A 243,793-nucleotide genomic window follows, 5' to 3' on the forward strand; every position below is an offset into this window, starting at 1 on the left:
TGGGAGCAGGAAAAAAGGCTGTTTTCTTTGTAAGCATTAAGGAGCTTGAGATACTAGAAATTGCACTGTGGAGGAGAGGCTTGCGAGCAAAGGCAGAAGAGTCAGTGTCTGCTTCAGCTTGTCTTATGAAGAATGCTATAGTAGAAATGGTATTCCTGATGTGGTACATAGTGTTATTAACATGGGTTTGGGAGATTTGTAATCTCCATTTCCAAATGGTGTTGCTCATTGCAAATAAAAGAGGATGGAGGGAAAAGTTTTTTGTATTCTTTAATGATACATAGATTACAGAAAAATATTTTAGGTAAGCTTTAGGCATATTGGGTCTCTTTTCTTAAGTACAGGGGTAATTCATCTTATCCCTTCATCTTCAGCCAGATACTTCAGATACCACAAAAGAGACAGCACAAAGCTCGGGAAGAAAGCATTTAATGAGAGTAAAATGCTTACAAGCTGTGTATGTGAGTGTATGCATGTAAGTATAAATATATACTCAAGTCAGTAATTATATATACATGAAAAAATAAGATTAATTAGTCGTTTATGCATATGCATGCATGAATATGTATTATTGGAGGGTTTTGTGCATGTGTGTGTGCAGACATATATGTAGATATTTATATAAAAAACATGTGAAATCTATTCATATAATCACTAGTTTTGATCTTACAACAGGGTCAAAAATAAGCATGACACATCTGATTATGAAACCTGCTGTCTTTTCCACAGCAGAGACATTCCATTTCTTCTAAGGTGAGATAGAAATTGCACACGAATATAAAGACAACATTTTGAATAAAGACTGGACTTTAGGCTTAGGCTGCAGGTTTAAGGAGGAATGCTATATCTGTAACAGCAAAAAAAAAAAGAACTTGTTTCATCATATGGGAAGAAGCGGTTGTTTGGAGTTAATCTAATTCTTGGGGGGAAAGGTTAGCCAGCAGGAGATGCTAATGTAGGACGCTTAAAATTACTCCTGTGAAAAATTAATTTAGAGTGCACATGTATGATTTATTACATGCATATCCCTTCCACATATGTGACATACGGTGGTTTCTGAAACAGATATTATTAAGAGACGAAATTGGCTGACTGAGAAAGGTTGTGGCTTTATAGATTTCATTCTAGCAGTTTTGAGCTTTGAAAGCAGTCTCTCTGAGGACACTACCCTCTGCAAACAACTTATTTCTGGGGAAAACAGTGAGAGTGGATACTACCAGCCTTACATATGCAAGGATACTTGTCCTCCGTTCTTTGGGCCTCACATCATCTTGGGGCAGGGGGGTCTCACTGTGTTCATGACACAACAAATGTTCTTGTCGATCTATTTCATCAAAGCCTGCTCCGAGCCACTCTGATCCCTGTTGCCCTTGGTGATCATCTTCACTGGAAGGCGGTGTTGAGGGAGCTGTAGCTTTCTGGGCTTTGTGATGAGGGTGAAAAGCCCCTTTCTGAGAGTTGAGAGAGGGGACTTCGTGTATCCCTGGGTCAACTCTGTACCATTATAAATAGGCTGCTGTAAACAAGAGGACAAATTACCCTGACTTGTTCCAGACAGACATACAGTACGTGCAGCTTAGCAGGCAGCATTCTGAGTCACTGTATGCAAAATAAGCTTCCCAGGAGACTTTGCGATAAAAAAGAAGAAAGCAATTTGTTGTTATTTCAGTAATCGTGACCAATGAGCTGCATAAACGAAGGCTACCCACAGAGCCACCCATAACCCGGGAGATTGACTGCCCGTGGCTTCTGCTTTCTCTCAGATCATTAAACACGCCGGGATTCCCAAGAGCTTCTGGGCCACCTTGACTTAGTCAACCCTTGTGTTTGGTTAGACTAGAAAAATGGCCTGTTAAAAGAACGATCTGTCCTATGCGATCATAGGAAAACTTCAACACTTCTGAGTCAGATTCTGAGTCCAGCCTGGCTGCTGCTGTGCGTTCCTGTCTGGCTCACCTGGCTGCCAAAGCACAACTCGCTGCTGAAATAGCCAAAGCCCCTCTCAGCCTCTCACTGTAACGGGGGAGGGAGTAGCAGAGGCATTATTAACTGAGGAAATGTCATTGGAAGTGGTACGTGGTGCCTTGCATCTGAGCACCGAGTAGTCAGAAGAGTCCGAACAGACAGACCAGCACCATGAAAGGTCTTCAATCATGCTGTGTGGATAAAGGCACAAGCTCTTTCCACGAATCCAGGATGCAGCCATCCAGGAGAGAGACACCCATGGAGGGGACTTGGTACATGAAATTGCAGGAATCGTTTGAGAAAGTGTTTGTGCTGATAAATGTAATGAATTTCCTTTTCTCTCCTTTCTCTTTGTCATCTTCCCCATCTATACAAAGCCACAGTTTATCTTTCTGTCCTCGGGAACAAGGAAGCTGCCAGGCACAAATTGAAGAGCCCGCACTAGCACAGAATGGAGTGCAACATTCTCCATCATCAGTACAGATCTGACCAGCCTGTATTTAAGTTTGTTTTTTTTTTTTTCTCTCTGTGCAGGCACAAATGCAATTAGGAAACCTGTGATTTCTCCTGAGCCTTGCCAGTCTGACAGCTTGGGAGAAGGAAGTGAGGAGAATGCAGGGAGTCACTGGGCTAACAATGATCGGCAGTCACACTCAAAACGTCTCTCCAATCAAGGAGGGCGTAGCGGGCACCGAGGTCTCCCTTCACTCTACAAACTGCAGCATCTCGGCACTTGCAGGCACCGTGCTTGTTGTCAATCAATCAGTGACAGCCAGCACTGCCTCCACAAGCACTTAATTCCCCCTCCTGCCTTTTCTGGAGTGGTATGAACTGAAGAGGATAGGAAATCAGAGTTAACGAAAGGTGAGGGCGGGAGACAGAGAGTTTATCATAATAAATGCAAGGTAAAGGTAAACACACAAATTACAGCCCAGATACTGTGGTGGCATATGACATTGACAGTGCCAGGAGTGGCGAGTAGGAACAGCAGAAGAAAAAAAAAAGTGTGCATTAGAGAGTATTACAAAATATGTATCTGAAAGCTGCAAACAAGTGGAAGGATAAGGGAAAGACTGGAAATAAATAGAGACAAAAAAAGGAAAAGCAGATGAAGGAATAGGCAGAAAGAGTGGCAAATGGATACAATGGAAAGGGAGGACGCAGTTTACAGTGCATCCTTTCCTGAGAATATCTGCCCAGAAGAGGTGGATAGGATCCTTGAAACCTTTGGAAGAGATTAAACTCACAATTTACCTTGAAATAAAGAGAGTTTGAGTGTAACGCACTCAGCTGGTCTTAAAAATTCTTCTCTGTATTCATAGCAGCATACAGTAGCATCGCAGGAGCTGCATGACTTAAAGCCCTACAAATCAAAGTTAGCATGGACCCCAAACACTTCATTAAACACTAATGCATATGCTATGCAATGTCAGTGTGCACTGAGAGGCTGGATATTTTTTCTCAAACGCAGGTATGTGTTGCCTACATGCTATAAATAACTTCACGTAGGTAAAGTAGCTTGAAATTGTCCATTCTTAGATTTTGGTTCAGTGCTGATTACTTTTCAGCCTTCTTTGTGGAAACTATTCTGAACACACAAGCAGCGAAGCAAAGACCTCCAAAATCTAGTTACAAGTATTTCAGGTTGGGTGTCTGCAATTAATGGACGTTTATTATTTTACTTTCTCCTTGTTTCTCTGTAAACCATATAACTCTGCTGCCTGTTCCTAAAGGGATGTTCTGAAGACCAAGGAATGAATGCAAGCCACAGATTGCATCTAGGTTTTAAAGTGGAAAACTGTTTGGCCACAAGGCAGTCCACAACAAAGGCAGGGAACTTTTACTATCTTGAATTTCACCCCAGTTTTGCTTCCAAAGTTGCACCTGGGCCATTCATGGAGACATAAAACAGAAGTACAAATGCGTTCCCTGAAGAAGAGGTGATAAAAAGTCTTCTGGGGGAGCCAGAGGCTGGATGTGACTGAACGGTCCCATAACTTCCACAGGTGACATTCTTAAAAGAGAAGTGGCAGATGAAGCCAGCTGAGCTCCCACTTTGCAAAAAGATGCATTAGAGCTGAAAACCAAAGTCTGATTGCACACTTCTCTAGAGCCCCCATCCTGTCCACAGGAATGGGAAAATCTGTAAAGCGACAGCAGGGTTTTGCTCGGTATTTTGTGTATAGAAAGTAACAGAACCATGTAACAACACTGATTTTCTCCAGCTTTGCCTCTTTCATAGTTAATGAATCCCTTGCGAAACAGATCATTGGGAGCTTTAGGTAGTGAGGTATTCCCCTCTCGTTTTACATGGATATAAATAATGGCATATGGTAGCAAGCAGCGAAGGATGGGGCTTTTAATGTCCTAAAGGCTGCAGCGGGGCCTCAGGCTGAAGCCTCGCACACCAAGTTTCAAAGGGCAGCAAATGTACTGACAATTACACCCCTCTGAAATAGAAGGTTGATTGTGTACAGCCAGGGCAGATGCTCACTTAGCTGTAACTGAGCTGCTAAAACAAAAGCTGCATTTACCTGCTGCTGCCCAGCAGCTTTGAAATCTAACAGGCCTGTTAGCAGCAATGCGAGGGGAGCCACGTGTGTGCTTTAGGTTTAATGGTATACCTCATGATGGGCCCTGAAATACTGCTCTGGGAGGTGAAAAGGAGGTGAAAATACACTCTGCTCAGTCAAAAAAAAAAAAAAAAGGCATCTCTGGACCATGAAAAGCACTTTGGATGGGAAAAGGTGCATCAGAAGAGCGTCAAAAGGAGAATTACAACAAGGGTCAATAGAGAACCATGGACAAAATCTGCCAGATTTAACAGAACATTAATTCAACATGCTAGGCTTCAAAACCAAGCTTTTCTTTAGCTGATTTTTGCAGGAATATTAGCGAAGAATGTAAATCAGAGTCCAGCTGATGAGTCGGGGCATCTGTGACATGATTTATTTTTGTAAATGTAAATAGTAAAAGGACTGTTCAGCAAAAACTAACCTGTTATGTTCCGCTTTAAAATAGCCCCTTTTTAGAACCAGTTGCTTTTCTAATATATAGCACATGGGTTTCCATTAGCATCATCAGGATGACTTCATGCATATCCTGGGGCAAGTTTTGGCCCCAAATGTTCTATAATTAAGTTCTAGTGGCTCGCACTGCAAGCTTGTGTTTTGGCTAACTTACTTAGGGCTGTTAGCATTTAAATGGCCACAACTGGGGCCTTAATGTTAATGCCCCATTAATCCCTCCGCGCTGGGAGTCAGGTTTTCCTGCTTTAACATCTGTTGCACCAGCAGTAGGTGCACCTACGCTGGCAGCATACAGAAAGTCAGTAGCACAGGGGAGGCTGTGCAGATCCCTGCTAAAAAGGGGATGTTTGAGCAGGACCATGGTTCGTGTCGGGTGCCACCACGCTCGTTGCTCCTGCCTGAAGAAGCATCTTTGTGTATCATAGCCAGTCAGACCTGGCAATAGCTCTGGGGTTTCTTGAAATGTCCTAGCCTCCTATTTAGATCCGCCAGCATCTCTTATTTTAGCAGGAGCTGAATCAGCCATAAATTAGAGATTAGGTATTCTGGTACCTCATACTTTATGTACCAGGAAAAAATCCTAATTCACCCTTCACTTGTTAAAATACCCGTATCTGGAAATTAAGACTTGCTTGCATTTGTCTAGCTTTCGTTTCTCTGGTCTTCAAAACTCCGAAGACTTGTCAGGGATGTAGATGCTTTCTGAATATAGAAGCGTGGTGTTGTTTACATTAGTGTTTGGTGAGGAATTGTAACAAGATCTTTCTCATTATGGATCTTACTATGATTATCTCTGTGGGGGATGGTTTAAAAACTTCAGCTCATGTACAAAGCAACTTCTTGCTTGTGTAGTATATTTTCTGCCATGGCATTTAATGTGTTAGCGCTCCCTGGATGGCAGCAACTTCCAAGTTGTTCTCAGGCATAATCTAAGAGATGTTTTTGGATCTTTGAGGGACTTTAGGGGGGTTGGTCTCTTTCTCAACAGACAAATTAGCTTGATCAGCTCACACATCGAATCTCTCACACTCCTTGTCTCAACGGTTATCACATTCATTTCTCTCCCTTCCTCAGAGAAAGTCAAAAATTGTTATGTTTGGGGGGAAAGCCCTATCTGTTTCCCAGACTTTGGGGAAAAAGGGAAGTGGGAGAGTGAGCTGAGTGTGAGGCTCTGTAAACCGAGGGAAGGAGATCCCAAGTCATATCTGTGAGTTGAGAGACCTTTTTTAATGTTGATATAAGGCACAATCAGGCTGTTCTTTGGATGTGATTTCAAAGATCAGTTTACATACACCCATCAAACTTTTAGGCAGGCTCATTTTATAAATCTTAGCAAATTTTAAAAATCCCTTTATGCTTAAAGAGAATTGTCATAAGTATTGTCAAAGTGATAAAAATCACACCATTTTAAGCAGTTTGAGTTGCTAGTGACTGCAGTGCTCTGCTTGGTGTTTAGAAGAGCTCTCAGCTGTCAGTCACGTCAGCACTACCCATAGGGTTAGGAGCGCTGGTTTTGGGCAGGCTGATGGTCATTAAAGCATCCCATCTCCATGGGCTTACAGCATTAACTTTAAAATTAGCTTGCACTTGAGGGAGTGAGCAGCATTGTGTTTCCTCCTCATATTTAAGTGTTACCCTAGCCAGAATGGCTGTCAGAAGCATTTTGTCTGTCAGCTGCTTGGAAAGTCCGCGGTGACATACATGGGGTTTTAAGATATGGGGCCTGTAGAAGCTGAGGTAAGCAACGAAACATTGCATGTATCTTCTAAGTGCGGAGGTCAAGTTATCAATGTGTATGAGCTGGAAAATGAACACACAGCCTCAAGCCACCTTTGTCACAGGACTCCGCAGCACCAGGCAGACACATGGAAACCTTGTCTTCCATTACGCTCAGCAGGGATTCCTTTCTGTTCTTTCAGAAGGAGCTATATTTGGCTCTGCAGACAGACAGGTACATACAGTTAGTTAGAGGGGAACTGCAGAAAGTGAATAGGCTGCCCAGGCTGGGGCTTGACGATACGTGGGCTGCAGGGACCAAACCAGTTGAACAGACATCCCGCTCTGGCTACTCAGACTTGCCAACACTTTGCAGCTCACAAGTCCCCCACTTGTGCCAGCACAGGGGGTTGTGGAGTTGGGCTATGAATGGAGACAACCAATCTTTATTAAATCGTGGGTTTTGGAAGGAATTGCAATGGTCTGAAGACAAATGAGAATACCTTATCTGATACTGATTCTGAAATCTCCATTTTGTTGGACCTTCAGTTTCCAGTGCATGATTTGCACAGTAAGCAGTATTGCATTTAGGTTTAGGATTTTGTGCAGGAAGCACCACTGAGTAAGGTAGAACAAAGGGAGTCTTCTGCGTATCGTATTTGAGCCAGTGAGGAGGGCTAGTTGAAAAATAATTCATAAACAGAGATGAACTTTGTGTAATGTCACCTGAAGTGTTGTGAGATTTTTTTCCTTCACATCATAAAAGGATCCCATAGTCAGTAGAGGTGTATTCCTAGGCCTTAGGCTAAGCTGACTGTGCCAGGAGGTGGTGCACTGTCAGGGCTACCTGGCGTCTGCAATAGAAACTCCTGTGTAAGGCCACAGGGGGGTTAAATCAGTGTCTTTGGTTCAAAGAAACTTTATGTTTTAGCCTTGGTTCTAAAATATATAAAAAGAATAACAGGTGACACTCAAATAGATAGGCCACTAACCTAATTTTCATCTTTAATAACACCACTGCTATAAAGACAGAGTTCATCCTTGCTGAAAATTGTCAGTAAAATCAAGTTTATTTGTCTGTCTCTACCTCCCCCTTGCTTTTCATCCAGAAGTTCTTTTCTTTCTCATTTAAAAAGGTAAGGAATATTTCCAGAGCAGGCTGAAATCAGTCAGGATCTGTTTTGCTTCATGTATTAACTTTTATGTCTCTGGTTTAGCTGGTGGTTTTCCCAACTGCACTCCTTGCTGCTGGGGGGTTATGGATGGGAAGTGACAGTAGCGTTTCATCTCATCATTTCTAGACGCTTGCCCTCCTTCCACTGCCACCCCCTGCATGGATCTGTGATGGATTTTGTCTGCATGCAGCTTTTTGCTGTGTTTTAATACTTAAGTAATGGGAGTATTGTTTTGTTTTTTTTTTTTCTTTTATAAGCTTATATCCACTGTTCAGTAGTATGGAAGAGTGCTAGGCTCAATCTTTTTGTCATTGACTTTTTAGGATGCTTTACAAAGAGAGCCTAGGTCAGGTTTCTGGATTTGTGGTGCGGCCACTTATATTTCCTCGATACTGGCTGACCAACTCACAGCTCAGGAGGTCACATATTCTTTTAAGCTGTTTCCCCCACGTTATTGTAAGATCTGTTGTTTGATCCATACATGCTCCCTCTTCATGCAATGGATTATCCACTCCTCTGGCTGTTCCTTATTGTACCATCTGATGCTAAAAGAGCCACCTCCTCAACCCTTGAGATTTTGCTCCTTGCTGGTCTAATCCTTTCTTCTTGTGCAACTCCATCCAATTCACAGGGTTATCCACCAAACATAATTTTAGTCTCCTTCTGGTTAATCATCATCTAACCTGCCAAAGTGTGTTTCGCAGGTTTCCATGTTTTTTAAGGATGGTTTTTAGGCCAGAAAAACACAGTGTACCTTGGAGTCATCAAACTGGAAAAACAATCAGGACTTGCTCAGCCCATCTCGCCAGGGCCAATGAAGGATTGTGTGTGCATCACATGTCTACTGTTTTGTCTAGGGCAGCACTAAACACACAGTCAACCTTCAGCTCCTTCCCTAAGGAGCCTGCTCTTCTACACTATTTGCTCTTGGGAATTTCATCTTTATGTTACTGCTCTTGATTTTATCTGTACACCTTTTTGTTATTAGTTATCCCCTTCCCTTCCCTTCCCTTCCCTTCCCTTCCCTTCCCTTCCCTTCCCTTCCCTTCCCTTCCCTTCCCTTCCCTTCCCTTCCCTTCCCTTCCCTTCCCTTCCCTTCCCTTCCCTTCCCTTCCCTTCCCTTCCCTTCCCTTCCCTTCCCTTCCTTTCCCTTCCTTTTCCCTGGCATATGCACCTTTTAATTACACGCAGCTTGTTTTCCTGCTTTTCCCTTCGTCTGCTAGCCATTGGCATGTAACTGGGCTATGCAGATGTAGCTTTTCGTCTCCTGGTAGCTCAGTCTTTCCACCACCCTGGCGGTTTATGTGGCTCTTCTCTGAACTCTCTCCAATCACTCTGATGAGGAGGTGCCCAGAAACAAATGTCACATTCCAGGTGATTTCACCTCCGAGCCCAGACAGAGAGACTGTTGCTGTATCTCGCTGTTATGTGATGTGATTACTTAGCTTTTAATGGTGCTGATTTGTCTTGACTTTTCTCTCTGTGTGTGTTAGGTCTAGACTGTGGCCATTGTCTGTGGCTCTTAAAAGAGACTTTTTAGCAGCCTCCAGGCTGCTTCCATTGATCTCAATTTATTAATTTTCCTTTCAGGCTCCTCCAGTCCCCTTGCTCCCCCTTTTTCCTAAAGTGTAAGAATATAAGCCTCTCACGTTACATGTACTTCAGTTATTGCAGTTAACAGCTACACCTGCTTTCGGAGCCAGTCCTATGGGCTGGGACTTTGAGGCCACTTGCTCCAACGTGTAGCAAATACCGGCACTCACCTTTGGCTACCTAAGTCCATCCAAGGCAGGGAAGGATGCTTCCTTGGAGATGTTAAGGGAAAGAAATCACATTGACCTGTAATGAGCCTTTGTGAGACTAGGTTTTAAAGTAACATGAGCCTGCAGCAAAATGCTCGGTCTGGTCTCCAGGTGACTTGAACCATGGTGTTTCACTTTCTGGTGTTTATATATACATATATATGTATGAATGTATGTATATAAAAACCAAGGAACACCATATTGAGATAACCTGGAATTTTTTAAGGTGTTTGTATTCCAGTCGAAGTTTTGCTCTAGCACTTACTGTCAGCAGAATTGACGTCAGATTAAAGTAAATAAATAATCTGAGCAGCTTCTAAAAATGCATGAAATGTAAAAGGCAAGACTTCGTTTCTCTTCACAGTGCTCACCACCAGGTAAATTTATTTTGTCCATCTGGCAGTTAGATATTTTGATCGCTGTTGTGCTTACCAACTTTGTTTTTCTCATTCTCATGTTTTCATGCTGTTTGTTACTTAAATATTTACTCCTAGCATGCATATATGCAGACTTATAGAAGCTTATACCTTTCCATATGCCCGGAGTGGTTTGGGTTCTTGCTTTACTCTAATGTGGAAACCCCTGGGCAGCCGAGCTGCTGTGACCTTTGTGCTAACTGCAGTGTCACGACCTCCGTGCTAATTGCAGCCTGGTATTGAAAAGGCAGAATTTATGTCCTTGTTAGTGAAGCCTGGTCAGGATAAGATAAGGGAAAGATACATACCTCTCCACTGTCTGGTAGCTTTGATAGTGCAAGATAGGAAAAATGTGCAGAGTAGAGTGGAAGGCACCAGATGCTGTAAACAAGTAGCTATAAATATAGTTGCATTGAAATGCATACTGAGATTCCTCCATGCTATAGGTGAACGTGGTTGTGCTGGTCCTCTTGAACTGGAAAGATATCACTGCTTGGATTTATTGGTAGACTGTATTCCTGATCATTAAACTAACCCAAGTATGGGCAGTTCTGCCTCTCGAGTACTTACTTTATAATTAACTCTTACTAGAAACCAGAGTTATGACAATGATAAACCCAAACAACATTATTGGATGATGGATTTGGTACCGCAGGTCCATCTCATGGCTACCTGGTAGCTTTGTCATCTACATTTCAGTAAAATGGTTTGGAAAAGTTGCATCAACTCAGAATAATTTTTTGTTCTTACAACTCTCTTGATTTTAGTCTGCTCATTTCATGTCTCTTTCTTTTTTCTTTCTAACCTAGTTTATGGATTTAATCTATCATTGGCAATCTATCACGTCTACTATTACAATACCCACAAGTTTTAGAAAGCCTATTTTAAACACAAGCAAAGCAGATAGTTGCCTAGAGTTGAGGAATGGTGGGACAAAAAGACTGAATGTTTGGTCCCCAAAGTCTTAGAGCAACAGTTGTGGCTTCTTGCCTGAACTGCTGCTGGCAAGAGGCTGTGCTGAGCTGTTTAAGTAGTGAGGAGGGAATGGGAGATGTGGTTGGCCATAACTTCTCCTCATCAGTTTTCCCACCAGGCCAACTGCACTGCGATGCCTCGCTGGGACGGGGCACACGCAGACAGTGCTGCAGGGTTGCAGTCCAGGAGGGAGTGAGGGTGAGCAAGCAAACAGCAAAGCCAGGGCTCCCTGTTACCACTTAGTTGCTGATTCACCTATTTTGGAGGGGAGGTAATGTTGGGGAATGTACTGAGAACATTGCCCACTTGGCTGGGAAACTTTAAGCTTCCTTTGGAAATAAAATCCAGGCAGGAAGTGCTTTGTTCTTTTCCTGTGATTTCCAGGAAACGGTTGAGTTGTGGAATCTCTTTTTTAAGTGTTACCTGAATCCTCACATTCCTTTTTGTCTCTCCTTCCTTATAATAGTTTCTACATAAAGAACTCAAAGCATTTTCTCAACACTCATGAATTAAACTTTATAAGTTGCTTGTGAAGTTGATCTGTTATTAACTTGACTGGCCTTACAGAGAAGCTGAAATATCTTTCTCAAGGCCAGGCATAGATTCCCCAGAAGAGGTGTAAGTAGGACCCAGATTTCCTGATTCATAGAGCTGTTCTTTAAAATAAATAAAATTCCCTTTTGAATTCTGAAGATGTTCTTTGATGGTGGTGACGGCAGCGTAGCAGTCCTTGTTTCATATTTGTAAAACTTTTTATTTTCCTTTTTGATCTCACATCCTTTAAACCTTATTATTATTATTATTATTGATGCCAGCTCTAATCTATTTCTATTTTTATTTTAGCAGCCATGAGTTTTCCATCACATTGGTGGAACTGTCATTTCCTAAACTTCTTCTTAGTATTAAAATTGATGAGATTGACTTGAAGCTGCTTTTACTTTTTTTTTTCTTTTTTTCTTGCTCTTTTAATAAAGGCAAATCAAACTGAGATGTTCCACGTTTACACCTGTTCTTTCTTTCACTTGGTATATTCTGATTGATGGCTCTGTTTCTTACTACTCCTTTTCTATTATCATGCGTATCCATTTGTAGTAAAATACCCAGCTATCTTCACTGTTGTATTTTCATACTCCAGTCAAAAAGCTCACTGCCTCTCAGTAACCAATTGCAAACCCTTTTCTTTTCTATCCTTTTCAGGAGCTTTGTGTGGCAGCTCAGTCCTGCTGCAGACTAAAACCTTTGCCTCTTTTTTTCCTTACTCATGCCATGAAGTCATATCTGTCTGTGATATCACAGTGGGCTGCTATGGGAAATCTTGTGATATCTGAAGCAGAGGATTATAACTAGGTTAACAAAACCGTGGCAGGACTGGAATGATAAAGGTGTTTATCATACCATAAAGCATCTTAGTAATTAGAAATTTAAGCACAGACGTTTCCTGTTTTTTTTTGAGGGAGAGCTGGAATTTTATCTGCTTTTCTCTCTTTTGCTTCATCAAGGAAGTTTGCATTTATAAAGCAAGAAGAATTGAAGCTGCACTTTGTTTTTCACACAGTAAGAGGGAAGGGAAAAATGTGCAGGCAGGCTAGGTCTATAACATTGATTTGTAACCAACAAAGGAAATGTCTACTTATGAGACACAAATCAATGTAACCAGACTGTGAAAGTGCAAACAGAGATGTGAGAAAATTATTTGATCGTTAGTCTTCCTTTGGAAAAGACAGAGGGACGGATTCTGCTCTCATTTATGAGGATGTAACTTTCATGAAAACTGGAGGAGACTCACCAGTATAATTATGAACAAAATTTTGTTCGGTGTCTCTCAGATGGCTGGAGGTGTAAGGCATTAGTCAAGGAGGAAGGGGCTAGGTGGCAAAGGGAGGCAGAGGAAGGATGCTGTAGCAAAGAGGATATGAACCAGGTTCTGTTTTTAATGAATTGTAGGTACAGAAAATATATTGATGTTCCTTCCCATGCAGAGGTGACCCACGTGAACTGTGCACCTGCTTAATTCAGCTGAAATCATAAAACAGTTTGCATTAACTTGAGACTTTCTTGCCACAGGCTGAGATATTTCCGTAGAAATGAACTGCTCTCCTGAGAATAATCTAGTCCTGCAGGTTCTAGCCTACAGGGTCTGTTATCTAGGAAAAACACATATTAACAACAAAAGCCACCATATTTTGAAGATAATCAGAGAATATGGTGTTCTTAGTCTGTTTGGCCTGTTGGCACTAGTAGATGCTGATTTGGAAGTAAACCCCTTTATTCTGTACTAGGGTAGTCTTTACAAGGACCCTCTGCTTCTCAGGTATGTAGGAGCTCCTCTCCCCTGGAGCTGTTGGCACCCCCAAATTTCCTGTAGATGGATGGAGTCGGTTGAGCTGATGTACCATCTCTGGGATAAACAGTTTCTGAAGCTGTGGTTTGGGGGTACAGTGGATCCAGGTCATAATACCCGATCGAAAACACTGTAGCCATATAACATGAAGTGTTGATCTAGGATAAATTCACATACCGGTTCAAATGTTTTCAGAACAAATGGATTAACTTCATATGGCAGGCGTTGTGCCAGATCAGATATCACCTGTCTGCGCCACTCTGACTTCAGGCTAGATTATATATCGTCTGTTCTCTCGCAGCAACATAAACTCTTGCTAATTTGATAGTAACGTGATCACGTGCCCATGCCCAAAGCGGGCCAGATCTATATTGTAGGGTGATCCAGTGTTAAGGGTTGTGAACTGATAGCCTGAGTCTGTTCATTAGTGGGGAAACTCATCTCAACTTCAGCACCAAAAACCCACCAAGGCAGAGGCAAACTCCCTTCCTTTAGTTAAGCACCTGGCTTCATTTTAGGTTTCAGTCACCCTTCTCCTTCAGCAGTTCCCTGTGCCTGCAGTGATAGTGGGCTTTCCCAATACATCTCCATTCGGCTCCATCAGAGAAGCAGGCCAACTCATACATACTTACCCAATTTAAAGGCTTGGAAACCCATTCAGAGGTAGATATTTTTATTCTGGTGAAACTATTCTAATTCCTGTGGTTATTGTTTTATTTATGTGACAATATGAGATTAAATCAGGCCATGGCTTCCCAACAGACAAACAAAGTGAGTCTAAACAAATGATGTTTTTAAAAGCTTTCGGGATAGGAATAATTTTGAATCTAAAACACATTAAAGGCATATTAAATAACAACAAAAAGCTTACATTCATTACAAGTTAAACTCCCCTTTACAGAAGGAGATGCCACAAGTTCTGTCTAACTTTGTAAATCAAAAAAAAAAAAAAAAAAAGTACTCATTTTAATTTTTTTCTAGTGTCTAACCTGTACTTGGGCTTCGAGATGGAAGCAAAATTCTCCGTGTCACTTGCCCCCAACTCTCACATACAGTGAATATTTACCCTTGGGTGCTCTTCGTGTCGTGATATTTTAAAGTAAATGACTTTCTGTCAGGGATTGCTCTTATATAATACATGTTGTCATCTGGAGTGAGGCACAGTTGTGCATATTTAGCTGGTTTACTTTGTAATGCGTCATTACAAGTGACCGAAAACGTGGTACAGGAAGTTGTTTGTGTGCTTTTTTTTCATTGCTTATGCAACTCCTGAGCAGAAAATGTTCTTGAGAGCAGATGGCACAGAACAGTCAATTGCAGGCTCCATTTTCCAGATGCAGAGATGTTTGGTGTCTACTTGAAGCCAGTCAGGATGCCTTTATAAACTTGAGATCAAGTTTGGTTTAACCCTTTACTGCGTGAACATTGGTGAATATTTTCAATGGGAGTTGCAGTCCCATTGGTGTAACAAGGTGTGTTGTGTTCCCAGGTGCTTAGCTGGAATCTGGGACATAGCACTGTGATCAGCAATTTAAATATTAATCCTGTTTTTCTAGAGGGAGTGTTGCAAGTTCAGCAACTCATGCATGATCTGTGGTTTCTGTTCATTTCTCTCTTTCTTTCAACTTTCTAAATAGTACGCTGTAACACAGTGGCCAATATCTGAATTTCTTACTGCTTGACAAGGGGATTACTAGATAGTGAAGGCAAATTAATTTGACTTCCTGCAGAAAAGGTAAGAACTTCTTACCCTAGGGCAGTAACACAGTCAGCTCATCATGACTGCATGATACTGATAAACTACAGTTTACAACTCAGCAGGTTTCTTGTTTGATTTGTTTTTTTCACTTGCTTGGGTCTTTGGACTTTTCGCAGTAGGCTTGTGGCTGCTCAACCATTGGTTTTTATTTGATAACAAATAAAAGTACCAGTCTGTTTTTTTTTCCCAGTTGTACTCACAGAAATCCGTCTGAGATCATATGAATATTAGAGACTAACTTACTTGGAGGGCATCCATGAAAGCCAGTGTGCACCCATTGACCAGTCCAATCAGTTCATAAGTTCAAAAACTATTTAGCTGTAGTTCAGTTCAGGCTTTACTCTCCAGTGGTTGGTGGATCCAGGACCCTAATAAGACTCTTGATCCCACAATACAACTTTGTCAATGATTGTCCACAGATTGCAAAACAGGCAAATATGGATTTCTTCAAAGTTATTGTCTGGTTATATGGTACGTCTTGGTCAGAAGTAGACATAGAACCAGAGTCTGACATCTGATATGTTCAACCTTCCTATTTTCAAATACTTCCAACAAACTTACAAGAAATATTTTATGAGATGGAAAAGATAATAACCTTAGAAATAAAAGCTGAAGGAAAACATTTTTTCATTATGTCATGCATTAAGCTTTTAACTATTTATTATCAAATTCCCTGAATGTGAAGAGATAAACCTAAACTGAACTCTCAAAGCTGAAAAATCCAGAAGTGAAATTGGCTTTCCAAACCCCCGACTCTGATCCATCTCTTAAAGCAAGAAAATGTAGGAGATTGGAATGGCTGAACTCTGGCTATTGTGTTGGTAATACCATATAATAAAAACTGAGGTGCCAAGATACGCTGGTTGATGGTAAGAGAGGTCAGAGGAACAGGTTTCTTTGGAAAACCTTGTGAAACAGTCTGGAACCATTCCATCTGCATTTTTCTCTTCCTTTTAAGAGTCTTCAGTTAGTTATTAACCACAATCAGGATACTACAATTGATGGGCCAGACAGCACATTTCTCTACAGCAAAATTTTGTCCCATTTGGCAAGAGGACAGTCCAATGTCTCACAGAACAGCAGCAATATTACCGGGGAGAATTTCTTCTTTGACCTCCTACTGAAAAGTTCGGATATGTTGTGAGGCCATTATAATCTTTAGAAACTCCTCCTTTCTGTTTACTACTTGTGGGTTACGATACAAATAAAAAGAAGTTTCATTGGAAGACCTCAATGTTGATTTGCAACATTATCTATTAGCCTTACATTAATGAGGGAGTTGTACATTTTCCTTTACAATATCAAGGGGAGAACTGAGGGAATTAAAACATAAAGGTTTGTCAGAACTAGGGAAAGTAACAGCTTTATCAAAACGTGAGCCTTCTCTAAGAGACAGATGGAGAGTTCACATCTAGCAAGAGTTAACCTTTCAGGTCAAGATCCAGCCACGGTCTTTGCCATTTAATGCTTTCTCAAAACCAAACACTGCTGTTACATTTTCTTTTCCCTACCTCTCGCCGCTTGGGCTGTGAAGCAAATTGCTCGTACTGGACCAGCTTCTCAAGGCAATAAGTGAAAAAAATGGCATTTTAAAATAATAGTTGCCAGGTCCTGCAGCTTAGAACTGTCACATTGCATGTTAAAAGCTCTCTCCTTCCCAGAAGTGAGGTGTAAAAAGTAATATGAATATGTGTGTGCATGCGCGCGCATGTGTCTGGGTCTGGGACACAGACAGATTCCCTACCTGGAAATGGCTTGCTATTATTAGACATTCAGTTACCAGGGGTTATGTAAGACAATTGAAGCTCTGTTTTTTAACAGAGACATGATTCATGCTACTTGTAGTAACAGTAACCACCTCCAAACGAGACAGAAAGCAGACACAGACAAAAGGCTGAAGAAATCAATGCTGGCTGAATACAGCCATTCTCCTGATAACTTCTGCCTCTCCAGCAGCCATGGGGTTATCAGCAGCAGAGGTTAATGGTAATTCTGAAGTATTTGGGGAGTTACCAAGCTGATGCACCCATATCTGTGGCCTTTGCAGGGAGCGGCTGAGGAGGTAGGAGCTGGGACAGGGGACAGCGCTGGGCACACTTTGCTGTGTTCCCGGCGGCGTCTCTGGTGTTCTGCACGAGGCTGAGGGAGCTGGGAGCAGAGCTAACACTCCTACTCTATTTTCTCAGTTACTCCTGCTGGGGAAGGCTGGAACCAAAACAACTTTTGGCTCCTCTGCAGTTAACACTTCTACAGTCATTTTTATAGTAATGTGGAGGGAGAGTCGAGACCTGGAGTAGCTTTGAACTTCTGCCAGCGCTCTTCATTAGAGCAAATTGTGAAATCTGATTGAACTAGAATAGCTCTGAGCTCCCCTACAGCTAAGATTCCTGCTCCATCTCCTATGGTACTTCTTGCTGGTCGTGGCAGAGATCAAAATATCTGCAAGCTCCTTCATGATTTTGTTCTTATGAGCCATTTTCGTATGACAATTTCTGTTGGGAGATAGCAGGAGTAAGGTAGCTGTCAGATTGCCTATAGTTAAAGATCCAATCTCTTCTTCACAGAACTTCGTTCCTTATGGGGAAAAAATAGGGTTACGTTCAGAACACCAAAGCAAACACCAGAGAGTTGCTTGTCTAGAGCGTGTGACCTTCCAGGAATAAAAGGTGGGGAAGTTGTTATTAGGTCCCCACAAGTCACTGCCATTCCTTACCACGTCTCCTCTTGGAAGACTGGATCTCCTGCAGAATTTCATTTCAGCAACATCTAAATCATTCTGTGTAGTAACTTCTGCTGTCAAGGAAGAAGATGCTGAAGATTTGGAAATGGTCTTTTTAGCACTCAGGAGACAGCCCTCCTACGTTAGCAGAACTTATCCAGCAACAGAGCCAACTGCCTTCAGTTTCATTCAAGAAAGTTTTGAAATGACCAGAGAAATAGCCTCAGAGAGGCTCAGAGGAGAGCTGAATTTCAATAAATCCCAAGAGTTTATGATTTGTTAATACTGGAATAAGAATAACAATAATTATAGCTGTTATTTTCCTTACCGCATGATGCTGTATATGCTGTGCAGAATAGAAATCACTTCAGCTACTATTAATGTTAGTAATCATTTTCCATCAGCCACACTGCATGAAGTTTAAGGAGAAAAGTGAAAAATAACTCAAAGCGCTTTAGAAATGATATTTAGTCATATCCTGACTCTGACCTTTTCTAGCACAGGGTATTTAAAACCCAGACCTGAATAACACAGTTGTCACTGACATCTTTACATTTCAGATATACATAAGAAAAATCCTGTTTTGATGCAGATGATACATAACTTTAAAAATAATAATAATTACTATTATCATCACAAACATACCTCACACCTCAGGACACGCTGCTGTCAGTGACTTGACATTTCAAATGACGAGCTTCGCAAATGCGCGTAGCCATCAGATCTGATTGAACAATGTTTTAGAATAATTCACGTGTTCATCTAGAACTTTTTTTTTCATTGTGTTTTGGCATTGAAGCATGAAACAGGAAATCTACAGTGGGTTTCTCTTTGCTTGTGAGGAAGCAAACGCTTTGATCAGTTCTACGTACTCCAAGGCTGCAGTCAGTTATTCCTCAATGGATAATGAAACCAAAGCCCAGAGTGGCTCTGTTTCTCTGTGGATCCTGTGTGATATTTTATATATAGTTTTTGACATAAATCAAACAAGCTTTCATTTGTACAGTTTGAGGCCAGAGGCAGCAAGCACACGGGAAGAACGGTATGCATATTTGGGAAAACACGTTCGTGGTTCTTTTTACCTAGTCTTTTCATTGTGTTGGTTACTGACTCTTTAATGATTGACTTGCAAGGGAAATCTTCAGAGACAGGAGACAGTCATCCAAAACAACAACAACGAAATTCTAAATCATTTGAGTATTTTTCCTGACTGTCAGTAACATCGTTGTTTAGCTCAGCATTTGGGCAGCGGTGCTATGAATCTTAAAATCTTAGGAAAAAGCTCCTTGTCTCAGACCTTGCCCCTCAGAATGTAGGCAGACATGATCTTTAATATAAATCTTCCTCTAGCAGAGGCATCGGTGGATTAGGTAGCAAGTTTCTTCTGCTCCTTCTAAAACAAGTCTCATAATAAAAGCTCAGTGAGAGAGGAGAATTCCCCAAAGATGATGTTTTTGTGGTGGGTTTTTTTTTTTGGAGGAGAGGAGAGCAGGGAAGGGTACTCGATTTTTCTGTTTATCAGGTTGATAGCTTGGCTCTTGGTTCTTGAGAAAACCAGATATATGAGTAGAAGTTTTATTTACTAGTCTATCTTGTTTTGTGTGTGTGTGTGTTTTGTGTTTGTGTGTGGTGTTTTGTTTTGTTTTATTTTGTTTTGTTTCTGTGACAAATGGACAAATGGATCAAATTGTTTTATTCTGGGACAAATAGATCAAATCCATCAAAATTTATATCTCGAGTATTCCTTTGGCTTACGTGGAATTATACCATAAATGAAAGTAAATAGTATCTCATTGTGTCTTCTAAATAACAAACCTTCAAGAAGTAGAGTCTGATTTCTAAGATTTTTATCAGTTACCATTTTGTATCACCTACCATAATTATGTCAATGCAGTTCAGATTTGTGATTGATGAGAAGTACAAATGTGATGGCCAGACATTGGATACATCCAATTCTGTAGCATTGCGACTATGAGCCAGGGGGATTATGGTAGACCCATTGCTGGTAGTATGAATAGTGTAACTCAACTGCGATACGTGTTGTGATGAAACGGTACCTGCAACTTGGTAAAAGTACATTATCAATTTGCAATCCTGGTTGTTGGAACACAGAGATGTGTATTTTTTGCAGACATTCAGTTCACCAACATCTAGTGGAGTAAGGGTTTCAGGGTGTATGCTAAAGTATTTGCACGGACAGCAGTCAATCAAACCACAGCAATGTGTAATGGAGGAGGAAAAAACTCAGCTCATTCTCTTCATATGCTTTCATTGTTTTTGTTCTTCCTGAAAAATAATGTCCTTTCAGATTTCGTTTGACATCTCCATGATGTTGAACAGATTCGGAGAAATCACCAATATTTTGACAGGGTTCCTTGGCAATGAAATGTTCATGAAGCTCATCTGTCATGAGCTAATCTGGCTCATCTAGCCAAAGCAGTAGCTTAGGCAGATATATTGCTGTAACAATTTAATTTCTACACATTTTCATCTCTGGTGATTGCAGTGATGGCAACTCATATTTCAGTGGCAGAAACATTGGTGATAACTGCAGCACAACTACACCTTCGTTTTTTTGTGAGAACTTTGCTTAGGAGAGCAAGTAAGGGTCATGTTGTCCAAGTTCCTTCTTCTTGGTAACAAGGCAATATTCTGATTGTGCTGGCTCTCTTCAGTGTTCATGGCTTCAAAACTTCTCACCTTGTTCCCCTCCCATCAACCTTTTGAGTTTCATACTATAGTCCTGATGCACTGTAACTTACTGCACCAGCACGTGAATGCATGGGGCTTCTTTGTCCCCAAACTGCTTCTATTAATAGTAGGTATCAGTAGAAAACGAGCATTTAAAACTCAGTAACACTAGCGGTATACAAGGATGATCCAGAAATCAGTCTGTTGAGTGGAAGTTTCATGTAGGTGCAGTTCCACTGAGCATAGATTTACCCCATATTTGAAAACAGCAACAACAAATTCATGACCTTACGTATTTCCCTCAGTCATGCCCTACTTTAATGATTTGCTTTAAGAAGTACGTGGTGTCACTGAGCATTGAGAAACGATTGTGATGGCTCCACTGCAGGACTGTGGAGAATTCTGTGTTGTTATAGAGAACAATATTTTGCCAGAATAATTTAAAAATAGTAATTGTGTTTATAACTGTACACATATATTGTTGCCATGTAAGTGTATATCTATCTACACATACAATACCATTTCTTTTCTCTACGACTTGTGAAAGACAACTCACAGTCTGACACACCGTCATGGTTCAGTCTGGCACTGTAGATTTTTGTGTTCATTTGAATGTCTGGCTGAATGTTACATCAGGCCTTTCAATGATCTGCTTCTGCTCTGATTAAGCCTACTGTCTACTGACATTTAGTCGCCTCTTTCAGGTACCAGCTATCTTCAGCATTTCAAATCAGGAGTGCAAAGTCCTAACAGATGTCTAACATCATTTTACTAAGTAGCACCTCATGGCTTTCTTAAGTCTTTTTTTTTCCTTTCAGAGCCATAGGGTTTTTGGCCATGGGGGCCAGGAGGCCCTCTCCATAAATATCTAAGCCGAAACCTGTGTAAATGTGCCTGCTCTAAGCTTGAATTTCCAACATCTCCTCTGTATCTCCAGCTTCCTCATGTGCCTGCCAGAGCTCTTCCATCTCCCCTGATTTTTCTCAGGACCAAACCCAAAGAGTAGCTGGGCTGGACTTCCTCCTCTCTTGGCCCTTTATGATGAGGGGGAAGGTGCACCCTTTGACTTTACTGTCTGCCCACAGTGAGGTTTAGCCAAGAGACTGACCTACACTCTGCTTAGGTGCTATCTAACCTACTTCTTGCAAAGGTTGGACTTATGCACCTGACTCACCAAGCATTATGAGATCTTCATCAGTGGAAAATAAACATCAACTCAATATATATGTTAAATGAGAGAGAACATTTCCAAAAGTTCGTGGTTGAGGCCTTGTACCACTTGCTAGGGCAGGAGGGAGTGTCCAGCATAGGGAGCAGAGGGGAAGGTTGGTAGAAGAGTTGTCCTTTTGGACCTTAGCTCTTAAGTGTAGTTAGTTGTTGCATTAAGAAATACCACTTGCAAAATAGCAAGAAATATCAGAAGAATCATCAGATGAAAGTGATCCCTAGAAAATGCCCATTCCAAGTGCCAAATTCAAAGTGAAGAAAAGAACTGCCTGTTAAGAGAAGTGAAATTTTAGCCTCTCAGATAAAAAGGAGTGAGAGACGGGAAAAAGAAGCAGATACAGACAAGTCATAGAGGGTGTGTGAGACAAACACTGGGAACGTGATGTAGACATTACTACAAACTGCATTGCTATTCCAGATTTCAGTAAGAACCCATGGGACTGGGGAGAGGGAGAGGTTTTTTTCTCTAGTACTTTTGCAAAGATGTCCTTATGGGAAGTTGGCCTTTACTAGGCTAGAGCAGTCCAGCCTCTTTAAACAGGCTTTCTGCAAATGTCTAATCCATTAACAAATTAATTTCTGAATTTCAGGCCCACTTAACAGATAGTGGACATACGGTTTTCCCAGTAGAGTACAGAAATGAGCAGTTTCTTCTCACAGATGAAGGCCCGACTGTTGAGAAAAATTCATGCTGTGGCCTTCTGATAATGTGCCCTGTGCTGGTAATTTTTTCTGTTTTCTATGGCATGAGTTCTGGTCTCTGATGGAAAGGTGTCGTGTATATAATAGTGCATCTTGATCTCTGATCAAGACATTGCGGTCAGATACCTACCTCTGCAGGTAGCCGACGTCCTAACCTTGTTCACTTAACATAAATGCCACAGCCTGCCCTAGTCAGAGGATGTGCTTTCTTTTGAAAAGGAAACAGTAAAGTGCATCTGGAATCACCCACTTCATGCAAGAAGCTGGCTCCCGTGTCACATTTGTTGATGGGTAACGTCGCTGCTCTCATCTTTCCCTTCTCAGTGCTGCTTTAAAAATTTCACCCAAAATGCTACTCCTGCAGAGAAAAAGTGAACAAAAAAGAATTGCATTTAACCTAGACAGCTGAGTCTGAAAATATATCCGTGATTGTGAAAGCGTCATTTAAAACTGACCCCACCTTACTCAAGAGACCTGTACAATATGTGGATTAAGATCAGACGTGCTTACTTCTGTGGCACTAGCGAGTTCTTATTTTCCATTGCCTCATGATAGACTGTGCTGTGCCAGCGCAGCAAATAATAATCAGAAATAAGCTCACAAAAAGCTCATCTTTTAATTTTTTCATTACTAGGGATCACAGAGAAGGCAGAAAGGAGCAGACTTCTGAAGATACGAGGGGGAAAAAGCATTGCAGGGATAAAATAAATAGCAATTAACTTAAAAAAAATTGAGCCCCCTTGATCAGGAGTCACTAAAAGAAAGTAACAGAAAACTGTGGTACCAGGTCTCAAGCTCATACACGAAGAGAAAGAGCTATTCTGCTGGTTGTGCCTTGCAGGTCGAACGTGTGGGTGCCCCGAACAAAGAGGGAATACTGAAAGGGTCCGGTGATGTCTCTGAGCAGAAAGAAGTGTAATTAGGGGCAGAGACAGAAACGTCCCACAGGGAACAAACTTAGAAAAAGCAAATTTCAGGACTGAGCACCAACAGGAAATTGATGTTTATAGTATTTCAGCCTTCTATAAAGGAAATATTGTGGCGGTGTGTTGCGTAAAGATCAGAGTCAGGCCAATGCTTGCTTGTGTGTGTTTTAAGTAATAGGATATGACAGACCGCATCAGATCAATGGTGCTGATTAATGAACGGCTCCGGAAAGGTGGCAAACGAGATGAAAGGGTCAAGACACAAATTTCAGGAGGGAGGAGGAGGAGGGCCAGTACATCAGAATATGGAGTTATGGTTTGGGAGCCCATTAATCATCAGCATTATTATGTAAAGTACCACATTTTCTGCTGACTTTATGCCCACTGTGTCTCCACTGAAGCCACTATAGAAATTGACCTGAAGTGTACATCCTAAATCAAAATCTGTAGTACATCACTGCTATCATAAAACGGACCTTCCTTAATAAAAGCAGTAATACAATTAATGTTTCTTACACCCTCTAAATTACCAGATAAAGCTTGAGAAGAGCAAGGTGGAATAAATGTGAGGTTATATAAAATGCCTGAGTTAGTATCGTTAGTGGGAATATTTAAGTAATAGCAGTCTGCATTTCTGGAATGCATTCATCCAGAAAGCTTATCCTCCAAGATCTTAATTAAGAACACAGTACCTCATGGAGCAGGGATGTTAATGTTTTCCTTTTCTCAATAGAGGAGCCCAGGTAGATAGGGGAAAAGTGACTTAACCCAGTGCCACACATCAAATTCACCTGCTGTCCTGCATGTCTCTATTTTTGCCCATTCTTCTCGTGGTCAAAAAACTCATTTTCCTCTATTTTTTTGTCTAGCTAGATAAAAACTTTCAGGAATTTTTGGGGTGTTTCCTTCTCTGTGGTGCTCTGCGTGTCTTCTGAAGCACCACCAGCTTTGTAGACGTTTTGTACTTAAAACCTACCTGCCAACTGTTGATGATCTCAGTGCTTTACATGCATCACGCTGGAGGAAAAGAGATGTATCTTCCAAAGCCCTAGCAAAAAAGATGGAGAAAAATGGAAATATTCTAAGCGCAGATTTCCACGGGGGTTTTAGTGCACAGATTTTGTAGAAGACTTTGAACAGCCCATCTCTAACAACTTGTTTCCCTGACCTTTGATGTGAAGCCAGATTGAGTGCTAGGCAGCGCTATGACAGAGAGCCACTTGGATTGGAATCCCAGAGATTGGAAGAGCAATAAATGACACACACAAAGAGAGAGGTGACAAAATATGCAGGATTAGTACATTCAGTTCTTAGACTTCTCTTGTGTGAAATTAGGAGTGAAGTGAGCAGGAGTTTTGCCGAAGTAAAGACTAAAGACCCGATCCTGTGATTTTCTGCTTCTGGTACAAGTTAAAAATGCATGGCGACTGAAGTACTGGGCACTCTTCAAGGCATGCAGGATGAATGCCTGAAAAAGACGAGGAACAGCCAGACAAAAGACAGATGTGTTCAAAGTGGATAAAAGAAGGGAGGTCAGCATTAACAGAATAGGTGGGGCGCACACAGAAGTGGAAAGGAGAGTTTGAAAGTAAGCCACACTGCGTGTTAGCAAGGACTTCAATCTGCAGAATCGCTGGGCATTATTGCACTTCTGAAATTCAACCCTTCGCGCTGGTCAAAGGTGTCACTGTTCTGTGCAGTTCTTTTGAGCTAACCTGATGCTGGCATATGGTTCCACTCCAAACTCCAGTGAAAGTCAGAGGTTCAGGCTGAGTTGAGGATTTTTTTTTCTATTTAAATTTTCACAATCTGCAATTCAAAGTAGGCCTCTAGAAGGCAGAGCCCACAAAAACTGGATTCAAAGAAGATGGTTTTTGAGCCCCTGTGAAGTGCAGTTGATAGATTTTGTGTAGCCTGTTGAAATGAGTATGTAGCATATATCCCAGTCTCCAGTAAGCGTCATCATTACAAAATGTGTAAATTGAACATAAAACTGAATGTATATTTTGTGAAGCACATTATTCCAATGTCATCTAAAATCCTTCATTGTGTCTGCTGGCACTCATTCCAGTGTTCCTGCTGCACTAACAGTGGGGTTTTCTTTATTGTGTTGCATTTACAGACATAAATTCCAACTTGCACAGTGACATTAACTACCTGTGAAATAACAATTACATCTCTTATCATTTTTTGTTCACCTCCTTGATTTCTTTGATAAAGCAAATATTTGCTTTTCTTGTCGGATCAGAGCAGGCAAAATTATTTATTCATGGAAACAGCACCATTGGCTTCACTGTGGGTAGGACTGAATATGCTGATGTCCCAGGAGTTCTTTGCATAAGTGAAGTAAGCAGGATTTAATTCTGTCTCTGGATGTTAACTTCAGACACATTTCCAACATCCACAACAAGCCACCCAAAGATCATACAAAGTTAGCAAAGGAGGAGCTCTGTTAGTCTAGCGAAGGATTCAAGTCCCCCAAAAATGTAAATACTCCCAAAAACTTAGGTCTGGGTGGTGAAATCACCCTCTAATAAATACTGGAGCTGAGGTTTCTCTTTGGATCCACTTCTGTGTCAGTCCATTGAGCCCAACTCCCTCTTGAGCTCGGTACGTTTCATACATAAAGCTGCTGCTGAGCTCCCTCTTTCCCGAAGGGCTGACAATAAGCTGTTTCACTGGCCTCACTGCAGTCGACCTGGTGGCCGATGGGAGATAAGTGGGGTTTCTGCTTTGATGTGAGCCGTCATTTTTGTGATGCAAAGACAGCAAAAGAGGCGAAGGAGGTTTTTTGGTTTGTTTTTTTTTTTTCCTTCCTTTTCCTGCCTTTTAGTTCTAAGGAAGTGTTTGTTGCTGCTCTGAACAGGACTAGCCTTGTTGTTCTGATGAGATGCATTTTGGTGCCAAGTTTGTGCTAGCTCTCCATCACTTCTCCGTGCTCATGCCGTCAGAGTGAGCAACTTCTCAGAATAAATCCTACTGATAGCCTTTTGCTGGCTCATCCTCTCTGTCCCAACTTCACCAGAATAGGTTGCACGGGTCCTGCACCTGGGGCGCAATAACCCCAAGCAGAACTACAGGCTGGGAGAGGAATGGTTGGAGAGCTGCCAGGCAGAGAAGGACCTGGGAGTGATGGTGGACAGTCGGCTGAATATGAGCCAGCAGTGTGCTCAGGTGCCCAAGAAGGCCAACGGCATCCTGGCTTGTATCAGAAACAGCGTGACCAGCAGGGCTAGGGAGGTGATTGTCCCCCTGTACTCGGCTCTGGTGAGGCCGCACCTCGAGTACTGTGTTCAGTTTTGGGCCCCTCGCTACAAGAAGGACATCGAGGTGCTTGAGTGGGTCCAGAGAAGGGCGACAAAGCTGGTGAGGGGCCTGAAGAACAAGTCCTACGAGGAGCGGCTGAAGGAGCTGGGCTTGTTCAGCCTGGAGAAGAGGAGGCTCAGGGGCGACCTTATCGCTCTCTACAGATACCTTAAAGGAGGCTGTAGCGAGGTGGGGGTTGGCCTGTTCTCTCACGTGCCTGGTGACAGGACGAGGGGGAATGGGCTTAAGTTGCACCAGGGGAGTTTTAGGTTGGATCTTAGGAAGAACTTCTTTACTGAAAGGGTTGTTAGACACTGGAACAGGCTGCCCAGGGAGGTGGTGGAGTCACCATCCCTGGAAGTCTTTAAAAGACGTTTAGATGTAGAGCTTAGGGATATGGTTTAGTGGGGACTGTTAGTGTTCGGTCAGAGGTTGGAGTCGATGATCTTGAGGTCTCTTCCAACCTAGAAAGTTTGATTCTGTGATTCCGGGACCGATTCTGTTGTCATTTACAGATGGGGCTGGGGAGATTGAACCAGGCTCCAGCCAGCTGTACTGACAGTGGAGAATGCCAGTTAGCATTGCAGCAAGTTTTCTTGCTCTTGGTAAATAATTATTATTTCCCCCCTGACCTTTCCTTTTGGTTCTTTCTGGTACAGACACAGCCTCTCTCTGTTCCCTGCCCCAATGAACGTCTGCACTAGGTCCAAGGCTTGGAGTAATTTACCTGAAGAGTGATACCATTTGGAAACCACTGTAAGTATATTTTATCTCTTATAAAAGACTGCTTGTTTCAGCAAAAAAAAAAAAAAAGGACATATTTAAAAAACAAAAACAAACTGCAGCACCTGTGAGCATTACTGATGAGTGTAAGCTAAGTTTTGCTTTTGAAACTTACAAGGAAATATGTGGGCAAAAAAATATGTCAATAAAAAGCTGTTAAATATTTAAGTCGTAGCCTCACAGCGTAGTTCAGCCATGGCTGGTTTGATGTGCTTGTGTCTTTTCGTTTGGCAGGTTCTCCCTGCTCCCTGCTCTAGTTCGTGCTGTTGTAGTCGATTCATCCATGTTTGTCTTCAGAGTGTTTATCTTCTTTTTTATTCTTATTACTTTTTAATGAGACACCTTTCCTCTCGCTGGTGTTTCATGCAATGCAGATTGAATTTACTGCAAGTCCTTAAGGGTTTAATCTGTTCTTTCCAGGCCTCGAGTCATCTCTAATTTGGACAGAAGTTACTTTAGGCCATTACAATTTGGTAAATTTTGGCTGGATTACATAGGTAAAGTTGCCTGAGATTCTAAGACAATTTTGACTTTGCATTGTGGTTCTATTATGCTCTGAAACGATCAATTGTGTGTTATTTGCACCGCTTTTTTTTCCCCGTAGATCTCATAGTTTTGATTTATGATCAATTCTCAGTTCTTGCCAGTATTGTGGCAGTGTTGCTGTAGCCAAGATGCTCTGAGGTTGTAAGCGAGGCAGGTTTCATAGGCAGGGAGTAACTTTTATGAGGTTTGTGGTTTAGATGGAAAAAATGGACAAATTTGGGGGCATATCAGCCCCATTTCAGGTCTGAAACAGACCCAGCGAATTTCAGTCTAAGTTGAACTTAATCTCTGAGTTTAACTTGATTATGTTAATCAGTCTCCTGTAAGGGATTTTGGAGTTTATTTTACTTTTCTGCGTTGATTAAATTTTCCAAGCTTTTATTGCACAAGAACATTGGGCCTCTCTTGTCAGCTCTCCATGCCTCCCATTCTTGTTCTGCAGTATTCTGCTGGGATTTCTCTTTCATATTACATTTTATGGCGATGTTTTCAGGAGTTTGTGTTTTCTATTGTATGATACAAACTTGCAATCAGAGATTTTAAACAAACTGCCACTCATGTAGCTGTAACAGCATGAAGATCAATGTGGCTGCAAAATCATCAGAGAAGCTGTGTGAATATTCAGGCAGTCAGCCTGTGCAGGACTTCTTACTACTGAAGCAACACTTCTGGCAGGAAAACTGGAATGGCTTAGGGTTTTTTTTTAAAGCAAGCTTGTCTCAGGAAGCTCCACCTGTGGCTCCAAAATTCAGTGTGCCCTGAATTTTGAGGTGAGGGCTCTGAGCAGATTTAAGTGCTTTTTGCTGTTGTGTTTTGTTTGGTTTTGTTTGTTGTCATGGTTTGTTTTGTGGGTTTTTTGTTTTGTTTTGTTTTTTTATTCAGTGATTATACTCATCTCTCTCTTTCACTTTGTCAGTTTCTAAATATGTATTGTCAATGTCACGTCTGGAAGAGACACAACACTGGCAGTGATAAGCTCTGCTATCAGGAGCTGTGTTAGTCGCATACAGGCAGAGGAAGAATGTGCAGCACAGCACTGGGAAAAAATACTGCTTAAAACCAGACATGAATTGTTTTCACACCCTTGTATTTTTAGGGTCCAAGAAGCCATTTTTTTTAATTATATACAGTCTGTGTGGGTTACTAAGGTTACAGACAAACTGTTCACTAGTGAGTTAAGTACAGTGCTTGGGCAGTACAGGCAACCAGAGGGCAATTACTAGAAGGTGATGCAGTATCAGCTAGGAAGAAAAATAACACCTGGAACATGGATGGGCAAACTCAACCAGCAGCAGCACTCCTAACATCAGCAACCCTGTGGCATGTTCCCTCCATGCTGCTTAGTATGCGATGAACAAAGGTCTGGTTGGTGACCCAGCCCTCCCTGTATTCAGAGGCTGAAAACTGCCTCATTATTGTTCATTATGTAGTATTATTCTTGTACAGTCACAGTATCATAGCTTCCCCTGAGAGCCAGGATACTGCTGTGGGTTCTGTGCAGCAACACAGGATCTAAGACCTGAGCTGGTTTGTTCGTTGCTAACCTGCTCTCTCCACAGGACAAAGAGCTGCTCCTTCCCTAAAGGTGTGTTCAAGCATTTGTGGTAGCTGCCCTGTGAAAAGTAGTGGAAGCTCAACAACATACATCACCTGGTTTTGACAGAGACCTGATCTGGGGGGGGTTCAGCTGTAAGAACTTGCTAACCCATCAAGGGGAAATTCATTCCAAACTCAAGCATTGGCTGCAGGGGAGATGTATGCAAATAAATGATGTGTGGAGAGCAAGTGGAGGACTGGGGGCAGGAAGGCCAAATGCATTAGTGGCAGCAAGAAAGGGTAAAGGTAGCAGGAGTTTGAAAGGCTCAGTGGTAGGAATTAGTTTCTAGATAGCTCTCAACATTAGGACATCCAAAATATTACCTGTTCTGCCTTCCAGTTAAATAGAAAGGGGTCTATCCTACTTTGTGTCCAGTGCAATCACTGCAGTAGCTGCAATATTGTGAATTGTCCACAATTTAGTGTGTTAGACACGAGACCTTAGCGTGTGATACTGTAGGGTTGAGGTAGATGGAAAGGAGGGAATGCCTCACTGCAATGAAGATAGTGACAGAGGACTTTGAGGAAACAGAAAGAAAAAGCTGGTAGGGATTGTAGGTCCTGTTTTACACTAATACACACAGTTCTGTTCAGGGATGACAATGGATGTAGTTAGGTTGATATTAGGTATTGGAGAGTGTGCAGTCAAGAAAGAGAACGTATTTTAAGTGGTGTAAATGAACATAACGAGAATTAACACAACACACACAAAGGAACGCTGAAAATGAATACCAACAAATAAACATGACTGCACATAGGACACGTCATTTAAAAAAGATGAGTAAGTAGGATGGTTAGAACTCAACTGGATAAATTTCTTTTAAATCAGTACTAAGTATGAATTCTGTAGTGACCCTCAAGACTCAGATTAGCTTGGAAAAGCCAGTGTTTTTTCTGTCCCCAACTTCTGTGAGTCTGTCCATCAGGTTCATACAAAGAAGTACCTTCTCTTTGCTATATTGGCCTTCTGCTGACCTTCACAAGAAGCAAAGATGATGAAGATAGTCCTCTGATAGTTTCAAGAGTGCGTGCAGTATTTGGAAGGGCTTGTAATGCAGTGCAAGTGAGTGTGGAGAAGGAGCTCAGAGAGATAACTGGGGATCAGACTGGACCCAGCTGCTCCAAGGGCAAATTCCCAAGTCTTCTACAAATATCTTGCAACTTTTATTGACTGTAGCAATAATAGCAAACTTCTTCTTTTCAGGATTAGTCTGTAGAGGAAAACTTACTCACATGAACTACAGTAACAAGGTAGACTGACCTCCACAATTGAAATAATCAGTCCAGGTTTGCAATCAATGAAGTCCAGGCATAGTACATAAGTAGCTATACTTTGGGAAGGCTCCACAATCAATATTTATTACTTGCTTCATTTTCACTCTCACCCCTGTGCCTTTTCTTTTCTTTTCTTTTCTTTTCTTTTCTTTTCTTTTCTTTTCTTTTCTTTTCTTTTCTTTTCTTTTCTTTTCTTTTCTTTTCTTTTCTTTTCTTTTCTTTTCTTTTCTTTTCTTTTCTTTTCTTTTCTTTTCTTTTCTTTTCTTTTCTTTTCTTTTCTTTTCTTTTCTTTTCTTTTTTCTTTTCTTTTCTTTTCTCCTCTCCTCTCCTCTCCTCTCCTCTCCTCTCCTCTCCTCTCCTCTCCTCTCCTCTCCTCTCCTCTCCTCTCCTCTCCTCTCCTCTCCTCTCCTCTCCTCTCCTCTCCTCTCCTCTCCTCTCCTCTCCTCTCCTCTCCTCTCCTCTCCTCTCCTCTCCTCTCCTCTCCTCTCCTCTCCTCTCCTCTCCTCTCCTCTCCTCTCCTCTCTTTTTTCTTTACTTTGAAATAGCTAAGACCATTCTTCCACAGTTAGTGTCCACAGTTAGTGTCCCATTTTATGTTCTAGAACATAGAGATTTATTAGAGAGCTCACTGATGGAAGTGTTCATAGAAGAACTATGCAATCAGAGAAGAAATTAGGTTGGAAGGGTCCTCTGGAGGTCTCTAGTCCAATTCCCTGCTCAGGTCAGGGCTGACTTCCAAGCTGGATCAGGTTACTCAGGGCCTTGTTCAATTAAGTTTTGAAAATCTCCAAGGATGGAGATGCTACAACCTGTCTTGTCAGTCTGATCCAGCGCTTAACAACTCTCCTTGTGAAGAATATAGCGATAAGATAGCAATATACATAGACTGTGTACGTGAATGTGTGAATATTTAAGTAGAATATATAGGTGGAGATCATAGCAATAGGAGGTTTTTATATAGGAGAAAGAGTAGAACAAAAGATCGCAATATACTTAGAGCAATAGGAGCATGTTTCTGGTTTGGCCCATTGTCCGTAACTGACAACAGCGGTCTGATGTTGCAGACTGGAAAAGAAGAACCTCGTTTGAGTTTCTTCATAGGCTGTTTCCCGTCCTCAGACTTCCTTACGTGGAAGTTTGTGTTCATTTCAGGTAGTACTGAGGTACAGGGCATGTACAAACAGTGTAAGAGAAATGGAGAGCTGCTGTGGAAAGGTATTGCCTTTACTGCCAGTCAGTACCACTGCTTCTCTTCCCATCCAGGTGAGGACAAGTCTCCACACTGCAGGATGCTGATGTGGAAAAGTGACGATGCAGGAGCATCTCAATAATACAGCATCAGCCTGCAGAGCAAGGTAGAAAATACACAGGTTTGGAAAGGAAGAGTCAGGGGATGGTGTGCACAGCCTCATTGGTGTCACTACCTGTAGTTCAAGTATTTCTAACCTATTCCTCTAATGAGTTTTGGGAGGTAGACACAGGATCAGCCTGACCATGATGAAGTAAAGCTCAGCTTTGGTCCGTGCTTGGTCTAACAAAACACTCTGGATGTGCTAGCAACCAACAGGCAATGCTTGCTCAGACTGAGCCCCTACCCTGCAAATAACAGTACTGTCCAGCCCAGGGGAAGCAGCTTTATGTGTGGACAGAGCTAGAGTCAGAGGCCATACTCTGTTCAACTTCAGCTAACTTCGGGCTGAAATATGGGAGCTCAGCTTCTAGACACAACCAGAGTCTAACTGACTATGTATATCGTTTGCTGCCTGGACAAAAGCCATGCTATTTGAAAGCTTCTTGGGTAGCAATGCTGTAAAAAAAAGCACTGATTTATACACACTGCAGTATCCTGCACGTGCTGGGTGCACATGGAAAAGTCATGGGGTCAGGACATGCGACGTGTGAGGGCATACAATGGGAGTTACCAGAGTTAGTATGCCAAGGAGCTCCACAGACTGCTATGAACAAAACATATGCAGTCTGTGCACTTTAAATTATACATGCTCACGTGCAAGCTATACATCTCATGTATCCTCATCTATGCAGCAAGACGTGGATCGGATCGTGGTGACAGGATGGGGAACAGACTGAGGGATGCCAGAGCTTGTGGTGATGAGATGCTCTGTTTACTCTTCAGGAAAAATATGTTTTTAAATACTTTGATTTTTCCTTCTGTTTAATATAGAGTTCATTGGTTCAGCCCTTACCTATACCTTTACAACTTTAAGTAAGGTCCATTTTGTCATCTCCTATTTGTTTTAATTTAAATCCGATTAGACTTTGGCCTGGCTTATTTTGAGCATATTGATTATATATGTGGAGAAAGCAGCAGGCTGTGCCCTCAGTCCATGCCTCAGTGTGTCTGCTGTGGGGATTTTTAACCCCAATAACCCAAAAGAAACACATCTGGGCTACCAGCACTCTCAGGCTGAGCAGTGTTGCCCACCATCACCTTTGGTTCCCCTGAAAACCACCCCTGCAACACCCAAAAGCACTCCTTCTGGACAAGAGGGAGCATTTGGGGGAGTTTTGGCCTCTGCAGGGGGTGTTGTGCATCACTTTTTTTCCTTTTTTTTTAGGAAACTAAAAACTCCCCGCTTTTTCTTCACCTTGTGGGTTGTTAGTGGAAAGGGGAGAGCAGGAGGAGGAAAGGGGCGGGAGGGGGAAGGTCGTCGTGACTTGTTTTATTTCTTTTTGGCCCGTGTAACTTTTGTTTTCTTCTTCTCCCTCCCACACCCGCCGAAGCTTTCAGTCGTGGCCGAGGTGACACCTCCGAGGCCACGGCAGCCGGGCCGGGCCTGGGCGGCTGCTGCCCCCCGACGGCGACCGCCAGGAAATGGCGGCGGGGCCGGGCCCTGCCCCCGGCCGGGCGTGCCGCCCTTATATAACGCCTTTATGTAAGCGGCCCGGGCCTCTACTCGGCCCGGCGGGCGTCCCGCTGCCCCACGTTGTCCCTGTAAGGCAGGGTTGTCTCAAAATTGAGCCAGAAGCCCTGCCAGGTCTCAAAAATCACGTTTTTCAGTGTGTCGCCTGCAAGCTGTCCTAGGTGGACGCACACCCTGTGAGGAGCCCTTCCCATGCTGGCAATGGCTGCTGGCTTGTCCCTTCACACGTAGGACCTGTCTCCATCTCCATCGAGAGGAGCTCTGTCACCAGCATGGACCCAAACAAAAAGTGGTGGATGCTGGGCTGCACTACCATGGCTCCAGCAGCACCCTGTGCCAAATGTTTATCTGGGTGCTGTTGTCCCCATCCTAGGCCAGGGCAGTGGTGTCCCCTGGTAGAGGCTGTGGCTCAAGGTCCCCCCGGCAGCTGCCTGCCTCGAGGGAGCATCAGAAGTGTGGCTTTCAAGTCTAAAATAGAAAAGAAGCAAAGAGGAGATCCAGGTTCTTGCCTGCCTGTACAGAGGACCTGCTGTATGAGTCAAAGTCCATCAAGTCTCTTCTCTGTGCCTTGGTTTCCCCATTTGTGTAATGAGTAATCACTACTTGTTTTAATCCCTTGTGTATACAAAATGCCACAAGGTTCTGGGTAGGCAGAGGCATTGAGGATTCGCATGCATTGTGCATGTTCTCTGTTGTTTCAGGCTCCAAATCCTAGTGCTTTACTTAGATGACCTCTGCATATCAAAATTACTTCACTGCTTTTCTCTATGAGTCTTTGCCCTGATTTGTGTTGAACTGGAAACTTGCATATTTTTTGCTTTTCAGACAAATCTATTGCATTCCTGTATAACTTTCTGTTCAGAATGCTGCAGCCTTAGTTAATATTTGTCAAATGGAGCTTCGACTGTCTAAACCACTGGGACTAGTTTCATTTTATATGTCATCAGTAGGGGCAGAATGAGGAGCTTCGTTCTTGGCCTGTTTGCTGTAATACAGTCTCAGGGCCATTGCATCAGAGTCAAAACAAGGAGCAGCTTGTTTCCAAACAAGAAGCATGGAGGAGAGTCTTCTCTGCCTCCCTCCCTGTAAGGGAAAAGAGAGGAGAGAGGGAGGGTGAGGGGGGGGGGAAAGAAAGTTATCTTTAACAGATTCTAAAAATGCCTTTTCCCAAATATGCAGTCAGTCCCTTCAAAGGTCTCTTTGTTTATTTTCAGGAAGAAACCCAAGACAGCTGAAAACCAGAAGGCGTCTGAGGAGAATGAGATTACTCAGACGGGTGCATGCAGCGCCAAGCCGGGCCTTCCCTGCCTGAACCTTGAAGCTGTTCCGTCTCTGAGCCCGGCCCTCATCCACGCACCACATTCACCAACAAACCTGCACGCACACACAGGGTCATCTGATTGTGAGTACACCAACGCACTGCTGGGTTGCACCAGGGTTCTTGAAAAGATGTTCCTTACTGCAGAACAGGCTTTCCAGCCAGTTGGATGATCTTTCCATAATGGCACAAGCATGACTTCCTCGGGGTTTACCTTTTCCCTTTTTTGGAAATTACCCCTAAAACAGTGTTTTGCATTAGGGTCACAATAATGCAGCCAGCCGGGGGAAGATGAGAGCATGTTGGCTGTTCCTACTTCTTATGAAGTAAAAAGGGAAAACCCTCTGAGCGTGTCTGCTTCAAACTAGAACTGTAGTTACTCCTCTTCAGGTAGTCATATGCTTCTCATTACCCAAGCATATCTACTGGCAGGGAGTTTCAGCCTGTACTGTTTTCCAGTGGGAGAAAACAAGTGTCTGGCTCTAACATTCTGGCTTGTAAAGGATTTCCACCAAGACAGGGAAAAGTGCTTCTGTGGAGAGGTTCATATACAGCATGTGAGGGCTCTGGAAGATATTTGTAAACTTGTGTGCTTGTAGCAGCCTAAGACCCTTATTTTCAGTGCATTCACTTTCAGATTACTCAGCATGGGTTAATTTTTAAAGGACATTAACTTTTAAAGGACATAAGGACATGCAAAATTTTCAACCCCCCCCCCCAAAAAAAAAAAAAAAAAGAAAAAAAAAAGGAGAGAGAATGAGAAATGATTAAAACTATGCTTTAAAAAGTCAGCACTTACCCTGTCAAGTCTTCAAAACGACATCATTTCATACTGGTCCCTGCCTGAAAGTCTCTTGGATAGGAACACAGAGGGTGATGTCAATCTCATCATTCACTAGTTGTATAAAATATAGCTTACCTCTTTTGTGGTGGTTTTAGGATGTTGTAAACTTACAAAGGGGAAAAAAGGAGGAAGAAAGATGATGATGCCAGGTTTCAAGAGCTCAGAAGCCAACCAGACTTTGCAAAGGCCTATAAAAAAAATCAGGGCATGACAATAAAAAAAAATCATATTAAAAAGTATGTATATTCTTTTCTTTTCTTAATTTAAAAATCCTGCCTCAGGGCCAAACTTGGAAGCAGCTGGGTTATAGGGCTCATCACTATCAAAATCACTTTAGCTGCAATTCATTCCTGCTGGCTTCTGACTGTATTCATTATGAGCTTCTTCTAGAGATCTTGGTTTTAATAGAGCTGATAAAAACATTGGGGAGACTTTCCTAAATCTCACCTGGTGATTTGGGGAGAAGAAAGAGACGTGAAACAATTGAGCAGCAGGCAGCATGCTATTTAGTGTATGTAAGAATTCTCTTCAAATTGGAGATGTCAAACTCTTTGTTAAAACCGGGGTACAGTTTTGTCTTGTAATGTTTTCTGAAAACAAAAAGCTTGTGAAAAGATGCAAAAATGAGCAGAACAACAAGAAAAAAATAATCCTTATTTTCAAACAAAGAATCTCTTTATCCCATTCACAAAGATGAAAGAGTTCATTAGTAAATGGGATTTGAAACCTCACACTGATGTTTTTTGACAGTACAAATAGAAACCCATGAAAGCAACCTTAGGACAGAGGCCAGCAGGGATTGTAGGGAACTCAGAGAATGACCTCCTGCTTTTGCTTTCTGAGGTGGCCAAGTTCAGGGGTGAGGAATATTGGCAAAGGGCACCATGGGGAGGTGGAGCCTACAGCTTTTCATGCTCTACCTGTTCTGTGGACAGTCTTTTACACCCCAAAGGTTTTAATGTCCCCAAATCACCTTCACTCCTACTAAATTCACAGTACCAATATGAATGAAAAACTTAAAACCCAGAATAGATGCTCCTTTCACATGGAAGTTGGTTTTTCAGAAAATAAGTTTAATAATATTTTCAACATTAATACTCTCCTATTTCAGTAGATGTTGAAATTTAGTTCACCAAATACAGTTAGAGTCCTGCAAAAATTCAAGAAATGATAAAGCCTCTTGTGGTGTTGATCTCTGTTAGTTGATTCCTTGTGCTTTAAAACCAATGGAAAAACCTCCATTATTTATGCTGGGTTATAACCTTCATCAGGCTGTATTTGTTTGGGGCAGTATGCATATAATTAGTGTTTGGCACGCTCTTGCAAAATAGCAATGCCAGTTTCTCACACGAAGACAAAATAAGGCATGATGAATTTATGTCTGCATATTTACTACAGCTATCTACCACATTACATATTTGTGTTTTTTGTTTTTTTTTTTTTTAAATATTGCCTCAATTCCTTCTGCTAGAACACATTAATTGACCCAAGAGATGAGTATTTGTAGCTCCCAACATTTAAAAATGTGCTTCCCCGTCATTATAAACTCTTTCTCCTTACCTCTGTCCTCCCCTGCCTTTCCCCTCACAGTAGAGCCCCTTCCTTTGCCCTTCTCTTCCCCTCCTCTCAGAACTATGTTTCCACATCTCTTTTTTGCCCTCAGCTTTTGGACCTGTGATGATGTCTTCCTTCTTTGGACCAGCATCACCTCCTGTCCTTCTCCCTACCTTCTAAACACCACAGGATTGCTTCTCCTCCCTTGCCCAGACCACCATGCAGCCTCTACCCTTGTGACTGGGCAGATTATATTTCATTCTCAAGAGGGCATTTTTCATTCTGGTGGGGTAGGGTGATAAATACTCTATTTAGAAACTAGGATTAGGCAGGAAGTTTGAGAGGAATTGTCTCATGCAAAATATTAGAAACACCCTGAAAGAGTTAGCATGGAGGGTATTTCCATTCTTGGAAAAATGTACTGATGTACAGATGGCTCCATAAGCCCTCATTCATGTATCTGGAAAAAAGACTTGGATTTTATGGGCCACCTATTCAAATCAGTTTGAAATCTTCACTGACCATTTTGCATGCACAATCACTAGTGCTTGGCAGAAAACACCACCACATATTTATTATGAGAAATATTCATAAGCCAATTTACTTTAAAAAATCAGGGTGCTTTTGGAATGATTCACATCAAAATACTTTTTCCAAGCATAGGAAATAAAAGCTCCATGATAGCCATCTGCTTCTCGCCCGTAAAAGGCAGAGGTGAAGAAAGCCTAAGCAATAGTCTGAATGCCAGTCTTACTGAAATGAGTACCTAGTGGGGGGAAAAAAAACATCTGAGTGAAGTCATATGTGACATACAACTTAATTTAGGGCTTAATGTAGTATATTCTACCTGCTGCTTCTGGTGCTGCTTATTCACAATGAAACTGAATTGCTTCTGACTGTTCTAGGACTTTGGTTTTGAACATTATGATGTATTTCCAGTGCAGGTTTATCTTTGAAACAAAATCCAGAACTTAGGACACATTGTGTCCAGGTCTCATCTTTTTCAGTCTTGGAAAATGCGAGCTCATGCCATGCAATTGGAGAAAGAGGTTAGAGAAAGAGGTGCTTCCTGAGGTAACTGTTTTCATGTAGGGCTTGGCAAATAGAAAGCACCACTTTGAATTAATTTGGAATTAAATCATAGAGTGAGTTGATAGAGCTCCAAACACCTCTAGCTACTCAGCTGTCACAAACAGATGTAGCTGCTTACTCAGAAGAAAGGTGTTTGTGCAAAAAACTACAAAGCCGAGTATGGAGGCACAGGTTCTGGAAAGGTTACAGAGAAGCCAAGTAAAGTATGTGAGATTGGTGCTGTTTGCAACTTTCCACACACTTTTTTGTTTAGGGACAGAGGACGCATAAAGTTGGTAGTAGATTTGAAGGCTGAACTCCCTCAGGTAAAGCTTCTAAAGATTTTGCTAGGAGGAAAGGAAGTCATCAGGACTTTGCTCTCTATTTAAACTGATTTGGTCTGTATAGGCCACTTATTTCAGGAGGCCTTTAGAAAGCATATATCAGTATATATTTTTGCAAGTGCCAAGAGATAAGATAATTTTGGCAGAAACTTCCACAAGTGCTAAGAGATACAATCAGACAAAAACTTCATTCAGGCTCTGATGTATGCATCTTAACAGATGTGTCCAAACTTAAAGGAATCCCATGGGAAAAGCGCAGCTGAATCTCTTTGTCTCTATTGATAGTTAAAAGAGTTATTCTTAGACGTTGGATGGTCCATCTGTGTAGGAATTTGTTCCAGACAAGGGAAAAGTAACATCTTAGCAAAGAGTTTCCATGGGACTGGGAGGCAGGTTGGACAATTATTGGAAACACTGCTGGAGCAAATGTTGTGATTTTTAAAGAACACAGAATTCTTAGAGACCTCAGAACGTGATAGGGCATGAAAGTTGCAAAGAAAAGTGAGGCATGGATAACTTTTGAAAAATCCATGAAATAATCATTGGCAAGTTGTTGTGATGGGGAGGACTTTTATAAGTAATGTTTTAACAAGGGGCCAGAGAGTTCTTATATATTAAATACAATGCATTTTATAAGCACTTTTGGTAATGAACTAGATCTGAACTATTTGTCCATACATCCTCAAGTGATGTGGCTGACTTGGTCCAATTCCAGAGTTTTTAACTTTCACAGGATGGGAAATTAGAGGCTGGCTGTTTTCGTTTTCTAAATTCTGCTTTTTGTAGATTGTTAGCCTTCCAGCAAAATGGGGAAAGGCAGAGAGGGAACCTCAAGAGGTTCCTAAACTCCACAGAGCATTGAGAGTGGGTGTGAAACTCCAGCTTTTAATTTTCTTGCGCAGCTAGAGGGATCGTCCATTTCCTTCTCGTGAATCAACAGGTTTGATTTGCCCATGGCTAATGTAGAGACTAGATGGATCCTAAGGTGGTTTGGCCTCATCTTTATGTTTTAGGTTTCCTGTGTTCCTCTTTGAGGTTCTGTGGCAGGAAGAGAATGGTTATGTGCCCTTATGGTCTTCCCTCTTTGCCTCTGGAAATGTGTGATTATGATTCCCTAAGAACTGCTCTGGAGCTTTGAAACAATTTCTACTCTGAGGGGAGAAGGAGAGCCCTGATTCTACCAGTTTCCTTGTTTTCAGTGGCAGGCAGTACATTAATTGTCATTTCATCTGTATTTTTGCTAATCTAAGTGTTATCTATTGGTTAGCTAGAGCTGAGTATTTTTAGGTTGTTTTTGGTGACCTAAGAAAGGATGTATGTTTAGATAACCTATTGTAGACAATATAATAATGATGTGAGCCTTTTCTGAAGGAAGCTAAGCTGAAAGCAAGGACATCCATAGTTCTCAAATACTGATCTCACAAGAGGTAGCTATACATTTATCTTGCAGAACATGCAGAATTGTGCTTAGTAAACACTTTGCTTTTCAAGTCATAGGTGTTTTCTGCATCCTGTAGGTTTTTACTTCTGTTTGTATTATTATCAAAGAAGCATCAGGCAGGAATGACTTGTGTTTTCATTGAAGGAGATGTATGTTGTTTGAATTGTTTGCAGCCAGAAGTAAGTACAAGTAAAGGTATGTAAAACTATAAGCTGAGCTTGCCCTGCCTCTCTTGAAAGAGCTGTCACAATCCACTGAAGAAGTGGTGCTGTATAATGTTGTCCTACTGATAGGAACTGGTCTCTGTATTCCTAATCAGTACACTAAGTGAGTTTTGTCAGGTTGGTCTCTCGGGCTTTTCTTCTCATGAGAAATGACTAATAACATATGGTACTTCAGTTATGAAGTCAGTGAGTATGTTTTTAGAAGCAACTGAGTGACTTTGGAGCCTAACTTTTACTGATGCATAAATCACATGTATAAGTCACATACAGGCTTTTTAAAATTTGTCTAATTATCTTAAATGCTGATTCTCTTATTTGATGACACTGTAATACTGGCTTGTGGTATTCAGGGCTTTTCTTAGTGGTCACCACTATACTATAAGTGATAACACGCATAATTTCAGCTATGGTTTGAAAACACCATGCAAGCTTCCAGCTTTCATGATTTCAGGGAAGAGCCTGAAGATATGTCCCCAGCATGTCTATTATTTCTAAATTTCAGGGAAGAGGAAAAGAAGTGTATTACTCTTTAAAATTCCATAGTTTCCATTCTTAAGATTGTGAGGTGATCAGGTTGATAATACCATGGTATTTCCATTTCTAACTCATGCTGCAGCCACTGAGACATACTGCAACTGTCAAGTAAAACATATGTGGTGTGTTTCTGAGTTTACCTGTTCATGTCTTCAGAGTCTGCCCCCACTGATTTTCATTGCCATTCTTCAAGTTTTGAGTCTTCTATAAATCCTTCCTTTATGTATTGCATGAGTGTTTCAACTATTTCACTCATGAAAAGAGTGAATAATGAATACTATACAATTCAGAAGTGTTTATCACTGTTTGTTACGACATTTTAATATTCTTTCATTGGGGTTTCTGGTAGGTTGGTTGGTCTGGATTTTTTTTTCTCTTTGTTTTAGTTTAGTTTTGTTGTTTTTTTTTCAGTAACAATCTCCAGGACAGTGCTTTCTTCCTCACCTCCTTGAGGTAGCTTTCCTTCTCCCATCATCCTCCATTCTGAAAATTAAAGGAAAAAAATGCAAATTCCGCTGGATAATTTCTGTAACTTCTTGGATTACCTTTATTGCTTTCATAGATCCCTAGTCTAGCTAACCTACTGAATCTGCTTCTTGCCTATTTAATCTATCAGTCCACGTAATCTAATGCTCTTCTTAGGTACCAATCATTGCCCTGTATGCTTTCTTTGTCTGATACATTTAAAGACTATTTTATTACGATATCAGTCTTTATACTTTTAGCTGTTTTTTTCCTTACATTTCCTCTTCATCCTGCCTAATCTTTGTTTTCCATCGAGCATGCCACAGTTTATGCTCTGTTCTACTAGTGTTACTTGGGCATGATTTCTGTGTTTGGAAGGATACATTTTCAGCTTTGCTGGACTCTTATACCTTGTTATTTAACCATTGTAGTGTTTCTCTTCTTCCTTATTTTTGTTGTTGTTGTTGTCCTTAGATATGGATTCTAATAAAGTATTATTAAGGCCACCTCCCTGCTGATCTTATAGATTTTAATTCCTTATCTTTTCCTTTCAGACTCTTTCTGACTAATTTCCTCTTGTTTTGGGGTTTTGTTTTTGTGTTGTGTTTTTTTTTTTTTTCTGCTAATTCTCCCTCCTGAAGTTGCACATGCCCATAGTACCTTTTTATATAATCTGCTCAAAGGATATGAAGCATAATCATGTTGATCATTTCTATTTCATGTTTTAAGCATGCCTGCAACTGCTCTTGTCTCCTCAGTCCTAAGCCAAATGTACCATTTCCCTGCTATGGTCTACAGAAGGATGCTTTTTGTAGCAGAGTCAAACACAAAAGATGTTCATATGCTTGACAGGTGACTCTTCCTTGAAGAAAGTTAAAACAGCTACATCTATATCTTCTTTTGTCTTGCTGTGTGTTATTAATACCCTGCATACCTCAGTGCTTACATCTCTCTTGGGTGGTTCTTTGCATGCTATAAGGAGACACCTTCCATGCTTTGGGAAGCACTGAGTGGGGCATTAATTACCTGGTTTGTTGCAACTATGCAACTCCAAAGTTACAGATGCAAAAATAGACTTGGTCACCTTCTGTTCCTTTTCATCACTGATCTGTTTAGTGCTGGAGCTTTTTCATCTCAGCTTACGTGGTGAAGTCTTAACATGGTACTGGGAGAGAACCTGAAACATTAAGCAAGATACTGTTTAATACCACCTACTAATGTCTATTAAGATAACTAGGGAGTGAACTCCTGCTAAGCTCCTTCATTTCTCTCATGGCATTTGTCTTGGCAGCCTGGTGTACAATGAAACACGACAATGTGGTCTTGCTGGCCTTGTGCGTTTGGGTTCCAAAGTACACCAAGTGTGATTGTTTCTAAAGAGAATGCCATTGCACCATCTTTTTATTTATGCCTTCTATGCTTTTTTCATTGTCCATGGAGTCATTTAGAAGGCTAAAATAACATGAGATCTAGATTTATGTCTCCACCACTCAGGAACTGGAATATAAAGAGAATTCAAGATCTCTAGTTAATCTGTCAGCACAAATAGCTCCTAGAGGAATTAACTGTGCCTATGGAAAGAAAAATAAAAAATAAACAAATCCTAGAACCCCTACTCATCCCAGTTTTGTTGTATTAAACACTGAAAGGATCTCTGCCCGGTTGGGATGCTCAATACATGCTCCGTATCAATCTGTGGCATGTGGTGAAATGCTTCTTCTTGAAAACCCACAAGAGAGAAGTAGTATAAATTAAGAGTAATCTCACAACAGCTATTTTGGAGTTCTTACCAGTGAAAATGTAAGTGTAGCAATATTGTGTATCTATTAAAAATCTTGAAAGGCTCTTTATAACTAGATGATAGGAGTGATAACGTGTAATTTATTGATGTTACACAGATTGAGAAAAAAAAAACACAAAGTAGCAATTTTTGTGTGAAAAGGGGTATGATAGAGGAAATAAAAACAGAGCAGGGGACTTCTCCCCACAGATTCATGCCTGTGTGTGCAACCATGTCAACTTTAACAAAAAGCACCTTGTGCTTTGATCCTATGTAGTGCTTCAAAACAGGGCATAGCCCTCCCTGTATTCAAAAGCAAAACTCCCAGATGTTATCACTAATGTCTTTTGGCTGAGCAAAGGGTAGAATGTGCCTGAAGGCACACCTGTGAAATAACTCTTAAGTACTACAGTAGTATCACCTGTTTGTATCACCTGTATGCATGCATATACATGCAATTCCTGGGCCTTTTCCCTGCAGAGAAAAAAAAAAAAAGAAAAAAAAAGTGTAGGAAGCAGCAATGTGCATTTAATGCTACAGATCCATCTCATGATATCAAGTCTTCCATGAATGCTATGTTCTTGGTTAGTACTGTCATTTGTTAGTTTAGAGCATTCTGTCCTATGTTTTTCATATCAAAACTAAGCAGGTGGGTTTGGAATATGCATGCTGCCAGGAACTGAAGAGGTCTCAATGAGGACAGAAACTTTTCCTGTGGCCATCAGCATCACTGATGTGAGCTTATACTGTTTACTGCTGATATTTAAATCTGAATCAGAAGCAGGCCTGAACACTCACCCCCTAAACTCAAAATAAAGGAGCCACAGTCTAGCACAGTATGAATATCTGCCTCGCAGTATTTCTAAGTTGAGATACTCACCAAAGTACCCAGTTGTATTAGTTAACAATTACCCTTTCACTAACAGGTAAAAAAGATAAATGGAAAAAATAACCAAATAAAATCTAGCATTTTCATGTGATAGCTTTCCTCCACCCAGAACTGAGACACAGCCACTGGAAGAGAGAAAAGAATTCTTTTCCCAGTCCCGTGGACTGGCATTTACAGCTTCTCATCCATTCCTTTTTACTCCCATCAACCACTACTTCTGTGACCAGAACAAAATCTCCTACTTCTAAAGACCTTTCTCTGGAAACACGTAGGGTATAAGCAGTGCTCTTCCACAGACTGCAGCTCTCCCATGAAAGCCAACCATTTCTGACTGCACCCTTTTCCTAACAGACTGCTACAACCACTCCCCTAGAGGATTCTAGCTTGAATAGAAATCTTCTAAACAGGTAATTATCTTAAGAGGTTTTAATCTATATTTTCCTTTTAACCAAAGCCCATAGGCTTTTAGTCTTACTGTATTTAACCACACTCAAACTGATAAGCTTTTTCTCCTTGTCTTTCTGCCTGGGGGAAAACCTAACAATACAGGGCAAATCTGAAGAGTTCATGGAATAGCAATTGTTTCTTTTGGCCGACACATTTTAATGTATTTGCACCTATTATCCCTCTAATTCATTCCTCCTCCACACTCAGCTCCCACCCCCCAATCCCAGCCCTTTCTCCTCCCTGAACAAGATTTCTGAGAGGACATGAATGTATACAATCCAACACAGTGAGATGACCAAGAGGAATCTCTGTTCACTTTTCCTGCAGGTTTGCAATGTGAAATATGCCATTAAGATTTAAACAGAAGCCCTTGAAACAGGTGGAAGTCTTCTTAATTAATAGAGTAAGCTTTTAATCGGGACCATAAAGTAGCAAAATGCATCATCATGATTGTTTCCATTTTTCTAAAAGTTTATCCTTTTTTTCCAAGAAGCATCCCCCTAACCTTTGTTTAAATAGAGAGTGTTATCACAGTAACTTCATGGGCATTTTTGGCCCATCTTAACTCTTACCTGGCTGGTAACTCTTTCGCTGCAAATCCTCAGCATGCCTTATGAGTAACAGTACCTGGCACCATAGAGGAAAACTAGCAATAGATGCACGCACCTAGGTTTTTAAAGAGCCCAGCTGCCTTAAACTTATAGCCAATTAAAACAGTTGGGCCATGCTGGGGCTTGGCATAATCGTGCATGAGCTCTCTGGGAACAAGCGAACACAGTTGAAACAGTTTTCCTTTAGAATATTAAAACGTTCCATAACGAGGAAGAGATGAGCACAGCCTGGTTTCTCTTCCTAGGAAATGGTGCCATCATGTGGCCACACGGCCTTCTCTGCTTCCTATTACAAGAGGGCAGTTGCAGTTTTCTCACTTTTGGGTTTCAGTTTGGGTTTGGGTTTCAATCCTTTTCAGAGTTTGGTGATCCCAATTTTTGCTAATGTAAACTGATTACAGCTGGCCGGGGCACAAGAATTAACACCCATATAATGACCTCGCCATCCTGGTGAAATACCCTGTAATGCAGCTACGATGACAGCTTTGGTGGTTCTTCTGTTAACATAGTGTATGCTTGGAGGTGTAGTAGACCCCTGTTGGAAAAGCAGCCTCCATCCATATAAGCTGTGTCTGCACTACAGGGATGTATTGGTATGGCCATAACAGTGAAGGGTCTGCAAAAGAAAGTTGAGAGAGGAGCAGAGAATTGGGTAAAACAGAGTGCATGCCAGTATTCACAAGGGAGGTATGTTGGACTGTACCTCAAATATGTGCCTGAGAATAAAAGTGGCTTTTGAAAGCATTCTTTTCTCTGAAGTATCTCTGGACTTCCCAAAATAGCAAGAATACAAACTAGTGTGAAAGCAGGAAAAATAAGTAACCTGTCAAAAAATTGAATATTTCTTTAACATAAAAATAGGTGAATGTCCTATAACACTTCTAAGCCCTTGGTCACCAGAATACTATGACTTGAAGCTAGTTTTTACCTGGTGTTTTGCAGTTTTAAGTAGGATGTTCACCACAGAAGAGTTGTAAAGAAATTGAAGCCCTAGAGTAGTGTGAGAAGAAAGCTTTATTTTGGTAAACCTGGAGGTCTGAAGAACAATGTGTAAAGATTAACAAAGGCTGGCAGTCCTTTGGCAGAGGTAGGTGTGGGATGCTGCCCCTCTTTTACATGTGAAGCAAACTGAGGCACAGACATTGCTGCCCTGCAGGTCCTGCAGTAAATGGGATTACTGCTGATGGACTCCTCCTGAAGACTTCCAGGCAAAGCACAGGGAGGTGATTCACTGCCAAGCACGGAGACCGAAATAGAGGCTTTTACACTTGACGTTTGGGATTTATGTCCACTGGATATAGAAGCAATTTTATGTACTGGACACCTATGGTTTTGTCTCCAGTTTTATGTAAAATAGGTATCTCATCATTAGGTAGGTGCTAAAAAGGGATAGGTCAATTAGCTAAATAAATCGTCCACAGGAAACTTGCTGCACATGGCTTAGTCTGCAGAAAAAGCCTGTCTTTTGAGCAAAGTTTAAACAAACTCCTTCTTATTAGCCATCTACTCAATATGTTTGCTCCTCGGAGAATAAGGTTGTGCTTGCGTGTGCATGCATTTCTGTCTTTCAAATAAACGTAGTTATTAGACTATGAAATTTAGAGAAGTTTGACAGCTTTCAGAACACAGTGATTTTTTCTTCCATAGAGTATATTACTGACACATTAATAGATGTTGTGCTGGTAAAAATACAGTACTTCCTGTTAAATGTAGACTGCTACATATTTTGATTCTAACAACAATCTGGTAGGGTTAGGGCAATTCGTGTAGTGTCATCTGGTGTTTGTTTTGGATAGATATTATAGAAGGAGATACTGATTTTCAAGATGTTCAAGCAGATGATTGGGTGAAAATTCCAGCAAACCTTTAAAGCAACAGAAAGCAGGGGCTGCTCCTGGTCAGATCTCCTGCTGAGGATACAAATGTTCTTCCTGTGTTCCTGAAACTCTGCACAAGCTTTTCCCCTGAAGGTCCCTTTTCAGAATGAGGCCAAATATTCAGGAGAATCAGTCTGAAAAGGATTGGCTACATCGGCCCCTCTGGCATCATTGAAATATATATACTAAGAAGTCAGCCACTGCCATTTTTTTCAGGATTTGAAATTCAAGTCACTTCCTTAAGTGGAAAAAGTGTTCTTCCAATAAATTTGGTCCCAAAGAGTTGGAACCTGATGCAGGACTAATTTTGTCTATGGAAACACTAGATACATATTTTTACTCTATTAATGTAGTTTTATTTTAGGATAACTAATTTGAGAAGAACGGAACATAAAAACTTCATCACTAGGGATAAATCAGGTCATTGGAACCGAAGAAAGCACCCATGGTTATGATTGCTGAGGCTGGGACGCTGATACATGGAAAAGAGAAAACTTTCTATGGAAATTGTGGGTTTTTCATATGTTGTGATGGACAGGCTGTATTTCCCCTGAACTGGCATGTTTATGCAGGAGTTGAGATTTCTTCATCCTAAATCAAGGATTCTTCACTGAGACATGCCTTTCTTAAGGAAAATCTGTAGCGTTTAATTTTGATAACAGAACTTTATTTGCTTGGTTTTATTTATTCCTTAAGGTATTTAAAGTGTATGTATATGAGATGTCTCAGGCAACCGTTCATTCACATCACTCAGCTAAAGTATTCTGCCTACTTTCATACTTTATCTACTGCATTTTAAAAGAAAGAAGAACAAGCTAGATAGACTATGAAAGAAGTAAGAATGAGAAGAGAACATACGTGTAAGTCCAGTGAGTGTGATTGAGAGAACTGAGTTTGGATTTTCTAGAAAAAATAGGCTTAAAAAAGAAATGTGAGGCACCTTCCAATATGTAAGAGACTACTATAAAAAGGGAAATAGTCAATAGTTCTCTGTGTCTGCTGGAGGAAAGGATGATTAATTGGTTTCAAAGTTGAATACTAGGAAAACTTTCTCGCTTTAAAGATAGTATGCAGTCTGTCTGGGGAGAGAGTGGAAATCCTCCACATTGGTTTTTGCAAACATTAGGTGAGTTGCTGAAGAAGTAAATCTTCTTCAAAGATTTAAAAAGTAGTGTAAGTAAATTGTTTCCGCCACAAGGAAGAGGAATAGACTAGATGACTGTGTGAAGAACTTAGTGCATCCTTTTGATTCGGCTAGGAGGCTGTAATCTTCCACCATTTGATTTGGAGACCAAGGATTAGAGGAAGGAGTAGATAATGATGCTGGTCTCCAGCAGCAGGTTACTTCAGTTTGTGGTGCTTCCAGAAGCTAATGACTGAATTACAGATGCACATATTCTATAGGAGATACAATGCCTCCAGCTTTTCTTCTGTCTCAGACTGTGTATTCTCAATGCAAGGCCTGAGAAGCTCGTCAGGAACAAGACAAAGTAAGCAGCAATTTCAAAATAGTTGTAGTTCTTCTCACTGATACTTAGACAAGATTCGTTGCCTAACAATTTTCTGAATGCTTTTTAAGAAAAATTGAGTCCAAAACTCAATCTATATATGTTTCTACAACCCCACCAACCCTTTCATTTGGTGGGCAATTATTCATTTTACCCTCTAAGGATGAAAGTAAGACAAAGCCTTTGGGATTCACTCTGCTATTTATTCCTGTGAAAGACTACACAGTAACAGCAGCCTGGATTCCAGCGTCAGAGTTAGTTTGCTTCAGGTAAAGGCCATGCACTGAGCTACTGCTGAGTTACAATAGCTTTGGTGGTTTCCTCATCACTGTTTCTAGAAATGGTCATTCATTACAGTGCAATGAGCTTTGCGATACTGTGATTTTAAAGGACACTAGAGAAAATCAAATTCTGTGATATCGTTCGGTTATGAGCTTTAAAGCAGCAAGCGTTGGCTTTGCAGAAAGGGACATCTAGTGGTTGTACAAAAAAAAAAAATCCCTTATTAAATATGTTTTAAAATGTACAACATAGTCATTTGTGTATTACCTGCAGTATTCCATACATCTTTGTAGCTCTGCTACACCATGTGTTTGCTGGGATCATTCTCTCTGTTTCTGGCCATAAAAAAAAAAATCACTTTTATGAGCCATACCTTTCTAGCTTTATGTGCTGTAGCTTTGGCAAATAGAAATCTGCCTTCAGGCAGTCCTTGATATATCTCAGGGCTGCACTTCCACATTTTCTATAGCATCTTCCAGGATTCCACTGCCTGCTGTTTCCTTCTGCCATTGCCTTCCCCTTTGGTACTGTACTTGGAGAGGTTGTCACTGTTATTCTCATGGTAAAATCTGCCTTCCTTTGAATACCCTTACTATAAAAGTCAGCAGGAGGGGTGGATGAGATTCAGGGAAACACTAATCTAAGCACTCAGTCATGTATTACACAACAAAAGTTTTTCCCTTTCCCATCCATGTTGTGCTCCTTCTTACTAGTTGAGGATGAATTCCATGCATGTTTCTGTGAATAGCCTGACAGTTTAATCGCTGCATTTGCATATGGGGAAACGGAGCTTTTTTCAAAGTTGCACAGTAAAATGTTTCACCTTTATGCCGTGCCAGCTTCAAATTGCATCCCAGGAGGATTGCAAATGTGCAGTTTTTTCTTTTCTTTTTTTTTTTTTTTATACTGGCCAAATGCCTATTCATTGCCCATCTGGGTAAGAATGGCCTTTGCATTTTCAAACCCATTCTTTCCTATATGGTTTGTGAATGTCCCACCAATCAGAACTTGCTTCACAGAAAGGGGACAAAACCATTTTACAGGAGTTTCTCAGAATGAGTCCATTGGGTTCTCTACGTCGTGTTTACTGGACAAAAAAAAAGGGAAGGGGGGTAGGAGGACACTTAACAAAGACCGCTGGAATTTCACAGAAAATCTCCCACTGTCTCAAGTTTAAAAGAGTGGCAGGTCTGAGACGAGCCTGAGACAGCAATCTTTTTCCTGAGCCAGGCATTCAGTGCGGCGAGTAGGTGAGTGTGTGTGCATGTGTGTGTGTGCAACTTGTGCAGAACTGACAGCCACTGGGGCTTGTCCAAGGCTCTAGTATTCTCTGTCAGAATGCCACATTTACTTTAGAGTTAAGCCTGCGTTGGTAAGTCCACCCCTTCATGGGTCCCCCTTTATGGGACTATTTGCTTACAGCAGTGTACAGTAAGGAGCAAGAGCAAAACTTGGATCTGGACACAGTTCCCTACAGAGAGGAAGAATTCATGGGACAGTGAATTTTGCTACAGACCGATCTCTAGAATTTGTTATACTGAATTACTGCTTTTTTATGCTGCTGTGGTTTGTAGCATCCCTGACACTACTGCAAGTGATTTGCTTGCCTGTACTTTGAGTAGGTTTGGTTTTCAGTGTTAAGAGTCAAGGGAGGTGGCCTGGAAAAAACATCCTCAAAATCTGCATTAGTTGTTTTACCATTTCTTATGTGTCTCTTCCACCTACTGCTCGTGTTTTGTTCTTAAGGTTGAATCTCAGTTGTTAATCAGTTGAAGAGGTGATTGATGTTCCAATTTCACTTGAAGCAGTAAAGAAATAAGAAGAGGATCTTTAAGGGAAAGCACTGTTATACTAGGAGCAACCAAAAGGTACTCCTTGCCTTACGTGAAGTGGCTCAAGTGACTTTTATTTTAGTCCCTACACCTCAAGGAATTTAGCATCCTAGATCAGTTCCTATAGGAGAGCTGTTCACACCAGTCTCTCATGAACATGCACAGACCTCTTCACCTTGATCAACTCTAGCTGTTTTCATCAGTAGCTAATGATCAAATGTATTGTGGATACACAACTCTCACTCCTTCCAGCTGGGACCTGAGGAGGGATGCTGAAACTTAGAGGTGAACCTTGTCCTTCCTCCTTTCTGTACATGATCTGTGACCAGGTTGCAAAATTTACTTTCCCAGACTTTGGATGCAAATCATTCTGAAAAGGAGCTGGGTCAGAGGATGCATTTTTCAGAGCCTGGGCAACAAAGTTATTGTTGTCTGCAAAAATGCATATGAACAAAGTCAGGATTCCTTGCACCAACTCAAGTCAAGAGACCTGTCTGTAACATGTTCAACCTTGTGCATGCGCAAGGGGTGATTTTTTGTTTAGACTGCTTTTTGTATTAGACTGCTGCATATCTCTTATTATGAAATGCCTCATTTGACAAAACCAAACGTAAACTATATGCCATTCCCTTTTCAAGGGAACATCTTAAAGACCCATTTGCATGAAAAGGGAGCAATAGGGTCAGACCAAGTAGTGATCGATACTTATTGATGGAAAGATTTCCAGTATACTGATAGGCCAGCACTCAAAGGGAGATGCAGATAAATGGGGAGCTATGCAATCACTTGCCATGGCCTACTGTAAGTCTTGAAAAGAAGTGTTTATCATTAATCTTCCACCTTTCTGTGTACTCACAAACAAAAAAATTTTGCCAAGCTCTCTTCCTTTCAAGTCAAGGATTCCTATTTTTTTAAATACATTTTGAATCCTTGTGTACTCTGACATGCTGGGAAAGAAAAAAAAAAAAAAGATATACCCTGGAAGCCTCTGGAGAATGATTCTGGCTGGAAGGAGGAGGAAATAGATCTCTTCTGTACATTATTTTTCATAATAGTAATCACAGTGCTCTTGAAGGAAAGGCTCCTAATTGCTGAGATGTTTTTCCAGTTCTGTGATCAGTCTCATCAGAGGAAAAAGCTCAGGTTTCCCAACAAAGCTCATGAACAAGACAGATGTAATTCACAGCGTCCACGATACTGTTAGTGGTTTCCTCCTTGTTACTGCTATCTGAGCATCTCCCTAGTGCTCTGACCTCACATGGAAATTAGTACCTTTCTGATACTGGCTAGTTCACGTCTATTAGCATCTGCTTTCTTCACTCAGCTTGGCCCCAACAGGATTTCCAGTTCCTGACCTTTATGCTTCCCTTTTATTATCATCAGCTTCATGGAATTGAAATGACCGCCTGTGTCCAAGGTGGTTTCTGTTTGAAGCACCAAAATAAAAGGCGCTTGAGTGCAGGAGTGGATAAATGAGAAGGAAAAAGCAGAGGAGGGAGCACTCCATATTTTCTTGCAAATTGCAGTACAGTTTGTTTTACTGCCTAAGTATGAAATGTGAAGCATCCTTTAGGCTGGACCAGAGGGACATTTTGGGGTTAAAACCATGTATATGAAACCATTTTCAGTGTTATTTATTTGCTCTCTATATTTCTGTTAAAACAGACAGTGACAATAAGCTAGTTTAATTTATTCATGCTTCTCTACCAAATTTCACTTTCAAATTCTCACACACTAACAACCAGTTGTGTAAAAGAGGTTGTAACTTTGGTAGGAATATTCAAGACAAAATGCCCGTAATATGAGGGGTGATTTTTCATTACTTTCCCAAGCGTAGTTTTCTGGGAGCCAAGGTGATGGATGTACTATGAATGCTAAGAGAGATAATTTATTAATAGTGTTTCATTTGTTTACCACTCAAAGGGCAGTTGGTTATTCACAGTTAAAAGATGAAAATGTAGTTTCTGCCATCAAAAGCAAAACAGATGAAAAATGAGTAAAGAACAGGATAGGTAGGGGAAAAAGAAAAAAAAAAAAAAAAAAAAAGAAACATTACAACCAAAGACAGCAAGATAGAGATAGGGAAAAGTGGATTGAGAGATTAAGAAGTTACTTGTGAAAGTTAATTTTGAAGGATATGTTGGCTCTGTACCCATTAGTTAGGTGCTTTTCTAAACTGTTCTCTGTTTATATCATTCAGCCAACCTAAGACAAAGTCTTCCTTAGAGTAAAGGTCTGTAATTTTCCAGTTCCTGTCAAGTAAATAACAGCAGGAGAACATTTGTTTTTATATGATGGCATTCTGGTGCCAGTCAGAACTTGGGATATGCTAAAAATGAAGGGGACAGCTCATGTTAACTTTTTGCTTTGGGTTCTTATAGAGGACTGTTTGTCACTATTGGGTAGCAAATGTTCTAAACCACAGCCCCAGACAAAACTCTGCGTGGGATTTTAGGAACATTTACAGTCCAAATCTTGAACCAGATTTGGATTTTTGCAAAGTGACTGCCAACTTTTTGTACAAATAGCTGTAGCATAAAACCCAGGATCCAAATCCCTTAAAATGACAATCTAGATAGAAACCACATTTTCACATTGACCCTTTGCATTAACAACTTGGAGTAAAGGGTCGTTAAAGTAAGAATCTGATCGTTTTTGGAGTAGGTCCACATCCAAACAGCCTAAAATCCAGCTCAGTGTTTGCAGTTGGCTGGCTCTAGGCTTTTTAAAGCCATATAATCTGATAGGAAGTCCAAGGCCCAGGAATGTGGTTGAAACTTAGGCCAGCTACACCTGTTTTTATCTGCTTTTGTCCAAAAAATTCAGAACATGAGCTTCTGCAAAAGAATTGCAGAAGTTTACTTCTATCCTTACAAAGGCAATGTCTTCTTATTGGTGCCTTTGTTTGTGATTTTTACAGTATAATCTGTTTTTTTTTTTATCCAGTGGGCAGTCACCTTTGCCAATGTCCTGGCTATGTCTCTGCAGAGGACAAGACCCAATCTGTTCTTTTCTTCTTTTTTTTTTTGTCACCTGCTTTGCTACAGGTAACATCAGTTGCAAGGGGATGACAGAGCGCATTCATAGCATCAACCTTCACAACTTCAGCAATTCTGTGCTCGAGACCCTCAACGAGCAGCGCAACCGTGGCCACTTCTGTGACGTGACGGTCCGCATCCACGGGAGCATGCTACGCGCCCACCGCTGCGTGCTGGCGGCTGGCAGCCCCTTCTTCCAGGACAAGCTGCTGCTGGGCTACAGCGACATCGAGATCCCCTCGGTGGTGTCAGTCCAGTCCGTGCAAAAGCTCATTGACTTCATGTACAGTGGGGTGCTGCGGGTCTCGCAATCAGAGGCCCTCCAAATCCTCACAGCTGCCAGCATCCTGCAGATCAAGACTGTGATTGATGAGTGCACAAGGATTGTCTCGCAAAATGTGGGAGAGGTCTACCCGGTGATTCAGGATTCTGGCCAGGAGACACCCAGGGGAACACCCGAATCAGGCACTTCGGGGCAAAGCACCGACACAGAGTCCGGCTACCTGCAGAGCCACTCGCAGCACAGTGTGGACAGGATCTACTCGGCCCTCTATGCCTGTTCCATGCAAAATGGCAGTGGGGAGCGCTCCTTTTACAGTGGGGCTGTGGTCAGCCACCACGAAACAGCCCTGGGGCTCCCCAGGGACCATCACATGGAAGACCCCAGCTGGATTACCCGGATCCACGAACGGTCGCAACAGATGGAGCGGTACCTCTCCACCACTCCAGAGACCACACACTGCCGCAAGCAACCACGCCCTGTCCGAATTCAAACCCTGATGGGCAACATCCATATTAAGCAGGAGATGGAGGATGACTATGACTACTACGGCCAACAGAGGGTGCAGATCCTTGAGCGCAACGAGTCTGAGGAATGCACTGAGGACACTGACCAAGCAGAAGGCACTGAGAGTGAGCCCAAAGGGGAGAGTTTTGACTCGGGAGTCAGTTCCTCCATTGGCACTGAGCCCGATTCCGTGGAGCAGCAGTTTATGGCTGGTCTGGGCCGGGATGGGCAGCAAGAACCTTCTCAAGCAGATCAAAACGACGTCCCTGCTGACAGCGCTCAGCCTCAGCAGCAGCAGCAGCAAGTAGATGCCAACTCTTCCTCACCAGAGAGAAGCAATGACGTTGAAATGGACAGCAAAGTGCTCACAGTCAATAACAGCACCGAAAAGGGGGCTTTGCAGCCTTCTGTCAACACAACTGTTGCCCAACCATTGCCAACCACACAGATCTACTTACGCCAGACAGAAACCCTCACCAGCAATCTGAGGATGCCACTGACTCTGACCAGCAACACTCAGGTCATTGGCACAGCTGGCAACACCTACCTGCCTGCCCTTTTCACCACACAGTCTGCTGGCAGCGGCCCTAAGCCTTTTCTCTTCAGCCTGCCCCAGCCCATAGCTGGCCAACAGACACAGTTTGTGACAGTGTCCCAGCCTGGCCTGTCAACCTTTACTGCTCAGCTGCCAGCCCCTCAGCCCTTGGCCCCATCTGCGGGCCACAGCACAGCTGGTGGGCAAGGCGAAAAAAAGCCTTACGAGTGCACTCTCTGTAACAAGACTTTCACCGCCAAACAGAACTACGTCAAGCACATGTTTGTACACACAGGTAAGAGTACGTCCCTTTGGCTTACACACGAAGCCAGGGAAGGTCCTTTACAAACAAGGACTTCAGTTCTGTCTCCCAACCTGCCAGCCCCCAAGCAGGAGGGAGAGGCTGCCCAGAGAGCTGGTCTCACCGAACACTAAGCTGACTACATTGAAGTTGAGCCCCTGTGAACACACACAGGTCCCATAGAGGGGCCTAACTGTGTATGGTGCAGAAACAAGCGCTTTTTGCTTGGAATGAAATGTGTCCTGCTTCCATACAAGGAAATGGTAAGCATTTGTTGTCCCCAAGCTCATTCCTCGTGGAGTTACAGCAGTAGGTCCAAGGCCTGGGTGTTACACACACTCTGCCACATATTTTCTAAATTTCACATATTTCTATAAAGAAGTAAATTTGGAGTTTTTTTTCAGGAAGCTTTTCTGTACTTCACCGAAGCTCATTGCTATAATACCCTGTCTGTTGGTAAGCCAGATGTTTCGCTGTCTGTGGCTACAGAAACATAGGACTTGATGAGAGAAAAATTTAAAATAATGACTGTAACACAACAGCAGCACCCTTTTTGTCTAAAAAAATGTAACTTTTTTTTAGTATATCATCTTTTGAGACAAAATAGGTAACCATGTTTGCTACTAATCCAAAACTGACTTTTCTAGCTTTATTGAGTTATAAGACTTAAAAACATGGATATATACATATATATATAAAATGAAGAAGCTGTTCTGGGTTCAAGACAAAATTTTGCTTGCTTTAGCCCTCAGCTCATTTTGACTTTGGAGAGAAATTTTAGTTTAGAGAAAGTGTAAATATTTCTCTCACCAAGCAGTCATTTTGTTAACATCAGGTCTTAAAATACATGCTGGGTTTATGATATATGGAGTAGAACCTGGAGAAATTGCCTAAGGTATGGGAGGAATGTAAATCATGCCTCCCTACTGTATCAAATAAATTTAACTTCCATGTGTGTATGTAAACTTTTAACTACTGTTTATGTATAATTATCATTTAAATTTAAAAATCCTTTAGAAATCTAAGGCACACTTGTACATTCACATATACATATAATATACAGAAAGGTTCACTCCTCAGGACTGGTACAAAATACATGATTGCAAGGATCAAGAATTCTGAATCCCAAGACTACCCCTTTGTCTATGTCTTCCATCCTTCTGCTGTGGATGAGTAGCTAAAATACCGTGTAGATGGTGTTGCGTTTTTCAGAGAAATATCCCATTAAAAACACAGTAAAATATATCTGCCTGCATCCTTGTTCTAAAAGCTAGAAAGGTTTTTTTCACAAATAATTTCACTGAGAGGTGTTTTACTTCCCCCACCCTCAACTGCATACTACATTTGGTATTTAAAGTTGGATAAAAGGAACCAAAAAGAAAGACCTAGCTGCTATGGATAGTCAACTAAGGAAATTGACAGACATTTCCAATCATGAATTCATATTTAGTTTGAGTGTGTCTAAGAAAGCCAAAACTAATGAACTTCCAGTGGCAAGGAAAGAATAGCGTAGATAAATGATTTCCAAGTTCATTTAGGAACTAACTGGTTTCTGGAATATCTGGGAAAAGAATAGCGCCTTGACCAACAGGGGGCAGGGCTTCAAAAAAGTCCTTCTGAAAATAACCTTTGTAGGTACAGTCTTGAAGAAAGCATGCCACTGTTACCTTGTCCACTGGGGACACTCAAAAAACTGAGTGCAGACAGCTGTGCCCACTGTCAGGGTGACTTTGCTCAGCCCTGTTAAAAGTAGCCAGGTGAAGTGGCTCTGGAAGGGATCCAAGGAAAAAGGGGAAAGATTTGGGAGATGCACATGTTTGAATTAGTCTTGCTGTCAGGAGGGCTCCATGGAATAGTCTAATCAGAAAACAGAAGTCAACAAGCTAAAGTTCACCCAATTTCTCTATGTTTTTATACTTCCAAGAATGATACTATGATGCAGCTTTGTATGCAATGAAAGCACTGCAGTGTAGACACAAACCTACCTCCCTTTCTCCTTTCATATAGATGCAAACAGGCTGGAGACTGATGTTTTGCCATGTTCCATGCAGGATGGCTTTAATGTAGCCTACAGTGTTCTCAGACATGCACTGTTGTGGAAACGCAGAGCTAGAATGTATGCAGTCACCATGCACCTTATAAGCCATCATTGCCTCCTCCTACATATCACACTGTGATCAATATTCAGTAATTGTCCCATATTGCTGGCTGAAACCAACCAAATAGGAAATAACCAAAAGGAAGAACATGCACATCTAATTCACCGAACACCTGGCTTCAAGATGAAGAATCATGGACTAAAAAATCTGCAGTTGGAAAAGGCAACACAGTGATCGCTAAGGAAGCATATAAATTCACATTCAAAGAAGAAAACCTTAAGAGTTTTGAGATTCTTAGGACAGAAGAAGTCCCAGGAAGGTTTAGAAGATAAAATTAGAAAAAGCCAAAACACAGCATATCTTAGAAATATGTGCAGGAGAAAATTAGGGTGTTTTTATAGCATAGTCTTAACAGGGTCTAGAGCAAAGGAGACCAACTTCTTAAAAACTCTGGGAGATATCTTGCCTAAGGCAAAAATGAGTGTTGCAAATGTAATCAGTCTCTTGTAAATTAATCTGACATGATTATAGCTGACACACCATCATTTTCCAGATAGCACATGTCAAGTATATTGGCCTGTCTAAACTCACCACTCTATGCTCAGCAAAGGCAGGAAAGTAAGGACTTAATGGGTTTTGACCAAGTGTCTTTGACCAAGTTGGGACAAACTCATCATTGGTGCAAGGAAGTGCAGCATGTGGATCCATCCACAGATGTTGCAATCATATGTGCAAACTGTGAAATAAAAAGAAAGACTTAGAGGTGATTAAAAAAAAAAAAAAATCAGTCCTTCCCATCCAATCCATATTAATGATCTCCTTTTAAAATTGAGTATAAGTAGCATATTTTAATCTCACTATGCAAAGACTAAATGACACATTACTACAGGCATGTGATCGTCTCTGAAAATTGACTCTTCAGGATATAAAAGTCCTGAGCAGATTGTAAAAAGGAGGAAGCAGGATGTGAAAGAAGAGGATGTCTGCTAGATAGGAGATGGCAGAATGACCAAAGGAAATAGTTTTCCACTTGGTGAAACACGAGGATCGTTTTAATTGTTTCACGGAGACTCTCCTCTCGCCCTAGCAGGTTTGAGGATGATGAACTACTATGTATCATGAAAATGTTGCTTGATGCTATGGAGCCTATGGCTGTGGCATTGTCTCCCAGAACTCTGAGCACGCAGAGGAATTACAAGTAGTCTGGACAAATCAGTTATATGTGCTCAGCTAAATACTTTTTTAATGCTGCCTGATTGTAGTTTGTCCAGATATGATTGGAGTTCACATCTCTGGCTTACCTGGTTAGGAATTTTATTTATCTGGTGGTCAGGTCATTTAAGTTTCATCTCTGTAACCATGGATGTTCATGTGTTAGGCTGCCCTTTCCATTGTGCTGGCTGGGCAATCCTGTATATTGAGGTGCCCTTTTCAGTTACTCTTGTCCATAATTCAGCTAAGAGAATTGACCAAAAATGAGGCAGCAAATGTAAACCTATCGTGAAGAGTTGGATTCCCCTGGCAATCTCTAGCACTTCTGAGAAATTTGAAACAATTTACCAAAAATGAGTGTGTTACAAGTCAGCGGTCTGGTAGATCATGTTTTTATTGCATACGGGTAGGGAGACAGAAGCACCGAAAGGTAAAATAACTTGAAGAAGATCTTGCTAGAAAGGAGTAAGAGGACAAGACAGGAACACAGCATTCCTCCTCCCTGCCTGGGGCAGCAGAGGCTGAGCTATTGAAGCTGGGAGTAGAAGATGCCAGCACCTTTTAACTCCTGTTTTTGTCAGTGCCTGCTCCATGAGCTTGAGCAAATCACCTCAGCTTTTCACTGTGTGTAAGCTGGGAATACCTGCAGCCTCCACAGTAAAGCACTGTGAAACCTCTGGTCAGACTAAGTTTTGGGTTCCAAAACAGTTTTTAACAGAACGACACCTTCTTAGCCAAAGCATCTCTCCAAAGACTCATCATTAGTTTATTGCAAAGAGTCATACAGAGCTGGTTTAATTCTGTTATCTTTTTTTTTTCTTTTTTGTCTGTTTTTCTTTCTCTCTTTCTCTCTCTCTCTCTCTGTCTTTGGCAACGGGCAGGTGAGAAACCCCACCAATGCAGCATCTGTTGGCGCTCCTTCTCTTTAAAGGATTACTTAATCAAACACATGGTGACGCACACTGGCGTGAGGGCGTACCAGTGCAGTATCTGCAACAAGCGCTTCACCCAGAAGAGCTCCCTTAACGTGCACATGCGCCTCCACCGTGGGGAGAAGTCCTACGAGTGCTACATCTGCAAGAAGAAGTTCTCCCACAAGACCCTGCTGGAGAGGCATGTGGCTCTGCACAGTGCCACCAACGGCACGCCTGGAGCCACCGGCACCGGCGCCAGGGCCGTCCCCGCTGGGGTGGTGGCCTGCACGGAGGGGACCACGTACGTCTGCTCTGTCTGTCCAGCTAAGTTTGACCAAATCGAGCATTTCAACGACCACATGAGGATGCATGTGTCAGACGGATAAGTAGAATCTCTCTCTCTCTTTGTTATGAACAAAAAAAAAATAGAAACAACAAAAAAAGCTATGGCACTAGAATTTAAGAAATGATTTTTGTTTCATTTTTACCTTTATTTTCCTCCTTTTTTTTTGGGTTCGTTTCGTTTTGTTGTTTTTGTACTACATGAAGAACTGTTTTTTGCCTGCTGGTACATTACATTTCCGGAGGCTGGGTGAATAATAATTTTCCCAACCTCCCTCGGATGGTGGCCTTAAGGCCAGGTAGTGCTTCATGAGCTCCACTGGTTGGATCTCTAGCTACTGGCCTCTAAATACAACCCTTCTTTACTACAAAAACAAAAACAAAAAAACACAAAAAAAAAACACAAACAAAAAAAAAAAAACATAAAAAATCAAAAAACAGACAGAAAAAATAAAAACAAAAAAAAAACAATTTCTTTTTTCTCACTTGTGAAGAGCACTACAAAAGAAAAAGAAAAGAAACAAAACAAAATATATTACAAAATCTACAAGGCCTACTGTCGTTATAAGTACACCGCTCGCAGTGTTTCAATGGACATAATTCACAATGCTGACCGCTTTTGGACTTCACAGTATCCAGTTAGAACTGTGGAATATTTTGCTTCTGGTTGAGCAGCAACCAGAGGAAACAAGGCCCTGCTGGTTTCCACCACGTGTCTGCTTTCTCACACACACATGCATCCACAAACACACGAAAGGGCTGAGGGGAGTGCAAGGCAGTGTGGCTTGGATAGTGTGGAGTCCCTGCAGGATGAGGAAAAAAGAATCAGAGGTTCCTCACCTGGATTCTGCTCCATCCCACGCTCTCTGGCTCACCCTCCCCGCTGCTTTTCCCATACCACCACCACCTTACAGCAGAAACCAAGAAGATTCAGACAACGAGCAACGGTGGCTTTTTGTAATTTATTCAGTGTCTTCGCTGAGCCCAGGGCCTCAGCACAATCAAGAGGGACTTTCACAGAAGGCAAAGAGAAACACAGAGGAAAATCAAAGATATCAGAGGTTGCAACCTATGGATCTAGGTACAAGAGAAGGGTTAGTTCCCACAATCTTTGCAAAAAAAAAAAAAAAAGCATCAGGATTTATTCTTGTGGAAGAAAGAGGAATAGAGGGCGGGTGGGGAGGGGAATAATTAAAAAAAGAGTTCTTGGGACTTTTTTAATTCAAAATTTTATAGAGGGGCAAAAGTGACGTTTACCAGATAGAATGCTGATTTTTTTAATATATTTACAACAGTATTTGTGTAAAAAAAGAAACAAAAAAAGTGAGATTGTTAAAAGTAATTTTTCTTTGTTTTCTTTTTTGTTTTGCGTACACTGCCACTAATATCTTCTCTTTTATTATATATATGAATATATATATAAATATATATTTTATTTTAAATTGAGACTGTTAAGGTTAGCTAACCTGCTTCCAGATAGAGGGGGGGAGGGGAGATGATCTTGATTTTTATTTTAAAAAAAGAGGAAGGATGTTTCTTAATTTTCTTTTCAAGTATTATTTTTTTCACTCTCTCTCTCTTTTCTAATGGAATCAAGAATTACCTGGGTCGATGAGGGGCTCTGTGAAGTCATCTGTGGGATTATCTACTAGAGTTTGTGCATCCTGCAGTATGGGTTGAACTGCTACTTTGTTTTTTGAGTTACGTGGTTCTCTTTTGGCTCTTACCAAGGTTCTGTTGTTTCTGGTTTTGGTTCCATCTCAGAATTTATTTCTGCCGAAGGGAGGTTCCTTTTGAGAAAGATAGCTTCTTGCAACGTTCCCTTGTTTTTGAGGCTGATAGAGTTTGTAGTCTTTTTCTTTTCTTTCTTCGTTTTTGAAAATGTAATGAAAGTCTTGGAAGTGTGTAATAACTAGGATTTCTCTTCTTTTTGGTCACTGGACAAGAAGTAATCTGCTGTATTGTTCTCTCATCCCTGCCTTGCTCGCTAGAGAGCTTCCATATTTGTGTGGGAATCTGATCCTGCCCCCGGTAATTTGTGCTGATGCCAAAATAACTTAAAAGGTTACCATTGCAAATAATCTTCTTCATTTGCAAAAACGCCTAACTGAAGGGCCACATCCCGCATTCTCTGCATATGCAAAGCTATGCAAGGAATGTAGGATCAGTGTGACAGATTGATTCCTGATCTGCATATACATGTTGGTGTTCTGTATTTTGTTTTATTGTGTTTGGGCTGGTGTTCTCCCTAGTTGTCTTCTGTGTATCTGTGTGAGAATTTTTCCCCCAAAGCCAACTCCCAAAGTACATGGGTCCTTAGTTCAGTTGGATCAGTGTCTGACACTGTCTTTGTCTTGCTTGAAATCCATAGCTAGGATTTGCACCAGCTGCACTCTGGACTTTATTTTTTAGGCAGAGAAGAAGCACCTAACAAAAATATGCAAAAAGAAAAAAAAAAGAAAAAAAAAAAAAAAGAGGCTAGTTTAGCTTTTACTCGTGTCTATATTTAAATTAAGCTTTCTTAAGTTTACAGAACTTTGCTTGTGAACACTGAGCATTTCACATGAGACATTCTTTGATGCTGGACAACCTTCTAAATATTGACTCGATAGGTCTGCACATAAAACGTTGTGTGTTCTTTCCACCTGCAGCTTCTGTATCGGATGTCTGTGATTCAGCACAGGTAACCTCGTTGCTACCTTCTAGGCCCGTTCCATTGCTGATTTACTATGGGCAAAAAACATCCCAACAGATACTTCACTCTCAGAATCTTTCTGTAACCTGCAAGGTATTGTTCAGCAGATCCTAAATGTCCAAGGCCCGATTCTCACTTGCACTAGAACACGTAAAGAGACTTTGAGGCAAGTGCCAGAATGAATGAGCCTTTTGTGTGGTCATGTCTTTTTTTGTCACCAGTTTCTTCAGGTAGTTCAAGGATTTTCACAAAGAATCTACATTAGTTTGGCTGGGCTACAGGAGGAGCACAAGCTAGTTAAAAAATATTGTTTTTATAACTGCACTGGTAAAATAAATGCTGACATGTGAACCAAGAAGTGAAAAGACTAAGCCTAAGACACAGAGAGGGAGAACTGGTATCTGCTGTGCGAAGAAACACTAAATCTGTACAGAAAATACAGGGATGGGGAGGAGAGTGGGGAATGTGAAGCTATACAAAAGGATTGGAAGATGCTTCTCTGGGGAAAAGGAGTTTTTTTCTGAGATCTTTAGTGTTGAAAAGTTTGGTGTTCTCCCATATGAGGAATTAATGAATTTCACCCAGCTTAAAAATTTGTAGCTGTTCATTTGCCATCTGAGGTCTGGGGAAAAGCTGTTTAATTTGTCATTGTTAAATTTGGTCAACCACGGTCAAAATGTAGCATATTCTGGAATATGGTTCTGATACCAGAAGAGATTTCAGTACACAGGAAATAAGAATCAGGGTTTACATCCACCAAAATCCAAATACTAGTGTTTAAGTGAATTAAAAATCAGTTTTGAATGAATGAAAGGTGCCAATTAAAAAGTAAACTCCTTAAAGTAAAGCTAAGGCATATAAATTGTGTTCTAAATCTCTTGGACAGTTTAGGTCAAGGTCTTCACAAATACCTGCCTGAAATACAACCTGATTTTATCAAACTTCCAGGCTCAAAAATTAGTGACTAGTTTTTGTAAAACGTGGAGCAACTTGCAGCTTGCTTGTAAACATAGCTGAAAGTGCTCATCTGATCACTTCCATATTTAAGTGCCCTTCTATGAACTTAGGAGCTCACACATAGTCCCCTTTATCTTTTAAAATATTAAATTCTCTTTAATAAGGCTTCCTCCTGTCTGTAGAAATATATATTTCCTATGTGGAAACACCTACAGTAGCTGAATGTTACAGGTATTTTCAAGCTTCATGCATTGCTACTATATTCCTTACTAGAAAGAATACCTGTAGGACACTGGTAGTCCCAATGATCTACAAACTGCTGTTGACAGTGTTTGAGTGCATCCATCTCAGTATGCTTGAAAGGTTTCCTTCAAAATACCAGGTAAAATGAGGTAGATGAGAAAGAGTTGACAGTACCACACATCCCTGTGCTGGAGCATGCAATATCCTGCATTCCTTGAGCCCGATTCTCCCTTTCCCTAAAGCTCTCTTTATATTGCTTTGGCGATGGAAAAGGACATTAAGTGGGGCACAGATTCAAGCATACAAATCAAAGCCTCTCTACAAGGCAAAAGTGCAATTAGGAAGCCTTAGGTTAAACGAGAGGTAAGTGCCTTCTCCTACTGCTGCTGAGGCTGGTGAAGTCAATTGAAAATGTAGGAATGGCAAGAGCAGACCCGCCCTGTGGTCCACCTCACCCAGTGTTCGGTCTCTGACTCTGTGGCAAGGTACAGATGATTGGGAGGAAGATTAAAGACCCGTGTTGGATAATTACAAAGTAGTAAGCCTAAGAGAGAAGATTTATTATAATCCCTATGAGATATGTATCTGCTTATAACCTGAAGACATAATAATTGATGGCCTTAACTTTTTATCCCATATAAAAATTATATATTGTGGCAGATAATTCTCATTATCCTACAGAGATCTAGCTTATTAATTGCTAGGTGGCCCCAATGCTATCCTATGGAAGTGAGTTCCTCAATTTAATTACAGCCTTGTAGAAATGATTCATTTTCTGGTTAAATTTGTTGCTGTTCATTGAAGCACCCTTGTTCTTGTATTACATGGAAGTATAAATCAGAGGACCAAAATTTGTCTTCTCTTGTCCATTCCCCTGCAGTCTGCCTCTCTTTGGGAAATGTGAATCCACAAGGAATGCAGGACCACAAGGTCAGTGTCTGCTGGTCAGGAAGGAGAGAACGGCAAGCAAGTGTGTCTGTGTGTGTGTGTGTGGTGTGTATGTGCTCGAATGAGGTTCTCCTACAAGATATTTTCCAGAGGCACAGAAAGTACAACTTGTACATAATGAGAAAGTAGCAGGAGAGTACACTAGTCTTCAGAAACTATTATATGAGCATTTTGAGCCGGTCACTCCTCTCATAAAACACGTAGTATTAGTCTCTTGTAAGGGAAATAGAGCTGTTCCGTAGGAGCTGCTCTGGGGACGCTTTCTCAACAACTGTCTTGCTCCCACTAGGCCCATGTCTGGCCCATGCTGTCAGATACTTTCAAAATCAGCCCAAATTCACAGTAAGCTAACAGGGAAAAGTATAATTTAATTCACTCTCTAAAAGAATAAGATTTCCCTTTGCTCTAAGATCAGAGGCCAAGTGATACCCATTTTTCTTCTTCTGATTTCTTTTTCATCCAAAGAAGAGTTGAGATAACCCACATACCATCAGCCTCCTCAACTCTTACTCACCCCAAACTGACTGATTTCAGCGAGACTTGAGCTACTCGATTAATTCTGCATCATTAACATGGTGGAGGAACAAATCTAGTGTTATACTAGTGTGTCTTGGCTTTCTTAGTAAAGAAAACAAATCCCATAGGGATCATCCGTCTTCCAAAACATACTCTTTGCAGGAGCATTGAATCCAGTCCAAAACCAGAAGCACCCAAACCATTTCAGACATAACCAGACCTCCAGTATGCTTATGACTGTGACCTTTTAGACAGTTTTATGTGAAGCTAATCTTACAGCTCTCACTGCTCAAGATGACTTGCTACTCAAAAAGAAGTATAATATCAATTTCGTACCTGGTGACTGTTCTGTCAAGGAAAACTAGACCTTGGTAATCCAGCCCTTTCAACTCAGTATCCAGCTCCTCTGAGCTATCGAAATAAACCTGACAGAAATGAATCAGCAGGTAGCCTAACTGAAACAGCGTCTCGTCTGCCTAAAGCTAAATAGCTACTTTTCACATTCCCAGATTTGTTGGTACACTGGCTGTGAAAATTCCTGAAGGAGGTGTAACGTGATGAGAACTCAACTCTGAGAGGTTTTGAGCCTCCTCAGATCCCAAGAGGCTTGTCAATCTGTAGGATTTAGCCCCTAAGTGATCATAACTCTGCTGCAAAAAGACTTAGGAGAGAATCTACAACTAATATGTTAAATCTGGAGTCCAGAGTTTATAAATGGAAGAAAAACCCTTCCCAGTATTTGAGTGTCCCCCGGACAAAAAAAAACAAAATCAGGTGGGAAGGCCTTGCAGAGGGTAGAGACCAAATGTCTATGACATGTCCTTATAATAAGACAGTTAAGTATCATAAGGTGGCCTGATGCTCAATTTGTGTCCATCAGTGGCTTGCTCTGGCCATGCAAAGTCAGTTATACTGCAGTTAACCTTCTTGTTTGTCCTGCCAGAAGTAGTACGTAAGGTCTCAGTTAACTTCCTTTAGAGTGATCCGGTTCATCTCAGCAGGAGCAAATGAGTCCCCGTATTTAGACAGATGGCCAAGGTGGGAAATTTGGAGAAAAAATAAGATGAAATGGTTTGAAGAATATGCATATACTCTAGTTCAGACAAAGCAAAAAGTTGTGTTATGTTTTCCTTAGTGCAGAACAGACAAATAGGATCCACAAGTGTGACACTGACAGAGAAATGATTTATCTCAAAACAGAAATGCTTCACTCTCATAGACCTATTGTAAAATGCAAAGGAGAATGTTTCATTTTTCTGAGAAAAAAAATGTAAATAAGAAAAAAGATGTGTTAAGTAATAGTATATATACACCTAATTATTCCCAATGCTGGTAACTAATCGACTAGATCAGTGTCTCTAGGAACAGAGAAAATGTTACGCATTCAATGTTTCTGTTTCTGATCCTCCTTCAGTACAGATCAGGAGTAACTTAGATGAAAACAGTGGAGTTACACAAGTTACACAAGTGCAAAATTTGTGGTGAATGAAAGAATTATTCCCCTGTATGTCTGTGAATACCTGGACATGCAGCCACTCTGAGTTAAAGTTTATCATTACTACGATACTGTTCAATAATTTTGGTTTAAAATTTATATTTTCAGTGGGGAAAAAAATACAATGTTAAATATAGACAGATTTTTTCCATGATTTATTTAGGAATGGTGCATGTTTCTTTTTGCACTTAAGCCTCAGAAGCACTACTTGATCCCCAGACATTACAAGAGTCCAGGTGTAGGAGAAGCAGAGTTGACTCATCTACTGTAAATAAGGTAAAAGAGTAAAGTGGACCTGTAATATGCTTTAAGTCACTTGTGTTGCAAGTGTTGCAATTGGTAATTCCAATGAAGATTTTCCTAGGTTTGTTATAAAATACAGGGAATCAAATAATCCTAACCAAAATTCTAAAAAAGTCACATCAGGAGAAGAATTAGTCATGTTTTTTTAAATGCCTGTTTCCCCTAGAATTATCTATAAAAACTTCTAAAATAATAACAAGAGACTGACTCAAGACACACAGAACTCTGCTAGTGTTACGTGAATCTTCTGATAGTATCTCATGGTCACAGTTTCCGCTGCCTGAATTAAGTCTACTTTACTAACAGATTTCCTTTCCCTGCAGTCAGTGAACTGAGATTTTGTGCACAAGCACAAATGCCCAAGGAAAAATCTTAATGTTTCCCCCAGGAATATTTAGCATAACAAACGCTTGCCTGTCAGTCGCTCTTGTGACCTCTACAGCAAGTAAGTTGAAATAGGGAGAGAAAAAAAAATAAAAGAAATTAAAAAAAAATAAAAAAAAAAAAAGGAGTGTAACTGAGGTAAGCAGGCCAGGAAGGTCTTCCAAACACTCTGTTAACTTGGACTTTAACCCCTCCAATTTACACATTTGTCCCTAACTATTTTTTAAAAGGCAAAAAGCAGTGAAATACATCTTTTGGAAATGAATACACTTCAGCCTCAGATACAATTGCTGCCTTAAAACACATGCATCTGAGCAGTATGGAGTGTACTTATGTTTTGTATCTGTAGCAAAGTTTCATCTAAAACATTCCCTTCGTTCAAAATGCCTTATATTGTGTTTTCCTGTTTGAGAGGGTAGGGGAGGAGTAAAGAAATGTTAGTGATACATTGGGGTCTCCTTCCATTGCTTCTCAGCTGTTTCTTACCTTCTGTTACAGCTGCAGGTTTGGTCCTCTTCCAAAGTGATCTCCTTTATATTGGGTTGGTTGGCATTAGCTCCCTGTATAATACTGAAGGATAAATCCTGTTTCTAAACCAAATTAATATTATGAGGGTAAGGCTGTGTGATTTGACTACTGACTCCAGCCTCACCCATGCCAGTGAAATGAATTCACATGAGAGAAACCCAATGAAAAGCTGTTTTCCATTGACAAATCCCTTTCTTAATTTCTATCAGTACAATCTGTAGTGACACTTTTCGGATTGTGTGCACATCACTGGAAATCAATGTAGGCACTTTGGTCGTTTTCCTATGATTTACTTGAAGAAAACTAAAGAAGCACCAATATATCCTATCATTTGTGAGAACTGTCCATTGCAGCCCGTAGGTGTATTCATGTTTCCACTCTACATTGCAGACTTAAGTCCTCCTTGTGAAGTTTCACATCCAGTCATGCAACTACACTCCAAGCATCTCTAGTAAATAATCTGTCAGGTTGGGCTCAGGTACAGCGGTAGCCCATATGCTTTCATAAGGCCCCCACTGGGACTCACCATGCTGGAAAAACTGGTACCAAGGTAGCGATGCATTTACTGCTTTAGGTGTTTTCCTGGCAGAACTGCACACCTCGTGCATTTGACTTGGTGATTTTTGCCACGTTCAGCAGACACTCATCACTTGAGGAAAGTGCAGAGCTTGGTTAGATACTTGCTGTTATACACAGCTGTCCGATTCTGCAATGTCCTGTTCCTACAAAACAGACAGGTATGTTTCTGAGGTCTATACATATAACTAGGCACCTATTTCATTTCACTCCTTTTTGCTACCTGGATATTACCACGTTCTTTTTTGACACTTATAAAGTCCCTTAAAAATACCCCCAATATATTGTGTTTGACTAGAGAGGAGCATCACATTCAGGAAGGAGAACTACAGTCACAAAAGTGCCCTGAAATACATCACAGCTTTTCTCTTCTCACTCACCCATGAAGTCTTTTTTTCGGTTCTCATTTGTCGCACAGTCTGATGGTATCTATGGGATCTTCAAACGAAAATAAATTATATGGCCTCTGTGTGTGTGTGTGTGCATGCCAACAGATGTGAGTACGCATGTGTGTGTGTGCGTGTGTAGGTAGCTAGCTAGCTAGCTCTGGCTTTACAGATTCCTAATTGGGTATGGATCAGGGAAGGGTTTAAATAAAACAAGGGTTACAACATGAACTGTGGAGCATTGGCACGAACCAGTAGCAAATTACTTTAGCAGTATGTGTGTACACACACCAAACACACCTGGTTGGCCAAATGCCCTTAACTGAACGTTTGCCCAAACAAAGCATTTGCCCTCATTGAAAACTTGACTCCCAGACCTGGTCCAGTGTGTTTTTATGAGTGCCTCTCAGAGCACTGCAGGGTCTTGCAGCCACAACATACGTAAAACAGTGCTGCTCAGCAGGCTTCACCAGCAGAAGGGACAGCCAGGGGACTGGCAGCTTTCGAGCTATACTCGAGTTCAGTCACTCATTTCCACTGAATTTCATCATGTTCATCTGACAGGGGAATCAAATGCAAACAATGTAATCCCACTTGCCTCTTTGCTCCCCTCAAAAAGGACAGTAAAAAATTACCAAGTCATTAAACAGTTAGCAACGCAGTGTATTGATACGTACAGGCTCTAAAATAATCTCTTGTATCCAGAGCCCCATCAAACAGCTCTTTCCCCACCTCATGTACTCTGCAATATGTTGGCTATGAATATCTTTACAAGTAGTAAAAACAATGTAGGCAGAATGTGCAGTCGCTAACAATTAACTTTCTCTCCCGTGGTCTTTGCCAAAATCCTTTCAGGAACATCTTTAGTGTGTCTAGAAGACTGGTAGGTTGTCAGGAGAAGAAGGCATTGGTTGGTGAGAGCATTCAGCATGTAATCCACGAGAACTGAGGGATTTCTGGAACTCATTTTGCTCTCATTTCGTTAGCGGGATGAATCAGTATGTTTAGCTACAGCTGCCTATTTTGGTATCGTGTTGGCCCTGAAGTAGCTTTTTATTCTTTTCACTCTGGAGTTCTTTTGTCCTCGTCACAGAAAGGGTAATTGATGATTTTATTTTATTTTTTTCCTTTCATTTTCTCTCATACAAAGTTGAGTAAATGTTATTCCTCTTCTTATATTGGTGGCATTTCCCTTCCCCTTTTGAGTAAGACGATAAATGCAACAATTTTGGCTGGTTGATTTTGGGGTGAGGTTTTTATTTTGGTTTGGGGTTTTTCTTTGGTTTAATGTACATTGTCTCTCTATAGTCAAAATGTCTGTGACTGTAACAGTACGTATTTCTTTTACTGGAGAAAATAGACTTTTTGGTTTTTGTTAACAGTACTAGTGACTTTGTGGAAAATGACAAGTTGCTATTTAGATCTGCTTAGTTAAGTACAGTACACTACAATACAGTATTTCTGAAAGCTAGAACATACAGTACACAATATATATAGCAATTCTATATCAATATATATACATAGTATAATCATTTAACTTTTGCATCTGCCTATGATCATAGAGGAATTATTTTTCACATGTATCATTCACAACCCAATCAACTGCTGCAGCTATTTGAAGCATTTAACAATCATTATTACAGCTCTAGTGTGCTTTTTCATATTATTGGCTTCTTTATTGTCTTTACACGTATTTTTTCAGGCTTTTTTACAATTTCTATGTAGCGAGATGTAGGAAAGTAATTTTTTTTTAAGAAAAGGTAAAACAGTATTAGGCTCTACAAAAAATTAGATATTGTTCCCTGCTATCCCTTTCATATCAGAAGAACAATAAGTCAAAACAATTAAGATTATCTATTAGCTCTCCTCAAAGATGTCCTGTTGTTTCATTTGTAAAAGTGTATGTCAGACTTTCCTCTTCCATTACTACTAGCCTTGGAGAAAGATGCCGCAAGAGATCTTTCACTCTTTCCAAGATCTGTTTCTTCAAAGTCTTAAGATTTCCTAAAATTCTTCCCTGCACTTAGAAGAATATATATTATTCTTTTTTACAGTTATTCTGAATGTGGCCAGTGGATTTTGACAGGAATTGGATACAAAATACCTCTATCCACCACTATTAATATCACAATTAGATCTTTCCTTATCCACTTGATCCTCCTTTTTTCAAATGACAACAAACTTCCGTAAGTCAGAGTTTCAGTTCAAAAGTTTTCCAAGGTGAGTGTTGCCTTTATCATCTTCCAGTCGGTTCTGAACTTTGAGTCAGACCCATTAGGATTTCATTATCAACATGGAGCTACTGAAAAAAAATGTCACTAGGGATATGTCAACATCTAGATCCAAAGAGCCCGGAGGAAGCTGATGGATGCCCAGACCTTGTGGCAACCTTGGGGTGTTCTTTCTGAAATCTCATCTTGTAACAGATTGCCCGTGCAGTGAGTCCACATCAAAACTTTGTACGAGTATGGTTGCTTTTCTGATTCAGGTACACCTCAGCTGACCTTCATTCCTTTGGTCAATAACATATCACTCCTAAATGACAACGTGCAAGATCAAGTGGATGAGGGTTGTGGAGGAGGTATTCATTGTATCTCATTTCTTCTAACTGTAAAGACTGGAAGAAATAAGAGATGGTCACATCAATTACAAACATTGAGAATGAGAAAATCCGTATCACTGAAAATCAGTAAACTTAAAAGTGATTTTGGAGTGGGAAGAGAGGGAAAGAGTTAACTATTCCACCTCTTGGGATAATAAGATGAGAACTTCAAGCATAGGAATCATCAAGTGCTGGCATTTCTTACAGACTCCTACCATCTGCCATTTGCACTTATGTGGAGGCCACTACCACATCCTTTTTTCTTTCTACTTGCAGTTTAATAGTCACGGTCTTCCAGCAGTGATTTCTAAGTCTGGCTTGTCTTTATTCTCTGTATATCCATTTCTGAGGGAAGGAAGAGACTACTACTTTGCCCTATTACATAAAGGATGATGTTTGACCCTTTAAGCCAAAAAGGTGCCATTTCCCAAATTAATTCCAGTTAGCTGCTGCAACAGAGTGCTGATTCAGTGGTCCACGATTTCTGACCATGGTCTTTGCCTTTTCCTTTGAGTGCTAAATCATACATATTTTAGTAGAGAGTGTTCTCACATCACTGAGAATGCCTGCTCATTTAAGTGGCTGCATACCCATTCCACGCTTCCCCTGCTAATCCTTTGTAAGGTTCAGTAATTCATTTAGGATAATTACTAGTTAATATGTTTCTTGATTTAACTTCCTTGTTGCCTTTTATTTTTCCTAATGCTTTTTTTAAGCACCTCAGTTCATTTTGCATCTTATACAGTTTACAGTTTATATTTTTAGGCTAAGAAGTGGTTTTACAAACAGGATGGTACCAAACAGGTAGATTATCCACACTAGAGATTGTACTTTTAGAATGCAGTGTGTACACATACAATTGCCTAAGGGAAAGTGAAACTAACAAAATAATCGGCTGGTGAACACTATTTTAACATATCTTTAACATAAAGGACAGTCAGTCATTTGTGAATCCAGAAATCTTGCTTTTTTGAACATGTATCCTTTCTTTTTCATTCTCTGAAGAAACACTAGTCTTGAGAATTGTGTTTTCTAAGAAACTGATTTCATATGTGCATATCTTCTGCTTTTCTGATGAGACAGAAAACAGAAAGTGATACTGGCTTTGCAGTTTTATACAATCTTGCATTGGAGACTTTCCTTGAATGATATAAACATCAAGGGAAGCCCCTGTCCAAGTATTAGCTTTATTCTAGTATATGGTTTTCATTATTTCTTTTGTTTTCCATCTCCTCGTTGACCGAGCAGACCTTCTGGGCTAATGCAAGCCATGGTCTCATGTTTCTGTAGCTGACAGCATTTGTATTCAGCTCCCTTTTGCACTTCTTTTCTGTTTTGTACAGCTTTTGAGGAACACAACATTTGAAGTAGGTAACACTGTCACCACGAGAGGGAGAACCTTGTACTAAGAGAACGTTGCTCTGTGCTACTGTGCAGGGACAGAAAGGGATTTTAAAGCTCTTCACTGCAAGGTTGAACAAGAGGAGAGTCCCCCCACCTCGGGGGTGCTTGCACCAAAGACTGGGGGGCTCCCAGGAAAGAGGAGTGTTTGAACTCCATACAAGAGACTTGCTCATCACCCACACCACTTAGAGGAAAAGACTGAATCTTCAGCATCTGCTGCTGCTCTTTCTTTTTCATGTATGACTATCTTTAGTTTTTAAAAAGGTATAGTTCCTATTTATTGAGGGAAGAGATGTCACTCTTTCAGTTATTGAAGTCAGAACTAAACTTGTTTGCAAGCATCTTCAACAAGTTTCATTGTCTTTTGGGGTGCCCTGTTTCCTTTGTCCTAATGACAGGATGTAGGTCAGACTGCTGTGAAATTCTTATGAATCTTTTAAATCTTTGATATATTCCCAGTTCCACATACGCTGAGCATTCAGTCCCCTGGATCTTTGCTCCAAAGTTCAGATTCAAAGAAATTCTTACAAGGAAATGAGGCAGAAAATTGGTGGTTTCCCCTAAGTTCCACCCATAATCAGCTTTTGTTGCCAAACATAAGATAAATAGGCTGCTCAGCTCAGGAAGGATGTACTGCGTAACCTTTCTTGTCAGCACCAGTGAGGTCTATGCTTAATCCTGAAAACTGATCGGACCAATACTCACTGGGCTAAATTCTCCAGGCGTGACTCGTAATCTTTTGTTGACTTCAGTGCATCTTCTCAGACAGGGAAAGCATATGTAGTCCTACAGAAAGTCATAGTCCTAAGAGCTAGTTTCATATACATCCATTAAGATGTCACAGGATTGCTCCCACTAATTTAGCATTTTTCTGCCCCAAATTTTTATCCTTCATAAAACTGACCTAAGATTTGATTTCATTCCACTGGACAGATTTTACCTGTGTTAAGGGCTCTGTGATTAAATGGTCTCTCCTTTTTGCTGGGAGGCTTCAAAATTCAGAAGGCTGCTTCCCATTGAACAAGACATCTTTTTTGGGACTCTTTTTGTCCAGAGAGAGGTAAATAGTAGCATGTTTGTCTTCAGTAATTAAGTAGTGAGCCACAACAGCTGGTGTATATGTATATGAAACATGGCAATTTACACCCTAATTTACAGCCTTGCTACATCACTTTTCTATTACCAGAACAGTGTAAAACATTTGGCGAGTAAATGACAGCTATGACCCACTGTCATTGCAGCAGTGATATTTGGAGTTAATTGATTCAAGGTTTCTGACTACTTTACCCAGAAGCTCTCTAGCCATACCTTTTCTGTAATTCTGTGGGTAAAATAAAGTTGCTTCTTTGTAACATCTGACTATATAACCCCAAATGCAGAGTATACATCAAGCTTTTCTTTAGACATTTTTTAAAAACCATGCTATTGCATCGTATGTGCAGGAGAATGGATTGGAACCCACATAGTCTGGCATGAGCCTAGCATTTCAGCAAGCAGATTGGGCACCCTCAAAATACAGCCAGCTGAACAGCAAGAAAACTCATTGCTGATGATTAGAGAGGCAAAATTGATATTCACAGACTTTACAGAAAAGCTAGAAAGCTTTATCAGTTTTGTGTCTCGTGTATGCTTTGACACGGGACACACTGCTGTAGCTATGCACCCAGACAGAGTGTGTTTAGATGCTGGCCCCTTGCCATGCCTAGCAATTCGATTACAGTCTCTATTTTTTATGGCATTTTTCTGCTTTGGAGGTGGATATTCAGGGTCCCTGCACCCTTGTTTAGATTCCTTCTCTTAGGCTCTTTCCTTATTTCTGTGCATTTGAAAGCCCGTTAATCTTTTCTGCACTAGAATGAAACAGAGTGTATCTGTGTGTCTGGAGTCGAGGGCACAGTTCTCCTACCTTTGCAAGACAAAGAAAAAGGAGGAACCTGTTTCTCATATGTTCTTTGGTTTATTTGTTGGTATTTGCTTTTGTTTACATTCTTGGTTGGCTGCAGTCTTCAACAAAGGATCGGGAATAGGAGAAAAGAGGCATGAGGAAGCACGTTCCTAAGCCTAGATGAAGCATCATGCAATGTACTCTATGTACCAAGCAATTGCAGAGAGGTTCATACAGCAGCAGTGGAATTGCCCTAATGTGTTCCTCTTTCTATACATTTCCCCTTCTTGCTCCTCCTTCCCTGTTGTGGCCTCTTACACAATTTTAGTGGTTCCCCACAGTCCTTTCTCGTTGTTATGATGGTTAGATGGAAGCTCTTGTGGCTGTCCAGACTGAACTTAATCTCCAAACCAGTGAGTATCCCAAGGTCTTTATTGTGTTTTCCCAAGTGATATCTTAATGAGTAGCAAGCCCCGGCAGACGTTTTATTTTGTTAAAACGGATCAATTGACATGGGGAGGTATGGGCTGATTGGGATTCAGTAACCGACTTGCCTTTGTTACTAGTGAGCTTTATTTTGTTTGTCTTGTGTGTTTTCATATTTAGGTACGTAAGAGCTTATATGCCTGTCATTAAAATTCCTGCTTTTCCCACCATAGTCCTAGAAGGGCTATGAAAAAAAAAATCCTTTATATATATTGCTTGTGTATTTGAAGGGTGAGGGAAGGAGCTGTCCACGCACGTGTGTCTCTACGTGAGAGGGAGAAAACTGAAGTTAGTGTCGATCTGTCCATTTGTTCTAGGGTGGCCACAGAGAGCTGCCACGTTGAAGAGTTGATTGCACTACAGAACCTTAGCTTGGGCACTGTTAAAATAAGGACTGTATATTGGGAACAGGGAAGCTTTTTAGGTTTTTTATCCACACTTACACATGCCCTTTGCAAGGTGTACCCTTGCAAAGTTTGCATCTGACAAGTTTGTGTAAAACCACTACTGACCTTTTTGCTGTATCCATTTAGTTCTCTCTTCTTTCTGCAGCCCCCAGACAATGACTTGTCTCCTTTCCATTTCCAGTTGTTCAGCTTATTATGTTTTCAATAAATGTCCTGTCTACTAACAAGATCATCTACATTGAGCAGGAGGAGGAGAGAAAATAAGGCATGTGAAAGTGTGGCTGGGAGACTGCAAATCCCCCTTTGTTTTTGGGGCATTCGTGTACTTTTACTGAGAGCTGATTTCTTGGGGATTGGGTGGGGTGGGGAGGGAGTTTGTGCTTTTTTGGTCTGGATAAGGCTTTTTATTTTTGCACTAAGTATGACTGCACTGCACTGCATTGCACTACTGAAATGTATTTACATGTGGTGGGATTGGAAGGGGCCAATTAAGCAGGAAGGGAGAAGAGAAAGGGATGGGCACAGAAAACAGGATGTATCTTAAACTTGACCAGGTTGGAAGAGAACTGAGGTTACCTTTACTTTAAGCAACTAGTCAGACACTGAGATAGCTGTATTGGATAGCTTCTGTAAAATAATAATAATAATAATAAAGTAACAAAAGCACTATCATGGAAACAGAAGAGGCATCACAGGTTTCAGGGTGCTACAGATCTTTTCCCCCGTTTTCCTAGAGAGTGCTCTTTGCGGCTGTGAGAGCGTTAAGAGAACTGCTTAGCACAAAACCAGAGTCAGGCTTCAACATGAAGACACCAGTTCCTAGTTCAAAATCTGCTCAAAACCTGCCTTGTCAGATCGGATCTCCTCAGAGATGTTTGACTGTAATCAGTATCCCTTGGGTGTAAGCATGATCTCTCAGCTCAAGAAGTGAAGCCACAAAGCAGGCTTACCAAAGGGGAAGGTCACTGAAAATAAATAAATAAATAAATAAAGCACTTCTTTCAAAGGCTGTAATGGGGATGGTGCAATAAACAGTCATTCTGAACACTCGATTGAAGATGTTCCATTCAAGCCTTTGGGGGCAGAGGGAGCAGGAGGGATGTGGACAAGGAAGGGCGATGTGGAATTCAGTACAGTAAGGAATATTCCTGCTTGGGCTAAGATGCTCTCCGGCATTTTTAGATCTTCAGTCTGATTTCTCTCCTCAAACAGATAGTCAAGCATTACCAAGGCTTTTGGCTGGAACCAAACAGAATCCTAAGCTGGAAAGTATTTTACAGTCATGATGCATGTTGGCCTATACCTTGATCATTGACTTCGTAACAAGCATAATATGAGGAAAAAAACAAAACAAAACAACAACACTAATTTGCAGCAAGGTCCATCTCTGCTGTAGCTCTTTGTGGTCTACAAACTATCAAAATTTTGCATTGAATCTCTTCAGTAAGACTATGGTTACAACTTCTGCCAGAAGGCAGATTAGAATCATGAAAAATGCTCTGTGTAGCAGCCAGGAGAAGAGTGTAACACAGGAGAGCATCTGCTTTGGTTCTGCAGTATAGGGACCACCTGTCTGATGTGCACGGAGGTTTCATGAGCAAAAGAGGGGAGACAGGCATCCAATTCCTAAGGAAAGCCTACAGTAATCGGGTATTCACAGGCCTATTCACACCCTGAATTTCTCCTTAGGCCTGAAGCTAAGACCTTTTGGCTCCATTAGTACCAAGGAATGGGCAGCGGTACAGACCTTACACAGAGCTGGTTTTGTTGGTTGGTCTGTTGGACTGCCTCGTTTGAGGAAAGTATCAACAACTAGAGGAGAAGTAATATATCAGATGCGGGTCCTGGGTGAGAAGGAGCAAGTCTGTCTGGAACCAAAAGAGACTTTGGAGATAAGGATATGCTTGTCTGGGAAACTGAGATTTCCACTCTTAGTTGGATTTCATCCATCGTGGCTTGGAGGTACTGGAAGAGAAGAACTGGAGATGTCCCCCTGAGGTAGTGTTAGGTGAACTACTGAATGACTCTTCCCGTGAGAGCAGGCAGGGCTGTCTCTTTCTCAGCCATCTGCAGGACTCCTGTAAGATGAATACCACTGGAAGACCATCTTCCAGTAACGAGGCAGCGGATGCCCGACAAAAGCACAGTTCGTTTGAGAGCCAGCATAACACAGTGGCAGGAGAGCACATTTAGTTTAAGTGGCATTTGCTTCTGTAAGAGTAGTGACGGCTACGAAGTCATGATAAGGGAGGAAATCAAGTCTGTCTACTGAAGTTAATTTGGGTTATGAGCCAATAGTCCCCATTTTTGTTTAGGTGAGTTTTGTTTTGTTTTGTCGTTTAAGGCAGCTGCATATATTGCTACTGTCCGAGTAGATTTGCGTTGTCAAAGAGGAGTAGTGGACTGCTCCAGAAAAAAAAGTGAAGCTGAGGGTTTACTGAGCCTGCTGTGTCCAGAGTGCCTTTCCTGCTGTGGTGAAATAAAGAACTTCTGTAGTTTGAGCTGTTCTGGCTGACTGATTGCTGCATATTCCTCCCTTGTGGTGTGACCCGCTGTCAGCCGTGTTTGGACAAGGAGAGGAACACTGCATGCTTGCAATGCTGTGATAAGATGCCATTTGCACTAGTTTTGTTTTTTTTAAAAAAAAAGTACTGCAACCTGGAGAAGAGGGCTTTGAGCCATGCTCCCAAATGGGGTTTGAATTCTGCCTGTTTAAACCTGATTCCAGCTGACTGAGTTTCAACACAAGCGGTCTAGTCCATGTAGAGAAGAACCAAACCATTTCAGAAAGCCACATTCCAGCCTTTGTTCCCGCTCGGTTACAGTGCTCAACCAGATCAGTTCCTGGACGTAAGTGCGATTGTAGAGTTTTAAATGGCTCTTAAATAGGTTGTTCCTTTTTACATGGTCAGTTTGAAACTAGTTTGACTGGAACTGCATTTAAATATAGCACAAACTCAATTTTTTCAGCATGGTACTAAAGCCCCGTGTAGACAGTGCTTGACTGAGAAACCAAGGATAACTTGAGGTTTATTTTAAGAAGCCAAAACATATGTTGCTGATTAGAGATGCCGCATAACTTAATGCCCTATTTTTTTTCTCCAGATGGAGAAACACTAACTTCCATAATTCTCCTCCATTTGTCATCCTGCTTCGTTGTTGCACCTTTTCTCTTGAATGAAAATCACTTTGGCCAGTGGGCTAGATCCAAACCAGAACTTCCCTTTACTGTTTGATCATCTTCTTCTGTATGTTCCTTTCCTAGACGTTGACAAGCACTACTGAGGATCAGCTTGAGTATTTGCTGGGATTGTGTGGCGTAGTTATAGTTCAATAAGATGCTAGTGATGTTTTCAACTCTACCGTAACTGTATAGCATACCCTTGAAGAGAATGTTGTTTCAGAAGTTCCAGTGGAAAAAAAAGAAAAAAAAAAAAAAGGAGATGCCAGGAACCGTGATGGAGCTTCAGTCGCAGTGCTATGGCTGTGTCTGTAGGGAACACATTTCTGGTGGCTGGTGATGCTGACATTTACAAAGGCAATTCTGTAGCAATAGAGAATGTATGCTTTCTCATCCCTGCTGAACTTAGAGAATTTATGCTAGCAGAATGATCCCAGACTACCCTGTTAGAGTTCATCACGGTTTCCCTGATGGAGAAGGCTAAGCAATCTGTCACATCACCTTAGGCAGTCTGAATTTGCTTCTAGACTACTTCCAAATGGCCTGCCAGCCAGGCGCCCTCCCTGGTTGATCCCAATTTCACACTGGCTGGTGGTTTGCCAAATCAACCAAGGTGACCAAGACATAGCCTTGGCCCCAGCTAGGAGCCTTTTACCTTTCCTTTTCCTTTTGGTTTTCCATCAAACCAGGAGTGCAATTAGTGGTGAGTAGGTGGCCGTTCAGCTGTTGCTCCAGGTGACAAGAATGGCAAAGCCGCATGGCAAATTGAGCTACTGTTGTCCCTCAGGACACCCGTAAAGGCAAGAGGCTGGGCTCTGGTTGCTGGTGTAGTTCCAGGCCTACAGCTTCTGCTGCTTGCCCCCCAAAACTTGTTTTGATCAACCATGCTGTTGCCCTCGAATATGCTTTGTGTGTGAAAAACTGATTGCAGTTGTTCTGTTGTCTGTTTTCTCTCTTCTGCATCATGGATGTGGCACCAACTTACTCTCACAATGAGCTTGGGTGTTGTTTTGCTGTTATTATTAACATGTAATTCTACTGTAGACCAAAAAATATGAAAAGGAAAAAAATCAGTTTCAAGACGTAAAAGACCAGTGAGTGAAAGGTGAAAAATTTAGGAAGCAAAGGTGTAAGAGAAGCAGTGGTTAACTGTGTTAAGTTAGAAATCTCAGAATAGCCTTACCTATTTCTTAACCAATGCTTACCAATCATCCGGTAGTGGGGTTAGATAGCTTTCTTGGCTCATTCGTACTTGTATCCTAATATATATATATATTTTATTTTTGTTTCTTTGGTATTGCTGTTGCACATCATGTTGTCTTTTATAATGCCTGATTTTATTGTATTGTACTTTATCAATCTGTTTTGTTTTTGTTTTCCTTTTGAAGGATGGGATAAATAATGTTTCCTTTTTGTTTTGAATTTTTGAAAAAAAAATGCACTGGAAGTAAACACAAACACATTTTGTCATTTAAAAAAAAATAAATAATGGAAAACACACAGCTACGCAGTGGAAAAGGCTAAGAAAAAGCTCCTCTCTTCTTCCCTATTGTGGAAGCATCTTCTATCAGATATGCTAGAAAGAAAACAATCAATCTCAAACAAAGGAAGAGAGAAGCCTCTTTGATCCCAGCTCTGCTACCTGGTGTATTTAAGCACAGTGTTTTGCAGGGCTGGGCTCCTAAATGGCCAACAGTCATAAAATCCAGAACCACATGGGGCAAAATTCATCCCTGGTGCAAGCAGATGTAATTGCAGTGAAGTCAAAAGAGGTACACAAAGGATGGATTTAGCCACATGCATGCAAGATACAGCTGCCTTCCCTGTAGTACCTAAGTCCCCACTGCTAGATTTTATTGATGTGGAAACAGCTGGTCTTTTGGCTGTGTTAATCGCATAATACCCATTGAACGGTGTTCGAGGTAGGCAAAACACTTCCCCACTGAATAAATCAGTTCTGGATGCACCTTTGCATGACGCCTTTTGCCTACCAGCTTTCAGCTGTTACCCACTCCCAGCCGCGAACTGATCCGATCTAACTCTGGTTGAAGAGCCTGCCTTTGCCAGAAAATGGACTTGACTATTAAGCGTAGTAAAACTTCTGCGTATTTAACTACTATAACCCAGAAATGGCCCTTGCACTTTTAAGGCATATGGAAACATCCTCTCTGTCTTTCAAAATGGCTACGGTTCTTTTGCGAGTAAAACGCCACAGACACACAAACACACACAAAAAATAAATAAATAAATTTAAAAAAAAAAAAAAAAATCTGGAGGCTCTTTGCCCCAAATCCTTCCCGTCTCTTTCTGTGCTCGGCAGTGTCCTGCCCCCCTAGTGCCTGCTCACCTGAGTACAGCGGGACAGATGCGCGTGTTGAGACGAATGCAAAGAGCACGCCTTTTAAAAGGCAGATGATTTTCCTGTTATGCCAGCATCTTCGAATTCCCATATCAGCTGATGGTTTTTCCTAGCCTGACGGCTTTCAATCAGTTGTTGAAACATTGGCTTTCGCTGTTTTGTTTTCTAAGGAGGGAATGTGGGGTGGGGAGAATAATGTGGTGTTGTTTGTAACTTCACAGTCCTGATAGTTGGTTTGTATCTTCCATATTTTATGCAAAAACAGACATTATAAGTCAATAAATAATTGTGCCCTAGGTTGAAAGTTAAGTGTTCAGGAAAGGAAAAAAATGGTTGGCATTTTTCTACATTTTTGTGAAGACTCTTTTGGAAAGGAAGGGTACATATTTTTGTTGTGTAGTATTTTCTATTTTTGAATGCATTTTCTTGGTACAAGACTGTTTTGTGGAATTTTTTTTCTTTTTGGTGAACACATTATTTAAAAAAAAAAAAAAAAAAAGAAAAGAAAGAAAAAACTAATTGAAAAGTTTGCCCTTAAGGATATGCTGCAGTTTTGAGGTTTAAAATAAAAAATAAAAAAACCATTCAAGGCGCGTGTTAAAAGTTGGGGGATTGTATTGTTGGGAGTTTTTTTGTAATTGTTACAAGAAGAAGTTTGTAGCCACTGCTGTTTATTTTGTTTCAGATGAGTAAGTAAAGGGATTGTTCTTGTGTTATTCTTTTTTTTAAAAAAAAAGTTATTTATGAAATGTCACAAACACTGGACTGTGAGTTTGTGTGGAAGCATTTTACCACCCTGTGTCTTCATAGAGCTGTTGGTGATCCTACTTCTCATTACTCTATCTCACGATTTCCTGAGCAAATCTGGGGGGAAAAGTGGGAGTGGGAGAAGTAAAAGAGAAACTGAATGCATTTTTGAGGCAGAAACTTGGGGGAAAAACACAAAACGGTGTTTTGGAATCCCAAACCCGCTCTGTCAGCTCTACTTCTCCCATCTACCACAGGAACACAAAGGGCTTGCACCCACTGGTGGAGAAGGAAAACCTGTGGTACGTAGACGTGGCAGCGTGCAAGGGGACAAGTGGCTGAGAGCCGCGATGCTCATAAGGACCTCTGTAAATGACATCCCAGCTTCTCAGCCAAATGCTCCCCTGGCATGCCCATCATATCAGGCCAGAGGCTTTTGGGACAGCCTCACCAACCCAACCAAAACCCTGAGGGTGGTTCTGCCTTTTCACGTGCCAAGCGAGCTCTTCTGGCACCCCACCAGTGGGCGCGAACAGCAGGGAGCACTGCTCAGTGCGATCGCCGGCTGTTGATCTGGGGAGAAGTAGAGACTGGAGGTGACCAAAGAGGTGTGTGGTGCTCTCAGTTTCGAGGAACAAGCTTAGGAACGATTGGAGAAGCAATGCTTCAGGCATTCGTGGGACCAGAGAAAAGGGAAAGGGGAAGACACCAACAGCCATAACAAAAACTGGAGATATGTAACTGGGCGACATACTAGACCAACCAGACTCTTTTCCTTCCTGGACAATAATGCAGCCAAATCTTGAGACTGTCAAGCAGACAGAAAGCTGAATGTGGCCTTCATTTCTCCTGCCTTTCCTTTTTATTCTCCCTCTTCCTGAGATTTCTTCTCAGTGAGCATCCGCTCTGCTGAGCACTTCTTTTGCCCTCCACCTAAACTGCCCTTGCTTTCGAAATGTGGGTTCAGTCAGGACTGAGTAAAATCATGTGCCTTCTTTTTCCCCTTTTGTAAGTATACCGACCTCCTCCCCTTCCCCAACTTAGACGTGCGAGAGAGGCAGGAGGAGGCTGCTTAGGAGTGCTACTTGTCTACAGGCGTCCGGCAAAACACTGAGGTGGTGGCGAGGGGAAGGGGAGTGGAGAGAGCTGTCAGCTCCTTCCCCTTCCCACACGTAGCAGGTCTTCCCAAGGAGACACCCTCCGCCACCACCTCCTCAGAGGGCCCTCTCTCCTACCATCAGTCCCAGTGGGCATGGGATGGCTTTCCTCTCCGATTCCTATCCCGGCTGAGCGAAGCACTCTGCTGGAATTCATGTCATTTGCAAGCAGTTTGTGGCCTTATCGAGATGACTTTGCAACCACTAAAAGAAAAAAAAAAAAAAGGCAACTCAATTCCTGCCCAAGGTTTGTGTCACTTCTAAAAACCCAGTCCCTACCAGTTCAGACTCCTTAAATCTCAGTCCATTCTAAGGATGGTGGCTAAACTGACCAGCCGAGCACTAAAATGCTAGACCGTCTGGTCTCGTGCTTTCTTTGCTATAATCCCTACTGTCTGCTTGCTTTTCTTACTTTCTCTGTATTCTCTGCTTTACGAGGCAGCCCTAGAGTTTGGTAAAAGGTGAGAGGAGCCAGTGGGATCCTGGCTCAGGGAAAGTAGTTGACGGCTCATTTTCAGTGTCTTAGCAGGAGAAGGATATGCCAGCTGCCACAGCAAATGCATATTACGATGGGCTGACTGTGGTATTTTTAGGGCCAATAAACCCCACCCAATTACCGGAACATGGCTTATTCCCGGGTCAAAACCATGGAGAGAAAATAGCGCTTTGGCATACTGGAGAAGCAGCCTGCAGTGCACAGGACATAAGATCTGTGCACGCCTGGGTGGTGGGAACAAAAAGTCCCCTTGGCACTTCCGTAAGGAGATAATAAATGAAAATGCTGTGGATGGGGACTGGAAATCTATTCTGTAGGTTAGGTTCTAGAGACAGGGAGGAGCAGCTGGGGAACGATGGGTTTATTTCCACTCCCCATTAATGGTGCGCACTTAATGGTGCAGAGGAAGGGCGCATTCCTAGCAACCTTTGGTGCTGATGGTGGACTTAAGACATTTGTCCAAGGCCTAATTTTGACACTATATACACTACATCGCATGCAATATTTCCGAAAATAAAAAAAATAAATAGGAGAGAGAGGGAGGAGAGCAGTGCAGGCAGTTGGGATTGTTAGGGTTGGATTATTTTGCATCTTTTGTAAAACTGTAAATTCAACAGTGCCTTATTCCTAATAGATGCTGGCACTTGGGGGACACACACACGAAAGTACCGATGAAAGCCAGAACTAGGGAGAGTCAGACGCATACAACAGAGGTCAGTAATCATCGTCATGGGAGCTGTACTGGGAATGACACAGCTACGTCAGAACTGAAAACCGCTCAAATATTCAAGCTCTAAAGCAATTTCCCTTCCACCACCTCCTGCCTTCCCTCCTTGCCAATGGTGCTGCCCAAGAATAGCTGCCTACACTGAGGCCTGTCACTGCCCCATTTGCTTTTGGCGTTGTTGAGTCCAAGGAGTTTAGCATAGTCAAGCTTTCCACCGCTACAGTGTTTTCCACGGGGTATGTGAATGCCAGTTGTTTTGCTTTAAATGCACTTTAAAAAAAAAAAAAAAAAAATCAAATCAAAGCTCCAGACTGTTTCAAATACATAGGGGAAGCTAGTGCATATGTGTTTGAACCCAGTTCACTTTATCTCCAGTTAAAATGTACTCCATGCAGTGTGTATGTATAGAACAATGTGTATGCATACGAACACACACGTCAACCTTAAATATCAGCAGACTAACCTTTCTCCTTAAGCTCATGAAACCAGATGCTACACAAACACAGCAGCAGCAGAGGAATTAACGGTTGGGCTCTTGAAACAGATCACAAAAAATAAAAGCAACTACTTGGTCCTTTCTGTATGTTCAATAATTACAGAAGGAATTGGGTTGTAACCGGAATAAAAAGGAACGGTGCTAACTGAGTGAATGGGCAAAACCAACAAAAACAAAAACAAAAACTCAGCCCAATAACGCGGTTTGACTTTTACACTAATTCTCACATTGGGTTGTTTTGTTATGGTTTTTTGTTTTGTTTGATATGGAAAAAAAAAATAAATTGCATCTAAACTGATCCACCCGCAAAAGAAAAAAAAAGCAAACAAAATGAAATGCGTCCTGCCCTGAGGAAGCTCTTGTTTATGGAGGATGTCAGAAGTCTCAAAACTCTCGGCCTTGCTCTCACGTACCACATGCTCAATCAGTCCTTTTTTTAAAATGTCTGAAACTGAGAAAAAAAAAAAAAAGAAAAAAAAAAGAAAAAAAAAAAAAAAGAAAAACTTTTTGAAGCACCTTACGTGGCTTCCCATTCCAGGAGTGGGAGCCACCTTTTTTTCTTTGAGCACCTTACTGATGTGTTAATGCTATCTGCTGTCTTTTTGTTGCCCGTTGGCTGAGCGGCTGGCTGTCAGCACCTACACGCAAGCGTGCGGGGGCGAGGGCACCTTCCCATTCCCGTGGCATCGGCTGGGACCCAGGAGGAAATTTCTTGGTTTCACAGAAAGGGAAGAGGGGAAAAAAAAAAACAAAAAAAAAACAAAAAAAAAAACACACACTCATGTGTGTGTGCAACAAAATGGGGCGCTTTCCTCCTGGGGACAAAGAAACTCCCAGCAGCCAGAGCCAAGCGAATGGGAAACGGCACCCAGGGCTGAATCCCGGGGTCTTTACACGATGGCCTTGCCCGAATAGAGACCCACGGATCCATCCCCGGAGAGCTCCAGGAGGAGCCGGGTCTGTGCCCGGATCGCCGCGTGCTGCCGCGGTCGCTTGCGTTGTTGCACGCCCGCCCGTCCGCACACCCACGCACGCGCACCGCTATACAGACATCTCTCGAGATACATGGTTTGTGACGATGTGAAGAGCAGGTCAACAGTTTTGAGGGGTTAAGTTCCTTTTTTTTCTCTCATTATACTCTGTAAATGGTATGTCAGTTATCAAAAACAAGCAAATAGAAAATCGTTTAAAAAAAAAAATACCTTGCATACGCCTTTTCTATCAAGTGCTTTAAAATATAGAATAAATACACACATCCTGCCAGTTTTTTCTTACAGTGAGAGTATCCTTACCTGCCATTTAATATTAGCCTCGTATTTTTCTCACGTATATTTACCTGTGACTTGTATTTGTTATTTAAAACAGGAAAAAAAATAAAAAAAGAAAATTAACTGTAGCGCTTCATTATACTATATTATTATTATTATTATTGTGACATTTTGGAATACTGTGAAGTTTTATCTCTTGCATATACTTTATACGGAAGTATTACGCCTTAAAAAAATACGGAAATAAATTTTACAAGGTTTCTGTTTTGTGTGGAAGAGTAATTGATGTTGCTAAGAATGATGTTTGTTTTTTGTTTTTTTTTTTAATGTTACCAGCACTTTTTTTGTAAGTTTCACTTTCTGAGGTATTGTACAAGTTCACACTGTTTGTGAAGTTTGAATATGAAGGAATAATTAAAAAAAAAAAAAAAAAAAAAGACAAAAGAATGTGGCAGGCGTCTTTGTGCGTTTATTTTTTCTCCAGAGGATCACGGTGTGATTGTTGTGAAGGCTGAACATCAGCAGTACTGCGTCTTGGGGATGGATGCTTGGAGGTTTGGGGTACTGGTGTTTGAGACTTCACTCAAAAATGAAATAAATTTTGGACTCTGTCCCAGGCAGCCTGCTCCAGGTGCCCTGCTTGAGCAGGGGTCGGACCAGAGGGTCCCTTCCCACCTCAACCATTCTGCATATGACTCTGATTTTAAGTGACTTCACACAAGGTCTGTGAAAACAAGACATTTCAATTGTCCAGCCCTTACCTCCCCTCTCCAATTACCCGAAACAGATTCTGCCTGTTGGTTCAAACTCTCCAAGGGTGAAGTGCTCCTTGGGGCTAGTGCTCACTCTGAAGGGCCTCTAGTCATTTTGCCTGGATTTCTTTACTTTGCAATGGCTAGTCATCCATCCTCTAGTTTCATTTAATAAAAAATAAATTTTAAAAAAAATCTTTGCTCATTATAAAGGCATACGGCTTCATGCTGTTCACTAAAGATTTTTGCCACAGATCTAAAGAGGGAATGGTCAAAATCCCCCAGGCAGTGTGTGCAGCAGGGAAGTGGCTGAATGGAACAGGCACAGTGTTACAATTCAGCAACTTTTAAAACCAAATGCTTAAGAGGGAGCAAATTTTGTTAAATACGATATTTTTAAAATTTCTATAGATATCAACAGTGCCGTTCTGTCCAATTTAGGACCGTTTTGTCCATTCATTTTCTGCTGCATGCACTGTCTGCAAAACAATTGTCTTCTCCATTTTCCATAGTGGGATGAAAGGCAACTGTCCTCAGTGTCCTCCAAGGCCTGAGTGGTAGAAAGGAAGGGATTCTCCCACCTGGGAAAACACATGGAGGATAAGCTCCTCAGCAAAGTCCTGTCCACCCTGCTGACAAGTGAGGTACAAGCAGCCCCACTTTATTATCTTGGGATAAGACAACGAGATGTGGGGATCAGTCCTACCTGATGTCTTATCTGAGGCGCTCTGCTGCCACTGTCTTTGATGATGGGTGATGGTCACCCATCTTTTCACGTGCCCTTTAAGAAGGAGCTAGCCCTCCAGCAGGGTTAATCACTTTCTGGTCTTTTTGCAGTGAACTCTCACAAGACCTTTTGCAGAAGCTCAGGACAGAGGTGCAAAAACAATTAGGAAAAACCTCATGAGAAACAGGGCAGAGGAACAGCATGGATTTAGTATTAGCACTTCACTGCTTCTACTCACACCACATTGATCTACAGCAACACTAGGGCCATCCCCAGGCTCGGCTGTCTGTCACTTTATCACAGGGTAGATTTGGCATCACTTGCAAAACACTGCCTGCTAAATAAAGACCTGTTTACCTGTTTACCCCTTCCTCTGATGTGTTACCTGATCCCCAGTGTCCCTGAAAAGCATCCTCCATATCATATGTGGTGGCATGTGTGGATCATGCTTTTTTGTCATTGTTTTCCACACGATAAACCAAGGTGTTGGATTCCTCCTCAGAGCCAACTGCTCCACACTACATACATGCCCAGCACCATGGAAATGGATAAGTTTCCAGGTTTTAAGCCAAGTTTGGACAATGCTTCAGAACGGCCCAGCTGCGGGTCATGCTGTCTCCTGAGGTGATTCTGGGTGGGAGCTTAGTGGAGGAGTAAGGAGGAGATGGGGAACAGAGGTTATCCGGGAGGTGTCCTGATACCAGCCCAGACAGCTGGAGCACTCCAGAGAGGCATCAAATGCTCGTCTAATGAGGGGTAGAGGAGCAACTACAGGACCCCTGTGCTCAGACAAGGAGGAAATGAAGTCTCCTGGTCTGTGCAATTTCCTCCTTTGGCCCTTGAGGAAATGAGAGGCCTCTGGGGCTTCTCTGAGGGATGGGGAGGGAGCTGTGAGATACGCTGGCACACTTAGACACACAAGATAAGCCTAAAATGAGGATACTGACATAAGATCCTCCTCAGAATTGCACCTAGAACTGAGAGTGGGAAAAGCAGGAAATTGTCTAGAAATAGGCTGCTGGGAAGCCCCAGCATGTTCTCATTAAGTACCTGGAAGGAAATGGAGACATCTCTCACACACAGGCAGAAGTTCATTCGTGCCATGACTCAACCCTGACAGGTTTCCTCAACCGCAGCCCTCCTGGGGAGTTCGCCATCAGGCCCCAAAGGGAACGGAGGATGCAGGTAAACACAGAAGCACAGAATTAGTGTGGGTTGAAGACCCTCCTTCGGATTTGCTATGGAAGGAAATCTTAAGGAAGGACTGACAAAGGGAGTGCTGGGTTGAGTTAAGGGGCTAAACATGGAGCACAAGTGACTGGGAGTATCCATTTCCAAGGGGTGTACCTCAAATCGTATGACAAGGTGGGGGCCACAACAGCAAGCCATACACCCCCAGTGTCTCCATAAGCAGCCATCAGCTTGCCTAGCCTATGAGCAGGGTGGTTAAGCTTTGTCGCCAGCTATCTGGCTGACACAGCTGCAGCTTTGTCAAGGCCAGCCTTAATCTTGCGTGTTTGTAAAGACCCTTCTCCAGAAAGGTCAGTGGATAAATAAATTGCCCCACGAGAAAAATCCTTTTCGTGCATAATTGTTCACAGCATTAGCAAAAAGATGCAAGATCCACGGCTGGGGATTTGTGGCCCTTGCTCTCGTTATAGGACAACTCCCAAATCAAGGTTTTCAGAAAAGCATATTTGAAGATTCACATTTATTTTAGAAATTGGAAAAAGGAACTTTTTTCTTTTTTAAATGGCAACCTCAATATCTTTTCAGGCTGCTTTCTGACAGAATTAGAAATGCCTCCCTGTGCCAAAACCAAGATGACTATTCCCTTTTTCCAATGAAAACATACGAAGTTCAGACCACTTTTTATCAAAGCTGTGAATTTTGATAGGCATTGATAAAAAATTAAATTATAGTCAAATATCATTAAAAATAACCTCGTTTATTTCAGAAGGGTGGTAGTCTATTCCCAACAGATACCATGGGATGCAAGATGGTTGTCAGAAATAGCTCGATGATTTCGGAGGCCAGTCAGATTTATGAAAATCCTTAAGGCCAGGTCCAAGCATACAAGTCCATGTCTCAAAGGCATCTCCATTTCAAAGGAGGTAAAACACCTACACAGCTCATCAGAGTTGAGCCTCAGCTCCTTTCAAAAGCAGGTTGTGGATGCTTTCAGATCTTTTCCTTGCCTGCCAAGAACCCTTTTTCCTGCAGTTTCCCTTGGCCTACCCATCCCCTCCAAGAACATCCCACCTCCTTCAATGCCAGAAGGCAAGGTGTGGATTTTACAGCCATACTCCCACAGTCTCCTGCCAGGGAGAGGTCTCCAGGTAAGCCACCAGATCCACCTGGTTGCACCAGTTTGGCTCACCAGCCCTATATCACATCGCCTTTGCTGGCTGCAAAAATACTTCGAGGTGTCAGCGCCTCTCTGGCCATGTCTCCTGGACAAGGGGAAAGCAGAAGGGCAGCTCAGAGCTCCCATTAAGGCAGAGGGAAAGTTTTGCTCCAGATGACCTCCAGAAGTCCCCTCCAACCTTAACCATTCTGTGGAAGTTGCTGTGAGGCCTTGAACTTCCCAATCCGTTACAAACCTTTGTCAGACACCAAATTCAGCTGCCTGGTCCCCATGCTCACTTAGCAAGAGCAAACGTCTGAAAGGCAGCCAAATGCTCTCAGTCGTTGCTGCCCTGTGTGGCCTTAGACCTTCCCTCAGCTCCTGGAAGCTCTGCCACCCTCACTGTTAAAACGGGAACGACCACACCACGTCCCAGGGGTGCAGGGTGTGACTGAGCTGCTTGGAGGCCTTGTCACAGCGGCTCCCTTCAGCCATCATCATCGTCAATGGCAGCTCTGTGGCACTTGTACAGGTGTGAAGACCAAGTCATTACATTGGTGGTGAGGGAAGGCATAAATATCGCTAACCCAAGGAGTTAAAGGTGTCTGTGAAAACACAGCTGTGCAGGACAAAGCTCTCTGTGTCGATGAACTTGCCCACACCAGTCCCACAGATGGGCTTCAAACTCGGACCTGGGTGGACGAAAGCACACAGCTAACGCCCTCCCTTGTGCCACCAGCAATCTGCAGCGAGTTGGCAGCTCTCACATGTGGTGGCAAAGCCCACACCAAGATCCCAGGCCAAAATCCTGGCTGATCCCTTCACCCGGTGTACCATAAGGATGGTGCACGGGCCTGGTGTGCAGGCCAGAGCCAAGAAAGAGCACAGCACCCACACTGGCACTGCTGCTGACTGTCATCCCCTCTCGGCTCATCAGCACAGTGAACAAACAAGGAAGAATCCAGCTATTCAGCCAAGTTCTGTTTTCAGTAACGCCACACCACCCATCATCAATTAGCCTAATGAATGGGACAGAGCCAGCTGTCTGGAAGAGACTAAAAACAAAGCAATCAAAGGGAAAAAAAATAACAAACAAGCAAACAAACAAGCAAACAATGGCATCCCAACTTCCCCAGACAACAGCACAGCCCTTTGTTTGTTTGTTTGTTTCTTGCATTATTTTGGAAGCCAGCAGCACTGAGGGAAGCACTGAATGATAAAAGCAGCTTGCCCACGCTGCCAGCATTTCAGACAAACCCCGAAGTTTCTCATTCTGTGCCTGAACCACAGGAAAGCCACCACAACCCAGTGCCCTCCTAGGATCGTAGCTGGACCAGAGAGCATGGGGACACGGTTTGCCCACCCAAGCAGCCCCTTGGCAGGAACCAGGCCATGCTGACCCCAAGCCGTGAAAGCCTCAGGTCACTGGTTTGGGAAACAGACAAGGCAGCAGAAACACACCTTTGCAGAAAACTCAGGGAGGGGAAAAGAGAGGAAAGCTGAGGAGGAAAGTCTTGGCATAACCCTACCACAATGGCTAGGGAAAGCAGCAGAGAAAGTGTCCAGCAACCTGTGATAGCTGCCATGTCCAAACCCATAGCTCTGTAGTGGTGTTAACCACTGCTGGGATTCATTCCTCCCTGCATATATGTACGTAAAAGACATGGATGTGACTATGTGACTAGCAAACCAGCAGCTCATGGGTAAGCAAGCCATCTATGGGACTTTATCTGAAATGGGCATGGTCAGTGAACAGGGCAAGTGAAAGCAGCGTCCTGCTGAGCCCGTTGGCCTGCTGTGCTGTTGCATCCAAATTGGAGCTAAACCACAGGGGTGGAATACCAGACCATAGGCGAGCATTGGCAGTCTTCTGCCTTCAGTAATAATAAGATGATGCTTACACAAACAATACGAGACCAAGCCTTCAATTCTGCAGCAAAACACCTGTGCAAATAGTGGGGGTTGTTGCAGATTTGTATACGCAGCCTAATCGCAGCACTGCCTGTGCTATCAACAGCCACGAGCTGCTGACCAAGCCTGCACGTGTCCAGGGTATGTGACCTCCATCCTGTTGTTGGTTGGCTTCCCAACAGAAGGTCCTTGTTTTAAAACATATTGTCTCCTTCAACAAGAGACTCTTTTTTTTTTTTTTTTCAACACAGCTCAGAATATAACTCAGCATAGCTAATAGGTTCATGAGCACGAATAAGCCATGCACACCTGTATGGCATAGGATCATTGGTCTTGTTGTGGCCTAAAACAGGCTCCTCCCAAGGCTGCACCCCTTAGATGACCAGTGGCCAGCTATGTGTTGCTAATAGCCCTGTGACCTCTGGTATCACCCACTGCTTTTACTTTGAAGGTCTTTGCTCTCATCCCATGCCTGTGCTTGTGGGACCTCAGCTATTCTCCCTACCTTCATTTCTCTGGCCGTGCTGTGTAACCTGGTACACCGGGTGGCCAAAAGAAAACCCCGGGTTTGCTAACAAGCGATAGCACTTGCAGTTCCTGCTCCAGTCTGTAATGGAGGAAGATCTCATGAGAAGAAAAGTTTGTCAGCCTGATACATCCTTGTTCTCTGAAATTTAAGACCTGTGTGCTTTGTGCCAAGATGTTTGCATGATGTTTATGGGGAGCTCTCTTAGCTGTAGTACAGCCACAGAAGATGAGGCCTTTGTCAACATTTACTGTCACCAAAAAACAGAGGAGCAAAATCAGACAGCTACAGGTCTGTCCTTTCTCCCACACTTTCTGAGGATACAGTAGAAGTGACTTTGATCCCTACTGGAAACTAAGGTGTAGGCCGTGACAGCAAAATCCACCAGGTTTCCATCGCAGATTTTTTCCGCTGTCCTGTTGCTGACTTCCCAACAGCACTGAAATAAGTCTGACCAAAATCACAGGATAGGGGGAGCCTCATGAAGTAAGGAGAGCCGTTTCTCCTTTCCAGCTTCAGAGAAGGGTTTGCTAAAGAGCTCATTTGAACCATGCCCCAAAAGCCAGGTGAGGGCAGGAGCAGAGGGGTCCCACCTCAGCCCCCAGCCCTGCCTGCACAGGCCACTTACCACCACCTTGCCTCACCCCCACACTGCACCAAAACTTCACCCACTCTTAATTTTTCTTCCTCTCCCAGCTTGCCTGGTCCAAACACCTTTTAAAAGCCAAAGAGGCTGCGTATGAGGGGATTTACTGTCCAGCACGAAGAGGTCAGTAGCCTGACTTCACAGCTGCTCGTTGCTTTCAGGATGCTTTGTGGATTTCACCAGCATGTCACCGATGGCTCAGAGCTGCCAGCACCGGTCTCGTAATTGCCTCTTCGCCCAGAAGTGCATTAGCGATCCGGGCTGGCTATAAATACAAGTGGTTGGCTTCAAGACCTCATGCGCAAAAGTAACTTTGAGGCATTTTAATCCCATTTCCTTCCCCCCTCCTCCTCATGGTTTTGGATGACGCCTACCTCAAGCTATATATTTTCCCACCCACCTCTTTTCATCAGACCTTTCTTTGGTCTATTTGCAATCTGCTCGCATGTCTTTTGGGTAGATATTTTAGAGACTGTGTTTCATCATGGTGTCGAGGCTTATTTGGGTTTATGTCTTTGGATAGTCTCCAAAGGACTTTATCCAAGGGACTTAATTAGTCACCATTAATAAAGTGTATAAACAGCTGCTTAGGAGAAAAAACAGATCATAAAACCAAGTATTTTAACAAGGCCACTAGGCTGCAATTACACGCAAGAAAGGAAAACGTTAGCAGACCACCCTGTGGCAGCTTTGGTTGACATTTGAAAAAATGGCAGAGAAAATCAGGTGTTGGAGCCCTTCTAAGTTCCTGGCAGCTGTGCCAGCACCTCAGAGCAGCTGTGCTCCTCAGTGCCCTCTGCTCATTTTCTCTCTTGAAGGAGGCAGGATGTGCACAGGCACCCAAGAGTGGTAAGCACAAATGTGCATGACCCATAAACCATCCTGAAAGCATTTGTTGAAAAAACGTGACTATCTGACCATGCCCTCGAGCTGACTTTTTGGGAAAGACCACCAGGAAACATCTCTCCATTTGTGTGTACATGTGAAATGAGCTCTAGCAAAAACAGCTATAAAACTACACGGCCAAACTGTAGCAGTGATGTTAGATGTGTGCATTGGCCCTGGAGCTTTCCTTCCCCCGTTGCCCACATGAAGTGTGTGCTTGTTCGAGGTCTGGTGGATACCAGCAGGTTTCCCTCCCAGCCACAAAACACAACATGGCCCAAGCCCTCTCCACCCCATCGAGATCTCCCATCTCCTCACAGTTTTCCCTAGCTCCCTCTTCTGTCCATGCCACCCAGACCCTTTTTGTGTCCTTCTGGGCCACATCTAGGCCACAAGCACCTCAGGAGGCCTCTCCCTGTCAGACATCCACCCACATGTTTGCTGCTATTCCACCTGCTTGACTGACACCTTTAACGAGGCCAGCTCATAACCTACAGCTCCCTAGACCCTCACCATGCCCTGACCCTTCACCCTGCCTTCATTTCATAAAAGAAGTACAACAGTGAGGGGATTTCAACATCCCCAGCCAGGTTTGTGTGGTCTCAGCAGGTCATGGCCAAAGCCCACAGCCACCCACACTGAAGCAGCAAGCAAGCAGGGCCCAATTCCAGCGAGATACTTGTGCTCCTCTGTGACTTGGAGTGCTTGAGTGATCCCAAAGGAGCCACTGGCACACATATTTTTCCTCAGGTGCATTAGCAGCTCTGGACTGAAACCAGCATCGCTCTGACCTCGCGGTCCATGGGAAGATGAAAATATTGACAAGGAAAAGGCAGCCAGCATGAGGTAACCTCCCCTGGCGGTGTGACACTGTCAAAGCCAAGGGAAGGATACTAGACAGGCATTTTCTGTCATCTCCTACATAAAAGCAGCAAAGTCATCACTGTAACAGAAATTTGGTAGGAATGCAGCATGAATAGAGATGTTTGTAAGCAGCAGAAGGAACATCAGCAGGAGGATTAAAAGAAAAGCTTGAACTGCTAACAAACAACACCATTCCCTATGGTCTCACTGAGGAGTGCATTGCTCACATCATGGCCAAAAGGCTGATACAACCCCAGCACAGACAGCTGTGCAGAAGACCCAGGGTCCAAATACCAGGAGGCTGGCAAGAAGGCTGCAGCATATCACACACACCACTCCTGTTCCCATTGGACCAGCAGAAAAACAGACTAAGGGCACGCTGCTCAAATATATAGTCCAAAGAAGGACTATCAGGCATCGGGCAGCAGCCCAGCCCGTGGGCTGGTGAAGTTGGAGCCATCCAGAAGCTCAGGCACAGGACCAGCCTGCAGCAGCTGCTGACTCCAAAGAGAGACTTCCCTTAGTGCTGGTCCAAAATTTAGTCTGTGATTGCTGGTCAAGAGAACCCCAGTAGGCAGGTGGGCACATCATAGCCACTATCCCTGCTCCTCCATGTTGCACACACGTGATCCAGATCACCTGAACACACACATATCTCAGTGCTCGTTAGTGCATGAGTGTGTAAAATCAGACTGATGAAGATTTGTTTAGAAGATATCTTCCCTTCCATAAAATACCACAATGATTTTTGTTACATTTTTCCCCTATATTCTTGTCATCCCTTGAATTTATTACTAAGCCCCCAAAGCTCAGAGGTTCATTCATATTTGTTTGTTTGCTACAAGTAAAATCCTACAGATCAGAAACATATTGTTTAAACTAACCAAAGGCACAAAGAAGTTTCTACTTAAAGACTTAAATGGAAAGTGTTTTTGTCATTTATGTTCTCTAATGGTTTGGACTAGAAAGATAGTGAGTTGCACAAGCATGTTCAGAGAAGACCAACGAAGATGGTGAAGGGACTAGAAAACAAGACTTACGAGGAGCAGCTGAGGGAACTGGGGTTGTTTAGTCTGGAGAAGAGGAGGCTCAGGGGAGACCTTACTGCTTTCTACAACTGCCTGAAAGGAGGTTGCAGCAAGGAGAGTGCCCGTCTCTTAAGTGACAAGTGATGGGATGTGAGAAAAGGCCTCAAGCTGTGCCAGGGGAGGTTTAGGTTGGATATGAGGAAGAATTTCTTCATGGAGAGTGTGGCCGAGCATTGGAACAGGCTGCCCAGGGAGGTGGTGGAGTCCCCATCCCTGCAGGTATTTCAGAAATGTGGAACTTAGGGACATGGTCTAGTGATGGGACTCAGTAGGCCAGGCTGATGGTAGAATTTGGTAATCCTGAGGGTCTTTTCCAACCTAGATGAATCAATGATCCTGTGATTCATTTATTCTAATTTAGTACTGCTATTTTGTGAAATATCAAGAGATTTTAAAGTGCTCTTTCTCAGAACTACTTGAATACTTTGTGGTTATGAGGGTCTTAACTGAAAAGAAAATACAAATCCACAACCCTAACTAGAAAGAAAAAACTGCTAGCACACCACATCTGTACTGGTTATTTAAAAATAATTAAATAAATAAAGGTTAATAAAAATCATTAGTGCCTGCATTTTTAACAAATATAACTTCTCTGCTTCATGGTAAAATCTGCAAAATAATGTCTCCCCTTCCCTGTCATTACAAACCTACATTATCAAATGACTGGAGACAGCAAAGCATGTATTTCCTTAATTGCAAATGTCCTTCTTTTTGCAAGTGCTTGAAATAGTTTAATTTTCCTTCTAATAGTTTGAAGCACTTTTAGAATCCCAAGGGAAGCCTACAGGCAGCAAGAACTTTAATGGAAATACTTAGAACCCCAAGGAAGGCTGAGGTGAGGAATTAATTGCCCAACTGCTGTATCAAGCTTTTCCCTTGCTGGTGAATGCAGACCCATTGAGCCAACAGGCAACAACATCAGGTGAGCAAGGCAAAGAACAGCAGTTCAGTTCTCTCAGTTCCCTCCCAGAACAAGGGGAAATCTTGCACAGAACAATGCTGCAGTGGTCTCTGGGCGCATAAAAGGTTTATAGCCATTTGTTTCACTGAAGGAACAGTTCAGAGGCAGTTTCCTTTGGAAAGAAAAAAGAAAGAAAAGAAAAAAGGAAAGGAAAGGAAAGGAAAGGAAAGGAAAGGAAAGGAAAGGAAAGGAAAGGAAAGGAAAGGAAAGGAAAGGAAAGGAAAGGAAAGGAAAGGAAAGGAAAGGAAAGGAAAGGAAAGGAAAGGAAAGGAAAGGAAAGGAAAGGAAAGGAAAGGAAAGGAAAGGAAAGGAAAGGAAAGGAAAGGAAAGGAAAGAGAAAAAGAAAAAATGTGGAAGGAAAAAGGAAAATGAAAAAGGAAGGGAAAAAAAAAAAAGAAAGAAGGAAAAAAAAAAAGTTAAGTTTTGCCTGGCTGGCAGGCAAACCTCTGGGGAAGGTGGGGAGGAGCAGCTGAGGACCATCAGCATGTGAGGTGCTTTCTGGGCACCTCGTGGCACAGAGAGGGCTGGTTCTGCCAGCACACACACACACACACACACACACACACAAAGTAACATGACAGAGCCTAAATATGGTGAAAATTTGCAACCATCCAAATGCACATTCTGGCAGTGAAGAAAGACCCCTCCTCATCCTGTAATCCAGGGATGATCTCTTAACAGATGTGCATGCAGATCCCATTCCTGAGAGAGAATCTGTGTAAGGCTATTAGATATCGTTAATCTCCCCTCACAAGAAGGTATTTGTTGAAATTAAAAGGCACTAGGCATTGATAGTTTGTTTTTTTAAACACCGTAATTATCCTGTATGACTCACTGCCACACCGCACCATTCCTATCAGGAGGCGGATTAGATTTTTTTGCCTTTTGCATCATCTGAATTCAGAGAAAAAAGTCAGGGGGACACCAAGAGGGATCAAATCCATGCTGACAGCTCCCATAACATTGTGGTCAGTCCCCGCAGCCCTGCTCCAGGGCTTGCTTTAATGCATGGGAAGTTCAGAAGGCATTTTCCAAGACAAGATACCTCTTCCCCCAAAAAACTCCTTTTTATTCCTTGTCCATCATGACGGCTTTGGGCACATCCACCCTGCAGCTGCTCAGAGCTGTGGTGTGGCAATAGCACTGCTCCACCACGCTCCTAGACCTGTGCCTACAGCTGAGTCTGGGGAGAAAACAGCCCTGAAGCCAAACCCAAGCAAACACGACATCTCCTCATTTCTATCATCTTTTCTCAGAGGCTTGGTTTAACAGAAATAAGTAAATTACCCCATAGCTGCATAAAGATTGTGTGAATGCAAGTGCCCTGCAGATGATTCTGATTAAGCTGCAATTTACTCCTTCAGGAAAAAGCACTTAATGCAAGATTTTAAGACCTGAGCAGCATGCAAACAGCAGCGGAATAGAAAGATGCAGCTAGCAATGACACCTTAAACTGCTCCTTGTCTTCTAGTGCCCTTCAGGGATACAGAGTGGAAAAAGGAGAGGCAGCAGTAAGTCTCACCATTTTCTGTCCCAGCAGAGAGGCCAGAACAGAAGTTTGCTTTGAAAGGTTCAAAAGAAACTGTAAATAAAGCAGATTTTGGTGAGGTAGGCAGAGGAACAGGACTCAGAGCAGGTGTTTGAGGGAGAGAAAATGGAGAAAAGAGAAAAAATATCAGGAAAAATTATTCCTAATATCCAAGCTAAACCTCCCCTGGTGCAAACTGAGGCCATTTCCTTGTGTCCCATCACTAGTTACTTGAGAAAAGAGATGGACACCCTCCTCACTGTAACCTTCTTGCAGGTAGTTGTAGCTGAAGTATCGACCCCAGCCTCCTTCTCTTCAGACTAAACAAAGCCAGTTCCCTCAGCTATTCTTCAGAAGTCTTGTTTTCTGATCATTTATCAGCTTTGTTGCTCTTCTCTGCACACAGTCGAGAAACTCAATATCCTTCTGGTAGTGAGGGGCCCAAAACTGAACACAGTATTCAAAGTGTGGTCTCACCTCTGAGCGCTATAATGAGGAGCACCAGAACACAGTCTAATTTCTTCTCGTCTCACCCCTTGGGCTGTAATTTTGTAGGTCTTGCCTCAGCTCGATGTTCTCAGTGCTTTTAAGTCAAAATGGCTCAGAAGTTTTTAAACCTCATTGATCTTTAGGATGGAAGAGGTAGGCGGGAAGAAAGACTGCAAGCAGTTCAGGGTGCTTACATGAGCTCCCTGCTAAGTTGAGATTTTGTTTGCTGGTTGAGGTGGAGGGGAGGGACACAAGGGGGAAGGAGACTGATCTGAGGAGCACCTGCAGGTTGGCATTTGGGTTTGGCTCATGGGACCCCTCCTCGAGCTCAAAAGGAGCAACTTCATCCATCCTGTCTCTGACAGGACTTTGCTTCCTATGGAGAGTCTTGTCCTCCTCTTGTCATAATGTTATTTATAAAACCATTTGCAGGTCTGATTTCTATGAAAATAATTCCTGGACAGATAACCTCACATTGCTCCCTGCTGTGAAGATTTGGGATGTAGCTCCTCAGTCCAGACTGTCAAAGCAGGGAACAGGGAAGGTAAAGGGAGAGCAGAAGGGAATGGACATCAGCAGGATCTGAATCTCCTGTGAATCCTATAACGTGAGCTGTGGTAGTTTCCCTCCATTTCTCCAAGGAGTCTGCACTGTTTTTGCAAACTGCTGTGCAAACATTATCCTGAAGCTGCCTGACTTCCACTTTGGTAGTTGTTGCAAGAACAAGTGTTGTTACTTAGCAGCCAAGGCTGAATAGGCAGATCTGGCTTAGATGGTGTGGGTACAAGCTTAAGTTTCATCAGAAGTTTGCATCTTGTGCCTCCTAGGAAAGCTCTGTTGGTTCTACATCCAGAGGGCAAAGGTATTTCCATGGCCACATAGGAAAATGGAGGAGAATGGAGGTAGGAAGGGACCCCAGGAGGTCTCTGCTCCAAGCAGGCTCCGCCATGCAGTCAAACCAGGCTGCGCAGGGCTTTTGATAGGGTAGAGGGTTTGAGAGGGTTTGCACTAAACACAGCATTAAAGAAGTTGTAAAGTTAAAATAAATAAATAAATAAATAAATCTCTGCAAATATCACAATCAAGGCTGCTGATGTGATTTTAACTCAGCCCGGCCTCTGCGTGTGGTACAATCTAACCTAAATTAAATGATCACATGGATTATTATCTTGCTCCACTAGATTGCTGCTGTAGAGCAAACACAAGAAAGTCATTAAGTCCCTGCCTCAAATTGCTCCCAGGCTTAGGGAAACAAGGGGCACGAACAGAGCCACCCCACGATGGAGGTACACCCCTGAGAAAGAGTTTAAACAGAGCAGCAACAAGTTCAATGGGATTTTTATTATTATTATATTTTTTAAATCAAGACAGAGTAATATTAGGAAAAGAGATAGGCAGGAACAGAGGAGGGTAAAGGCAGACACAGTGGGCGTCTCAGTGGGGAGGGCATGGATTAAGGGGTAAGGATATTCCCAGGAGAGGGGGTGCCAGGGCTCCACCGACACAGGAGGAAAGGAGCTGGGGAAGACGTCAGAGCTGAGTCTCTGCCAGGTGGAGATCTGGAGTAGAACAGCAATGTGCTGGTGGGTAAAGCACTGTGTTTCTCCTGGTGATAAACAGGAAACCTCCCTGCCTCAGAGGAGGGCAACAGGTGCGAGGAGATATCTCTGTATTGATTCTTGGTTATCCATTACATGGGATAGACAACACAAATACAGCAAATTGTGGACCGGTGTCCTGCAGCCGATGCACACACTTTGCTGGCCTCCAGCCTTCAGGAATGGCATACAAACCGTGCTTTGGGGTGTTAAAATTATGCTGCGCCGCCTCCAGCACCCTGCAGCTGTCGGACCCGCTGCCAGGAGCTGTGTTCTCCGGCCATTTCGCACCCAGCCTGCAACTCCCACAGCCCTCGCTGCACAGAACGAGCACCGCCGTGCGCTTTCCCTCCCGTTCGAAGCACAGTTGTGTGGGCGTGTGGGACGCCTTCCAAGCTCACAGCTAAAATGCCTCTGCAGGGGAGGCTGGAGGGCTTCCCCCCTTTCCTTAACTGCAAATGCATCTCCCTGGAAGTGGGCAGTATAGGGCAGAAAGCAGCTGAAGTTAGTCAGACACACACAAGCTCATGGGTAACACTCCAGGGGCTCCCCAGGGAGCCCTTCATGGGTCTTTTGCTCTATAGCTTGACAGCCAAACCCTCCACCAAGGATATCTGTGAATGTGGCACCTGTAGAGACCAGGTGGGGGCTCACTGGGGTCACCCAGCACCATCCCCTGACCTGTCCTGGGAAAGGCTAGGCACAAGCATACAGGCATCGAGCTCAGTATGGGCATTTCACCCTCCACATCCCCTGGCTAGAGCCAGCCTTCTCACATCACCCATATCTGATGTGGACAAGCACTCTCCACAGTCTCATTTATGACCCAACTTGGACAGGTTGGATCGATGGGCAGAGGCCAATGGGATGAGGTTCAACATGGCCAAGCGTCAGATCCTGCACTTTGCCCAAAACAACCCTATGCAATGCTACAGGCTTGGGGCAGGGCAGCTGGTAAGCTGTGTAGATGAAAAGGATCCAGGGGTGTTTGTTGGTCGATGCTTGCCTGAACAGGAGCCAGCAGTGTGCCCATGTGGCCAAGAAGGCCAACAGCATCCTGGCTTGTATCAGGAACGCTGTGGCCAGCAGGACCAGGGAGGTGATCGTCCCCTTGTACTCTGCTCTGGTGAGGCCATACCTCCAGTGCTGTGTTCAGCTTTGGGCCCCTCACTGCAAGAAGGACATCGAGGCCCTGGAACGTGTCCAGAGAAGAGCTACGAAGCTGGTGAGGGGCCTGGAGCACAAGTCCTGTAAGGAGCGGCTGAGGGAGCTGGGGTTGGGTCTGGAGAAGAGAAGGCTCAGGGGACACCTCATTGCTCTCTGCAACTACCTGAAAGGAAGCTGTGGGGAGCTGGGGGTCGGCCTCTTCTCGCAGGTACCTAGTGATAGGACTAGAGGGAATGGCCTCAAGTTGTTGCCTTTTCCAACCTAAAGGTTGGAAATTAGGAGGAATGTCTTCGCAGAAGGAGCAGTCAGGCATTGGAACGGGTTGCCCAGGGTGGTGGTGCTTGTCCCTGGGGGTGTTCAAGGAAAGGTTGGACGTGGTGCTTAAGGACATGGTTTAGTGGGTGACACTGGTGATAGGGGGATGGTGTGGGTATGATCCTGGAGGTCTCTTCCACCCCTAATGGTTCTACGATCCTATGATTTATGACTTCTGCAACTCCCCTTTTAAAAACCCTCTCTCCTTCGCTTTATATACATCTTTTTCTCCTTTTTTTTTTTCTTTAAAATCACCACATCTTGCCAAACCTCGCACCCCCCCCCACCGCCCCTCTCCCCCTCCCCGGCCACCGCGGGTCCCCGCCCGCCCCCGGGGCCGGGCCGGGGCGGGGAGGGGGCGGCACCGAGACCGAGCCCCGCTCGGCGGCGGCGCCGGGGCCCGGCGGGCCAGGGGTAAGTGGCGGTCTCTGCCGGCCCCCTGCCCCGCAGACCCCCGACCCTGCTCCCCCCGGAGCCCCTCGATCCCCCCCATAGCGGGGCAGGAGGATGGGGTCAGATCCCGGGGGCTGGGGAGGGCAGAAGGGGCGGCCGGGGGGGAAGGAGCCGGGGGGGACCCCGAGGAAATGATGGGGCACGGCTGGGGGGGGGCTTTGGCTTTGCTTGCAGGGCGGGCGGCTGCTTAGGGCAGGGGGTTTGGTGCGGGTTTTTTTGCTTGTTTGCACAAGGTGCGGGTTTCCCGGAGTTGTGTCGGTGTAGAGGGGCGCTGCGAAATGAGAGAGATGGGGGGTAGGGGCTGGGGGGCTTTGTGCAGCAGCGGTCCTGGGGTGGGCAGCAGCGCTGGCTGCACGGGGAGTGCTTCGGGGCCAGTGGGAGCCTTAACTTTTTGTCGGGGGCAGGTGGAAGAAAGAGAGAGGAGAGGCAAGCGCTGGCTCTTCCAAGCAAAACACATCCGTAAGAGGTTGCTTCACCCCTGTCCTAAGGGATCCGTGTTTGCGGGACGGCTTCCATCTCCTTCAACCCTTGCCCTCACCCGCCTCCGAGGCAGCAGGGGCAGTTTGGCATCAGGATGCATGTGTGCATGGGGCTGGAGCAATTCACACCTCCTGCACAGCCGCTCCGCCAGCAGCGTGCGCGTCGCATCACGGATGCTCCTCTTGAGCGGGTAAGGTGGAGCAAGGAGGAATATTTATAGCGCCTTCTTTGCAATGTTCTGTCCTTGCCTCTAGTACTTGTCAAGCCAAGGATGAGTTTAGTGATGGGCGCATTAGCCAAAAAAAAATAAATCAGATAAAAGGGATTAAATGTCAGAGGACAACCCTGGGATGGCAGCCTTCATGTACCTGGAAAAAAAATCAGTCTCCTTCTAAATCAAGATTGGGTAGGTTCTTGAGCACAATCACAAACCCATTGTTAGAAAAAGAAATGTAGAGTCCGCTGCATGCACCCTTCCATTATTTCATCCCAAATGACAAGTCGATTTGCTCTTCAGCACAGGAAGCGTATCTTCCAGCCAGGCATGGCAAACACGGAGCACAATGTGGATAAGATGGGGGCTGCGCTGACAGTCGAGCTTTGGCAAGCTAGGAGGGGTTGAAGCGGAGCGTTATTTGAACAGAAGGCCTGGGACAGGAGCACGTTGCAGGAAAAGAGTCATTCAGCCAGCGGTGCTCGCTGCAAGGCAGCCAGGGTTCAAGAGCCTGCTCGAGAAGCGCAGGTGCGGTCTCTCTGCCAGGCTGCTGAGCACTCGACTGCGTGAAGATATTAAAGAGATTTTTGATGAGGGAGGAGGGAGGGTACTCTCTTCCCAAAACCCTTGCTGCTGTCTTTACAGCTGCATTGGTTGGTGAGCTGCACCGTTCAGATGCACACAGCAGGTGAAACCTTGCATTCTTCTCTTGGCTTGGGTTCAGTGAAAAACAAAACAGGACAAGCAAGACTTGATATGAGCAGAATAAAGACCTCTAGATTTGGCTCGAAGTAGCGCCGTGAGTGAAATATGAAAGACATATGCCGTCTACAAAAGGCTGTCATTCTCCGGAGTTACTATAAGCATGGATTTTCAGTCGTCTCCTTCTCTTTGCAGCAGCATCCCCATGGCGCTCTTCACAGGAACCGGCGGCCATCTTAACGGCACCGACGCCATTCCCTGTGGGGCAGGTAACACGACACAGCCGGGCCTGCCACGCTCACACGCCTACTACGCCCTCTGCTACTGCCTCCTGATTTTGGCCATCATCTTCGGGAACGTGCTGGTCTGCCTGGCCGTGCTGAGGGAGCGCGCCCTGCAAACCACCACAAACTACCTTGTGGTAAGCCTGGCGGTGGCGGACTTGCTGGTGGCTACTTTGGTGATGCCGTGGGTGGTGTACCTGGAGGTGAGTGCGTCGGAGGAAAAACCAGCAGAGCTGGACTGCGGTACGAGTGCATGTGGCGCTCAGGTTAGGCCAGCTCTGGTACAGATAAAGCCCTTTCATATTTCAGCCCCCCAGCCAGCTCTGGAGCACTTGTAGGGTGCGTGGTAGCCCACAGCATCACACAGGTGGCCCTGGTGGGCTGGACACAAGCTGGACAAATGCACCACAGTCCCCTGCTAGCAGACACGCTCAGCTTTGCTCTTCCAGCCTCTGAGCTCAAGCAGCATCTGGGCTGCAGCCAGTAGTGTAGGCTGTGGCCCCTGACGTGCTGACACCGCTTTCATCTGAGCATCCTTGGAGCTGACTCTTGTCAGCCAGGAGGGTTGCCAATGAGCACCATGATGTCTCGGGAATGGCAGGGGGAGGAAGGGGGGTGGAAACGTCTTACAGCAACTCTTCTCGGAGTCCAGATCAATCCCTGCCTGCTGGCCAGAAAACGAGCGAAGGCAGTCAAGCCCTCATCTCCTGTGGAGTTTAAGAGCCTTAATGTCCATGTCATTAGGTCAGCTCCCAGCCACATTCCCCAAGTAGGCTGACAAAGAGATGAAGCCAAAGAGCGTGCTCCAAAATCCCTTTAAGTCAAGTGAGCATTCTCTCAATAACTTCAAAGGATTTGTCAAGCCCTCAGGGTTTTATTCTCCATTTCCCTGATCTTTGCACATTGGGCTGGTGTAAACTGAGGTTGGCATGATGGTGCATGGTATGAGCAGCACCATAAGATAGAGGGCGGCAAGGATGGACTCCAAATCCCCCCCACACTGCGGCAAAATCCTGAATTACCAAAGCCACTCCCAGGGCAAACATTTTTGCTACAGTAAATACAGGAATGCATGCTACAGCTGGCATTTTTATCTGTTCTCTTTAGCATTTTTACGCTTATTCAAGTAAATTGGTAGAGCTAGGAGAATTAAGAGTGAATGCCTATGAGCCAGAAGCTTTCAGCTGCGCCCTGTTAGCCCTGTTCCCATGCTAACAGAGACAGAACAAACCTCTGAGCCGTGACCTCTCTGAAGCCTCGTGCTCTTTCTCTAAGGGGCAAGGTGAGATCAGGCTGGAGGGTGAGTAAAGCATTCTGCTGACAGCTGCCCACCGTTGGCTGACCTCCTTCCCACAAAGCAGAGCAGCAGCAGAGAGGGATTTTGACTTGTTCCTGTGGACTGTGCAATGCACAAATAGAAAGTAGGATGGTACAGGACAACTCCAGCAAATGCCAGACCTGCTATGTGCGTGCAAGAAGATCTGATCAAGCAGCAGGAGAATGGCAGTGGCCAACACCGCCACCAGAACATGTTCGGTAGCCAGCACAGCTCTAAGCTTTGGCACAGATATTTCCCTTATGTTAATCCAAGCCACTGTCCCAAACTGTGTCCGATGCAGCCTCAGCAAGACTACAATTAAAAGAAATTAAGTGTCTGCTCTGTGTAGAAGGGCATTGATGGGTAATTATTTATGTATAGCATCGCTGTGGAATGAAAGAACAAAGCGAGCACCATGATGCTGCTTGTGTGATCATGTTCCTGATGAAGTCAGTAGCGACATTTAGACTAATTTGTGTGGAAAGAACAATAAAAAACACAGAATAAGGGACAGGAGGGGAGGGGAAGCCATCCCAGCAAACCCGAATTAGACTCTCCATTTGTCTTATAACTAAAAGTATTACTAAAAGGCAAATTTTATTTCAGACTGCTCGCACAGGAATATTCCATCACCTCAAGCATAATTCCAGTCTCTAATGAAATCACAATGTGCTTTTCGTTAGGAAAAGATTTACTGCTCGCTATCACTGTGGAAAGGGTGGCACTGGGGCACATCTGTGGAGCAGCCTCTGCCCCCCAGCAGTATTGTGGGCACTGTTTGCAATCACAACGGCAGGTCCGTTCCCTCGTTGTGTTTGCAGGCCTGTTCAAGATTCATTTTCCACTCTGAAGCTTGGAGAGTCAAAGTAACTGATCCAAGAGACTGCAGAAGTTACCCAAACAACAGGGAGAAGGACCTACACACATCTCAAATCCAATCTACCATGCCCAGCATTACACAGTACCCTCTAGATAACTAGGCTTTAAGACTCTAGAAACACTAGGATTAAAAAATAAATAAAATAAAAATAAAAAAGTCAAAAAATCCCTCCAAAGTTGTTTAGATATTTGTCACTGTTTATGGAATTGACAGCGCTACAGACGAAGCAGAAATTGCATCATGCTTCAGTACACTCTGGGCCTGGAAATTGCCAAGAGATCATTCAGTCCCTGAAACCACATACAATACCTGTACATCTGCTGAGCATTTGCCAAACCAAACATCTGAAACCTGGCCATTATTTATGGGGAAGCTAAAGGTGGATGAATCCCTCAGATTTAACTGTCACCTGTGAACTTTATGTGCTTTATGCTCGATTTTAAGAGCCATCTGTGGTCTGGACCTTCTCCATGAAATTTGCCTTTTTATCCATCAGGCAGCCTAGATCTGTCTCGTTCTCAGAAGTCTTTTGGGAAGGCTGTGACAGAGCAACAATAGGAGCATTTTATAACCTCAAAATCTTCATCTCCAGCTAATGAAGTTTCTGGCACAAAATTGCTATTCTGCACAGTGCCTAGCAATCGTCTGGGGTCAACAGGTAGGACTTATATAGCAGTGCTGCTACCCTAATTCTTTACTGACCTCTGGGGCTTTGGCATCTGATGCCAATACCATCATGCCTTATAGTCAGCATGTAAATGCAGGAGAACATGCAGCAGCGTGGCCTGTAACATCTTTCTTGGGCTTCTCATAACATCCAGTCCTAACTCTGAAAAGGAAAAAAAAGGCTTCAAAAGGTGATTGTCACTGATGTCCAGTGTCTGTGGCTCTCACAACGGAGCGGTGAGACCTACAGCTGCTCTTGGCATTCAGGGAGCTCGCCAGACTACCATCAAAGGGAGGACAAAAAGATGAGTTACTGCAGCTCAGCAGTTTCCCACTCGTCAGCTGACCTGTCTGCTTGCATGCTTTTAGTTGCTCTGGCCGTGCAAAAGCATAAGCAGCGATTTCATAGCTGCAGGGAGCTAATCGTAGCCCCAAGAACTTTCTCTTAAAACTTAAGTGAGCATGTTTAAATGCACAGCTACTTATGTACCTGCTTATACTTTAGTCACTGCTATCCATGCCTCATTACATAAATGTGATTTACAGAGATTAATTTGTTTATTTTTAAGGATTCAGGAGAATTATAGATTTGTGTAAGTTATGAATGCACGATGATGGCTTTTCGATTGGAAGCCTTCCTAAAGTGTTGGAAAGTTAAAAATAGCAATACTGTAGCTTTGTGGATAATGCAGACTGGTCATCAAGCAAGACAGGGTGAGAACCTGACCTGAATGGTCTATAGGGAGCTTTAGCATCAGCTTTGACAGAACCAGGATTTCATCCTGGACTCTGTTCTCAGTTCTGCTGCACACGCACTGAGTGGTAATGAGAGATTGTATCAGCTCATCTCTCTGTGGTTTGCTCTCATCATCGTAAGAGGAGAATAATATTTGACCATCCACCTCACCCAGGCAGTTGTGAGGAGACATTCAATTAATACCTGTGATGTGCTTTGAGATTCCTGGATAAAAGGCACCAGAGGGATAAAGAATAGATACCCTGCCAGCACATGGAAACCAGAAATGCACACTGGCAAGCTATAGCTTCTGTAACAAAGATGAGTGGAACAGAGCAAGAAAATAAAGAGCAGAAATAGAATTTAAAAATTATGAACAAGGCCTGTAATAAAAGGGCTCTCTTCGTTGTTAAATTCTGGAATAATTCTGTATTATCATGCATGTAAACATTAACTACTTCACTGACTTCCACAGGGCTGCGCCTCCTTTTAGAAGCTCTGACTGATGAAGCGAGGATGGGTTTTAAGCCCAGCATTTTGATCTGCCAAGCATCCCCGCAATGCAAGCTGCAGCTTAGCATACAGGTGGCGTGATCGGAATGCATCATCCTGAGAGGGTTCACATCAGGGCCATTTCCACCAGCACCTTCTTCAGTTTTAATGGTTTACATTCCCAGAGCTTCTCCTTGGGCTTCACATTCAAACACGCTCAGGACCTTGGGAACTCCCTCCCTTAAGTGCTTGCACATCTGCTGGGTTAGCAGCTGGCTTCCTTGCAAACACCTGGCAGCAGTTCCTGGTGACATATTCTTCAGACTCCACAGATCACACTTACACACTGCATTTTGTTATACCCCAGACTACAGGAAAAAAACCCTTACTGGATCCCACTGCAAAGGCTTCTAGCGCTTATAATTTTGGGGTATTCTGAGGTGGGTAAGCAGGTCTCAAAATCTGCAGCTAAAACACAAATGGTGTGGGATTTCTTTAAAAACCGAATCTGTTCAAGTCAATTCAGAAGGGCAGCCTTCAGTTTGTACATCTTGTAGCCCACCTAATTGTGCAGAAAATCTTTAAGATTTTTTTGTTATTTTGTTTTGTTTTTCTCTCTCTTGACTTTTTTTTTTTTTTTTTTTTTTTTAAGAAAACAAAGGAGCCCCAAAAACTCCAGATGAAAGCACAATTCCTTTCTGCATTTTGCAGGCCTATTTCTACTTCTCTCCCATGCATCCATTCAGTGTTAGGTGATCTAATGGGCAGTTGCTTGTTTTGGTACCTGACTTTGGACAGACAGCAGCTGGGTCCAGCAGAGAACATCCTGGAGACACACAGCTCACCTCAGGAAATTTTGGTGCCCACGTGTAGGAAAGCTGGCACAGAAACAATCAAAAGCGTATAAATTTCTCAGGATGATTTGTTAAACAAGCCTGAGAAGAATCCATACAGAGCTAATTCTGTGTTTATGCAAGCACATCAGTGCTGCTTCTCTCTGCAGCGAGCTGCGTCCTTCCTGGGCACTGACACTTGCTATAGAGTTGGCCCACTGCCATAGGAGCAGAGCTTGCTTGTGGCACCATATCCAGCCTGTCCTGGTATGGGTATTTTCAAATATGCTCTTGGAGAGCAGGCTCCCTCCTTGTTCATCTCCTACAAGGAGCAGGAGCTGAGACCGACCACCTTGCCTGGGGTCAGGCCATCATCCCAGCCTCGAGCAGAGCCGGCCCCTTCACAGCAGTGCCACACGGTGCTTGGAGCATACCGCTGTCAGCTGGAAAGGGCATTGTCAGGAACTCGATGGCTGGGCCTAACATGCATTCCTCCATCACAAAGACTGGCCACAGCTAGGTTTTCAGGATTGCACACTTGAGATTAAAAATTCAAAACAACCAGAACAAAAGCTAGACATGCTAGCAACCCAAAACCCTTTATCTGAGTAGCTTGTGAGTTCTCATTCAGATCTGATCATCAAAATCTGTAACCGAGGTAAGAATCCAAATGAAGTTCTGGAGAAGCCTCCGGTCTCAGGTCACTGTTTCATGCATAAATGCATAAAATTTGCAGCACTTTTCCAGCTCGCTGGCTGCAAGAGAACTCCAGCAGCTAAGCTGAGAAGCACTTTTAGCCTTCAGATTTTGTCAGATAATCCTTAATCAAAGGATGTATACAGTGATATCATGTTTAATTCCATTTATCATGCTAGACCTTAAGGAAATGGATAGCTGCTGTCTATTTCTTCATCCTGCCTCCCTCTGTAAGAGTCAGAAAAAGAGTGAAATTGAGGTGCAGATCCTGGGTTCCCCGTGACCCACCCCTGTGTTATCCTGATGCCTCACTTTCCCTCTGCGCATCACAGTGAGTATGAATTCATCTGGCTGTCGAGGTACATGAAGGAGAGCACCTCCTTATACATAATCTATTAGGACTCCGTGCAGAGCGAGGCTGACAGCTTTGATTGCTGCTGCAGGTGACCGGGGGCGTCTGGACTTTCAGCCGCATCTGTTGCGATATCTTCGTCACCATGGATGTCATGATGTGCACGGCCAGCATTTTGAACCTCTGCGCTATCAGCATTGACAGGTGAGTGCCAAGCACATACAGGGGATAGTCTGAGGGTGGGGTAGGTCCTATACCCGACCACGGAAGAGACAAGGACGTGGTGTTGGCACAGGCTTTCCTGCACGTCTATCACTGCCACTGCTGCTGTTAATGCGGCTTTGTCCACCACGTGCTGGAAGGTATCTGTGCTTAAGAACAGGATAGAGAGAGACAAGCAATGAAACATCACAAGTTGGTAGTCAACTACATCCTCATCTTTTTTGAAAGACACACTGTACTTTTGTAACTTCTGGTTCAAGGGTAAGTGCAGGAGGCAGCTCTCTGTGGTTGCTCCAGAGACTGCTCCCTCCCAGCAGTGTGCATACAGCCATAGGGGGTGGAGGGGAGGTTTCCTTGGGTTTCTAGGTCTAGCTGGTACCACGCACGGTGTAGTTTCGCAATGCTAATGGACCTGCAAAGTGTGTCTCCCCAGTGCTGCCAACTAACTCTAATTTCCTCTGTTCCTCCCCGCAATACCCTGCTCACCATTTTTACAAACTGCTGATCCCATCATCCGATCTTCCCTCCTTTCCTCTCCCATCTCTTCACCACCTCTGCCATCGCATTCCCTGTGTGGCTTTCCTTCCTCCTTTTCAAACCTGGTCCTTCTCCTCATGCCATTCTTACGTCTCCTTTTTCTGGAGCTGTTTTGGTCCGCAGGTACACCGCAGTGGTGAAACCTGTGCAGTACCAGTACAACACCGGGCAGAGCTCCTGCAGGAGGGTCTCTCTCATGATTGTGATAGTCTGGATGCTGGCATTCGCAGTGTCGTGCCCTCTCCTCTTTGGCTTCAATACTACAGGTAAATGACATCCCAAACAATCTTGCATAGGGAGGGGCTGGAAGTTGAGCTGCCCTGTGTATGGCCAGGTCATTTAACATGGGTCCTGCAGGCTTTTCCTCAAGTTAGAGGAAATTTTAGGGAACTGGAAAGCACCCTGTGAAGGGTGACAAAAATCCCGAGCAGATGTGCTCTTGTCTAAACTTGCCATTTGCTCCAGCAGACAGGTGCAGGGGAGCCTTCCTCCCTCTGAGCCACAGGCAGAGGTCCTCTGCTCCCCATCCATCCTCTGGGCAGTGCCTGAGGCGAGAAGGGGGCACGGGGAGGGAAGTGCTGCTCCCCCTCACTGCCTACTCCAGACATGGTGCAGGTGGTGCACACCTCTGCATCTAGGCAGCTCAGAAGCTGCCAGAAGAATAGGAGAAAGGAAAAAGGATAAAGAATCCTCTCAGGATGGTTGGGGGTAGAAGTGAGAGAAGATGGCAGAGCTGTTGGCTGGAACAAGCAGGTGTGTGTTGAGTCATGCTGGATGACCCGAGGCAGAGCCCATTTTAAGCACTGGTTAGGTGAGCGGGTAGGCCACAGTATAATATGCAACAACAGAGACTGGAGATATTTGCTCTCCTTAGACTGCCCTTGTCCCTCAGCCATCAGTCGACCTGCTTTGCCAACACACCAGGGCCTCCTTGTAATAAATTCAAGCAGCTCAGCCTCTCCTCTCTCTCTTTTTCTCCTCCCCAGGGGATCCCAGTGTCTGTTCCATATCCAACCCTATTTTCGTCATCTACTCCTCTTTGGTGTCCTTCTACCTCCCCTTCATGGTGACCCTGCTGCTCTATGTCCGGATTTACCTCGTGCTAAGACAAAGACAAAAGAAGCGAACCCTCACCCGGCAGGGCAGCCACAGCGCCAGCACCAAACCGTGCTGTGCACACGAAGTAAGATCCCCATGGACGCAGTAGGAGCTGTCAGAAAGAACAGAGCATGCATTATCTCTTCCCCTCAGAGGGTCAAAGCGTGGAGTGGAAGGGACGTGACATCTTTTCATCATTCACTCACTCATACACCATGATACTTGAGATGCAGACGCTCTGGTTAAGCCCTTTCTCAGCCCTCTAGAAAGAAGGTATCCCATGTGTATCTCTGCCCTCTGGAACCAAGCATCTGGAAAAGAGCACAGCCTACATCAATGTTTCTCTCAGAGCTGTGCTTTCTCAGCCGTGCAGAAGTCTGGCTCATTTCATTTGTTGATTTTAATTTCTTCATTTATTGATTTCTACTATGAGGTTTCATTCTCAGGGGTTCACAGACTTTAATAACCCAGATTATTAATAAAAAATCTCTTCATCTGGCAGGCTTAAGAGTTCAAAATGCTCATGGTGCATGCAGCATTTGTTCCACTGACCTTTCTAGATGAAATATCTCAACCATGGGAACTGGCACAATAGGTTGAAAGGGATCACCTGGTCACTCATACCCACTTCTTTTACCCATTTTCTCAGAGCAAAGCCATGTTAGAAAAGGATGGGGATTCTGAGGGGAGTGGGGTGGACACCAAATGCAAGTGACAGGTTAATAGAGGGGGTGTTTTATCTCTTGTTCTCATGCTTCTCTTTGGTGGGATGGAGGCAGAGAGTTGTCAGGGCCTGCTCCAGCCCTCTGACAAGCCCCGGCCTGTCCCAATCTCCGGATTTTGTGCCGTCTCCAGAGGATAGTCTTAGTGCCCAAGAAACGAGTGGGGCTAAGGATGACTTACAACTTTCCCCATCATCCTTTGACCCAGGCAATGGATCGGATATTTCCCAGTTCCTCTGTGGCATCCTCTTTTGCAGGAACACATCGAGAGGCAATCTTTGTCCGACAGATGCCAGGGCACTTTTTCCCCTTGTCTCCCGCTCAAACGCTCAGGCCAGGAGCTGTCTCCCAAAAGGAAACTGCTGACAGTCTTCAGCCTCCAGCGGTACCGCAGCTTCTGCCAAGACGCATCCCTCAGCAAGACACCAGGGACTGCACAGCACAACAGGCTGGAAGAGAGGAGAAAGAGTAGGAGTGGACCAGGGCTGGAGGTGCGGAGGCTCAGCAATGGCAAAACCATCAGCTCTCTGAAGCTAGCACACCAGCAGCCCCGGCTGATCCAGCTTCGGGAGAGGAAGGCTACCCAGATGCTAGCTATCGTCCTGGGTGAGTGAGAGCAGCTCTGTCTAGTGCAGCACAAGGGGTGCCTTTGCTTTCTCTTTTCCTTCAGGATTTTTAAATCATTGTTGTTATTGATTATTATTTATTATTATTAAGCTGAAGCGATTCTAAGTTCCCAAATGCAGACATGCAGCAACTCTTAACTCCGGGTACAGAAGGGGAAACAGGCAAGGAGCAGCAGAGGAACCAGCTCATAGAGCTCGACAGGGAAGTCAAGAGACTGGAGCCCGAGCCACCTGCCACAATCAGCAGACAGACTGCTTCCCCTAATTAACTCAGTACTAGTAGGGAAATTATGCAACCCTCATCATAGCATATTAAAACAGCTACGGCAGTAGTGTTAAGCTCCTGAACTGTGGCCACTGTCACCAGGCTGCATCTAAAGCCCCATTCATTAATATAATTGACCCTAAGGAGCCTGAGCTCTTGCAAAGTCCCTTTTCATCAGGAATAAACATGACATTTTATTAAGAGGGTGGGGGAAGAGGGCACAGGTGCAGGCCTTTTTCCGAGTCGTTGCTTCTCTCTGAAATCAGGGATTGTTTTCTCTCTCTCTCTCTGAACTCAGGGGCGTTCATAGTCTGCTGGCTGCCCTTCTTCTTGATTCACATCCTCAACGCCCACTGCCCGGCCTGCCGCGTGCCCCCGGGGCTGTACAGCGCCAGCACCTGGCTCGGCTACGTCAACAGTGCCCTCAACCCCATCATCTACACCACCTTCAACACCGATTTCCGCAGAGCTTTCCTCAAGATCCTCTGCTGCTGACAGCGGGGCTGGCACTGAGCCACTCTCAGCCCCCCTGCCTCCACCAGGCCGCGGGTCACAGCTGGGGCCTGGGCTGGGGACGTGGCGTGGGCCCTTCCCTCCTCCTGCTTTATCACGGGGAGAGCAAGAGCCACCCCACCTGCATGGCTGGCTTTGAAGAACACGAGGCCTTCAAAGGGAGGGAGGGAAGGACGACACAGAGGTGAAATGGCGAGTCCTCCTGCTGCCACAGCCTCGGCCTGCTGCAGGCACCCAGCGCGCGAGCAGCAGCCCTGAGGCGCGGGCAGAACACGGCCACCCTGATAAGGATCCTTATCCCTTGGATCAGGAGCCCAGGGCAAAAATGTGGCAAGGAAACTTAGGGAGGGAACACTGATGGAGAAACTGTAGCACCGCTGCTGTCTCCATCGATGGTTTTGCCTATAATGAATGCAAACGAAACATCCCCTTGTATTGCACTGTTCCCTGCAGATGGCGAGGTGGAGACCAGGGACAGTCTGGTTGTTTCTCCCATCTTTTCCCCTCGCTGTGCAGGATCCAGTGACTCACCGGAGGCTCCAGCTCTCGCTCCCAAGCTTAGGCTTCGCTGCGCTGTTAGCCACGCTTGTTCAACAGCTTTGGGTGTAACCGCGTGTTGTCCCTGCCTGTGTCTGTGCCACAGCTCCTCCATCCGGGCAGTGCTCCCTCTCCTTCCTAACACAAAGCCAAGACTTTGTCCTGGAGCACGTAGCAGAGCTCCAGCTGCTTCTTTTGTCTGCGGGGTCTGGGGGGGAGATGCTAGCGGACAGCATGTGTTTGTGCGGGGAGGTGCCCTCCGTGCTGTATTGTAACTGCAGTAACCCAATAAAACACGTGTCTAACTGGAAGCTTTGGTGCCTTTGTGGTGAACATGGCCCTGCGGCCCTGCCGTAAGCCTCTTCTCACCTGCAGCCTTCTTAACATGTTCCCTGCATGAAGTGATCATCCTCCCGGGCACCCGCAAGAGGCCATTACTGCTGCTTGCGTTGCACTAATGAAGATCAAAGGAGGGGAGGGGTTTTCCCAGCCTCACACAGTGAAGCGCTAGTGAAACTGGGAGAGAAATCAATGTCAGCTGTAAACACCTCCAGCAGATGAATTCTGAAGAGACGGTCAATTGCCAGAAAGGTGGAAACAAGGAAGCAGATCTTTTAAAGGATGGCTGGGTCCATTTCAAGCTCTGGCCTAGCATCCCTCAGTTGTCGTCTTCAGTCTGATGCTGAGTTTGAGCCTGTTCTTCAGGAAGTGATCCCCAAGATGATTCGGGGTGATAAAACCATCTCTCTCCCCCTCCCTCAAGTACTGCTTGAGCTCCATGCCCCAGTGTTCCTGGGGCAGTAGGACACACGTGGCCTTGCAGGAAAGGCCAAGGAGCAGAAGCAAGTGCAGGTGCAGTGAGTTGATGCCTCCCTGCCTTCCCCAGTAACCCAGAGGGACAGCGGAGGAGCCCCAGCTCCAGTTATTTGCAGTAGAATAATCCACACTCCCTCAATGTGTAACTGAAATACCTTCTCTTAACCTTCATTTTCTACATTTTCATCTTTCTGATTTCCCCCCCAGTCCAAGAGCATCTGGAAGAGGAGAGGTGAGCAGAGATTTTGGTGCTCAGCACAGGAGCCTTCTTTGCTGAAGAACCATTTCACAGATTTCCATTTAGATACTGGTATTCACATTAGAAAAAACCTTTGGAGAACACAATAAAAAAAATAATCCTTTCCCACTGAGGGGAAAAGGGAGCTCAGAGACCTGTCCCAGCAGACCTGCAGGCACAGCAAGGGATGCGTAGCCTGTGCTCACCCTCACTGTGCTCCTCCAGGCAGCAGGGATGGGATAGCAAAAATTCCCCTGTGCTGGACACCCTCTGTAATCAAGCTTGGCAGGCAGCATAAGCAGAAAGCATCTCCACAACAGCTGAGGAGAGTTAAGAGCATTTGTCAACCAAGGAGAGCTGGCAAAACCCACCAGGAACAGCAGCAGCCTCCCAGCAAGGCAAGAAGAGGCCATCCAAGTACTGCCTGTCTAGACGGAATTGCAGCAGAGGCACAGCACGCCTGGAAAACGGACTGAAAAACATCATTTACCTCCCACTCCAGCATTTCTCCAGCCAGACATTTCATCCCAGCTCCCAAAAGGCTCTGACCGAGCTGCGGGAGCCCGCATACCGCCAAGCCTTGTTCAGGTAGACTTGTGCAGGTCTCCTGCAGCACCACACGTCACCTCCATCAAAGCCACAGTGCCCCAGTCTCCTCCACATACTGGGGACACCCCAGGGATGCCGCCACCACCAGACGCGTGCCTGGCTGCCCTGGTCCCATGCCTCTCACCAGGGAAGCCCTGAGGGATGTGGGGGACCTTCACGATGGCAGCAGCGCTGAGGCAGCCTTTAGTTTTGGGGTGTAAAGCATGTAAATAAAATGGATGGTAAATGTATTATTCAAAGTAAGAGGTTTTTCAGAACGTGCTGTGGTGTCTGGAGGTGTCTGCCAGAGACCCAAGCCCCACATGTGCTCCACAGCTCCTGGCTATGGTCTCAAGCACCTGCAGTCTGGGGGAACGACTGACGTGAATTTTCTAATGATAACAGTGAATTAACATGGTGGCCATTTCCTGGCATCTTAACCATCTGATCTGCTGCCTTAGGAGTGAAAAGAAGGCAATTCAGGGTGCGAGGGATGCATGATGACACTCCTTCAAAGCCAGCATCGGCTGCTAAGACACTGGACAGGAGGTAGAAGAGAGATCCCAGACCAAACATCCCTTTCAATGTCAAACGATCCAGCTCGGTTACCCTCCAGATAGTCAACCTCAACTCCAGAGAGAGGAGTCACCTTTCTTAATCCACTTTCCTGGCATCACTCACGCCTCCTTTCCTCAGTTTCACACCACCTCAGGTGCCAGAACTGAAGCCCCTCAGCTGACCCCAGCCATGCCTTTCTCCAGCAGGGATGCTTTTCCCCCCAGCCCAGGCAAGGAATTCTCCAGAGCCTTTTCCATGATGCTGGCCACCCATCAGCAAGCCTCTCGCTGCCAGACACTGCTCTCAGCTATTCCTGAATGCCTCTGGAAGCGTGAGACAGGGAACAAGAAAGCCCCTAGAGCCAAAGAAGAAAACGAACATAATTAAAAATTAATTTCTGTATAATGATTTAAGCACCTCGGCGAGACAAGCACCAGCCTGCTCTGTGTTTGGTGACGTGGGGAAGACCTTTCTGGTTCCCTGCCCTAGGGACTGCTGTCAGTTCTCATGTTTTACCCCGCAGCTGGGAGCGACGCAGATCAAACAGCGCAGTACAGGCTGCTTTTCACAGGGCAGAGGCACGCTTGCTGCGGGACTGCGTGTGTCTTCACCACCCTTGTTCCTCCTCAAGAAATTCAGGAAAAAAAAAAAAGGCATGTAAAAAGGCACGTGCCGGTGTCTTCTGCAGCTCGGTGTTGGCAATGCTAGCTGCGGACATACTGCGCCGTTCCCACTCCTTTCTCTGCTGGCCCTGCCAAATCCTAATCATCTTGTTTGCCTCTGCTCCTTCCTCCCAGATGCTCCGTCTCCTGCTCCCTTCCTCAAAGACGCTGCATCTCTTCAAAGGCCTCGGCTGCCTGCCAGCCTCCTGTGTTCTCTCCCCAACCCAGTTCATTCAACTTCGCCTGGCATCTGGCTTTCCTAAGAGCTGGTTTCCTCAGCTGCTTTTCAGCCCACAGTAGTGTGACATTTGACATTACCTTGCAGCCGGTTCCATGCTGGACAGGGAAAGGTGGTGTAAAAAGCTCAGGACAGGTTTGTAGCCTCAGCTTGCTGCAGGATGCTAGCTCCGTCACTTCAATACCTCCTCCGATTACCTCAGTGAAAAGCAAACTGGCTGCTCTGCTGTGAGGGAGGGAGCAACAGGCACAAAGCTTTAAATATAAAGAAACTTTCATGCCCCTTTCAAGGGCACTCAACTCAAATGTAAAAAGCATCACATGTATAGCGCTGTAATGGGTCCACAAACTCTGTCCAAAGACCATGAAAAACTCCTTTCTGTTTTGAAAATGCTTGCTGGACCACTACGTCCCAGCATCACAAATAGGATCATTGTTCTTGGGCATTTTCTTGACCAAAAATGGGCAAATCAACCCACTCTATAAGCATGGATGAGTGCGATGCACCTCATGCTACGGGATCATGGCTGACCAGATAACCCCTTTGCATCCGAATTTGCTCCACAAAGAGCTCTGCGAGATGCTCCGGCACTCAGACAGCTGCTGAAGAGAGCAGGCTTCCTCCTAAGTCTGTGAAATGACAGGGAGCGAGCAAGGCCGGGAGCTACAGAAGGCACGTCGGACGCCTAACAGGGCATCACGCCGTGCCGCACCTTCCCCTCCCCAGTTTAATTAAACCGAACCGAGGGCAGATGTAGAAACAGCCAGGCAGTTCATCATCACCTCGCTGTGAGGCAGGGAAAGTATTGTATTGCCTTTTCCAGCCAGCGTGCCGGAGGGGAGGGCAACGCACGCTCCGGCAGCCGGCGTTCACACTCACACCATCAACGGGAACATTTTGCTGCAGGAAGGTGTTAACCGCTCTTGTGCCAGCACCAGCTTGGCCATCTAGGTCCAGCTTCTCAAAGGGATTTAACTTTATTCTCGTTTGGAAAAGCCTGTCATGTCTAATGAACGTGCTGAAGGAAGGAAGGGTGGCAGGGTGTTTGAACAGCCAGGTTTGCTAGGTTAGTGGCTGGACTTCCCAACCTAAATGATTCTGTGACCCTAATAATCTGAAGCAGTGCATGTTGTGTTACCAGAAAAGGGATGGAGTCCCTAATGAATTACGTAGATCACACCAGAGTGCTTGCAAGCCCACTGAACTGACCCACACCATCATCTATTTCATGTATGCCTTCCCTATCAGAGAGGAAGACTCTGAAATTACTGAGAGAAATGTTAAGCATTTTAGTAGGGCTATTTTTTTTAAACAGCCCTTTGCCTGTCAACTCAGGCTATGAATCAAAAAAAAAAAAAAAAAAAAAATAGCAGCTACCCGATGCTTAAAAGTACCTCTGCAACATACCTGGAACCAACTTTTCTATGCATGAAAGCACCACGATCTGAAAGCCACCTGGGCCTAAGAGGCTTAGAAATAAATTGAACGCCCTGCTGGAACACTTCCAGCCTTCAACAGCTCCTCCAGCTCCGTGGAGCCGCAGAAAAGCAGACCTAGACACTGTCAGACAAGGCTTGATACAACCTGTCGGGGCCCCTGTGTCACTGCAATTTACAGGATGGATGGATGGAGGGGGTGAATGTACGGGGGAAGAAATGCCGCACCTGAAGGAACGGAGAAAGCCTTTTTTTTGGATAGAGCAGTTTGATTTATTTTTCCTCAATCCATTTTAAAACATACCTTTGAAACTGCTAGAGGGTCTGCAATATTAAAATAGCTCTGAAAGAAGCAAGTCACTGAGCAGAATACCGATGAAGTGGTCAGAAAGGCACAGCAACACATGGCCCTGCCAATTATTCTCATCAGAAACACGGGAGCATGAAAGATTTTTCTTTATCTAGGGGAAGGCTACAGGAGAAGTTGATACGGGAAAGATGTTCTGCTGTCTAATGTTTCTGTAACACTCTCTTGTATTCAGCTCTGTGCTTTTGTATTCGCCCCTGCTCCTTTGTGTTCTGCCATTTGGGGCTGGAAGGCAGACAATGATGTTTTTGTAGAGTTTTCTGCGCTACATAAGAGGTAATTTCGCACAGAATTTTTTCCACTCCATACTTGTTTCAATTTTTGCTTCTTTGTGAAAGGTGGGTAAGAAAACTACATGGTAGGGCAAGAAAGAAAATAGTTTCTGCTTGGAAATGGAACAAAAAACTTTCTAAATTCACATCTTTATTTTTTACAACGTTTATGGGAAGTGCTGATAGACAGAATGACAACCTGTGCAAATGTAACATATCAAGTTTATTGCAGTTAGTGCAGCTCATTCCTGTTTGTTAGATAATGAGCAGATAGAGTTAACTAAATGAATTTTTGTCCAATATGAAATTGTTCCCTCTATGCAGCTCTTGTACACACACGCACACACACAAAAACTAAAGCAGAGAACCAAAGTGGAAAAGCTGGTGAGTGTGACTGGAGAACGAACACAGCAGTACAGAAAGACTGGAAGGTAAGAAGGAAGACCAGAAGGGTTGTTAAGAATGGCACGTTGTTAGCACTTAAATTATTAGCAGGTCACTAAGATGCCAGTACCTTTGCATGCAGCTTCTCAGGACAGTCAGGTCTGGGGACAAAGGAAAATGAGTAAATCCTGGTTAAGCCACATGGGTGAAACAGGATGAGGAGACTAATCACAGGTAGCTCCCAAAGGGAAACTGTTTCAAGACAGCAGTCACACAGTTTTTGCACCTTTTCTTTAGGACCTTGTTGAACAAAAATAATGCAACATAGTCGATAAGGCTAAAGTGGTGAAAGGTACGCTGACACCCTTGTGTTTGTTATCTGTCACAGGAAATGGGTGCACAGGCAATGCTGACAGGCAAAGCTGTCTCCTTGTATGCTGTGGTAAAGCCACCCTGATGCAAGATACTGAAGTGTTCTTTAAGAAGAAATCAAAAAAACAAACAAAAAAAAAAAACAAAAAACAGTAATGAGTTTATAAATAAATTAATAATTTTAAAGTGTTAAAGAAAGGGTGAAGAGCAGCAAACTCCAGATTATTCCTGAACTGCTTTAAGGCCGTCAACTTCAACTGTAGTATTTTTCCAAGCTTAATTCAGGTGCTAGAGTTCCTTCAGGGAGAGGAATGGGTAGGTGTCTTTAATAATTGCAGGTTTATTATGGCTTCTTCTGAAGCAACTGACATAGACCCCTGCTCAGTGACAGTATCCTACCCCTAGATGGATCATTGTCCTCTGTGGAGCTGCTAGTTTATGTTCTCAGGAGGCATCCACCACTGCCCTCAAACTCTCTGGTACACCATCTCTGTCACACCTTGAGGAAACAGCATAATGAATAAAAAAATTTATTGTTGCTTTGTCATATAAAACACATAAATCCACAATTACAAAGTAAGGGGGCATAAAAGAACTGAATAAAAGGAGCATGGCATAACAAATTAAAACAAGGCCTTACTTTTAATACTTTTAAAAATAAGTATTTTAAAATAAGGAGCAACAGGAATCTCGTCTAAATGCCTTTTCTTGTGATATGTTCCTTCCATATCTCCATCTCACACTGGCATTAGCGTAACCTGCTATTTGACCAATGCCAGGGCAGCTGGAAGGAACGGTACACTCATCATCATCCCTTCACTACTACTTTGTGCCACTGAATACCTGGTGCCACTGTGGCACCTCCAGTCAGTTCTTCTCAGGGACACCGATGTTGGCAGCAGCCACAAGGAGCCGCGTACCAGACTGAGGCAGGATCTCCCATCAAGGGCCTGCACGATGGGACAACCACACCACTGGTGTTTTCTGGGGGAGAGGGACAAGAGTCCCAAACAGCTGCTGAGCTTCCATATGGAGTTCTTCCACATGGAAAACCACCACCAAATTACTGAGAGCAAAGCTATCCATACTGAGGTGTCCAAGCTCTCCTGAGAATGCACCAAGCCAATCAACTGAAAGGGATGTGTGAATAACATCTTCCTCTCCTTCCTACATGCAAGGTCTTCAAACATCCCTTTAAATTCTCTCCAGCAGGGTAGGCATTTTACTGCCTAACAGGTCCAGGTCCTAGCAGTCCAGTTGACACGGTCCCACTGGGTAAGGATGTCAGCTGCAACCTCCTCTATCTTCTCCGAACTCATTGGTCCGTCCTCGCGTTTGCGGGGCCTTGAAGTGCCTGACTGAAGATGAACTTCTTCAGCTGATCCAGTTTATTGTCTCTTAAGGCATCCCGTATAGCACCGAAGAAGCTGAAGTAGTGCTGGAAGTTGTGCATCATGAGCAGGACGCCAGCCAGCAGCTCGTTGGTCACGAGGAGGTGATGGAGGTAGGCGCGAGTGTGCCTCTGACAGCAGTAACAGGTGCAGCCTTCCAGCAAAGGGCCAAAATCGTCCTGGTATCTGAGGAGGAAGCAAAGCTGGATTAACATCAAACGTAAGATCCATTCAGGTAGCAAAGATTATCCAGTTATCGTATGGTCTTTGCAGGGACATGAGCCTTGAGGGCCAGAATCTAGTTGCTTTAAGACACGGTACCAGCTAAGCCCAGCACCACTGACACAAAGGACTTCAACAGCATTCAGGAGCTCACTGTGGAGCCAAGAGGCCACACATGCGAGTCTGAGGAGAGTTTTGACTGGATCATCACTAACAGCAGAGAGAAGCCTCATCTGTGCCTTCCCTGACAGAAGAGCTGCAGCACAAGGCTCACCTTGCTAGCTATCAGTCCACAGAGGAGGAAGCTATCAGAAACAAGGGTTTATCAATTCTGCTACTCACAGAAAGTATTCCCCTCTACTCCAAGATGCACAATTCTCACTAAACAAGGAGATGGTGGAGCAATCAACAACCGAATGCTCAGCCTAGCAGCAGATGTGAAAAAGAAGAAAGGGCAGGCTAAAGTTTTTGTGCAATATCCCAGAATTTTAGGTATCTCGCTCTGCAGGCACTCCAGCTGAGTCACAAAGCAGAGGCTCTGCCACTGTTTTAAGTAAAATCTTGCATCTGAAAATGATTCAAGTTAGTTAGATGCAGAAGACCAAAAGGATCCTCAGACAGCCTTTGTCAAACTACTGTCTTTCAGCTGGAACACTGCTAAGACCACAGTTTGTTTGCTGGATAAGCGGTCAGAAAATCTCCAGCCTGAGATCAAGCAATTGCAGTGCTTTCAGCCACACACTGCTGCTAGGTATCAGTTTATCTGACACTCTCCGTTCAATGTCCACAAGTACTTTACTTTCCTCAGCAGCTTCACATTTTATGAACCCTCCCATCCCACTAATGACCATATGCAATCAAATACAGAGGACAAAATCGTGGTATTTCCTGATACAGCTGCAGGTACCCTCCTCACACACTCACGTACCTTTTATCCTTCAGAAATATCTCAAACGGCGTCATTTCTGGGTCAGCTTTGGCGATTTCATCCTGGTCTTCTTCAGCACCATTTTTCTCCAGGTCCTGGGCCCCATTTTGTTTTAAAACTGCTTTAAATAAAAAAGACAACAGCCCTTTTATCAACAGATAGAAAGGGCAGAAGTGTAGCAACCTTTCATTAGATATTTCTGTTGCTCTCTTGCCAGATGAAAACTCCTGCCACAACTTTTCACCTCCCTCCCATAGTAAGCAATTCTTTTTCTTTAATTATCATAGGTTAGTTAATACAAGTACAATTTTGGATGATTAAAACAGCAAGGGACAAGTGAAAACTGATCTATTAAACCTAATGAAGAGTTAGAGCTGAAATAACAGCACAATTTTGTGCTGCTCTACTGAGCTGAATTCTTAATAAAATGTCAAAATTATTTCCAGTCTGAACTGCATGCTCAATAGAAAGCAGTCACCTGAACAAATTGATTTTATTGAGATTCTGTTAGAATAGACAGGCAACTCATCTGCATTCAATCATTCTACTTTCCATGCTGTCAGTCTCAAAGATTCAGATTATTTTTGTTGTTTTTTTTTTTTTCCCTAAGCAACTGAAATCAAAGAAGCTAATAACACAGATGCAGATAGATCGATGCAGAAGATGTAGATTCCATACATCAGCCTTTTCAGCAGTCTGCCTTAAACATAAAAAACAAACAAACAAAAAAAACACCCCGTCATTTTGTAGGTTTGCATTTTTAGGCTTGTTCTTGAGTGGGAGATGTTTCTGGAAACATCAATATTACTGTTTGCACAATCCATGCCTACCGAGTGTTACACAGACAGAACAAAGAGGCTGTCCCTACCGTAATCTTTTGGTTTAAGAATAAGGTGAGATGAGGTAAAGAACAACAAACAGAAGGATTTAAAAAAAAAAAAAAAAAAAAAAAAAGGCAGCAAGCACAAAGAAACGGGATGTTCTGTTCTATTCATCTGGTTTTGAATTATCCAGGCATGAAAAGAAGCTAGGTTCTACCTAGGAGGAAAAATGTAAAATATTTTTTTTAATGTTGAAAACATTTGCTAAGTCCAGAACAAGACGACTGCTTGAAACATGTTTAATAGATGCTTTAGCGGTAGCAACACATGCTCCTATCTCAAAGCTTAATGAGGTAACGAGTTATGAACGTCTTGTTTCTGTTCTGACATGACTGATGAATGCAAGAGCTGAGAGGGAAGCTGCCCAAAGAAACAGAATCCCTAACTTTGGAGTGCTAGAAAAGAGAAGGGACTTAAAGATTTATTTTTAAAACAAGCACACATTTGGTTAAATGTAGAGGTCAAGTATCATAGAACTTCACATAAATAGGTCCAGCCTTCACTGCTAATGCTAACAGAAAATTTGTCAACGGTGTCAAACAGTTCTAGCGGGGGCAGATAAACATAGTTAAGCCTACATAAACCTCTGTTCAGTAGGTGTTTCTGAAATCATTAAGCACAATTTGGCTAATCAGGCATTCAGGTCATAGGCTGAGACCTTAAGTTCCCCTGATAGGTTTCACACCACAACACCCCACCTTCAAGAGCAACATTTGACAGTTAAATTCCAGGTTTTTCTGTGGTTGCTGCACTTAAATTAAGGCCACAACCCTCAAATGTAGACTCTCCCAAAACAGGAATTATGCTTGCCACAGTGCTGGCTGCTAGGGAAACAGCCTACCTGCTGCTTCAGGACCTGGCTGGTAATCATAGCCAAACACCAAGGCACAGCCTCGCTCCGTCACTTGGAAGGGAAAGAAGCTCTCAAAGATGTCCACGCCCCTTTCAATGCACTCGAGCACCTCATCTGGTTTGCCCATGCCATGGATGATCCTGTAAGAGATGTGCATGACAAGCCTAGAATATCCCGAGCAGAGGGAAGCATCCATCATGTCTGAAGTCATTTGGGTCCTTTCACAACCACATAAATACATTTAAATTCAAAATTCACCTAAAAATGCCTTTAGGCACAGGTATTTTCCTTACTCATGTATCTGCCCTAAGTAACTACCAGTTACCAGATACACTGACCCCTTTTTTAGTAACTGCTCAGGGGACAGTCTAAAAAGACTCCATCAGGAGCAGCAGCAGATGGCTGGTCAAAAACATGAGCCCTTTGGGTGACAGACAGTTCTCCAGGCACTTGAACTACCTGGAAGAGAACATGCTAATGAGAAACATTGGAAACTGAAAGAAGAAGTTCTTTGCTTTTTTCATTCTTCCTCTCTATACTTTGCCTACTCCAGCATACCTTCTCACCCTCACTGATGCCCTTTATTCTACAAATAACACCTCTGATTCTCTAAAACAAATGATTTACCCCCAAACCTGGGCTGTAACACCTGCAGGGATATGGCATGAAGAGCCAGGAAGAGCCCAGCTGGATTGCCATCAGTGGTAATGAAGATCCTGCTGGTAGCCAAATTTAGCTGGTAGCTTCCCTGAGGGGTCGGTGAAGCAGAGGGGAACAGAGCAGCGCCTGCTCTCCCGCAGGTGCGTGGCTGGGCTGACAAAGCTAACGTAGGGCAGTGATCTAAACAGATAATTAGGAAAATATGCAGGGGCCGACAAATGAAGTCGCAAGGTGCTGTTTTTAGTCATTTCTCTAAGTACTTGAATTAATTTGATGAGCACAGAATATGGATGGGAAAAAATTTACTACGTGTCTTCTGTTTTGGGCTCTGATGAAAAGAAGAAAATGACACTCAATAGTTAAAAATACTTTGAATGGCTAAGGACAGAAGTTTGTATTTGCAAGGGTTCTGCCCCTATTGAAAAGGAAAACTTTTACCAAGAGACTGCTGTACACAAAAGGACCCCAAAGATTAAATTCTTCAGATCATTTCTCCAACACTAAAAGCTGTTCCTTCCCAGGTGAAGCAGAGGAAATGTTTGCCTTCTAGAGAGTTTCGTATCAGGATGGAAAGCACAGCTGCAAAACAGCTTCTCCAGCCAGAACGGCAAGGGTGATTCAAGCAAGCAGGACTGTCTGAAATTCACTCGAGGTATTTACAAGACCCCCTAAGGCACACCAGCTTTCTTCCTGCAAAGAGGTCAGCAACGCTTGTCTTAACCAGACGAGCAAACCATCTGACAGATGAGGCAGATGCTCTGGTAGCCACGGAGGTTAGCTGAGCAGATTGGACTCTAATGCTCGCAGGGGATCTTTTTAAGCAGCTCAACCAGACAGGATGGCAACAACACAGCAAGCCTCCTAATTGTCAGGAAAATTCAAACCCCAGGCAGCACTAAGCATGAACAAGCTGCAGTAACAGGCACGCGTGTCTGCATTTTACTTCCTTTTGAACCCCGGCAGGTCAGAGCAAAGCTCAGCTAGCAGAGGGCAGCACAGCTACAGAAAGGCAGCGGGGCCTGAGTCATCTGGGAAACGATGAAAAAAGCACCCACACAAGGGCAGCAGCAACAGGGGTAGTAAAAGCAACCCAGAACGCATAGAAAAGCCAGCAAGCTCAACCCAATTGTAAGAAACTCCTCCATCTCTGAACCACTAGCAAATATTAGCAGGTGTTTTCTGGAAGCCTTTAGTTACTGTAAAGCGTAAGAGTCAGGAACGCTGCCGCTTCCATCCCGACTCTGGCATGGATCAGATGGGCAGAACCAACAGCTCAGAAGATGCTACAGCCCCCACGTTATGCCAAGCCAAGCATGGAATGCAATTCTGGTTGGCCAGGCTGTACCAGCTCCAGTAATTCACAGCCTCAGTGTGTTTTTCTGAGAAGGGGCCCCTGTAGAAAGGGTTGATAATTTTTTGTTATAGCTGAACTTCCAGAAAACCATCTCCTCAGAGGCCAAACACCCAGACATACCCTACCTACAGTTTGTCCTGATGAAAATAAAAGAGTTGACCTCAATTTTGGTTGTTCTTCACATGTGGGGAATATTCAAATCCACAGCGTAAGCACAGCTTGGTGCCAGTTATAACCAAAAATTGAAACAAGGGTTGAAGTCTGAAGACAGTGGTGGAATAGATGCAGCCTGGCCCATACACACAGTGCTGTGGGATGTCGCCCACACAACTTACCTTGGTTTATCCTCTGGCAGCTCTGCTGTGACAGAAGCTATCAGTTTCAACTTGGTCTCCTTGGCCATGGCAGATCCCTGGAAGCCATCTAGCAGAAAGCCGCCCACAGGTCGCTTGGCAGTCTCCCTGGCTGATCGGAGCCTCTCTTCCAAGACATCTCCACCTTCAATTGCCCCAAACATTACGCTTCCTTGTAGTTCCTGGCCCAAAAGAAAGCTACGAGTGTTAAGAGTCCTGCCAAAGATGAGCAAGATCTCACAGCCCAGACTCCAGATGCCTGCTACTTAAACCCCACATTCCCAGAACTTGGGAAACCAACAGCATTTCATCCCACGTAAGACAAGTCCCTCACACAACACTGTGAAATCCGAGGTAGAAATGGGATTAGGAGAGGCAACGTTCTGTTCCTGGCCTTGACACTAACCGACTGAGAATTTTAGTGCCTTTTTTCCACCTTATAACCACAGATCATTTCTGTACACCAGCTTTTTGCAGACATCCCCTCAGCACTACATGTGTCAGAATACGAAGCAGGTAAGACAGCAGAACAATGACAGGTGGTATTGTCCTGGCTGTCAGGCACCAGAGCTCACACTTGATTGCCTTTCAGAGGATGCCAGTATCAGCTCCTGCAACCGCTCTCTTTTGTAATGCAAACTTGGACGATTTGTTCCCTTCCACCAGAAGGGAAGTTAAGTTTCAAGCCTCCTGGAAAAAAAATGAAAAGAATAGCACTGGCAAATCCTGGCAAGTCCTCCTTCACATGGAAATGAAGGGACTGCAGAGCAAAAAGATGAGCTGTCTCAATCTGAATGAGAAAAATCCTACTTTGCCCGTGCAAATATAGCATGAGGGTTAAGTGAAAGAAATGAACTACAGTCGAAAATCAGAATAAAATTTAAAAAAAAAAATGAATTCTCCCAAATGAGCAGAAAATGCAGTCCTGTAGCAGGAGGCAAATTATTATGAAAAGAAAGTGGTAGAAGGAAAACATCCTGTTCTGATATACACACACACACACACATATATATCTCAATCAGGTATTTATATGTGTGACATCTTTGGGACCTTACTGGTGATTTCTCCAGCAGCTGAAGGCATGCATCCAGGAAGGAAAGCGACCTATCCACAGACTTCTTGGCCCTTTTCCTACTAACTTCCCCAGAAATGGTGTCTCCGTCAGAGATGCACTGGAACCAGTCTGGCTGGATAGCCCGCTGGATGTCCATGAACTTGGAAGGTGTTATTTCCATGCGCCCCGAGCTACCCCACACCGACACTGCCTGCCAAGAAAAAAGAGGGATGAAGGTTTGTGCAAAGATTAACAGACCTGTTAACCTGGTTAAGCACCAGATGCCAGAACGACACTACATAAACTCCCCAGAAGCATGGCTCAAGTAATCAGCTGTCCTCAGCACAATGAATGAATGATATAAATGACCAAGGTGTGATTTTGGGATACTCTTTGGTGAAACCATCACACGTACTCAGCACAGAAACTTCTCAAGTTGTTTGGAAATCTCTGAGATAGAGCAGCTGGGCTGGCCTATCATCAACCAAAATCAGTAGCAGAATTGGGAAAAAAAATGAGAAAGAATAAAAGATTTAATTGTTAAACTTATGTTTTCATCCCACGAAGAGCAGCAAAGGCTGTAATGGGAAATACAGCTCACTAGTTTTCTGCACACAATACAAAAAAGCAGCAGCTATTTCCTCTTCCAAGCACACAGACACACTGGGAAGAACACGAAAACCTGTTAGGCAATTTTACCTTAGAATCCAATGTTATTTTAGGTCTCAAATTCAGCTCCATAAGGGATTGAAATATCAAATGCAAAAGAAATAGAATTTTTAAACCAAAAACCATAAGAAATGGTAGGCACAGTCTATGTTTTGTGTGCACACCGGCCCTCGTTTTCCATCACTACTCCATACTACCCTCATGAAAGATCTTAAAGCCAGACAAAGCACCTGCACAGAGAAGTTAAGGCACATGAACACATCTGGGCTAGCAGATATTAACATTTAATCCACCAAACCTTCAAGTCCACAGAGCAATACTGGAACCACTGCAACAATCCACCATATTTCATCCTGTTCTGTGGAATTGATGACTAACCCTTGAGTGCAGCTGGGCAGTTCCTTTCGTTATATTCTTTTTAGACTTTTGACACTGCTGCTCTAAAACTTTAAAAGGGCATTAAAGTAGGTTAAGTATTGGGCTTGAGTTATTTTTCCCTGCAACTCCCTTATTTATTTTTTTTAATGAGAAAAGGTCTGTCCATTCATCTCTCTCTCTAATTACTTTTGGCTTCACTATCTGGGTAACAGAGACAGACAGAAGTCTCTTAAGTAATATATTTTTTTTGTAAACTCCCCATTAAAAAAGCAACTTCAAAAGAGGGAGACCACAATTAGTATCTGCAGAACAAGGACACAAAGTCTAATAAAGTCTGGTTGCCTTCATTCTGCTGTCCATGGAAGAAAAAAAAAAAAAAAGCTTTAATAAATAAAGTAGCCATGCTGCTAAAACCCTAGGTGGCTTAGAGACCTGATAAAGAACATTACACCACGATTATTTAAATCCAGCCTGTGCCAGGCTTTCTGGCACAGAATCTAGCAGAGCTTTCTGTCCATTGCTTTCAAAGAGCTTTCAGAAGTACTTGTCAGCACAGATCCAGCTGCAGAAAGACAACTCGCTGGCCAAGTAACTAGGTGATGAAAGTCTGCACCAGCTTCCAAGAAAAAAAAATAAATAAAAATCAAACCTGCAGCATACAGAAGGCTGCTCTAACATCGCAGCTGCACAGCAGTGAAATGAGCTTTAGGCAATTCCTCCCCTGCAGAGGGACAAGACTCAGCCTGGTTCCTAGCAAGATAGTGCAAAAAAAAACAAAACCTGTCTGGCAGAGGTTATCCTCTCATTCAAAAGAGCTGTTATCGTACCCAAGCAGGCCTTGGGACTGCCCACATCTAAGCAGGTGCTTATTTTTCTACAATGTATGAACATCACCTTGTAGCAGTCTAGGCACACCCACCAGGTAAGGGGGACAGACAGGCAGCTCTTGTTTGAGAACTTGGACTCGAATTTCAAGTCTTCACAGTTACTGTACCTTGTTAGTGTTGTAGCCAGATGGACAAGGAGCGACTGGGTCATGGAGGGAGCAGTACACCGCCGTGTCTGGCATACCTGGGAACACAGCAACAAATTAGAGCTTAATGAACCAAAACAAAGCTAAAACAGAGGCACGCTTTGTGAATTCTCAAAAGGGAATAGGGAATCTTCCCACAAATGATCCCACAAATCCTCCTCTAAAGTTCTTCTGCAGGACTAAGAAACCACTGCTTAGTGTGGTTTTTTTTTTTCTTGATTAATACTCCTGCTACTAAAATTCACCAGACACAATAGCTGACCGCTCAGCTGATACACTGGAGACATCTTACATTTGATATAATCTAAAGAGAGCAACAACCTCAAGCCTAGAATTTTACAAGGAAGGACAACATATTGTGAGAAAATAGATCAGCTACAGACATGAGAGATTTATCATCTCTGCCAAATTAAGAGTTTTCAAATGTCATACAATAAGTTAGACAGTAATTAATGCCACAGTTTTCTCTTCAAGGATAAGCAGTGAAATCGGTAAAGTTTCCTAGAAGTTTCAGGTAGAAGAGATTTTCAATTTTTCTTGATGGACTATGTTGACACAATGTAATCAAAGTTTATCAGAAGCTGCATGCAAATTTCCTTTGGAAGTTCAAGCCACAGCTTTGCCTGGGTAATGAATGAAATGAATGGACAGAATGTTAAAGTGTTATTTAAAGAAAAAAGCTTGGTCTTAGTACATAGGACAAAAACCCTTAATTTTTTGTTTGTTTGTTTGTTTAATTTTTAACAATATGCATGCAACTAAAACATACAGAACATTCATAAACATACCTCAGGTCTGATAAAAACTATTAACAACTCAGAAGTTATTTTTCTTGCGCAGCCCAATCAATTTCCATGTTAAGACCTGTCTGTACATTAGAAACATTAAACCTGTGATGTGGTAGAGTGTCTGTTTGACCATACACCCACTATAGCCTGGGACACCAAGACAAACAGAGCATCCCAAGGAAGCTTGTTGACTTGACTGATCATCCTTCAGTTCTCTGAGCTACCTGCCCAGACAGAAACACTGACTCTGAATACAGATATTCACGCAAAATCCAGCTTTACATTCACTGCACACTCCGGTTCCTTCCCCACCTCAACCCACCAAGAGCGATCTTGGTTGCACACTGCATACAGTCAGGCCTTTACCCGTCTGTAATGTCAGCCAGGGGAAAAACAGGACTGCCACGAACACAGGACCTGTGGCTTTGCTCACCCTTAGCACCAAGGTAAAGGCTTCATTTGTGCTCCAAGGATAGAGTACAGGGACTGCCAAAGACTACAAAAGCTTGGTGCAGTAGCTGAGGACTATGGCAACACCAACTGATTTATACGCAACTTACGGACAGTTGCATGCATTCCTCAAACTGCAAGTTCAACATGGAAAAATAGAAGGTGAGAACAGGGAGCAAGTAGTCTGATTACTAAACCGACAGGAATAAAGGACAGGAGAAAAACAATCTTCTCCTGCTGCTTGTTTAGCTCCTCAAAGCTCCTGCAAATCCACCATAGGTCATCCCGCTAACATCCTCTCTGAACAAGAATACCTCGTAGGCAGAAGTGTCCACCAGATGAGACTGATGGGAAGGGACTTTGCCCTTTCTTCACACTGGATGAAGATTTTAAAAGTTTCTTTTTCTTTAATTATTCCTCACACTGAATTAAGACTTCCTGATGGGTTGGATGAAACCAATTGCTTTATGATTAAAACAAACAAACACAACACCAGCCTGAGCAGATGGATGTTCAAAGGGAATTATTTAGATAGCTGTATGGGACAGGCTGTTTTCAGGGCAATTCCTGGTTCTCCTCACAGAAGATGAGGAGCAAGATTCGCCCGCAGCAGCATCAGGCCACAAGGTTGAGGTCTGGTCTCAACTTTTGGTCAAAGCTCAGCGTAGCTGGTGCTGAAGCCCCCTCAAGAAGAAGGTTAAAGGCTGGTAAAAAGAAGCAAGGCAAAACTACTACAAAAATTTGTACTGTTTAAGGATTTTTGGTCTCATACTGCTGACAAAATACTATTTTAAGCCCTCATTAGTGCCATGTTAGTAAGAAAAGGCCTGAACGTGGAAACCCTCTGCACCTACACACTGCCTAAAAGCAGACCCATGGCACCCACCCGCGCTCCCTCTCCTGAGGCACCCACCAACACCAACACCCCCGTTACACAAACACAGACACCCCCACTACATAAACACCCCAATTACACAAACACCCCCATTACACTTTACCTATAAACTTGGCAGCTCCTTTCTTGTACTCCTCCAGCACCTCATGGAGCTCCGCCCTGTACCCGGACGCGAAAATAAGTAAATTACTCCAAAAAACACCCAACCGCCGAGGAAAACCGGCGGCTCCTGAGCTCCGTCTCCCCCCCTGGGGTACTCACATGAAGGACAGGGTGAGCTGTGCCACGGGGGGGACCCCGGCGACCTCCCCGAGGGTGTCGTAGGTGAGGTGGGGCGCGGAGCCGCCCCGCGTGTACAGCAGGCAGCCGGGCAGCGCCAGGGAGCCCGCCCCGCTCCTGCCCAGCTCTGCCAGCATCCCCAGCCGCCCGCTGCCCACCCCAAACAGCTTCAGCCGCATCCTGAGCCCGAGCAGGAGGAGGAGGAGGAGAAGGAGGAGGAAGAGGAGGAGGAGGAAGAGGAAGGGCGGCCGCCTGCCCTCCTCTCCCCCCTCGCGGTGCACGCCGGGCGGCGGGCGGCCATGTCGCGGCTGTGGAGCTGGCGGCGCCTCAGCGCCCCGGCCCGCCCGCAGGTCTGTGCGCGGCGAAAGGCTGATTTGGTTTATTTTTGTGACTGTAATTCTCTGCTTTTCTTCCAGCCGGGACTCGGCGCTGAGGGCGCTGGGTGAAGGTGCAGCGAGCCCCTCGCAGCTGGCTCCGGAGCGGGGTGCCCCTGAGCCGTGGGTGCAGCACGGGGCTCGCTGCTGGGTTGCCTTTGGTACCTCAGTGCTCCCACCCCAAACCTGCTCCCTGCTGCAGGTGGGAGCCCCTGTCCACCTCCTCATCGCCCCGCTCATGTTGCTGCAGTTGCAGCTCGCTCTGGTTGCCCTACCACCGGGGGAAGATGCCCCACAGTTGTACGCCCTGGCTGGGGTGCGGGTGTTAGGTGCGAAACCACATTGACAAGTCAGGGCTGTCTGCTTCTCAGAGAAATGAATATGGGGCAGAAAATCCTTTGGACGTGCTGGCCAGCCTGGTTGTGACAAAACGCTGATACAACTTTCCTAGTTGGTGGTCACAGGGGACTAACTCAGCGAGTCTCCGTTCAGCCCCCCGCAGGCTGGGTGTTTGCATTCTCCCAGCGTGTTCTCCAATCACTGTGATTGGCAGTAATTACCAAACGAATGCTCATTACTTAATCATTTCTGAGTGAAATTTCTCCAATCAGTCAAGAGCAGTTGGAGAAATGTGTTTCAAAAGAAATCTATTTCTTACAACAGCCGTACTGTCTTGTGTGCCAGCCCCACTGATGTTTGTCCTCTCTCCCCTGAGGAGAAACGTGGATGTAGGAAGTTTAAAAATGAATATACATCAAACATTAGAAATGTTTTTCTTTCTTTAAAGAGAGTGGAGCAAGCCTCTGAGTATGCCATCGCTGAAGCTTTTTCCTTTCAAGAGCCAAGGTATCCACAAGGGCTGTGTGGTCCTGTGACGAGGTTGGAAACTGTGGAACAGCTGCAAGATCATGATGAGGCCTGTAAGGAAGGTGAGATGAAATACTGCTTGCCACAAGCTGCCTAAACAAACTCTTCTTGATCCAGCACTGTGGTTCTGGTCTGAACAGGCTGTTACAAAGCCGCAGACCAAAAGAAACAGTTCGCAGTAACACAGATTGGAGCCTTTCATGTAGGGGACAAAGGCATAAAAGAAAATTTGGTGGAGTTCAGGGGAGATCTTAATTAGCATACCTGAGAGAACGATGAACTCCCTGTCTCCTGGAAGTGTCAGGTCAAGACAAGGATGAATACTGTCTTTGAAGATCTGGTCAAACACAAGTTGCTGGGCATCAGGAAACTGGATGAAATTACCTGACAGATTTTTGACAGCAGGACAGATGTGAAAATAGGGTGACCCTGTGTAATTTTTGCATCTATGAATAATGGTGTGGTTTTCCTTTGATCCTCATGCAAAACTTTCCTTGCCAATTAGCTAACTAAATATTCCCTTTGTAATGTCTGCAGCCACAAGTGCTTACTGAAATTTGAAAGTAAAACTGTAATACATTTTAAAAAATAATTTGATTTCCCATCCATGCAAGAAATACATCTGCAGTGTAGGAGATAGGATTTTAAAAACAGAGTTAACTATTCTTTTATAACTCAACGCTGAGCTGTACAGAAAGAAATGAAGACAAATCTCCCAAGTGCATCCTCTTCAAAACAAGAGGTCAGCTTTTTAACTTGTAAGCAACAGCAGTTCAACTAATAGCACAGAGCACACATATCTGCTTACCGTGCACTGTCTGAATACATTATGCAGCATAGTGGCTCAAAAGGAGCTGTCTTTGCAGTTGCTGGAGAAGTTGCTTGCTTTTTCCTCATGATTCTTTATTATTTTTGTTTGTCCTTTTCTGCTAGTGTTTCCCTTTTCGTATTTGCCAGTCCCTCAGGATTGTTACAAGCACAAATGAAAGTTTTATCTGGAGTCCATTATTATAGTACTTAATGGCATTACCTGCACATATTCCATTTTGCAAAGAAAGGTATGGATAAGAGAAGTGCTAGAACTCATTTATTCCAGTTATGAGAAGCTCACATTTCACAGTCAAAAAAGTAACTCCATTCCCAAGTGATAAGCTGTTTTTCTCTCTTCTTTTTCGTATCAGATATACTTCCTTGCTCCTGAGCTGGCCTGAGAGATTATAGAGAACAAAAGTGATTTGAAGGACAATAAACATCAAATTTATGTTTTCTTAAAAAAAAAAAAAAAAAAAAAAAAAAGGAAGTTTAGAAACGCTTTACTGCCTTAGAAATACCAGGACTCATTGGGAATATCTTAATTTTGTGTTAGAACTAGAGCTTTGAGCAGCTGTTCATCCTGTCTGAAGGCTGTGTGCCTTCACAGGGCTGACTTGCCTTGCAGTGGCTGACGAGATCCCCACTCTTTGCCCATCCTTGCTGCATGGATGCCTCAGCTTCTTGTAGGAGTGCTCCCGATGCCTTGCAGTTTGCAGTGTTCTGCTTCAGGAACAGCTTGGCTACCCATTCAGCAAGTCTAGGTGGGTTGTTGAGGCAGCAGCCACATTAGCTGTCCCTGCTCTTGAGTAAGAGCTCTGAAAAAGGAGTTTTTGCATTTTTCTGCAGAAGAGCATGGAGAATTTGCAAATAAAGTCCACAAAAGGACTTCATATCCAGTTGTGTATTAGGCATCTATCTCACTGAGTAGTAGCAAATCCATCATGGGTGAATTCCTGTAGTTACATCTTCTGACTGCAGGTAGTCCCTGCTGAAGCTTGCCCTGTGGCAGATTTTTAATGTAGGCTTCCCAGTAGTTAGTAGAGCTGTGGTACTTGCAAAGGTTAACCTGTATGCTTGAAGCTAACATTTGGCCAAACTGCTTCTTTTTGTATTGAACATAACGACAACCCTGGCTGTACACGTGGAAAATATCTTAAGTGTCTGCAAGTGCAGTGGTGAAACATTTAAAAGCTATCTGAGTTATGAATTGCTTCCTATGAATTCCATCTCCTAGATAAATGCTTTGATAATCAAGAGCGCTCTAAATGTCCAAAGAATCTTGTGGAAAAAAATTAGGTGGAAAAGAATTCATTTGTGACCTATATGAGAGGGGAAAAGTTTGCCACCTTCTCTTCCTGTTCTTTTATAGATCAGGAAGATGAGAACAGAATTATTACCCCTAGTCCATTTTATGTTGCAGATCAGCTTTCAGTCATTTTAGAACGTCTTTCCTGCATGTGATATAACCATCCCAGAGACAGAGTCATGCTAGTTTACACTTAGACATATATTTTTAAAGCTAGTAAAGTCATCATCAGTCTCTTTCCTTGTGATAGCCCGAGAGCTGCTCAGTAGCTGGATGAAGTCCAAACTGCAACTGGAGCTGATGAGTGATGGAGAAGCGGAAGCTGGCTCTGTCCTCCCAGAAGATCCTTCTCCAGCCACTCCGAAGTACGAGCGGTTTGATGGTGAGAGCACAACAAAGCCCTTCTTGGCTCCCTTTCTGAGCACGTGCTAGGGAAGGGAGACAGGCCTCGTGGCTTGTTGGGCTGACAGGTACGAGTCTCCGAGGCCAGGAGAGTGGGCTCTGTGAAAATAAGATTACAGATGAAGATTTTTGTCCCCGGCTCTGACAGCAGCTTGCTGTAAGGCTGCACAAACATCTGTCGTCTCCCTTTGTAAAAGAAATTTTATTTCTGCTGCTTTTGGGTATGCGTGAGGCCTGTCAAATTTATACAGCAATTTGAGATGCTCAGAGGCAAGGCAGTAAAAAAATGGACAAAATGTCGTTGCTGCTCTAGTGTGTTCAATGAGAGACTGATTAAGACTCTTTGGGGATAAATGGAGTGCAGTCACTGTGTCTGCTTTCATCAGGAATGCATTCACAGGCTGGGAAAGTGATCCCTTTAATTACGTTAGGCTTTGTGATCTGAGACAGGGGTTTATTCATTTCAGACGAGCTTGAGCTGATCTGAGTTCCTCCTTTCAGACTTGTGCAGCTCTCTAGAACATGAGTTGGAAAGTTCTTCTGCCCAAGAATACCTACAGCATCTTTTGCAGAGCGAAGCTGTGAACTGCAGGATACTGGCAGACCTTCGGCTTGAAGACACGAAAGGAAGACAAAAATTTGCAGATCCACGAATAACCATGGAGCTCAGACACAAGCAGGTGTGCAGGCAGGGCAGCACAGTTAAAAGATGTAAGATTGAGGATTATAGGATTAGGGTAAATGCTCAGTGATACCTTCCCGGTGTTCTCTCCCAGCCTGCAGTAATCCCTGACTTGCAGGCAAATACCCTAGGATACTCTTCCAAGGTTTAGCTGAAAAGTTACTGTTCCCACTTGTGTGTTAGCCATTCACAGTAGCTTGCACGGGAAGCTTTTGCTGTTGAGGTGAACTTCCACTCTTTCATCTTTTCAGGTTTTCCCCCTGTCTGAAGACTGACAGGAAAAGCCACCAGGCCCTCAGCTCTGAGTTTGCGCCCACCACATAACATTGGTTTAACCGCGCTCTCCTAACTGGAGTTTTTTGCTGGTCAGAAAACAAAACCAATCCAGTCAGTGACAGCTACGGAGAGGGTTGCATGCTTCCCACCCTGTCAATCTACAACAAACCTCAAATCCTTCAGCTTTTGGCACCTGCATTGACTTTCGCTGATTTCTTCCTTCCCAGGTGAAAGAAAATCGACTGAGGCGTCAGAAGGCGTTAGAGCTGCAGAGGCAAGAAAAGGCCCTGAAGAAATCCATTCTGTCTGAGGCCAAGCTCCAAATACAGGAGGAGGACAGAAGGAAGGCCCTGAAGGCCAAGATGGAGGAGGAGGAGATCCAGAGGGAAATGGTGAAGCTGCGAAAGGAAATGGCTGAGAAAAGGCAAACCATGGCAGAAGCATGGAGAATGTAAGAGGGAGAGAGGGGCATGGAAGGCACCGTGGGGAAGAACAACTTCCTTATTAGCTCCTTTTGGTAAACGTAAGAGGAGTGGTGGTCCCAAAGAAAACATTTCCTCTTCCTGTCTCCAAACTCTCCCCATACCTTTTACTCCTTTGTTGCTGACTTTAGTGGCAGAATTTCATTAGGAAACAGGCTAAAGATGTTAGATTTCCTTCAGCCATTACCAGTAGGTACACGCAGTCACAGAAGTAGGAGCATGCTTGCACTACTGTGTGTTCTCTCCAACTCTGTGGCCACATCCCGCCTTACCAGTGTTTAATGCAGCCTGAAAACCGGTGCACTGAAGAAAATGCATGAAATTACAATGAAAACGCTGGCCAGCTTGGAATAGTCTATGTTGAACGTCTATCACTTAATAGATTTCCTCTCCTGTGGGAGAATAAAGTGCGCCGTTGGCTAAGAATTCTGCAGAGAGATGCTCTTTGCTTCTGCTGAGCTTGGATTGCCAGAGAGATGTGACTTGTAGGGATGCCATTTATTTACTTAGGCAGCCCTAAGATCCTAAATCTTCTCATGCGAGAGGATTTATTGAAATTTATTGAAATGTGGCTGTTCTCTAGGAAGGCTAACTTAAGTAATCAGCAGCTTTCTAGAGGTCATTCTCTGAGGATTGGCAAAAAAAGGGAGTGAGGTCTGAACTACAGTAATTTCCTTATTGCATTAGATCTCGATGTTTGCTTACTTTCCAGGGAGGGGAAGAGACAAGAAGAAAGCCAGAAGGCAGCAGTGCAGGAAGTATCTATTACTGTGTCGCCGCCCCTGCACCTGAAGAAAGAAGAGCAAGAAAAGGAGAAACAGAGAAAGGCTCAGGAGCTGCTGATCAAGATTCACACCAACAAACAGAGAGTAAGCATCACCTTCCTTTTATCTGAGACTCTGAACTTCCTGCCCTCAGGTACTGTTTGCAAAATGGAAGTAAAAAATCCTAGTTTTAATTTTTCTTTTCCTTTTTCTAAGCTCTCCTCGTGATATCAGGAAAGTAGAAAAGCAGGCCAAGAAGTACATTGTAAGACTAGGAGTGAGAAATCTGCAGACACCGTACCCAGGCTGGGTCTCAGGTGTACCTAGTGGAAGATTTCACTTAGAGCTGTGGAGAAGATGTCACTTCCAGTTGCAAACACAAAGGCTTCTGCAGCTGAGGAACAGGCAGACGTACAGAGGCAGCAGCTGTAGAGCAAGATTTGCTTTCCCCTGAGGAAGGAAGTGGGGAGGGAGAGAGTGGCACTGTGTATATGGGAAGATATTTGAAGGTTGCCTTGAAGACCCTGGTACAGGAGCAGGGACAGGAAAGAGAAGTGCTGAGGGCCTGGGCTGACTTCTGAGTTGTCTCCACACGTTGAAGTACGCCAGTATACACACAGCGACAGGTTCCTTGGGCATCCACTCCCACCAGCTACAGGGGAATATTCCATGAGACTGCAACAGCTCAGGACAAACATATAGCCTTTAGTAATTCCTAGTAGGAAGTAAGATCTTTTTCCCTGGATTTTGACTCCCCTAGTTGTGAAAAACAGCACAAGAGCAGTGCTCTGAAGGGAAATAAAAACACAAGTTTCCTGGAGTCCTGAACCCACCTACCTGTTATTGGGAGATTAAGCTGGAGAAGCTGGTTGGGTGAAAACAGTAACTGGTTTTACTGGTAGTTAAATTGTAGGGGAGCTTCCCATCAATCAACTGCTCTCCATGTCTCGCCACTAGGGTATCTAAAGGTGGGGATTTTCCCTTTTTCTCACCCTGAGAGTTTATGAAAGTAAGAGAGATTTCTCCTGCTCATTTCTGATGCTGCAGCCAGCTCTGGGTTAAACGTGTTGCATCAAATCCTTACAGTTAAAAGAGAGATTTTTGTACTGAATGATCCTATATGGGCGGTTTCAGCAAAGGGAATAAACTTCCCTGTGTGCAGTATGTGTACCATCCATCATGTAATGTTTGTAATTAACAGAACAGTCATCATTAACGCCTACTTCTCTACATCTAGATTTTTTTTTCCCCCATCGAAGAATCTCAGCTTGAATGGTGATTCTCCCCTGGCTCACTGCATCTCCCCAGTCTGCTGGATGTGAGCTTGGCTACTGTTTAGCAGCCCACGACCTCTTTCCAGCCCAGTCTAAGCTGTGAAGATAAGCCTAAAGGAAGTCGCGGAACAATTTAGAGCTGGCGTAATGCGAAAAGCCGCAGCTTAGCCGAGCTAAGCAATGGTGACATTGATTATTTTCTTAAAGCAGAAAGAAATAGCTAATGCGTTGACATTTTGTCCTTTTTTGTAAGTTTTCATTTGGAGATTTCAGTGACTGAGAGGAATGCAATTATTACAAGGCATTATCACAAAAGGGGGACAGCTGAGTCCTGTGAGTTGACCCACTTGGAGGATCAAAATGCACAGCGTCTGCAGTGGCAGGGCTAGAATTATGGGGTAGATTAGATAGCAAATTGCTGTTCTGTACAATGTAAATCACTCCCAGAGGCAGCGAGTCTAATTACACAATAGGGGAATAGTTTGGCTTCCTACTGGAACGAAGGTGAGCTCGGGTCACATCATAAATTCACACTGGGAAGTGTCTTGAGTTTTGTCTAAGTTGAAAAAAAATCAACAACTGGTCCACGGAGCTGTTTGTTAACTCTTCTCCACAGAAGTGCCCTTGTTTATAGAATCGTAGGCATTTCCCAAATTTTGAAACACCTTTCTTACCTCTAGAAACTGTTCCTGTATTCCTCACGCATTTTATTCCTTTTTATACTTGGTGAACTGAGCATGTTTCACTCAAAAGCATGGAACCCCATGGTGTTCTCTTTCTAGTCTGCCTTTTGCAGAAGGCTGCCTTTGCTCTGCATTATTTTATTTTACCTTCAAGACATCTATAGAAAGTGGGGATTCTAAAAAGAGCCTCAAAAGCAAAAGTCAGATAAGGGGGATGGTGGAGAGGATTGGCGTTTGTGTTGGACTGTACCTGACTCATTGGTTTTCTGAAACTCTCCCATGCAGTGCCTGCAGCGACATTTCTCTGCTTGGTTCAAACTTGTTCTGGAACACAGAATTCAAATGGGGAAAGCCAGAGCCCTTGCTGACTGGAAATGCCAGCTGAAGGCCCTGCGAGCCTGGAGAAACTATACTTGGACCCAAAAAGTACAGCAGGAGACACAGCAATTGGAAGACCATCTCCAAGACCAAACCAGGTAGTGACCCTGCACTGTGAAGTTCCTCCTGCTGCAGCAGTACTCTGCGTTTGATCAGAGGGTTGTAAAAAAGGGGCTTGCCAGTTAGCCAGCAGGAGGAAAACACAAGCTTTTTGAGAAAATTGCTACATCACCTACAGTTTGATGGAGGCCTTTTGGCACAGATGAAAAGGAGGAAAGAGAAACTAGAGCTTTAGCACTTCCCAACAAGCCTGCAACTCTCTCTCTAGGTATTTTCCCTGGGCATCTCATTTTGGCTTGCTCTGGGCCCCAGATAATAGGAGGGTATCTCCTACTTCAGTAGTATTACAGCCATTCTGACCAGTCCCTTTCATTAAACCTGTTGGATAAATCCCCCGTCTCTGCCTTCCCAATCCTCCTTGTCAAAACACTACAGCTTTGGAGGGCCTCCAGAACTGAACAACAAAAAGACCTGGGAAGTTAAGGGGCCTCATGCTATGGCCTGGATTGCTGTGCTTGATGGAGTTGTTTCAGGCAGGCTTGGACAGAAGCCTCACTCCTATTGTAACGAAAGTGCTTTCTCCTTCAGGAAAATCCAGCTGTCTGCAGAGCATAATCGGCGGCGGCTCCTGCGCTGCTGCTTTCTAGCATGGCAGCGCTGGAGCCAAGCAGAGACAGAGAAGCGAGAGCTGCAGCTCAAGAGGGAGGAGACAAAGAGGAAGATGGCACAGCTGCTGGAGGCGGTGTCACTGGGGAAGGGTGGCCTGGATGGGCCACAGGATGCAGAAGTAAACCAGCATCAAGTTTTGCAGCACAACAAGGTAAAGCCTTCCATGTAGCTTTGTCCATCGGCATCCCAGGAACCTCACAAAGTGCTTTCGTGCCATCCAAAATAAAGAGCAGAGGAAATTTTTTTTTTTTTTTTTGCCCAGGGTGACCCCCAAATATCTGCCTACTGTTCAGGAGGGAAGCTGTTAAAGAGCAGAGGTAACCGTGAAGGACAGTGGATGAGTTTTAAAAATAAAATGATCTCTTACGCTGCCAGAGAACAACCCTTCATGTACTCTTGAGTCGCAATGAGCGTCCCACCCCCAGATCACTTCTGCTGAGAGATTACTTACATCTTTGATGCCTGCTTAGACTGAAAAAGAATAACGTTTGACTGCGTGACGAGATTTTGTCATGGCAGTGCAGCTCTCTGGCTCTTCAGAAGTGGGGGGGGGAAAGCTGTCAGGGGATATCTTGGGATAATGCACATCACAAGGAGGTAGGAGAATCAGGATGCTTCCTGAAATTGTCTCTTGTCAGAGCCTGCCTTTCTTTTCTGTCTATAAAACCTGTAGAACAGCACCCAGTATGAGAGCTCATACATCCTGACATACATATTCCAGTTCAGGCTTTTCATTTGCTTAAGTGTCAGTGAAAGTTGATTTCCTGTTGTGCTTAAATCATCCTAGACAGCCTGTATTTGCCTTCAGCTGTGGGGGAAAAACTCATGCTGGAAGGATGGGACTGAATTTGGAGTTTGACCTGGGAATCAGAAAGCAGAGCTGGCATCTGATGCCTCTTCTGAGAAAAAAAAAAACACAAACGGGGGTGTCTGAGAAGGCACAGCCTGACTGCCCACTGTGAACCAGTTTCATGGTAATACTCGACCTAAGCTGGAGAAGAGGCAAGAAAGCAGCCCTTTGTAGACGGTTCTACCATCTGAAAAGAGACTGTCCAGTAGATCAGCCTTGTAGACCACTTGTATTTCATTTTCAACAACTGCTTTTCTTTTATTCTCAGTCTGAGCATTGCATAGGGACAACAGAGTCCAAAAGGGAGCATGGTAATCCTTGAGAGATGAGCTAACCCCTGAGAAATGAACTGTCCTGTGCTCCCTGACAGAATGGTTGGGATAATATGCCTGCCAGAGCTCTTGCCTGATCAGGATTTTGGTCCTCCCAGGGAAATGGCACACAGCTTCGTAACAGTTTTTTCCCAACACCCTGCCAATTATGTGCATAACTGGGTCCCTCCGCCTTGGCTAGGAACTGGATGAAGATTGTGAAGCTGAGATTGCCCTACTTTTCAGGCCCATCACTAGATTTTTCGTTCAAGAAACACTTATTAATGTGGAAAGGGCAAAAGAGAGCTTGATTTCAATTAATGCCAGATCTTCCTTTTTCTTTTTTTTCTTTCCCAGCCAACTGAAACACGCCTCATACAGGAAGAACCTGACCAGACCAGGGACCGCTCTTGCTGGGATGCTGCTCACACATCTCATTCCAACAGAAAACCCAAATTTGCCTGGCAGATCACCCTAAAACATGCAGCCCTGAATGCCCAGGACCTGGCTACGTACAAGAATCAAACAGCCACACTCCCCCAGCAGTTTCAGGCACCCAGCCCCAGGCCAACCCCTGCTTATGGTAGCTGTTTTGAGCACCGCTACGCCTTCCAGCAACGTCTGATCGAGGAGCAGAGGCAGCAGCTTCAGAAACAGCAAGAGCTGATCCTTGAACTGCAGGAAAATCAGAGGCTGAGCAGAGCAAAAGAAGAGGCAGCACAAGCCATGGCAGTAACCCAGGCACTTAACAACTCTACCTCACAAACCAGGGAGTTAAAAACGGAGAGCGGAAAACAATCCAAGTGCAATGCCACCCCTTTGAGGTATAAGCCCCCTTGGTAGAGCAGGATCAGGTAGTCATCATCTCTCATTTCTACCCAAGTTGAGCCAGAATTTGCCAGGAACCCTTTCAGTCATACTAGTGCTATCTGCTGTGCCTCTTACCTGCGGCCTAGTGTTGGTCTCGCCACAGTTCTCATCCTCTGTGTTTTGCGTTGACTTGACACCACGTGATCCACGCAGAGCCCACTTAGAAACAACAGCACCGGAGTGTTACCCGTAATAGCAGCAGGGATTTAGTTAGGAAAAAAAGAGAGAAACTGTCATACTCCATATTTCACAACATGCAGCAGCTCAGGGTACTCATCTTCTTTGTAAGGATGCATCGTTAATCCTGTTTCAGGCAGAAGAAACATATTTCAGGGGCCCACAATGAAAATGTAGCACAGTGAAGGGTAGAAACTACAAGGCGTGTTTCTCAGTCTCAGGTAGTAGGTGTGAGACATGGTTTGACCGAGCTCACTGATCGATGTCTTCACTCTTCCTTTTCACAGCCTGCCTCTTTCTCACAGGTCCCAGAACACCAGGGCAGCAACACAAGGCAGGAGGCCCTCCACCCAGCTGACCTCAGCTCATCCCGTACTGAAAGGTATTGTTCTTGGTAGCAAAGACCATGCCACACCACTTTCCTCAACAGCTCATCTGGAAACTTCTCTTTCTTCGCCTCTGACCAGTGCTATGAGAGAGTGAGTTGTTTTCATGGCCACGTCAGGCATCTGTACAACCTTGGCCACCACAAGCACCCCAAGTCAATGCTCAGAACGTTGTGGTAGCCGTTACTTCTAACACTTGTGACTGTTTCTGGTGTGACAAGAAGCTCTACAGCTCATTTTGCTGTCAGTTTTACTCCCGTCATTGCCCATCCAATCAACACTTACGCTGACTGCTCATTTTCACCTACCTTTGACAGAGGTATCGAGATTTCCAAGATAATGAAAAGCCTACCCAAGATTTTGTGAGACAACAGCAGGTAGGCTGGGGAAGGAGCTCCAGATCCTTCCCATCTGTGAGGTAGCTCCCCTTCTCTAGCCATGCTAGAACAGCAAATGCACATTAAACATGGAAAGCAGCCTCATCACAGAGTAAATTAGGATCAGGTTCTGCTATATCCCTAGGTTATATTCTTCTCTATCAACCTAGGGGGAATCACAGCCTGCAGAAAAGACTGGTAGGTGATTGTGGTGATGTTTTATGAGTCTTGGGATCACCAGAGCTTGTTGGCCCTGATTGCTGTGCATTAATAGATCACTTTCAGTAACTGACTGTGTTCAGCTCCCACGCTACCTAGTACAAGCCATCACTCACTGATTGCCTGAGCTCTGTACAGCTTGGGGACAGTAAGAGTATTTTCAGAGCACTCAAGTGCTTTTCCTTGAAGATCCCTAAGTAGTTCAGTGCAAAGTCATCTCAAGATGATTTTCCCTTGGCAGAGAATCCTGGCACAGCTGAAGGGGAAAAAGAACTTGAGGAAACCTATTGTGGTCAAAGCAATTAAATACCCCTCCATTTATGGATGGCTCCAGCCTGTGCTTTGTTTGTGACTTCAAGAGAAGCAAGCACAGCTTCTCAGGCCCGCTGCGTGTTCTGTGAGGTCAGACTAACACCTTCAGAGACAGCCAGAAAGACTGCAGCATTGCAACTCGGCTCCCCAAAGCAGCATTAAGTAGTAGTTTCTCGCTAAAAGGACCGAGTTCCTGTGTGTCACCGTGGCAGGGATGTTTTTCATCCTGAAATCGCTCTTTAAATAAACAGCTGGGGCTTCCTGGAGACCTCATTGTGATGGTGGCTAAAACAGGTGCCCTGAGCCTCAGCACTCAATCAAGGGGATGAAGAGATAAAACTTGCGGACACAGCTCCTTTTATAATCCAGGCTGTGACTGTCAACCAAGGAGGGTGGAGTCCTGAGTCTTAAAATTGAGTTTGTGGGTTCCTCATTTGTGAAACTGCCAGCCATAAGAGGCAGCAGAGGGAAGCTGGCAGAAGAGAGAAGGGGTCACCCTTCCCGTTCACCAAGCTTGTGCCGTTATCCTATAGCTCATTTGCACTAAGCCGTATGTCCTTTTGTTGTTTCCACTTCTGTAGCTATGGAGGAGAGAGCGATTCAGCGGGCAGAACGAAGGAGGAAATTAGAAGAAGCCAAACAACAAAGAGAAGAGGAGAAACTGGTAAGGACAGTGGAAAATGAAACAAAGACTCTCTCATGCTATTCCAGTCATAAGAAATGCTATTTTAACACCATGAAGTTGTGAACCGGGAAGAGGCTCTTTAGCCAAATGAGGAGTTTTGTGGCTTGTGAGAAAGCAGATGCCCAGCATACATCAAAAAATGACCCCACTGGCCCTGCCATATCACGGACAGACATTTCTTGTTGATGCTTGCTGCTACAACTCTAGAAGCAGCTTCCCTTACCACCCCCTCCACCACCTCTTTCACGCCTACCTCATGGCTATGACTGTCATTGCCAAGGATGGGAAGAGTGGAATTGAAATCCACCTGCCTGGACCTAGCAAACTGTGTGTTTTCCCTCTTCTCCTTTCCTCTCAGGTCACGTGCAGCTTGAGGACGTGCAGCCTGACCTAGTAAAAATGCTGCATCTCGGTTTCTCGCAAATCTCTTCTGAAAAGGGAAGATATTGACAATATTTGCGTAGTTCATATAGACATTCTGTGATAGGCATCAGGCAGGAGCCTTCTTAGCTTACGGCATTAATCTGTTACTGAGAATATCAATACTAATTTGCATTAGGATTAGAAAGCTCAGAACTGGGGTCCTAAAATAATCAGTATTTCTCCTCCAAGGAAAAAGGATGTGCATGCATACTAGGAAGATTAAACAAACTGTAGAGAACACTTCAACCATAGGGTGGGCAGACAAGCGTTAGGTTAGGTTTCCTCAGCTACTGCTGCCATGATTATAGAGACTGGAAGAAGCACAGTCATTATAATCATGCATAATTGTGTGGGTTTTTGGCCTTTGATGCATACACCAAGAACAAGAACTTTGTGGAACGAAAGCAGGTTGAGGTTTGCAAGGGGAATAGGTGAACGTTCAGAGCAGGATATTGTATTTACACATGTACCACGTATATCCAGTGCTGAAGTAAAACAGCTCCTTTGGTCTTCAGTATTCGGGGAAAAACATGTGAGCACCTGTAATGCTCTTTAACATGCAGATGTAAAACTTCAGAGCAGAGCCCAGTGGTTCAGTACTTATTTAAGCAATCATGTTACCAATAAATAACCTGGGGTATGGTTTTAAGTGTTTTAGTAGAAGAGCAGGTAAGTACTGTAACTTAGGGCAAAGAAAGATGGCCACATACAGGTAGCAGAAAGCACACGCCCTCATCCCCTTCTCTTCCACAGTTCATTGTTCAGTGCAGATCATGTCTAGTATGTGACAGTCTGCTTCCTTCTGAAGTTTCAGGTTCTGGTCAATACTAGAATTCTGCTTGTCTGGGAAAATTTAGAGGCCTGTGTTCTCCAAAAAGGTCACATACACTGGACTAAATTTTATCTTCCTCCATTTTCTCCATTTCAAGGCCCAGATGAAGGCTGAAGAAGAAGCACGTCAGAAGAGGGAGGCTGAGGAAAAGGAAGCTCAGCAGGAGAAAAGACGGGAGGAGAGGAGGCTACAGAAGCAGGTGCCCAAACACCCCAGCTGTCTCCCCCACCTAACAGGGATAGGGAAGAGGAGCCGTTACCTGCTAACACTGAGGCAGCAGCCAGGGCTGTGAACTGAAGGTCCTTGTTAGCAGAGTTCCACTGCACAGCACCAGCTGTATCAGCTCACCACCTCCCCCTTTTTTAGGGACAGTAGTAAAAGGGCTGCGGCCTGAACGTGCTGTGGAGTGTGTGCTGTCCCCATCTCAGCAGCAGGACTAGAGGTCCCAGCTGGTGGACATCCACTGTCGAGCTACAGTAGAGTAGAGTTGAGCTAGAGTACAGTATCCTCTTCCAGCAGACACAGTGATACCAGTCACAAACACACAACTTAGCAGTAAACAAGCCTGAGAGATCTATGCAGGGCAACCTTCCAGATGAAGAATTAGCAGCAGCCTCTCCTTGGAGCTAACAGTATCCAGCAGCCTAGGAATAGCCCCATGTCATTCTTGTTACTTGCAAATGAGCTACACTAATAACCCAAATAGCACCACACTTGAAATCCTACTGGAATTTGACCTACAAGGGCTGTTCTACTTGCACTGAGTGTTTTAGGATGTTTGACCTTCATCTCTGAGTCTCAGTCAAAAATAATATCGTACAGTTATATAATACCCACATACCTTCCCTGCTATTTAAGCTAGATTCCATGCATAAACTCAGAATCATTTCTGTACAGGTTTTCAATCTAATTTTATAGACGTAGAAAGCTACCCTACTTGAGCTCACCAAGGCACCCTTCCTAACGTGGATGAAGGCCCATCAAAAGAAAGTTGTTGCTACATCAGCCCTGCTGGTAGCCACGGATTACAGGGACGATATGATAGTAACACCAAAAACTGTGGTACTGAGGGAAGGCCATACATTCACACAGGGCCTAGGAAAACAGGTTCTAATTCGCTGGGTCATGCCTGATCTGCACTGCTAATGATGATGCAGATCCCCATTTCCCATGAGATCAGGACCTTCAACTCCAATATGAAAAGCTTAATGTTCATTTCATGCAGGCTGAATTAAAAGTGCTGCTCGTTGTATTGCAGAAAGAACTGGAGAAGCAGAGGAGGCTGGAAAGAGAACAGGAGCTCCAGAAGAAGGCCAGAGATCACTATGAAAGCGTCCTGCTGAGAAAATTGGGAATGGTGCCATGGAAGAGGCTGAGGGAGCAAGCCAAGGAAAACTTGGTGGTAAGTGCTGAGGATAAAGGAAAGGACTGCCACCATGGGAGGAAGGGAAAAAGAATGGATGCAGAAGGTAGCACAAACCTTAATGGGCTCTTAAGCTGGGTAGAAATGGCAAAGCAAAAATTCTCCTTGCACACCCTGCCCTACATTAGTGCTTTAAATCAGCTCATCCGACAATAATCATGAAAGGTCATCAAAAACCCACAAGGGTGGCCTCCTCATTTACAGCTGATTAAGCAGGAACCAAGAGGACAGAGAAAGGAATGAATTTCAATCTAATGAGAAGTCATCTTTTGTTAGCCTACACTCGTCTGCAGTATTAACCGCCACTTGACTTGATGCCAGTAACACAGTGGGAGTTAGTTTAGTACGAAACAGCCAAAAAAATAAACTGAAATTTTATGATGTGAGCCTGCCAGTTCTTTTGCATCACAGCGAAGCTAATCAGATAATTCTAAGGTGTTGTAGTTAGTTGTTAACCCCAGGCCATCACTCGGGCCTTCCTTCTGCCTCAAGTCAGTGCTGGAGCACAGTTGGCCACTGCTAGAGGTAAGGTGCCACAGGTGACAATCCAGGGATCTGTTCTGGCCTGGCCACGCCTTCAGTGCAGAGTAGCTAGTAGCTTCTGAGACCGTGACACACAAATATTGCTCCTGAAACATTTCTCTACGTGAATGAGTTGGCATGCCTTATCAGAAGGAGACTAATGGCACTCAACTGTATCCCGAAAATGTAGCCAAAGCCCAAGGCTAAGCTGGCAAGCTTCCATTTAAGTCACTGGAGCTGCAGCTACTGAAGAGCTCAACCGAATGCACGCAGGCACCCGGCTGGGATGAACCAGGGGGAGAGCAGCTGCTCTGTAAGGCTGTCCTGCTGTTCAGCCCTAGGGAGCAGGTTGGACTGAACCATTAGGCCGTGCCTCTGCTCCATTCACAACAGGTCAAACTGCATGTCTAATTCAAAGGGATGGTCTCTAGGAGTTCCCTCTTTGTGGTAACTTAACGCTGTAAGGTATTCCAGCTGTCAGACATCTGCAATTTAGGGGCTCCCAAAAGCTGAGGTAATTTTCTAGCATAGCCAGCATTCAGTAGCTGAGGCTTATGTAGTTGCTAGTCCAGATAATGAGCTGCCTTCTCTCTGCTCTGCTCAGGTGGCCGAGAGGCACCACTGCCTGGGCCTGCAGAGGAAATGCCTGATGACTTGGCTCCAGCACACCCAGAGCAGCCTTTCAGAGAAGGTGTCTCGGGCTGAGAACTTCTATTCCCACACGTTGCTCAGACAAAGCTTCAGGAACTGGCTAAAGGTTTGCCTGCACCCCAGTGGAAAAATGATACCGGGGAGCCAGCCTCTGCCATGCTTTCTCTTCACCACCACCACTCTACACATGTACAGCTCAAACTTTGCTGGCTTGCTCTGTCCTTATTCCAGCACCACCCCATTCCCTTCCTCAGAAGCCTTCTTTCAGCTCTCCACCCTCCATCGTCCTCCGCAACCCAGGACACTCTCCTACATACTGTTCCCCACTTCCACATTCTTCCTTTTCCCTTGCTCCCTGCTGATTTTCCTCCACTATTGTCTGTGTTGTCCCCCACAGGCATCTTCTGTATGTGTTTATTGGGCTGGGGGTGGGAGAAAGAAGCCATTCTCACCTCGTTGTCTTCCTTCCCCAGTACAAGGATTATATGGCCAGTCTAGAAGAGAGAGCGAATACGCTCCGTGCAGCCTGCCTCAAGAGGAAATTCTTCTGGGCATGGTTTGATCTGGTCATGGAGGAAAAAGACACCTTAAGGGAGAAACTGACGACTGCTACTGAACATAGCGACAAGTGAGTGCATTCCCTTGCCAGCAGTTCTTTTTACTTGGGTCTAATTCTACCCCATACAATACTTTAGAGACCCTGCTCTTGACAGAGCAATGATCTGCTCCCCAGGAACATGTGAAATGGGTTATATGCTGCTGGCATTTTGTTTCTGTCATGTGCATAGACAACATCAGCATAGGGTTATGGTAGAAATTTCCAAACAGCCTGGAAAAAGAAGTTCAGTCATATCCTTCACAGGACTTTTAAATCTGCTGAAAGAGAATACAGTGAAAGCTGCTAAGTGGCTGAAACTTTCTAAGCTGATTAGCAGATCTGGCTATGTAGCTTCTGCTAAAAGCTGCCTTAGGAAAACCTTTAAGTGCAATTATAACAAGCAGGAATTGTGCAGGAATTACACCGTATTGTTTTGTCTGCTGTGGGTGATTTGGTTTACAAATCCAAAGTTGATAAACTTAGAAAACCTACTTAGGGAATTTTGTGTTTTCTGCCACCATCAGCCTGGTTTGGCAGGCAGAACTAGAGCAGACAGTTCTATTGATCACAGCCGGAGCTGGATGCACTCGGTTCTTTATCCCATGACTGCATTAGCTGTGCATTTTAACAGGAAGAGCTATTATCAAGGTTCAGCAGAAAACAAACCTGTTCACCTACCTGACCACGAAAGCACGTCAGCTGCACGCAGTCATGAGTAGGCTGTGCCTGTGCTATAGCCCAAACAGGACATGCAGCACCTTGAAGGAAGAATTATATTAAATTCACCTCATGGGCTATAATGAACCTGTTCTAGCTTGCTTAGTCCGTAAGGTCAAAACAGGGCCTGGTTTAATCCAACAAACCAGCAAAGTGGAGGAGGCAGGGAGAATTCAGCCCAGGAAGACTGTTGCTCCCTGTTGCCATATGGGAACCTAGGGCAAGGCACCTTCGGTGGGGTGCTAAAAGTCAGGTAAGAAATAGGGCCCAGCTGCCCGCCTCCCCGAGTAGTTGATCTGAGCCGAGCAAGTCTGCATCTTCCATTTGTGCTTCTCCTGAAGAAACTGTTTTCAGAGACTGCTTATTCTTTAAAAATGAAGCATTTTAGGGGAATTCCCTCTCAAATAGAAGTTATGCTTTGATTACCTGGCATGTTACGTATACATCTTTGCGTCATCACATCGTTCTGTGCTTCCCTCTTTTCATTTAGGAGACTCATGCTGAATGCATTCAAAGCTTGGAGGCAGTACCCGTTACTGATGAGAAAGGAAAGGGAGAGGGAGGAAAGGAGGAACCAGCTACGAAGGAGAGTAGCTGAAATTCTCCCCGACTTCCAAATGTAACAGAAGAAACCAGCCAGACCAACCCAAGCGCATATGGAACCTACTTTGATGATTTCACTTTGACTTGAAGGGGCTCTTGCCCACAACGTCCTCCTGGTGTGAGATCTCCACTGGGGTTTCTGGGACCTTTTTTCGTGCAGAGCTGCGGCACTGACACAAACATTCCTCCATCACAGGAGGCACGGAACTAAAGTGTACCTATTAAGCAGAAACCTGGTGCTTCTCTGGTGCCAGGACTCTGTAGGGCGACAGCTTGATCGTAGAGCAAACAGACTTCACTGTCAGCTGATCCCTGCTAACCCCTGCTGTGAACTTGGCCACCCAGAGAACAGCTTCTGGCTACCTGTGCCAGGGAAGCGCAGATCAGAGAAAGCGAGGGAAGAGCCATTTATGCAAATCGTATTTACTAACAGTCCAGGTTACAGCATCACATACAGACCATCTAAAACCTAGAATCTAAAACCTGGATGCTTTTACACGGCACAGACTAATTTACTGTGCTGGCCAGTTCACAAGCAGAGTGCTTTGATTTTGGGTACAAGTGTTTATTCCAAGTTCACGACCCTCTGGCTTCACGTCCATCAATTAAACATTTCCCATGCTGGTCAACTGTAGTACTTAAAGATGGATTGTGCAAGTCTGTATAAGCCCTTCTACTTGATCCAACACCACAAATAACACCAAAAAAATATATATGTATGTATTTAAAGTGCTTTTACATAAGCTCAAACAGAAAAAGGTTTCTCATGATTCTTGAGCCTTAACCTGCAGCACAGTGCAGATATAGTAATGCAGGGAAGGTACAGTGTGTCTTCTCTCAGCAATAGCATAAGGGAGGAATCTGGAGTCACTTCCCCCTCACAAGATAGGCAAAGTTCTCTCCAAAAATGATTTGGCAGTATGGAGAGTACTTGGGCAATGCGAGGAAGATGACAGTTTACTGTTATCCATTGTACGGGATCATTTTTAAATCCTGTATATGCCTTGAAAGTTTCCAATAAACCCAAATCTGAAACAAGCACGAGTGAGTTTTCAGCACGAAGGCGTCAGAAGCTGAGGCACTGGGCTGAAGTCCTGTACGGAGAGCTCACAGGGATCTGGCCAGAGAGCCTCCCCTCCCACACAATCCAGGCCATCCAGCAGACCCCAAGCATCCTTCTGAACACCGTGTCACACCCAGCTTGCCTCCCACCACAGCACCTGAATGTTTACCCTCTCCCCAGGGCTGCTTTACAGCCCTGACCAGCAGCGGGTCAGCCGAGCGCCTCATCCAAGCGCGGGGAGCTGAAGGTGCTGCATGGCGTGTGGGCGAGCACAGACCATCTGGCTGCGGCAGGAGCAGATTGCGAGAGGAAGCGACAAGCTGAGGAAGGGCTGAGTAACTTGTCTTGCAGGGAAGAACAGGCAGCACAGAAGAGGGGCAGATTTCACAGAAGTATGCGCCAGAGAGGCTAGCAACAGGCTGAACACGGGCTGAAGCTCTGGCTACTCAGCGAGTCGGGGTGCATCAGTGTAATGAGCTGCAGATTCTTCCCCCAACACCACTGCCACAGCTGAGCACTCTGTGCCCACTCACCAGCCACAGAAATAATGCTGCCTCTGTGGAGTGCAGTTCACCCCTAAGGACTTAACACAGTCAGCATTTGCCTTTGAGAATGGGACTTTGTAATGCTTTTAACTTTTAGGGTTTTCTGCTATTCTTAGTACCTTTGACAGATTTTCCTATTAAGTCACTCTTCTGCTGGATGGTTCCAGCAGCAAGAGCTAGAAGATCCAGGAGGAGCTGTGCTCTGACACCCCTTTGCCCTTGCTACGGCTGATCCCATGCTAGCACAAAGCTGAAGCCTCAGCTTAACCCAGCTGAGGGACAGAGATGGTGTTCAGGGATTATTCCTACCAACCCCAGTCCCAATCCAAGGGGAGATGAGAAGCCCCTCGGCTTCCCTGTTTAATCCTTACCTGGTGGAAAAAACTCACCCCTCCTTGGCAGAAGCAAGGCTGTGCCCAGTGATGCTGTTGACAGACTGTTGAGGACACCCCTAAAATCTGCAGCACGATGTTAGAGCTGTGCTAATGAAAGCTCCAGCAAACGGTTCCCAGCAGGAGGGTGACAAGCAAGAGGGTGACACGCGTCAGGCTGAGCAAACAGCTTCGGCCTGCAGCTGCGCTGGAGCATCCCTCCTGCTTGGTTAGACGTGGATGTTGGTGCCTTAGTGCTGGTCATCAGCCCACACGCTCAGCTCAGACCCACTCCTTCCTGTCAGCTCCTTGCTTTTCTTAGCCAGAGAGGGAGGTGGCTGCAGAGCCCGAGCCAGGCGTCCCTTCTCCAGCAGAGCGGGGAGAGGGGGCATTGCCACTGGGGTGGAACAGCAAATTCCAGGGGTGCAAGGAGGTATCACTGCTTTCTGTGGTGGTGAGAACTGCCAACAGGCCTGTTTCTTTCATCCCAACAGGAAAAAACAGACATCAGCATTTGCAGAACAGCTAAAAAAAATTGTCCCCAAGCTTCTCCTTAGCCTGTTGCTCCCTTGTTCCCCATGCCCACGTCACAGTAGCCATGAGATGAGGGCACTTCTCACTCATTTCACCTGGCCAAGCAAGGTGGCATAAATCAACAGGCAACTTCAGGGATGATTTCCAATCATTTATTTTGATTCATAATTGCATCCATTTGAAAACATTGGATAAGATGTAAACTGACACACACACATCAGTCCTTTCAACAAAGCTCATAAATGATTCATGAAGTTTCCTCCTAAAGCTTTGGCTAGGGTGGGGGAACACCCCCCCACACTCCCCAAGGCAGACGGTTCTTCTGGAGCCTGTCATTCATTCTCCACGTTATCATTAAAAGCAGTACCATAAAGACAAAGATTTTGGGAGGCTGATTTCCCACACTTCAGAAAGAACCTCGCCTGTCCAGAGGAAGTTTCACTGTACAAACATCCTGGCAGTGGAAGAAAATCCTAGGAAAATGTGGAATGCTTCGCTGAAAGCAATATAGGAGAACACATCCATAATCACACACGCTTCCTGCCCTACCGAGGCAATATACATTCATATAGAAGGAGAAAGTCGAGCACATTATTAAGACATTAGGCAGTGAGGCTGTATCCATTTTATCTCTAGAAGATATTTTACAGCAAATGGTTTCATCAAGACACTTGAAAGCAACCTACTTAGAAGAAAAAAAAAAGCACCATCATAGCATGAAGGCTGAAATGTGATTAGAAGTCACAAGCAGCACCAGCTCAGGCTCACGAGCGACTTTTGTCATCTGAGGATGGGTTAAATGGAGAAAACAGTCAACAGGAGGGCCTGCCACTTGTCTACAAAGCAGCACAATTTCAGAGAGCACACTCGGAGTGTAAAGCCACCAGTTACACACTATCTAATGGGGTGCAGATCTTAGCACAGTCACCAAACTACAGGGTGTCAGCATTTGCACGTAGAGGGCTTAAAACTACAACAGCAGCAACATCGAGACCCCGGCCCTTCAAGAGTCTCCCTGAAGACCACGTTAATTGTGGAACAAAAATGCCTCACAATGTCACGGTTAAAGCAGGAAAAACTCCTCTCCACCTCTAGGTGGGGAAACATCGAGGCTAGATATCACCCAAATCCTTCCCTGCTTCTTATCGGCTCCAGGTCCTCACTTCCTACACAGGGAAAGTTTGGAAAGGGCCAGCAGCACGCTGTTTGCTTATTGCCATGCAGGTGTCTGCTCTTTTATGGGCAAGGCACTGGTCCCTGCCTTCAGGCCGAACACCTGGCCTGCGATTTGCCTGCCCAGGGTAGTGGGAAAAAGGGAGCCCGAGGACTGACCTGACCCTCCAGCCCTGGCAGGCTGCACTAGGTTTTAATTTTTCAGTGGTCAGTGTTGAGCCCAGCAATAAAATAAAGAAATAAAATAAATAAAAGCCCCTTAGTGCACAAGGGATCCCAACAGTCTGCCCGGACTGGAAAGTGGAAGAGGGAGCGTTACCCTTCAAAGGCTTCTTGCTGCTTCTCAGGGCTATTAAAAGGAGAGCCCCAGAGCGTGCATCCAAAGCCAGCAACTCTTCCGCTCTTCCAGCCAGCAATAGATCGTGTTACTTTGTGTGTGCCTTGGGAGACGGAAAGCACAACACAAATCCTCTCAGGAAGAAGCCAGGAGGGTAAACAAAACAAAAGCCATGTCCTTAAAGAACAGGTCACCACTGCTATGCAGATCGGAGTGACACGAGCTTCCTATTCACTGGGGAATCTCAGCACCAAGCTCTCCTTGTACAAAACCCCAGCCTTACAACTATTTTACTGGCCTGAACGGTTCTGGTTCCCTTTGGAAGGAGGACAAAAATAAAATTTAACTTTGGCACTTTACCCCACTAATTGGAGTGGGCTTGAAAGTCTACGCTACCAGTGCCACTGAGGCAAAGGACAAGGCCATAGTGGCATGTGGGCTGCAAAGTGCTACCAAATACCTGTGGGACAGTGAGCACTACAGGGCCAGGCACTGCCTGGGGAACACATCTGTCAGGGAATTGGTCAGAAGTCTCTTTGTGTGGTCAGGAAGCACAGGAGGCGTCCCCTTTACCTCATACAGGATTGCTCACTGGCTGAAAAGGAGTTTGCTGTTTCTGCACAGCCCCATCCTAAGTGCAGCTGCTCCTCAGTTATCTGGTGGGTATAAAAAGTGCAGACGCCACTCGAGGAAAGCGAACAGCACAAAGAGGGACATGGCCTTCACTTTAAACTGGGACATGTAATCAGGAGCATACACACCAAATACAGCAGGGGTCTCTGGGGACAGCCCTAATTCTGCTGTCTTTTGGCACCATGTGCCATTCGCCTGTTCTTAGGAGAAAAGGTAGTGGGGCTTCTGAATGTGTGACCCCCCAGCTGCTGGCCACCCCTGAACTAACGAGGACGAGGCTCTTCCACTGCTTCTGAATCTTAGGCCTAAGCTCCAATTCTTGTGCCACAGCCGCAGGCTTTTCCAGCCAGACCTTTCTGCAGGGCCAGCGCACAGAAAGGGTTTAAAACAGAAAGCAAAAATCCCACCCACAGAACTAGAAGTCGTCCTCACCAAAGCCTTGTGACTGCAGCTGAAGCTCAAGTCTAGGTAATAATACGGTTGCAGGCTGCTGAGGAACACAACTTTCCTGCAGAACACGTTCAGCACATTCATTCACCTGCCGCCGTGGGTCAGGTGCCCCAAAAGCAGCCAGCTCACACCCCCTCTACCTCCCTACACGTGCAGACACTGAACTGCTCCTCGGCTTCCCGGCCTGAGAAAGCAGAAGCCAGGCAGCGAGGCAGATCCCCCTGACTGGAGCACTTATTAGCAACAAAACCGACCCCACCCAAAACACTGCCTACCAAAGTCGCAGCTACCAGAAGAGTCTATGCTCCCGCAGACTCCCTCCTTTGCAAGGAGGAAGGAGTCATTTCTGTACAGCAACTGTACCATCAGGCAGCGGTCTGTTTTCCCCTCACACACATTACACATTGCTTCGAAACATCTCCTCCTTCCTCGGTATGTTTACCTGCTGTCTCATGTCAGAATCCATAATCAGAGCAGAAACACTTTGAGGGAGATGAGGCGAGCCGTCAACCCAACAGAAACTCAGCTTACAAAAAGAATGACGAGATCAAAGATGACAGCGTCTTCTCACCCAGTCAGAGAGACAGGGCAGGAGCCGAGAGGATCTTACAAAGCCTTACAGGAATGTTGCTCACAAAAGGCACTTAATACAAGCACGAGCATGTATACACAGCTGGATGGAATAGAAAGTGGAAGAAAAAACACACCAGAGAGGAGGGAGCTGCTCAGCAACTGCCTGGACAGTCTCTTTTAGCCAAGGAGCCTGGCTTCAGCAGCAGTGCGTGTTATCTATATTACAAGTTCACCCTCCTGACATCTCCAAAACGCTGCATGTAGGTATGAGCCAGGGATTCCTTAGCCTTTGCAGGAACCAGCACACACACTGAAGTCCAGCAGCAGGTTCCTCTTGATGCCAGAGCTTGCGCCTAACCAAAAGCCAAGTTCTCAAAGCTTTGTGATCTTCTTCCTGCCGAGCTGAGCCACGTGCAGCTTCCAACAGTGCAAAAAGGCAGCAAGCTCCTGCTCTCCGGGTTTGTGCATATGGCTTAGTGCTTTCCGCAACCTATTGCTGGCCGATGGCACGCAAAGAACCATTCTGCCTGGGAAAGCCTCCGATGTCTGTGACGGGGTGGGTAGCCAACACACCGACCACAAAGGAAGGGTGTGGAGGGGGGAGTTCTAGGGGAAGGGGCCGTTTCCCCGCTAAAGAAAGTCAGTCAACGTCATCTGCAGGAAAAGAAGGCTGTCAGACGATGTCTTCGGCAGAGCGCAGCGGAGGGGGAGACCCCAGACTCAGGAAGTGGCCCCAGTTGCATAGAAAGCCCCTGTTGTACTGGCCAGTGTCTATCACTAACCCGCCCAGGAGCCTGCGCCCGGTGTTGTCGCGCAGAGCCAGCCGAGCTTCCCTCTCGGTCACGTTGTAGCTGATGTTCAACAGCTGGATGAGGAGGATGTATCCCATGCCAGCTGTTACAATGGCACAGTACCACACGCAGGTGAACGACAGAGCAGAGCTGGCAGCGGGGAAAGAGACGGGAAGGAAGCCATTTAGTTCTGGAGCAGCTGTTTCAGAGCGACTTTCCCTGGTAATCGCTATCCTTTCAAATCCCCGTCTACATCTGCCGCAGCGATCTCGCCTTGCCGCTTTCATCAGATAATCCTTCAAGGCTTTCTCAAAATTAAAGCTTCATGGCTTACTTACTGACAGCTTTTAGCACTACCAGAGCTACTCCTGCACATTCCTGTCGCGTTACCTAGCTCTTCACTCTCGCTGCTGTAAAAGCTTTACGTGAGGAAGCGATGGTGCTCGCACCTGACAGATGATGGAGTACAGAGGAAGGCAGAGCCACTTGTGCTAGTGTGCTCTGTGCACCGGCAGCACAGCCGGTCTCCGAACACATGTCTGGTGCTTCTCGCCACCCTCCCAGCCAGACAAGGCATATTAATGCTGTCTGTACCGAGCAGATAACTTGGAGCGACAAAGCCACTAGACAAACACCATCTCCTTCCTCAGCGAGGCAGCACGCTGATTCCAGACTGCCAGACTATCGCCCTTCACCGGGAACAACCATCTAAAGGGTGGATCTGTGTAGGACGCAGTAAATAAAGGCTTCAAATCCCAGCTCCTCCAACAGTTTCCTAGACATAAACTCTGAGCTCTCTGAGTCTCAGGCTCCCCACCCTGGGGAAAGCAGAGATGCATCCTTGTTTTCCAGAGCTTTTGAAGGAGTGCTTTTTGATCAGGCTTGACAGCCAACAGCACTGGCCATGAGCACAGAACGAGGAAAGGCAAGGAGCAAAGCTGCCTGCTCAGGCTTGAGATCCCAGCCCAGCCCTCTCCCATGCAGAGGTCTCACCTGTAGTCAGAATAGGCCCCAGGGCAGTAGAACAACGCCACGAACAGGGTTCGTCCCCTACAGACGGTGTCCAGGGTCAGTGTAATCCCGTACACAGAGGTGAGCATGAAGAAGGAGAGCGCAAGGATGAATGCTTGGTGGTTCTGCTCCCCTACACAGCTGTTAATCCTCCAAAAAGGAAAGAAGAAGTTACTTAGCTTGGGAGGAGAAAATACAAAAAGAAAAAAGAAAAGAGCTTGCTTCTTTTTTTCCCCTCCCTCCCCCAACTGTCAGAGAACCTCATCTCCAAGGTCTCACTACAACACAGGCAGCTTCAAAGCAGCTTTACAGCTTTTTATAGAAAGCTTACAGGCACAAGTCAATAGACCAGTACGGTAGGAACGGTACACTATTTGCCTCAGAAACTTATAGGAAGCGTAGTATCCTAAGCTAAGACATTTATACCTGCTGCTCCTTGATTACAGTACTGCGCGCAGGCAGCTTTGGGTTCCCTTGCTCCCAGGTGAGCACTTATGCAAGTTAACTGCGGGCTCGCTAGTGCTCCTCAGACCCAGTGGAAAAAAAAGACAAAAAAGACTTGGAGAACCAGGAGCGATTCTGAAATATGCTGTAGAAATTAGCAGCGGTTGTCCCACTTATACAGCAAATTCACTTTTTGAAAGAGCATCGCTGAACATTTGGAATAGGCTGGGGAAATAAGATGTTAACTTAAAAGAAAAAGGAGAGGAACAAAAAAAAAATACATAGCCTCAGCTGTGCAAAACCTACCAGACACAGTGATGATCCAGTCTCCTCACACACCTGCCACAAAGCCGGCAGTGCCCCGCTCGGGCTGGCCTGACCAGCTGGCATTTCGCACACCAGTCCTTTCTCACACCTTCTGGCCCCTCGGCTGAGGCTCTGGAGTAGCCTTTGGCCTCCCCATTCACAGCACGGCCGCTGGCAGCTCCTGCCGTGGCGACTCCATGGAGCCCGTTGGAGCTCCCTCGAAGGTTCTTGTTGGGAAAATCCTGATGCGATGACTTGGCATCGCCTACTGGGATGGGAAGGTAGCCGGGGTCTTTCTTGGCTCGTAACAAGGCTGCAAGCATGAGAACTAACCCAGAGGTGAGGAGCACCACTTGGGAATGCCCCACCTGGCCTCGGGGAACCACCTCCTGGAGAAAGACATAGTACATGTAGCCCAAGGAGAAGAGTCCCAGGCTCAAGAAGAAGAGAGTCCGCTCCTTCCTCCTGTGGGTGAGGTAGTAATACCACAGCACCACCACGGGAAGAGAAGTCAAGACGACCAGTCCCAGCAGGAAGTGCAGAGCTGCGACGTGGAGGAAGACGGGCAGCAGCACGAGCGGCGGAACGAGGCTGACGTTGATCTTCACGGCCCCCGCAAACCAAGGGACGCGGCAGCGGTCCGCAACGTCGTCGACGATCCTCTCCAGAGCTCCCGGGGGCAGGGACCTGCAGGTCAGCCACCTGTCGGGAGGGAAAACACAGCGAAGGGAATAAACACACGGGGAACACCTGTGGGGATCTCTCTGTGGAGAAAAGGCGGCCACCCCCCTTTAAGTGGGAGCAAGGGGGCTGGAAACTTTCCAAAGAGGAAAAGGGAGGGCAGGAGAGCGGGGATGCGCTGAGGGGGTCCCAACGGGCGGTTCCCTGAGGGAGCCTCAACGGTCGCTGTGCTGTGGGGGGGGGGTCCTAACGGTCGCTTCTCTGAGGGGATTCTGTGAGGGGACCCTAACGGTCGTTTCTGATGGGATTCTCTGAGGGGACCCCAACGGTCACTTCTCTGAGGGGACTCTCTGAGGGGACCCCAACGGTCGCGGGCGGTTTGGGGGGGGGGGTCCTAACGGTCGCTTCTCTGAGGTGATTCTCTGAGGGGACCCCAACGGTCGCTCCCCTGAGGGGACTCTGTGAGGGCAGGGGGTTGCCCCGCAGCCGTTACCTGTCGCAGCCCTCGTCCAGCTCCCGGCAGTCGCAGCAGCACGCCGCCAGGTGGTTCCGCCGGCCCCGCCGGTCCACGTACTCGCAGCAGCACAGCGGCTCCTCCATCGCCGCCGCCGCCTCCCTGCCTCTCTCCTTCCTCCCCTCCCTCCCCGCCGTGCCCCGGCCCTGAGGGGAGGGACGGGACCGGGAAGGGAGGGGGGGGGCGGCCGCACCTCTCCTCCCGCCCCGCCCCCGCCCCCTCCCCTCAGCAGGTGCCTCGCGCCCGCCCCCGCCTCCTCCCCGCAGGCCCCGCCCCCCTCCGCCGGAGCCCGGCTGCTATTGGCCCTCCCGCCCGCCAGGCCCCGCCCACAACGCGGAGGTGTGCCGGGTTTCCCCCCCCCGGCCTCGGGGCCCGAATAACTGACGGCGGGACGAGCCAATGGCTGCGCGGGAGGGGCGGGGCTAAGAGTGACGTAGCGGCACCTGGCGTAAAGGGGCCGCGATTTTCCCACGCGGGTCATTCATTCATTGGCGGCGCGGCCCCACAGCCGCTATGGGGTCGGGATGGGATCGGGGGGACCTCGCCCTTTGCACTCCAGGCCCGTTCCCAGCGGCACAGGGCTCCTAACAAACCCAGCTCGCTGCCTGAAGAGCTGCGTGCTGCTGGGCACAGCCCCCCAAAATATAGGGGTGCCCCTACAGGAGCGCAGCCCCCAAAATAAGGGGGTATCCCCTACACAGGGGCACCCCCCTATAGGAGCGCAGAGCCACGTGCTGCTTCTAGAAAGCTTTATTCCGTGCGGCTGCGGAGCCACCATAGAAAAAGAGTCCGGAGGGGATGAGTAAAGTCCCTGCCCCATGAGTCCTCCTCGAGCACGCGTCTCCTTGGGGCCGAGGCTTGGGGTGGGCATTAGCTGTCGGGCTTGCTGCTCTGGGTCCTGTTCAGGTGATCAAAGCTTCTCTGGAGCATGGAGAGGGAGAGCTTCAGCTGGGGAAATAAATAGTGAATCAATTAAGCCACTGGTAAGGGCCATCAGGAAAATCCCATTCCCCTCCCTCCTCTTCTTAGTGGGATTCCACCCCATTTCCTGCTCCTTTTCTCTATAAAAGGATCACTGTACTCTGCGTTCTTAACAGCTACACTCCGTGCAGTTCATCATACCATACTGTTAGTAATTATTAACTTCATAATTCCTAACATTACAGTATGATTAAGTCCTAACACCCTGCTAGACAACAGCACAGAGAAGTTTCCCCACTCATTTCCAGTCATTGTTGACGTTCACAGCAAATACTTGAAGGAAAATGGCAGCAAGGCATAATCAATCTTTTTCTTTTTTCCAATTTATTTTTTAATACCCAGCCCTCCCAGTGCATTTTCATGCACAAGATGCAATTAGGTTGCTGACAACCCTCAGCAAACACAAGGTGAAAGGACACTTTTGAGGCGTGACTTCCCCACAGAAGCGTTACTTAGGGCGGGAGAGGTGGCTGAGTTCTCACTCCACCTTTTAAAAGTTTTCACACTGCGAGCGTTCAAAAAGGCAGTTTAACACTTCAGCATTCACAATTGTTTGGGTAGGAGGCAAAGAAGCTGAAGAGGGAATGGAAACCAGGGAATTTGTTTCCCCAGTGAAGTCTCCGGCAATTGGAAGCATTTCAAGTTGTGCCCAAAACAGTTAACAAATTAATAGCAGCTTTTTGTGCAGAGACACCTCTAAACAGGGAATATCAAAATTGGCTTTTTTCCACCCTCCTTTAGTGCGTGGGAGAGCACAGAGCAAACTGCTGATGGATAGAGCTACATGTGAACTCCCCCACAGCTTTCCTAATCTAATAATTTCTTCTGTCACATTTTAAGATTTAATAAAAAGAGCTTAAAAGCAGAACATTCAGAGGTTATAAGTAGAAAGTGCTGTATGAATTCACTGTCCTTCACTTGTAGAGTTGTAATTTCAGCCTAGAGGTTTAGCAGTTGTTGACTTCAGGACCAGATCACTAAAGATTAGTGAAGCTCTCACCATCTCGATGGGTAGAGGGGAGCAAAAGCCTAGATAAACCTGTCTCAATAAACCACGGTGAGGTAAGCAAGCACTTAGTTATGAGTCTTCTCAGGAAAGAGGATCTGTTTTGAATCTTTGCTTTGTCACAATTCAAAAATCCATCAACAGATCTCATCAATAAAAGGTACTTGACAGGCTTAAGAAAATTGATATGACCCTTTAATTCTAGCCCAAAGAAAAAAAATCCATCAGAAACATGAGCACTGCCTTTGTACCAAATTCAAGCCGAGGACAAAACTGAGGCCAAGGCGGAATGAAACTTTAGTTAGCACCAGAAAACATTAAACAAAGGTTATCCTGGCATAAGGGAGAAAACTTGAGCTGTTGAAAAACAAAAGTATCACCAGGAAAGACTGGCAGACTTACCTGCTCAAGCATTTCAATTGAGTCTCTTAGTACTCCCTTCACGTGTTTAACCTGTTCCTTATCGTATTGAGGGATCTCCTCTTTTGATACCATTTCTGGGGATATGCTGAAAGAGATTGAGATTGCATCAGGCACATGAAACAAGCACCTCCCTGTGCCTATCCACCAAAAAGCAATTACTCTACCACCACTGCTAAGAACATCCTTTTCCCAAAGCCACATAAAAAGGTGTCTGCAGTTCGATTCTGCTTCCTGTTGACTTGAAGGTACTGTCTCAGACCCTTGTAGTGGCAGTCACCAAGAACAAAATGTGCTCATGTTACATCAACAATTTAAATTCTCACAGCTAAGGTCACAGAATCACAGAATAACTGAGTTGGAAGGGACCCACAAGGGTCATTGAGTCCAACTCCTGGGTCCCCAAAAGACCAAGATGGTGAGATCTTTTAAATCAGTTCTGAGATCTTCATCATGGGAAGTCACCACACTGCCTCCATACTCAAGATTAGGTTATCATTTGTAACTTGCTTGCCTACAACACATCGATGACAGGGAGCAACACCTGAGCCTCTTAAAGAGATCTGAAGATGAAAGGCATCTAACACGTAAGTCTGAGGGGGAGAAGGAATTTTGCAAGAGATGCGCAGAGATGGAAGCTAAAAAGCTAAGTGAATCTTTAACATGATGTTTGAGATCATGCTGGTTCACACAGGATGAAGCGAATACTTCAGTTCTGTGATCAGCACTACAATATTCACAGCAGATGAGTCACAGCAGGGTGATAAATGCAAGCTAAGGTTAACGCTTCCCCAAAAAACAGCTTGTCAAAGGAGAAATTTATTACTGCAAAATGCAGTCAGACATGTCACTGGATATCAGCATAGACCACAGAAGAGCAACGAGCCCTAACAGCGTTTGAAAACGTACCACCAGGTTTCATTGTTTGAAATCTATTTCTTTAAATCAGATTCTGTCACAAGCCGAGGAAGAACAAAAGCAAAGAATGGGCATTCAACTTACTTCAAAGAGCTTTCTTCCTGAAGCTGGACATGATAGAGAGACTGAGCTGCGTGCTCTATCTTTGACAGTTTGAGAAACAGCGTTATGTTCAGCAAAACCAACAGCAGCAAACTGCAGAGAGAACAGAACAAAATTAAGTCAGGCTTTGTCATTACTGTTAGAATGCTACAGAAGTGAGACCTGGGCTACAAACATCTGGGGAAAGTGAATGCTTCTGGGGCAAAAGGGCACAGGGCAGTGCTGTACTGAAAAGAAAGATTTACCTAAACAACTCTTAGCAGTTAGCTTTAAGCTGTGCCATAGCAACCTACATGAAGGGACAGCAGTGCCTCCTCTGGAGCTTTTTGTTTTGTAGGAGCAGATATAGGTAAACCTACAACAGACCAGTTTGTCAAAGCAGCATTTTCATTCCCTCTGTCACTTCTTAAGTCTATCCATTTCCCCTTCAACCCAAGTTTCTATATTTACATTCAAATAAGTTAGGATTTATCATGCTACATGCAATGCTAACATGCAAGTGAGGTAGGTAGAGGCCGATACAGATAAACACCAAGATGAGATTGAGATAAACCATGTTTTAATGCAAGTACTTACAAGACACTCATTACTACAATGATGGTGGTGGTCCTATTTACAGGATCTCTTTTCCTTCCTAGAGGGCATGGAAGAAAAGGAGGTTATAAAGTCCTGAAGAACACCCCTAACAGGTATGTCAGTGCCCAGCATTTCACACAACTGCTCATCAGGTTCTGATGGAAGTAACAGATCACTCAGGTGCACAAGTTTCTCTCCAGTTTCTCTCTGAATGCACCCAGTCATTTCTGCAGTCATCTCAGCCATGTCAGACAGCCAGGCTTTTACATCGGGAGCACTCCCCCGACCCCAGTTTGCTGCAGAGAACACAGCTCTAGGATGTGTCACATTAAACCCGCATAGCCTGAGGATGCTGCAGCCCATGCATTACCACCACTCATTCAGCACACACACCACCAGTCCCGTATTAGCAGTCTGCAACATTGCTGTCTTTTGCTTGTTCTCCTGACCAAATGAGACTTCCTGTCAACAAATGCTAAATCAAATTCCCCTTTAACTCGTCCCATCTGAAACATTTTTGTACTGACTGTTTCAAAAGGGTGAAGAGCATCTGCTAGTTGTCAGGCAGTGACCTACAACTAGTGAAGACAGCAAGCGTGTGCTGCTCAGCTTGGAGAAGACATGCACTCACCTACTACTGTGGGCAGGCTGATATTTAAACTTAATTACCTGTTCCCCTGAACAGCTCCTTAAGCTCACAGTTCCTGTGCTGGACAAGGGGCATACATCAAAGCTGTACTATGCACCAATACAGATACTCGCCCAAAGGCTGGAGCATGAGTGGCTAAATTAAGCTTTCAGGAAGTAATCTCAGATGAGGAAGAGTCCACTACACATGGTGTTGATCCAAATGCTCTCTTGGTGCTATAGTGTTGTCTCCCCCCTCCAAGGAAGGGCATTTACTCCTTCAGTGTTTACAATTCAACTCATGTCATGAAATCACCATTCTCTGGTAAACACAAGTATGTCAGATATTCCTCCTCTCTAAGTGTAGCTAACAGAGTATGCCAGAGTCCAAGTCTCTCATACTCAGTGGCAATAAAACTACAAGAAATGCTTCAGTAACACAGAAGTTACAAAAGCAGACAGAAAATGGACACCAACATTACCAACAAAATCAAGCATGAGGTGATAGGGCCAAGCAGTGAGTGACAGTTAATCATCTCACAACTCAGATGTGCAGTCTGAAGAAATAAACCGAAGCATATTTTCAGGAACTTTGCAAAAATCAGATTACATCTGTTTCTGATCCCATCTCGTTTTCAATCCCACACAGGTTCTGTGCAGCATTTTAGGATTTTATTTTAATTTTTAAAAATGGAAGGGAGGATTAGGTTTGATTGCATCGTGTACTCCCTATAATAGTGACTATGCATGTCCCTAATTTATTTTATGCAAGGTTGAACACACTAAAACATTTGCTATCACACCAATCAGATAAAAACAAGAGCATTATACACACAAGTGTTACTCTGGCACTACTGTAAGATTTAAACTTCCTTGAACACTCCTTATGGAAAATAATGGGTATAAAAGTGTGGATACAAGGACTCCTACCTATTATGCTGCCCTGGGACTCCAGCCCCATGTCACCAGAGGAGTGCTGGGAGGAGCGTTTGGGAAGCGATTCTGCCAGACTCCGGTGTAAAGTGCGTCGTCTGCGTCTCAAGGCAACTAATTTTCCAGTATCTTCTATGGATTGGTTAAGTGCATATTCCTCCATTAGCAGATCTGATTCTGCAGTAAAAAAAAAAGTTCATGAACTTTAAAAAAAAAAAAAAAAGCCAAAAAGGCAAGCACTGAAGACTTAAATTGCAAACAAGCTGTGAAGGGTGGCGGTGAAAAGAGTAAGTACATCTTCTAGTAAATGAACTTAAGTCAGGTAATTGACATAACTCTGCCTTAACCTATACTGGTCACCTTCTTTGCTATATGGCACGTTGTGCACTTGTCGGATCTGATGCACACTCAGGCTATGTAGGATTGTTTATTGTGTTAGACTGCAGTTAGGAGGAACACTTCCAGACACTGTTAAATCGAGATTAGGAATTGTGTTAGACTGAGCCAGCACACGGCTGGCCAGGCTGTTAGCAGCCATAGCCAGGGAGCCTGCCAGGTGCCACTGCTCCTCTTCTCATACCCACAATCAAGGAAATACTTGTGTTAGAGACAGGGATACGCAGTTGAGAGGAAAAGCTTTTCTCCTGCTTCCTTCAGAGAGCAATTGCTGACAAAGCATGCAAGAGCTTTTGGAAGGCATTATGCTGCCAGGCGTCTTTTACACCCCCAGAACTGACAGATGTATTGATAACAAGAGATCCCTTTGGTTGAAACCTTCTTTTCAAACCATTCTTTAAGGAATCAAGCTTGACACAGATGAAAACATGCATAGGGGAGGTAGCCTCCTTACTCCACCAAAGAGAAGAAAATGCCTCACCAAGCTGTTTAAAGTTCTCCTGTATTCCTCCCCAGGTGTTCTTCTCGATTACAGACTTCACCAGGCCCCAAGGCTGCTTTTTGTACTTCACTTCTGCAGAAACCCTAAGAAACAGAACACAACAGTGAAGAAAAAGCGTTCTGCTAGGCAGCACAGTGATAGCAGAAATCTCTTATCAGAGGCAAGCCCCTAGCTTATGTCCATAACCTGAAATACCAACTGGAAGTGCCTTGATTTTCTACCTGAGCAGCACTTACACTGAAGCGAGGCAAGAGACAGACACGGGCAAAGACAACACATCAAGCTAAAAGCCTCAGGAGATCCAAACGTCCAAGTCATTGGAAATGTTCTCAAGTCATTTTGAAGTCTGTTTTCTTCTCAGACTCAGAGCAGCGGGGTATTTCTCTCCCACGAACTGTTCTGACTTTAACAAACATTTAAAATAACCTTACAAATAGTTCTGCTTTTTACTCTGTATACATACACGTGGTATACTACATGGGCACAACAGCAGCAGCAGGTGAAATTCATTACCATGCATCCAGTACTCAGATCCTACCCCGAGGAGACAGAAATTAAACTCACTCTCTGTAAGCATGACAGAGGAAGTGACATTCCTGCCTGGCGTCTCCCAGGTTAACCTAGGCAATAATGCTTCCAGAACGGGAAGGTACTGGAACAGAACCCTGCAGGGGGCTTGTTCAGACAACTGAGTGAATCTTAAAGCTCTTCAAAAAGATAGCTCGTGATCTTTACTTAAATCCATAACGCTGACCTTACTGGAATACTTGCCCAGCTTTTTCAAGTAATCATTCCAAGAAACATGCCCACCAAGTCCCTACTCTAACAAAACAAAAACCTTTCAATTACTTTCTGAGCTGTTTTAAACAGTGTAATATAAAGCCAGCTGTAGCACCAACATGCACTTTGTTCTATACATTCATCCTCTTTACACTGTATTGAAACCCTGGGTTTTGCACTTATCTTAGGGTTGTCATGCACCTCGAAAAAACAAATAGAGCCCTCAAATAGGAAGAATGACTCACTCTAAGTCATCCAGAACAGTTGTTCAAGGACCCTTCTCCCTCCCAGAGGAAGAGGGAGTCTTCAGCACTTTTACAGCCTAAGATAAACCAGAAGGAAATCCAGGCTTGCTTACCTTACCTGTGTTCTGATAAAGTTTGAGATAAAAGGAATTACTAAGGACAACACTAAAAAATGCTACCAAGCATTACATAGTCACACAAATGCAGCCAACAAGGAACTTGATCACTTCAAACGTCTTCAAATGGGAGAGGAAAGGGCCTTACAACACCCCACCTACCTAAAAAGTCTAATAATGAAGTCTAGCAATGATTTGCTCAAGTACCCCCACTGCAACGACAAGTATGCTTCATATTCCTATGAAACTACTCTCCTCTGCAGGCCTTTAAGCAATGATACCTCAGAAACTTTGTCTGAAAACATCTGTCATAGTTCTAATTTATCTCACTCGCACAACTGCACTCAAAAACCCGATGCTGATCAGAACCCAGTCCACAGCCTTGGAGATGAGCTCTGCATCTTGTAACATCAACAACCAAGACTTCATTTCTCACCGAATTAATCATACCCAAGTACAGCATACATATGACAGGAGATAGAACAAGCTTATTTTTCAGAAGAGATCCCCAGCTTCAAGAGAAACCAAGCACCCTTTATGTTGCAGGCAGATCTTTTGATAAGCAGATTTCAGCAGCCTGCACCACAGATGCCTCCGAGTCCTCAGCTCCTGCTGCACATCGCTCAGGCTCACCGTAATCGACATTTGTGGCTGGACGTGCGGCTGATGCAGTATCGGTTCACAGTGTAGAAGTAATCATGGTAGGGGACGTCGTGGGTCAGTACTTCAGCATCCACCTGATAAGACTGACCTTTCTGGCTCTGCTTATGCAGGATCTATGAGAAAAGAAAGCAAAAAGGAGTAAGTATATTCACGGTGTTTGATTATTATTTTTTTTTTTCCAACCCCTTCAGCCTCAATTCTTTAGGTTAGGCCAACCAACTCCAAGCGAACTGGAGTAGGGAGAAAGCCTGAACAACCATGAGAGAAGGCAGTTAAGGATGTCAAGAGATGACACCTCCAGCTAAAGCCAGCTCAGGCTGTGCAGAAGCAGTACACTATCCCTTCTCCACTCAAATATCAAGTACCAAATGCAAGACCGGCCACCGACTCATGACCACACTTCTTTGAGAATGAGCTATGAGACCTTTCCCAAACCAGAACCACAGAAGAGTTAAGGTTGGAAGGGACCTCTGGAGGTTATCTGGTCCAACCACCATGCTCAAGCAGGGCCACCTAGCACAGGCTGCCCTAGAAGATGTCCAGACAGTTTTTGAAGATCTCTTTCAAGGAAGGCTCCACAACCAGGCGAACTGTTCCAGTGCTCTGTCACCCTCACAATACAAAGTGTCTCCTAATGTTCAGAAGAAACCTCTTATGCCTGCTGCCTGTTGTCCCACCACCACTGAAAAGAGCCTGGCTCCATCCTCTTTCCACCCTCCCTTCAGGTATTTTATATGTATCAATAGGATCCCCACCCCAAGCCTTCTCCTCTCCAGGCTGAAGAGTCCCAGCCCTCTCGGCCTTTCCTCATAGGAGAGATGCTCCTGCCCTTCATCTTTGTGGCCCTTCACTGGACTCTCTCCAAAAACACCATCCCTCTTTTACTGGGGAGCCCAGAACTAGACACTGAAAGAAGATTACTCCATCTTTTCTGACTATCCCCCAGGGTATACACAAGATTAACGCTACTCCCCACAGTCTGTGGGAGATCCTCACAGCCACGTGTAAGACCAAAGAAGTCAGAGAAGCTTTCTGCATTTGGTCATTAATGGTGAAAGAGGCAGAAAGACACCCTTCAAGACACTGTATTTAAACTGCAGATCCACATTCAGCTCTCTGAACTCTGAGCCACGGTCAGATCTCTGACAAGACTGTAGAGCTCACCCCTTCCTTGCTTTAAAGGGCACCAAACAGACACACATGAAGACAGTACCTGCTTTTCAGTGGCGGTTGTGAACTTCCCACAGAGAGGATTGTTAATCGTTACAGTGTATGTCAAAGTCCTCAGCTGATTGCCACTGGAATCTCTATTCCAAGGGGTCGACACAGCATCTAGATGAGAAATTATGCAAAATCTCACATGCAGATCACCTGAAAGGCACCATCTCTGCCCTTTCACATCTTAAATCACAGTTTAAAAACAGCACTGGGGAGAGAGACAAAACTGTTTCCAAGTGGTTGTGTGCTTTTTGCATAAAAAGTGAAAATTTTATTTCATTCAATGAGCGAAGGTGAGGCGGTAAGAAGCTGAACCTAAGTCCACTGAAAGAGACTTGGGGATGCAGAGAAGAGTAAGCAAATAAACGAAAATATACCATTTCCTATCTGCTTAAAGTTGAAAGGATTCATCTAGCATTATCAAATTGCTTTTGCCACTTTGCCTTCCAAGCTAACACTGAATAAATATTACCCTTTTCAGCTTAGTTTTCTTACCTTATGATCTCAATGAATAAAGTTTACTCATCCAGAAAATTAAAGCCTGAGAACATCATTTAGGAGGATGCAGCAATTTCATCTGTGTGCCAACTGCACAGACTTCACTATTTCTGGGACACAATGGGACTGGAAATACCTCACAGAATGCAACAATTTAGGCATTAAAGTGCAGTTTTGTTGTGCATTGAAATGAGGTTCTTACTCAGAAACATGACTGATCTACAGAGACAGGCTAGCTTTTAATATTGGCTTTTACAGCAGAACTTGAGAGCTTCAAAATTCTTTTAAAGCAAGGAGAAACCTAAAATTCAAACTCAGCCCTATTTATCATTTCTCAGAGGTGGAACTTTTCAGGATAAGTTGCAACACAGACAGAAGGGAGAAGAGTGCATTACCTACTATACTCCTGGAATTGAGAAACCTCTGCATGAAGTGAGAATTGGTGAAGAGGATTTCAAACATCTTGTCTGCAGTGATGTGGAAAACTCTGTTTATGAAAAGTCTCCCAAAGAGATCATTCTCAGAGACAGTCTCCTTCACAGCTACGGAAAGACAGAGAGATTGGGTTAAAAAATAAAGGATTATTATAAAGTCCTTTTTTGTTTGTTTGTTTGTTAATAGCACTAAGCTTTATTATATCATATCCTTCCCAAGCTTGCGTCAGCAATTATTTCTTACTCTCAGAAACCCAGAAGTGACAGCAGCACATTTTTCTGTAGTAAGGTGGTCTTTGGGAACAAAGTCTAGAGCTGGTTTTCTAGCCCACCTCTCACTATTTCCCTGTACGAGTCGATAAGTCAACATCACAAGATCCTATTGCTTGAATTTTGCCTTCAGAGCTCTACTGATCCTACAGGACACACTGGAGAAGACAGAGCCAGCACAATCCTCATTTAATGTGTGCCTATTAGAGAAAGGACATGTGCGTAGCAAGCAGGACAGTGAGAGCATAAATAGTTTTCGTTTTTGCTTGTGGCTAATATCCAAATTCTGCTTCTAACATCTGTACTGCTGGTACTGTCCACACCAAGAGACCAGGGACAGACCTTTCCTCAAAGTGTTCCTTCCTCCATACCTATTGCAAGGGGAACACAAGGAGTACCCTGCTCCATTTTGCAGGGCTGCAAAGCACACCAGGATGTTTTATCACCCTCCCTATGTCAAACCACCACCAAGCACCCCAAAGGTGTTCTGTGGTCCCAGCACTGAGCTTTGTTTCTGCTGCCTGTTGGTTGCTGGCATGAGTCAGCTTTGTGGCTGTTACAGCCACTCTCTCAATAGATAAGGGACAGAATCATAATCCTGGAGGGACAGCAGTTTCCTGTGCCAACCCCAACTCTGTCTGCTCATGCTTTAGAAACAAGACCGTTCTAGTTTATTACCAAAAAAAAGAAAAAGTGTACAAAAATCCTAAACACCCAACCCCACACACCAAAACCAGGCAAAATGTCTGAAAATAAAGCTTTTGGAAGCAAAACAGAAGTCAGGACGCCTAACCTTTCAACTGATATGAGTGAGTTCTCAGAGCTATCAAAGGTCATTGCCAGCAACCAAAACAAAGGTAGCTTGAATATCATGCTACAGGTCACAAACCGCCTGCAGGCGAAGGTTACAGCCCTTAGAACATGATTTCATAGCAGTCAGTATCAATAAATGCAAGCGTAGCAAATAACCATAACAGGTCTGCAGTGAAACCCAGTTCTGATGCTGCTCCAGCACTGCTTCCAGCCTGTTTAAAGTCCCCACTACACACACGTCTCCAAAAAAGTTCTTGGACCCTAAGCATGACCCCAAAGTGAAGCGTGAGTGATATCTTTATGCTTGCAGGGGAGATGACCTTCCTGTGCTGCTTTCTGCTGATACAATTCCAAGGTGGGACAGGAAGCCAGCAGGCATTCTGAGACCTATTTAACCAACCAACATGCACTCCTTATTTGCTAGAATACAGATTCAGCTGTGTTGAAACATTCTGCAGGAAGCTAGAAATTCAGGTTGGGTTTTCAGTTTACATTCACTGTATTTCCTCTCTGAGGTGAGCCTAGTTCCATCAAAACTCAGTGAACTGTAAGTGACCTCAGCTAGCAAGGCCTCGATGCTGCAGACCTCATCTCAAAATGCACTCCCCACTTCCCCTCTTTTGCTAAGAGAAGGAGAGGAAGCTTCAGGTGTTCTGATGCTGCCATCCCCTTTGACTACTGGGCATCAGCCAGCTTGTATGGAGCCAGGCAGCAGATAACTCAAAGCTCATGCATTATTACTTTAAGGTCTGGACCTTGCTACTGGAATATTTTACTCTTCAAGCATGAAGCCTCTCCTCAAGGCTCAAATCCAACAGCCAGAGTATCCATGGATCTATAATGTTTTAATTTATAGGCAGTTTCCTGTTAGCTGATTTGCCTACACTTTTTCTATCTAGTTATAGCTCTGTAAGGAGCAGTCAGCGAGCTGCCAAGTGCATGAAAGCATCTATTGAGAAGTGTTTTTAGTTACAGTCTCTCAGCTCCTGAAAAATTGGTGTTATCGCAGAAGAGTATTTTCAGAAAACCCAAGCTGAAACTAGGCTGATATAATCAGGCTAATCAGCTACTTTAGATACTACTGTTTAAACAGCTATTTTATCTGAAACGTTTCCAGGCTTTCTGAAAGAGGCCTGGAAAAAACGTGTGTATGAAAGCCTCTGAATTCCACACCTGCAGGAGCCGGTCACTGCATATACCAAGAGCTTGACAAACTTTAAGTCCCTTCCATCTGGGCTTCTCAGTGTTTAGCTGCAGGAATCCCACATGAAGCAGTGAGCACCAACAGCAGCATAGCAAGAATAAATGTACAGATTAAATAAATATTCAGATTATACACTTGCAGTTTGGACAGAATAGAAAGCTTTAAACACTTGACTTTGTTACAAATATACGTATTTGTCTTTTTTGGTTTAATTAAGATGTAGGAAGCTTACCTGTATGAGTTATCACAATTCTAGAGCAACATGGAGTATTTTCTACCTAGAACTAGCTTAGAAATACTGTTTATGAAAAAGTGTTTTTATTCCCAGGCATATATCAGTCTAACTCCTTAACTCTTAGTGCTGTTCTTAGCAGTATGTAATTATCAGCCACTAACTCGCTCAGCCTGAAAACATTTATAGATGAATTGGAGTAACTGATAAGAGAACATGAAATCACTCTGATTTTAGGTTAAGACCCCTAGGGACCCCAAAACCCCAAGCAAATGTTACCCTGAGTGTCCTGGTTCTGCAAGAAGGCAGCAAGTCCGCTCCCTCCCCCACTGCTGCCTTGCACTTTGTAAGGTCATTTTCATCACTGTATGGCAAGCTGTGAAATGCTGTTTGCATATAATACCATTATGCGCCAGTGATTGCAGAGGTTTGAAAACATCTGCAGTGCAAGACAAGAAAGAAAAAAACCTCAAGGAGTTGTAGAGGAGTCAGGAAAAAAAATAAATCTGTTTTTTCAATTCCCATTAACAATCAACAGCTTGCGAAGCTCAACACATACCGTAAGCAAATAAAAAAAGTTAAACCACTAAGAACAGACTATCAAAAAGATTTGAGGTGACTGATTCTTCCACTCCACAGAGCTGGAAGAGGAGCAGGAGAAAAAAAAAAACATACACACAACTCTTGGTGCTGTTTGGGATTTCCATGCCACTGGGGATGGAGGGGGAAATATTGCACGCTGAGAATAATGCACAGGTCAGAGACTTAGAACAGATGCACCTGAAATCAAGTTGTTAAAACTAATTCCTAGAGTGAACATCTTCCAGCCACCATCTATTTAAAGACCGCATCAGCAGTCGTGATTACCAAATAACTCTCCTATACTTTAAAAGGCTAAGTACCAAATTAGCTTTGGGGAAGTACTGAAAAATACTGTGACAGTGCAAGCTTTTTTCCTGATCACAAGGAAAGCTTACGCCTTATGCCTTTAGATAATTCACAACAAATATTCCTTCAAATCCCAAAGCAACAGATTATTGGCAGCCAGATATTTAACAGAGTACGTGCTTTAAATATTGTGATTATAATGTCAGCAAGGTAACAGGGCTATTCTTCTGTACATGCACTGTATATCCACAATTTCAGCTCTTGAAAAAAAAGCAGGCTGAACTCCTTTCAACCCTTCCACATCCTATATCCCTACCAGCAAGAAAAGCCACACCACCACTGCACCCACCTCCCAGCATCAGAGCACAAGCAGTTATGCTCTCCTGCAGACCACGCATTTAGGGTGGTTATTAACGCGCACAGAAACACCACAGTAAGTCAAGCAAGGAGGTCAGGAATTATGAGGCCCCCCATACACAGTAAGGCTTTCTAACAGTATTTTTCAATATTCTACTTCTCCCTTCTTTCTTCGAGGCATTTGATGCTGCTGAGCATTATAGTTGCATATAGAAACCCTACACCCAACGCAGGCAGTCCTTTGAGGAAACTCAGAATCTGATGCTTCTATATTGGGAACGCATTCTGTGCTTGAGCTAAAATTTCTTTTCTGAAATTTATCGTTGAGACTGCAGATATTAACTTCTGTCTCAGCCAAGAGTTTGTCACGGCCCAAGATTTATACTCCAGTTTATGAAACCAAACTAAAACACCAAGGTACAGGTCACTGAGCCAGTGGTGTGTGGTGAGAGACCCCTTCCAGTGTGAATGCAATGTGAAAATCATGAAGGACAAGGAGCTGCCAAGGTTCTGGCACTCCAGCTTTTGGTGTCAGGTGGACATGAAGTTGGAGAACAAGTCTTGAGCTTGCCCCCTCACCTTATTTGCCAGGACACCTCCATGGGCAGCCTGAGCAGGAGCCAGAAGATACAAGAGAGATTAATTGCATGGGTAACCCTTTGCTGTGTGGGAAAGCTAATTTCATCTGAATGAAGGAGCTCACCTTCTAGGAGTGTGGGGCAATCGCAATAGAAAACAGGCAGAGAAGCAGAAGAAAAAAATTCTAAGCATGAGGAGAGTGATCTGCGAGAAAAGATTAATGTTGTGGGACTAGAAAATCCTGCTCCGAATAAAGGAGACTCATCTTGGGGGAGGGAGGAGAAATAAGAGCAGCATGAATTCAGTCCTCTTTTAAAGGGACATCTCCAGTTTAATAGGCTTTGTTTGCTGAGTATCACCAGCACAGGGATGACGGCTGGGATTTGCTTTATCATTTAGGCAAGCAGGACTATTTTCAACCCATTTCACTGGATACCTTCACCATTTAAAAATCCAAGGGTATCCAAAATAGCTAAAACATCAGAAAACTGAAACTTTCTGCAGCTTTAAGAGATATACCTGCGACTGAGTTAACGTGTAAAGCTCGTTCAATGCATAGGGGCATAACCAGAAACTCATTCAAATACGCAGACTCACAAAAATGATACAGCTTGACATCCACCAAGCTGAATCCCAACACCAGCAAGCAGATACAGTACTGGGGAGCAAAGAGAAAGGTAACTGAAACATAAAGTACATCCTCAGGCAAAGCTCACACCTTGCAGATGGCCAGATCAATCCACGGCTTTGAAAGCTTTCCTCACTCCAGCAATCCCAACTTGATAGCACCTGCACACACCTTCCATTGCCAATTCTAACCAAAAAGATGCTACACAAAGTTTCTCAGACAGATTAAGAACCGTCCTCAAATCGATCTGTTCTATTCCTGGCAACAGGCAATGAAAGCAAGGTCTCTCTTTGCATATGAAAGCAAAATAGTGGTGTGTTCAGAAGTAGCTGCCCTGGTGAGGTTTTGTCCTTCATTTGCATGCTACTTCAGACTTTGAAACTGACTCGGGTTGTGTGGGCTTTGTTTTAAAGGCATTCACAGAGTCCAAAATGAGGATATTCAACAGAACACCCACCACAGCTTCTGTGAAATGTTTGTAAAACGATGGGTTTTGCACAGAAGAGCTCCCCATAATAAGGGAAGAGCTCATATTAGAGGGGGAACTTGTCAAGGGCTGCTGTGGGACCAGAGAACAAGCACCCAGTGAAATTTGCACATTACTGTCATCCAGTCTGGGCGCAAGGCATGTTCTGGCCTCACCCTCTCCCCAAGACATAGCAAATACACTCCTACCAAAGCCACAATGAAACACGCAGCCATACTTCTCTCTTCTAGGACAAAAAGAGGAAAGGAAGCATGCAACTGCCAAGTTACAAGGGCTACATTGCTGTGGTAGCCAAGCTCCTGATAGCCTGGTACTAGATAATGAGGTATAAATCAAGAGGATGATGTGTTAGGATCCATCAAAATGCTAGCTTTGCTGGTATGCAGTGTGGTCTACTCCAGGATGTATTTAAGGTTGTTTATCCTCAGACGAGATTCAGAACATGCAGAATAATGCTCCTGAAAACTGGGAAGTTGTCTTGTCTGGACTTTCAACAAGTTCCTCAGTTTACTCCATCAGTAACACTCAAGCCCATAAGCATCAAGAAAGAAATGTAAGGGGGTGGAAAGAAATAGAAGAAGAGCCTGAAATGTTTTCCCTCAGTTCCCAACAAGTGAAAATAAACTGAAAAGCATTTAAAATACCTATGAGAACGTGGAAAGTGAACACCACACTGTCAAGATTTTTTTTTTTAGTCTAAGATATTAGCAACTCTTTGCCCACCAAAAGGTAAGAAGTAAAATATCAATTTGTTTTCATTTTAAACACCCCAATGTTTCTTTCCAGAAACTAGGATACAAAGGTGTTTTTCTTACAACTGTGTGAAACAAAAACGAATTTCACAAAACCAGAAAGTTCTCTAACTTGCTCCACCAAGTGAGAAGGATCACGAGAGTAGGGTTGTCTTACTGCTTCTAACTGTGGAAAGATTTACCTTCTTCACTGTCTGAGGCACTGCTCTTCTCTGGAAGATTTTCATTCTCATTCAGATCCAATGACTTTTCGAAAGATCTGCTCCTGACTAGCTTAACAGATTTTCTTTCTGATGATGGAAGAGGGCTCTTCTTTATTTGCGTCTCAGTCGGGGACTCTTCCACCTGAAACAACCAATAGGAAAAAAAATAAATCTATCAGTAAACACAGGCCCTTTAAAAAAAACAGTTACTTGCAAAGAAAAAGATTTAGAAAGGAAGCCACAAGTTCTGCCAGCTCAGTTACCCCACGGTCAAGCATTAATTTCCTCCCTTGCTCCCCTATAGCAGCCAGCCTCCTTTCTACTTTATCTCAGACTTCACTTTGCCCTAGCAGCAAGGGACAAACTTATCTGCTCCATCTTACGAAGAGCTGCCTAAAAGGGGCAGTTTGTTCCCTGCCCAGTCCCTTTGCATCCACCTGCACAGCTTGGTCCCCTTCCCTGCATCCATGCTAGCATTTATAAACTCATTAACCTAATGTTTAGGTTACAATAATTATTTACTTTTTATTGGTCTTTTTTTTTTTTTGGGGGGCAGTTTAGGAAGAGGTCCAACAACCCTGAGGGGAAGCACAATGAAATGGACAGGATCTCCCTTCTTCACCAGGATTAGATCATCATAACTAGATATTTGAGAGTGTGTTCTTATTTTGTAGGGCTCCAGTAGCCTTTGATAAAGAATAGTTAAAAAATAGTGTCTACAGCCATTCTACGTATAGTGTTACTTTTCTGAAACAAAGCAATGGGATATCATTTGCCATCTGTAATACAGAAGCAGAGCATCCCCCACAGCATCAGTCACTGAATCAATGCAGCTCTGAACCATTAACTACATCAACTGGGGGCTAAACCTACCAGAATGCATCACTGAACACTTCAAGAAGTAACTGCTGGCAAAACCACATGTACAAGGTTTGTACATCTCAGAGTGCCACCCAAAAAGCCTGGCTATGAGCCACAATCTTCATTCTAAGCCTCCCTTCAAAGCTCCCGTTGCCTCCAGTGGAACAGCTGGGATCCAGAATAGCACAGCCCCCACAGGCAGCAGCACGTGGACTGTGATAAACAAGATCAGGTCTCCTCGAGCAAGTAGCTCCAATTCATCTGCAACACCACCATCCTTAAAGATTATTCAGCACTGCCTAAATAAAACAAGAGCATCCGCTGCTTGAATAGTCATCGTGTACTTCCTGTACTCCTTGGCTTTTTTCAAAAAAAATAAAGACCATTTTCCATTTTGTGCAACCGAGGGCCATTAGCAGAAGGTGGGTGGCTGCAGAATAGAGACAGGCATGAATTCAACTGCAGTAGAAGCAAGTAAAAATATTCCCTCAAGGTCAAAAAAAAAAAAAAGGAAAGACTACTGCATCAGCAATGCAGATCGATTAACAAATGCATGCCTATTGAAAGGAGCTACCACGCCTGAAGTTAGGCACACAACAGGAACGAGGACAGTAACTAACACTTCAATGTCAAAACATTCCAGCAGCACAGAGAGAAAGGAGGAGGGAGCTAGGAGTGGTGAAACCTTTATAGATCTGTGTCAGTTTCTAGGTAAATAAGTCCTTCATGATGTCAAGGAAAAAAAATCATGCTGATGCTTTTGGAATATCCTGCAATCAACTCGATTTTCTTGTTTTTATTTTTTATTTTTATAGTAAAGATTACTGATTTTAAGATCTGCGAACCAGAATTAAAGGGAGCATTTCTTCCTTACGCACATTTGCCTCCTGAGCCAGTCCAAGACCACTAAGCTCTGTGCCAATGCATTTTAGTTTTTAACAGAGGGCTCTGAGACAGAGAAACCTTACAGAGCCTTCTAAGGAAGCCTAGAAAGAAGAAGGTGGTTTCCATACAGAGGTGACCTGCACTTGGAGAAGCAGACAAGCCACAAGCGGTGTTACACACCCACCTTCTTTAATCAACTATGAACAGCTGCCTATTGACAACCCTTTTTCCAAGGCAGTCCAAGAAATGCAAGCCAACCCCTCCCTCAGTTCTGATCTCTTTTGGAAAGAGCTTTTGGACTTCCCTTGCCTGTCAGAGCACAAAGGGAGGAGTTAAGCCTCTTCCCCTCCAGCCTTTGGAAGGCAATTGTGTGGTGTGTCATCAGTGCAATCATTTTTGATAAAAGCTTTTTAAGCACTACCATCCCGTCTCCTCCTATTGCTCCTGTGCTTCTGCAACATACGCTGCAATCCAGAGCTGTGGAGAGCCAACATGCTTAAGACACACCAAATGACACATACAGCTCAACACAACCATGACGTGTTTTAGCTACAGTAAAACCATAAACTGAACAGATTTATCGAGACTGACGTTTTACATCACAATTAGAGAACTTTTTAAAGGCAGGCAAGTCAAGGGAGAATCCTAGCACTTTTCCCTGCTTGCTGATCCCATCCCTGGGCATTCCTGCTTACCAACATGTCCAACTAGATTTGGCACCTACAAGAGATCTCCGGGAGTGACACCCAGTAGGTAAACAAAAGCACTTTTCCAAACCGAGCGGTTATTTTAAGAGGGCTTGTACTTGTGCAAACAAGACTCAAGCAAGTCCAAATCAAGGCTACTTGATTTGATTTGGTAGATTTTACTTATCCCAAAGAGCCCAAAGTCCAACAGCATCCACAATTTTTCCAATGTCCCCTACAGCTCTCCATAAATCTTGTTTTATACTCCTAGGATTTCCATGAGGGATACCCATCACCCTAATAACTAAGCTTTTAACATCTGACAAATACCAGTATTGTTTGCTGGGTATAGGTCTCTAGCCATTAACATGGATTTCCACAAAACTATTTAAAGCCTATTTAACCTCAGTTTTAGCAAGCCAAATTAACTACTACATGAAAGTAAGGATTGTTAAAGCATCTTTTTCCCCTTCCTCAATTTTTTCAAAGCAGAAGCAGCAATTAAATAAATTCCCAGCCTGAGCAAAGTGAAACACTTTGGTGCTCTGTTTGCTTTTCCCAGATCATTCCCTTGGGGTACCTATTAACCAAGAGATAATGTCTGTAACCTTTTAGGACTACAACTGCACATAGGAGCCCCAGGAACTGTGCTAAATGCTGCGCACACCTCAGACACCGCTACTAATGCGCCTGCCCTCCCAGGCAGCCAGTCACATTCACAAATACATTTAACACCATGAATGAAACAGCCGTGCCTGTACGGTTTTATTAACCTTCCAAGGGTGCTTTCTCCCCTCCCTTTCTGAAACATTTCAGAAAATTTAATTTAGGGGATATGGGGGAGGAAGGAAGGTTTTAGTCATTCATAGCAACTGACCAACTGATCTCCAAAATGTACAGGATGTACATGAGGATAATAATATCCTCATGTACAAGATATCTTTATGAGGAGATCTATATCTGCATTTTTAAGAATGCAAACAAAAGCATTTCTTTCAAAAAGCACTTATATAAGAATGCATGGGGTCTATAGGAAGGTGGATAAACAGTTTTATTTTTTACAGCTAGGAAGATCAAGGCCAAAACCTCAGCATTCTGGTCAGATTATGCAGTGAATTAGCAACAGGATGCTGCTGAAACTCACACCAACATCTTATACAAGTATTTGTTTCCTGAATATATTCCTGAGATCTGACAATATTCATGTCCAATTTCTGATGTGAAAACCTTTTAAATTGTCATGAACTTCTAGTGAATTTTAGAAATGACAGCCCTATGCATTCCTACCTTTACACGTATGCAAGCATAAATGATTATTGGTTACAAATAGCACAAAGGTCAACACTTACTCCTGACAGTGCATGTCTGCTGAGGGACTCTCCTTCTGTCTGAAGCGCGGGTTCCCGAACTAAACCAATTGTTTTATGTAGTTTGTCATCCCTTTCTCCAGGTTCATCACAAACGCTGGATCTGTCCAAAGGAAAAAGGAAGGTATCTTTGGAGTTGTAAAAGCTGAGAAAATCTGAGAAAGCTTTTCATGTGTGATTTTTGCTCTCAAACCATGGCTGTTCAGCTAACATTAAAAATTACTAACTCATTCCTCCAGCTTATTAATCTCTCAGGCCATGTTCCTCACCCTAACCACCCAAAAATCCAGCTTCTGCCTGTTAGGTTAGCAAAAGTGAGCACTGGTCAATTAGAGAAAGTAAGTACTGTGGGAAAATGGGAAACAGAAGTAACTTATAACAAATTTGGAAAGAAGACATCTGAAGAAAGTTTGAGGTAAGATTTTTCCTGCATCCCTTATTCCTGAGTTGCAAAGTACCGCATTTTTTACAGGTAGAAAACCATGAAGTATTTAATGGGACATCTTTTGAAGCTTGCAGTGAATTTACTTTTCCCAACAAACACACAAAGATAATCAAGGATTGAAAAGGAAATGCATGTTACATTCTTCAGTTTTAGAGAGTCATGCTTATTTAGATAAAGATATCAAACTAAAGCCCTGTTATTAGAATTACACTGACTGTTCATAAGTTAATTCACATTTGTTCTGAGAAATCATTAAAACAGTTCAAAAAACAATCTAGTTTTCTTCTAGCTTCCTAATTCAAACTGAACATCATACAAAAACAAGCTAGGAGCTCAGACATCAGAAGACCAAAGCAAAACAAGCATTTTAGTCTCCATGGAGGAAAGAAAAAGGGTTAAAACACCTGATACAGCTCCATTCCATTCAGCCCTTCCGTATTGTTTAAGGGCATATAGGTCCTGACTAGTATTATCAGGAAAAAAAGTTGATATTTAAGCTATCCTGCCCTCCCCCCAAGCAGATCCAAGGACAGCAAGGTCTACCTATATCTGCCTCCCCTAAGGGGCCTCAGCTGTGCTCCTACTATTTTAAACAATGAGCACAATTAAGTTTTTATGCAGTTCAGTTCATGCACTTCAGGTCTTTACTATAAGTTTATCCTTTCCAGTAAGGCTACAGGAGCAATTTGGAAAAACAATTTCAAAGAAAGAGGACAGTGCTTTTCCACGAGTATTTCAGTAAGCTTTAGAACCTCCTCTTACCGAGACTGCCCATTGTCCTCAGACGATGAGTGGAAACTCTCCATCTCCTCGGTGTTCAGGCCCAGCTCAGAGCCATAGCTCTGGTGCACCAGCTGCCAGAATTCCTGCTTGGTCAGCCTCTGAAAGAAAGCGAGCTAGTCAAGAACTACGGTACGGGGCAGTAAGGCACGGTAGGCAAAACAGTAAGAAGTTTGAATTACGCCACAGCCTTTAACCTCACTTCTGACAAGGTCTGGAAGCATTTAGGTATCACGTTTCAAGATTGGGTTTCAGCATTTTGGGGAACTGTACTCGCGTCTACTCCATCTCCCCAACCCACCACTGTTCAACCAGTAACACTAGACATTAAAAAACCTGGTATTTCAAGGAAAAACATACTTGTAGCTACTACTTGCTTCTTCGTTTGTCACCACTGTTTTCACAGGTACCTTTGAGGCAGCTCCCTCTTGAATTTCACGGGATATAGCACAAGACCAGCAGACAACCGGAGGCTCCCTCTTTGGTCCCAGACAAACTGCTTAATAAATACATGCCTGTTTCCAAGGGATGCTCAGAGCACTTTACCAGCAGCAAGAGGCTAACAGCTCAGTCACTGCAAGCAGTGTCTAGGAGAGCTGGCAGCCCACCTTGCCAAGGCGGGACACTGCTACAACCCCCCTTGAACACTTCCAGAGCACCAGCAGCTATTTTACTCCACCTGACTCACAGCTAGCTCTTCTCTTTCCCCATAAGCCGCTGCCCGCAGCTACCAGGATCTGTTCAGGCTCTCTCTGATCATCAGGAAAATTAGGGAGGTGACAGCGCTGCGACAGACTCCCCTCGGCAAAGCAAGCAACAGGTTTCAAAGTCCACTTTTCCTGGCAGGAAAGGGCTAAAACGAAAGTAGAAGGGAAGGAAAGGAGGGGATGAGGTTTGGAGATTTAGGAGAAAGAGACGAGAGGCATCACACCGGGAAGGGTGCCAGAGCTGCGATCCGTACTGATCGAGGGAGCAGCGGCGTGGCAGCCGGGCAGTAACACAAGTCCTGCTTACTGTTTGCTGCTTACTGCTTGCAGGAGCCGGTCTCGTCAGGCGGCCGTGCATTATTGAAAGCCCTTTGCCGAGGGGATCCTCCCCGCCTCCCGGCTCCCTCCACCCGCCGCCCTTTCTGCAGCACCGCGGCTCTCCTGCCAGCCCCAAGCCGGCCGCCCAGGCTCACCTGCACACACACACACCACCCTGCCGGCTCCTCCCTGGCCTCAGCCCCGGTCCCGGCCCCGGTTCCTCGTCCCGGCTCCTCCCCGCCGCTCCCGGGACACCGGGCCCGGCCCCGCGGCCCTCAGGGGCAGCCGCGGGGAGCTCATGGCGGGCCCGCCGCGCCCCGTCAGGCGCCGGCCCCCTCACGCCCTGCGCCCCTCGGCCTCGGGCAGGGCGACAAAAGTGCATGTTTGGGGAACAAATAAAGCTGTTTCCTGTGGCTTTCTGCCTTCAGACTTGCTAGCTGCTGGGTCTAGAAACACCAGGCTTCTCGCACTCTGCTCGGTTATTATATTGAGCAGGGCTGGGTGTAGTAGGGTCACAGCCCGACACCACAACACCTGGCTCTGTTCTGTCAGATTTTGTGTGTTGAGAGGCTCTGAAGCTTGAACCTAAACCTGGTGGGCTTTGCCCACTCGAGGTGACGGTCTAAGCCAAATTATCCCTCATTTCTTGAGGAAAAGTAAAGCTACATGAAGCAGCTTTTCTCCTTTCATCCTGGAGCATAAAATACCAACACTTTGCTCCACACTAGTCAGAGCAGCATGGAACAAGCAATACTACAAAAATACCCTTGGCAGAAGCAAAGCTGCTGATTTTTACCCACATGGACAGACCAAGACAAGATGCTCCTTGCAGGTTTACTCCAGAGACACCCCAAATATGAACACACTCTGGAGACTGGTGCAAATCTCTACCCAGCAATGCGTAAGAACAATAAGAAAATAAATCCAACTCCAAGGAAAAGGCCTCGAGGGAATTGAAGCCGATTAAGTTAAGATCTTGTTCCATTAGAAATAAGAAACACTGTGTTTGTTTAGGATTTGAATGACCTGCCTAATTAGATTTTAATTTTTTCCTTCTCCCTCAAACTAAGGGATATTTGACACCCATGAACTTCAAGGAAACAAAGCAATCGTATACATGCCATTGCTCTTACCATCATTAATAGCCACTAGTAATGTTGCTTTACCAATCTGGAATGCCTGTTGCAAAGCAGGAATTCTGGCTGATTTTATAAACTGATACATTATTGAAAGCCTCAGTGGATGTGGAAGCAGCTATCTGTTTTATCAAGGTCGGTGTCATGTCTCTTCCAGACCTACATTAATGATTCCTTATTTTCCATGATGCTTCCCCTTCAAGCAGGAGTGTTTAAAAAACAATGGCAAGGTAAAAACCTGAGGGACTTGCTCTGAGTATATTTTGCAATAGGAATGGACAAACAATGGATTCCCCCCCCAAAGGGAAAATATTCACAAGGACATTCCAAAAAGAAATCCTAAAAAGGGACCATCTTAGGAGGAAGGTACCCACTGATTCCCAGCTGAAGAGCTTCGCGTGCAGAGTATTGTACACTGAGCAAGATTCGAAGGAGAAGTGATATGCTAGGTAATCACAACTCAACTAAGGTGAGCCAGAATCCTTACAAGACCAGTGACACAAAGTTGGAGACAGCATCTTGGTGGCCTATAGCATTTACTGCTGTTTGCCATGCATTGTGTAGGATAAGCAAGTAATTTCTAACAGAAAGACAGACCTTACAGAAGGCTACTTGTTCAACTGCCTATGACACGTGATACTTTACAATGCAGAATGGCCACAAGATGGAGATCTGGGAAAGAGCACGCTGACCCCACTGAGAAGTTCTGCAGGGAACAAAAGCTTAGTGCATCTCAAGTAAAGCATGTAGGTCACTCTTCAGAGTGAGACCTCGTAACACAAACTCAAAGCCCAGGAAGAGGCCAGGATCAGTGACTGAAAGCGACCTCTGCACAAACATGATTTGAAGCACATGCTTCTCCAATCCCCTGGATCCAAGTCCTGCAACTCTGGGATCATCTACCATCAGGTGGCGCAAACCAACACTGTGATGGCTGCGTTCAGAGTTTACTTCTGACAAGACATGAATAACTATTTCATAACAGCTGCATGTCAATGCCTAGTCTAGTAGACATACTCTAGAGAATAGCTAAATTATCCACAGTCTTTGAAATATTTAACTGCTAGCAGTAGAAACATCAAAACCAGCTCCTTTTGGAATTGGTTCCAGAGATTCAGTATGTTGTCACAAACCTCACAAATTCTGATGGGATCCCTTTGGCCACTGGATCCCACAAACACCACACTTCACACACTCACAGCGTTGTATACTATGACAGAGATGACAGCTTCAGAGGTTATGAGATACCTTTCAAATGTATGCTATCCCTTGCCATGAGGGTGTGGGGGTTTGCATGTGGAAGCAGCAAAACTACTTGGATGCATCACCAGCTTTCTTCTAGCAAGAGCTCAGTGAACAGCTGTCACTGTAGTGTAACCACTGGATCCAATTCTAGAAACATCAGTTTCCCCCCTCATCCCCTCTATAACTTGATCCAGTTTGGTTAAGCAGTAGAGATTTGCTGTAAACAGATTAATTTTGCCTTAATTGGCACTCTCCTTGATTTTCAGCTTTTGTCTTTTACAAAAAGCATCTCTGGGCTGCCTTAAAATTCATCGAACCAAAAACGTCTGTGGCAACCACATATAAGTATCACAACAGCTTTAAGCCTTTGGGGACCACCACACTACAGAGTTATATATGGATATTTCAGTGTTCAGTTGCAAATGTGTTGGAATTTTTAAACAACAAGAGCCATAAACAGGAAGGAATTGGTTTACGAAAATTGCATTAGTTACATTGATGTTCTGCAAAAGAAAGCGTCAGCATATTTTTAGAAAGAAGATTAGCTTAAGTGCCCACAAATTGCAATATACATCAAGCTAACTAGCAGAGTTGCCAAAATACACTTTTATATCATTCAGCCCGCCTTTGTTGCAGTTATTCAAGGTCAGGGGAATTGTAATGAGTTGGTTGGCAAAGGTTCTGCTAACTTATCTGAGAAGGTGACTTTTGGCTTTTTCCTTAAAAAGGAAAAAAGCTTTCCCTGAAAGAAGTCTCTTGCCCTTTTGGTCACAAATTAGCTACAGAAAACATGAAACAAATGCTTGCCAACATCTGCTCAAGTTGGTAGTTAAGAGAATCATGCAACCTGTCTTCAAATAAAAAAATGCTCCATCAACAGTGAAGTTAATGGATACAAAGTTTATTTGTTATATAAAGTAGGAGGAGGTGAAGGAGAACACCAGGTTAGAATTCTGTGTCAGGAAGGAAAAACTGACTTCTTAAGCAAAGTCTCTCATCCTCTAAAGACACATCTATGTACATTAGAAAAAGATTATGTTGTTACTTAACCTCAGGTACTGGCACTTACAAGCTTACCTTATCCAACAACACATTCTGCCATAAGCGGAAGATACTGAGGTAGCTTCTGTCTCTTGCACTGAACGACGTGAAGAAGAACTGCAGAAGAAAACAAAGGTACAAAAATAATAATACCTGCAAGCAAGTTTTAAGAAAGCCAAAATGTTTCCTTATACCTGAAGTATCCTAAGATTTCCGCCAATGGCATGTTCCTCTCATATTCCTCACACTCCACACTTTTTAATCACTTCTAATAAGCAAGTTAGTTCCCCAACGTCCAAAGTGTATAAAGACCCTTCCTCCCCCTCAGCTACATACAGAGTTAAATCTTTCTCCCACTTCCAAATGAGGGGTGGAACAAATTAGAGATGCACATGCCTATTTCTTACAGGCCACATACTAACTCCACATACTCCTTTCATTATTTTTTTTTCATGAGATGTGAAATTACAATAATCAAAATAGGGGATCAAATTAGATCCATCATTTGTAGTTTTAAAATCTGTCTCACTTGAAAGTCTGTTTACCAGTGGAAGAAATATCTTCCTTAATGAAGGAAGTTAGTAATTTTAGAAGATTAGTATTTTTAGAAGAAATTGAAGGAGCAGCCAAATATGAAGCAACAGGAAATGTCAACCCCTTCACAGACTACAGCTCCAGATTTACCATGGATAACTACAACTGCTGCCTGTACCCAGCAAAGAATTATTCTTATTTTCAAGGCATTGACATAAGAGGTATCATGAAGTACATTGCACATAAGAGCATTCTGAATCATGCTTTTCAGCTTTTTGTAAATGCGCCCTCAAGAAAACTGCACTTCCCAACATATAAAATTGGGTGGTTTATGGGTAGATTTCTCCATGACTCAAAACCTGTGGTAACAGTTGTTTTGCTTTCAGCACTTTTCTTCTGGGACACTTAAATCCAAGAAGAACACAAATCTCCAATTCAAAGACACATTCTGAATTTGTCCTAAACTTCTGGTTTTTGAGCAGATTTCCTTTGATGATCAGTAAGACAAAAACCCCCTTTAGGTTACTGCATCAACACTAGTTTGATTACAGACTCCACTACTAAAAGTTGAATTACCAAGCCAATGTGCACAGGGACCAAACTACCAAGTCCGTTGTCTAGTCCTAGTCACATTTAAAGATTTGACAGTGAAAGTTACTTATTCAAATGAAAAACTAAAGTGCTCTGTTCTGGAAATTATCACTTAAAAGAAGAGTATTTAAATACAGTTTTTCACCTTCTCTCCCTTTGTTGCTATCTGTATAGCATTTGGAATGAGCCGAGCAGTCTTCTCCTTTGTCATGAAAGTGATATCCTTCAAGGCAATAGAAATCTAAGCAGAAAAGAGATTTAATAAGATAATTTTATTTTATGTTTCACTGTTATTTTAATTTACAGAGTCAGAGAATTTGCAAGAGGAACTCTAACCCCAAACACTTGAATGAAATACAGATGAGATTACGAAGGCAACTGCTGTCTTCATTTGACAACCGTAACAGTAAGCATTCCAAAGTATGAGCAAGTTAAGATGATTTAAGATTAATTCCCTCTTATTTCATACTAGGACTTGGGAAGCAAGTAGTTTTCTTTTCTTCCACGTCTGCAGCAGCACTCCAGGATCAAGGGCATAACCCCAACCACATACAAACCATACAGACCCCAAAACCAATCTCACTCTGTACATCATACAGACAAGGAATAGATCAGATAGTAGACTATCTTGTCTATGTTATCTCACAAAAAGTTTGTAGTATAGTCCATTTGCACACAGGTTTATCTGCAATCCAGACACTGGAAATCTTCCTACTTGTGTGCATTCGCCTTATATATTAGTACTTGAAATGCTTCCATTTAAAAGTGTGGCAAGAAGCATTTCTACTTTGACCAGCCTTTCCTTGAAGGTAAGATTGTGCTGCTGTTCAGTCTCGATAAAGGAAGAACACACAGCTGGATCTTGCTTTCTCCTGTGTGTGCAGAAGGCCTTCTACTTACTCTCTCTCCCCGTATTAGCACCCTGCTAAGGAGGCCTCAAAATTTGGCTCTACCAATATAGCTGATGAGCTCAGATTGCCTTAAGATATTGCTCAAAATATCACACTGCTAGGCAAGCAGGAGCAGGTTACTAAGATGTATGCTGTTTTGGCTGTAAAATAGTCTTTGACTAGATCATATATTCAAGGCTGTGATTTCTAGAGTTTTTTTTTTTTTTAAATAAAGAGTCTGCAATAAGAAAGATTTGATTATCAAATCCATCTGACAAAACTAAGCTTGGATTTTAGTTAAGCATTTCTACACCTCCTCTGTCTTAAGTACATGGCCTATTTGTTGCCTGTCCTATGTACTTCAGAGCATACAGAGTAGAATTCAAGAGGTTAGCCTAAGATACAAGCATTCTCACAGCTATAAAATGGTTTTGACATCTCCCTCACCTATTAACTAGGCTGTCTTACCTTTCTCATTCAACGATTCAGGTTTTTTCTACAGCGAGTGCAACAACTGCTTTAATGAACACTTAACTCATTCTAATTTGACAGACAGAGCATGAGACTGACAGGATAAGAGTCCCTCAAAAAAGTCCTGTATCCAGATAGCCCAGGATAAAGAGGTGGGATTCAACTGCACCAAGAGATCTTACTGTGGTCTCCCATCGGAAAATGTTGCTGTGGAAGCAGAGCCAGTTTTCAGAGAGGTACAAACGTCCTTGCAGGAGGATATCCTTCTGGAGTGCACAGGCGTAATCTACGTGTAAAGAGAAAGAACAAGTTTACTCATTTGCCACAGCTCAATAGTCCCAAATGTGTTAACTTAAAATGAGATAAGGTTGTTGCAATACAAACAAAAAGCCATTTCTTTCCCTCTTCTCAAGTCTGTCAAGTTCTCAAGTCTATCAAGGCAGGCTTGTATTGGGTTGCATCCAGACCATGGTTCTGTGAACACCCTAATACCAGAGTCAATGGAAATATCTGTGCAAGGACAATACTCCATGTACTGATCCCCCCATACATTATCCTATATTTTCAGAGAAGAGGTATCAGGCAAGATTAAGAATACATGGATGAAATATTCACAAGTCAAACTTCAGAGTGCCTAAATAAAACAGAATACACAGCCATTTTATAGTACAACAGATTATACTGTCAACTCCTACATAACAGTAGTTCATATGTTGTAGTAAGTTAATTTTTCACTAGACAGATCCTATCACTAGCTAAAACTATCTGCAGAGTGAGACACTAGAAGACAGCTTGAAGCAATCCAGTTCTTCAGGCAAGAGATATTTTCAGCAGTTGACTCTCATTTTTATTACAATACTGTCTCCGGTTAAAACATTCCTATTAAATAATATTTTTTTAAATCTAGAAATTACCCATCATCAGATATCTGCTAATCAAAATCAAGAGCAGAGGACTTGGTTGCACTTTTTAAGAATTCTTGAGGAAAACCTTCATAACTTAAGAGCCTGAAGAGTCAAACAAAATGAATTTTCAGAAGTACTCAGCACTAAGCTGAGCCTATGGAAATAAATATCAAAGCTCCCTTTAGTCATACAGCAAGAAACTAAGACAGACTTGTCCCTTTTGGAAGTTCTGACCTAAAGGTTACCTAACATATAGAAAACACAGAGAATACATCTATTCACACAGGATGTTAACAACTTCAACTGCAGAGGTATCAGAGTTCTACCTTTTATTTTGAGAAGCGTTTTATCTGATATTTTCTCTGCTAGAATTTTGATTTTCTATACACCACAATGAAGAAAATAGCTCTTGTCCAAGTTGCAAGAGGTTCAGAAGTCCCTCACCATCCTAACTTCACAGGAAGTCTGCATCTACAGGAGCCTTTACTACAATTTTAAGAATTCTCTCAGATTTCTCCTTCAAATAATCAAGTGAAAATAAAATTTCTTGCAACAAGCACGAGGCATGTATAAAAACCCTTGGAGACATAACTCCAAACAATTAAAATCATTCATTTTTCCAGTGTATGTAAGTGCACAGTTAAAATTTAACAAGTCGAATACCAAAATGCTAGAGGAGTGGGGAGGTGAATGCAGTAGGAGTTTGAGGTTAAGGACTTTAGAAAAAACAGTACTAAAAAGTTTTCATCCAATTTCTATGTTTGGAGGATAGAGACTGATTCTGACCTTTTAGGTACTGCCTAGTATTACGTGACCATTTAATTCCTTTTTCCTGATCCACATACTAGCCAGATATCCATACTAGGTTTGACATCCATAAAAAAGAAAATACTCTTCCTCTTTTCTTGCAGAACTAGCATAAAAAGACTCCCCGGAGAACATTGGGCAAGTGACAAGCAACACCTACAAAAGAGGATGTCAAAACAAGAAGGAAAAATGCTAATCTCTTCCTTTAAGTTATCAGATCCAGTAACTTAAGATGCTGCCTGTAAACAATATTTTCAGACAAATTTAAGTTAGTGGCACTCCTTTAAATTCCCATTTTGGGAGTCTAAGTCATTTCTTTCATTGTAATAGACAAAAAAAATCATATAATCTTCGTTTATAGTGTTTATTATGGTGGAATAATTGTGTGTGTGTTTTTAAGCAGTTACAAACAGGAGCAGTTATTCTTTTGATGAACTGCAGCAAGTAATTGCTTTTTTGAGCACTGTAAAGCCTGTGAAAAGTTCTGCATCAAGAGGAGGAACAGTTCTTTATTTGGAAGATGCAAGGAGCCTTTGCAAAGGAGCACTATTTTTTATGAGGATAAAAAAAATATATATAAGGTAATGACTTTGTTTCTGATGGAACAGATGCTGCTACATTGTTGAGACTAGCCCTTTACCAAATCATTCTTCAAGTCCTAGGTGGTCTGGTCATTGAAACTGTGTTTCAGATTTTGCTCCACTGCTTTTAAATCTGTCCCGTGCAAGGAGAAACATCAAACCAAAGCTTTGAAGTAATATCCTTTTCTATTGACTTACTCCTGTACTTAGCTCAACTATTTGAAAAATGTGGAAGGCATTTCGGAGGATAACTGCCTCCTTCTAAGGCTGCAAAAGGATGGAGGGATGTGACTGTTTCTGCACAAGTTCCAGTTCCTCTTTCATTAACCTGGAAGGAACTTGGCACACTACAAACATACACAGACAGCCTCTCAATATTCAGTGCCGTGAAGGTTGCATAAGATGAGAAAGAACTTAGAAAATACTCACAATGCCACTTTTGTATAAAAACAATGCCCGATTCTTAGACAGCGCATTTGTTATTCAATACTCAGGCAGCACTGCTAGACTTACCTGCAAGGCAAGTAATAAAAGAGGGAATAGGATGTAGCACTGCAGACATAGGAGGTTGGGTTTTATACTTGCATTATTTGGATTTTGCTCTGGAGCAACACTGGTGGTCAGAGTTCAAATGGAACATTCAGGTGGCAAGAAGCTATGCACCACAGTCAGAAGTTCTGCCACTTGCCTCACTTCCCCCACATCCCCATGCACTTCTCACCACCTCTGCTCTTCAAGTTGATTTGTCCTTCTGCTCCTGCAGCCACCTCATCAGAACCACAGAACAGTTATGGCTGGAAGGGATCTCTTGAGGTCCAACTGCCCCTGCTCACGCAGGACCACCTAGAGCAGGCTGCTCAGGACCATGTCCAGACAGCTTCTGAAGATCTCCAAGGAGGGAGAGTCCACAACCAAGCCATTACAACTATGGAATACTTACCTTCTCCTCCAACATCTACAGCAACTGACTCAATCATAACTGGTTCCCTCTTCAAAGAAAAAATGGAGAACTCTTTAAACACTCATAGGACAGGAAACTAACAGTTGTAGCAAGAGGTACCATATTCAGCAGGTGTTTTGTCACCCACTAAAAAGTAGCAGCAAAAAAAAGACATGAAGAAGCTCTCATCCAATATACAGATGAACCAAAGGATTCTGTATTGGTTCAACTTCTCAACCCTAAAAAGGAGCCTGTCTTTTGATAAAGCAGGCAGTGCAAGAGAGGAGCTTAAACCTGACTTTCCCTGCAGATACATCCCGCTGGCTCAGAGACAAGAGAACAGGAAGTTCTCAGCTACAGTTAGAATATGCTACTTAAAAATAAAAAAAAAAAGAAGAAAGAAAAAAAGCCTCAGCACTGCTACAGTCTGGAATTGTCAGTCATCAGAGAAGCAGTTTTGGTGTGATTATGTCTTACCTACTATGAGTCTCTCCGAATCTGGCAGATGAGAAAACTGCCTCTTGAATTCCTCGCTCCTATATTTGTACGTGGAACTTGAGAGCTGCAACAGAGAGTGGTAAAAGGTTAAGCAAACAGATTTATTTTCAACCATCAACTGTCTTCATTCTAGACCTGTAACTTTATCTTGAAGAACAAATGGACATCAAACGAGGAATAAAGAATAGGTGGCATCTAAATGGGATTGTCACCATAACATTATGCTCTTAAGCAAGAGTGTTCTCCCAGCATTTAAGATAAAAGGGTCCAAACTGTTCCCTTCATCAGGCCAGATGCTACTTATGAAGCATTACAACTACATGACAGCAATCTGCTTCACTCAGAAGCACACCACAGCCCTTCACAGAGCTAAACCTCTTCCAGCACAGACTCAAAGAGGCAGCAAAGCCACAGCCCAGGAGGTGACAGAGATCCGGTCCTCACACAGGCCACTAGCTGGACAAGAAACCATCACTGAGAACACTGATTTCTAATTGGAGTGCCACTGGGGGAAAATGTTACTACGGAAGGGATTTTTGCCAGTTACTATAATTAGGCCTGCAGGAATAAAGGCCAAAGTTTCCTCCTGCAAACACAAATAGCAGCACCACCATCACCTCTTGATCTCCTGATCTATTTGAAGGTTCACCCCATGTTTAAGGGGATCACAACCTGGGACTCATTTAAGATTAAAATCGGGTAGTAAACTCAGAGGAGAGAAGACCAATCTTGGTGGTAATTTTGCAGTAGTAACAAGGTCTCATTTGTTTTTCACAACAGCTTTTGGCCACTTAGTTTAGGGGCCTTCCTGTAGTCTAAAAGCTGGGAAAAAAAATAAGAAAACCTTGAAGAAAATACTGTACAAGACAATGACTGACAGAGCCAAATTACAGCTAAAACAGGAATAAGCCACTTTCAGGTGGTACCAAAGCCAGATATACCATAATAAGCTTCTTTCACAGCCTGGATTTTTTGGGGTTTTGTTGGTGGTAGTGTTTTTTTTTTTCTTGAACACCCTTCTAAAAAACTTAACAGCGTATAGCTGCTATATGTCCTTGAGGACTTGAATCCTTCCAAAACTGGACACACATCTTAAACCCATTTCTAGCATGAGACCAGTGGCTATTTACTTTCAAGGCTGGGGGAAGAAGGAAAGAGGCAAAAGAACCACTTTTAACCGTAAGACCTTGCAGCACGTTTACTGAAAAAAAATAGCACATTTTAGCACATTCTTGCAGCACATCAGCTGGTCAGTACCATTTCAGCACGTCTGTGGTTGTTTCCCAAAAGAACTTTAATAAACCACCTCATCACCATTTTCACATTTTGCCATTTCCTACATTCCTGTGTCTTGTGGGGACATTTTTGAACCACATATGTCTTATGATGATCTCTCTGCTACCTACACTTGAGAATACCACAAGAATATAGGAAGTGCAACTTCAAGGCCAGGTGTTTAATAAGTGAATATAACACAGCAAGGGCAAAGTCTGACTCTGCTCAGCTTTAAAAAGATGACAAGTTCCTAAACATTACCTTCTGTCACCTCCAATAGCAGAAAGCCTCGGTGTCTGTCCACTAATACTAAGCTCTGGAGTGTAAAAGGCATTGAGGGAAGGAGAGAAGAGTAAGATTTAGGTGCAACCAGCAGGGCAATGTTAGACATGTCCTCTGAGCTGTATGCTTCCACAGCTGTACTTCAGCTACTTCTAGTCATGCTTTTAAGAGAAAGTACTTCTTGAAACACGCTGTATACAAGAGACACCTATATTTAGCTGAACAGAATCTGAGCATTTCTGGGATTATAACACAAAATGAATCAAAAAGAGAGAACAGGAGCATTACAGAATCACAGACACTTTTACACTAATGCCCACATCAGCCAGTTCAACAGCTCCAAGAATAAAAACTCAAGATATCTTGAGTTTTACATAGGAAAAAAAAATAATTCTCTGGAGCATAAAACCTGCTATAGCTTGTCTGAGAATCCCTTGCTGGCATTTAAGTGTTCTTTGTCACATGATTGGCAAATAGGCAATAAGAAATGCTCTTATTAATTGTAGATTTCTATGGGGCTCTTAGGACGTTTATGAAGAGCCTGCTTTGAATCCTTATCTAATCAGAAGAAGAAAAATGAGCACACTGAAGCTTTTTAACCTTATCTTTTCCTTATTTTGTATGAAAATGAGCTTACTTAGATCCATAATTATTATGCACTCAGTATGGGGCTTGGTGATTAAGACATCAGTCAATGGACTCTGGAAACAACAGAGACAATTTTAATACTACTGGCAACATCAATTTCCTTCAAACAAAGGAGAGGAGACATTTCCATTTCTATGAATCCAGCATCTCTCCTATCACCATTATAGCGTCCAATACGTGGCAGGATTTGGGCAGGTTGCCACCTCCAGGTTACAGAACTTACCATCAGCTACTAAAAGAAGAAATCACGAGACAGGCTGCACTAGGGAGCTTAGGAGATGAAAACAGCAGTTTTTAAACACACGCGTATTTCCAAGTCTACTTATAAGTCATCAGGCAAACACGTTGCCTCGGGATCATCTTAGGCATTTATGGGCATGCTATATTTAAGCACTAGGCAAACCATTAAGTCCAGTGACAACGTATTAACGTTCTTTATCTGAGGCCACAAAACACAGACATCTACAAAGCAAGAGAAGCAGAAAAACCTCTTCAGCGTTGTCCAGGAATTTTTAAAGACAGCCAAGTAGGAATCAGAAACAACTTGAAGACACTGAATCAGGACACTGTTGTACCTTGTTTAGAAATCGACTGAGTTCATCTATATAAAGTCAATTTTCCAGAAATAATGTCAATTTAAATAGGACTAACCTGAGTTATTTCTATGATGAAAGCCTGTTAAAGTTCCCTTCACATCTATATCTTCAAAGCATGGACACTGCAAAGAATTTGAGCCACTTAGCAAACTGTGGAGGAAAATTAAGCTACACCTTCTCCCAAGGGTACAGCAAAAACGCTAATTGTTTAGAAATTATTCAATTGCATATATAAACAAGCATGCAAATAGTCAATCAGCCTCCGTAGATCTGTGTGCACATTTTTAGAGTTTGCTAATGGCAGTTCCTAATTTTGCATTTGCTTTGTTAGTGCATCGTCCTCGTTTTGAGACAAACCCACATGCCACACGACAATTTGCATTCTGTATTTTTTGACATGCAGAAATAAATACAAAAAGCTGAGAGCAGAGGTAAGATGACCTCTCTGAGTAATAAAACTTGGAGTTCACCTGATTTTAAGAGATCCACACAAGTCTCCCACTGAGCTTCACAGTCTTGGTATCAGTCATGACCACGTGCTTGGGGTCCCAGATTCCAACAAGCCTATGAACAAGCTGCCTGGCTTTTTCCTCACATATATTTGAAAGCTTTACTTAAATATCACAACATGGACTACTGCTCTTGCTCCTCAGTTCACAAGTAAGAAGATCCACACCATCCACCCCTCTAAATAAAGACCTCCTGATGTGCTGTTCCTCAGACACAGAGGAACTTGACCTGTAGTTTCCAATTAAGTTTCTAGGCACGGTTGAAAACAAATTACTTTTTAATCCTAGCCTAGCACATTAAAATAAACATTAATTACCCTTGGGAAAATTGTTGCATTTCTAATGAAGAATGGATTGTTTTCCCTTATTCAAATACATCTAAAAACCTGCTTAGCATCAAAAGAAAAGTCTCCAGAAGAACAACACAGTCAGAGGGGAGTCTGATTTTATACAAAAGGACAGACTTAGAACAAAAGTATTCTTGAGACTTATTTGTACAGGCAGAAATATAAAAAACAAGGCACCACCACACTTTCAGGGAGTCTAAACCCTCGTTAGGCTACGAGAGAGCCTTAACAGCCCTGAACAAGTTATTTGGCAGTATTGGGCAAGCAAATTGAAGACTTCTCTTACTCCAAAGTAGATACAGGCCAACTTATGTATAAATATAAGAACAAATCCCACAGCACAGTGTGGGTAGCCCCTCTGCTGATGCTACCTGTACAGCATGTCCACTCTGACAAGCCTTTTCAGGAGCAAGACACAAATCCCTCCGCAGTCATTTCTTCAGCCCAGAAGCTTCCACTAGAACCATCCTATCTAACCCATAATGCTCAATGTTGTGACTTACATCCTGCTTTAAAACCAGAGCTATGACAACCAAGTTCTCCCTTGGAAAATAAAATATATACAGAGATAGACATTTATATCTTCTTGATTTCAGAGTCACCACTGATGGAAAATCCATCCTAGCTATGGATAGTTCTATCTGTCTGTTGATTAATGTGATTTTCACCTTGTGAACTACCTCCAGATTGTGAGCAGGTAACCCTCTATCTTCTTTTAGAAGGCATTAAGTTTCTCGTGTCTATTAGCAAGACTTGTTGCGGACTTATTGTGAATCCCCTCATCTTCTGAATCCCCTCCTACATGTATTTTCAGTGTGGTTCTTCAGCTGTGAGCTCCAGAGATAGACATAACATTGCAGGAATCACTGCAAACACACAAGTTCAGGGCTCACATTTGCTTGTAGGCAGAGAAACACAGTAAAAGCTCACATTCACGTGACTATCAGTCTCCCTTATCTTATCAAGACACTGGGACACTTTTTCCTATTTCTTCTGAAAACAAGTCTGAGACCATGTTTTAAATATGTCAGACTTGTTCTGTGTTAAGTTAACCCTCTCATGAGGAAACAGAATGGATCCACCCCTCCAGTGGTTTATTTATTTTATTTTTTTAAAAAGGTTAGTGAAAAAGAAAAGAAAAATCAGAGAAATTTTGGGTTAGAACTCCAATTATTGGCTACTCTTAAGTTTTACTAGCAGTATCTTACTGTTCTTTCCTTTGTCTCAAAGCATAAAAACATGAAACTTCCACAGGGAAAGAAGGAGTCACAAGACACCTCCTCACTCCAGGTGACTTACTGTGGTGTGTACGGCACACCGTGCAGTTTCCACTTTTTTTTGTTTTAAATAAAGAGCTATTTGATCTCACCTCCTTGTCCACACAGTTGTGTTTAATTAATAGGTCATATGATTCATTGCAAATAAAAAGAGAGAGAAAGCAAGCAATTGTTGCTAGGGTCAGTTTAGCCACCATAATCCGCAGGAACCTGCTCTCCAAAAGTAAATTTTATTCCCTTAAGTAAATGGAAGCCAGCTCATAGCCGCAGTGGGAAAGGGGAAGAGTTTAAGGAGCCAGGACCATTTTACTTACATTCATTTTATGCTCTTCTTCAACCACCCTTAACTTCTCCGGAGAGGGGAGGCTCCTAAGCACAGGGCACTCTTCCAGTGGGCCACTGGCAGGCACAGGGCTGCACACTGGGGTCATTACGTCCCCTTCTGCAGCCCAGCCCTGCTCTTATTTGCGCAGGCTGAAGGAGAAACAGATTTTAACATTTCTTAGTGACCGAGCAGAGAACAAACCACTGGCAGTTTTGTCCTTCAGGGGCATCTGTGGACAGGCAGAACAGCATCCAGTAAGAATTTTAGGGTAAGTGGGCCTCTCTTCTGTTGGAAATACAGCATGTAAAATGTCAATGGATATTATATTAGAAGAGACCATGAGCAAATACTCAAGTTATTGTATTTTCTAGTTTTTTTTATTATTATTATTTAAATCCACAGGATACCACAAGCAAGGCTGGAGACTGTACTTAGTCCCCCTAAAATGAGGGGGAGTATTAAGTAGTTCCTACAGATGCATGGACAGGCACAATAAAAAAAAATTAAGACAGACCATTAATTTCCTCCATCTAACACAAGTAGCTTCCAGAAATCCATGTAGCAAGAAACCTCTCACATATTTCTTTATGGAGAGCTTCTGAAATATCAGACACACTCTTAAAAAGTATTTGAAAAACCCAGTTTCATGAAACTGACTAAATTAGGTATTTAAGGGACTAAAGACTGGTGGGTCAAGTATATCAAAAGCAGGTGTCACATACTCCCAAGCCTTCATGTGTTCATCCCCTTTCCCACTTGCACCACCTCAACAGCCGTCCAGCCCTCACCAGCTCCACTGCAGACCCTCATCCTCACCAACCCTTGTTGACCTGACAAGGACAAAGGGCGTCCACAGAAGAGGATCAAACCCTTGTGTTTCAGAAAAGCAGCTCCGTTTGGCTACTGATCAGAAAGGCTGTACCACAAGCGTTTACCACGTGGTGCCACATGAGCACGGCTGGCCTCGAATCCTGCTCACAAAGGCCCGATCGTCTCCTGCACTTCACCAGCCACCTTCTCCCTCTGAGGGCAGGACAGAAAGTCTCATGCTTGAGCGGTGCCTACACAAGTATAAACATCAAGTCACGTTGCAGCACAGCCTGGAAAACAGCCTCCAGTCCGCAACCAAAGTTGTCACAAGTACAATCCTAACAGACAAGAAAAATGAGCACTGTGTGAAATACCGGGAGCTCTGCTGCTAAAACTGGGTTATACCATTCGGAATAAGGCATGAACACCATTTTTGTGGAGAAAAGATTGAAATTTGGCTTCCCACCCAAGCAGAAAGGGAACTCGAAAGACTTGGTGCTCAGAAGATGAAAGTTGGGAACGGTCTTCACAGTTCCAAAGTTCTTCACAGAACTTCAATCTTCAGCTGGCTGTGCAACAATTTTCATTGAAAAAAAAATAGGGAAGAGTAGGAAGAATTTAGAAATAAAACATTTCAGTTCAGAACATGTGAAGACCCCTCCAAAGTTTCTCCTTCAGGACTCCCACCAGAATCAGCTCCATTTCCCAAGCCACTACATTTCAGTGACACAGGACTCAGCTGAAGCTATTCCAACGAGGTCTGTATTTAACCTCATGAGGCTCTACAGTCCACTCAGAGGTGCAATTTAACTATGCACATTACTAAATGACAGCTCAGGATACAGTTTTCGTGTGTCCTCTATCCAGAGGGAACAGCACCTAATGAATAATGCATCTTGCAAACACAAAAGGAAACACACTTCAGGCACACACAAACTGAGCCCTCTGGAAATGCGTTGCAGCTGAAGACGCGTTCTTATCAGTGATAAGAAAGCCTCTTATCAGAAAGAGCATTATAAGCTTCTCTGGAAAAAGAAGTTTGGATTGAATATATCCCCTGCTTATTCTGAAGCAATTGCTTTGCAGTGTTTACTGTTTTCTCCTTGCGAGTGAGTGTCCTAACCACTTCTAAACAGCGATGCACTTTCCTAAGCTGACTTACTTTCATAACGACTCTGATTTGGATGCAGAAAAAACGAAGTCTGACATGCACAGCGAGGAGCAAAGCATATGCTCAATCTCAGAAATAAAACCGGCTGAGGCATGAAGCTAATGTAAAGACAGAAGATGCACGTAGCCTACACATACCTCCTCCTCCTCTAGCTGGCTGCAGTCTGTTCCAGTCCACGCAAGTCCCTGGCCAGCACTCCGGCAGTCTCTGCAGCTCCCCTCTCCTCACCCACTCATTCAGAGCCAGCGCTGGACGCCATCCAGCAGCACTAGCTAGCTTTCTGCCAGCCTCTGCTTGCTTGCCAGCACGGAAAACAGGCAGAAACACTCTGGTCTTGCAGAACGAGCACACAGATCCCACAAGAAGTAGTTAAATAAGAAGTACGGGGACCAGGGAGGAGCTCCAGCCTAAAATGACCATAACCTAAACAGAGTGGGGGAGGCAGGCCAAACCAAGCAGCACAGGTCACTCGGAGTTCACAGAAGTCCCAAAGGGGACAGCAGAGGAAACTACTGTCACCAGGGAAACACCAGCTCAGAAAGGAGCACTTGGTCCCCACTGCTCCTCCTCTCTGCATCGCTGAAGGCTGCAGCCCATGCTGAGACACTTCCTCAGGCTGAGCTCCAGAAGTTCGGGGACTGGGGTGTGCTTCACGCAGAGCCAAGCGGCCAAAATAAGCACACCACTGCCCAGAGCTCCATCCTTCACAGGCACAGAGGATGCAGGGCTCTGCATGCCTGCCAGACCTCTGTCTGCCCTCGGAGGGGAGTAGTAGGCACACAACTACTCTGTTTTCTTTGTGCTGTCTGTGCCTTCCCACCTGTCTCACCTGGGACCTGTCTGCTGCATTTCTGTGAGTGACTACAATTTGTGTTTGGGGACGTTGTGGGAGCACAACCAGCCCGGGAGGAAACAACGGGCTGCTGACAAGCATCTCCCAGCGCTGAAGCGTGCATGGGCACAGCATTACCCGTGCATCCCCAGCTGCAACGCTGGCCAAAAAGCTGCCACAACACACGTGAGGTTTCAAAGCCGCAGGAGAGGAGGCAGGTGACTGTGCTACAGCCACTTGGAGGTGTAGGAGGCTGGGCTGGGAGCGAGCAGATCCCCTTGGGCACTTGGCTGAAGACGCAGCTAGTGACTCACAGGGAAGAGAAATCCCTCTCCTACTACATACAGCCCTGCTGAGGAAGCTGAGAGAAGGGAAAAAAGAGAAAAATGGATTTCAAAGCATTTTAGTCACTCATATAATCAGATCTAAATCTGAACACCTCAAGGAGAGAGGCAATTGAATACAATGAGGCCATATTTACAGGCAGTTTAGCAGCCACAGCTGCTCACTGCTATTAAGCACTTGGGTGGTGGCACTTCAGATGCCCCACAGTTCTTCTGCCAAGATCAGCAGCACGGGTAAATAACACCAACTGGTTTCACCAGAAAAACGAGGCAACTCTCCTGCCTTCCTGAGACAAAGCTGAGATACACCACAGGGAATCTCGGTGTGCTAAAAGGAGCCACAAGATATCAAGAGGCTATCCATAGGGAAAAAAGATTGTTGATGATTTCCTTCTACCAGAAGGACAGCAGAAAGACCCAAAGTGATCTCAGAAAGGCACCACCAAAGCCTGGGTACCACCGGTGTGGTTCCAGCCTCAGAAGTGACAGGAGTGTGAAGTGGTTCAGGGGATTTCCTGTTTATAAGATAAAGTCATCTTCAACTGGTTAAGCACACCTGAGTATGGAAGCCTGAGCCACTCTGCAACAAGGCTGACGATTTCAGTTTCAGCTATAATTACTTACATAACTGCTACAAAGTACCTCTGAGGTCAGGCAAAACAAACACTTTGATTTTAAACAAGAAGGTTAAGCAAAAACATTCAAGAGATTCGGTCACTTTCATAGTGAAAATACCTTTTAGGTGGCAAAATGGTCCAGCCTCAGACTTACTCAACATCCTCAAAACCATCCATAGCTGGCAATAACTTCTTCACACCTAGTAGTAAAGTTATGCCCACAGTGCCTCTACCAGAGACCACGTTTCACACCAGCTTCCCAAGACACCAATAAAGGTCAAATTGACAAGGGTCTTAGGGTGCCCAGCTCCTTTTCATTTTAGGGAACATTTGCAAGCCTGTACACACTTTGCTCATTTCAAGGATATAATCAGAAGATCCAAGTCATCCTTTCTTCCTCCTTCTCAACACAAATTTTATCTAATGTACAAAGATCTTAAAAAAAAAAAATAAGATCTAAAAGACCAAGTTCTAAATCAGACTTAATACAAACAAACCAAGTGTGTTTGGATGAACTCTGGAGTTACTATTTTAACATCATGTAATTTCATATCAATGTGATGGAAGAGAGCTCGTCACCCTCCCTGAACAGAGTTATCCTCTAGCTCACACAATTTCTCTGCTCCCCAGTTAACTTCAAGCCCTGTAACCACATTGTCAGGTTCCAATAGACATCAGCATGCTAACTAATATGATGCAGTCGCAATTAAAAAGCTCAGTCAGGATGACTTCTTTTTGGATAAATACAGACTTTCTGAACAACAGTTTCATCTGACTCATATTTCTTCCTACAACATGTGTGAAACAATTAGCCAATGTTACTTGTTAATAGCATCTGTTCCTTCACCTGATCTTTCACTGAAGACAACATATTGGAAAAAAAAACAAAAACAAAAAAAAACAACTGCTTTTCTTTAGACTTGTTCAATCCTTTTAACAAGTAGGGGAAAAAGCTTGTAAGTAGCCCTACTGGATCTGAAGTTACATGGAAAATAGCACTTGCCAAAGATTTGCCCCAAAAGTACATCTTATGAAATATCTAATTTGAGCTCTTCCCTTTCTACCTTAGAAACCAAATGCAGATTTTACTCTTAGTCATTCCTACATTAAATCTGCTCCCAGACTCGACTGAACCATTGGCACCAAGAAAGAAAATGTGAAATTTTTCTTCACCTTTACATAAAAATTGTATGCAAGGGGTCAGCTACTGGGGGACATTTCTATCAGTGTGAGCTAAGCAGAGCTGCATATGCACCACAGTTCACTATCCCAGACCTCCACTCACTCTGCAAGCATTGGTATTTTAGTCCTGCTGGGTAGGAAGAGAACTTCCCAGCTTCTCCTGTTTTCTGCTATGAGCAAGCTGCAGTCCTGAATAACTTTGTCATTTCCTTTGGGGTGGGTTGCAGTAACAAATACGTAAACTGAACACATCACCAAACCTAAAACTCATGAAAGAACACCTCACTTGTAGGCTTTACTGACTCCACAATCAATTTCAACAACAACAACAAAAGCACTACCCAAGAAGCCCACTTATTCCATGCAGCTTCTAAAATGCTGATATCACTAAGGAATCTTTACATAACTTAATTAGAGCAGAACCATCTGTTACTTGAAATGAGACAGAAGATGACTTTGAGAGTAAGCACTAACAGAAAAGTCATATACTCGTCTGTACCGTTCTCGTGTTTTTGAAGAGACAAGCATGTGTCCCACATCATCTAACCATCCACAGGAAATTTCAGATTTTGAAAAGATTTCACTCAACCAACACTAACTGCACTGAGTTTCAAAGTTATATTGCACATCCAGTGTTTCTATTTGCAGCGTCCAAATAAATAAACCACACGAATCTGAAGCATTTTCCTCCTGATCTGTTAGCTATCAGGTTCTGGGCTAATTCTTTAGCGGTGTGTAATAATGCACGTTAGATACAGCTTCAAGTCGCTGCAGCTGGGGAAAGCATATTTGCACAGGGCACTAACTGCTGCCTTCAAGTTCCAGCCTGTTCTGAGCAGTCAGATCTCCTCCAGTGCTCAGTTTGGAGCTGTATCAACAACAACAAGGGATTCCCAGAGCGAAAACAAGTGAGGGGAGAGGGAAAAACTAACAAAAACAGCCACTAACCAAATAAACTGTGTTCAAGGGATAGTCAGAAATACAATTGGCCTTTTCCTCACCCTCTCAAAATGCTGCATCTGTATACACAGGGCCAAAGAGCACCTATTCTGGAGATTCCAGATAGGTCAACAAATGACATACCAGAGCTAGAAGTACAGCAAGAGCTTGCTTAGGAATTTTATTCTCTTTGGAGACCTGCAGCTAATTCTTCTCCTTAGCTGGCTGCTTCATACCAGCAAACAAGGAGGCAGCTGGAAATCCTCCTGACGTCACAAGCCGTGATGTTTCTCCCTCAGAAGCCAAGTATTTGGAGGTAACAGATGAGAAGAAAGCTTTCTTTGGAAGAAGTAGCATACCAAGTGCACAATACTGGAGATGAAGCAGCTGACCAAAGGTCTTAAATATTGGTCTGTCAAAAATATAGTCAGTGATACAAGTCGCCCAATAATCCATCCTTGGAGTAAACCTGAGTGTTCACAGAAAGGAGCATTCAAACAACTACAGATGCATGAAATATTTCATCAAGCCCTTAGTAGTCTTAAGCCCCAGAGCATGTCAGCTTATACCTGTGCCATAAAGCTACCACCTGAATTGTGATGGATAGATCTGCATCCCTCCTGTGCGGGTTTGAGCCATATATTTATCACAGCCTTGTTGTACATACTTACACTCTCCCACAGATTAGCTGTCTCTCATAATCCATACCCATGTTTTCCAAATTTCAAAACCCTTTTCCAAGTCTTGTGTAACCTCACAGGTTCTAGTATTACAAAAAAAAGGCCTCACATTTTACTTTTCCCTGTATAATTTGTTTGCTTCTGTTGCCATACTCCTTGAAACCGACATTACATTGCATTCAAGTTTTCTTCTATAAAGCATCTTTCATTATTTCTCTTCCAAGACCTTCTCGGCACCTCCATTTCCAAACTCTTAAACAACTCTCTCAGATAAAAACAGCTTTCTGAGATGCCCATTTGATTTCAACAGCTCTTTCCACCTACCGTTTCATGACGAGATAAGGACTTACTTTTTTATTCCTTCTTTCCACTGGCATTCTTCTTATTACAGACATCTATGAACTTTGGCTGTTTGCTAATAGACAACAGTTCCCAGACAAAATATCCTCACTTTTGATGTAAGGATCCTTTTCACTAGCTTCCTCATTCACCTTTATCCTTTTATTCATTACAACAGGAGAACAGTCGAGATTTTCACAGGTTTCTTCTTCCAAAGATAATAAATTTAATTATATTTCAGTGTGAAGAATGTAAAAAGAGTAAAAAAAAAAAAAAAAAAACAGAATCTTGAGATAAAGCTTCCAGATGTAACTTAATTTCCAAAGCATCTTTGATTTTCATTATTTCTATTTGCAGATGCCAAAATCAGAACCATATAATCAAGAGTAGGTGCAAGCCTTACAGGTTCCAGTAAGGTGGTCAAGTTTGCAAGAGAGTTTTTTTCTTCCTCCATGAGGACAAAGTCTGGCTTTGTCCACCTCCAGGGAACAGTCTTCAAAAAAAAAAAAAAAAAAAGAAACAAACAAAAAACCAACACCTCAAAAATATCCCCAAAACAACACTTTTAAGGGTATTAATGAAAACATCCTCAAAGAAGCGTAAGTCTCATAACAACAGTTTGTACTGCTATAATTTAAGAATTGCTTACACTAGAACAGAAAATTAATTCTCACAATTTTCCAGCAAAGCTGTCCACAGTATTCTTGCTTTAGAGATGGGGGAAAAAAAAAAGTCAAGCATAGGATGACATTTTTCTCTTCTTTCTTCTGCTGCTACTCTTCGTTCTCCCCACTCACCATAGTCAGGAAAGAGATTATAACCCAGAGGCTCCCAATCTGAGTCTGCTGTTAATTGCATTTGCTCATAGCACCTATAGAGCATTAGTGATACTTAGCATGACTTTCAGAGGCATGGCACAACTGCCTACTCCCACTCAAATCCATGAAAAATTGAAGACAAACCAGTCAGACTTTAACCTCTGCCTTTGGTTTCCATCATTAGGGAAGCAACAGGACATACTCAGAAAAAAAATGAATCCTTGGAGCGAACAAAAGTCAGACACTTACAGGCTCTTAAAGCAAATAAGCCAGGCAACAAAGCTGATATCCAGGTGCTCCCGCAGGCTGCTCTTGCTGTTGTAAGAGCTCCTGAGTTTTACCAACTTAAAAGTAGGAATGAGCGTTAACAAATCCACACCTGCCACGGGACACTAAGATCATCCTTGGTCAAGTGCTCATGACACATGCTTTATGCACTGCAACAAGCTGCCTTCCGTGTTATCACCTACACATCGACTGTGACTCAGTATTCAGGGAGTTCTAATGATTTGTTTATATCCTTAGCAGCTGATCATCAGCCATGAAAGTTATTAAAACACATTTTCTGTCTAGAAGAGCAGGGAAAGATGCCAATGACATAATGTTTTAATTAGAAGATGCAAGCACCTTTTTTTTTCTTTGCCTTGAATTTGCAACATTCAGCTTCTTGATGCTTCTAAGTTCAGTCCTCCTGAGGCTGAGAAAAGGAGTAGCACAGCCTCCTACAAACAGACCCATAGAAGTATTTTTTAAAACTAATCAGCACCATAAGCCGCATAGCTGGAACTTCAAAGCCACAGCACTGTCTTAAAAGAGGCAAGTATTTACACAATTCTCTTAAGAACAAGGTCATATTTGCCGAGCCAGATAAACACAAACTTCAAACAAATACTGAAGTCTTTGAGTATAAACCATACGCAGAAGGCAACCGCTAAGTACTAGAGGATGCTTCTCACTTGTTTAGTAGCTGTCACAGCGCAGAAGAATCCCAGTACCCATAGAAGTTATGGACAGGCAAAAAATGCTGCTGTGAGGACATGCAGTATACTGCACACACACTGCCTGAGGCCCTGCTCAGAGAAACTTCTAACCTTAGGCATGCATCTCCAAGCTAAAAATGCACAGCCAGTAGCACAGTTATGAACTTCATACTTCACTATTTCAGACTGTCAAGCTTAGCAAATCCTTACCAAGTCCAACAAACTGACCCTGAGATCTCAACAGGTTTCTTTCCCACATAAAATACCAACTGTGCTAACGATTGTGCAAACTAACTCTCAGCGGTACATAAACAATCTAATTTATTATCTAATGAGAGCTCAGCTGACAGGTACAGTGCCTACGCAACATTATTTGCTACCAGCTCAAGTACAGAGGTACAGCTGGGCACAGGCAGGATGCCCTATATCATCTTTGTTGTTGTAGGCACAATGAAGAAAACACTGAATGATCTAAGCACTCTAGCAGTGTAATTCTCAGACCTACTTGGATTCAGCCTTTCCCATTTGTATTGGCTCCAGATGGCTGTTGTTCAGTTTAAAAGTATATACGCATTTCAAGGGAAATGTATGTTAGCACCCAAGATGTGAAGTCAATGTTCTGACCAGGAGGGATAAAGAGACATGCAAATTAGATTTATAAATATAGTAAGATTCAAACAAGAAGCTGGGAAATCTGATCCCACAGTTCTGCTCACAGCTCTGCCACCAATTCCCTGTGGCCTTTGTGAGTTACTTCATCTTTCAGCTGCTTAGCACAATGAACACTCTGGTGACCTCATCAGGACAAGGCCACGGCCATCCAGATGATGTTCCTATGGAAGCACAAGCTAAGGCACGCCAATTTACTGGGGCCACCTGATGCAGATCCTGAGTCACACCATCAGAGCTCTGAGGAATCCAAGTCTTTCATGAGATCAGGTGTTTCCCCACCTGTTGCTGGGCACCCAAGTGTGCCACCTTCCTAACAGGGTAACCCATCCACTAAACTAACAGCAACACACACACTAAGCCCACACTCATAAGCTTACCTTGTCAAGGTAATGAAAAAAAAAATACAGATCTAAAAATTAAGAGTGTTAAAAAAGTGTTTATTTTTTTTACACTCTCCATTTTTGGTGAGGCAACACCCTGGGGAAGAGCAGAATGAACACATGCACACTCCTTCTGCCCTTCCTAGTCACAAATACCTATTCTTTACACCAAACAAAGAAGGCTTACTTTTGTGGAAAACACATATGCTCACCTGACCAAAAAAAACAAAAAATAGATGCCAGGAAAGCACATCTTATCCAAGATTAAGAACCAAACTCAGCCCTTACTGTTAGAAAGCATCAGTGACTTTCTAGAGGCATAAAGAGACATTGGACGGGTCAGTGCAAGGAACTGGGAGACAGGCCTGGGCACAGAAGCCAGAAGTCCTGTCACTAACTTGATACGTGACATCAGGTAAACAATTTCATCCCCTCTCAGTCTCAGCTTACACTTTAGTAAGCCGATAATGATAAATTACCTACCTCGCTACATGGGTGGAGAGCGCTTTACTAATTCATGACAGCAAAGCAACCTGAGAAGAGTGGATATAAAGCTAGTCCACGTACACACACACAGATGGAGATAGATAAACAAATTGGAAGAAAAGACACGTTACCCAAAAGCTCCAGTCAGCACTCCAACTGTACTGGGCAGGAACCTGCATCTTCTCTGAGCACGAACCAAGAGCCTCCTCGGAGTCCGCAAGCAGCTGGCTGATAAGACCATGATCCACCTCATGAACTTCCTGCGAACAAGGAAGGGAGGTTATGTCACTTGAGAAAGGTGCTGAAATAAGATGGTTAAGCCATTTAAGAACTGAGTATTAAATTAAACTTGACGTGCTAGGTTTACCCAGGTGAGCGGCATGGAAACACTTCCCACTGGCAGCGTTTTCATCGATTTTTTTTTTATAGCGTATGCTCTATTTAATTTTTACCTACCTTGTTATCAGAGTACATTATTTCCACAGCAACACCTCCACCTGGGCATTGAAGCCACACAGATGTTTAGAGCTGGGCTAACCCGAACAGGAGACACCTGTGCTCCACTTGCAGGACACCTCTGGGCACCCAGGGACCTTTCAGAAAGCGAGTCTGCACTTCCCAGAGACACAACATACTTTATGATGATACTAATATGTATCTTCTATACCTATTATTTGCACCACAAGGTTTATTTGTACAAGACACACCACTACAGAGGCCAGCAGCTCTGCTTGCATTCCTCGTTAGGAAAATAAGCACGCTTCTGGAGCACTTTCCCTCGACACCGCTATTCGCCTGGGAGCTCGGCTGAGCTTCAGGAGGGGCAAGGGAGCCACAGCACAGGGGGACACTTGTCCCAAATCGCACAGCAAGCCGGGCCAGCACCCTACCAGCCCCCAGCCCACCCAGAAGATCCCAAACCCGGCTTCTCGCCCAGCGGGACCCGCAGCCGGGGCGGCACCGCCACGGCTCCCCCCATCCCCGGCGGGCCCTGCCCCGCTCGCCGCCCCCCAAAACTTTCCGAACCGGCGGTGGAGACGTCCGGGACCCCCCCCCTTTTTCCTTTTTTTCCCCTTTTCCCTCCTCCCGGGGCCGGGGCACGGAGCTCACCGGCGGGGAGCGCGCAGAGCCCGGCGGCAGCGGCGGCGCTTACCATGGAGGGGGGCGAGGGCGGCGCGGCGCCCGCCAAGCGCCTCAGCGGGGCCGCGGCCGCCATTTAAAGGGGCAGGCGCGGAGCCGAAGGCGGGAGGCGCTTGCCGAGGGCCAGCGGCTCATGAGGAGGCCGGGCCGGGGAGAGGAGGAGAGGAGAAGAAGGGAGAGGGGCCGCCCGCCCACGGCTGGGGGCTGCCGGGCAGCCCCGAGGGGGAGCCGGGCTGGGCGGAGGGGGTTTGGCGATCCTCCCCCCTCTCCTCACCCTATACACGCGGGGGGAGCCCCTGTGAGGCTTTGGGAGAGCTCGGTGAGGACGGCGAGGAGTTGGTGGAAAGTTTGGGGAGGAAAAAGTGATGACAGAGCCTCCCCCCTCCTTTCCTCCCTCCCTCCCTCACAGCGGGAGGCGGTGGGGCTGGGCACAGCCTGCCCAGCGCCGCTCCACGGGGACCCCTAGAGGGGGGAGAGCGAAACCCCACAGCCCTGTGGGGTTAGCCGGGGGGGGGGGGGGAAGCTTCACGTTCAGCTGGTGGCTGCCAGCGACGCTAAAACAACAAAAACACTGCACTAAAACACTGAAAACCTCCTTCTGTGTTCCTTTGGTTTGAAGCCGGCTGCCCGACAGCTTTTCTTGAGCACACCGGGTTTCATGGGGGATTCACAGCACAGGTACTGCTACAGGATGAAACGGACACACTGCACATCACAACACAATTTTTTTTGTTTTAGAAATGCATCAGATACTTGGGTTTACATCAGATAGTGTTTGGAATGCCTTTGATCCAGCCCCATCTTCCCACACTGACTCCTCTGCCACCCAGCCACGGCCACTGTCTCAGTCCCAACTCCTCTCGATGTGCCAGCTGCCTCTGACTTCGCTGGTTATTCACTCCTCAAATTCTTGGTTGCTTTTCATTCCCATGACTTGTTCCTTTCATAGGTATTTTCTATGCTTTCTAGCACTTTGGCAATACTCCCCTGAGAAGAGCCTCGTGACTTACCTTTCAGCTTTCCACCGAAGCACCATGTTGTCCCGTGCTTGGTCCCAGCTCCCTTCTTAATAAATATTTTCTTCAGAGTAATTCCTTTAGATAATCCCAGGTTGGATCTTCCCACAATCCCAACCCATTTAAATACTTGCCTTCTAGGTTCCTCAGCCATAACCCTGCTTTCACTGATCCAGGTGTCACCACATCAAAGCTAGATATCGTTCCTCTTGACATCGTTCGGTCAGCAGGCTTTTGCGAGTCAAATGTGGAATTTCTTAAAACAGTTATTGCAGTCCTTCCACCTGCAAAGATGCACATCAAAGAATTTGTCAGAGTATTCACAAAAGCTGTAACATCAGGACAGTTGTCCTCATGGTGTACAGGGTTTTCTCTTTGTTTTGTTTGGGGGGAGGGGGGGTGGTCCTTTTTGCTTCTAAATACCAAGAAAAGCAGAAATACTGATGCTTCCCTTAGAAGTGTGTGGCACATATGTTTTAACAGGTGTGGAATTGAGTCTCTACTGGATAATCAAGCAAAATTCCGTTATCTGAAGAGTCCTAAAGATAAGCAAAGCCCTTAGATAAGGCCAGCAGGCTGCTGGACAGGTGCACTGGGAGAGGTGTCAGCCAGCCAGCTGGGCTGGCACGTGCTCCGTACGGCTGCAGCGTACAGCTCCCTACTTTGAAGAATATATTTTACCTATACACGCAGTGTGTGTACAGCCATATGTATAATAAAGTCCTGTAACTTCCCTAGGATGCTAGGAATCGAGTTTGCTTTCTCATCTCACCTCCACTAGGAAGGGGTTCAGCAGAAGAGAGGTCTCCTTTTGAACACCTGGATATTCTGTGCTCGGCCCAAAGTTCTGGTTTATACAAGGCCAAAACAAAACAAAACAAACAAACAAAAAAATTGTCTTCCCTCTGCTCTCAGAGCACTTTTGGCATCTTCCATGGGATAGATGAGAACAGCCCCCGGGAAGTCATTGTTGTGACTTCAGATGTGGCTGTCATCCAGGCAGCAGGCGGTAACTTTAGTGTGACATTCACCGGGCAGAATGCGAGGTCCTGTTGCAACAATGCACACGTATTTTGTCCCGCCTGTACCACCCGCACTACTTTTTTTGCTTGTGCTACTGGTGAGGGTGAGACCACACACTTCAGCAGCAATGAGGCAGCATGTTGGGAAGCTCTATGCATCTGCAGTGTCTTCATTTCTCTTCTTCTTACTGGTGGGTGAGTACTACAACACCTTCCTTAACGAGAAGAAATATAGTTTATTCCTAGAATTTGGCTTGGGAGGTTCTCTTTTTTTTCTTTCTTTTTTTTCTTTCTTTTTTTTTTTTTTTTTCAAAAAAAATTCTCTCCCGAGGGCTTCCCCAGGATGCAGAAAAACTATATTCAGCGTTGTACACTGCATTAAAACATTTTTTTTCTTTATACATATGCTCCTTTTTAGTTAATAGCAATACGTGTTTGGACTTGATCCCCAGGGTGGAATTTATCTTTCCAGAAAGCGTGAGTTTGCTTGGCTTTTTTCAAGAAGAAGGGCTGTGTATCATCATTGCTAGGACCTTCATTTCTATTTTAGTTCTCTGATGTATTAGCAAGCAGTTATCCACACAGGGTAGTTACTCACATCCATCTGTAAAAGCCAAACTTAACCCAGGGCAAAAGTCATATAAATTGAGATAAGCGATGAGCAGTCATTGATCACTTAATCACAGGCCAACTGGGAGCAGGGTAGAGCTTGCAAAGCACTCTCACAGCACCAGCTGGGTGTGAAGTTGAGCCTGAAAGCCAAGAAAACCACCTGAAAGACGGTCATTCCAGCACGTGAGGATTTTTAGGTGGGTTGGAAATTGAGTCCTCGACCTCTGCTCCGTTTATTGAGCTCGAACAAAGGAAAGGAGGCACAGCAAGAGAGGGCACATTTGGCACCGACCTCCAGCCTCCGCTCTGGTTCCCCGATGCTGTTGGCCACTGGAAAATGAAGCTTGTAGGGCTGCTGTGGTGAACTCCAGGGACCAACAGGGAAATATGAGGTCCCAGAAGTAGGAATCGTTTTTATGCTGGCACATTTTATTCTTTCCTTTTGTCCTCTCGCCTGCCACGGGTATTTCTCAGGCACAGCCAATGAGATGGCCTTACATGGGAAAGGACCAACCTGCAGATGGAGCAAAGGGTAGGCTGACAGGTTAGCAGGTGCCCTGCGGGTACTGGGAAACGTGGAGCACGTTGTCACATTACAGGGAGCCCCAGAGAGCTTTCTCCCCTCATGGCTGAAAAACGGCCACGAACGAGCGACTTTATGTGACAGTGACCTATTAGATCATCTAATAATTTCTCCAGGTCAAGACAAGATCATCCACGCTGTCTGTCTCTGTGCTCTGTCTAGCCTAAGAGCTTTCACCAAAAAGCTTCGCATTCCTCTCCAGAGGGACTGAGCCCTACAACCCACTGAAGGGGGAGCCGCACATCACTCTCCTAATGAAGCGATTGACATAAAAAGAGCTTTGAAGCAGAGTCAACAGAGCATTTGGCACTGGTACACTGCCAAATGCCAGTATGATAAGGGCATTGTGTATTTAAATACCAGTAAGCTAGCAGGTTCCAGTTTTGCAACCTTACCAAAAAGGAAAAAAAAAAAAAAAAAAAAGGAAGGAAGAAAGAAAGAAAAATAGAGGCTGTGCTGTGACCTTCTCAGTGAGAACCCCAAACAGAGCCGGGACTAAACGACACAGCCTACTCCTCTTGCATTTTGATGTTCCTAATTAGCTGTAAGCTAGGTCTAGTGAATCAAAGATGTGGGGTAACGCAGATGACAAGGCCAGTTATTTCCTGATAGGCAGTGCAAATGAAACTCGTGATGAACAGGAGGCAACATCAAAGCACATTGTCCCTGCTCTGTTATGATCTCTGTGCCACTACGTGACTGTGTAAAAATGATGCCTTTTTCTTCACTAAAAGGAACACAAATTACAATTGTGTTGCGGGGAGCGTGTGTGGTAAGGCAGGAATACCTCTAGCAGAGAAGAAATTCTGTTCCCTTTCCTTGACAAGAAGGTAGCAGCAGCACACACTGCCCTTGCTAAAGCAGCATCATCCAGCAAAGATGATTGATGGACAGAGATTTTAAAAGAACATTCGAGACAAAACTGCTCTAACAAACAATCAAATGCATCACATCCGAATACGCACAGAACCAAAATATGCCAAGCTACCTTCAGCGTTGTCACACATTTGTCAAAGTATTTGCACTTCAAGATTAAAACTTCAAGATTACTTGTACTTCAAGATTAAACTTGAGTTTTCACAAGGTTTTCACGAGGTGTATAAAAATAGGAGACTCCTTGTGAACTTTTTTTTTTTTTCTTCCAACCACTCAGAAATTTGGTGATGTAGAGCTTTTTAAAGCTGCTTCTCGTCTGATTGAAAAGTACCTGTTGCCTGTCAGTGTCTCCACACAGGAGCTGAAACGGGGTTATTAACAGAACAGGGAAGGAAATAAGAAAAAGGGAATAAAACTCTGGAAAATCTCCATGTGTCCTGCTTCCCAGGCCTTCTTCGTTGTGTTGTTGGACTGCTGGCAGACACAGCTTGCTCGCACAAACCTCTGTCCGCTGCATGCAGTGACTTGCTTCTGTTTCATCCTGTTGCAGGGGCGGGGGGGAAAGTCACAAGCTAACCAGCTCTTCTCTTTCCTCCCTCATCTTCCTGTTTTGACCAACTTCACAGCCTGGAACTGGAAATTCATTCCTGACAAAAGGGTGGTGGAAGCTGTTACCGGGAGGATGCACATGATGTTCTGGATTTGTATTTATTTATTTATTCATCTATTTAGTGATTTATTTTCTGGGTTTTGGTCACGCTACGTATCACCTTCTGTGGGCACCACTTGTGAGCCATTTGGGGACAGCAGACATGATGCATGCTGTGTGGTTGCCCAGTTTCATAGCCAGCTTTTGCTTTCCGTGTATTTGTGCATCCATGTGTTATCTCTTGTCTGGCACTTAAACTGTAAACTCTGTGCTTCATCCTTTTGTGAGACACCTAGAAAAACAAGGCCCGGCTTTCCGACAGAAACTGTCAGTGCTGCTGCCATACAAGTCATAAATAATAATAGCTTATGAATACAACTGTGATTTCGTACACAAGCTTGCCTGGAGGAGCATTCAAGTAACTCCCAAACCCATCATCAAGCGAGCGGGTTGGTTTTCCATTGCCACGAGACATTTGTCCCTGATGCACAGAGGGACACTATTGTCACTGGGAAGCTTCAGCTGGCCCAGACAATAGCAGCTCACACCCTGCGAGCTGCGGTGAAAGGCTGAAGACAATAGGAGATCAAAACCTTCCCTGAATGATCCGCAGCCCTTGAGAGGGCATCGGCTTGTAAAAAGGGAGACCAATTTTTTTACTTGAAGAAAATTAAACAGTGGAAGAAAGTTTTTGCAAAGATTGCTTTGAACTCTTGCTTGGAGGTAGCTGTCGGGTTATTTTTAAGTTTGTTTCCCCCTCTTTTTGTTCCAGCGGGGGATTTGAGACAGCAACTATTCCTCTCATCTTCTCAGCCCAGGCTTGTTTCCAGAAATGAGATACACTGCATTACTCCTAGCTCCAGGCTGCTCGCTGCTATGATTAGCAGTTGCGTGAGGGAAGGCAGCTTTAAATCTCTGGTCCAGGCATATTGTCTGTATGTTCCTAACAGAGAGCAGCGGGATAATGGGATCCCTTTGCAGAGGATAAATGTCACCCAGTGACAGGAGTCCTCTTAATTAAAAATAAGGTAGTGTGACAGTGTCTTCAGGTGCATCTTCTCTGTGTTTCAGGATGTTGGTTGTCAAAATGGAGCTGGCTATTTCATATGCTGAGTGTTTTCACAACAACTCAAGTTATCAAATGTGTATGTTGAAATCTACGTGTTGAAACCCACAGGAACTCTAACTTGTTGAAAACAGTTCCAGAAAGGGGGCTGCCCAGGCAGGATGACTTAACTAACTTTCTGCTAGGCAAGCAGAAAATCAAGTCCCATCTTTGTGCTTACCTGCTCTGTTTGTAAAACAGATACAGAACATCCTGCAGTCAGTGCCTCTCACCACCTTCCCTTGGCTCACCAGGTTCTCTCTTCTCCCTTTCCTTTTCCCTCTGGCATTAAGCTTTTATATCCCTGGATATAGAGCATGAACTTTATTTTTACATTTACCAAGAGCCTGCTAACTCCTCAATTTCAGCCTCGTTGAACATCAGATCTGCTCCTCAGATAGATTAGGCATCATCTTTAGGAACTCCTGTGCTAGAAAATCTCTCTCTTGAGTAGAGCGTCACCACACTAGAGAAACACTCACATCAGTATTCTCAGTATCAATACCTGCAGCAAGCTAAGATGCTGTCCCCCTGTTTGCAGATAATATCTTCTGGGTGTTCAGTCTGTGGCAATGGAGATTTCTTCTCAGGATCCCAAGATTTCCTATCCTGAAACTGGAAGTGCATGCCAAACCCCATAAGAAGCCAACACATTATGTTTCGGGATGCAGGCAGTTGTGTTCAGATGCTCTCATGTTCACTGTACTTGTCAGAGCAGAGCTGCCTGTGTGCAAGGGGACATGCATTTTTTGCTGTGCCTTGAAAATGGTTGAGACCCTGAGACTTTTTGGAGTGGAAAGAAAGAGGTTAGAGTTCCAGGAGGAAATGTGTCTGAATGTGGCAGAGAACCAATCTGCACACATGAACATAACCTAAGCAGGAACCAGGAAAAAAATCCCTCAAATCCTAATTCCAGGAGCCGTTCTGTGCTGTGGTTACAGGTCAGAAAGAGCCAAAAAGTTTATTTTTCATTATTTTGCCCTCAACCTTCCTTTTCTCTCTCTCTTTTTCTGGTACAGATGTTGGTGTTAGTGGTGGAAATCCAAGCACGGAGAGAGCAGCTGTATCTCACAGGGCAGCACAGCCTCCACTGTTGACAACGCCTGAGCCATGGCACCTTTTAGTGACTCAAACACCAGCCAAGGAAAAAGCCAAAGAGGGGGAAACTGTGGTCTTAAATTGCCACTTTAGCAGTCCACAACGTCTTTCCCTGGCTGACCTGACGGTGAAGTGGTACAAAGAAGATGAAAAGGGGCAGATGGACCTGCTGGAAAATAACGTGACCATCTTGCCAAATAACTCTAGGATTTTCCTGAGTGGAGACTTGTCCCAGGGGGATGCCTCCCTGGTGATCCTCAATGTGACGACCGGTGACCATGGTATCTATTACTGTGAGGTTACGCTTCCAGACGGGAAGGTGGTGACAGGAGATGGCACAAAGCTGAGGATCAGGAGGGCTCTGGGTAATATTTGGTGTTATTTATTATATTCTTTTCTCCCTCTTCCTCCATCAAAACTGGTCTACATGCTTGCAGAAGGAGGGAAGTTAGTCCGCTTGGCCTCTAGCAGCTATGGGCTGGCGTCATGAGGTGTGATTGCTAGGTAGCATTTCTCATTCTTTTTGTTAGGCTAGGTAATTTCAATTGGCTTGCCCCGAGAAACAATCACACAGGTGTTACTATAGCAAGAGACATTTACAACCAAAAAGGGAAGAAAAAATTTGCTCACTGGAACCAGTGAGTGCCAAAAATGAAACTGCCAGACCAGTTCTCTTGTGTTCAAGGCTTTGTTCAGCTGAACCCCTACGAGTGGCAGGTGTCAAGATACTTTCTCCCTTTTTTTGGACATCATTTCTCTCCAACCCACTAATCTGCATATTCATTCCTTAACTCTGGATGACGTAAGTAATCCCACGATAAAACACGAGGATCATATTATGATCCATATTATGTTCTGCTTAATTTCAGCCACATTAAAATCAAAGTAGCATTAAAACTGCCATGCTGTTTTCTTAGCCTCACAAATAGACACCAGGCATATTAAGTATGGAGATAACTTGCTTTGCCTTTATCAACTGGGATTGTCAAAGCAGCTTTCCTTTTTATATAGGCCAAACACATTCCAATCCCAATGAATCAAAACATCAAAAGGTTTATTATCTTATTATCTAACTTGGAAAAAGTAGCACTTTCTTTGTCAGGAGTAAATCATGCAAGTGCTGTTCATTATCAAAGCTTCTCGCTCACTGAGTTTCACTAGGCCTTTGCCCTTTTGAGCCTGATTCCTTCCCTTTCTAATTTTTATACAACTACTCAATTTAAACCATGGCTCTGACAAGGCAAGAAAATCATGCCCCTGCAAGGACTTGGCCATGTATCTTATGAGGTCTCCCACTGGCTTGATCTCATAGTCTCAGTAGTGCGTGTTACTCGTGCAGTGTCTGCTCCCTGGCCGATATAATTGCCTTTCTGTGTTCCTGAGAAGATGAAATACATCATTTCTGTGCTATGCCTGAATTAAAGGGACAAGAGAACATCAGAAATATAACTCACAAAGAAATGAAGTGTGCCACAAATCCAGACTGTCCAAAAACTTATCTAAAATTAAAAGGAAAAATTAGATGACAGCGTTGACTTGTCCATTACACGAAGCAGATGATGTATGTTTTGAAGTGAGGTAAGTAATGGTTCTGCAGCACCTTCATTGCCTTTTTGATGAACGAGCAGCCCCCCAAATCAATTTCAACTACAGGACACATCCCGGCATGTGGGAAGATCAGGTTGGATTTTTACTGATGAGCTACAGCTCGTTGACTGGTGAGTGACTGCATGTCCATCTATTCGGCAAGGTAGCAGCTTCTCCTGTGACCAAGTGACCACATGTTTGGAAATCTGTCTATGAATTCCTCAGCTCCTGTGCAATTGGTTTGACTTCTGATTGTGAATGATGACTGAGCATGGAGCCAGAGGTATTGGTGGGGCTGTCTTAAGCACCTACGTTAAGAGAAAAAGAGAAGGTAAACGAGGGAGCAGAACAGCTGCTGATGTACAGAAGGTACAGACCTTTTCTTCCTTTCCTCAGTGAATTGCCTCAGTGCAGTTCAGTGGTAGATGTCCTGGGTTAAACTCATTGTGATTAAGGGCCGATTAAAACTGAGATAAGATTTCAGGATTTATCTTGTAGCCAACAGAGTAGCAACAGCATCCAGATCTTCTAGCGAAGCTTAAATGCAACCCCTTAGAGATATGTAATGAATGCCTGATCGTACTGTAATTGTAGATGAAACTGGAAGGCTTTTAAAGTATTCTTTTATTATCCTTTCTGGATGAGTCACATGGCAGAATGCCTACCACGGGGCAGTCACATAAGATCTGTTCAGATCAATCTTCTGCCTCTGCCCGCCCAGGTCGCTCTCTACAGAGAGGTTCCTTCTCTGGCAGGCTGTTCTGCAGGGCAGGTGCTCTCTGTGATGCATCCCATAACTAGGTGGGTCTAGTGTCCCCACCTAACCAAAGGTTCTTCCTGAATCATCCTTCAGTCACAATAAATAATGCAGCCAGGGGGCCAACTTATCTCAAAGAAAATGGGATCATCCCATCTTGACCATGCAACAGCCCCAAAGAGCAACAAGTCAAAGAAAGGGCTTCAGTGGAGCTCTGCCCGCCTCTGGGTGCTGCTCCATAACAGCGCCAGGTTGTTAAGGGAGACTGATAGGCAGATGAGGCTATTTTGTACCTAAATCCCCAGAAACCATAGCAGCTTCATGCAAAGGAATGAAAAAAATTGCTCCATCATGCAATACATTCCCTTGTGGAAGCCAATGACTTCATGCCAGACAAGACATCGTTATAATCACTCTCATGGCAAGTAGCTTCCCCACAGACACTGCAGCAAATGTGATAACCGCATTGCATACACGTGCCTGAAAGGTATCTTATGCTGCTCTCTCTGCCTTTCTTTCTCCCCCAGGCCTGTTCGGTATCGAAGAATCCATTGGGACGATCATCGGAGTTGTGGCGGCGGGTATCGGAGGCTTGGTGATTCTGATAATTGTTCTAACCCCGCAGCTAAGGAGGTGTGCCCTCTGCATGAAGCAAGGCTCTCACCAAGGTATGGAGCACAGAACAAAACCTGGCATTACCTGGTAGGAAGATGACCCTGGTCACCTGTTTCCTTTTTTTTTTTTTTTCCAAAATTAAGTAGGAATTAGCCAGTTACTTACCTTTGGTCAAAGCAGGTGTCTGGAAGTATGCAGTGTGGACGAAACTCTGCCAGGGCTGGTCCTCTGTTCCATTTCTTTTTCACATAGTTCCTTGTTCATATTGGAAAGACCTTCATGTATGGGCCCAACGAGTTACCTATAAATAAAATAGTATCTTCTTTAATTGCCACCTTCAGCAAAGAGTTGTTCCATGAGACACTCTTTCTCCTTTTAACCAAGTCCTCCTGGATCTGCTTGTGTTCTTTGGGGTTTATTCTGAAGGATTGTTCTTTCTCCCACTGACTACACACTTGTATCAGTAGTCTTGTCATGCTTGCATACAGAAAGCCTGTAATGGACCAAGTACACACACGAGATGTGGTTTGTAAAGCCCAGTAATATCTTTTATTAGATCAGCTGCTCAGATAAGGTAAAACAGACATTTTCATCACATAAAGAAATGACCCAGGGAGAGGCTGATGTATCCAAAAATGCAACTGCCTCTTTTTTTTTTCTAGCTCTGGCAGCTGTTCTAGTAACAGTAAGCTGACACCAAAGGCTGGCCACAAGTTTAGTTCCCCTTTGGTGCAGCCCAAGACGCAGCCTGCATTTCAGGATGAGCGCAGCTGACTGGAAGCTTTGCTAGATGAGACTCTTTCAAAAAGTTCGTTTTGTTTCTCTCTTCTCCGGAACTCAAAAATCTTACCCAAGTTAACTTCCAACCCAACCCATTCCGTGATTCTGTGAAATCAAACATGAGGAGCTGTTTGCTCTTCACTGGAGCGCTGCCGCCACCTGATGGCCAGCTTTGCGGGGACAGGGACAGGGACAGAGCCTGCTCCCTCTTACCCTCCCAGTCTTGCTGCATAATCATATACACAGCACAAGCCCTTTGCAAACCCTCTGAGTGAACAGAGTTTACAACCTCTCACCTTGCCAGATAGCCTGGGGAGAGTTTTTTGTGCCGTACTAACGTTGTATCACTCACTTGCTCTATTTTTTCCTTCTTGCAACGTAGCTTGACCTGCAGTGCTACAGGAATCACTGGAAGATGCAAAGGCTAAACGTGGAACAACTTGTAAGCCAAAAAGGAAGCTCTAGATGTAATAAACGTTTTTGCATCCATACATGTTGCCTTTGGCATTTTTTCTTTTTCTAGTATGTTTCTTCTTCCTGCAGCTTTGACAGGTACAGTGGCATATTCAACATCCTCCTGCAGCGAGGAGCAAAACAACTGTTCAAAAAGGAATTTGTGCCGTCACCTGCTGAGGGCCCACTTGGTCTGGCCACATCTCTCTGAATCTAGGCTCTGATGAGGTACCTTGGGTCTTTCCCTGCCATTACATCTTATTTGGAGATTCTCCAAGTCTGCCAGCACTGCTTCAAAGTGGACAGAAGGAAGGCTTCCAGCCACAAACACCTGCCTGAGGGAAGCACCATGCATTTGCCCAGAATGTGTCACTTTTTGGGTGCAGCCAGCGTTCCCATCTGCCTGGGAATGCCCCCCTCTCAGTATAGAGGGTCTTGTCCCAAGGGCTTGCTCCAGCCTATTGTCCTGCAACAAAGGGGCAAAGGCGGCCCACTTGAATGCTACCCCTGCCTGAAAAAAATGGGGTTTGGTTTTACTCTTCCAGAAGGAAATACAGTGCTTCTATCTAAGCTTCAAATAGCTTGAAGAAAAAGGAGAGATTTGTAAGATTTGCTTGTTATGAGTAATGTTCTCCACTGCCCTGGTCTCTTGATGTGACAGTAATTGATCCCCAGGCGGTCAGTGGCAGGGGACTGAGCCAACACCGGTACAGGAGAGCAGCACATCAGGGTTTGAAACATGTGTGGCAGGCAAGGAACGTGCTCTTCTGCCTCGGCTAGGTGTGCCTACTGGCTGAAGTCAGAAATATTCGCTGGTCTTGCACCAGTAATGTCCCAGTGCAACTCTGCGTACCTTTGAATGCTCCCCAGGAGCATCCCCAGTGTTATGAGGCAAGAACATGAGGTAGATGGCTCAGAAACACACACACACTGTCTGCAAGAAGGGTTGGAGCCCTGCCTAGGGTAAGAGCTCTGCTCTTCCTTTCAGGAGCAAGCAGCTCGGCCAGCAGAACTCCTCCCAGTGCAAGTAAGGCATAAGGAGGCTTCCTCCCGTTGTGATTGATGCTCCTGCTCCTCCTACAGCCCAAGGAAAATAGAGGGGGTCACTGTACTTCAACGTGCATGATTCAGGTCTTCAGAAACCAGCCTCTCTTTTCTCAGAGATTTTTGTTTGTTTGTTTTGTTTTTAATACAACAGACACACACACACACACAAAAAAAAAAAGTCCAGCAGAAGTCTCTACATATTTTCCAGATTATGTGCAGTTGTGTGGGAGCTGAAGGTCAGGCTGTGTGAAAGGACAAAAAAGCCATTTGGTGATTGGCAATGTGCTCTAGCTACACTACAGACAACACTCAGTTTCAGTGCAGATCTGCTTGGAGTGTCACAGGGGTCCTTACCTTTTGCACAGAAGTGGACAGAGCAGGATTTTATCCTTCCTTCAGTATTTGGAAGAGGCACACATTTTGCTCTGTCTTTCTTCCCCATAAACCCTTACCTGCCAGAAATTCTCTCACACCGTCGTTAGCTCAGGGAAAAGAGGTACAATTTTTATTCCAGTGCCTTCAGATTAGAAGAAAGCTTCTAACAAGACTATTTTTCCCCCCCATAGCTGAAGTGGCAGGTGGGATGAGTCTGTCCGCACAGAAAGTTTGGCCAGAGGATGAAGTGCGGGTTGTAAGGGGCCTCTCCCCAGCACTTGGCTGCCTCTTGGTCACACTGGCACACCATTTTTTCACATCGATCTGTCACTTTATCTGCAAAAGAAAACATGAACGGAAAATGAGGGATGCTGTGCTGGAACAAGGGGAGAAACACTTTGAAGAGTGAGCAAGTCCCTAACAAAGTGGTTCGTGGGGAACACAGGCTGTGGGAGGAGGCAGAAGAGGCTACTCAGCTGCTGCACAGAAAATCCCCATCTGCGTGAGCAGGAGAGCAGGACCAACGTGTTGTGTTGTGTGCGGATCCGATCCTCCCCATCCCCTCTCTGTCAGTGGGTCTGACCTTAACAGTGGCCAGGAGCATGAGAAAGTGGCAGCTAAATGTAAAGTGGCAATGCCTATAAGATGTGCCCGGCACAGAGCACTCATTTGGGGTTAATGAAGCCCATCCCACCTCCAGGCAGATTAAACGCAGCTGTTAGGCTAATATTACTTAAAAGCACAGTGCCTTGTTTATATGATGCTGCTCCTGTGGATTTTCTATCTCCCTTCAAACCCTGCGCTAGGCAAAGTTTAAAGCATTATTTCATGTCAGCGCACACAGGCTTTGATCCAAAACCAGCTGCCATGCATACAAATCTTTCCACATTTAACTGGACTTTGCTGGACCAACCCTACATCTGATAAATAAGAAGAGCCCAAATGTCTCAAGCTATTCTGAAGAGAATCACAGATCTACCAGTAACGTTTCAAGGGCCCCCTTCACAAGGACTCAGTAATAAGTCCATTTTTTGCTTAGCTACCATTCAGCTTTTCTCCCTGCCCTCTGCTCCCTGAGTTCTCCCTATGCCATGCCAACCACTCTCAGCCTAATGTCAGGACAGGAGTCTGGCTTGGCAGCCAGTCCTGGGAGAGCACAAAGATTTTTTTTGACCAGCCCCAGCAGCTTACGGCCTTTCCTATATTCCGGATATTTGCTGAACGGAATTCACCTACATGTGATGGTGTATCTGGACTGAAACATAAAGTTTTGCCACATTTTTCTTCCGTTATACAAACAAAACTGCATAGCAGTAGCAAAAGATGTGAGAGGTCCCAGGTAAAATGAGTTTCTGTTTCATTTCCCTGAAAATACCTGTGTTTATGACATAGTGCCAGGCCGCAGGCATACGATTTCCTCTTGCATAGCATGGACAGTGAAAGCAGCTGTGCTTGTAATTTCTCCGGACATCTATCCTCTAGGCCCAGCAAACATGCCTTGAAATCTCTCTATTCCTTTAGTTTGAATGCAACCAGACATTACACCTTCCCAGCTCAGTAAAACCTGCTGTGCTGCAGCCTAGGAAATTTGTCTTCAGGGCACATTTCTGTTGTTCTTCCCTGTGGTGGATGTAAGAGGAAGTGAAGCTTGCTGAAGTCTCATGGAGAATAGATGCTGGATGCTTCTGAGGTCCTCCCAGGACATCAGCTAAGGAATTAATGGCTTTTGTTTAACAAACACTTGTTACCCAGGTTGGAACAAGCGCAGCCCTGTGCATTTTTATGGGGCAAGCATCGCAGGTCTCATGGACTCTTTAAGTCTTACATCTGCAGCTGGGATTGTTCCTTCGCAGCAAAAAGAAATAGTCACACATCGAAACAGATAGCAGAAAATATCAGACAGCAATGGAAATATGGATAAATGAGAGGGAGAGCAGTTATGACTTCAGCAAAATATTCCTCAGCCAGCACTCTCTATTTAATAGGTTGTTTTGGCACTTGGACAGGAGCTACTGTGGATATGTTGTGCCACATCCTGTATCTGCTGGCAGGTTTTCAGCTGCTGGAGAGGTTGAGGATTGCACTACAAGGATATGATCTTCTAGCAAAGTATAAATAATCATTTAGTCTTCAAGCAATAGCTTTGATGGTATGGGGACAGGTTTTACTCTCACATTTCTTTTCAAACTTCCAAAGAGCTCCACAATAGATTTTACCATCAGGGACTTTTGGAAGACTTCGAAATAGAAGTGACAAATTCTGAGACTGGAGTCATCTGGTGGATGTCAAAACAAACTGGTGTGAGCCACTGACGGGCTGTGACTGTGCAATTCAAGACCTTCCTGACTGGGTACCAGCTGCAGAGCTGAGCAGAGCCTACACACGCTGTATGTGCCTGCGGCACTCGAGAGCGCTCAAATCTGCAAGCTTCAAAATCCTGATGGAACCTGAGGGCTTCAGGCTGGGGTCCCACACAAGGCTGCACCCTACCTGACCTGTCCAGGAATGGGAAGAGAGCTCAGAGGAGAATGAAGGATACCCAAAGCAGTTTTAAAAGCAGCTTGGCGTGCACAGACCCACCTCCGAGGCACTCAGAGCTTTTGTCAGCCTGTGCTCCCCTGGAGGAGGGAGGGAACTGAACCCGATGCGGGTGACGACCTCCTTACCACACTGCACGGCCTTCTCCTCGCACTCCCACTGGTAGCTCTGCACCTTGGGGCTGCAGCCCTGTTTCTCCGCCATGTCGTAGCAGCAGTCGTGCCTGTGGCAGCACCTTAGGGAGAAGAAAAGGCAGAGTCTGGGCTCAGGCACCCTGCAAGGTTTTGTTCGGGGGGGTTTCCATGTGCCACAAGGGTGTTCCACTCATGCACTGCTAATGACAGCTCTGTCAGTAAATTGATAATGAGCAGAGTGTCCTGGCATCTCTGTGAAAACTCAGGAGCTTGCTAATGCCGTATTTGCTCCCAAGACCATGATGTTTCTTCTTGCCCTGTGGTTTTGTCCCCAGAAAGGCAGGTGTGGTCAATACCCAGGACATGGTAATCCCGCTCACTGCAAGCATTACGATGAGGTGTGTGACCATGGCTCACCAATTTAGACTTGGACCCAACTCAGAATCAGGAGTCAGGATGGTTTTTCCCTTCCTTGGAATCAATGAGCAGCTGGCTACAGAACCATCAGCCTGCAAGGTGGGATTCAGACTCTCAAAGGTGGGATTCAGACTTTACACGCCTAGGTGAGTAGCCCAGCTGTAGATATCTGCACTACAGACTACACTTAGAGAGATAATTCCCACTATTGAATACTTCAGGGTATATAGGAAAACTTCACCCCACTTAAATTTTATTCTGGTAGTTTAGTGAATTAAAATACACTAATTAAAAAAAAAAAAAAAAAAAAAAAAAAAAAAAAAAAAAAAAAAGACTGATTAAAATCATTAAAAGAAATGATTTAGCACTTCAAGAGGTCCTATGGTAGATAACAAAGGTTGTTAGAGCAAGAGGGAGAGGTCAGAGGCTGGAGCTCTGGTGGAGTGATCTCCTGTGCTTCCAGAAGCTGTCCCTGCAAGGGACACCACGGAGGAACTGTTCTGGTAATTGGGAAGTGCTGAAGGAGGTTGGCCTCGGGGGGAAATGAGGAGCAGAAGGCTTTCAGAGAAGCTCTTAAGTCCTAAATGTGCACCTCTTCAAGATGTTGACAAAGTCTAACTGAAGACCTTGTTTGTCACCTGTAAGGCCTGAGGCCAACGCACCTGAAAAGCCAATAAAAAGCTCTGTGATGCACTCTGAGACCCACCATCATCTATCCCTCTGGAAAAACAGAACAATGCTGCAAGAAGGATGAAGATCCCTTGTGCAGGTAGTGGGGCTTCTCCAGGGACCCACTGAGATCTGTCAACACTTTACCTGAGAACTCAGGAACATCACAGACTTCATCACCATCTGCTGCAGAGCCATTCTTGCCCTTTTAGAAATCGGTTTATGGATATAAGGGACAGTGGGCTGCATGAAGTGATGCCAAGAAGAAAAAGCCAAGAAGAAAAAGATCTGAAGTGCAAAAACCAAAACCCACCACTGATACAAATCCTAATAAAATCACTGCAACTAGATCAGGTAAGTCATGTAAAAGAAACATGAGAATTAGGCCAGCCAGATGAAATGTAGCTTTTGTGTAAGCCCTGTGCTTATCCACATCCTGAATTTAGACTGGTGTGCTTTCCCTACTGACTGACAGATTTAGTAGTTAAAGTAGCAATTTCATCCCACAGATGAGTCTGCAAACCAAACACCATTCTTCTTCTCAGCCTGCAAAGATGAAACCAGTGAGATGATCACAACCAGACTACTCACAACACTGTGAAATGGAAGTTAACATAGCAGACAAGTATCTACCTCCACACCACCTCCTCAAAGGACTTAAGAATGGGAATAAACCCCATGGGATATACATATCTAAGGTTTCCTGTGAGGAGAGAAAGATCTGTGGGAACAGATCTTGGAAGAGGTGAAAGACGGTCTGCAAATCAGGCAAAGACGACCAAATGTGCACGGAAGAGGTGTGATAGCTCTTTAAGATGCTCCTTAGCTGGCTTTGTGAAGTCAGGGGGATTGCATAAACTCTGCAGGACCACAGGATTTGGGGCACAGTTCTCCTTCCACTTATGTGTTCCTCCTGATACCCGTAACTGCAGCAGGGTGACATGTGGCTGACACCAACACAGAGAAAGAAGGCTTTCGCTCATATTTTACAAGCATCTTTCAGATGCTCTGAAAGACTTGCCAAGGAATGAAGAGCGAGGAAACCTACCATCCTATTGCCACCTTCAGATGGCCCTTCCTGTCCGGAAAAGCTCTTTTCTGCACCTGGGTCAAAATGTGGTGTTAAAGCTCTTAAAAACCTGCTAATGCTTTGCCAGACCAGCACAAACAGTGCCAATCAACAGCATGGCAGAGCATTGGTCAACAAGTATGAAAAACAAACTCAGCCGTATTAGTAAGCAACCCACCCGTCACGCCTGTGTGAAGGGACAGCCCTAATGGCTACAGACAGCTTTGGCTGGCCCGACCCCACAGTGAGCAAATGCTGCTAAGGTAAGAATTTGTCATCTTGTGTTTGTCATGATAACAGCACAGCCACCCCTGTGCTTTGCTTTAAACCGGTAGCTGAAGAAATATCTTACTCTTCTGCATGGTTTTGCCAAGACTTTGATGAGCCACATTTGCACCTTGACTTTCATGGTGTCAGTGTTTCAAGGGAGATGCTGAGCACCTTTAGGTCCTGCTTTACAAAACGCTGCTCAGTACAAGCTGACCATTGCCTAAATGCCTTTGCTTGGGCTTTCGATAGTTTGGCTTCACATAAACGTGGGTGCCCATGCTTCCTTCTGGAAATCCCAGGCAGAAGTATGGGGGCAACATTTCCAGGATGATAAAATAAACAAATAAATAAAAATACAACTACAAGTCCAGGGAAATGCAGGCATTACAGCAGCTCTCCTTTCAGTTGTGGTGCAAAAATCCAGGGAACAGAACCGGGAAGGAGAAACAAACCTATTGACTTTATGGAGGAGAGATGCCATTATGTCTTGAAGTGAAGGGACTGTAAGAGTGGAACAAAAGGGAAAAGGTAATTACTGGCAACACCACATCAAAGTCAGTGTGTGGAATAAACCTCATAAAAGGATTACCTACTTGACACACTTTTTTTTTTTTTTTTCCACCATGAAAGAGAGGTGCTTAGAAACACTCTAGCCCCGTCTAGACAGATTGAATTACTCACAAGAAAAATCACTCCTCGTTTTTTTACTGAGACCCTAACAAAAGAAGTGTCAAGGGGTGAGTCATTTCCACCAGTATTTGTCACTCAAAGCCTGTAGCTTTACCACTCCACATCTCTCCTTTTCAGAATGGAAAATACGGAAAATAACGTGGTCCCTAACTGGCATGGGATACCCAGCCACGCTGATTTTTGCAGCAGTTTGCACTAACAGGTATCGGAAGTGAACATAAATTATAAATTTTTAGGGCTAAATCTAGTGTGTCATTGCCAACTCTTCTGAACTAAGAACCTAACTAAAACAAAATATATATTTTTCTTGTTTTCGCAACTAAACATTTCAGCTAAGCAACAGTAATGAATGTACTTAAATTATTGAGATTCCTTTTTACACATTATCTAGTATCTTGAGTCATTTCCAGTTGCAGAGTCCCCATTTTCTGCCATTAGGACAAAATCCACATCCCATAGAAATCAAACAGCAGCAGAAACTCACACTGATGAATACCAGACCAGATTTTACTCTGTTTTTCGGGAGCACTGAGTACTTTCATCTCCCACAGTCACCTAAATTTGGAGTCACCGAACATCTGTGGTAAACAGTTTCTAGGTGACTCCACTCAGGCCTTCAGCTAATGAAGTACTCCAAATTAATGAAGTCATATTTTATGTTAAAACCTTGATTTTAAGAGTTGGTAAAGGGATAATGAAAATAATAAACAGGTTTACAGGCATAGTTCTAGATGGTTACAAGCAGATCAAGAGATATAACCAAGAATGAAAAGAAATCTCTAGACCTGAGACCTATGACACTTTGTGGCCGGCCGTTCATTATTTGTAAGTCCCATATCCACTGTTTCATAGATGCCATGCACATATAAACCAGGGATATGAAGAGAGGGTTTATGGCAGGGAAATTCCCACTGCATTAATGAAAAGAGCTCTACTGGCTTAAATGGCTACTTGCTGCTTTATACTCACCGAGGAGCTGGCCTTTAGACTTGGCATCTTTTCTCTCCCCCTCACCTCCTCTTTTTTGTTTTTCTCCTCCTTCTTCTGTCCTGCCACTTCCCTATTCAAAGTTTGATTTGGTAGAAATTTGCAATGTCTCCAAGAGCTGGGTACACTGGAAAACTCAGCCAGCTTCCTTCCCAGTGAGCTACACTGTCTTCCCTCCTGCAATAAGCAGCACTTATGTATGGGTAACACCTGGCTTGATGACTGCAGATAAAAGCAGATAGAGCTGTGTGCTCTGCCTTTGAGGTTTTAAACCAAACAAGATTGCAAATCAAGGGCTCAGAGAACCCCAGAGTCCATCATGCTAAAGATTTACATGTACGCTGGCTGCAAAGTACAAGAACACCTTACAGGCTCATTGTTTTTAGCCTTGGAAATACAAAGCACAGTGTATCCCCCACTAAAAAAGAGAAGAGAAAATAACACCCTGCTCTACGCCATTGTTCTTGCTTGATTTAGTGCAAACTACCAGGTGATGAAGGCAACAGGTTTGACCACCCTTCCCAAAGATCTGGATTCCTCCAGAAGGTAACCAGCAAAGTTCCCATCACTGTCATTTTCAGGACCAGGTGAAACAACTGTCCAAACAATCTTGGTCACTGCCCTCTCTGTGCATAAAGACTCAGCTAGTTCAGGAACTCTCATCCTGGTTCCTCCTTTGCCCTCCACCCCGTGGGGCCAGCTCCCAGGAGCAAAGTTCTCATCCAGGAGGCGTCTGAATCCTCATTCATACACCAGGTGGTACCTGGCTCCTCACTCCTCCTCTGCCCAGTGCTGTTGACATAAACTAACTCCCTCTGTAGCAAGTCCTTGGAGGCACAGGAGTACAGGCAGAGAAGAGCGAGGAGATCTGCTGCTTTTGGACACAGAGCTGAGGTTCTTCTTACCAGTCTGTTTTATCTTTGGGCCAGCCTTGTCCTCCCAGTCCGCAGTAGCATCCATAGCCAATATAAGCCAAGGGAGACCGCCCCGTGCCACAGGTGATAGCTCCTGCCAGTTCAATGATTCCTCGGGTGTGCAGCGAATGGGATTTTCCCAGAGCGCCTTTCCAAACTGCAAAGACAGGACAAGGATTCACACAAGGATTAAACACGCCGGATGCTGATCTTAAAATCCTCACAGGGAGATTTTGGGTCTTGACTGGTTGTTGAGCGGTGTCCCCAGGCTGGGAAAACTCACTGGATGAGCTGCGGTGTCCCGGGTTGGACCTGCACGCAGACCTGGAATCTGCAGAAAGAGGTGAAGTTTCTCTGTTGGCCAACATATCCTGTGTTATCCAAGTCTTCCCTACTATCCAGGAGATTTTAACCTGTTCTCCAGACCACAAAGAGGTGACACTGCTGTAAATTTACATACAGGAATAGCTGCAAGACCCCAGGCCTGTAAGGTATGCCATGATATCATTTACATCCACTTCTGTTACTATGTTCCATTTAAGTTGTAGCAGTATGTTGTCTGCATGAATTTGAATAAATAAATTTTAAAAAATAATAAAACAACAAAAGGAGTTCTGTGTCTGTGTGCAGACAGCTACCTAAACTGCTCTGGAGCTCTTTGAGCTACAGGTCTTTCAAAAAACATTATGATGATTTCAGATGTTAATTTGAAAGACTTTTTTTTTTTTTTTTAAAGAAACCACAGAGTCTCAGTTCCAGCAACTGTTGCAGAAAGCAAGGGTACCCTGCCCCTAATACTCAAACAGCTTTGAAGTTCACGGCACGGCCTCTGATGCTTATCGCGTTACCGATGGCAGTGCAGGTGGTTAGCAATTACTGCCCGCGCTCACCGTGAAGAACCGGGCGCTTTGCACGACTCCGGCTGCCCTGCTCACCTGAGTGCCCTGATGGGTGAGCTCTCAGCCCGGGATGAAGGAGAAGCCGTAGCAGGGAACCCTTGCCATGCTGAACAGCCCCTGGTATTTCAGCACTCCAGACCTCTGCAAAGCCCTACATATATGTGGGCTAATTAACCCCCTAAACAACCTGGGGATGCAATACTGTTATTAAAACTTGCTTTCCCTTCAAAACCCAGCCAGCTAATCCCCCCGCTTGGGCCTCTCCCCTCTTGCACTCCGGCCCGTGCCCTGGGCTTGATCCAAAACCCTGCTGAAGGCAACCTGTGTCTGTCCCCATTAACAACAAGCCAGCCATTGGCTTCCTCTCTGCTGAATGTGGGGCCACAGCCCATCCCACAGCACTTTCCCCAATCCTTTTCCCCCTGGCAATCCCAGCTCCGAAGGGAGCAGAGCCTCACGCTCCTCATCTCGGGGTTTCACACAGCCTCCTTATGCTTCTCAGGGCGCTCCGCGGGGATTAAGTGCACATTCCTGAAAAAGTAACAGATCCGCTCACCCAAACACTACTCGAGTGTTCAGATTTCCTGGTAAAAGCACATCAGACCCGTGTTATTCAGAAAACGAAGAGGCGACCTATTTCCCTTGTCCAAACAGTGGGCACTCCGGAGTTAGCAGCAGGCTTGGCTCTCAGGAGCCCCAGGGACATCGCAGGTAACGCCACTGGAACAGGTCAAATGCCCTGGATTTGGGGCAAAAAATAATAATTTTGAGGTCTGCAGACTGAAGCAGGCTGTAAACGTTCCAATGGAAACAAAACCGTCTTTGTCGACGTTCAAGCCTCCTGACAAGGAGCTTGGTTTATTTTTTATTTTTTGCTGGTTTTCTCTTGGACAGGACCTCCGGACTGGCCGCTGGCTGAGCACAGCTGAGGCTGGGGTGAAATCTCGGTGCCTCACCCAGAAAAAGAAAGGCCGCTCTTCTTTCAGGGCCATCTCTGAGGATCAAGGGACTGTAATTACAGCGCAGAGCTACTCATGAAAGCGGAGAAAAGGACCCAGGGGGAACTGCGTCCAAAAGAAACGCTTAAGGCTGTGTGCTCTGCGAGAGCTCGAAATAATTCAAGCATCCAGGCAGTGTCTGATGTTTCTGCTTCATTCTTTGAGAGCCGGCTGGGGTTCGAGCCGACAGCGCACTGCCGCAGCTCGGGGTCAGCCCATCAAGTACACCTCGCTACCCAGGCGCACGGCTAATAACTGGACCAAGAGCTGCAGCTGGTTTTAATGTGCTGGGCAGCCGAGCCAACGTGGCCGTGGAAGCCTTGAAAGAGTCCGAGGCTCGCCAGCAGCCTGAACTGGGCCACATCCCCCGTGAGCGTGGCCGGTCATTACGGGCACTTCAGCAGAGAACATACCTGCAGGGACATGAGCGGTGCTGGATCTGACAGCTTAAACTTGCCATTGCCCGTGGACACAAGCTGAAGATTAAGGCAACGTTTCAGGGTTAATTTTAAATCTGTACTGCAGGAGGAACCTCAGACCTGTCTGATTTAGAGTCACGTTGCTGCGGTGTGTAGGGGCTTTATGTCAGCAGACATTTATGGCTTTTCAAAAAGGATTTTTTTTCTTCCTTTTGAATTCAATATGAAGTGAAATCAGCTCTCTTCATAGTCATTAGTATAAAAAGAAGATAGCTCTGGAAAGAAACACAAACTCCAACAACTTTGTAGCAGAAAACTATTCTAAAAAAAAAAAAGACCTGTGTTTATACGGCACTGGCTCTGTAAACCACCATGGAAATGAAGCAGGCACGCGGTTGCTTACACTGCCCTGCGCTATAAAGCTGAAAAAAAAAAAAAAAAAAAAAAGGAAAGAAAGAAAGAAAGAAAGAAAAAAAGAAAGACAAGCAATACTTTATATTCAGCCAAAAGATACGGATAACCCAGGTAAATCTGCCAGCAAGAGGAGAAGCTGCCCGGGGCAGGGGGGCTGCAGGGGCAGAGGGATGGGGCACGGCCGTGGCACTCACCTGCCTGCAGCAGCAGCAGCAGCAGCAGCGAGCCCATGGGCGACCTCCCCGCTACCCGCACGCTCCCTGACGCTGGTGTTTGGCTGTCGGGACGCCCAGAGCGCTGCCCGGCGAACCAAGGTGTGGGTGTGTTTGCCAACCCTCCCGGGCTCCGTCTGCAGGGTTTTTATATATATACATCTGCGTGCATGTGCCTGTAAAGCCAAACACCCCCCTCCTGCAACTTCCCTCAGTCGCAGCCCTGCCCAAAGGGCTCCTTGCTGGGCTGGAGAGGGCGCGGGCTGCCCCTGTTTGCTTGCCATCGCCTCCTGGGACAGCCCTGGGCGCTAAGCTGGGCTCTTTCTCTAAGCTGTTTGCTCACAGACCCTGGTTAACCTCTGAGTAGCTTCGGAAAAGGGAAGCCGGCCACTGCGCCGCCTGCGGCTTGGGCTTTCTGCTGCGGTGTCCACCTGGCAGGGATTTTCTCTTTTTATAGATCATTCTTTTCAGGGTGTGTGCGTGTCTGTATATATATATATATATATATATATTATTTTAAGACTGATTATTTTTCACATTTTAAAAAGAAGAGACAAAACTAGAAACATCTAACAGGAAAAAAAAATACAGTTAGATGCAAGCATCTAATTATAAACTGACCAACAGAGCTAATTCTGGGCCACTCCAGAGGGAAAAATATCCTCTAGGTGCAGCCTGTTGCTGCACCTGACAGAGACTAATTAATTTTTTTGAACACTCCTCAGTATGTGGGTCTGTGGTCAGGGCTGGTTAACTGAGGCCAGCACATGCCCCGGTCACACCAGTAGCTGTGGGCAGCTGAACTGGTGAGGGGGTGGCCCCATCGCACGGCCGCTGCTGGTGGCCACGGCTGGATGCTCTGCCAGAGAGGAAGAGGAGGGGAGGAAGGCTGTTTGGGTCTGTCTCAGCTGCACCCCTCGCTGGAGGTTCCCATGTAAAAGCCGTGCCTTCCTACTTAATGGCGCGCCTTTAAATATTTGCTTGCTAAATATTGGCACTTGAATCAAAGGTCAGCAGTGAGGGGTTTACTGGGCTGCCTTCTGCTGAGAGCAGTCCAGCTGCAGCAGCTGGCGATCTTTGGGGAGCAAGTTTTCAAGAAACGGTACATATTGGGCATCTTCGGTGATACAGGGCAACCAGACCACAGAGCTGGGCAAAGCAGCCTCAGTGATGGGATACGGAGCTGTGGCTTCGGCAGCTGCACAGCTCTGATGTTTGCTGTTTCCAAGGGCTCCAGTGGATGAGCACAACCCTACCGTAACTGTGAGCCTGAAATCCCCAACCCACCACTGCCACAGCCCTGTGCTCGCAGCAGGAGGAGGAAGAAGGCGAAGGCAGCAGAGTGCACAGCCGCAGGCTCACATGCGCTCCTCTGCTGCCTCTCAGGGGCCCAGGAGGAGCTGCGTGGCTGATTTCTCCTCCCTCGGGAGCTCCCTCCAGTAATTATTCTGAAGTGGTGATTGCAAGTCTCATTTGAGCCATTACTGGCTAATATTTAACCTGAATAGTATAACTTTGCAGAAGGAGGATGCTGGAGGGTGGGTGTGCCTTCCTCTAGGGCTCTGGGGATGCAGGCGATCAAAATGGGAAGTGCGAGCAGGGTGACAAGCTTTAAAGCACCACCTGGGGACCAACTGAATGAGACCCCCACTGGAGCAAACTCCACCTCTGACAGACACTTGATGGGTCCCTTTCCCAAGCGGGCACCAAAAGAGAGGTGTGAGGGACTTTTGCAGATGTTTTACTGGCTTGTCAGTGTCCCTGAGCCAGGGGACAAACTGGGAATAGCGCAGTGCCTGAAGGACTGAGAGGCAAGCAGCCTGAATGCTGCATCTTGTCCCAGTAACTTGAGGATCAAGGTCAGGGGCTCCTTGTCTACATGGCCTAGTATTTAGCTTGCAATCCGCCCTCCAGTCTGTAACACAGCACCCAACTCTCTAAAGAAGGAAATTAGGGACCAGGGCAAGAAGTAGCCAACGTTCACTTGTGGAAACAGCAATCCACAGCTAAGGAAACCTCACCGAGTCTCCGGCAGGAAAATGAGCTCTGATACAGTGACCATAACCTGCTGCCTAACTTTGACAGGTTGTCCATCACTATAAGCAATCCCCAAAGCCAGTCTGAGTGCTCAAAGCATCTACTCTACAGGTTGGATTTATCATGGTCATTCAGGTTTGAATACCTATATTTAGCATCTTTATTTCAAAGACTGCCTGAATTCCAAACCTAATAAAAAAAAAAAGGCATTATAAATGTTCAGACTACAATTTGATTCTATTGCTTTTCTTTCTCACTTTTCCCTCCCCTGAAGATAACATTTGTTTCCCCAGTTCAGCAATAAACACAAAATGAAGAAACACAGACTCTTCTGATAGCCAAATGTGTCTGCAATGCTTGAAGAAGAATGCTGTAGGATGATAGGGAAGTACGCCCAAATTTAGACTTGGAAATGAACTGAAAAATTTAAACGTGGAAATTCTGAAAGCAGAATTAATGTATTGTTTTCTTGGGATTATTTCCAACTGCTGACTGGTTGAGTCTCTTATTTATCTCTGCAATTACTGATTGCTGTTGCCTAAGTTAACACTTTAATAAATATACTAAGTGCTAATAGTGGTTTTACTACGCTACAGTAAATGCACTGGGATCATAAGGACATTGTCATTACTGTTTAGGGAAAACAAATGAATTCCTTGGTTTCACCTTCTTCACTTGCATTGTGCATATTGCCCTGCTTGAGCTTCACTTTTCACTAGTAATGACAGGCAGCACATGAGGATATTGGAATGTAAAGAAGTGTGTTCATAGCTACTGCTCAGAAACTAGACTGGGAGACAGAGGTGTCCTGAGTGAGAAAGTGTAATAGAAATCAGGAGCACATAAAGTTAAGTTCTTCTTCCAGCTTTGAAGATACATTTCAACCCTGACTATTCTAGACCATCGTTCTCTCTCAGCTCTGCCAGTATATTTCAGACTCCAAGGCTCCATTATTGCAGCAGTGCTTATCTCTGTAGTCTACTGCGCATTTAGTCATCTCCAAACGCTGTCTGCTTTCACTTCTCATTTTCCCCATTGTTCAGGCTCCATTACCCTTTTTTTCCTCCCCATCAATTGCTAGATTTCCTGCTGCTGCACTTTCTGCACTTGCCACCTTGCACTTCTCTCCTTCCACATTTTGTCCCAACCTATTACTTTCACCTCCATCATGAACAGCTTCAAGGTTCACACATCCTGTCTCAAGTCTCAGGTGCCAGAATACCTGGAAAAGGGCTCTCATTTATTAAAAGGCTCCATTCATAACACCAGTTGGTCCTGGCTAGATCATGAAGCACATGGAAGTTCACACAGACTTCCTGAAGAAAAGGGGATGTGTTACACCATCTCCCCTCTGTTATCCAGATTGCTTTACTAGGCTGCATCCAGCGTACAGGCTTGTGTCTTTTATGTTTGATATCCAAATAAATACAGAAAAAGCCAACAGTAGGCTAAATCTTAGGTGGTATTCCTGCTCCTACAGGAAACAGGGAATCACACATTCCCTGGAGGTGCTACTATGATTATTCATGATGTGCTTTCCTGTAGCCCTTTTGAAGGATAGCTGAGCTCAAGGTTACTACTGTAGATTTATTAGGAGGGACACTAGAAAACAAGGGTTTAGCTGTTCTTTCCTTGACATCAACCAGTGCTACACATGGCAAGTTTTTAAGGATTCCTGGAACCCCTCTGCTTTTAGTCAGGCCAGGCTTTTCTAAACATCTACACCTCCTATTGGGAAACTCTTCTTTACCATTTCCCCAATCACAATCTGAATTATCAATCCCAGATTCAAACACTGTACTCTGCTTACATCATGAATATCCTTTCGCAGGCCCTTCAAAAACTCTTTTTTATACATGCATTCACCACAGCAGCAACACTCATATTTGCTACCACTACCTTGTTTTTGTTTCATGACTCATCACCTCTTCACTGCTGTGGAAACTGTTGTCTTCTGTGTTTCCTATTTAGTATATAAAAAGATTTGGGAAAGGGAAAAAAACAGGGCAGCCAGAAGAGCTCCACCTTTCAGGAGAAAGGGAGGAGACATCTCTACAATTTGTTCTGCTGGAAAGACAATGTTCTGAGCTAGGCATTGCGGTCACCTAGTGGTTTTGTTTCATTCCTGTCTGACCAGCCACTGGTTGAGAGCATGTCGCGTTAAAGGGGTGTAGCTGATTAACCGTCACGGGCCCGTTTGGATTCAGAGTACTGAACCAGTCGGACATTCACCAAAACTGGGGGTCCGTTCGGACAATCACCAAAAACGTAATAACCGCCTGGGGGTCCACTCAGACATTCACCAAAAACGTATTAACCACCTGGGGGTCCGTTCAGACATTCACCAACAATGCATTAACCGTCTGGGGGTCTGGTTAGATTCAGAACACTGAATTATCACGGATAATCACCCTCACCCAAGTCGCATTAATGAAAGCTATCACAATGCAATCAAGTATGGTTTATTACAGCAACAGATAATCAGGTTCTTTTGGATTGCCGGTGATAGTGACTGTCTGCAAAAGCAAGCTAGTATGCATGAAATACACGGGTGTTATAGGTGTTACAGATGTCACAGATGTTACAGATGTTATAGATGTTATAGATGTTACAGATGTTATAGGTGTTATAGGTGTTATGGGTGCACAGCCTAGAAATAAACGCGTTGAAAGGATCAAAGACTCTATATATAGAGATTTATAAGCAAATATTCAGATCTCACCCAAAGGCGTCCCAATGGGGGGGGAAGAGAGGCTCAGCCTGTCGACTGATCCCAGGAGTCAGGAGGTCCTAAGGATGCTGTATGTCCTCGGGATGGTATCTCCCCTGACGGTGGTATCTTCCCTAACATCCCCTCTCTCTTGGGCCAATTTATATTATTTTCTATCTTTTAGGTGGAGCTTGAGTGGCTCTAGTCAAGCATATCTTAGTTATGATTGGTGTAAAGTTTTCCCGTTTCCGTTTAAAGTAATAGGCTCCGAGAAATTCAGAGCGCATGCTCAGTGAGGGGTGGTTGCACCTTGGAGGCGGGTAGCTTTTGGGATGGAGGTGTGTTTTGGTATTATAATGATATTATAATGAGCAAAAAGAACACTAGGGTACAGCATTTGTCAAAACATGACAGGTCTTTGGCTTAGGGTGGCAAAAAGTGCAGCTTTGTGCACAAGAACAATCGAGGCCCCACCTGATTACAGAGCCTAGCCGTGGTGTCTCCACTCCACTCCACGCTCCGTGGTGTTCCTTAGAGCTAGCACACCAAGTTTCCCCAGCGCGATAGCATCTAAGGTTGGGAGCCTAGGGAACGCTCAGATAATGCAGTTATGCCCTACCCTGAAAGCCTCTTCAATGCTGTACCTTTTCCTTAAAAGTGTGAATGTTAATTTTATTTTCCTAGTTACTTCAGGCATTTACACCACAGAGCATACTCCATGTATTACGTCTTCACATTTTGTGCTTGTAATGGGTAACTGACCACACGTGCAGTCCCATTGCCAGCCCTTTTCTCCCTTACATGACAAGGATTTACCAAACCAAACCCTGTACCTTTTGCATCCAACGAGTGGTTAGGCAAGGGCTTGATGCTAGTGTGGTCTGAATGTTGATTAGCTTAGTACATTGGCCAACAACCCTCATGCCATGTTAAGTGCTAAGAGTGGAGACTCCAAGCCCTACAGATATCTGCTCAACTCCCAGTAAAACTACCTCTTTATGCTAAAAAAATCTTAATCTTGACAAGAATGTATTTTCCTGTAGCTTTTTCCTCATTAGTATAGAAAGATTTTAACCTTTACCTGGCTCTCCTGCCTCTCTCAAACCAGTTCTGGTACTGGTAACCATAAGACCACACTTAAATAAAGTATAATTATAATTTTAAGTGCTAACTTCGCATGCTGTTGGCTGTGACTCTATGGAATGAGATATCAAGCTGCACCTCCTGAAGTGCCTCACCGCTTCTTTGATGCCAGTCATTGCTTAATAGTTGAAAATTCCATGAAAATTCCTAACTGCTGCTTCCAGGGTTCGTATATTCCCTAAACCAGGTCTCTACAAGCATTCTCAACTCCCCTCTCCAGTTCTAGTCTTTTAGCATGGTGAAAGAACACTGTGCAAGTGGTTGATACTAATCTCTGGCACTAAACTGCAAGAATATTGTGCTTTTTTTCCCCAGTCAGATATTATTTCTGTCATTGCATCCATCTGACAGTCATCTCTTTAGGGAGTTTTCTTCAGGTTTTTGGGGGCCAGGAAAACATGCGTCTTGGCTGAGTTTTCTAGGGCTATCAGAGCTAGCTATCTGGCTTCATGTACTTCAGGGATATGGATTCTGTCTACTTGCTTAATTTCTTCTGTTATTTTAGAAATACAGATTTTGTTTTCTTTCAAAAAGTACTCTGTAAAAATCTCTGTTGGGTTGAGTGAAACGAGAAGTCTACTTCTTGGGGTAATTTACACAGAAGATATTTTTCCAAAAACACTTTTAACACTTGTTTTGTCCATAGTATTGAAGTGCATCACTTGGAAATGGTTTTACAAGCCTCTATTTGTCCCTAGTTTAACTTAATAAATACATTTCATCAATCAAAAGGTATTTTTCAATAATCTCTATAGTTACTGATACTTTAGCCTTCACACTTCCTCAGTTTGCCTTTTCCTAGCAGAACAACAGGCCACTGTTGAGTTCAAGTTTGCCTTTACATTTTTCCCATCCTGTCTTGCATAACGACAAGCAAGGCTTCACACATTCAACCAACACCAAATTGTGTCTTTGGTGCTTTGTTTCCTGTTTGTATGAGGAGAGATTTTTTCCCTGAGATTACTACAGAATTGATTTGTGCTGATCTGCTTTATGCTAATCCCAGATAAACAAAAAAGCTTAGAAAAACAAGTCACCACCTTTTTTAAAAAAAAAGAAAAAGGATATTATTCTTTCATGTTCCTCTTACCATACCTTTCCTGGCTACAATTACTTTACCCATATTTACAGGGAAAAAAGAACAGTAATTTACATGTCTTACTTCCAACACTGGGGAGAAGGAGTCAAGTCTGAGTTTTTACTCATCACCATAGTTCTGTACTTGTGCATTCATCTTTCCTTGTATATTCATGGCTCCCTTGTGCTGTTTCCTGAAGTATCTCTGTACAGAGAATGAAGTATCATTGTACAGAGCTTTGAGTGCAAGTTTGTTATCAACAGGCTAATGGCAGGACGCATTTGGGAAAAAGGACTGGAAACATCTTACTGGCTGACTCTCTCCCTCCAACCATTATTGTCCTAAGTCTTCGTAGTATAAATCCTCAGAAAAGGTAATTTGTCGGCCTCAATGCACTACACTAAGACAAAAAAACAATGTAATTCTAGACTTTAAATGTATTGGTGCAGTGATTTCTGGGGAGACATTTCTTTCTTAGAATCATGTGCTAAGGTTCTTTGCCTCAGAAACAATCAGAAATTTAAAGATTCTGATTTCTGAGTTTCTATTTTTTCTGTAAGTCTTGTAAGTCTTTAAGTTCTGTAAGTCTATGATGAGACTATGAGACAGAATTAATATATAATACTAAAATCTTAAATTTATAATTGTAGCCCGTAAGTGTGAAATGTAGTCATACTGGAGTTGAACTCTCAGCATTTCCTTGTAATTTCTGAATATGAGTTACTTACATCATCTCCTCAATGTCACATATCCACAAAGCACCATAGCATTAAGATCCTAGAAACGATTTTCAGACCGGATCATTTCCTGTTGAATCTGGCTCTTGTCTTTCTGGGTTTAACTGCTCATGATTTGAACGTATTTACCTCTTCATTAGTCCTTCCTTTTTTTTTTTCCCCCCACCGTGAGATTTGTGTAGTATTCAGTAACAGGAAAATTTTCAAAGTGCTCTTCTGGAAGGAACCAGGTGAAGATTAGACAGAACGTTACCTAAAAAAAAAGTCATACAGAAGTGGAGCTCAAGAATGAAGCAACACTGGTAACAGAATGAATTCAGGTATTGCAGAATCTATCATTAGAAAAACAGTATGATAAGAAACAAATATTCCCTATTTGAAAGATGATTTTGTCTTAGCAATCAGTATCAAGGAAGAAGTCTCACTTAAATCTCATTTTCAGAAGAAAAACTCAAAATTTCTTTGGAAACCAGCTGACAAGTGCTTCTGTGTGAATAAGCTGAAGAAGAATACTATCTCAGGACAGGCATCATTGTATCACTAATATGAAAGTATCTTCTTTTCTGCAGGACCAGAAAGAATATCAGCTTTATTATTTGCAATTCGGATTTCTTTTCCAAACCTTGGTTTTGTAAAGTCCTATGTTATCTCTAACTTCCGATGTTTTCCTTTGATCACCTTCGTTTTAGCCTGACACGGCATTATAAACATCAAAAAATTCCCATTGCATATCAAAAACCTGCTCTTATTCTGTTTATGACAATCTCTAATGCCACTCCATATGAACCAATTAATCAATACCTAAAACACATCAGTCTGGGACTACAAATATTATGTATGTGCATACTTACTGACTACAAAAACACCATAAATGGGACAGGAATCTATTGAGAGATGTATTGCGAAGACAGAAACAGTGAGAGACTGCTTCTTCTACACCAAGTGACTACTGATTGAAGACGCTGCACGGAGATTCAAAACAGTCACATACAGGTGACGGTGAATTTCAGAGTGGCATCACATAATGTATCTACAAGATTTCAAGATTAGTCTTGTCATTGTAAAACCAAGAGGAACATTTCTCATTATATTTTGCTCATCCCTTGCAAAATCCACCTCAGGAATTCTCAGTACATAATACCTCTTTTCATTTTATAGCAGTGCCTTCTGTGGTTAAAACAAACTGTAGTCTAGACAAAGGCCTAGGTGGTGATGCTCCCTTCAGCAGTGACACTAACAGAGTCCCTGTCCTCTATGAGGTCTATTTAGATTAAAATTATAAGAATTACTATTTCAGCAACTCTGGCTTGAGTTGATCAATAGATTCTGAAGTTATGAAGAAGGAAAGACAATAATCATAAATAGATAGATATCAGTTTTCTTAAGCTTGTCTCACTTAAGAGCTAGATTAAATAAGCCCCAAACTAAACATGCTTTGGACTAATATAACAAGACACAAATATTAGGGAAGTCTACAAGTGGCTTCTTGAAAAACACCTTGAGCCGGTGTCCCAGGTAAAATAATAAAGTTGGATCAACACTGAATTTCACAACTCATCTGAGGGTCCATGTTTACTTATATTTTTGGTATCCCTACTCTATAGTTGTGTAGTATTTAGTTACCCCCCCCCCCCCCCCCCGGCATCTCCTGGAGGAAAGATGACCCAGAGAACAGAACTAGACAGCTGGCAGGAACATGAGCTCCTTTCGCCCAGAACGTACTACACAAATTCTTTACCGCAAATTAAGGTCTTATTTCTCATTCTGTAAACACTGGATTTGTTTATTTAATCATAAGCTGTTCATCTGACAGAGCAGAGCCAACAGCATCTGAAAATGGTTCCAGTGCTCTAAGGCATTGAGGGCCATAGCTACACAGCCTAACAAAGGTTCCTGCACCTGGCATTTTCAGTTAGTTGGTTTTAGCTTTCCAATGCACCCAATTGGGTGTGTAACAGGGATGTGGACAGAATTTAGCTTCTCTTGGTTTATTTATCATGGTAAAATAGACTACGAAAGAGAGAGTGGAGAAGGGAGAATCAGTGTGGGAGTTGGGGGGAAGAAGCAAGGAGACGCCAAAGGAGAATAACAGGTCTATTGCTCAGGAGATGACACTCCTGTCAGCTCACAAAGGTGGCTGGAGATAAACCACACCTGTCCTCTCCAAAACAGGTTTGGCTTCCTCTCCCCACTCCCTTGGGCTCATCACATAGGACAACCCTGTCTGCTATATCCAACAGGGGAAATGGCAATGCATCTTCTGTGCTGCCTCTCATACAGCTGATGCAGCCCTCAGAGCTGTTCCTGGACATGTCTGCAGTGGCTCAAGCAAGACGGTGGAGCTGCTCCAAAACCTGAAACCTACCCTAAGGGACTGCTCATTTCCCACTTCAGCTGGTGCCCCACTCACCAGTCCTTCTACCTCACCTTC

General features: G+C 44.1%; 8 protein-coding genes and 2 long non-coding RNA genes across 66 annotated transcripts in view; 5 read left to right on the top strand and 5 right to left on the bottom strand.

Annotated features, from left to right (window-relative positions):
- Nucleotides 1–85,561, top strand: part of ZBTB20 (zinc finger and BTB domain containing 20) — a 522,330-nt gene extending 436,769 nt beyond the window's left edge. For 35 of the 39 annotated variants that reach the window (XM_038181943.2, XM_027462833.3, XM_072044152.1 and 32 more), the window contains 4 exons: nt 27,409–27,505; nt 35,046–35,233; nt 53,900–55,507; nt 59,706–85,561. In XM_038181943.2, coding sequence (XP_038037871.2) covers nt 53,920–55,507; nt 59,706–60,124 — 2,007 coding nt within the window. In that variant the 5' untranslated portion in view covers nt 27,409–27,505; nt 35,046–35,233; nt 53,900–53,919 and the 3' untranslated portion in view covers nt 60,125–85,561. Of the gene's footprint in view, nt 1–2,499; nt 6,304–27,408; nt 27,507–27,952; nt 28,030–35,045; nt 35,234–44,126; nt 44,703–53,899; nt 55,508–59,705 lie in introns of those variants that run through there. The other 4 variants (XM_038181960.2, XM_021273025.4, XR_005267038.2 and 1 more) reach the window with 4 other exon arrangements.
- Nucleotides 41,455–53,549, bottom strand: LOC110352873 (uncharacterized). Its single transcript, XR_002402567.4, has 3 exons — nt 45,315–53,549; nt 42,653–42,803; nt 41,455–41,644 (listed from the first exon to the last, which is right to left on the bottom strand). It is a non-coding gene; the product is annotated as an uncharacterized lncRNA (long non-coding RNA).
- Nucleotides 85,562–102,471: 16,910 nt separating the features above from the next.
- DRD3 (dopamine receptor D3) lies at nt 102,472–115,067 on the top strand. 5 transcript variants are annotated; one of them, XM_038172881.2, is made up of 8 exons: nt 102,472–102,544; nt 102,988–103,253; nt 104,175–104,529; nt 110,328–110,440; nt 111,119–111,261; nt 111,982–112,178; nt 113,073–113,421; nt 114,005–115,067. In XM_038172881.2, exons 2-8 carry the CDS (start codon nt 103,162–103,164, stop codon nt 114,199–114,201), a joined length of 1,446 nt encoding a protein of 481 aa, XP_038028809.2. In that variant the 5' UTR covers nt 102,472–102,544; nt 102,988–103,161; the 3' UTR covers nt 114,202–115,067. The 5 variants fall into 5 exon arrangements, with proteins under 5 accessions (XP_038028809.2, XP_027305412.2, XP_038028812.2 ...); XM_027449611.3 differs by having other exon boundaries at nt 104,175–104,466; XM_038172884.2 differs by having other exon boundaries at nt 104,175–104,400.
- Nucleotides 115,068–121,201: 6,134 nt separating this feature from the next.
- Nucleotides 121,202–133,054, bottom strand: QTRT2 (queuine tRNA-ribosyltransferase accessory subunit 2). 3 transcript variants are annotated; one of them, XM_021272998.4, is made up of 8 exons: nt 132,858–133,054; nt 132,700–132,755; nt 130,425–130,501; nt 128,385–128,594; nt 127,312–127,511; nt 124,951–125,102; nt 123,229–123,346; nt 121,202–122,264 (listed from the first exon to the last, which is right to left on the bottom strand). In XM_021272998.4, the coding sequence occupies exons 1-8, from the start codon at nt 133,052–133,054 to the stop codon at nt 122,003–122,005; spliced, it is 1,272 nt and encodes a 423-aa protein (XP_021128673.4). In that variant the 3' UTR covers nt 121,202–122,002. The 3 variants fall into 3 exon arrangements, with proteins under 3 accessions (XP_021128673.4, XP_021128672.4, XP_027305408.2); XM_021272997.4 differs by having other exon boundaries at nt 123,229–123,349; XM_027449607.3 differs by lacking the exon at nt 132,700–132,755 and having other exon boundaries at nt 123,229–123,349; nt 132,858–132,991.
- Nucleotides 133,055–133,098: 44 nt separating this feature from the next.
- Nucleotides 133,099–152,900, top strand: CCDC191 (coiled-coil domain containing 191). Of its 4 annotated transcripts, none has more exons than XM_005020374.5 (16): nt 133,099–133,225; nt 134,037–134,178; nt 136,486–136,617; nt 137,139–137,317; nt 137,823–138,046; nt 138,790–138,946; nt 141,084–141,274; nt 141,825–142,056; nt 143,424–143,890; nt 144,401–144,495; nt 145,989–146,071; nt 147,445–147,546; nt 148,606–148,749; nt 149,897–150,049; nt 150,417–150,571; nt 151,749–152,900. In XM_005020374.5, the coding sequence occupies exons 1-16, from the start codon at nt 133,175–133,177 to the stop codon at nt 151,879–151,881; spliced, it is 2,640 nt and encodes an 879-aa protein (XP_005020431.5). In that variant the 5' UTR covers nt 133,099–133,174; the 3' UTR covers nt 151,882–152,900. The 4 variants fall into 4 exon arrangements, with proteins under 4 accessions (XP_005020431.5, XP_027305403.3, XP_071900361.1 ...); XM_027449602.3 differs by having other exon boundaries at nt 144,419–144,495; XM_072044260.1 differs by lacking the exons at nt 133,099–133,225; nt 136,486–136,617; nt 137,139–137,317 and having other exon boundaries at nt 134,043–134,178.
- ZDHHC23 (zDHHC palmitoyltransferase 23) lies at nt 136,604–161,549 on the bottom strand. 3 transcript variants are annotated; one of them, XM_072044308.1, is made up of 5 exons: nt 161,267–161,547; nt 160,093–160,794; nt 159,325–159,492; nt 151,220–151,299; nt 150,396–150,506 (listed from the first exon to the last, which is right to left on the bottom strand). In XM_072044308.1, exons 1-4 carry the CDS (start codon nt 161,371–161,373, stop codon nt 151,251–151,253), a joined length of 1,026 nt encoding a protein of 341 aa, XP_071900409.1. In that variant the 5' UTR covers nt 161,374–161,547; the 3' UTR covers nt 150,396–150,506; nt 151,220–151,250. The 3 variants fall into 3 exon arrangements, with proteins under 3 accessions (XP_027305410.3, XP_071900409.1, XP_027305409.1); XM_027449609.3 differs by lacking the exons at nt 150,396–150,506; nt 151,220–151,299 and adding an exon at nt 136,604–136,736 and having other exon boundaries at nt 161,267–161,549; XM_027449608.3 differs by lacking the exons at nt 150,396–150,506; nt 151,220–151,299 and adding an exon at nt 154,513–158,481 and having other exon boundaries at nt 161,267–161,542.
- LOC119717478 (uncharacterized) lies at nt 160,645–171,862 on the top strand. Its single transcript, XR_005267069.2, has 3 exons — nt 160,645–160,785; nt 165,353–165,403; nt 169,744–171,862. It is a non-coding gene; the product is annotated as an uncharacterized lncRNA (long non-coding RNA).
- On the bottom strand, nt 162,023–210,852 carry GRAMD1C (GRAM domain containing 1C). Of its 7 annotated transcripts, XM_072044274.1 has the most exons (19): nt 201,181–201,384; nt 199,998–200,123; nt 199,052–199,211; nt 193,783–193,867; nt 190,255–190,358; nt 188,857–188,952; nt 187,623–187,703; nt 183,122–183,240; nt 181,897–182,017; nt 178,095–178,257; nt 171,664–171,810; nt 170,766–170,884; nt 169,523–169,665; nt 167,728–167,831; nt 166,848–167,027; nt 165,291–165,348; nt 164,697–164,807; nt 163,677–163,782; nt 162,023–162,235 (listed from the first exon to the last, which is right to left on the bottom strand). In XM_072044274.1, exons 3-19 carry the CDS (start codon nt 199,166–199,168, stop codon nt 162,158–162,160), a joined length of 1,932 nt encoding a protein of 643 aa, XP_071900375.1. In that variant the 5' UTR covers nt 199,169–199,211; nt 199,998–200,123; nt 201,181–201,384; the 3' UTR covers nt 162,023–162,157. The 7 variants fall into 7 exon arrangements, with proteins under 7 accessions (XP_071900375.1, XP_027305405.2, XP_071900389.1 ...); XM_027449604.3 differs by lacking the exons at nt 199,052–199,211; nt 199,998–200,123; nt 201,181–201,384 and adding exons at nt 209,444–209,572; nt 210,466–210,852; XM_072044288.1 differs by lacking the exons at nt 199,052–199,211; nt 199,998–200,123; nt 201,181–201,384 and adding exons at nt 209,444–209,572; nt 210,727–210,748.
- A 1,059-nt stretch (nt 210,853–211,911) lies between these two features.
- LOC106017354 (uncharacterized) lies at nt 211,912–221,641 on the top strand. Its single transcript, XM_021272996.4, has 4 exons — nt 211,912–212,685; nt 217,335–217,778; nt 220,285–220,425; nt 221,535–221,641. Exons 1-4 carry the CDS (start codon nt 212,508–212,510, stop codon nt 221,537–221,539), a joined length of 768 nt encoding a protein of 255 aa, XP_021128671.4. The 5' UTR covers nt 211,912–212,507; the 3' UTR covers nt 221,540–221,641.
- Nucleotides 221,642–223,135: 1,494 nt separating this feature from the next.
- On the bottom strand, nt 223,136–233,816 carry LOC101798383 (phospholipase A2). Of its 2 annotated transcripts, none has more exons than XM_072044315.1 (4): nt 233,640–233,816; nt 230,707–230,872; nt 225,694–225,800; nt 223,136–223,363 (listed from the first exon to the last, which is right to left on the bottom strand). In XM_072044315.1, the coding sequence occupies exons 1-4, from the start codon at nt 233,674–233,676 to the stop codon at nt 223,200–223,202; spliced, it is 474 nt and encodes a 157-aa protein (XP_071900416.1). In that variant the 5' UTR covers nt 233,677–233,816; the 3' UTR covers nt 223,136–223,199. The 2 variants fall into 2 exon arrangements, with proteins under 2 accessions (XP_071900416.1, XP_071900412.1); XM_072044311.1 differs by lacking the exon at nt 233,640–233,816 and adding an exon at nt 230,999–231,115.
- Between the last annotated feature and the right edge of the window lie 9,977 nt (nt 233,817–243,793).

Source organism: Anas platyrhynchos, chromosome 1 (genome assembly GCF_047663525.1).
Source record: "Anas platyrhynchos isolate ZD024472 breed Pekin duck chromosome 1, IASCAAS_PekinDuck_T2T, whole genome shotgun sequence".
Classification (NCBI taxonomy): Eukaryota; Metazoa; Chordata; class Aves; order Anseriformes; family Anatidae; genus Anas; species Anas platyrhynchos.

Bases quoted from the DNA above. Each gene is read 5' to 3' on its own strand.
- GRAMD1C (XM_027449604.3), bottom strand. From the start codon at position 210,528: ATGGCGGCCGCGGCCCCGCTGAGGCGCTTGGCGGGCGCCGCGCCGCCC. The intron at 178,258-181,896 runs GTAAGTGTTGAC...TGGTTGTTTCAG, and splicing joins GCAGACATGCACTGTCAGGA to GTGGAAGAGTCCCCGACTGA. The intron at 165,349-166,847 runs GTAGGAGTCCTT...CATGCCCTCTAG, and splicing joins GTCCCAGGGCAGCATAATAG to GAAGGAAAAGAGATCCTGTA.
- DRD3 (XM_038172881.2), top strand. From the start codon at position 103,162: ATGTGTGCATGGGGCTGGAGCAATTCACACCTCCTGCACAGCCGCTCC. The intron at 110,441-111,118 runs GTGAGTGCCAAG...TTTGGTCCGCAG, and splicing joins TGCGCTATCAGCATTGACAG to GTACACCGCAGTGGTGAAAC. The intron at 112,179-113,072 runs GTAAGATCCCCA...CCTCTTTTGCAG, and splicing joins AACCGTGCTGTGCACACGAA to GAACACATCGAGAGGCAATC.
- LOC101798383 (XM_072044311.1), bottom strand. From the start codon at position 231,083: ATGTTGGCCAACAGAGAAACTTCACCTCTTTCTGCAGATTCCAGGTCT. The intron at 230,873-230,998 runs GTGAGTTTTCCC...CTGTCTTTGCAG, and splicing joins GGGACACCGCAGCTCATCCA to TTTGGAAAGGCGCTCTGGGA. The intron at 225,801-230,706 runs GTAAGAAGAACC...CTTCTCCCTAAG, and splicing joins CCCAAAGATAAAACAGACTG to GTGCTGCCACAGGCACGACT.
- CCDC191 (XM_005020374.5), top strand. From the start codon at position 133,175: ATGTCGCGGCTGTGGAGCTGGCGGCGCCTCAGCGCCCCGGCCCGCCCG. The intron at 133,226-134,036 runs GTCTGTGCGCGG...CTTTCTTTAAAG, and splicing joins GCGCCCCGGCCCGCCCGCAG to AGAGTGGAGCAAGCCTCTGA. The intron at 138,047-138,789 runs GTAAGAGGGAGA...CTTACTTTCCAG, and splicing joins ATGGCAGAAGCATGGAGAAT to GGAGGGGAAGAGACAAGAAG.
- LOC106017354 (XM_021272996.4), top strand. From the start codon at position 212,508: ATGCGAGGTCCTGTTGCAACAATGCACACGTATTTTGTCCCGCCTGTA. The intron at 212,686-217,334 runs GTGAGTACTACA...TTTCTGGTACAG, and splicing joins TCTCTTCTTCTTACTGGTGG to ATGTTGGTGTTAGTGGTGGA. The intron at 217,779-220,284 runs GTAATATTTGGT...TTTCTCCCCCAG, and splicing joins GAGGATCAGGAGGGCTCTGG to GCCTGTTCGGTATCGAAGAA.
- ZDHHC23 (XM_027449608.3), bottom strand. From the start codon at position 161,373: ATGGAGGAGCCGCTGTGCTGCTGCGAGTACGTGGACCGGCGGGGCCGG. The intron at 160,795-161,266 runs GTAACGGCTGCG...CCCTCCCGACAG, and splicing joins CTGGACGAGGGCTGCGACAG to GTGGCTGACCTGCAGGTCCC. The intron at 158,482-159,324 runs GTGAGACCTCTG...CCCCGCTGCCAG, and splicing joins GGGGCCTATTCTGACTACAG to CTCTGCTCTGTCGTTCACCT.
- QTRT2 (XM_021272997.4), bottom strand. From the start codon at position 133,054: ATGCGGCTGAAGCTGTTTGGGGTGGGCAGCGGGCGGCTGGGGATGCTG. The intron at 130,502-132,699 runs GTAAAGTGTAAT...CTGTGTTCCCAG, and splicing joins AGGAGCTGCCAAGTTTATAG to GTATGCCAGACACGGCGGTG. The intron at 122,265-123,228 runs GTACGTGAGTGT...CTTCCTCCTCAG, and splicing joins ATATTTCTGAAGGATAAAAG to ATACCAGGACGATTTTGGCC.